The sequence below is a fragment of the Anser cygnoides genome, chromosome 9, assembly GCF_040182565.1.
Source record: "Anser cygnoides isolate HZ-2024a breed goose chromosome 9, Taihu_goose_T2T_genome, whole genome shotgun sequence".
Taxonomy (NCBI): Eukaryota; Metazoa; Chordata; class Aves; order Anseriformes; family Anatidae; genus Anser; species Anser cygnoides.
The window spans coordinates 22955672-23244029 of record NC_089881.1 but is presented as its reverse complement, the minus strand read 5'-3'; the positions used below and the strand labels follow the sequence as shown (position 1 = coordinate 23244029).

At 38.6% G+C, this 288358-nt stretch overlaps 4 protein-coding genes and 3 long non-coding RNA genes across 36 annotated transcripts; 2 read left to right on the top strand and 5 right to left on the bottom strand.

The window, feature by feature from the left end:
• Nucleotides 1-21983: 21983 nt before the first annotated feature.
• On the bottom strand, nt 21984-91697 carry LOC106032215 (uncharacterized). Of its 4 annotated transcripts, none has more exons than XR_010833567.1 (12): nt 90389-91697; nt 89209-89300; nt 84136-85668; nt 69804-69906; nt 67853-67970; nt 65040-65160; nt 60902-61098; nt 59122-59205; nt 47327-47438; nt 30150-30247; nt 28298-28557; nt 21984-22674 (listed from the first exon to the last, which is right to left on the bottom strand). It is a non-coding gene; the product is annotated as an uncharacterized lncRNA (long non-coding RNA). The 4 variants fall into 4 exon arrangements; XR_010833570.1 differs by having other exon boundaries at nt 47327-47435; XR_010833569.1 differs by having other exon boundaries at nt 91350-91697.
• A 23757-nt stretch (nt 91698-115454) lies between these two features.
• ZBBX (zinc finger B-box domain containing) lies at nt 115455-139642 on the bottom strand. Of its 21 annotated transcripts, none has more exons than XM_067002387.1 (21): nt 139065-139563; nt 138048-138176; nt 137518-137609; nt 136317-136399; nt 135680-135793; nt 133858-133951; nt 131538-131586; nt 131289-131398; nt 126793-126960; nt 126168-126342; nt 124851-124971; nt 124227-124357; nt 123902-124005; nt 123485-123591; nt 122337-122506; nt 121525-121772; nt 120598-120757; nt 119912-120067; nt 117963-118199; nt 116246-116384; nt 115455-115667 (listed from the first exon to the last, which is right to left on the bottom strand). In XM_067002387.1, the coding sequence occupies exons 4-21, from the start codon at nt 136382-136384 to the stop codon at nt 115592-115594; spliced, it is 2427 nt and encodes an 808-aa protein (XP_066858488.1). In that variant the 5' UTR covers nt 136385-136399; nt 137518-137609; nt 138048-138176; nt 139065-139563; the 3' UTR covers nt 115455-115591. The 21 variants fall into 21 exon arrangements, with proteins under 21 accessions (XP_066858488.1, XP_066858491.1, XP_066858480.1 ...); XM_067002390.1 differs by having other exon boundaries at nt 137518-137606; XM_067002379.1 differs by having other exon boundaries at nt 136317-136404; nt 139065-139562.
• Nucleotides 139643-167352: 27710 nt separating this feature from the next.
• Nucleotides 167353-196634, bottom strand: LOC106031963 (uncharacterized). 3 transcript variants are annotated; one of them, XR_010833613.1, is made up of 8 exons: nt 196158-196634; nt 187491-187636; nt 184390-184777; nt 181110-182989; nt 179758-179841; nt 178550-178603; nt 171160-171247; nt 167353-168108 (listed from the first exon to the last, which is right to left on the bottom strand). It is a non-coding gene; the product is annotated as an uncharacterized lncRNA (long non-coding RNA). The 3 variants fall into 3 exon arrangements; XR_007161640.2 differs by lacking the exons at nt 187491-187636; nt 196158-196634 and having other exon boundaries at nt 184390-184623; nt 184706-185106; XR_010833612.1 differs by lacking the exons at nt 187491-187636; nt 196158-196634 and having other exon boundaries at nt 184390-185106.
• Nucleotides 196635-200460: 3826 nt separating this feature from the next.
• On the bottom strand, nt 200461-211583 carry PDCD10 (programmed cell death 10). 2 transcript variants are annotated; one of them, XM_048059455.2, is made up of 8 exons: nt 211424-211583; nt 205408-205620; nt 204551-204604; nt 203451-203568; nt 202763-202889; nt 202330-202408; nt 201948-202030; nt 200461-201181 (listed from the first exon to the last, which is right to left on the bottom strand). In XM_048059455.2, the coding sequence occupies exons 2-8, from the start codon at nt 205501-205503 to the stop codon at nt 201100-201102; spliced, it is 639 nt and encodes a 212-aa protein (XP_047915412.1). In that variant the 5' UTR covers nt 205504-205620; nt 211424-211583; the 3' UTR covers nt 200461-201099. The 2 variants fall into 2 exon arrangements, with proteins under 2 accessions (XP_047915412.1, XP_013030110.1); XM_013174656.3 differs by lacking the exon at nt 211424-211583 and adding an exon at nt 210609-210890.
• Nucleotides 211584-211677: 94 nt separating this feature from the next.
• Nucleotides 211678-258103, top strand: LOC106031968 (neuroserpin). The gene is made up of 9 exons (XM_048059376.2): nt 211678-211825; nt 235501-235768; nt 237561-237791; nt 240336-240530; nt 241628-241832; nt 247629-247726; nt 253176-253262; nt 254499-254588; nt 255374-258103. Exons 2-9 carry the CDS (start codon nt 235519-235521, stop codon nt 255448-255450), a joined length of 1233 nt encoding a protein of 410 aa, XP_047915333.1. The 5' UTR covers nt 211678-211825; nt 235501-235518; the 3' UTR covers nt 255451-258103.
• Nucleotides 258104-258335: 232 nt separating this feature from the next.
• On the top strand, nt 258336-286534 carry LOC125179626 (centriolin-like). 4 transcript variants are annotated; one of them, XR_010833611.1, is made up of 9 exons: nt 258336-262134; nt 267348-267409; nt 275912-276062; nt 276699-276792; nt 277817-277935; nt 278935-279077; nt 279754-279951; nt 282046-282313; nt 282944-286534. XR_010833611.1 is itself a non-coding variant. In XM_067002520.1 (9 exons), the coding sequence occupies exons 3-9, from the start codon at nt 274746-274748 to the stop codon at nt 282155-282157; spliced, it is 825 nt and encodes a 274-aa protein (XP_066858621.1). In that variant the 5' UTR covers nt 258336-262134; nt 270152-271210; nt 274663-274745; the 3' UTR covers nt 282158-286534. The 4 variants fall into 4 exon arrangements, 3 of the variants coding, with proteins under 3 accessions (XP_066858621.1, XP_066858620.1, XP_066858619.1); XM_067002520.1 differs by lacking the exon at nt 267348-267409 and adding exons at nt 270152-271210; nt 274663-274753 and having other exon boundaries at nt 282046-286534; XM_067002519.1 differs by lacking the exon at nt 267348-267409 and adding an exon at nt 270152-271210 and having other exon boundaries at nt 282046-286534.
• On the bottom strand, nt 267603-271034 carry LOC106031972 (uncharacterized). Its single transcript, XR_001204564.3, has 3 exons — nt 270901-271034; nt 270526-270585; nt 267603-269147 (listed from the first exon to the last, which is right to left on the bottom strand). It is a non-coding gene; the product is annotated as an uncharacterized lncRNA (long non-coding RNA).
• Nucleotides 286535-288358: the final 1824 nt, after the last annotated feature.

The following is a 288358-nucleotide window of genomic DNA, read 5'->3' as shown; positions in this document are numbered from 1 at the left end:
AGTGGTCTGATGAGTTTAACCTAAATTTCCCTGTGATAGCAAGGATTTAGAGTTAATGACCCAGATGGCTTATTCCTTTCTCATTATTTATGCCCTTATGATAATTAGAAACTACAACCCATCTGTGGGATGTCTTTCAGGTAAGTATACAGATGTGCAGACATGTTAAATAAGAGTATGCAGCTCCATATAAACTATGATTGGGATCATGTTAATCTTTTTTTCTAAGACTACACATGAATGAAAAGATAGGTATTTTTATGCTAGCATTTTTATGACACTGTGGTATGTCACTCTGTGAATAAAGACTGTGAATAAATATCCCATCCAAGGAATTTTAATTTTCCTCCCATTTAAAGTTCATAAGCACACTGATGCTAACAGATTCGTATTCCCCACCCAGCCAGCTTCATCAAATGACAAACCCTGGCATTCAATTGCATTAAATAATTAGTCAGTCTACTTCTAATCTGATGGTTAATACATCATGTCAAAGGCTTTCTCATGAAGAAGATTGAAGTGAAATTTCATCTATAGTATTAACGTAATGCATTACAATAATGAGTCCCAATTCCATCCCTGAAGCTTCAAGGAAGCTTGGATACAGAAATGGATCTGAACCCAAGCTTTCTTCCTCAAGCCTCTCACTGCAATAAGCCAAACCACAATCTATGTATTCATCATCCTCTGAACTTGGGAGAAATTGAACTTTTACATAAATAGGCAATTATATTACTTAAGTGATCTCAGGGTGAGGATGCAGTGCTTCAGAGATTTAACCACTGATGGAAGGAGTGAAGATTTCCAAGAACGAAATCCTAGGAGTGACTCAGTTACCTGCACACAAATTACCAGTGCTGTAAGCATGATGGAGAGCTTCCTTCTTAGCTTCTATCTCCACTCTACAGGAACAGCAGACTCGTGTGGGTCTTTGTCGTATCTGCCAGCCCCATACAGATTTGTCAGAAAAATTAGGGCATCAAGCCGGCACCTGACACTTATGTTCAGGTAACTGAACCATTCCTCCATTTCTTCCTTTCTTTATAGATACAGCTTCTCCTTAGCTGGAAGCCCTTGTGGCAACAGGTCTCTTCAAAGGCTTGAGGATGCCAGTAGCTGGCTTTCCACAACTGAAAAGGCATCACACGAAGAGCTCAGCTGGTGAACACAGCCTCCTTCTGGGAGATATCATCCCAAAAAGCAAGACAAAGTGATCATGGTGTTATTAACAATGCTAGAAACACAACCTGCAGAGAAAAAAAAAAAAAAAAGAAAAAAAAAGGGGAAAAAAAAAAAGCTCATCCCAGGGCTTTCAAGTCTTCCAGAAAAAGTTTTGGTGGCCAAGACTATCTGCTATGCTTTTGTGTAACTGTTATATTACATTTGATTGCCCTTTGCTTTACATATAATTTGGTTTGTATTAAATTGTTTTTCAAAAACACAATTTTTGTATGCTGGCCATCCTGCCTTTTCTCAAGCAGTTTTCTACGATCTCCCAAAACGCTTCTGGCAAGTTAACATATGCATCAGTCCTACAGGGGCAGCAAACCAGCTAGTGTTGATTTGAAAACTGCTTTCCCTTTACAACACAGTCCAGTATTTCCATCATGCACGTAAACAAAAAAACAGCATGATGTATACCAGTGAGGTGTACAGCACCATCGAAAGAGTACTAGCCATCGACCTCTACTGCTAGCGAGTAAGTATCTTTTAGGGGTAGCTAAAGTGCAGGGAGATTTTGCTAACTATATCCATGTGCAGTATAGCTACAATCAATCATTTCGGATGATAACTATCAAATTGAATGTAACTGACAGTCATTAACACCATTAATGGATGAGTCTCTAAGGAAAGATAATTTTGTGCTGTCCTTCAGCTTTCTGGGAGACAATTCATGCAAGAGACTGCTGCACATCTGACATCCTCTTCCTGCCAACTCTAATTGCTTATATTTCTTGAGCTACACCTTTGTATTTGGGGCTATCACCAGACTTCTTGCTATGCTCCTGCCATATAACTGGGTCTTTGATGACCAACCTTCTACCAAATTTCTGTATTTGAAAATGCAAATTTTTTTCCCATTTAAAGTTAACCAGGCATTTATAGTAACATCGTGCAACCACTTGCAGTCTCAGATCCAGTGACACATAAGTCCATATTAAAAATAATGAAACTGACAGCATAGAATCAAGAATTACAGAAGTCCCTTTCCTAATCAATAAGTCTCCAATAAGTCTCAGTCTCCTTTGGTATTAACTCTGAATTCCCCGTGATAATTCAGCTTTGTCTCCCTCATACTGGGGACAGTTAACACTGATAAGTAACCTACATGCTGGAAAATGAGTGGGTTTCTTTCACATATGACTTGGGGTAAGTACAAATGACCGTGGCTCAGTCACTCATTTTCTGTCCTACAAACCTTCAAAAAAAATAAATTAACAACAACAACAAAAAAAAGCAATTAACAATTTTATCTGCACTATTACTAGTAGACAACATTCAATCAAAAAAGACAGACTAGCAAAACATGTTTATATTATCGTGATCGATAACTTCAAATGTGTTATTCTGTAAATGTACAATCCAAAATAGCATTATAACACAGGGTATTTTACTTCCAAACAGTATTCTAAAGTACTTTAAAGATTAGAATAATATAATCACTAAATTAAATAGCTTATAATGGAAAAGATGAAATATACTATTAAGAGGCTCAGACAAGTGAGAAAAGCTGCTTTCCAATGAGATTTTAAAAGATACAGGAAGTCAATGAGGCAGAGACACTCAGAAAGGCTGTTCCAGATGGCAGCGTCTTCAGAGGAGTAGGGTTTTATAGCAAAGGCACAGTTGTGGGATAGCACAGCAAAGAAATGGTTCAGACTAGTCAAAAAAAAGCAGAGAAGATGGGAGCAAATAAAGCTATAGAAGATGATAAAATAGTATGCAGTGCACATAGATGTCTCAGGACTCTTCAGTTTCCAACCTGTGTTCAGTGGAGGGACCGTGAGGGCTAGAATTTTAGCGCTCTGTCTGTTTTACCTCCCACTCTTTGCTTGAATTGCCTTGCAAACTACTTTACCTTCACTATGTTTACACACAATGCCAAACACAACAGGGCGTGCACATCAGCTGTATTGCCCAGAATTATAAATCAGATACAAATAACAATAGCAATAATGGCTTTAACAAGTTCTACTGGAAGAGATGACAGGTACAAAAGCATTTTCAAACTGTATCTTAAAATGAATATAAGAAGAAAAAATAACATTGGAAAAATAAAGGCAATAATACCATAATTTTACTGAGGTACACAAGCAGCATTATTTGGAAAATTACACAGCCAAGAGAAACAGGACCAGGAGAGAGTAGTGAAGAAAGGAGAATGAGAAAGGTCTGCCCCCACACACCCCGTCTAAGCCCCCAAAAAAAGATGGGCAGAAGCGATCTGTTAGTGGAACCAAAGATACTCTCTAGAGAAATGGACTTGCTGCGTTATTCAACAGTCACACACCTCGAAGATGAAGATCAGAAGGGTGTCAAACTGATCTGCACCTGTCACACAAACACGTAATGAATATTTGTAGATTTGCACACACAGGAAAAATGGCAAAAGAGTAACATTTCTTTCATCATAAAGCAGAGATGACAAAATTTCCCCTTGTCAAAATGTATGGTTATACATAATCCTCCAGGCCTCATCCAGGGAGTTTTGCCTGAAATGTGACAACATGACTACTCCCACTAAAAAGTAGGCTTGGATGTTTCCTCTGCGATGTGTCTAACTTATGAAAATAACCACTAATGGGTATCCATATAAACAAAATATCAGTCGTGTAAACATTTTAACCATGTTTTAAAGTTGTTCTTGAGATTCAGAGGTGATTATTTAACAAGCTCCTCTGCAATCACAAAACCAATTAGCACAAACATATCTTTCATTGAAGGTTGTCGTATAATTGCTAAGGTGAAATGTCACCTCAGACACTTTACTAATGATTATAATATATGTAACAATTTGGCACTATACAGATGTAAGGTAGCCATTGTCATCCAGTAGGATTCATTCTCTAAATTTATCTATATAAACAAGACACTGCAAATAGTATTTTTCAATGTTTCTTTTGAGAATATCACTGTTTAAGAGAAACTGAGCATAAGGGTACAACAAGGGAGCCAGGCAATTCTTATGTTTAAGAGAACCCTAGATGGCCTAAAAAGAGAGATTAATGACACAGTTCAGTTACAGCAGCACAAGTCTAAACCTGCTTAAATATTTCATCTAAAAGTTGCATTATAAGGAAATAAAACCTAATGAAATGTTCACACCACCTCTTGCAACACTGGCCTGTTGCGTTACGTGCAGTTCTACAGTCTCTTTACCAGCATCTTACTAATGTGTTTTTTTTTTTTTCATAACAAAAGAAAACAAACACAAAACAAAACAAAAAATAAAAAACATATTTTATATCGCGGTAGAACACAGGTTTTCTCAACAGAAGAACAGCGCATGGTTTATAGTCCTGCTCTAATTATGTTAGGAAACTGAATGATCCCTACCTTTAATTTCCAAGAATTATTATTTTGCTTTGCATAAGTGAAGGGAAAAAGAGGTGAACCACTGTGAAATATACTGCTAGATGACTTAGAGTTTAAGAAGAAGATTCCTTTGTATTTAACTGTAATGAACTCACTGTAAATCATAAGCTTTAAAGTTTTAAAGTTGTAATTGGATCAGTAGGGCTCTGACAGGTTTCTGGTTTTATAGCAGTTGTGGATCTAAAAGAACGGATTTCTTAAAGAGGCTCACAAGAAACAAGCAACAGAAAAGATCCAGTCTGGGATATATTTTCAAAGGAATTTCAAATAGACTATCAATCTCTTAATGCTCTTTTTGTATTATGAGTAAACAGTTTAAACCTCAGAATGCAACATAGCCTACTTTGCCAGCTTATTCTCACTGTACCTAAAACCCCATTATTTGACAGATGACTAAGGACTTAACTGATTGTCTGTAGCATTTGATATATGATCTTGACAAGCATAGTCTATTAAATTAGGAGAATGTCAGCTGAAGTGAGTGACGGAGATTTTCTGAGACACTATAAGAGGAGTGAATAAAAAATAAATAGTAAAGTTTTCATGTATGTGACTTATCCACCCAGGTGACTATTATCAAGACTGTTATCTTTCAAAGAGAGTTATTGTATGTCATAAAGAAGTTAGGGACATGTTGCAACCTCAGTTAGTAATTAAGATTCCATAGAGAGTGGCATGCTGAATTTCATAGCAAATGCTTATAATCCTGTCCCTAAAATCCATTTATCTAAGTTTGAGTGACTTTCATTGGGACTTAGATACCCAAGTCACTCAGATGCTTTTGAAAAACAGACTCAGAAGAGCTACAGATAAAATTCTAGGCATCTTCAGTAGAGAAAGTGATGCCTTTCTGTTACAGAAATACAAAATGCTATAAAATGCCTCACTGAATAACAGCATGGGCACATACCTGTGCTGAGATTTTCTAAATAAAGGGTCAAATCTTAAAAAGTTACCTTGCTGCAGCTTTTTGAAGCATCCTTTTTTAAGGACTGGAGACCCTTTGTATTCTTTAATATCAATAATACTTGTAACAAGAAGTTAAATTTTTCTCTCCTGTATATACCTGTATATGCCAGGTAAATCATATCTCATCTATCAGCATTCAAAGCATGCAAAGTGCACAAAGAGAGGACGGCCACTTACCAGGCTGAAAAGAACAAGTGTTATTGGAGAGGATTTTACGAAGTAGCAATCACTAAAGTAGCAAGAGAGGAAGTGCAGCATAGTTGTTTAAAATGCCTGCAGGAGAATAACCTGGACAAAAAGTCCCTCTACCAGAACTTACATTAGGTAGATCAAGGACCAAGTTACATTTCCAATTTGTAGAGAAACTAACTTTACTATGGGGCAAATATATTAAGTAGTTGATAATGCAATATAGCTTTTAACTTACCTTCATTTTGTCATCTCTAGGGCTTCTCTTTTTTAGTTCATTATTAAATATTTTAATACACATGTATTTGTGTCAAAATCTTAATATGCATCTATAGAACTAGGTAGTAAGGTAATACAGTCTGGTTCATGATGGCTACTGCACAAATATTATATTTGTGTATTTAGTTATTAGACTTCACAAAATATTGAACTGCACTTGTTCTAATGCAGTTATATTATTGAAAAACTATCCAAATATAGAAAATATCAACCTCTACTGATATTAACACAATCAATTCAAAAATGGGCACAGACATTATTGTTAAGATTTTTTTTCTAAGTTTATTATCTTCCTTTCACTATATCTAGCGGTTCTTTTTTGGTCTTAAACAGCAACAACTGTTACCATCGGTAAATATTAATTATATGACAATTGCTTATACTTGTGAAAGAAAACAATGGAATTGCATGAAACTGATAAACCCTGAAGTTACTACTCTTGGGACAAAAATTTGAATCAAGGGGAACATTTCACAATACACTGTGCAGTGAACAATTTTATTTAAGAACCACCATTTCTTTGTGCAATAGCTAGAATCACTGGCTTTTGTGGGATTCTTTAAATTAATTTCTTCATTTATCCTGATGATCTTCTAGATTTACTGAAGTAATCTATAAAAGCGTTATTTTAATAAAATTGTTGTGACTTGTTACCATTCCTCTGCCTAGAATTCCTTACTGTTACAATTAAATAAAGTACTATGGATTTACAAGTTTAACTGATCACTATTTGTAGCAATGCCAGAATGCTGACATTCACTGATCACATGCATTTCTTAATCCAAATTTTCTCAAGTTTGTGATTGTTATGGAATATTTTAACACACTTATTCTAGAAAAATCATGATAAAAGATTTATATATATATATTTACCAACTTAATTTGCTGATAGGCATAGGATGTAGGACTGAATTTAAGTAATTTGATTAACTTGTTTTTAAAAACTTATTTATTTCCCTGTAGCAGAAGCTGTAGATCTTCCAGATTGACATAAATTTCTATCCTTTGTTCATAATCATTTTTGCCTCATTTTACATATGCTGGAGCTGTGTCCAATGGAACCCAGCTGCAATTCCAACTGAACTGCAGTCCAGCAAAGAATCTGGTGCTTCAGAGCCAGTGTAGCTGCTGAAGCTCATAGAAATCTTGCACCTAATATTAAAAGCTGACTTGGTGAAAATAATATATCTGTTCTCACACATTTACCAGAAAGGCTGAGGAGATGTTAACCTACTCCATTAGAACAGTACCTTCTCACAGTCTAGATACTGCATGGTTCCTTTCCCCCTTTCTCTTACTATTGAAATTACTGCTGCTCTACAGATCTCACCCCTTTGAAAAGAGGAAGACAGGGATGTTTTCTAAAATTCTTAGGCACGCTTCTTTCTTCCTGGACCTTGACACATCACACAACTTGCACCAAGAGCTGATCCCTTCTGAACACTGTAAATTGCCATCCCTAACAGGGCATAGTAATCACCCATGCAGAAGATTTCGTACCAAATTCAGTATCATCTGTATGCTCTCCACATACAGGGAAATTGCATCCCTTTATTGTTTGCTATGTCTAGTTACTTATTTTAAACCTTGGTGGTCCATAAGTATAACTAGACACAGATACTGTTAACTGAATCCTTCTGAGAAACTTTTGTTCTAAATCTAGTTCACTTTTACCTGTGAGTTTTGGAGGGAGAAAGATTCCTTCCTTGATTATAAACCTGAAAATGCAAAGTGAAATGCTAAAAAAGATTCATTGTTTTTCTCCTTTCCCATTTTCAGGCCCATTGATTACCTACAGATACTTTTGATTTTCAGGAAATTGGTAGTTCATTACTTGGCCACTTCCAGCACAAGGTCATTTCTTGTTAGGCATTTTATCAAAACCAAAGTATTTGAATGTAAAAGTTAATTCATTTTGTGTTGAGTCGATTTTAATGCAATGTTTATATTGATCATTTAGAATCAGAGGCTATAACTGCTAAATTAAATACGTTTCTTTATTCAGACTAACCATGTAACACTATAAAAGAAAGGAAGACACTACATGAAATCCTAAGCAGTTGTTTCTCAATTTAAAAATAGAGATATAATGCCATCTACTTGTTAGTTTCCAATATTGCTGGCCAAGGAAAAAAGAGCTAACCTCCTTGGATTACTGCAGCCTTTAACTATTATGCTTTGGCTAATCATTTGTGTTCAGAATTACAGGAAAAAAATAATTAAAAAAAAAAAAAACAGCCATTAAGCCAACATGCATGTAATATGTTCAATGCATCAATTGTACAACACAACGGAGCTCTCTTTCTTTCCAGTATACTCACTTCCAAGTGCCAAACTCTGGAAATCATTTCAGACTCTGAGGTAAGAGGCACCCTCTGATGTCTCTTTGTTACCTAGAATTCAGATCTTGGCCAGGAATTCACATTACGGAAGATACAAAAGCAATCAGAAAATGTTCAGTGACAGTGTTTGTACTGCACCGCTCTCAAAGTCTCTGCAGATGACTTTATGAGAACACTTTTGTTCCTGAAGTTTCAACATGGATGTTATCAGCTAAGCAGAACAGCAAAGAGCTGTTATTCAAGTCAAGGGCAGACAAAACACATATTTATTCCTGTTGTGGCATTGCTTTCATCACAGAATCAAAAATCACAGTGTCTACCAGAAAAATCTTCAGAGAGCACCTGTTAACCCATTAGCACAAAAGGTGACCTACACTTACGTAAAATACTTGCGAACTTTGTTTACTAAAGCCTATAGTCTACCAGCTTTCTTTGTACCTTATCGTGCTTTTCATCTGTAATTTATCTTGGACTAACAGAAAAACTCACCAACAGACTACGATGTGTTTCAATGGAGAATTCTGTTTCCTGGAACTAAAAGACTTCCATACCTAATATATTTGGACAAAAAAATGTCTTTCCCCAAGCAGAGTAGCCCTCTGTGTGACTAAAAGTCTTAGAAATAAGATCTATCATTACTGTGCATTCAGTTAAGTTGTCTTATCATTAGATTTTCAATGCTGCTCTATTTCTTTTACAAATATTTACTTGGAAGCTCCATAAACCTTTCTGAAAACTTTACCATATCTGAGGGGCTAAACTAGCAAGTCTCCAGTGAGAATTTCCCTGCTTTACAGGGAAAATAGACAGATGGACTCTAAATATAAGAATCATAAAATTTTTTACTATCAGTTCTGGTGTATTTGTTTTCTGTCTTTTGATCTTACAGGGGATCAAGGTTGCCAGAGTCATTTTGAAGCCAAAGCAGCTATTAGCATACTTCAGTATAAAACAGAAGCATAATTCACTATAAAACTGTTTTCCTTGTCTATTCATGTAGCTCCACAGACTGATGCTTTGAGAAAATAATCAATTTTGACACAGAATATGGTCTAATAAAAGGTTATTAATAATAGTTTTGTTCCTTAAACACTGCATAAATGCATTCTGAGATTAAAAAATGATTTTTCTGAGATATGTTTTTGTAGGTATTTTTTCCTCTCTCATTTGTATCTTTAGATTGGATACAAGTTCAAAAGAGGTGAAGTACAAAAGGTAAGGAAAACCAAAGTACAAAATATTCATTCTGGCCTACATACAGAATCCATTCAATCTTTAGGTTTTCATGAAATAGATCAGAATCATGATGAAGGGGATAATACAAACACTGGTGTTTTTGATATGATAGAGAAACTAGAAAACCATTCTAACTCCAGATTTGAAAATATGGAACATTAGGGATGCAGGGTTTTGCTGCACTATGTGCTCCCTCTCCTGCCCACTCTTATTATCTTACAACTTAAGGTTAATTTTTCAGTTTATTTAACTGAGCAAAATTTTGTAATATGTATGACAGCTTCCATCAATTCTGTATGTTCTAGATGGCTCTGGCAACCTTTTTGAGAGCTCCTCATCATTCTCAGTGGTGTTACTCAAAATAATATCTGCATGCCACATTCCCAGTGATTCGATTTACACTGACTGGAAAAGTTCAAATGCACACATATACACACACGCAGGAAAAAAGACAGTTTTCACTTTCATAAGTGACAAAAAGGATGTACAATTATGCTGTGGATGTTTTGCCAGAATAGTGCTAACTTCACAGATCTATTTATTGTAGACAACTTAGAAAGCATTTAATTATGCTTTCCTCAACCTCAAAAGTACATGACCTTTGTATGAAAAGTAAGTGGACACTGCTACGGTAGCAGCCTTCAAGAAGGGAGATGTTATGGAGAAGTAGAAATAAAAACATTTCCAAGCAGCTGAGCTAGTCTTAGTGGCTTACATACCACACTGAGAGTCTTTTTATGCCTTTGGGTAGTTCTTCCACTTCCTCCTCATCACAACCATTTTCAGGAACCAAATCTCTTCCTGAAACATCATGACACCAAACAGCACAAAGCAGATTCAGGAGTGATGATGGAAGCCTTCAAATAAATATATGAAGGTGCGAAAGGATGAGAATTAACACTGCGTGACTTAGTGCTGCATAATTCCCTACTGAGCAAAGTTAATAAAGTGGCAAAACCGATTAAACTACATCTCTTGGATTCTGTCTTTTGTCTAGCACACCTGGGACAAATAATGGGAATAATTCTGAATCCAGCAGACATTCAAACCTCAAGACAAAACCATTCCAGACTTTTCCACCACGAAGTAAAACCAAAATCCTGCCAGAAAGAAACCTCATGGGCACTTCTACTCTTATTGGGTCACAATATCAATGAGTTTTATTAATTTTTATGTAGACAGCGTATGTGAGTGCATTTAAGCAAGTAATTCCCTGTGCATTCTCTGCATGTAAAATGTAAGCATCTTTAATTTCTGCAGTTCCACCTAAGTAGGTTAGGTCAGGTCAGAACAAGCAATTAATATAAATGAACAAGAAGTTCATAAAAGCAATTTAATTTGAATTAACAATTTATCTACTCCCAGACTTGGCTACAGTGAAGAAGCTGTTACTTCTTTCTATTAATATTTTTATTTATGTAACATCCATATTAGAGAATATGGATGCATGCAAGCATACTTCTATAGAGACAATATCAGAATGAATGCCCAAAGAATTTATAATTCAAATAAACATTAAAAATATCTGTTTACCCATTCACAAACATCTAGCTTTTTCTATCTGCTCTGCTACCAAAACATAACTCCAAATCCAGGAATGAAGATCTTAGAACATCTTTACAACTGCTTTAGAAACTGGTCTCTTAATATCTTTGCATTTGGCACATTATTTTATCCGCAGTATTTGAAGAAGAGACCTGCTGGATTATTACACCAAATGACAGGAATAAATGAACAGAGACAGATAGGGTGACTGAGACAAAATTTTAAACAGGAAAATTTCATAGAAATTTGCTGAATAGAAATGCAAAACATTTTTTTTTCTTTGCAACTTCAGTGAAGTAGCTAAGGGTTACCTGTTTTGTTTCTTTTTTGGGTTACTGCAACGGAGACTGAGGTAATTAGTGAAATAAGGCAGGAAAGTCTGAAACACAAACCAATCCTCCATACCAATTTATAACAGCAGGTACTGCTAATACTATGTCTGAAAAAAAAAAGGGGGGGGGGGGGGAGTTCCAACACTCAGCACTTATTATTGCACTTCAAAATTTTCAAGCACTTTGCAAACAATTAATTAGTCTCACAATTGTTTCGGGCTGGTAATTATCCTGATTTTACAGAAATAATAAATAAATCTATAACACGGCAAGGTTAAGTGACTCACTGTGAGGCTACGAAGGTGCTGTGGTTCAGTCCTGGTTCATTGTTTCATGCTCAAGCACAAACTTCCCTGCTATTGCCTTCACAAGGTTCCTCTTTGCAGTCATCTTTGGGTTTTGCTTTTGTTTATTAGCGTGTTTTTCCTTTTCCCCATTGAGCTTTTTCTTTCTGGCTATCATATAAAGAATGATTTTAAAACACATAAAAGACTGGGTCCAGCGCTAAAAGTGACAGTGTGACTTCAGCCGGTTACTGAGATGTGTGAAATTGGATCAGTTTGCAGATAGTGGGCACAAAGCATGTTAGCTTTGGCTGAAGTCACATCACTAAAGAGTATTAATCATTAGCAACTAAAGCCAGATCCTGGAACAAGTGCTACGTATTTACATTTCAGATAAGGAACTTTCCATAACTACAGCTACCTTATTTTGACAGTTTTTAATTTTTGGTACTTAATTTGCCACGAATCGGGAGATTTTTCTTTTGGAAACCACAACTCAATTCCCTTATCCAATGTTCCTGTTTACTCAGGGAGGGATCTGGGAACGTCAAGCTCTGAAGATCTGGGGCTGAACTCAAAACACATTTAGAGTCTCCGTCAGAATTTTTTCTATCTTGTAAGAGCACTCTAGCACCATGCCAGTGGATATGGACACCCATGGAAATCCATTATGTTAGATTACAACTGGTCTGGATGGAGTCTGATGAAACTAAGGTAAAATCTATAACTTTGGGGGATGAAAAATAGCTATTTTCTGATAAAATTCTATTTCACTGAAAATTTTATGACCGGACTCTTTAGGCAAACCATTAGAAATGGGTATTATCACTGGAGTTAATTCAATGTTCCTGTATACTGCAGTATAAACTTGCAGATTTTTTTTTTTTTAGATAAATATCCGCAAACCCCACATTTCTTTCCAAAAGATTTCAAGTCTCTTTATAGCTTAGACAAGAAGGGTGGGGGGGTGAAACTCTTTGGAGTTTAAATTGCAGTTTTCCCCTTCCAGCCCAGAAAGCCAAGTTTGACATGAGTCTTCTACACAGCAACAGTCGGGCATACCTCTGTAGAAGACACAGAACCCCTTGGTACAGCTTTCTGTACTATATCCCATACTATCCCTACAAATCTTTTTAAGTGAGACAAGCTATACCTTATCATAAGGTCCTTTTGACAATTCCTGCCAATTTGGACCTTCCATCTTCCATGGAGTTCTCCATATTCTGCAGAGACAAGCAAGTTACTACTTCACCCCCTTATTCAGGAACGGAGAGACTCCAGGCCCTGCTACTCTGCTTCTAGATGCCACTCTCTTCCCTTTATTTTTGTGCCAAAATGCAAGATAGAATTCACTGTGGTATTGCAGGGGAAAAAAAATATATGGTAACAAGAGTGTTAGGAAATTGTTTCAATAAATTTGTCATGTTTCAGTAGCACTTGTCTTCCTGAGGGCTTGTAGAATTGCTCATTCCATTGCGACTTAAATGTCATGTTAACCATCATAACATCCTTGTTATCATGCTCACGATGCTTTCTTTTCTTCATATCAGTGGTTGTTGGGCAAGTAAGGTTTATATATGACCATTCTATTACAGTTATTTTAACTCTTCGCTCACACAGAGTATTAACTTGCCTGATCACAATGTAATTTTCTTTCCCATTCTTCTTTCTAGTTTACAACATCCTTTTCTACACGGTCCTATCTACGCATGCAACATTCTCAATGGCAAATTCCCATTCCCATGCATGCTGTCTCTGCTTTGAAACCCTGTATGGGGTATCCTGAAATCATCCTGTTGAAACTAAAGTCAGGAAAAGAAAAGAAAAAAAAAAACTATAATATTTTTGCTGTCATTCTCACAGAGCCAGCATCCAAACTTGAAGTTTGCCAACAAATATCCCACTTAAAACTAGATGTCCCTTCACATGTCTCTGCATCTCTTTGAAAACACGTTAGCAGAAGACATACACCCATTACATAAATATGATGATATGCTACCAAGCCAGGCACTCAGGCAATATGCAGACTTTACCAGAAGGTCAATATGGATCTGGGTAAAGAATTGTGCATTTGTCTTCAAATGCAGAGAATTAATGGGAACATGATTTTGAAAAGAACTTTTACAGAATTCACTGACTAGGTGAGCCAGCTGGGGAATGTCTGACCTGAAATTATGTGAGAGAGATTAAGATTTTGAGGCAGTACCAAAGATAGAAAAGTGTTCTCTGCAACAATTTAATAAAGCTAACATTATTGCTGCTATTTAATATCCTAACATCTTTTTGAGTAATATAAATTATTCAATGTTTGAGTGCCCTGTAATTTGATTCAAATGATGAATGGAAAAAATACTTTAATTGTAAAATATATTTTGTATGCATCACGCAGGAACATCGACCAGCTTACTGAAACAAGCTCTCAGGAGAACTATATGGCTCAGATGATTGCTAATGGGATGTGGCGTCCTTCATCATTACAATCATGAGTTGAATCCAGAACATGTTGGAAGCAACTAGAAAAGGTTTTTCAAGATGGCTACAAAGTCAAAAGAATATTATTAGTCCTCTTCATCATATCAGGAACATTTTTTCTATGCAACTTCATATCCTGGCATATACGAAGGGAACAAAGAAAATGTTTAGTATTTCTTGACAATTTTTTAACAGTTGACCACACTATTTGACTGTGAAACTTCTTTCAGATATTTTTATAATTTTACTACTACAGTATCACCAGGAACTTTATTCTAAATTGGTGCACATAATAGCAGAGACAAAGTCATTGTGGAGATTAGTTGTCACTTGTTTTCCACTTCAAAGCTACATCTATCACAAAGAGTTAAAAAATAAATAAAAATAAATAAAATAAAAAAATAAGGAGTTTGTGCATCAGAAACCTTCTAGTAGTGACTGACTTATTTACATATGTTGGATAGAAGGAAAAGACTACTAAGTTCCATGAAACAGCAATAACTGAATGGGAATCATCTGAATACAGTAAGAATAAAGTAAAACTTATCTTCTTAATATGTGCAAGCTGCTCAAAGAGAGTTAAGATTAAATGTATTGCCTAGACTTGCATAAGTCAGGAAGGCTGTGGGGTGGATGTTAGGTTGCAGAGGATGAGTGAGTTGTATGAAACTTTCTAATTCTTTGAACCTGATTCCCTTGCTCTGCCTTGCATCTGCAGCCTGCAAAGCATTACACGTTTGGCTTTCTCCATTTATTTAACTTGGCTGTAGCAGTTTCTGAGTGATTAATATCACCTTTGTAGAGATACAAAAAAAGTAAGTTGCAACAGACTGAGTATCGAGAACCCAGAAATGTAATTCACTACTTGTATGCTTTTTACTGGCAAATCTCAAACTCTACAGCAAACAAAGAACAAAACAGGACCACGCAGCATCATTATTCAACAAAAATGATGCATTTATACATTACTCACATTTTATAGTTGTGGATGCTGAAATACAGAGAAGTTGCTATGCAAGGTCACACTGGCAGAGCTTGGAAGAAAAACCAGACATCTCATTCCCTAGACTAGTGTGCTCACTGTTTTATAAATTATTGGGCTTTTTTTTCCCTCTCTCTTTAGAAAAATAAAATAAAATTTAAAAAAAAAAAAAAAGATTGTAATAGTAAGGTTACATAAAAGTCATTGTGTGACACACAGATAAGTATGGACTTAAGATAAGCTGCATTTCCTGAGTCTCATTTGCAACAATAGCGTTTGTTGACTTCAATAAACCATACGTGGAAATAATATCACTGTTAACCATAACACATAAAAATCCTAAAGGTAATATCCTGGTCGCTCTGAACAGAGTGATAAATTTTTCATTGAGACTAAAATTTCCCTCACAATATTGGTTTTGAACTTTTGTATCTTATAAATTATCTCATCTGAAAACAAACTGATGCCATCTTTCTATTCACTCCAGCGAAGTCTGGATCCACTTCTGAATGAAGGAGAGTAGAAAAGGCATAATATTGCAACTTTTCAGCTATGTCTTTATGACGACTCATTTGTTAATGTTTCCTCTATTTTTCAGCATGCTTCAAGCAATGCAGTAAAAACATCATACGTTTAATATGCCAACAGGTAACTACTCTGACTTACTCAGCAATCCCTGAGTGAAGAGGGTCAATTCATCAGTATTTGGTGACACTGGCAAATGTTTAGAGGCCCACTCAGTAATGTAATTTGTGGGACTGACAAGCTAAGGGCAATGTCTGTGGAAACAACTAATTAGGGTCAAATTCCAATCAAAGGTTAAGAGCAGCAAGAGCTGCTGTTAGAGTGAAGAACTGCAAAGCATCTAGAGGAACACAGCAAATGAGTTTGAGATTTTCTCAAACTGCTTACTGAATCAATTATTCTCAAAATAAAATTTGTAAGAATCAGAGCAATCCCAAACTTTGCTACTCCACCATCATTTAATAAAACTATGCCTACAAATATTTTTTTTTAATCTACAAAAGTTAGAATTTCTAAACCTTTGACTACCATTTTTGTTCTTTGAACTCCCTCTGCATTTATATTTTTGTCTGGTGAAAATATGTCCAGAAACAAATGCAGCGTCTCACATGTGGTCATAAGAGACATTTTTAAAAGCTAAATACCTACCTGATCTGTTACACCCTGTAGATGTTCATAGAGCTCAGAATGGTATTAGTACTTTCTGCAGCCAAATGACACTGCCAACCTTGTGCCTCTTCCAAAATAAATCTGATTTCTAATCTTGGTGCCTTTAGTCACCTTTGGCAATACCTTATCCTGCAAATTGATCAACACAAAGCCAGGTGCTTACTTGCAAAGCAAGGTCTGTAACAACATAAGTGTCAGAGAATCTGAAACTTTCTTATGCTATGTCTATATCATTTCTTTGTCCTTGCAACAACTGAAAGTGTTCAGGGAGTGGAAGAACACAGCCCCATAAACTGAGAAGGGAATGTCAGCTTTTAGTCCAAATATCCTGGATTTGTTTCTTTGCTTGCATGTACTGGGAATACTGAATTATATTTCAGTTTTATTGGCAGCTGTTTTATTTTGTATTTACAATGACCTAGATTGCCAGTTTGCAATCTGTCTGCAAAGCAGTTGAAACATAGCTGCACTGTCCCAGAAGAAGACTTGGGGAATCGTCTGGCAGGCACAAATAGTACAGCACCATAAGCACATGCCTCTTCTAATCCTCCCAGTTCCTATGGAACTAGAGAACAAAATATTATAAGAATGTGCCTAAACTTAGAATTTAAAATATTAAAAAAAAATAAAAAAAGTAGTAGTCATCCAGGAAATAACATTCAAGTCATCCAGGCAATAACGCTCCTGCAGGTATATAACATGGAACTTTGATTTCTTTTGAGAAATATAATACATCCAGCACAAACATGAATTAGGAATTTAACAGGAATTTATTTTCTTTCTTCCCAAGATTTTGCCAGCACAGGAATAGCTGCAAAAACTGATACATGCTTATATTTTAAAGGTGCAGAAAGGGACCTCCAGTATAAAAAAGTCAGGGGAATAATAGCAAGTATTGAACTTTCTGACTTTTCTTCTTCTTCAGTTTTTTGATGCTGATGTGTTTCAATTCTGAAAAAATATTCAGGTGATTCAATGTTTGCTTCAGAGGAGCTTTTGAAAAAGTAGAGAATCCACTACCCTAATCTTTCTCTTCCCAATGCTCACTTGCAGAAGGAACTAAAGAAGCTTTTCCTGTGAGTAACGTGCTACACTGCACAACATCATCACCACCATATCTGGCTCTGAACCAAGAATTCATACTATCGCCTTACGTAAGCATTACATTCATTAACAGATTGATAAAGACAATGTCAAACCCAAGAACAACCCTGACAGTAAAATTGCAGCAGCATCCTATTATTAACACCACAATCAGTCAAATGCTGAAAGATTTTTAGGGGAATTTTGGGATCAGTATAATGTCAGCAATATAGTAATGATGGCAATTCATGGTCACTTCAACCACAAGTTTAGGTTTTTAGCTTTGAGGTAAAGTATTTGCTCTTGTTCTTACGCCGTTGTCCCTTATATTGTCAACCATTCTAGCCTCCAATTTTTCTCAAGTAGAGAAAAAGTTTCCCTTTTCCTGTCATCCAAGTCCCTCTGTACGAATGAAATTTGCATAAAAGAGAATGCACAACAGACACCACTCTAATCCTGTTTTAACCAAATTTTTAGAGCACTGCAAATAGCCTTGCTAAAACAGCATTGTCTTATTTGACATGGTTGTTCAGAGATGAAAGTTTCGCACATGAATTTCTTTGAGTGGTTTAGTAATAACTGCAGTTTACTGTCACTTGTACAAAGAATGCTGGTCAAATTCTGTCCTCGTGTGCTCAGCTCTTAGTCATTTCAGGGGTGGTGTGCATGAGCCCTATATTCATTCCCCTACAAACAGGCATCAGTTAACTGCTTAATGTTAATTAACATGGCATGCAGGCACCTCATGTCATTCCTCAGCATAAGAAAGAATGTGTGCAAATATATTGCTTCCAGTTCTTAAGTATGGAAAAAAAGACAGCAAAGCCAGAGAAATGAAGAGAAAAGGATCAGAAAGGTGGCATGACTTCTGGAGCAAGTGAAGAAAGACCACAGAAGATTAAGATACACAGAAGTTAAGATTTGTGCTCAAATTAATTTATCAAGCTGTTTACAGGTAGGTGAGCTTTACCCAAAGACTGAGAATTTTGAAGGAAGAATTGTGTTTCATTTTTAATATAGTGACTGCACTTTGCCTTTACTATATGTATTATAGTATGAATAAAAACGAAAGAGAGATCTGATCTGTGGGAAAAGGTAAAAATATAAAAATAAAAATGCAAATATTTAAGAGATGTATTTCTATTGTATGAATGATATTTTGTCCTCTGGCAGGAAGGAAAAACTGTGTGATGGACTACTGAGATGTGCAGTCTGTATGAGGTAGAAGGAGTGACACACGTTGTCCACCTTCTCCACATGTAATTCCATCTGCAAAAGTGTTTGGGATGAAGTTCTCATAATCTCTGTTCACTGAACTAACGAAATACTCAATTTTCCCCTGTACACATGCCTTGTTTATTTAATTGATTATCTTATCTAAAAGGTAAATGTGTACTACTCTTGGAAGTGGCTCATAGTGACAAAATCCAGCACTTTTTATGGATTTTCCACTGAAGTCAGTGAGTTCAGTACATTTACACATTTATTTTGTATTTCAGGGTTTTTTTTTTGTTTTGTTTTTTGTACATATGACATACTTCAGTAGTTTTTCACCAGACTAACTTGTTCTTGATTCCTAAATCACTCCTTGAAATTAAACTAGCAAAATAGCAAGGTAAAATATCATTGACAGATAATAGAATGTCCCAAAAGGAAATTAATACAAATTACACAAACAAGGATGTGAAATAGAAAAATATATTTAGGGCTCTCTTTTTCTTGCCATAAATTGCCTTTTGTCGTGTCTTTTATCATATTGCATAGATCAATCAACACAGGAAAGATTAAAGACCTGCTGTTATTCCCTGCTTCGCACTCTTGAAAACCTGGAATTCATCCAGTAAATGATTAAAAGTTGCATCTTCCACTGGAACTGCATCTAATATTCATGGTGTACATGTAATGTCACGTGTACGTACTGTGCATGGAAAATCTCTACAGCAAAGACTCAGGTACCAGCATGTGTCGTGGCCAGAGTGTTTGTCTGGGACTGACTGTAGGAGAAGTTTGCCTGTTTACAGTTGCATGATGTGACACAAGAATATCTGAAGGGAATTTTGTCTTCAGGAGTATATGTTGCTTGTCCTTGAAAATATAACAACCTAAGTGAACAGAATGGCTACTCAGAAATAAGATGACTCAGGAGGAAATATTATTATCATTTCTATCCTGAGGCAGTAAAATTTACTCAATAACTTCCATGTTTTCTAACCTCTAAACTACCTTAGAAGTGCCAGAAACAATCTTTTCAGCAACAAGAAGAAAATGGGAATTTGAGTAAACTTCATTCCTAAATAAAATCTGCAGAAAAAAAAAAAAGGAAAACAAAAAAAAGGGGGTTAAAAAGGACAAAGATAATCAATCTCATAAGGATGCAATCTTTAATTAGTAAGGAACAATTCAGTCAAGGAAATCTCAAGTCTGTTCATATTTCATGTATTCAGTTTTGACCACAGAAGCAAATCTTTGAAAGGGTCCCCTGTTGTTTCTCTGACATTTTTGCCAGGGGAGGTCCAACAGTCCAAAGCAAGGTGGATAGACTAGAAGCGCTTCCAGCAATCAGAGTATAGAATTAGTGGGAGTTAAAAAGAAAACCACTGCCAGAGTCACTGGCAGCATCCTCAAAGTCAGGTGTCAGGTTTAGAAATGGACACTTAAAAACAAGAATGCCTTTGAAGAGAGAGGAAACAGAAAGAAAAGTAAGTGCAGAACTGAAGGCTAAGAAGAGAGAAAAAGGACCACATAAGAATACAGAGATTTACGAGTACTAGGAAAAAAAAGTTTTTTTACCTAGGAGAAGGATGGGACTCACAACACAAGCCATGATTAAACACTGCAATAACAAATAACATTAACCATAATCATCCCATGAGCAATTTCCAGACTAATAAATTGGCGACATTGACACCTGAACTGGATTATAATTTATGACTCCTTCAGTTGAGCATCTGAACAACCCCCCCTCCTCCAAGCACATCTGGCTTTCTCAGAGTGTGTATTCTAGTGACAGATGTCATTTCTACAGCAGCCAGGGATGCAAAAACAAACATAAAGCACTATATTACCAAACATATACAGCACAAAGGAACTGGAAGATGAGAAGTTTTGATATAAATCCAGAAAGCCCAAAGCAGAGAAATTCAGTCCCACAGAGGAAGAGGTAGCTCAGAAAGCTGTTATTCTATGTAGCCTCAAGTAGACATCAGAGCACAGAAGTTTGCAATCATTGCCTTGCAGCTCATGCCTTGGTCAATGTGGGGGGCTAAACACAACTGGGTGACTTGATCTTTCATTCCCAGAGCTGAGGTTTGCTATTAGAATTCTGATAGATAAGAAAAGAAACAGCGTCAGGTAGAAGACAAAACACGTTCTTATTTTTGCAAACTTCAGTCCAACGTCATAATCAAGATTTTTCTACTTTGATAGACCAAACTTATCAAGTTTCAACCTGAAAATATTAAGATGACTGCTTCAGCATACATATAAGAGGAACTACATCCAATTAAATGCAGCTTATTTTTATGCAGTTATAACTTGTCATGAGTCTGGTTAATTCAGGACAGGACTGTTTCTCCTAACTTCTAGGAGCAATATGAGAACTGCTATCACCGGTACTGCATTGTGAGAAAAATCCTCTTAACCCACCTGTATGTAAAACAAACAAACCAACAAAAAAAAAAAAAAAAAAAAACACTTATTTTGTGCCTAAGAAGTAGAGCACTTTTCAGGACACCAACATTTTATCCCTGCTTCAACTTTCCAGAGTCTGAGAGTAACCCAGACTTTAAAACATAGCTTCTGTCTGCGTTGATCTGTGTGTATTAAAGTACCGGTTTGGATATGGTATTATGCTACCATTGTACGGGTCATATAAGAACTATAAAAGAACCTATAAAGCACTCCCTTATAAGACAAATTCTGAGGCCTCACATCAGCAATTTGCTTTTCAAAGTGCCAGTGTGGTCAAACAACCCAGCATATGATCATCTTTCACCTTGATTGTGCTTTGGGGAAATGAGACAAGACTTTCCAATGTCAGGTCTGTGGTAATAATTCCTACAAAGACGTAGGGTTCCTTTTATTATCAATATGAAGTGTTATATAGCAGCTATACATTTCCAAAGCACAGTGAAATTGAGGCAAATCTTGAAAAAAAAAAAAAAGTTTTGTCGCATCAAATGTGTTTAAAAAAAAAAACTCTTCTAAACTTTTCTAAAGAAAATCCTTAACTCTAGAAGTTGACTTGAGGAAGGAAAAAGAAAAAGTGGTTATGTCAAAAAGAAACATAAAGACCAAAAGATTCAGTGGGAAGGAAATATAATTTGATGGAAATTGCAGGACATTCTTGCTGCCATTGAAAAAGGAATCAGGGTGTGGGGTACTGCTTAATGCTGTGTCATGTGGAACGTAAGTCAATAAAACTTTAGTTATTCACTAAAATGCCACTGTGAAGTCTCCTTGCATGACTTTGCCACTGCTATTCTGTATGTAAGGTTTGAATTACTCTACCGGGAGCATTTTCTGTTTACTTTCCTTATCTGAACAATTTATTACAATTGTTGCAACACCATGTTATGACATCAATATTAATAGCGACACATCAATAATAAGATGACTTTTTATGTTTCACAGCCATACATGGAAACTTTCAGAAGCTGCATTGCATATTATTATTGTTAAGTATTCAGTGATACAGAATCCTTCATAAATATGGAGAGAAAGTATAGCAAAACAGAGAGCAATAATTCAATAACATCAGAACATACACGGAAGTCAAAAACACTGTCTAAGCTTAAAAATATAAAGTCAAATTATTTTCTGTGTCATGCATAAAAAAGTTGACTGAATAAATTACAGAGGTGATCCTGAATCAGCACAAGACCTCCATGGGGTGTCTCACCTGTGATGTACCTTTTAGATGCAGACCCGAATGCCTCTACAAGAAACTCATTTAAGGCTGCAAGTAGCAGATGAAGACAAACGTCAATTAAGAGCAAAGTTGTACATCTTTTTCCCTTGCTTCTCTGTCTTTTGAAGTCAGTGCAGAACTACTTACACCTCAGGAAAAGTGTGCACTGCGAGCCAGGAATCCACTGGAGATGCCAGAGTGATAACTTGGCCACGCAGGTCCACGCACAGCTGTAGACAGCAAGTTCCAGGGAGCAGCAAAACTGTAATGTAATAAAAACATTTTTACCAGTTACAAAAATAGCTGTAAATTTGAGTCTCGGAAACACCCCCACCTTGCTGAGCATGCACACATTTCCACATGCCCACTTCTGAGAGCAGGTTAACAGAAAGCAACCACTGAAGAAGGTGACTGAAAGGGCCTGGGCTTCCTAAAAGCTACGAAGTGAGGGCCTCCCGCTTGCTTGTTCCTGTCATCCTCAGTAAGCTTCTATCAACGGTGCTATGAGAAGATTAAACGCGTTATTTGTAGGTCTCTGCCAGCACAGGGATTAGGGCTGAGTTAGGATAGTTTTCTATATAGATAGCTGAGGCTGGATAGTTTTCTGATGTGTTAGCGAATGAAGCTGCAGCCTAGCTAAAGCATTTTTCCTGCTGCCTCGTCTTTGCCGTAATTGTTACAAAAAGGTACTTGCAACTCAGTAGTTTACTTAAAAACTGACAAGTCCAGCCTAAATTGAACATAGTCACTGGTGTTGTTTAACAAATTGCATTTTCTTTGTTTTTGAAGTCTAAAAAGGCTTGTGTTTGTTGTCTAGCACCATCTCACTTTCTCTGCACTACGCGAATGCTGTGTAGACGAGTCATTTTTTTTGACAAAATTTAGGCATCTATTGGAAAGGAGACAAAACGCACCCAACAGATTTTTGAATTGGTCCCATTATAAAATTACCATGTACTGACTAACATCTTATTGTGGGGGTGCTCAACATTTTTCACTCAATTAACAAGAATTCCTACAGTATGTGCCCTGGGGACTTTTACTATTCCAGATGTGATTTAACAGGAGTCCTGTGGGAAGGTAAGAATAACTTACATAGAAAATTACTTCTTGCATCTTTTACGTGTTTTTAATGCAGCTTAACATACCAAAACAGGGAAAACAAAATGGCACTAACACAGATGTCCACCTCTTTGTGCACCACTAAGCCTATGGATCCCTAAACTACAGCATCGCAGGCAGTGTTAGCAGTCAGAATATTGCACGTGTCTCTGAGAATTTTAAGCTGCTTAATAAGTAACATTGACACGACCTAGATAAGGAAGCAGTGTAAAACGAAAAAGACAAGTTGCTGCCAAAACTAACTCAAAAGTTCCTGGCTAGAAGGTGTTAGGAGCTATCAAGTGACATTGACTTCAGTGAAACATGACCGAAAACCAGCCAACGAACTGCCAGTCTCAATCACTATTGTCTCTGTTTCGCTTGCACTTAATGTCAGAACGATATGAGACGCTCGCAGAGACGGCCCGTGAGAGGCGCTAATTCAGTGGCGAAGTTCACCAGGAGAAGACCCGAGCGAACACTTGTCAAAAATGTCAAAAGGACGTTGAGGGAATTAAGCATTCACGTCTGGATTTTTAACAAAATCTGGCCCTCAGAGAAACAGAACAACATTTAATGAGTCACCGCATATAGCTGTTCCCCAGTTTTTTGGATGTGACTTTCAAGTGTGAAAACACTTGAAAAACAATGAGAGAACAAGTTTTGGACCATACCAAGCACTAAAATAACATTAAATTTACTGAATTTATATACGTTATATTTATATAGCTAGGAAACTATCTTAGAGTTTGGGAATTTGTCCCCAATACTATGAAAATAAATATATATTCAGAGATTCACATCTGCCATGCAGCTTGAGTAGTCATTTTTGATTATAAAGCAGAAATAAAAACCAAACAAGCAAAAAACCACACGCACAATCAAAAGACAACATTTTGCATGCACTTGGCACAGCTACAGATGTGCAGAACTCCGAGTTTTCAGTGTATGCAGTGGAACAAATCACACAGATGTCAATGACTTGGTGACATTTCATTTTACATCAAGGCTCCGCCTCGAAGGTGGAACCCAAGCTTTACTCACCACCTCACCATCTAATTTTAGGCATTGCTCTGTCCACAGAGTCTTTGCAGAAAAACCTGAGGTCAAGCCACCAGAACTCCAGGTATGCCAGCTGACCCAAAAGCATTGCTGCACTGGTTCGGTGTCAGCACGGCAGCGCCTTTAGTTTGCATGGCTGCAACAACAGAGTGTGAGGGAGGGTGGAAGAAGCTGAGCAATGAATGAAAGATAAAGCATGGACAGGAGCCAGTTGTACATTCCAAACTCAGAGACAGAGTTGGAGGCACAGATGTGATTTGTGTACAATATTTATTTAGTAACACATGCATTGTGTAGTACAAGATTGCTATGCAATGTTGGTATGGCTTATACCTGAATCAATCTTTAAAGCAGAAGCATCGCACGTGTCAGACCATGAAAAACAGCTAACTCTTAAAAACAGGTAAAACAGATTATGACAGCAAACTAGAAAGGCTAACATTTTTGCATGTCAAAATTCATAAATGTCATATTTCGGCTTCGCATAGAAAAAAATGCAAGGTCACTTTCAGCAGATCCAGTGAACGCTATCATACTGTACATTGAGTTTTAGCATAATATAAAGCCATCTGGTATGGAAACTCAAGCTCAGCAGATGCATTTGGAAAACAGAGCATTCATTTTTATTGTGTACTAAAATTAGATTTAAAGTGTGCTCAAAAGCATAACTAAAGCATATTGTCCCTTCTAGCATTTATGTTGCAGGCATCAATGAGGCCTGTATTTGTTGATTCTGTGTTCAGACCTTTGGTCCTCTTCCTATCCCTGGTTAACACAGAATACCACAATCCTACTTAAACCAGCTGCACATTTGATTTTGCATACAAACCACAGTAATTAAAGAGTGAAAATAAATCTACCTGTATCTCATTCTGCTTCTCTAAGGTCTGCAAAGACAATTTCCTATTACTGTTTACTTTCCTACCATTTCTGCTATACAATGCCTGGGTCCCAGAGAGCTCTGGGCGCTCTGAAACCTCCGTTGGGGTTGTGGAGCTTTGCTCCACTCCTGCTTCTGGGTCCTCCTTTTCTCTCCACACTTACCTCACTCATGACTTAGGCGGCAAAAAAACAGGGAATCTCCATATTCTTGTTTCTCTCTCCATATTCTTGTTTTCTCTCCCAGATCTTTCATCACAACTGGAATATTGCCAGCACAGATCCCACCTTGGCTCTACCAGTTATTTAGTCATGCTTGACTGGTTACGCTGCCAGCGCCCCCGTCTCCTTTTTTATGCCCTCCTTAAATTCTAGCTCTCACATTCAGGGCTTCTGTAATGCAGTAGTTAAGATACTACCTGCAGCTTATAATTCACACTTGCTATAAAACATTATGCGATGCTCTCAATGAAGGGCTCTATATGAAAAATAAATAAATACATGAGTTGGGTTCCAAGTCAGCAGTATTCCTCCTTGGAAACATATCTTTGTATTGAATGTCTGGGAAATGTATAACACCAGCCTTGTTTAACTTCCTTTCCTGTTATATACCTCGGATGTTGCAGATTCATGCAGCGGCTTTCAACACTTTCTTTTGTTTCCTCATAAACCTGTTTGATTCTGAGACCAAGAGAGAAACATTAAATACTTTGGGTTTTTCTTTTGTTTGCAAAGAATGGAAATATAATTGCGCCTGGCAGAGGTAAGGAACTGCTGAAAGTCAAATCAATTCTGTACCTATGGGCCCAGAGTAAAAGGAGGGAGCAGTCTGAAAGGCTAATTATCTCAAAGACTTCTGAGATGTGCAATAAGCTTATAGAAATGCACTGCCTGTCAGCTTGTGTTGCTTAATTACAGCTTATGGATGTAATCTGTGGTGCGGTCTGACTGGTTGAATGTGACTAAGTGTTTCGTGACCACCCTCAGAAAGAACAATTCATCCATGTATGTTTTTGATATTATTCTGTAACTCCATCTTTCAGAAAAATGTCTTATTTTCAGAGTTACAAACCATTCAGCATATAATTGAGAATCAGGAACCCACCTTCTCTGCTCATTTGGATATGCAATGGGTTGCACAGGTGGTACAGCATACACATGACCATTGTACATGTTGTGAATTCACTGGGTATCACTCACATAACAGGTGCTTTGATGTTTATGTCAATAAATAAATGAGGAGACATAATACAGAATCAGACTGCAATTTTTTCAGTCCACTCGTCAAAAAAATATTTGAAGGATTAATTACATTTAACTATCTACTAGCTTTTTCTCTGGGCTATACGATCACAAATTATATTTGTCAAAATAACGGTGTAAATTTTTTAATACACATGAATTATGTTTATCCATTTTCAAGATTCTGAAAAGGCCGCAGAATGTGAGGGCCTACCATTTTATCTACAGACTTCCACCATCTCTACAATGCCATCTGAATAGACTGCTATAGGAATTTCGAGAACAAAATATTAGTAACATAATTTTGTCATCCAATAGAAAAATTAGTTAGAAGCTGAGGATGGCAAATTAGCCTGGAAGAGAGTACAAGTAGGTTAATGAACTATTCAAATAAACCCTCAGAAGTCACAGCAATTCTTTGTAACAGGAAAGGCTGCATGTCTTCTATTAGAAGCAAAGAACAGCTCAAGAGCTCTTAAGGTTTGACATTTACAGAAGGTCAGGCTACATGCTCTCTTCTGGCCTTACACACTGCAGAAAAAGTTCTCTCTCACCAGCTCTCCTTAGACTAAGATACTCTTAAAATCTCTGGAGCTGCGCATAGATGTACAGAATGAATAAATTTCCATCTTTGAGACTGAAGGTTGCCGGCGGAAACCACACAACATTATAGCAGCTTTCACTGTAACTTCACCAAGAAGCACTTCTTATTGTCCTTCTAAAAAGAAATATATAGTATAATGAATAAGTAACAGTGCCATATCACTATATAAAACAGTAGTATTTTAACCATTTATTCATGGCTACTCTAGTGACAGCTTTTAACAAGGTCCCGATCTAAAATTAATTCATGGCACCTTCAGTTCTCTTCAAATCAAGTTTACAGAACATATGAGCATCTATCGGCAGTAATATGTTATTCTACAGTTTTTATGTCAACGTTATCAGTTGCATTACACAATGCTAATAGGATCATGATTTAACGTTAGTCAACAAAGAGAAACCAATTGTCATGGTTTAGTTAATTAGGGTCTCGTTTTCAGAGTTAGAAGAACTATTTAGATTATACAAACTAGTTTCAATACTAAGAGTACAAAAGAGTATGCTATGATTATTTTGGTATTTTTTTTTCTTACAAAATATATGTAAGAGGGATAGTAGGAGTATATGAACACAGACAGCAGAGATTAGGTCTGAGGAATAGCATACATTGACATCCTAGCTTTTCATTTCCTACAAACCTATTGCATTCTCACCAGAGGGTTGGGGGTCAGGTGGAAGTGTGGGGAAAAATAACTATAACAACCTTCAGTTGTACTCATGTACTGTTCTGTCTCATTTCTCCAATAAAAATGAGTTTTCTTAGAACCAAAGGCATAGTTTTCCATCCATAAAAATCACATCCTCAAACCACTCCCATATCTCCCAGCCATGAAATGACCTCCTAAAGCCAACTGTCTGTGGTTGTTGAAAGTTGCTGTGCACATTCTGTAAAATGGAGTACATAGGTGAAATATAGAATCATATTGCACTCTTGGGATTTCCATTTTTAAAACATTATCTCAAGAAACCCTGAGAGCAAACATTAAATGCACACTTACCTCTTGAAAAATATGTTTCCTCACTGAATCCTCACAGCATCAAAAATAGCCATCTTCCATACGTCAAACTAATCCAATTTTGTTTTGGAAAAAATTGCTGCTCTCCTGCAAGTTCTTTGTGATAAAGTTGATATTCACACATAACTTCTCTCAGGGGCCACTGCAAGAAGTTATTTGGAACATGGGTCCAGTCATCTGGTAGTTGTAAGGCAAACACATATTTTTTGTGTGAGAAGAAAGGGAATGAGAATCCAAGAGACCTGCAGAGGAAGGTAAAGAAATCTAGGAGTATTATAACATAAATATTTAAGGTCCATTCACAGTTATTCTTGTACCATTTCTCATACCGTTTTTTGTGAATAATAATAATAAAAAAGTATTATAAATGGTCACAGAATAGTTGAAGAAAGGTATTGAAAGGTACTTGGTCTGGAATTATTCCCAACTTCACCATCTTCATCCTTCAGCATATATATGTGCTAGTAAGACTTGTAAAAACCTTACTTGATGCTTGTGATGTGCAGTACTAAAACAAACAAATAAATAAATAAATAAAATTAACTGACCAAATTTATTCATGCATTAAAAAAAAAAAAAAAAAAGACAAAGAAATCTATGTCAAGGCCCCTGGGGAATTCTGGATCTTGTAAGCAGCTCCCTGTCACAGCAAAATGTGTTTGTATCTCCATTGCTAGTGTACCTTCTCCTTTTTGATTAAACAGCAAAAGCTACCTTTAAGTTCCTGCTAGTGTGACCCAGGCTGCCCTTTATATGTGGGTCCAAGCCACATATAATTTAAAATATTGATCCAGTGAACTCCAAGTGTTTAGATTCTTCTTCAACATCCACAAATAACTCCTTGATTTTAACGAGGTTTCTCTCCACCTCCAATATACCCAATTAGTGAGCACTTCTCTAAGCTTTATAATTTTGAGAAGCTTTAGGCAGGGAAATCTAAAGCAAAGAGGCAGAGAGCGCTGGTATTGCTACAGAAAAGAGCAAGAGCTAATATATTCAGTAGAGCTGCATTATATAGATTACTCTGGCATAGGATTATGACTTCTGCAGCTGCCTCCTGCAAGTAATTGAGTGGTTATACATATGAAGCATAACTCAATGTAATTGCTTTGGTTAGGTTGCAGGGGTGAGTGCCACTGTAAGTGAAAGTTCTCATTTGCAAATAGTAAGATCTGAAGTTACAGTTCATTACTCTAATAGTAATAATGAAATTACACAGTGTTTAAAATTCCATGGTTATATTAACCTGCAAAAGTGCAAACTTATCTCAAAGATTAACCTAGGGTCATGGGTAGCACAAGGCAGTCCACAGCTATCCATAACTGCTACACAGATGGACATGTGTGCAATCTACTTGCAAGGCTCAGAGTAAATAACTGGAAACTACAGACTAGAATAACAGAAATTACATCTAAGATATAATTGTGCTCTAAGTCACTGTTTTGAGTTCAGGGCTATAACAAGCTTAGTCTGAAACCTGTGACCTTCTGCCCCCAAAAGTTCCTTTAGGACTAAGTAAACGCACTGGTAGTGTCACACAGACCAGCTCCGCAGTGTCTCCAACACAACGCAAGAGGCCAACAAAGAGTTTTCGGGCATTTCGGAAGTAGAAATGGTCAGTAGTTAGCAAGATTCTCTACATAGTTATGATTTCAGAACTGATTTCCACAGAGAGATAAGTTCACCACCTAAATAAGACTGTGCACCAACATGGTACAACTGACATGTTACAGGTGACTGGTTGTAATGCAAAAATCAAGCGTTTGTGGCATCAAACAAGCGTTTGCAGAGTTACCCAATTTGACCCGCACAAATATGGCAAAATTTTCCATACGTCTGTCCCAGTCATGTGTCTGCCGCTGGATGCTGCAATCCTTGCAGTAACATGACCTAAACTTTTGAAAGCTCCCCTGTGTTCTCGCCATTCTCTACCTGAAAAAATAAATAAATAAATAAATAAATAAATAAATAAATAAAGAGGTCACAGAAACTTATTTTCCACATTAATGCTACCAGCTTAAACACAGATGTAAGAAAAGAGGAAAAGAACAAAAGGTAACAAGTGTAAATCTTTTCCACTCTCTGATGAAATCAGCTCTTTGCTCAGGCATATGAGTCCTTGCTTCTCCTGAGCTCTAGGTCAAAGTATGAGTTCAAATGCAATATCAAGCAATGTTTCCCATTCTCTCTCTCTTAAATAAGAGATCAGTAGAAATGGTGTGCAGTTGAGCAGGCAACACCATCTAGCTGAGGAAACGTGGATCTGAGACGTACAGCTTTATACCCATTAAAAGTATAGCAGTTAAGCAGAAAATACAGAAAAGGGCAGGCTTGAAGCCAAGGCTTTAAAAGTGATAAAAGCAAAGTACAGCGTGTCTCGCTCCATCCCTTGGATACTTTTAAGTCATACATTAGTTGAATTCACATATCAAGTATCTGGACTATTAAGGAGAGAACTGTGTGGAAAAAGTTTTCAGTTAACTACCAATCAATCAAAATCCAGTCATAAATGAAACATACTTGGACACACCAGAAAAAAAAATCCTGATCTCAAGACAATGTTCATCAATGTCAGACAAATTTAGGATGAATTTGGATAAATCACTGGACAGCTTCAAGAAATTCCATTGTATATTTCATAGCTCAGACACCTTGCATCTGTTATAGCCCCTGTTATAAGGGTCAGTTATGTTAAGTTGTTCTACTTCTCCAACAGATAAATCAGTCTTGATGTCAAATCCCCCCATTCCTCCTCTTTCCGTGATAATTAGGCCATGCGATGAAGTTAGCTTTATTTGCAAATCCTTCCCCCTTTCTCAAGATAATAAAACAAGAGTTTCAACATCAATTTTATCACTCTCCACTGAACTTGGCATCCCTGGAATGCTGCAATTCATGTAATGGAAGTGCACTCCAGTGAACTTTCTATAATGATAACATAGTTAGAAAATTTAGGCTTCAATTAAAATGTGAATCAGCCAGAGTTAAAATACCATTTGTGGTGAAATTGTTCCATTAAATGTTGGAGTCCAGGCCACTAAACAGAAGAGATCTAGTTATTATGTTCAGTTCTGTATATGTTATTCTGATCAGCCTTAAACACCATTTGAAACAAAATAGGCAACATATCTGGTACATTGTGAAGCCAATATCGTAGCTGACTATTATATTCTCATTACTTTTTTTTTTCTCTTTAACTGAGTACTGAGAGGAATCCTAGAGATTTACGTGAATAACGTTTTTTGTGCTGACAGCAATTTTACATCACATTTTCGTATTCCCATGATTCTCTTCATTTGTTTTTAAACTTGCAAGTACTAGCACATAGCTATTAAAAAAGGGAATGAACCATCCTCCCCCCCCCCAAAAAAAACAAGCTTTAATTTCTCAAATTGTTCTCTGATTAGTCTTTTTATGTGAATTTTACTGAAAGAAAAGGAAAAAAAAATCTGTGAGGATGCAGCTTCATATGTTCTCACATTAAGAAAACATTAAATGATAGAAAGTTAGATAAAGACAATTTGAATTCAAAGTGTTAAGACAATCAAGGACTGAAACTCTTAGGTTGCATGAAAAACTGCAATGCCATCAGCTTTGTTCGGTGTCCCACTTGCTGAAATTATGAATATTCAGAATAGGTGAACAAATAATTCATGGGCTCTTTGGGCAATGCATGGAGTCTCCCTGTCCCAGGAGAGTGCTGGATGCATTTTGCCTGAAGCCTCATAGTGCAGACAGGAGCATACAAATCGTTACGTCTTCCTGAGACTATGCACAGGGGAACAAAATAACCTCAGACAACTCCAGCTGCTCAGACAAAAAAAAAAGTTTTCAAATGAGATGCATTTCTTTACACTGATAATAGAAGTTTTATGTGTCTAAGAGGCAAGACACTCTGACAGCAGTTATCTTGAGAATTTTCATTCAACGTAGTCAGCCTCGAGATCTTTTTTGGTGGGAAAACTGCTTACAGTGCTATAGCACATGAGGTCCGACAAGTGTCCATTGCCTCCCCAGGTTTCACCACAGTTTTTGTCAGGATCACTGGTTTTTCACAGTCTATTTCCTTTTCAGTTCCCTAAAGTGACGTGAACTCAGGTCACAAACACTTGTGTGAGTTGAAGAAAAGCATCTTTACATAATCGTTAGAAAGGCTGTCCTTAGGTGTCTCCTTTAAATATCTACCCTACATTACTGCATTTCCCATTACATACAGGAAAAAAAATATGACCTGCTTTTGGACTGCTATTCAAGTGTAGTTCTCGTTCAGAAACTCCCAAAAATTTTCTCAAGGAGGAACAGCCACTAAGAACAGGGAAAGAGCAGAAAGCAAGTCACAATGGGAACTAATCCCAACTCCTCCACTTACCATCTTTATGCCCTTATATACTCTCAATATAATAAATGTGGTTTATTGCTCATATTGTGTAATGGGTAATATTCTGCGCAGAGACTCTTAAAGCAAAGGGAATGATACACTTGGTCAGTAAACTTCCACCTTTCCTTGCTTTATGGTAACTTATTTGTCGGCCCATGTTCTTAACAATGCCTTTTTTTATTCCGTTGCTGTTCTTTAAAATATGTTATTTGGTTAATAGATAATGAGATTTAGAGTGATGTGTGAGATGTATAAAAATATTGGTTGCTGCTTCAAATTATTTCAGACTGACTGATGTGATTCCATAACACCACATCTAATCCAAAGACTACAACTGGCATTAAGCCAGTTGTGTAAACAAATTCACAGCCTAAGATGTGCACAATAGTTCCCTTAAAGAGGAAAAAGATTTTGGAAAAGCAAATGCTTCATTCAAATATTTCTGTGATTACCCTAACACACCATATGTTATGGTTCCCACTGTACCCTCTAGCTTCATTAAACCTGTTTATAAAAAAAAAAAAAAAAAATCATTCTCAACATCATTATTTTCCCAGATAGATTATCTCATTTTTAATTAAAAACATCATTTTTGTGAAATCAATAAAATAACCCCCCAAATCCCTTATTTTTAATAGCTATTAAGCCACTACACAGCAGATACAATCAATCTATTGTAGAAAAATTAACCAAAAAAAAAAAAAAGAAATCAGTATTCTACCTATAACTTCTTAGTTTGCCAAGTATGTTCCTTAAACTGCCTGCAAGTCATGAGGCATTGTTATTTGCTTACTGTCTTCTTTTGGGGCTACCTTAAGCCTTTAATTAAAATCAAATTAAATTAAAACTAGTTCAGGACCAATTATCCTCCAAGACATTCTAATTTTCCACCCTTTACTTTTTCCTTCCCTTAAGGCCAGACACAACAGCCATCTCCGCAGCTGGGGAGGGTTGGAGAGAGCTCTTACAGAGCTCATCAGCACCATTCTGGGCACAGGCCAGAGGTATCATCAACTGCAAGCAAGATCCTCTCCCCCTCCCGGCGCCTGGTGTGCTGCCTCTCTTGGGCTTCCTTCTCTTGCCAGCTGAAAGGAACAGAGAGCAAACAGCAAACTTAACGCCCCATACTCATATGGTACCCACTAGAGCCTGGCCACTGCTTTAACCCCAAAAGAATCATCTCTGAAAGGAATACGTGGCACGGTACTGTAGAGAATGTATATTGGGTTCCCGTAACAGTGCACAGTGACAGGGTACTGCACTGCAGCTGCTTTTTGTTTTTGTTTTTTACCAGATTCATTGCCCTGAACTCCACAGAAACACGTGAGCTTCATGAACAATAAAGGATGAAAAATAAAAAAATAAAAAAGGCCATTGCAAAACTGTTGGCAACTCATCTCTCACAGCACCAAACCACTGCTGGTAAGGTCCCCATCTTGGGCGAACGGAGCACCAGCGGACAGTCTAAGACCAAAAGTCACAAGACAGCAAGTGCTAGCATCTGCAGAGAACAACTCCGAGATTTTAAAATGCAGCATTTACCCCAGAAGTCATTACCACTCTGACGGCTGCACAATGCCTCCTGTGAAACCAGTGTATTGCCCGAGCACACCTAAGGATGAGGTGTCCGCAGTTCTGCAGCTGGCCAGGTCCAGGCGAGAGTATGGAGCGCCGTGTACCCATCATCACTGCCAGCCTGCATCCTGGGGGAAAGCTCTTAACTCACCGCTGCTGTTATGTTGCTCTCGTTGGAGTTAAAATCACTTCAATTAAAAAAATATGACTTCATTGGGACTCCTTATGTCAGCAAGTCACTGCCTACAGGGGCCAGGGTTACAAACGCAGGGATTTTGCTTCTTGTTGTAATTACATACTGCTGGGCAAAACTTTTTGCCAAATTAGCATTAAACGACTTTGAGAAATGTAAAGGTATCACACTGCATACACTTAAAACTAAAATATGCTTTTATGTAAACTCCTGGGTATAAGTATATAATCTGTAACCCTCAGAGAAGCACTAGGAGAGCAAAGTGACTCACAAATACTGATCCTAAGCACAGTACTGCCTTCAAAGTTGTGAGGTTTTTTGTCCTTTTAATTAGCATGCTGCACTTAAATGACAAGATAGCAGACAAAAACCAGAATCATAAAGGCACTTGATTTTAGCTGCTCATCCTACTTCTTAGCCACACAACCTCCCAAGCACATGGGTTCCATACTTCCTAGTCAACATAAAATGAGACAATTGGGAACTTCACTTCAGTTCCATAGGATATTTTAAGGTGCGTATCACAATCTTCATCTCTCTGCACTTACTACTAATAATTTATAAATAAAGTCAATTATTTATATATATATATTTATTTATTTTTAAAAAAACTTCCTGACACCTGTTTTAATAAACTTCCATTTAACTACGAATCAAACCACTGTTAGCTCCATTTGCTCACTAAAAATCTTTAATGAAACAAGGAACTAACAAGAAATTTGAAAAAAAATAAACTTTATACTAATGTGAAAAGCAATTAACTCTTATCTCTGTGTCTTTGTTTTCAGCACTAGCAAAGCAAAGTGTTTCCCAAAACAACTGTGCATCTCAGTACCCTTTGCCTGCAAAGCTTAATTCTTCCCCACACTTGTCGCAGGATAAATTTTTCAAAAGAGGTTACCTTAATTTTAAAATTGGCTTTTTAATGGTACTCATGTTTCAAAAAGCTAGATTTTAAATATACCAAATTTCTGGTGTCACTTGGAAAAATTCATGAAAGGATGAAGACAACAGGTTTAAAAAAAAAAAAGTTACTACAAATCCCTTGCCTTACTCATCGAGGTCCCTAACTTGCACAAAGACCCCATAACACCCTAATCAACTAGCATTTTTTTCCTCGGCTAGAACAAAATATTAGGAGAAAGAATGGGGAAGAAAATATCATCATTTATCTGGCTGCTCAGTAGTTAGATTATTCAGAGGCACAAGAGAACCTAGATTCAATTCCTTTCTTACCCAAAGGAGATTCAAGTCTATATCTCTTACATCTTGGCAGGTCTTAACCTCTCAGTCCTAAGCAACCATCAAATGAAGCTTATTCTGCTCTAAGAGTAGCTGTCAAAGCTAAGCAATTTTACAAGAAATAATTAAATGTTCAATAGGTTAAAATAAGAAAGCAAACACAAGTGGAATTCTCTAGCATAACTTTTATGATACCTTTATAAGACTGGTGACACCAATACTAAAGTCACTGTACAAAATACTAAACGCTTACTTGAAAACAGACTTCTCTCTCAACCCTTAAAACTTTATATGCAATATCCGAGTCTGAATTCACCACTGCTTTTCTCCAGCTTCCATCAGCATAATGTCACCAATTTCAACTGACCCAAGCTCGTAGCTATTTTTTCCAGAAAGATTCTCTTGACAGCTCCATCAGTATGATAGTAGGTATTTTCAACTTTTGCACAGCATATTTTTCTACTTTCTGAATGGTAGCATAGTAGTTCTGCTAGCTGTTTGAGAAACATGAACTGTACGATGAAGGACACTCACCAAGTTTGACCAATAACACACTCCATAATAGAGATTTTTGCCTTAAATCATTTGAACATGTCTGTTATTGACTTGCCATAGCTCTCTGCTTAAATTTCCCTGTACTCCTGGTTTATTGGCCTGTAATGAGTGGCTGACATAAAAAAGTGTCAGCAGTAAAAGCATCAATACCTCATTCGAACACACATTCTCCACTACTTTATTTCTGGCAGTTATTCTACCCAGAGATAAAAACACTCATTTCCTTTGCTACAAGTAAATATGACAAATCCTAGTTCTTAAGTGTAGTTTTTCCTGTCTTCTTTTTTTTTTTTTTCCCCATATCCACATGATTATGCAAATCAATGTTATTTACACTGCAACACCAAACTCATGCATTATATGTACGGGCATATTCTGCCAATTTCTATAGATTGTCAAGCAGATTTTTTTCCAGGACTCCGGAGTAAAATTCTGCTTTGGTTTAATGTCAAGTAGGTATCTTGATAGGTATCTTTCAAACCAGAATTTCAAATCACTTCAAGAAATTTACTTTGTTCATTGAAACCCATTCCCTCCCAGTCACCTGCTGCAGAAATTCGTATCTTGGTCAGCCCAGCAGCTAGGCATCACATCATTTTTCTTGTCTACTGTCAGCTCAGTTGAGGCAAGCTCTGCTTCAGTTTCACATACTGCAGCAGTTGTGAGCAGTAAGATCACTTAAATGTTACCTACTTATTCTCTAGAATAAAATCTTTATGTATTTTTAAGATAAAGCGTACCTCACATACCACAGAAGTCCTTACACATAACCAAGCATCACTAAGTGCACAAACCTGGCACAGATAAAGTCAGATGTGAGCTGTTTGCCTTGGTGCTTGGGCGGTCACAGGTGACTCTAGCTTTAACATCTGCATAGTCTCCTGTATCTGAAACAAACGGCGACTGTCCTGCAGGAGGAGGTCAGAAGATAACCAGTCACCTCTTTCCACCATTGCCCCTTTACTCTTCTCTCTGCTTCTGCACTTACAAATCTAGATAGCAGCAAAGAAAATGGAAACAGATGACATAACAGGAACTATCACCAAATCTAAGGAGAGATCTCAGGATTTTGCAGAGATAAGATGACGATTCCTAATGTAGAATGCCTTCTTCCTACAAATCCTAATTTCTTTAACAAGAAAACTATCTTCCTCTTAAAATCATCTTCCCTCAGCCGCTGATACTCTTTACTTACTTGTATATTTAGGGCTTAATACCACATAAATCATGCATAAAAATAGACTATAATGCTATCTCCTGTCCTTTCTTCCTTTCCAGAACCTAATCATCTAAACTGTTTCTGACAAAACTAAAAGCAACCTCTCAGGAGCAGGTGCAGGAAAGGGTTTTTTTCTAAACATGCTTTCATCTCAGTTTGGACAACAACATATCCTAATATACTTGGACTCCTACAGTGTACAAGTAGCTTATGCTTTTTATCTATTAAAGGCAAACAGAGCCACAGTGTAATCTTGAAGGATTTTCAATGCCTTCTCATTGTTATTTGTACCAAGGAGAATTATATTTTCTTATGGAGATCAGGCCTCACAAAAATTCCTCCAGATCATTGGTACACAGCAGTATCCACAAAAACTAGGCCGCGAACAAGCTTGCATAAATCCAAACCTAATTAGGCCGATAAATGCACAGTAACACAACTGCGCTGCAGTGTCAGCTCTCCTGGTTTTACAGCTACATTCTCCCTCTGCTATTCATAGAACTGTATGAACATCTGGCTGGCCGGCACCCCAAAAAGCCACACACATAATGTACAATCTAACCCTGCAACAACATCTCTTCGCAATGTTTCCAAATGCCCATAAGCATGAATCACAGGCCAAGGTATGAGCTGCCATGAGATTATCCCCCTACCTCTCACCAAAAAACAAACATACCCACCTTTGCTACTACGTGCCTCTAGCAAACACAGAAACGGTGAGGATGAACCAATACTGGAGGAAACAGCAGCAGCTTGGAGTAGCACCATGTGAACTGTTCCATCCCATGAGGTTCTCCCATCACTTAGCAGGGCTGAAACATCCACACTCTGTGTCTAAGGGTAATATTCACTCTCCTTCTTCCTGACATTCAAGAGTTCTTAAAAAGAATGATGGAAACGCAAGATTCAGTAAAGGTGCTCCTCACCAGCTTGAACTCATGGCCTAAATGAATTCCAGGATGTTCAAAATCAGTAGGGAAATTGAAAACATTCAAGTTATTCCTTACATAGGTGTAAATGCAGAGACTATCCTTTCAGGGGAGCTTTTTCTGTATTAAGGATTTGACAATACACTGATGATATTGTGAGAAAATTTCTAACAATATTTAAACTAGTACTCACTAAAATAAAGAAGTCAACATTGAAATTCTATTCCACTTAATAAGCAAATGCATATTTTCATAGATAAGTAAATTATTTTGAATTTGCAGACATAAAGGCATTTAAACAGTCATACTTTTACTTTTGACCGGTAATTAGTTCTAGGTAATATCTCTATGATCATGCACTATAATTAAATAGTAATAAAAGATAATTATCCCAGTCCAAATGCCAGAAGGTTACATTTCTCTTTTCCCAGTCTATCTAAAATATGTTTTGTTTCTAAATGTAAGACTCTCAATATGCATTTATCTCATTTTTCTTTTTTTCTTCCCCCTCTGGGGTGTGTTGAACTAATATTTTAGAACTGCAGTAATATTATCTCTTTCTTTGGAATATGAATGTACACATTTTTCTATCCCATATTGTTGCAGATTTACATTTATCACATCTAAAAGTTATTATTATTATATGAATTTTGGATTTCTCCACACTGCAGACCATTGAGCGAGAAAGAGACGCTGACCTGCATTGTCAGGTCAGTGAGGATTAATCAATATGAAAGTTTTAGATTTATAAAGTACATGTGGAATCATAAAGAACAGGATTCACAAGTGAACATGTATGTGTGAATTCAGTAAAACTGTAATTAGGATTTCTCACAAGACTTCTTATGAGGTTCAACTAACACAAAATTTAGAATAACAGTTTATTAGAAGTAGTTACAGAAATAGAAAATATTATTAATTCTTACTGCAACTAGTTATGTTACTACAGATTGCGTGTATTCAAAGCCAAAAAAAGGATACAAGAAAAATATGCGAGTGTATAATATATATGACTGTGATTCGGTGAGCACAATGTTGAGAAAGGATGAGGCATCAAGAGATTTATGTCATGTATTAATTGGTTCATTAAATAAAGTACCTTCAACTTTTATAAGGACTTTCTGAAGAATACAGTAACTGTATCAACATCTCATTTACAACTCCTCACAAGCTGCCAGGTTTATTTTTTGGTGTTTTACAAATTGAACCCTTGAGTTAGGAAAGGTTAGACTGATTGTTCAATGTCTTAGCTGAGAGTACAACTATATTAGCACTATACAGCCCAATCACATACAAGGTAAAGCATCTTAGGAAAATTCAGTTAAGTAGCATAACTATACTCCATGTGCCTGATAACAAAGTAATTGTTGCTGTTGAAGACATACCCTGAAAGCTTTCCAGCAATAACAGACAACATGCCATCACTGCCAAAATGACTTTTCTCTTAGGTGGTCAGTTGTCCAGCACAGATTCCCCTTTCTTGACAAAAGACAACTGCCCATGCTGTGATTTTCTTTCTGCTCATTTTCTTTTACAGGTGGCTCTATTCCCAATGCTCTAATGTGATTCAGCTTCATAGCCAGTCTGGTTATATTTCTTTTACAGATTGCAATTATATTTCTAAACTATTCTTTGTGTTGCTATGAGAATCAGACAAAAGGAAAAAATTTTTAAGTTTCAATGAAGAAAATTTCCATAATATGTGGTGGCTGTCACAATCTTGCTGATAGAAATAATTACTCCTCCCAATGTAGCTACACTAAACCACCAAGAAATGTGGATAAAGAATTTTACCCATCTGTGCAAAGCTCTTTCATAAATGTGTATGAAAAGGGAGCTAAATGCGGAGATTCGTATACTCTGGGATGTGTAGCAGGACACAGATGCTAAGGTGATAGGCCCCTATTACCTCACTTCTGAGATGAAGAAAGTATTACTTCTCTCTTTTTAACAGCAGTGAGGAAAGGCTACATATGATACACTGATTTTGATAAGGTTATGTTTGGCCTTCGTGTGATCCACTGGATTATGCACACTAATCCTCATTTTTGACTGATAAACTGGAAGCATCCATAAGCAAAAACACAAGCTGCTGTAGCGTGAGCTAATGGTATTTTTCTGGGGCAAGAGAAAACCACTTCATCTGCAAACATCAGACACTGCTTATATATAAAGCACATTGCTTTTGTGGCTGCACTGGTGAATAAAAGAAAAACTGGAAGAGCTTCTGTGACGGTGTGGTTCTGTTCTTACCCAAACGCTAGCCATAATTTATCACTAGGTACAATTTATCACTAAGTACACTTCTCCAATCAGCATCATTTTAGGATATGGCTACCGCAACACAAAGACTGCAGCTTGGGTGGGAGTGCTTTAGCACTGCTTAATTTGCTGTCTCAGGTACCTGAAGCACATTTTAACAGCAGAGCTCCAAACCTGCTTGAAAGCAAGGCAAATAGGCACTGGGCAGCAGCTCTTATAGAACTTTTCAAGCAAAGGTATACCTGGGTAATGAGTTAAAAGTTTCCTGGGGTGGCAGTCGCTGTAATGTGGACATGCCTATGGGCATGTAAAGGAGTGCTACTGGGTATTCGTACAGATTGCAGCAGGAAAGAATTGCAAAACATATTATCAGAGAGAGAGACTTATTGTAGATCTGTTCTGTTGTTCTCTAAGACCTAATCAAAGACCAGCTGTTAAGCTATCCTTTGAAAACTGTGTTGCCAAGGTAGAGATTTTATTCAATACTTGTAGAAAATGCTGACAACTCTAAAAAAAGTGATAGGGAGACTGTGAAGGAAAATTCTGTACCAACTTATCTGTATAAAGTTACCTTCCCTGCTCAGTGCAAAAACCCTAACTTATTAATACAACCCAACATCAGTTGGAGCACCAACCATTCCCAGAAGCCACAGATTTCTCACACCGTGCCCTGACCACTTCTGGTGACCATTTCAGCTTCCACAGCTACAACGGCAAAGAGACAGTCCTCCAAATACCTTTCAGCTGAAAAGAAAGTTGAAGAGCAAACTAGATTGCCTAAGGGTGGAATTGCACCTGGAGCCCAAAGCAACTTGAACCCAACAGCACTGTAAATTCTTCATCCAGGAAAAGCAATGCTAAAACAGTCCCCTGCAGCAAACTCAATAGCAGGCTAAGCTATTAGCTTCAGGGCTGCTATCTCCAGAGAGCCTGTCTATCTGAGGGGGGACTTGATGATTCAGACCATGCTCACTTTAGATTTTTAATCACTAAATACAAGCTTAGTGCATACGGCCATCAAAACAGCTGGACATAATAAAATCCTTCTGCACTGAGCATCTAATGAGTAAACAAAATCAAACACGGCAGACTGGAATGTCCAGAGTCATGAGCCCTGTAAACCGTGTCAATACACCCCACTCTTTTCCTTCAAGACACCTATGGAGATGCAGATCAAAAAGAACACAGGTTAGTAATGACTCTCTGAAGAGCTACCAAGAGCTAGCCAGGCCTTTCTTAGCATAGGAGAAGACCCAAAGCATTTATGGAAGAAAAAGAATTGTCAGCAAACAATTTTATACTGGCAATGAATCCTCATCAACTCCTTAGCAGTTGTTAGGCAGAGGTTTTCACAGACTGTGTTGATTTTTCTGCATGAACTAAAAGCATCCCAAAACCTCCACTGCAACTTGAACCATTATGTCATCCTCCTTGAAGGTGAACAGTCCAGTTAGGACAAGGAAATACAACAGTTATTTTTAAAGTATTTCAAATAATAAGTGTGATTTGAAATTAATCTTCAGTGTGATGTTCTTTTCCCTTTTATTCCAATAGATATCTTGGGCATCTTAGTATGACTTGCATTATTAAATATCAAAATATTTTAAATTATTTTTTAGAACATATAAAAATATTTTTTCATTGTCTTCTGAATTCATCCCTTGTATTTTGAATTCAAAACTCTAAATGAAAACTATCAAATTCATGAAATAACAGTTAAAATAATAATAAAAATAATGATTATTTGAAATATGCCTCAACTAGAATTCTACTGATTAGCTTTTTTTTCTTTTAAATAAAATTAATTATCAGAATTGTCCATCTGCTGAATTACTTCAAAAATAAAAAAAAACTCCGGTTGAAATAGCTTTGAAAAGCCAAACCCTCCCTGGAGTTAGTCCATCTAACAACAAACCAGAAAGGTGGTAATAATTCATCTGATGCTCCACAGTACTGGCTGTGAGTTTGGATAAACCGTGCCTGGATTACAATATACCTATGACAGACTCAAATTCAATAAGAGGGTGGAATTCACAAGGGATTCCTTAATTTACCTTGAATATTAATAATTTAAAATTTAAAAAAAAAATAGCAAGATAATCTCACCTTCTGGCAGGTTAACCATAAAGAGTGGAACTTCTCTCAGATTAAAAATTATCTCCAACTTTGTTCTCAAAAGTGGGAATTGTCCACAATTTGGGCAGATTACAGATTCCTAGCTCTTACATTTGAGAAGAATTCCAAAGCAGTCATGAGCTGGCAATAAATGAGAACGTACAAAGGAAAACACCTACTCAGCTCTGTAGCTGACAAAAGAAGAAAATTTAGCTGGCCTGCACCCTGTCTTTTCACAGTGACGAGGTTCATTATGTGCATGCTCCTCTGAATGACTTTAATTCCATCACTGTCAATACAAGTTCTCCAAGGCAGTCAGGAGATAATGATGACTTTATTGGACCTGTTGGCCACTTTATTACATCCAGCTGTGTTCTTCCTTTCTAGAGCAATTAAGGGATTTTATGGTGTTATTTCTGAGCATGATATAGCAAGAAGCCACACAGATCTAAATCTCTAAATTGCTCAGGTTGCATTTCAATCCTGTAACTTAGAGGATGCTGCCACCAAGAGTTTTGAAGACATAAGTGGCATGCTGACAGCCGTTGTCAGTGAGGACAATGAAAACTGGCAGCTTTAGCCAAGTATGAAGCATGACAAATTGCAGGAAAGCAAAAGGAAGGCAGTACTTCACTCAATTCAGAAGTGAGATGACATTTGCTAGGAAACTTATGGGAATTCTTCAGACAGTCTACAAGATGTGCTAAATGTTACTTGCATTATAACAAATCATAAGGTATCTAATGCAAAATCATTTGCCTTTAATGAAGACTTCTCTAGAAAAAAAAAAAAAAGAGAGAGACAAATGGAAGACTGAAATTACAAATACTTTGTGCTTTACCTATATTTGAAACATGAAGAACCTAACAAAGCGCATTTAATAAAAACAAACACCAAATCACTGCAGCTTATCAGAGCTACAGCATTTTGAGTTTATGTCACGCTAAGCACGTTTCCCTCCTCTCTTTATAGTTACACTAGTAGTATATATTTTCCAAAAACATGTTATTCTGTATGACAGAATCTATTCTCAGTATTTTTATTTATTGTTTTTTATCACTAGAGTGGAATAGACACTTTTTTCTCCCAAAAAAGAGGCCCAAGTTCACAGCATCCATGCTTACGAAATAGAACAGTTGGTTAAACTGCAGCCTACATTTGCTTAATATCAACAGGATTTATACATTTATTTTTGACACATTTTAATAAACAGGTTTTGTCTGTTGATAATGTTTTTCAGCTGTCATAATATTTGTTTTCAGTTGCTTTAGAATCTGAGTGTGATTCTGATTTTTCACTGCACTGCAAAAAAAAAAATTAATACTAACTTTTTAAGTACTACCTGTCATCCCAAAAGAACTTTGAAAACTGATATTAAAGAAGTATTAATTCATTTTCTTCTAAAATACATGCAAAATAAAATCCAAACAAAATAAAATTCATTTCCTTCTAAAATAATCTCTGGGATGAAAAGCAACTCCTTTTAAAGTTGAAAGAATTAAAGCAACAGAGTATTTCAATACTGTAACAGAAACCAGCATCAATCTGAATTTCAAAAATACATTTTAAAGCAAAAAAAAAGCTTAATCTAGAGCCCATGATTCTGCTATTATGCATGGAAGAAGCCATAACACAATAAAGGGACTTCAAGTCCCTTGATGCGCTCTGTCTCACTATGGGTTCATCTGCCTGACCTTTGACAAGCAGCCAGAAGAAAAATCTTGAATACGGCCTACATCTTGTTGGTCTTCTCAGCACATGGCATCCCCTAGGACACCTTGTTCATGTTTTCAGGGTTGCATCATTTGAGATGTAAGGAGACTCACTCGATCTAGCTCTAGGCACCTAACTTAGCTCGCTTTGCTGTCTCCGTGGGTTTCCTTACAAAGAATGGAGAGCAGCTGGTATTTTGAAATGTTACTCTGAATAATGGCCTATTGTAGGTGATGTGGGCTGCTTCTGGAGACACCTAATTTCACCTCATTTCCACAGGGGAAATCCCAGAGGCATTAGCCAGTGACTTTGGAGGCCCAGTGCAGATGATGTAAAGATGAAGCTTGATTGCCTGCTCTCCCAGCATCTATGTAGTATATGTTTCATTCTGTCTTTATCTTCTGTCTGTTCTTGTATTAAAGCCTTGAAGGTAAAGAATCACTGACATAGCATCAGTAACAACGCTATGCTGTTTTTCATGATTTGCAAAAGGACATTTCTCAGAAATATCCTTTTTCGTTCTTAATAGTTTGACTACTATATCAATCTCAGCTTCTAGAGAGAGAATCCAGAGGAACAGCACATACAGCCCACAAACTCTTCTTTCTCAGGTTAGAGCTGTTTGGTTAAACCCGAGCAGAGATTCAGTCTCCTATGTTATGAACCCTCGGTGGCAAGAAGTGACAATTCCAGCACATTAAGAAGTGACACATTTAATTAGGTACCAGGCTTTTCTGAGCTAAGCAAGTGACCTCTAACACCTTAGTTAAGAGCATGACATTTTATTGCAACCTGAAGCAAGGTGAAAATTAAAATTAAAATTAAAATAATTATAAAAAATCTTCATTCTTAATTTAGATACCTATTCTTTCTTATTAGTTAAATTTTCATACAATTAATTCTGGGTGGTCACACAAAGGGGAAAAAATCTTCTCCTTCCTATTTAATAATTTAAAAAAAAATAAAATAAAATGACTGGGGAGCAGCTTATCATACTGCTAGTTTAAATGAACATCTGATTCACAAACACGTGCAGCGCACATGAGAAGTTGGGCAACGCACTTTAGAGTTAATATATGGATTTCAAAATAAAATTTTAAGTGTTTGAGAATACATTTTAGCCCAATGCTCTACAAATATTTGTCATTTTAGAAAATATAAACTATCACAATGTGCTAAATGTAGCTCATTATTATCTACAACTGGAACAGCCTTGAAGTCCATTGAGTAGGTTTTGATCTAAGTGCAAAATTCAACATGTCTCAGTATGTAATAAGATAGACAATAAGCTCTGACCCAAATCCAGCCAGGCAAAACATTGCTGAACTGAGGCTGGGGCACAGAGTTCTGCTAAGAGACGTACAGACACCATTAATATTTCTGTTCATTTATTTAGTTTTCAATCTCACTTAAAACATTAAAAGCTTAACATAGCCTGTATCAGATGGCTTCATATCTGATTGCTGCAAACACTGTGGAGGAAGGCAGGCACCATCTTAAGCTGTACAGATCTAGGAGCTTGATACCCTAACTAATATAACTTGTAGAAGCACTGGAGAAAGACTTATAAAAGCAACCCACACAACAGGCTTTGTTTTCATCAAAATAATAATAATAATAATGATAATAAATAAAAAAAGAGAGAGAAGTGAAAAAAGAGCAAATGTTTAAGAAATCTGAAGAAAATATGTAATTCATAAACACCTAAATTCAATGGCTAAATTATTTGGAAAGACTAGTTCAGCTTGCTATTTTTCACATAAAAATACCGCTGTTTCCCCAAGAGACTTAAGCAGTTGCAAGCTTTGTTTTACATGAGGAAAACAAAACAAAAGCAACCAAACAAAGACCAGGTTATTCAATATTTTTGATAAAAGGGAACTAAGAAGAAAATCTGAAATCCCTCATGTTATCTTCCATGTCAAAAGAGAATACTTTTATCTTCATAAAAAGATTCCAACAACAAAAAGAAAATATTCTATGTCCTAATTTCTTAGGCTTTTCAAAGATCAGAGAATAAAATAAACTTTCCGTAAGAAGTAGAAAAACAGTCCTATGTGTCTGCATTTGTCTGCTGTTCAGGAGTGACCTGTTGTCTCTTTGCACTGCTAGAATATACTCAAGGTTTCAATTTACTGTTTTTTCTTATTCAGAACAGCATTAGCTGTGAAGTCCAGCTTTGTATGCTACTGAGCTTACTGAAAACTGGGTAAAAACTGTGTTAGGTGCTCCCATTCTGGAATCGGAATTAGCAAGTCCCAGCTTTGAAGGCAGATGGTACAAATCTTTTAGACTCCTTCGCTGAGATAAATCCTTCATTGGTAAAGAGGACCAAAGTCACTTCTGTGTCTCATTAACACCTCCTACTCTCAAGGATAAGATTTGCCATCTCTAATCAATTATTATTTTCCAGGGATTTATCCTCCCATTTTTTTTCCTCTTATAACAGTCTTATGCTGTTGATTTCATAGCAAAAGCTACGGAAACTGGAGTAACTACTCTGACAAACACTGGAGTAAAAATAATAATAATAATAAATAATAATAATAAATAATAATAATAAATAAAAATAAAAATAAAAATAAAAATAAATAAAAATAAAAATAAAAATAATAAAAATAAAAATAATAAAAATAAAAATATGGCTGTGAAAGAACAATTACACCTTCCTATGGCGCACAAGCACAATGGTGTGATTTCAGCGTTTGGGTTCTCAATTCAAATGCATACCAACATGTTCTTGAAATAAACAGCATATCATGAAATAAAAGTAATTTTATAACTCTCTTTTCCCTTCCTCCCCGTCTTTTTCTCTACTAATTTGGCATACCGTGAAAATCCTGATAACATCAGGCACTCTCCTCTCCCTTTGATCATGACAAGACAAAGAAGCTCTCCTCCCAGATCAGAAAAATGAGGAAATGAGGAATGTGGAGAAGCTGCTGAAACAAACAAACAAAAAAAATTAATTAAAAAGTAACACTTCTTGCCTTGTAGAATCATTATTCTCTCTTCACGACACAGTTCCTGACGCTCCACTGACCTTTGCAGGGTCTTACTGAACACACCATGCATATGTATGGTAGTTCAAAAATAGCATTACACTGAAGGTAACTGAATGGAATTAGGGTGCTTTTTGACTTCAGTAACTGCAGGAGACATAAAGGGAGCCCTCAAACTCTGTATACTTCCCGCACGGTGGCCTTTGGTTTGCTTCGTGTCTTAGAAATTCTAGAGGGAAGCCAGCCAAAGTAAAAATGACAGTTGTTCAGCTTTTACATTATAGTTCAGTTGGATTTAAGGCTTGCCCTTTATTTTTGTGGCAGGAAAATAAAAGGGATAACATGCAGGAGAATTCTCTATACTGTCATGAGTGTACTTGTGAGCTTGTTTTTATAGTGCCGGGCTCAAAGGATGCGATGTTCCTCCCCAGGAACAGAGCATACTAAATTCTGTAATGGCAGAAACTGCTGTTCTAAATTGTTTTAAGGTCACTGAATGGAAACATACTGGCTGCAAATTTTGTTCTAAGTTTCATCTTGGCAATAGCATGCCTTTGTGGCAGAGTGTAGGAACGAGGGGAACACCACCAGCAACAAAGTACATCTGGTGATTTTTAAAGTCAGCTCCAGGTCTATTTTACTTAGCAATAACGAGTAAAACTGTTAAAGTACGAGCACCCCAATATCACATTGTTTTCCAGTGATGTCAGAGCCCTGGAAGTGTTTAAGGCCAGGCTTTGAGCAACCTGACCTAGTGGGAGGTGTCCCTGCCCCTGGCAGGGGGTTGGAAGGAGGCGATCTTTAAGGTCCCTTCCAACCCAAACCATTCTACTTATACAAGGAATCATTCTAATGCCACAACATAAGGTAAATATTCTCTCAGTCTCATCGTGTAATCTGTTTAGACACCCCCTCTCATTCTCTTATCCCTTTATCTACTTCCTTTTTTTAGGCAGAGTTTCAGGTAATACAAGAATTTAGCGACAATCCTCCTGCTGTCCTAAGGTTCTTGAGGAACATATTTAAGCCCTCACAGATACATGATACCAACTGCTCAATAACCCAGATCTCAGCACTTTCAACATCCTTGAGAATTCGATGTGCCTATATCTTCAGAAAGACAAAAACATTTCTGATCGTACATTAGTTGTTAACAATAAATTACTAACTTCCTTTCATCACTCAGAAGTGCAACAGCAGTTCACAATGAAGATAAGAGACACCTTACCAACCCACAAGCATAAAGAAATGCTACAAATATTAAGATAAAAATTGAGCGTTCCAAATCTACTATGAATCAGAGAAATAAAAAGAACAATCACACTGAAATAATTTTAAGATTCCGTTTCAAGTACTTTGAAGGAAGTTATCTCAAACATCAATTTAACAGGCAGGGGATTCATTCATTTTAATTTGTTCCTAAATTCTCAATACAAGAACTTGAAAGACTAGATTTTTTCAATTTTAAAATCCAATCTGTCAACTGTATGAAATAATTTTTCAAGATGGCTGACTGGAAAAAAAAAAGAAAAAAAGAATAAATTGGCTGTCATTAGTAATTTCATTTTGATAGATCAGCACATAACAAATTTCATGGGAAATACCTGTTAAATCTCCCTCCCCCAGAAACAGATTTTTATAATGGAAGAGAAGTGGGTAAGAGAAGTAATTGATGTATTATCTGTGATTATGTTCCATTATTTTCATTCTTATTTAAAATGCCTTTCCTTGCTGCTGCTCAGAGTGACTCCAAACACATATAAACCATATATGCCTTCCCCAAGGTACATATGTGTATCAAAACAGAATCCCTCAGTAACATAATACCCCATAGGAAAACCTCAATAAACATCCGCAGGATCCAAGAATATGGTAGTTCTGAAAATAAAATGTTTAACAGAAAGTTTTCAGCTGTTTTGCATATTCTGAAATATATGTTAAACGTATTTATTAATTCTGTAGTTGGCAAGTCAAAGCAGCTATTCCCACCAAAGATGCTACAAAGCAAAATACTCTGTATATTTACTTGCATTTCTGAAAGTCAGCAATCCTCATACAGAATACTGTTGATTGACTTTTAATTGTACCCCATTAAAAATGCCACCACTGAATTAAAATTCCATGAAAATAAAAGGTTATTTAATAGACATGTCAGCACATCTCTAACTACAGCGGTTTGGTGGTGATGCAAAAATCAATAGTACTACAAAGAAAGGTTCCACTATAGCTAAACACACAAATTTAAAATACAATAACAACCAGCCAAAGACTATAAGGGCGTAGCTCAATTTAAAATACATACTTTTTTGTTTCCTTTAAAAACATAACAAAAAACTTATAAGGTATTTTGCTTTTAACATTTGAAAATCTTTCTGTATCACTTTAACAAGTAGGAAAAAAAAAAAGCTTTAATATCTTCTATATTCATAAAAATCAAATATGCACTTTCTGTTGATACTCAGAGGAAGGGAAAAACAACAAAACAAGAGCCAAAAGTAAATTCCAAAGGAAAGAACAGTGTGTACATGTGCCTGTTGTTGGAACACCTACACTACAAACTAGCTCACAGTAACAGTTGCAAATGGACATTCGTAAATTGAGTTAACGTGAACAGCATGCACTGCTCCAGAGCGTTACAGATTTGAATTTATTAGGATACCTTTGTACTCTCTGTTAGCACAAATAAAAAAAAAAAAAATCCCAGTGAGAATACAGAAGCCACTTACAAAGCAGTGATCTTTAAGAAAACTTTTAAAATCTTACTTTGTATCATAACTTTATGACACTCCCTGAATTTTCTCTGCACCTTGCTGAGATTTCACCAAGGTGAACTTCCTTGAGACTTTCCTCCATCCAGGAGGCAGAGCATTCTTTTGCTCCAAAAATCCAGTCCTCTAACTTTTTTTCACATTCTAGCCCAGGAAGCAGTAGAAACACAACCATCCCTAGAAATCTGACTTACAGATTTGTAGTCCCCTCAACAAGTTTAACTTTCTTAACTTACTTAACTTGATAATCTAATATTATAATTCTCAAAGTTTCTTCCTACTTATGAATTTTGATTTCGTATGTGTAAAACTGACACAACAGAAGTTAAGGAATCAGAAGTTACTGGAGAGAAAAAAAAAGCTTTAAAAATAATTTCACTAGGGGTTTTAAATCTTAAGCTTGCAGTGATCTTTAAAATCTGTATCTCTACCAAACCCCAATAAGAAATTAAAAAAACATTGGCACGATATCATTGAAGTTGGCTCAACTATTCAAATTATTTAAGGAATGGAGCCCACTTTTATATTTAGAAAATACCTCAGTCAATTATGCGCCTTCAGCTTTTTGCTACTCAAATGGGAGTTATTCATCCAATTCTGTCATCCCTACATGTCCAGCCTACATAATCAGTGCACACAGAAACCACGTGATACTGTGATACTGGGTTTGTTAACATATTGGGCTACTTGACATTGCAGGGCGTCTTCAGTAATTATATATAGATAGAAGAAGCAGCATTAAATGACTATTATTTAAACGTGCAATGTTCAATATAGGCACCATGTTCCTATTTTACTACTGTGGCTTGTTGTCCAAGCCATGGTACTATCTTGTTGTTCCAGGAAAGATTGTCAGTTTAATAGATTTCTCACAGTTATATATATATACATGCATATATATTTACATACATATACATATAGTATAGATTCATATATACACACTTCGTCTTTGATCTTCCCAGGAAGCAAGAGGACTGCAAATGGAAAAATTATAAGGGAGAATAAAATAAGAAGAATAACAATAATAAGAAGAATAACAAAAATATATTTGCAGGTGTGCACATACGCAGACCTGTGCTTATACTGTGCCTCAATACATTTAAACACAGAGAAACTACTTAAAGCACTTAGGTGTTTTTATTTGATTTGATTTTTCAAACCTATCTTTTTTTCTGAAGCCTGGAATTGTGCTGACCAAAGTTCCTGAATGGCCAGGAAACTGAAATTCAGCTTTATTCCCTATCCAACAGATTTTATATTCAATTTTCTTTTCTTATTTCAATACCACATAATTGCTTGTGCATGCATGTGAACAGTTGCTATTTAAATGCTTGTGGAGAGCTCAATTTCTGGCTCATTTAATTGCCTGAGGCCGTTGGCTGAGAAGATCTAAGGAGTCGTGTATGAGTACATAATTTATTTTATCTGCCCAGAATGAACCCTCTGGTCTCCTTTGCGATAGTGGTGTTGTTTGTCATTGCTCCATAATTCACAAGCGTCATTAATTGTATACATGCACAGTACCCTCTGCGAAGGGTGCATTCACATACCCTTGTCTCTCATTTTATTAGCTGCATAATGCCAGGCCTCCTGGCATTAGGGATTAGGAAACATGTCTTACTGATGGATTGCTGGGTCCCACCTGTACATGCTCATCCATAGTTCATAATTCTGCCAAACGCAACTTCTGTTGTGCTGTAATTCACAAACCATTTACTGCAGTCCTTAATGACATTTTCTTTATTCCCGTACTAATGTTTGTACAGTTTGTACAATTCCTCCTGCATGGCAATAATGCTGTACATAGACTGGCGGTATGCATTGATTCCAGGGATCATACTTAGAACACCTTTCCCACTGAGACTAACAAGTTTTATGGTGAGGATTCAAAGGCATTTGGACAGATTTAATTTCATGCTTTTCTCAGGGAAAGTTAAGCTTATGTCTGCGCAACCTGCTTCATTCTCATTCACACCACTTCAGTTCTTGCAGTTATTGCCACAAGAATAACATTGCCAGGTTGGAGCTCCCAGTGTATTCAGCGAAATACACCACTCTCCTCTGAATACATTCATTATTTCATGTTGTGGCCTACAGTTCTCCCACAGAAAAGGAAGCTGTAATCAAGAAGCACAGGCAGAATAAAGAGCCAGAAATGAAATAATGAATACCAGAAAAGGTCAGAGAAGCCCTGCACAAAGAATAAAGAAAAGATTCAGATTCCTTCCCTCTCACCCATATTCCCCCTGTCAGGCCACCCCAAACTAGTTAACGAAATTCACGGCTCTGGTTAGAAAACCTGGGGTCATCAAGGGTCTTCCCAACAGGTTTCTGCTTTTCCTACAATGAGCCTGACACTGGTGTTCCTGAAGTACTTTAAAAAGGGAGACAAGAACACCCACAAGACCAGAGGTGTCCATCATTAGCCCACCTCTTGTCCCATTAAAGTTGGGATCAAAACCTGTACCCTTCAAGGGTAAAGTGCCTAGAGAAGTGAAAAAGAGGGGAAAGGGGAAAAAGAGGAAAAAGGGGAAATTTCAGAACAGTTTCTATTCAGATTTGAATAAGTGGTTTCCACAAATCTGCATTCCCTTCAGGCTGGGCATGGTGAGATTTAGTTTGTGTGTTTATGTTACTTAACTAAGCAAGTTATTTTAGGTAAGTAGGAGCTAAACATATGTCTACGCTGCATTACCCCATAAGGCATTTAGCCTTGCTTTCAAATAAGTAATGCAAAAAATGTTTCTGCGGGTAGTTTTGTTCTCAGTTAGTTGCTCAGCTAGTTAGAGATTTCCTCGAATATTATGTTTTAGTTTCAGACATATGAAAGACAGGAATATAGCTGATAATTTTAAAAGCATATTTGTCTGATACAACACTAAGCACTTGGTAGTGCTTATCAATGGTTTTACCGTAGGCTTTTCAGAAGGTCTTGAAAATGCCACTTAGAGTTATGTTCTTAAGTGTCTTAAACAGCTAATGCAAGTTTTTTCATTATTTTGCTTTGCTACAGGACTCTTCATAGATTCCAAGATGATAAAGTAGCTCAGTAACAAGAAGAGATAAATGAAGGGTTGTCTTGTTGCCATTTGCTAAAAACAAATGATAACTAGAGATTTTCTATTTTGATGATGTGAGTTCATCATAAAAAAATTCATTATCTTCACAACATGTACTAAATTTAACTGCATTCCCAAAAGATTAAAAGGAGGCATCAGCAAAAGAGCATCTGCTTTTTATCTTCATCATTGAGTTTGTAATCTAAGACACATGTTCACATATGAAGCCACAGGAATGGGGACAAACTCAATTTTCCCTTAGTGAGGTGAATGGTTCCTGTTCCAGGCTATGACTAATTAATTAATGCTACGCTCCACAGCATGCTGCTTGTACCCACACAGTCAATGCACGTCAAGGGACTGGAAGTCTAACAGTTGGAGGGCATGGGGGAAGACAACAAAACACCTCATCCCTTTTGGCCTCTCCATACAGCAGACCACACACAACACGACCTCTAGGGATTCCCCTATCCCTGTGCCTCTCAAACACAGAGACTAAGCCTCTTTCTTATTCCTTTTGCTCCAATGACCAGATGAAGGTTATTTCAGTCACTTGGAAATATTTACTATTTTGATTGATTGCTATTTAGGGATTATGATTTATTATTAACCTGGTCTGTGGCCAAGTTAAGCATTTATATGTATGAAGGTTGTTTTGCTCATTTTATTTTACCCTCTGCTCCTCCAGTTTAGGCAAATGCAGGGAAAAATGTCATTCACTAATGGCAAAATTCAGGTTCCAGTCAGCTGCAGCCTAAGCGCACTGACTCTGTACTAACTTGCCCTATGAGGTCCAGTAGTCCTGAAAAGCATTTAGACTAGCCAGCTATCTGAACAACAAACCAACAAAAAACCTGAATAGTTTTTGCCAAAGAAACTTGAACAAAAAGATTTTGTTTTGAATGAAGGCAGTGCTCTCCTTTGAGGCCTGTTTTATGACTTTAACAACAACAACAAAAAAAAAAAGAATTCACAACGCTCCCATTTTCTATTTCTTCCTACAAAACATTTTAGATTCCCAAAAATGAGCAAATGAAATAAAAATTAATTAAACATTGGACTAAAGTGAGATTGTTGTGCATTATAAAACCCTTCCTTTGAGACAGAGGCTTCAGTCCAAAAACATTTAAGGAAAAAACCTAATTCGACAGTGTTTTCTATTAAGCTACTTATAAAATCTTTTTTGGGGAGGAAGGAAATTATAACGTTAAATGAAACTCATGGGTATAGTTTATTCATTTTATGGGAAATACAAAAAGAGCAGTAGCTCAGTCATATGCAACAGACTTTGCACTGTTCAAAATTATTCAGATGTTCTCTGAATGGAATGAGTTCAATTATTTTGGGGCAAAATGCAAAGACCTTGTACATTAGGGTTATTCACATTTATCTCTTGTTGATACTCTCAGGGACATCATCCATTACAGATTACAGGGCAAAAGCAATGACTGTGATCAGCTAGCCTGACCTCCAGCACAGCCACAGGATTTCCTTGAATTAATTCACCATACAATGCCCATTTAGCGATCTCCCTGACAAAATACACATTCGAGTACAGCTCCTAGCGCATAAATGTGAAAAAGGCCCCATGCACAAGTGATGCCACCCACACATTCCTGTACGTACATACACTGTGCTCAGTAAGCCTTACGGCTCAGCTGCCATCCCAGCTCTGCTCATCAGATCGCAGAAAAGAGAAAGCTCTCTAGGTCTGGAACCACTTCTGTGACCCCATCTGCAGTCCCAACTCAGTCTGTAGCTGTACACACATAATATAAACCTGAACACTGTCCAATCTTCACCTGTTCATTTATACAACTCCTAGAAGAAAGCACAGCAGAAAGACTGTCTCAGATGTTCTTAACACACGGGGCTGGAAACATTACAATGCTCTTATTTCTACCAAGAACATTAAATTCATTATTTAATGACCTCTGGAACTTAATTTTCCTGAATGTATTTTCCTGAACTTTCAGAAACAATAATTAATTGTTTACGAAATTGTAATAATTGAAAGTCATGTTAGGCAAAAATACTGGTGCAAGTCCTCTTTGTTTGTAATAAAGATTCACATCAAAGCTCTGACAGGGTTTGGATATGTATTCCCATAAAATTTTGTGGCTAATGCCAACTTTTTTTCTCCACCAGAGTTGTAATAGAGTACCAAAGTTCTGAAAATGCCATTTGACTCAAGATTTCAAATGTCACAACAAACAACAGCAAGATTTTTTACTGAAAAGAAGCCTAATGGATACAATCCTAGCAGTGTACTAAAAGCTTATTCAATTGCCACATATCAAACCTAAATGTCAAGACTTGCCAACAAGACAGTCCAGTTAGAATAACTCTGTAAACTCAAACACTCCATCTACTCAACTGTTATAAGACTGATTCTCTATTTCATCTATACATTTAGAAGTCAGAACTGAGCTAAATAAGGCTGTAGGATATGAGATCCTGCAACCCAATGGCATTCAGATGTCTAAAACACTAGCAGCCAGATAAACCACAAGATAGAAATCAGGATGTGGCTAGATACAGGACAAATGCAATGTAATCCTGAACTGATATGCATTAATGTCACTGTAATGAAAGCAAAATGGCTCACATAATAAAACAGGAAAACTAGTAACTGAGTGTTGTAATATAGGTGACGTTAAGAAGGCAGGCTTCTACAGTTTGGTCCTAACAAGTGCATAGTATCTCTTCATCTCCCACTGAAAGAAATTAGATTCCTGATCATCCTCCAAAGGTTCACTCAGTGGGTACAATATGGAGAGCAATAAATGGTAATGGTACTCCATATCCTGTACTGATCCGACTGTGAATCAAAATGTTCAGTCTTCCTTCCACTTCAATGGCAAAACTCTTGCTGAATTTTGTAAGAGCAAAACTAAGCACAGAATGAATCCAAAGCTTGTAGCCCATTTAGCCTTATCATCTGCTCTACACCTGCTACGGCACGAGCAGCAGCCAGTGGCTGTCTGGTAATAATTACTTTGCCAAAGCTTCTTTGATAAATTGCAAAGATAACAGTCCCCTTTCTCAGATCCATACCAGTCAATGTTTTAGAAGGAAAAACTGGTCTCTGCATTGCTGCCTAATTACCTTGAGAGTTTGCCAACTCATTTCCCTGCACCATATATGATCCTGTTGGTTTTTCAGGCTCCACCAAAATACTCATGACACTAAAATGAAATTCAAAGCCAAATGCCAAAAAAGTATATATTTTAACTGTGTTTTTTCCACAAAGAAAAGTGGGATCACTTAACCTGCAACAGAAAAAATGTAACCCAATTTATATCTATACTGTTCAACAAAACACAATGGCAAGTGCTCAGGCCAGCAATGACTGCCAGGTCTAAAAAAAGCAGGAAACAGCTCCACAAGTAAAGTACTCAACTGATGTACTTTACCCCAAATAAACACTGCTTTCACAACTGTTTTAGTATGTTTGCAAAGCAGTAAGTTAGCTCAGAAATGGACAACTTTTTCTCATATTGCATTGAAGAACTAGAATCTGGATATGGACAAGCCAATCCTCTTCTCATCTCTTTCCCTCCTCTTCCCAATTCTATCTCATCCCACTGTTCTGTCTACCCTAACTAGTTTCTACTTTGAATCTCCTTGTTCAGCTCATTCCCTATTCCCTTTTATCCAATGCCAATTCTCAGTTCGTGCCTTCTTCTACGCCAGTCTTCATTCCTTCATCTGTATTTAAGTGTGACAGCTCCCTACCCTGATGCCAGGGACCAACAGAAGGAACAAAAACAGCAATTTCAATGCAAGAAATGGCTTTGCTGCTCTTCCTCAGAGCCTGACAAGCAAATTGCCTTCCTTCAGCTAGGTGTCACAAGTACAGCAAAGCTCTGTTGAGCCTCTTCGATATCTCACTGGGACGTTCTCACCTTAGATGGATTTTTCAGGGACTTGAGCTGATTGAAATTTAATAATCACAAATATAAGTACTGTCAAATTTCTACCCCTGTGCCAAGGTTCAAAGACCTTTACCAAAATTTTGAACTGCAAACAATAAAATCATTAGATTTAAGTTTTCTTTTTAGTATAACAATTAATTCTGTTTTTACTCCCATTCTGGAAATGACAAACAGTTCGTGTTCATATTTTCCAAAACTTCATCCTGAAGAAGAGAACCTCTCCTTTATGATAAACTCAAATGAGAAAATGTAGGCAACATAGTTCCAACTCCTGTTGCTAAATTAGCAAGTCAGCATAGAGGGGGCTTGCAAAAAAAAGCAGCAAGAACAAATCTAGGCCAGGAGAGGTGCATTCAGGTCTTTTCTGTCTCTACAAGGGTGAAATATTGCACCCTCCATCACTGTGATTTCTTGTCTTCGTGTTATTACACAGGTATTTCAATCTCTCCCACACAAATATACATGGTACATGTATAAAAAGTCCCTCCTTTTCTTACTAGTTTTGGCTGCCACAGGTTCTCAGTGAAGAAGGAATCTGCATCCTCCACCCATCCCAAGATGAGATCTACTCCAAAGCCGTCTTATTAATTTCCTTAAGTTTCCAGTTATGACTCATCAGCTAGGCCTTACAAGCAATTTCAGAAAACACATAACAAGATATCTTTTTTACTCCCTGAAGTACATTCACTATTTTAATCTAGAGTTGTAATTGATTCCACTTTTAAAGTAAGTGATAAAACGTTCAGAGTTGCCACAGTACCACAAGATAAGCGGCCCTGCCAATATAGAAGGGAGATAGCACAACCAGTGGATGAGAAAATGATTACAAGTACATTAGAATGATCCTTTGCCACATTGATCTGTAATTTTATTTTATGTTATCTATTAATCTCTGAACTGTGTGCTTTGAATCATATCCAAGAGAATATTACCCCCGGCGATTCTTGTTCAAACTTCCTCTCAAGTCACAGGCAACATAGCAGCTTGTAATACATTTTGTTACTGTAAATACGATGGACAAAATTTGATACTGAACAAGATAGCAGTGTAAGTGGGTGTGTTACCAGGGCTAATATTATTTCCTGTTGTGTAAGATAAGGAAGCTCAGTTTCTATCCTTTTGCAGCAAGCAAGCGTCATGTTTGGTGACAACAAACAAAAATCCCTTTAAAGATACAGACTCTACTTCCAGGGCTTAACATTGTAGTGAAGGTCAAAAGTGACAGAGACTCAGTCAGGCTCTGTCCACTGCCATCTGAATTCAAACTGAGATACTTCCACCAGACACTCAAACCCTGTGAGTTTTTATAACAATTGACAAAAGCAATTGCAGTGGGACAGGAAAGAGAAATAAGAGAAATGAACAGAACGTTCTCTAATCCTACCTAATCCATAATTGTGTCAGCTTCTGAAATGGGATGTTTCCACTTGCTTCAGCACCTGCTAGACTAGAAACTTGCCCTTTGCAGCACAGTCATAGAGCATAACTTTGCTAACCTTTATGTTCATGTATTCCATGGATCATTTGAAAAGCACTCAAAAATTAGCAATCATTTCAGCAGCTCAGAGAGGAATCAACTCTTCTTAATTATTTGTTTTCAGTGATGCAAAAATTAATTCCTTCGATGAGAAAAATAACATGTCACAGGCACATGTGATCTAATTGCAATGTTTCCTACTGAATGACACCAATATCCAAAATCACTATATGCATACAATGCACCAATTTCATGGAGGAAACAGTAGGTGCATTCTGGTCACGCATGCTCCAACTGTAGGATTTTAAGAAGCTTAGATTGTATAGTTGAATGAAAGGTATTCGTGTTTATACTTACATGCTTTTATGATCATTAACTCACCATAATATTTGAGACTTCTACCAACAGACCTTGTTTTGCTCTCCTTTCTCTGAGATGGATACATCCAGTTTTCTCTATTTGGAGCTGAATCACAAAAAGACGAAATGACAAGTTTAATTTGTGTCTTTCAAAATTTCTTCCTTTTCTACAATATCAGCTTCTGACTAATGAATCACAGTCTAGCAGATTATTTCTCATGAATACCAGAAGCAGAGGATTCTGTCAGCTAAATAGTAAATACTATAGGGTTGGTTTTTTTTCTGTTTTTTCCAATATGACATCAGCATTTAGAAATTTGCATCCAGCTATGCCCTCTTACAGAGGCCAGCCCTAATGCTGGTTTAAGTTTCATCCACATGGAGGAGCCCAATAACTTCACAGGACCTCAGGCCATCTGCTTTTGCAGGTCTTAGTACAAGATACTGACACAAATTAAACAGAGGTGCTGAAGACCTTAGAGATGACTATACTCCTACAAATTTAGAAAAAATAGGCACTTGTGCAATAGGTAGTACGTGTTCAAATAGAGAGAGACCACAACCTACACTCTTATTAGATCTTATTAGATATTAAGGAAGTTTTATTGGAGAGAATGCAGTAACAAATGTTGCAATCATGAAAAAGTATCTGTTGGAGTTATATCCCTTCAGACATTAAAGTCAATCAACTACAAGCCACAGATTTGTAGGAAATGAAGTTTAATTAAGACCGGTGCTCCTGAATTTCCTTATTCCTGAACATTCCCAGCTGCTATGGAAAATTAATTAAGGCTCAAATCTTTTGGTTCTTTCTTTAGCACTTGTTGCATGGCAACATTCATTTTTATGTATGAGCTTCTTTTTCCAAATGACTTTATAATAGTCTTATCCAAAGATGAGCTGTGAAAGTCTAAAGACAGATATTTGCACATTTTGGTTTACTCTTGTTGGGTTCTTCACTCACAGGACATGAATTATTCACTGATAAGAGACTAGAAGCTCTGGTTGGTTCTAGGCATCAGAAAAATCAATCAGTCATGGCAGAGGATTTAATTGGCTTCCTCTCAACAATTTCCACAATTGTTTTTAAAGAATATCCTCTGAGGCAAGCTTTGCTGATTGAAAAATAACTGACCTTAGAAGACTGTTGTGTTCTTTGGACACTTACAATAAGGTACTGCAAAGCAAATTAAAACTGCCGCTAAGAAGCATGAATGCACTGAGGCATCGAGCAGTCTAGTCCCCTTGGTTGCTCTAATAGCTACTGGATCTCTTGATCTAGGTACAGCAATCTCTGGCTTTGGCTCCTGCCACTCCTCGCACCTTCCACCAGCGGAGAGAGGGAGAGCTCCTTTTTACTGTCACCTTGGATGAAGCAAAACAGCTTCCTTCTAGTGTCACTCCTTAAATTGCTACTTAAATTTAGAGAAAACAAATAATCTTAAGTTCCAAACAAGAGGCAGTTTCCAGGAAAATTTGCGTATGTGAACTATCCCATAGGGGCTACTTTTTCTTCCACAGAATTGTAAACCAAATTCAGCATGTGATGAAACAGATTAAATTCACACAACAGCACAGTAAGATTTAAAAATAATAATAAAATAAAAACTGTATAATTTGAATTGTAAATCTTTGTAATTAATTCTAATTAAAATCATTGCCGATTTCAGTTAATGAATAAATAAAAAAAATCTGAGGAAGTGACTTATCTCCAGCATATGTTTGCTTTTCTTATTGAATATCCAGAATCTGCCAGCGACTTAGTTCATATTATGTTACAAACAGTTCATGAATTCTCCTACCTGTTCAACATGTGATTTCAGGTCATTTTCCTTCTTCATGTGGTCAGTGGGACTCCAGGAATTTAATTCATTTGAGACAGAACTGGGCTGAATGTGTGTACATGAATATACTAACAAGATGCAGGTGACTTGTGTCAAAACTTAGCTCTGCTTTGTGTCCATCAGATAACATTTTGTTTGCTTCAAAATCTGAAGACCTGTGGTGATGATAATGATAATTAATATTTTTTTCATCTGACTAGAAATCAACTCAGACCAAACTCCAAAGATGCCCTTAGTGTAGTAGCTCTTAGAATCTCTTCCCTGACAGCATCTACTCTGAAGGTTTAAAAATTTGACTACAATAAAAAGAGAAATTATCTGCGCCATATTTTATGTCTAATAAACTACACAGGTTCATATTCCATGAATGCTAAGATTTCTGACTTTGGATTGGAGAAAGTTAACCAAAAAGTAATGGAAAAATTCAGACAAAAACCTGTATCAAGATAAATGTGAGCTAAAGTATACATTTTTGATAGTAAAGGTAACTAATAGTGAAGGATGCTGTAGACTGACTGTCTCACTTAGAAATCTTTACATTATGATTAGATATCTTTGTAAGGTTCTCGTTCACCTGTAAGATACAGAATTGATGTAGGAATCACTCAATAAATTTTGATGAGCTTCATTTAGTATGCAATGAACTATCATACCAGCAGATCTGTTAGAATTTATACATCTCCACGCTTATCCTGCTATGGACCAGGAGCTACCTCAGAAAAAGAAGAAAAAAAGAAAAAAAAAGTTTGTGCTTTAGCTCTGATTACTAGCAGCATGAAACCAAAATCCAGGTCTCATTATGCTCAGATTTGTGCAATGATTTTTATGCAGGGTAATAGTTAGCAGACCTCAGTCTACTGATCTGGGAAGAAATATTAAATTTAAAAGACAACCACAGATTAATAGTGTTCAGCTCTGCTGTTCATTTTGCATAGCTCCACATCAACAGAAGTTTGGTACTTGATAACATGGAAAGAATTATTAAAAATATAGGCTAAGAGGATATCACAAAGCTCAGATAAAAGTAAACTTTCCTAGCAGAACATGTAAAAGCTTGGAATTTTAATTCTGGCTCTGCAACAAAAATGCTAAGGAATAACATCAAGGCAGCAGAACAGTTTCATTAATGTTTTGTTCTCCTGACACAGATTCATTTCAAACTCTACTGTTTCACGACAACACCTGATATGGCTGGGGAAATGTTTTAATACCACACATTATCAAAAAGATCACAGTAACATTAAAAAATGTGTTTAGATTCTACACAAGTAATTAGTAAAATGAGAATTGAGTAACTAAAGTTAGTGATTATAATTAGGAATGGAAAAAAGATATTGTAACAATTATGAAATCAAAGCAATACATTATATTAAAAACACGCTGTAGTCAAACTCCATTACCCAATTTCATAAAGTAAAAAAAAAAAAAAAAAAAGGTACTGATATGGTTCAATGTCTTACAATTTAATAGTTAAAACATTAGCTTGTTTTTTTTTTTTTTTAACCAGCCTCCTAACTAGACTCAGACCAGTGCACTTTCCCTGATTTATTCTCTGTTTACAAGACATTAATTAGAGGCTAAGGACCTTTTCCATGTACTTTGAAGATTTTAATAACTCTGACCATACTACCCTTAAATTTTAAAGCTGTACCAAATCTTCCCTTACCTATATGCCCAAAATTCATTTCAGACTTCAGGAGAACATTGCATTCTTGATGTCTGGGAACTCATGAACATCAATACCAGAAATACAATTTTATACATAAAACCCATAGTATTTCAAGGCAAAATAGATTTCAAAAAGCAATGAAGAAATTCAGAATGATATACAGTGACAGAGCAATGAAGCAAATCACTAGATCTCCATGTCTCATTTTTTGATACTAGCTTTGCCACCTCATTCTTTATAAAATATATATCATTCAATTTATGTTTTTTAATACAAAATACTAAGATTTCAGTTTAGTTTGGGAATGGGAAAAATGTTCATTCTCTCCCTCAGCACAGTAAACACCCACAAGTTATGTCTGCACTTAAAAGTGGCGTGGACAACAGGAGAATGAAAGAGGTGCTGAGGACCCAGCACCCATGCTATTGCATAGGAATATATACATAGGAATATATCCATATATAATATATATGGATATATTTCATATATCCATGCAGTTGCACCCATGATTTCCTCACTGATAAGAACCTACCAGAATCTGGAGGACTTTAGACCAATCTCTCATGAAAGCCAAAAGGAAAAACACCCCAAAAAATATAACAAATAAACTGCTAAATTAATAAATTTATTCTATTCTCCTCTTATGAGCAGGTCTTTTTTTTTTTAATGTTAATATTTTTGCCTTGATTAAAACAACAGGGATTTTCACTTTGCATGATCACTATCTCCCTGTAAAATAATGTTTCCTTAATGTTTGAGTGATCACAAATTGCTTGCATTAACAAAATTGCTGTATCCAGAAGACAGAGGAACAGCTAGTCTCTCTCTTCTAGGGAAATTCTTATTCAAAAAGAAAAATTATACTTGAAACTGCCACCGTAGCATTGCAATCTGTTAGTGTGTGTTAGTAGCAACTAGCCCATTCCCAAAAGGAGATGGGCTTAAAATGGAAAATTCAGACCTCAATGTCTAATTTTGCAAAAGGTAGGCTTGCAGATCCAGTGTGTGCTTAAACTCCCTGACATTAAAAGATCATTTGAAGATTTGAATCCAATTTCAGTTCCATAAAAAAATTTGAGGATGTTCAGACAAAAGTTGCTCTAATTTAAGATGATTCACTACAATGCTTTCCCATTAGTTTTTCACAATATTTCAGGGTGTTACGAAAACTGAAAATAGCCCTGCAGAGAAGGTGTGCACAATTATATTATGTGACCTCTTTTCGTCTTGCTGAAGTTTTAAATGTTCAGGAATCTGCTCTCTGCTGGTCTCTGGCAGAGAATTTGTCACAGTACCAAGGAAATCCAACTATTTTCTTTCAAACAATTTTTACTTTTGCCATTCCTGTTAGTCTAGAATAATAAAGGAATTTAATTTTGTATTTATGTGCACAGAATACATGGAAACAAAAAATACCAGTGTATCCATATTCAAACATTCAAATCAAGTGTGAACAAAATCTCCTGCTGGGAATACTTTTTTTTTTTTTTTAATTTCTTTGTTTTTGAACCAATTCACCCCTTCTGCAGCATCTCCATAGTTTTCAAAGTGACATGTAAACAAGTCCAGAAGTACTGAACTGGCATTGCACTCAAACCCAGAGAATGTAGTACTCATCTATCATTTATAGCAACATAGCGAGAGCAGCTGTGAATGCCATGCTAACAGTTTGCTTAGGATGATGCAGTGCAATTGGAGAGGCATACCTAGGATACGTTACCCTCATAATAATGCAAGGAGACAGAGAACTATCTGGTGTGCAAGTAATTTATGGTGGCACACAGTTTAAAGCACTGGTTACCAAGAAGGTAGGTGATTTGTATTATCCTGTGGATAACAACTGTTACAGAATAGCCTAGTATTTGTAAAATTCATAGAAGAGCATGGCATATGCCCAGGCAACTATTTTGTGTTAGCCAGTACACAGAAAGCCAGGAAGGCATTAATTTGGAGATGATTAGAACCTGCTGTTTCCATTGTGAATAATTTATCTATTGAATGTAGCAGTCAGTTACTGATCATTTACAAATGGAAAATACTGATTGTTATTTGTTGTTGTTATTTTTTAATTTGTGTATCATCACTGTCCTTGTTTTTCAGATTTCTAACTCGAGTACCATAGAAACCACTGTGTTGATCAGGGTAGGGCACATCTCAGATTTCTTCATCACGTGGCTCTGACAAGGCAAGTCATAGCTTTGTGCCTCGTTACAGTGCCATTGTGGGATCATGCTGAAAACAAGTCAACTGCAACAGCACACAGCCACTGAAATATTTTCACAGGAATCTATAAATTAAAGTGGATGGGAAAGTAGTGTGGATGAGAAAGATATACTGATAAATAGCCAATAAATTTATAAGTAAATATCGATACATTAATAAATATTGATTAATGAAATTGCATTAACACAATTTAATAACACTTACCCAATACTAATGCACTCTTCATATTATACGCAACTTGATTTTTCATAAAATCCTTTTCAAGTAGAAGCCTTCCAGTCTCTTCTGTGCAATATGAGCTGTTTCACACACCTCAATGACTGCTCTGCAACCAAACAAAATAAGTTAGAACTTTTGTCTACTATTTCTGTCCACTTCATTCTGATAAGTCACTGTAAGAGTTTTTATAGAAAAAGTAATTTCTGAAAAAGTGTAATGAATGTAATATCCATGGGGTGAACCTACAGACCATGTTCAAAGAAGCATAAAATTATCTGCTTATGAAGGTCGATTAGTTTTGACATTAATTTTGGTAGCATAAGTTAAACTATTTTTTTCTACATTAGTAACAATAAAGCAAGGTCCAGAAAAACAACATGAATATTTTCAAATTACCAAAACATTTTCATAATTCTTTTAGTTTACAAGTAAACTAAAACATTTTTTTTTTTTAACTTCAAAGAATTTGTATGCACTTACACATTCCTGTTGCTGAGAATGTGCTTGATTATATTACGGGAGTAAAACTAATAGCTATCTAGAAGAAATGCCTAAGAAATTGATGGAAATTATAAGTTAATTTGAAGCAAGCATTGAAAACCATAATGAAACTGCATTTCTAATTAATTATACTTCTTTATCACAACAGCAGATATGCTGCATATCTAAACACAACAAAATACAACAAAAAAAAAATCTGAGGTAAAAAGAATTAAAGACTTGCATGGAAGTTAAACAATTTATCTTTCTGCATGAGAATTTCATTTTCTACTTTAAAAAATATGACTTGCCAAACAATTCCAGCAATAACTGGAAACAGACCAATTTCCAGAAATGAATGTTTTATATTTTCATTAACGTTAATTAAAAAATCAATTGGCCTTGAAAATACTGAAGAAACTACCCGCACCCCCCACCTCCTCACTATATTCTATAGATATTTTTAAGCAAACCAAATTTTCTGTTCTGAGAGAAGGCTGCAGAAAGTAGCATTAGTAAATATGGTGAGAAGGTGATCAAGAATTCCCATTATTCCTTGAAATGCCACAACTGAAGAGTTCTTACGCTTGTGTTAATAATAACTTCTCTTTTCACATATGTTGTCACCTCTGAAGTCATCTAACCTAAAAAGTTAATTGTAGCAAAAATGAAAGTCTAGAGCAGTTGTGTCTCCTAGCCACATCAGGAACAACAACAACAAAAATTATTTAGTCTCCTACACTTTACCCGGCCATTCATTTTGGAATACAAGGACTCAGTTTGTAGTTGCCAATATGTGAATCTTTATTGCCATATAAGATATCCCACAGTACCACAGAGGTAGGCCTGCTGCTGAAGTATCAGAAAAAAATGTACCTCAGCCCCACGTCATTCTCTCATTCAAACTGCACGTGGCTTATGAGATAGCAATTGAAATAAACCCCTAGGAACCTCTAAGGTAGAGAACGATGAGACTTACAAGAAAAATAAAAATGCATGTCTCATATAGGTATATTATCCTAACCCTCTGTTTTTACTCAAATAGCAAACTAAATCTAGTAAATTTTGAACAGCCTGAGAAGTACATCTACTTGGAAAAGTTTATTTTTACATATCTATGGCTTCTTTCAGCTTTGGGGAAATTCAAACATCTGGTTATTCTGGCCAAGGTATTCACCATCCTGCTGTTAAGCAAGTGCTCAAGACAATGGCCTACGGTGTTTCGCTATACATCCTCCTGCTAGCTGAAAAAAAAGAGCCAAACTACAGGTTAGCCTTCTCTCCTCCTTTGTGCAAGCACTGATTTCAATGCATTCCTGTGCTATTATTAGGTTGCCCTGCTTCATACTGAAAGTCCTCCCACGGTTCCCAGCAGGATGCCAGTTGCTGGCAAGCGCCAAGAGCCTGAAGGCTGTGCATCTGTTCAGAGACTGACAGGTAGCACAGCAAGTTAAAAAGCCTATAAATTTGCAGCAGGAGGCTTAACAGAGACAAATAAAACCCCTGCTTCACTTTGTTTTTCAAGCACCAGGTCACGTTACGCCACTGTTTTCTTGCAGGGAGCTGTTTCCCATCCGGGCGCATCCCCACCGGCTCCCGGGGGATGCTGAGCAGCTCAGATCAGTGTGCCCCCTGGCAGGTGCTGCGCCAGCTCACATCGGCCCTCTTTGGAACACGACTGCTGTAGAAGATGGTGGGTGTCAAGTTTTGTCTCCCAGGCACTGATTTTTCTAAAAATGTCTTAGTATTGCCTTGACTGTTTGCAAGCCGAACCTGCAGTATGGGGCTCACGCCAGTATTTTTCCACCGAATGAGTGGGCTTGGTCCACGGGCCAGTGATTCCAGTGGTATGAACAGCCCTAACTCAGCTGCTGAAGTCACTGACACCACACCGGCTAGCAGTAGGTATGGACCTGGTGCAATTTTTCACTCAAGCCCATACACAACAAAAGCAAAGTAATTGCAAGAGGACCAGTAAATTGTTTCAGCGCAAAGTTTCAGTATCTTCAGGAGAAGGAATATTTTACTTCTGTCTTCTATGTTATGAGGTGACATTAAATTCACATTAAGAAGAATAGCGCAGATGATGGAAAGGTTAGAAAAATTAAATAGAATTATGGTTACTGACATCATTCAAAAACACCAGCTTGCCATTATGCCTAGATCTACAGACTTAGTGCTCACTAGGTGGGAAACAGAAGGTCCCCAGTTTCTTTCCACATAACACAGAAGGCCAGACATAATCCTCAGCACAGCACCAAGGCCTGAATTCTCTTCTTTTTTCCTCCTATTCTTCTTACCCATTAAACTGTCCTTACCTCAACCCACAAGTTCTTGCATTTTTCTTTTCAGTTTCCTTCCCCATCCCACGAAAGATAAGGGGGTGAGCAAATGGCTGTGTGGTTCTTAGACGCCTCCCATATTAAATCACAATAACTATGAAGAACAAAGAATTTTGGTTAAATGAGGAAGCTGAACACAGTTATGCCACTGATTTAAATAGTCTTCCATATAATCAATATATTACATTTTGGCTCCACATAAACAGATGCTAGTATTATAAAGATGTCAGCATACATTTTAGCTAACACTTTTTAAGCTCAAGACACATAAGATTTTTGTTGAAGGAAACAAAAAAATACTCAGTTTCCATGGATTATAGAGTTCTCTTAATTCAAGTCTCCTACCTGTGGAAACCATACATCAACTTATCAAAAATCAACTTAAAAAGGAATAAAAGCAAAAAATAGTTTACAAGGAAAAAACCGAACAAGGAAAAAAATATATCCTCAATATGTCAAAATTTTAACTGAACCAACCTGTGTCTCATTAACGTTCATTTTGCATGGTACATTAGGGAAAACACTGTTTTGAAGAATTATCTAATTCTGTTCTACCTTGCCCCTTGCTGCTAGGCTTTTGGGGGTAGGAGAGCAAAGGCTGTGAGTCTTTAACACTAAATACAGATAACATGCCCAGAATAATGATCTCCAGCAAATTTATTTTTATTATAATTTTAATGATTTTTTTTGGCTAAAAACTTCATGGATATTTCCTATTCAAAACTATCTCAAAAAATTCTCATTTTAAACTGACCAAAAATAGAAAAAGTTAAACTCAGCACTTAGACTTCAAAAATCAACATCCCACTGAGACGAATGATGATAATTCATATTTATTTTAGAGCTATTATTTCTACCATGTGGAGATGGAAATCTTGTATGTATTGAGATGTTTCTAGATTCCTTATGGGCACTGTTTTCTGTTCCGTCTACTCTACTCTTAACAACATCTGGACAAAAAGTACCTGAAGACCACCTGTTGCCCTCTCTGTTTAAAGCAGTATTTCATTCTCATTTCAAAGAAGACCAAGTAAGATAGAGCTGAGAACATAAGTGGTAGCTCATTGCCCTGTGATTAATGGGACAAAAAAAAAAAATTGCTCTCACAAAAGCAAAGACTAGGAATTAGGGTATTTGAAGTACACCTCCCAACTCTAACTCGTACAGCTGTCAAAAACACATTGGGTGTTACTGCTAACTTATTCGGTCATTTGTCTCTCATGAATTCAGCCTTTGTTGAAAGAATATTTTCAGACACTGTGTTATATACACTGCCTATCATACTCACTTTATGTGATAAACTCAATACAGAGCAGTGACAAATATTAAGCTATTATATTATATTCCTAACTCATTTTTTCAGACTGACGGACACCAATTGTTTGGATATCTTTAGAGTCTGGGATCTGAGCAAACTGAAGGAAGCAAGGAGAGGGAGAAAATGGAAACATCTAAGCAACACCTTTTCTCTGCCCTTCCCTAAAGACATGGGGAAATGCTATTAATAACAAAAAGATCCAGCTTCAGGGTGTTACATAACTGACATAGATCTACAGCTTGGCTTGGCTGGGACTATTCTACTGCAGAATCAACTCTATGTAACGAGAACAGACAGGAAAATTTTCATGCAAAGCAGCAGAAATCCAGACACTGTTGCTAAAAAAAAAAAAAAAAACCTACAATAAAAAATCTTGAACAGTTCTAAGGTGCATTGTATGAAATTGCTATGAAAAGTTGAATACTATTATAACGTTCCAAGATGGGAAAAGTGAATGTATACGTTTAAAGGAGTGGATGTTGCCATTGCGAAGGTTGCCAGTTTGCACATATGACAAAAATGGGCTATGATGTACCCACACCTGTTTTAACTCACAGAATGTCCCTTTCCTAATCACACATTTTGAATCAACAAATGCAGGATAATTACCTGGTCTGTGAAGAAATGGAGCAGCAGGCAAGGATCAAAATCATTATATGGGCAATTCCCAAACACTTTGTCCACGTTCTTACACCACAAATCAATTCATAGGCTGCAGAGGCAGATGGATAGTTATAATCACCTAATTGACCACTTGCACAACAGAGGGTGAAGAACTTCAAATGAGAATTTGTGCAGGCTCATAGCTGCTCTTCAACAGATAATTCATATTTAGAAAGTTAGCCAGTATGGACAAATCTCAACTAGTAAACACTTGAGAAAGTTCCAGGGGAAAGGAAAAAAAGAAGAAAAAAAAAAAAAGTACAAGAAAAGGCAATATTTCATTCTGCTTATGTTTTTGTAAATGTTTTCTCAACTCTACATTCTAAACCTAGCACTGAGTGCGCCAGTATGAAATAAGTGCCTTCAGGTCAGTATGGTGCTAATGCTTAGGGCAGAAGGGGACAATGAACTACTTCGGCCTTCAGGGTAGGGTTTGGTCAGAGCCACCAGATGAGGCTGGGAGAGTCCCTCAGGATGGATTCAAGTCTGAAGCTAACTGAGGTAGGACTGCAACATTTACAGCTCCATATAAATTACCACACCACCTCCACTTCCCTGCCCCGAACCTAAAGAAAACCAAACAAACCCTAAAGCTCCCTAAATAAATTTCTCTTACTTATGCTCAGGAGAGATTGATTCTCAAACTGCTGCATAACTTAAAATGGACTTGAATTTTTTTTTCCAATTTCATTGAGCAGGCTTTGAACCTTTATTAAAATGGTTTGAGCTCCCCCCAGTGCTCCCCACCCCCTCACCTCCAAAAGTACAAATTAATGTTTTTTTAATTAATAGGAAAATGTTACTGCCTTTTTTTTTTTTTTTTTAATGTCATGCTGCAGTATGGTTATGAGGACTCAGAGTCTTGAATGATTTCAGGTCATCCCTTTTCCATTTAACTATTATGCATTAACTTACATTTATTTGTTCCGTATTATTTCCATAAGAAAAATACTTCATCATCGTCAACAACATGCAGTACTCATGCTGCAGATTTCAGCCAGATGTTAGTATACAGGAACTGGTGATTGCCAACATGACAGACAGTGCTTTCTGAAGCATCTTCAGAAAGTTAAATATAAGCAGTTATTTGCAGTTTACACCTGCAAAACTAAGCAATGCACTCATGCCACCTATTGGCAAATTACATATGACTCACAGCTGAGTACAGTTTTCTGATGAGCGCAGGCTAAATATTTTAACTATGAAGTAGTGTGTTCATAATTGATAATAAATATACATATATACAAAGAAATAAAAGAAATAAAAAAGCTAATGATCCGCTTTTACTTACAGAATTTGAATTCCATGGGCAATGTCCCTAACCTTTGAATAAATGTTTCATTGGCTATCAGAAAGACTTATGTAGAAATAAGATCATAAAAAGTGTTACCAGTGTTGTTCACCAACACTTTGCAGAAAACATAGCATCAAAATTCTTTTCATCCATTGTGGAAAGATATGAGACAGGCAGCGATAAGTTATGCAGCTACAAATATCACCGGAAGAGCAGCATGATGGCTTTTTTTTATTCTGAAAATATTCCACATTGTTAAGCAGCACATCTTGGAATAACTTGTTTAACTTCATTTGCCCCTATGCACCAGAACAAACACATGAAAAAAATAATAATAAAAAATAAAAATAAAAATAAGAGAGGGGGAGGAAGGTGGATGGAAAAAAAAATAAATTAAGACAAACAAATAAAACCCCACACTCATAAATTTGGAGTTCCAAAACAGCTTCCAATAAAGCTAGGAAAGTCCACAGTGACTCTTCCAGGATTTAGAAAACATTCTCCTGAGTCAAAAATCTCTTTTTCAGTTTCCTCTTAGCAAAAAAATTGATATGTCAGCTATGGGTAGAAGCACAGCTTAAATGATACTCAGGTCGTTTTGCTTATTTCCAAATATTTACATTTTCAAAACAGTTCAAGAGAATATGGATTCACAGACACATTTTTATAAACTTGTCGAATATAGCTGGGTTCTCCAATCAATAGAGTGTCTCTCTGAACAGTTTCAAAATGCAGTGTCTAGTCAGCTTTGGGAGTACTGCCATTAAAATGGCAATAGAGAACGCTACAGGAAATATTTACTGTCATCAGCAGAGCAACAGATATGCTTTCATTACCTAATGTTAGAAACTGAGAACATTTGTTTCCTCTAAGGGAAAGGACCTGTTTCCAGTCCAAAAGGTTGTTATAAGAATGCAACGTATTTATGCGCATGTCTTTTATGAAAATACCATGTATTTTCAAAAAATACCATGTGACTGGGAGTATGTCACATCTATGTATTTTTTCTCATTTTCACTGAAAATTGAAGTGAAGCTGGCTTAAAACCTAATGCTGTGTGTAGCTGGCTTCACTCTCAGTTCTTTTCATCTTCAATAGAAGCATTTCCTTCTGCATAGGATGGTCACCCATTTAATTACATGGTAGAGAGAGAAAAAAAAAAAAAGAAAAAAAAGGAAAGGAAAACTCAGCTGTGGAGATAAATCTCAATAGAAATGTAATGAATACTCCTGCCAAGAATCATTTACAAAACTTGCTATTCAATGCTAACCATCAGAAGTGGGACATCCACAAATCCATCTGTGAATCTGGAGATAAGGAGCTGTTATTCAGTACCCAAAGCAGTTTGCTGCTGGCCAGCAGCAAATCCACCACTTCAAATTAGCAGTAGCAAGATATACGATAGCATTTTGAACTGCAACAATTACAGTCCCCTAAGCTAGTGAACTCACTGCCTCTGGGCCCTTAGATCTGCCCTCCTTTGTGAGCTTAATATCATTCATTAGGTGCAGAGTGGAGAAAGGCAGAAACTGGGGCACAGACCCAGCCATCCTGATGCTATTATTCAATTAACACCAAGAGTGCAAGCCCAACAGAGTTACAAAAATACTCGGTGAGATAAGTATCTCCAGGCTCTGCTTCATAGCTGGTTTTTCACTTTTGTAAGTGGTAAGTTAAGACAAGACAGACCAAAAAAAAAAAAAAAAAAAGAGAGAATCCAGACTGATAACCATGTATTAAAATATTTATCGGATGAGACCACAGAAGAGAATTCTAATTACGAACTTTGGAGAAAAGGACAGAAGCACTAGCCTTTTTCTATTTTTTCCTCTCTCAGCTAACAGATGCTTGTCTACATGTCTACAACTACACCCGATTGCAGAATACTCCAGGTATTCCGTGCTCTTTTCTAGGACTTCCAGATCCCTAGGGCTTAGGGAAAGAAGGAAAGAGAACAGCGATTCTCATTCCAGCTGAAGATATTTGAAGACTCTTTTGTTTCTGTTAAAGCTGCTGTCAGCTGCCTGGTGAGAGTGGACCTGACGTACCTTACTTCTAGCCAAATTTCAAGCCAACCAAAAAGCAACCCTTGTGACTTCCTTAGGGATTGCACTGAGATAATGCATGTCTTTGGACAGTGCCACCTCACCTTGTGTGGCAATGCAAAATATTGCCATTCACTTTTCATTATTCTATCATTACTATTACTCTATTCATATATTTTTCCTACCCAGTCGAAAAACAATTAGAAAAACAAATAAATTAAGATCAATGTAGAGTTGCTTCAGCCAGTCCTTTGAAAATTTTGAAAAACTGTACTGATGAAGAAAGCATGCTAAGCCTAAAATTCTGTGTTTATGTTTTGGCATTAATATAAGATCTCGGCGCTGTACAGCTCTCACCTACAAAAGAGAGGGGTTTTTTTGTTTTGTTTTGTTTTTTATGAGACTGCAAATATTCAGGTAACGGATTCAACATTTACTGCCCTGGATTCGGTACCATCTGCCCACTCCAGCAAGTACTCCGGTTGTTCTTCAGAGAGTACCTCCCAACGCTTTTCTTGCTCTCTAGTCTCCAAAAATCAGTCTCTGCTGACTCTACCCTTCATTTTGTATGCAAATTTCTTTTGTATGTTGGAACGGGACATGTGGCAAATTTAAAACTCTTGTTTTCTGCTGCTCTGAACTGACGGAGCACTACTTTATTTGCCCAACATCATTCTTGACTACCAGTTGACTAGCATTGGCTGCTATAAAAGTTCTGTTCTTTTCTAATCATTCTCTGTTTCAGTCTCTAAACTTTCCGGCATTTTCTACATAGCACAGCTTGGAACAAGAGAGAGTCAAGAGCAATGGTCTGGCCAGTTCACAAGAAGGCTGAAGACAAACACAAGGACTGGCACTAGGAAGAGGAGCAGAACCACGCCTGTTCTTTGGACACTGAGACACGCAGATAGACAAAAATACACACTGAAATGCTGTTACGGCAAGGGTTCCAGGGAGAAAATCCTTTCAGAATTATTTGCATTCCATGAGGGAAATGAGAGCTGAGGTGGCTGCTGCAGACTGAGAAGTGCTTCTCTGAACTGGGCCCCTGCCGCATCCCAGCTGCACAAAGGCATCCAAAACCAACATCGAAAGCAAATTTTGTGCACCCTTCCAACGGCTTGGTTTAGAAACCTCATTTTACAAATCTCCGTGTGAATTCTCCCTGCTCTCATTCTCTCTTAAGAGGGAGAAAGCAGGAGAACGGCTGTGACCAAAGATCCATCTAATCGGTCATCCTGTCTGCAACTGGAAGCCAGGAGGAGGTGGATAGTGGAAATTAAGGCATAACACAGACATACGGGGCAAACATCTTGAGGGGAAGTATCAGCTCTCTGCAGATCGTGGTCCATTCTGAGCCAGACAGAGTATCCTCATACGTAAACAAACCTCAGCAGTGAGCTGCCCAGCCAGACCCAGGCAGACGTTTTTACTCTTCCATCCACTCACTGACTTGACCTGCCGCTATTTATGCGATGAGAAAGCAAACGGAAGCATAAACATTAAAAGAACTATAAAAAGAAAATCACTCATCCACCGCGCACATACAAATGCACAGCTTGATAGAGATTGAGTCGTTCCTCTCTTTTTGACCCTCCACACAAAATCACAGCCTTCAGACTTCTGTCAGGGGGCACCACTACTGTATTTCAGCTGCAGCTGAAGACAGGGAAGCAGCAACCCCTACCACATTTCAAGAAAACAGGCCCTTCCATTGACCCAAACATTCTGTATGTATTATGATCTGCTGTATGTAACGCTGCCACACATCTCAGAAACTAAACTGTTTGGTACAGTAATGTTCAGAATCAGCAAACAAATGTCTCCTCTCCCCACCCACGCATCCCTCAAATGCTCTCCGGCTCTGTAATCCATAATATAGTTGAGTTCAGTCTCGTCTCATCCCACATCTAGAATAAATCCTTCTGAAATGTAAGTAGAAATCATGAGGGATCACACATGGCTCTGGAACTTAGAGAAAAGCTTACGTGCTGAGTGATGTGATAGGGATCGACATCATCAAAGCTGCAGACAAAATTAGATTCTGCTGCCTGATACACAGGACTGATGGTTACCTTGGCAAGATATTCTCTGAAATTTATGATCATGTACTGCAGGGCTAAACTGAGGAGAAAATGCTTGCTGCCAGTGCAGCGGTTTGTGTGTAATTTAATGAACAGCAGCTCTCTAAAGGCAAATACAGGGTGCATCAACCTTCCCAGCAACAGTGAGTTTCACCTTTCCTAGGTAGGATATGAGCAATATTTTAAAACTAATCCAAGCAGGCTCTCAGGAGAACAAGTAGTATTCAAATGTAATCAAGGCAATATGAAATTGTCTCTGTGGTAACTATTGGCACCTACTCATAATGTATTGCTCAAATGTGCTAACAGATGCACTGATTTTTGTCTTTTAGGCAGATTAAGATGCCTGCTCTAAAAATACGAGAGCGCCTTTAGATTAATGTGATAGTTCTTTAAAATTAATTTTTACTGTGTTGGGTGAAAAAGTTGTGTGTGATGACGCAAAACCATTCAGATCGCCGGCCTCCAGAGTGGCATTTAAGAGGTAATATTGCTGAGCAAATATATGCCCACTCATGCAGTGCCATCCAGCATACTCCATAAATTAAAATTAATTAAACTGAAGCATCATCTTTGATGGGAACAGAATTTGCATCTGCAAATTTAATAATGAGTAACTGTGTAATATTTTTATCAAACACCACTAATTCTATTAATCTTTAATTGACCTGTGGCACCTTAATTTCAAATTCCTCATACTTCTTAAAGGGAAAACTGAAAATGTACAAAACTGCTTTAAAAACTAATAGTAAGGGAAACTGTATATTTTTGATCAGATGTGACTCAATGCTGCAGAGCTAATCAGGGGATTTCCTATCTGTTTTCTAGGAATCCAATTTCTCTAAATTTAGTCCAGTAAAAGTGAGACCAAATGTTACTAATATTTATCAGTGTTAGTATTTTCCTGGCAAAACGACACTGACTTCAAGATACTTAAAGTATGACGATACAATAGAGCAGATAAATGTAGCAGCCTTTAGCTAGATAATTTTATATGTGGATAGAAAGATGAAATAAAATTTTGCACCATTAAATGACCCGAAAAGTGACAGGAAAGATTAAAATAAAGAAAGCAACAATTTGTTTTCTTGCCAAGAGCATGGCTTTCAGAAAGAATCAGAGGTTAATGCCCAGAGGAGGGGAAGAAGGGAATGCCTGGAGGAAAGTAATGGGAGGGTGAGTCTGTGGTAGGAAATTCAGCAGCAATACCACTTGCATCAGCTGAAGAGGTCGGCATCCTCTTCCCTTTCCAAATGTGACTCACCATCCTGCGCTGTGCTGGTGAATGTATGCGTGCAGCTGCATAGTCAGCCACACCAGGAGCCTCTCTGACTATAAAATAATTAGGAGAAGAGGATATTTTATAAAGGATGGGAATAGATCATTTGGATACAATCAGGAAAAAAAGGAAAAGAAAGCGGAACGGGGGAAAGATTAAAGTCTTGTATTCATCACTATGTGAATGTCAATACAGAATTGACTAAAATGTGGAACCTCAAATTATTATAGAAATGAAATTCAGAGTTTTGCAGTAATTTCTGAGGAGTTTTACTAATTTCTTCCTATTTACAAGGGCAAAAAAGACAGAAAATGGGTGAACTAAGTAAAAAATATGCATGCCCTGGCTCACAGGGCAAAAATTGCCACACAGCAGATGACCATGGAGTTACTCTTGCACTTCAGAGTTACACACAGAGCATAGACTATAGCTTGGGGGGACAGATTACTTTTTATTGCCATCTGTTTAAGTGAAGGCAGGTGTTTTTCTTCCCTTCCACCTTTTATTAGACTATTGAATTTTATGTGACTACTTTACTGCAATTAAAAGGTACATTTCTCACCCCAGTATAACCTCCATCTCATTACATCCACTCCTCCAACAGCCTTTAGTTTAAACATCAACTCATTCACCTATCAGGAAGAACAAACAGAGGACTTAGCTCCTTTCTGGTTGTGTTCACAGAATATACTTGCACTGAACTGCTCTGGTTGCAGCAATTTTCTTGATGGTTGCTGCATGGAGTCTACTCTGTTCATCATTTCTTTTCAGATGACACTTCCTGTCTCCAGTGCTATTTTCAGTTTCTTTTAAACTGCAAGCCTTGATATTTATGAATAATACCTCTAATAATGCCTCTGGGTAACCAAAAGATTTCCATTAATTATCTCAGTAAGAACTGAAGAAAGGAGAGCAAATATATTATCTGAACGGAACCACGCTATCAAAAAGGCCTCCCCACAACTGCAATTTCAAAAAGGTCTTACAAAAAGCCTAGCAAAATTAATTTTAGACAGAGTTTAAAAAGAGAGAGAGGATAGATGGAAAAGCAGAGAATAGCTTCTGTTACTAAGGTATTTATGCGACCTTATTCTTCTTTTTTGTTGAGAGCATTTAGACAGCCATTGCTTTTCAATTTTTGTAATTCTCCATTATTTCAGCGTGTAAAATTTTAAAGAAAGAACAGGGTCTTGTTTCCATAAGCTATTTCACAGAGCACTCTTGGCAGTCACACATTGTGAAATAACTTGTAACAACAATTGTATTAACTGAAACTATAGAAAAAAAAAATCAAAACCAACAACCGAATCAGATCTTTTGAGTCACCTAGTTCACAGGTGCTGCCAACACAACAGACAATAAATAAAGCAATGCCAGAAGCTGAATATCTCTCTCACTGAGGTTACCAATAATAAAGGTCTGATAAAGGTCTGTGCTCAACTTTAAAAGGGCTGAGTTGCTCTAAATACATGCATAATGGATTAACAGAAATACTGTTCCAATATGTCATAGTCTTTGACAGAATTAAAGAAAATATTGTTTTGTGCATAAATATTTATCTTCCGCACAATACTTTCCATCCAGCATCTCTAAAAACTCTAGAAAAGTTAAGAAGCAATAATATTTTTCAGCTAATTTAATGAGCATTATTTTAATAACTGGGGGTATATATTAATTGAATTTCTGACTGAAAAAAAGGATTCTCGAACACTCTTTAATAGAGTGTTTTCAATTGTCATGTGTTGGATATTTCATATTCTTTTGAAAGAAGAAGAGAATGCATTTAGTTTGAGAGCATACAAAAATAATAATATCCCTTTTATCTTTCCAGCATTTCATTTTTTCTCCCCACTAATATGATTTAGAAACAAAGCAGATTTAAAAGAAAGCCAGTACACGTCTTAAAGATTACTTTGATAATGCTAATATGCCCTTTAAAACTGGGTCCAGCTGGGAAATTGAAAGGGTGACAAGTGGAACCAACTTGTATTAGGTTGGCATGATACCAGTCACTGGCATGGCCTAAATGACAGTTACAGCATCTGGAAAGTGTTTGATAAGGAAATCCTGTTACAGTGCAGTGCTAGATTTATTTATTTATTTATTTATTTATTTGGTTTTCCTTCTTAAATTACAACTTAGAGGAGTTTTGTTTTGCCATTTCTTCATTTCTGACAAAAATAGTGTTGTTGCTATTTTTTTCTAATGATTTTTTTTTTTTTTTTTTGATTAAGCGTGTCTAAAAATAGCTTTCAGCATTTCTTTTTGGTAAAAAGGAATTTTTACGTAGACTAATCTGATCAGAGGCATCCTGGGCATCCTTCCACTCAGAAGTTTAAAATTTATGATAGCAGTTTACAAGGTACTTTCCTATGGAGGTAAAGAGAGAGTGTAAGCTCTTTAGATGCCCTATGACCTTGATCTCTTCAGTTTCACTGGAGGCAGTCCCAGGGGAAGGATCCTACCATAGCGGCACTGTCTGCAGGTGTTTTATACAGAAAGCAACCAGGACAGAGTTACTGCATGGAAATCTCATTCTCGGGTGCAGACACGCTCTTGAAATACAAGATGGCGAAGTGATCAGCCAAAGGCTAGATGGCTTAAGAAAAGGACCAAGTTCAGAGTAACTTGTCAAAGCACTATATTCAGCTTATTCACTTCTATGATTTTCCCAAATACAATTTTTTCTTTGCCTTAATTAATTAATTAAGCTGCCCTATAAGTTTACAGGCCTCATGAACCCGGTATGGCTGTCACAACTTTGTCAAAATAGGTGGGGCATTTAAAATAGTCCTCCTGTCACTGACATTTATATTCCTGATGAATAAACACAGTCCCTGTCACTCATGAATTTCACAAGTATTTCCTGATTCTGAATTATATCATGCTGCCAATAAAATGCTCAGGACAGATTACCTGAAAACAAATTCACAGCATTTATCCTTTTTCACCATTCTACATGCTGGCTAATGAAAATAAACATCCAAGGCTGAAACACTCCAAATAGAAAAGAAATAGGTAAGCCATTGCAACGCGTATCAAAGAGCAGATATTGGGGCTTACTTCATCATTGAGGGTGACTGAATTAACAAGAAGCAAAAAAAAAAAAAAAAATACATGAAAAAATGAGCTAATACTATGGCTGACTTTTCTTGACAAACAAGGTCTGTGGGCTGCATGTGGGTTCAGAAGGAATTTTTGGAACTGTTAGCCAATTTCAGTCAGATCTGTCAGATTAAAAGTATAGGAACATAATTTGCTTCTCGTTAAAAAAAAAGTTATTGTGTAGTTACATGAAGAATCCAATCCACATGGCAGAGTCCCAACTGGAGAAGGCAGTGGAATTAAGACACTATGGCTTCTCATATTTCAATGTCAGTCAGTTATTAGATGCAAATCTGCAGGAAGCCAAGCTTCATTAATTAACGTCTAAACAATTCTCTGTTACAATGAAAACTTCTGATACCGAAATCAAGACATAGTACATGACAGTTATCATTGTGGTAGAATTTTCAAATAAACTAAAGGCAGCTGACACCTGACATTGAAACCTCTCCCCTCAGTTTGGTATCTGCTCAGTTTGCTAAAGAGACAGAAGTATCTCAGAGTCAGGAGGATCTTCAGCCTCAGCCATCACAGCTCCTTAGTATCCAGGCTTCAAGAAGATCCTTACCTTCTCTCTATATAATGAGATTTTCCCAAACTGTTCTGGAAAAACAGTGCCCCTGCTCCTTAACAGCCTCCTTCAAGCATTCCTCCTAATGGCTAGGTATTCAGGTGAACTGTTTGTGCTTCTGTGGGTTTTGAGAAGCTTTAAAAGTACTAAGCAAATGTTAAAGCAAAATTCCAAAGCAATTTTGAAAAAAAAAAAAAAGAAAGAAAGAAAAGAAAAGAAATTGGAACTCCTGTTCTGCAAAATACCTCCCAGTTTGAATATTGCAAAATATTTTAATCTTCCTTTCTACTCTTTTTTTTTTTTCCTATGTAATTTGAATTCATGTTTCAGTGAGCTGGGGGTAAAAATAGGGCTATGTTGTTAGCTAGATGCCATTCATCACAGGACACTACCATTTCTAAAAAAGCAATTGAAAACCTGTCAAAGTCAATCGGAAAAATGTGAGAAACCTCAAACAGGCTGTATGGTTTTATGCGTATTTTGATTCACTGATATTTGTCTGAACACCTGCTACAGTAAGATGCATCTTACATTTAAACTGGGAGATATTTCACCCACCTTATAATCCATTTGTGCCTATAAATTCTGCCAGGTGCAAATTAAGGTAAAACGTTATCCAGAATCGAAAAGATGCTTCATGGCTGGCTCTAACTACTTTTCTAGTATAGTTTTATGCAAATGTGTGTCCTAAAACCTTGATTTAGTTAAACATTTGTACAGCCAACATTACTCCTGGCACCCCACAATCATTAATTAATATTCACTTCACATTCCTATGAAGTAGAGAAGATGTTTTCCTTAACTATAGAAATTAAATGACTGACTTACAGAAATTCGGTAATTCTGTGAAAATGCCAAGAACAGAACCCACATGTCCTAACTCCACATAACCGTTCTTCTAGGCATAGCACACTGCAGATGCAAATTTTAAATGCAGAAATTCATTACTCTTATTTCTTGATCAATATAATTGATTTATTTTATTTCAGAATTAAATCTAAACTTTTGTCTCAACACAAGCTGACTTTCTCATTGTTAAAATTAATATTTTATTTAAAGTGTTCTTTTAAAAAAAAATCTGAATTCCTATTCTGAAGATTATGATATACCTTATATTGATTTAATGTATGGCATATCTATGTTGTTTATCATCAGTGAAGTTAAGAACCACCATCCGTAACAGCTTCCCAGATATTTCCCATCCCTGTTCTTACCATTGCCTGCTGTCATGAAATGACCTCACTATTAGAAGCTCTGATATGTGCAATCTGTGGATCTATGAGTAGTGTTAAATAGTAGCTAATGATTTTTGCATTCCCAAAAGAAATTATGTAATTATCCAGAAAATTCTGAATAATTATCCTCTAAAAATCAGGCCTTAAAACAAGGCATCTCTTGTCTGGGCTGCAGTTAAAACTTCTCAGTACATGAAATCAAACACTATTTTTCCAAGCTTAGCCTGTATTTATGTCCACATTAGGTTTAATGTATTCTTTCAGCAGCTTAAGCTTTTAATAAACTCGGTGATAAAACACAAGACAACTTCACATAAAGACATTTTTTTAAAACTTTTCTTGACCATTCCATGTGCTCATTTTTTGAGAATAACTCATTATTCTGCACACTATTTGCCAGTTCCCAGCCCAAGAACCCACACCATAAAGTCATCCGTCTTCAAGTCATCCAGGTTCAATAAATGGGACAACATATTTCCTACCAGGGAAATCAGTATATGTTCACTATTTTCTATTTCATTCTATTTCTCATCTCAAAGAAGAGGAGATTTTAGTTAAGCATCTTATAAAACTATGCATAATTAATTTTTCATTAAAGTAGCTAACTCTGAGGTAGCTACTTTTCATTAACAAGGCTGAGGTACCTCAGCTACCTCCACAGATTTTAAAAGGAATGTTTAACAGTAATTTCTTTCTTCCTAAAGCAAGATAGCATATTCTCTATTTTTCCACTTTTTTGGTTACCATATTCTTTTTTTTTTTTTTTTTAAGTCCTAAAATTTGCAATATAAAAATGCATATGACAGAAAATGAACAATGTTGTCAAAGGTTTACTTACTGCAGATTCAGAGACATCAAGACACAGGCTAGACACAGTGTCATTCTACCACCCAATATCCTACATTTGTAATTATTCCTAATTCTCAATTATGCCGTTTCATGCACAACCAATAATTTTTAAAGGAGAAATGATTTTGCTATTTTTTGTTTTTAAACTTTTGCTTTTAATCTTCAAAAAATGTAATTATTTTTTAAATGCTCATCCTTTTTATTCCTCAACAAATCTCTCTATATATTCTTCTCTAACTTCCACATGAGACTCTAGAAGACCCCAGTTCCTAATTATCTTTCATAAAATTACAGTAACTATCTCACAGTTATAACACAATTATTGCAGAACTAAGTTGATCTTAAGCTGTTCAGAGACTTTTTTTTAAAAAAAAAAAAAAGTTCCCTTGAAAACATAAGTTATTTATTTTTTTATATATAAAATTAGCAATTCTTAACTTCCTTACCTTTAGGAAGTAGACTGGTACATCTGTCATGCTTGATTTTGTCAAAAAAAAAAAAGTACAAAACTGAAAAAAAATAAAGGAAATTTCAAGCATCAAGAAGAAGGAAAAAAGAAAAGCAGTATCAAAAACTAGAGGAAAAATAAGATGCAATGCAACAGGGAACAGAAACTAAAACAACAAGTTAAAAATGTAAGGGTGATCAGACAGAGAATATCGCAAAAAATAAGTTTTTACCATTCTGAAATCTTTGATCCTCAAATTAGAATAAAAGCAGTAACAACTATTCCAGGAATAAGAATAACATTTAGATAGACTAACTATTCAATGAATTATTTTATATATATAAAAATAATAATCAAAATCACCTCAATACGTTCTTCCTGAAGACGAACATCACTTAGCTGCAGAAGTTACATGTGCTATAGTTTTCAATCAGAATAAAGACAAGCAAGTTGATTGTGATCATTTCCTCCCCATTCATTTATGAAAATATTTTTAAAAAGATAAAGCAAACATGCAATGCTGCTAATGAATATGAAGCTTCTTCCCCCATAAGCCCGATTAAAGGAAGTCATTCTGAAGTTAATGTCAATGGAAATATCATGGAAACATGACTGCTTGTGATATTTCCAATGGAAATACCAAACAAAGAACTATCCAAATATTACTTCTCCTGTAAATATCATAAGGATATTTGCTGCTCAGATCAAAGGTAGGAGGATAAAATGGAAAAGAGGAAGAACAGCACAGAAAAAGGAAAGCAAAGTAGGAGAATCTGAAGAGCATATTGCCGCAGAGAGCTCTTTGAGGATACAAATCTATAGAAGCAGAAAAAGTTCTCAGGAACTCAAACCAAACTTTAAAGGATGGATAACATTTAGAACTACACAGGAAATGAGTGAAAAGGAAGCAAGCAGAGAAGACTGAAAGATTAGAGTAACAGCTGGAAAATCATGTTTCCCAAAGAGAAAACACATTACTGGTTCTGAGATGGAGAAAAAGGAGCAGAAGCTCTGGGTTAAAGTAAAAGACGGGAGTAAATAAGCAGTTTTGAAAATGTGTGTGTCACCTCTAAATTTATTCAGGTAAGAGTACTATTAGAATATAATCTGAATAAACAGAAATGTGTATTGCTGTTGTGCATTAATAAATGGCAATGTTAGAATGTTCTTTAAAAAGATTTCAACACAATTTCCTACTGCTTAAAATAATGCCTTGGAGAACATGGTTCTTTCATGCTTTTAATAAGTAACTTTCTTTAGCAGATGACTTGAGAACTAATCTTTAGCTTATAGACCCTTAGCACTGGAATTTTAATCAAGTTCTAGCGCTAGCCAGAACTAACACGATCTTTAATAAACTGTGCCTACCTCAGTATAGTTCATCTCCATAATGGTAAGTAGCAAAGTCACTGAACAGTAACAAAATACCGTGGATCTTGGTTATCCAGATTATTCCTACGTCATTTCATATTCAGCTTTCCAAAGAGCACGATGAGTCTAAAATAGCAGATGATAGCAAAAGTGGGCAAATCAACTGCCTTGATACTTCCTTCAATATCTAGTAGCACATATTAAATGTTTAGCTTTCAGTTTAATGCCCAGTTTGTCTCTAGGAATTTAAGATAACTATTTGGCAATCTTAGAGTGATTTAAATAATTCCCTATTTTTTTTCTATTATATTCGTTCACTTACAAACAGTAATAACTGTATGAAGCTGATTTGGATGCTGAGCTTATGACCACATCCTGAAGAGTGGCTCTTGTAATACAATTGACCCTTCAAAATTATATTACCTGTAAACTTTAATCCATTTCTAGAGCCATTTTCAGAAGCCAGTATTAATGGAGGATTAAATTTATACAGATATTCATTGCAAAACCTTAGTGAAGATATCCCACAGTCCTGTATGAGTTTCAAAGTACCAGACATGGCTGGAGGTAGGTATGCAAGCTTGTAAGAAACTGGACCGCCACACTGCATAACAAAAAATTGTTTGATTCTAAATAAGGATTTCCAATTCTCCTCACAACTGAAGTCTTAAAACATAAAAATAAAAAAGCAGTTCTTATCATTTATTAACAATCATGTTATTAAGAGAACTACTGAGACATTAAACGAGCGTTATTTGTTGATTCACCTCATGATATGTACTCCCTTTCCTCCCCTCCTAAACTTTAGAGTACAAGGGACCAAGACTTTAGAAGGTATCTTCTTCCCAAAAAATACTAGATAATGAGAGTAACAGTCAGACACACCATAAAATCTTTATTTCTCATTCATATGTGAAATAGAAATTCAGTTGGAAAAGACAGAAAAATCCTCCTATCTGTCTGTTCTTCAGTATTTCATAGATTTACTAGGAAGTGGCAAATGATAAGCAATTAAAAACTGTTAAAAATAGCTTTTGTAATGAAAGAGTAACAGAGCTAGGACTAGGTGAGGTTAGAAATCATTATTTACAGACTTTCAAGAAATTGGTTATATACTGTTTCTCTTTTGTCTTTTTAGACTGTCATTGCCATGAGAATTAACAACTCCAATTTCAATCAATCAATTCTCAATTTTGAGAAGTAATATGCATTTATACATGTACACACATCCCTTATACACATATATGTATAATCCTTACATATGCCACTAACTCTGACTACAATATATATTCATGTGCATTTTTCAGCACACATATTAATAATTTTCTTGACAGCTTTTTCTTGTCTGTGTAAATGTATTGCAACACTTATCTCGATATGTCCTCTGAGTAGTCATCCCAGAACCCAAAACATATTAATGAGAGACTGCACAGCCCAAATGCTTGTTGATTTTCTCAGTCCATCCTACGGATGTTAAAATTAGCAATAGACATCTTTGGATGCATATTTAAAATTTGCAGTTTTCAGCCCCTGTGAAGATACAAAACAAAACAAAAAGAGAAGAACAGTAGTCATTATTCTTTGACATAAATTCTTTGCAGATTATTTCTGTATTTTTTCCACTACAACTATGATAAATATATAAAAAATCTAAACTAAAAATCAAATAATCATGAGAAGAAACCCCATATACAAGTGAATGTTATTTGTACTCGACTGCTGTGAAAAGTCAAAATCAAATATTTCACCAATTTTGTGGCAGGGATTAATAGTACATAACTGTAAACAAATTGTATGGGAAGACTTCAGCCATTTCGTAATCATCCTGATCAGCAAAATATCAAGGAGAAACCATTCCAAATACCATTAATAAAGCCTTTGATGCTACAGTGAACATTCAATTAGTGAACAATGGTTTATAATGATGAAAATAAGTGGAAGAACAATCATAGAGAAGTAACTGACCAAGAGATGACGCAAACCAGCCTATAACCAGCAGAATTGAGAAGAGCCAAGTCTTCAGACTGCTGGTTGCAAGTCCCATCACAGAATTGTGCCTCCCAGCTGCTCACACTGGTATAAAGCTAAGAAAGTGTTGCACTTGTCTTCCTTGTCTCTTGTTAAATGCACAGTTAACGGCGCACAAAACTGATATTTAATCTTTTTCCAACCTCACACACACACAAAATAGCAGATAAAACCTTCCTAGCCTTAAAATGCATTCAAGTGCATAGTATCTTCAAACGGATTTCATTTATCATGCTGAATGAAAACAAATGTACTTGAATGACAGTCTTCACTGTTGTTTTTTCTATACAGTTGTCTGCACCAACTTGAGAAAATAAACCAGCTCAAAACAACTCATAGATACACAGTCATCTTAAGGATTCATATGGCATAAGTGTTTTATTGATCCTTGTTATGAGATGCCATTTAAGACAGAACTCATTCCATTTTCAAGCACATACTTTGCTAGTTCAATAAATGTTTCTATACTTTAATGATCAGATTGCATACATTAAAGAAGTCATTGCTTTACCATATACCTCGGGGACTGAGATTCATAATGCATTGACTGAACTGCCAAATTTTCTAATAAGATGCCTGTTCTCCTGATTGAATCGTGAAGTCTAATAATATAATTCACTTGGTTTGGCATATTTTATCGATGTCTTGCTATAGCTCAAACCACAATAATGCAGTGCCCAATTAGCATTTTGTAGTGCATGTTCAGCTGCTATTTTCTCAATAAGGAGAGGTTTAATGACATCTTCTATGAGAGCCTAGGCAACCACTGGAAATTTTTCAGTTCAGCATAGGCAGATCGGTACATAAATCCTTTCAGAGGATGGCTTTGGCAGCCAGGTCAGAGTTCGCACCTTGCATAAGGTATCAGACTTTGTTCCTCATTACCGCTTGTAGAGATCAGTAAAAACTAAATTTCTTGTTTCAGCTAAGTCTCACTATGAGTTTTGTGTGTGTGTGTGTGTTTTTAATGTCATACCCCAAATTTGTTCTGCCGATACCTCAAGCAGTTCTCTCTTTGGCTATTTTAAGTCCCAGCGACGTCTTCGTTTTCCACCTGCCCAAACAGACTGCAGCATGTGCACAGAGACACACGCTCACCGGTACTGCCCTGAGATCTCTCAACTCTTAAAGCTCAGCTGCATAACAGGATCACATTGTCATATTAACGGGACAAAAACTACCCTGTAACTCACAGTTCAGCTCTCTGTACTCTAGAAATTGACATGAGCACATGAAATCCATTCCATTTTCCCACTTTCATCAATAGTGTCAAATAAATTGAAGACATAACTAGTTAATGGAATAGGTAATTCAGCTGACAGCAAATCTAATAAATCTAAGCCAGGTACCAGCTATTTTGCACAGATACAGCTTGACCAGAATAGCAACAAAGACAAAAACTGACAAGGAGTCTTAAAAAAAAAAATATATATATATATATATGCGCACCAGGACAAGAAGGATATGAACATAGCTGTTGAAATCTGTAAAGCAACATAGTTATGAATTATGTAATTACTCATCATTGTAAATGATAAACAGATTCAAAATAAGCTAAATTATTACATGTTAAGACTTGCACTGTAAATGGGAATGGTCTGGTTAACAATAAGTTTAAATAATTACGATTTCTATTCAATATTGGATACAGTACGTCTCACATGGACATAATATGTCTCAGAAAAAAACTTCTACATTAAAATAATTAGGCTATAAGAGGCACTTACGGCTGCACCATGCAAAAGTTACTACAAGTTATGACAACCCATACCATACTTTGAACCACAGTGCATCTGCATTCATTCCTGATAAAGCATGGAAATGAAGCAAATGATTACATGCATTCTAGAGAAGACACAGTCTATCACAATGGAGATGCAAGTCTGCAATAATAATGGAATGATAAAAAACTCTATCCTTGACTCAACCAACCACTGGTATAAATAGTACCAAAATTAGTGTCTTAAATCAGCCCATCCTTGCAAATACTTGTCATAGCTGCATTACATTTCCTTCTTGGGCAACTTAATCCTTTCGCAGCAAGACAGTTAAGGACATTCATTTGTGTTTTTAAAAAGAAAAGGTTCTTTAAAATGTCCAACATCTCAGTAAGATACGAAAAAATTCATTACCAAGTAAAAACATTTGACTGGTGCCAAGACCATCCTGTATTACTTGCTGATCTACTATGTTGCCAAATAACTTCTTTTGTCACAATAGGGTAGGGCTTAAACATGCCACGAACATCTCCCTTATACAAGGAATTCAAGTTCAGGTCTCTGTAATCTCTGAGAGAAGTACAGCTTCCAGTTTCATTGCGTCCTCGCAACACTAGTTTCATGGCCTTCTGCATTCTGAGGCAGGAACACTACTTTGATTTTTACAGCACATTGTAGAGAAATGAAATAAAGAAGTAGAAAGAACAAATTGTTCTGGATAATCTGTACTGCTACATTTCCCTATTGTCTTCAGCAAGCCAAAAATTCTATTTTTTTTTTTTTTTTTTTTGGAGCAAGAACCACAATCCTGGTTGCATTTGTACACAGTGTTCCCAGGATTGTTTCATGTAAAGAGCATCGATCAGTCTTGTAAATTCTGAGTTTGCCTTTCCTCTCTCAGAAACAAATGAATATACATACAAAAGCAGTAAGTGCATCACTTGAAGTCTCAGTTAAAAGAGCACGGATTACAGTGCAAAGAAAACCAACCTTGCTTTCACAGCATTCAGAAGCTTGAGCTTATATTACACTTATTTATTTTTTTACATACGAGTGTGAAATGTTAGCTGTGATTCACATGTCTAACAATCAATATACCTACCACAATATATATACATACACAACCCACAACAAGTCTGAGTGCACTCTCTAATCAAATGAAATGTAGAAATCAAGAACTCTCTCTAGCAAGTATATATAACTGACTATGCTTTCTCTATCTTAAAACAAGTCTTCAGGAGCTTTTAAACAAGCTAGTGCTTACTCATGCATACAGTAGCTATATTTTTAAGACAACAGAGAGCTATGTTAAATGAACACTTACAGGTTTTCAGAATCAGTGCCTACAATGGAGAGCATCTGAAGACAATGTATTTTCTGTCTGGTAGCTCAAAATACATTGAAGGTGCTGCAAAACTAATAAATAAAAATTGAAAGGCTATACACACCTGATCAATAAAAGACAGTTTAGCTCAGTAATCCTCCTTAAATCAGCATAGGCCCCTGAAGATATATAGCACCAAACTACATTTTCCTTGAGGATCTGTAAACATTTTAGAGCTATTTACATTTTAAAATTAAAGGCAAACAATGTCAATGTAACAGAAGGCAGACAGCCAATCTGTCAGTAAACTGTGATTTCTTTTAAAAAAAGTTTAAAATAATTTGGATTTCCAGCTGTAGCATATACAAAGTTCACAAGATCCCAAACCTACTTAACACATGGTTTTCCTTCAGACATCTTAAGCACAAAAGCAACTTGACTTTCCTTTCTATTTAGCGATTTAGCAATATTAAAGTCACCAGACCATTCTTAGCAAACATTTTGCTCACAGTAAGAACCTCAGGTCAAACTGAGCCTTTTGGAGAACTCTCCGAAATACCACCTTCATCGAGTTTGCTTTCTAATCAAGCCAGTGGATCCTTGCAGATCTACTTGCTTGCTCACAAAGTGTTTTAACCCCCCTCAAACAAAGAATTCAGAAACTGCTAGATTCAAGGGTTCCCTTTTCTAGAACCTGCCATCAAATAAAGGAAATTTTATATTATTTTGTTTTTTATATTTCAATTACAGTGCTCATTCTTCTAATACAGCTAGGAGGTAACATCTACACGGGGCTTACATTCATGCATTCCCAAAGATTAGGAGCTTGCATCTCAAGAACCTTAATTCAATTTCATCTTGAAAATGGTGTTACTTGTTTTTGTATTACAAAAAACGATCTCTTATTCCAATATTTTGGTGCAGCTGATGACCAAATAATATTTCATAAGGGTACAAATTTAATGCAGCTCCTCTCATACAGCATCAAGATAGTAGAGCTGACAAGATGCATACTATATAATTAACAAGCTGTACCGTCAGATACCTGTTGCCTGAACAATAAACAAAAACCTCAGACATCTCATAACATCAACAATTCTTATACCAGCACAAGTCAGGTCCCAGCTTGTATACCAAGGAATATTACGTAAATTAATTTATAGATAAAAAAGAAAAATACCTATTCTGATGCAGATCACACTCAGCACATAAGCAGTAGGAGTGACTGAAGCCTAAATGCCACTTCTCTTTTTTTCATAGCATGAAAAAAAAAACAATAGGAAAAAGCTGTTTTGGTGTCCTTACTGGTGCTAACATGCAACCAAGAGAAGTATAATATAAATTGAAAAAAGAATAGTATTTGCTTTAGTTCCTCCTTAATATCAATATGATACCGAGCAGCTGCCCTCATGATGATCACTGAGGTTGCTGCACTAACACCTGCTGGAAGCATAAGACAATAGCAGCTACTCTAGTTGTCTTTATCACTGCTCTTAAGAGAAAATGCTTCAGTGATGCCAGCTGCAGATGGACCTCTTCTGTCCCCCCATGAATTTTGTGATGGAAACAAGGAAGTTCAATTGGTGGGGGTACTCCGGCCAGGGAGGGCACCACCGTCACAGTGCTCCCAAAGCAATTCTTCAGTGCTGGGCACTGTGTAGAGCTCCACAAGTACTGAATAAGAGACTGGAACCTAAATTAAAGGCTAAAGATGCCCCTTCCTTCTACCCCTCCTGCTGAGTCTTTTCAGAATTTCAGCTAAAATAGAAGAATAATTTGAGCCTAAATTAAGCAGAAGAAAAATACAGGCCCCAAAAACGCACTTTTGAACTCATTCATTTCAAGGAACAAAAGAAAAATGTAGTAAATATTTCAGCAAATATTGCTGAATACACAAAGATATTATTGTTTTAAATGGCAACTTGGTAAAAGAATTCACTAGTAGTAAGGAAGCAGTCCAGTATTTCTCTGCTGATGAAAGCTGTGCCAAAGCACAGATGGTGCTATAAACTTTCCAGATATAGAGCGTAGGTTATTTTTACCATTTTGCACCTGCATATTTCCCTCCTAAAAATCCTGCAGAAGAGCAACAACATACAGTCCATTCCTCACGCAAAAAACCCACTCCAAGTATTACTCACCCTCTCTGTCCCCCTTCTCTATTATGTTTGTGAATAGAGAGATGGACTGAGCTGTGAGAAAAACAAGCACGCAAAATGTACTGGGCGAACCACAAAATCAAATTCTCTTCTCTTCCCACCTCCATCTCTGAAGTTAAGGGCACAGGAACCCAGCAGACAGCTCGGGACGGGGCAGGCAGGACAGCAGCCTGGCTGTGTGCCAGGGTAAAAAGTCAGAGGAAACTTCTGGGAAGGTGGGAGCTGGAAAATTTCTGCAGTATCTCTGGTTACGTTTACACCACCCAATGCAACGTCGTGTACAAACAGCACCAGTCTGAGCTGAAGGAACAAATTCAGGTGTGGAAGGCAGCTTACCTGGAGGAGAGAAGCACTCTGACAGAGTTAATGTTCTTGATTTCATTTCTAATTCCTTGTGTACACATAAACTTGCTCTAGCTAATTTAAGCAAGCGTATACCAGTGCAAAATCCTGTGAGGTCTGCAATTTTAATCTAATTTAATGGATTATTATATCTTAAGCTAACAGTGTTCCTAGCTGATTTACACTAACCTGAAATAAATGTGGTTTATGCTGAAATAAGAGTGGCAACACAGTCTATTGGACTGGTTTAATCACACTGATTTTAAATTACACCTTAATTTAAAGAGGTACAGTAATGCATATGAACAAGCCCTAATGTTATGGCAAGTAATGCTTTGAATACAGAAAGAATGAATATAAAAAGCTATAGACATTGCTAGATTGTACATCTCAGCTTCTCAAAGCACAGCTCTGAAGAACTCAGCATCAAATCTGACCTGGCAGTTAGTTGAGAAGAATAAATTTAGCATAAGAAACAATGTAATTAATGTTAATTTCTATGTGGACTTCCTGTAAACTATGCAAATTGAAAAACTCAGGACTTCTAAAAATCTCAATAAAAAAGGGGAAGACCGCATTCATGATACTGCATATATTTGCTTCAGTGTGGCAGGGGGGATGCTGTCAAGTTCATTCCTGTGGGACTGATCCTAATGCTCAAAAAGTTTGAGCTGAGATACCATCAATTTCCTACTGGAAAGCAATCAAGGAACAGAAGCAAGAGAGACTGGGGCCATGTGCACAGACTGTAGTTGAAGTTATGAAATTCTGTCTTTTATTAATTGTTTCTTCTTCAGAAAAAAAAAAAAAGTCTAAAAAAGTAGGTTTGTTAGTTACACATATAAAGGAAGTATTAACACCTACTTCAGCTCAGTTTACTTAACTTATGCTGTGTTTCAAACAAGAGTCATTATTAGCTATTTCTGGAATTTTTATATCTCCCAAGATTTAGTTCATTATGCTGACAGAGAGTGCAAATAAAATATAATAAGGAGAAAATGGCGGTATAAAACATTGTGTTGTACTAGCTTTAAGACTAGCCTTATCTTTCTTCTGCAAAGCATACTCCATTTTCTTCTTAGAATGGGATCATATATAATTTTAAGAGTTTAGAAATAAAGATTCCCATTTTAGTATCTGTTTAATGTCAGCTGCTCACTATTTCACGGTAGGCATTGTGACAGTCTAATACTGCAAGACAAGATACTCCCACAGCCTTCCTAATTTAGTCAGAGGTGGTGATCACGGACCTTAGAAGTTGACCTCAGATTCCGTAAGCTCTTTTATTTCTTTATACCCTTTGACTATAAGCAAATACAACTTTTTAAACAAATGGAAAAAAACTTACTCCTTCTCTCCATGGATATAGAGCAAATGCTCAGTCTTGTTCTCTCATCTCCTTCCTGCTTCTGCAGAACTGTGCAGATGCAGAGTAAAGCATGTTCATTTTTCACGGCTAAGGGCAAATCCTTTAAAACTATGAGTAATAACTAATTAAAACAGATGAAGACTTACCCCTACATACAGTCTATGTCTCTTCCAGGAAAGAAAAAAAAAATTATATTCATGACTCCTGGGAGAATTGAACTGCATTGAATTAGAGTTTTATTAAGTTGGTCAATTAATTAATGATACAAGTCTCAGAGAGGAGCAAATACCACAGCAAACTACAGCCTTCCTCTTTCTTTACTAAAGTCTCCCCACTGCTCCACTGCACTAATCCAGGTTTATGGCTGCTTTGCATTACCAGAGCAGCACAAATTAGCCAGAACATATAAATGAATATGGCCTAATACATTTAGCAGAATGTTCTTGGGGTTTCTTAACCTGCTTTGGTGCCTGAAGAAGGAACTGTGAAACTCAGCGGTGTATTCACGGAACACAACAGTTTGGATTAAAACTAGGTAACACAGCAGGCAGAGGTTATTAACCTAAATTCTTTAGCACTACCAACCCAGGTGTTATCACAGTCAGTTTTGTTCATTCTTTATCAGTTTTCTTCTAATTGTGTAGTTCTAGCTTGGCATACTGCTACAAATAGTCACTGCTGACTTCAAGCATCATAGAAATGAAATTCATCACTGAAATTCAGACCACCTGTATACCTGTATATAATGACCAACATTCTGTAACTAAGATGCCAAAAATAGGTAGGACTATATATTCTCCAGTGTAAGAATGGCCTTTAAGCAATGAAATTAACTGGTTCTTTTACAATACGGTTCTCAACTAGCACCTCAGTGTATGTTCTACACATTTAGAAGCTCCTCATTCCAAACATCTACGTAGCTACATCCTATGAAACTCTGTCCCAGTTCAGAGAGAAATGAAACAAAGAGTAAAAACAACAACAAATGTTTTTGCTCCACTGCAAACATGTTAGGCCATATAAAAGGAATGGTATTATACAGATCTACTTCAGGCCTCTCTTTGATCAAAGGGAGAGGCACAAGACCTGCACAAGCTTCCAAAGACCCTTTTACAAACTGTAGTTGAGGTCACAAGAAGGAAACCTCTGTGTGTACTCAATAAGGCAGATATATTAATGACGTTCAATGAAGGCAGGCCCTCAAGGCTAATTTATCTGGGGAGCCTAAAAATTACTGCAAGAAGAGCAGAAGGAAGACTAGCAGGAAGTAGCCTCTTCGTGAGGCGGAAGTGCCAGGCCAGCACGCCTGAGAAGGGAGAGGAAAAGCCCAACAGTCCCAGGTCACTCGTAGGGGCAGGGGAGAAGTAGACCCCAAGCAGAAGACAAAAGTGAAGTTAAAGCTCAGACCGCCTGTCTCAGCCTTACCTCATTTCACAGGCTGTATCTCTAAGGAGATAAAAGCCCAGAATTTCACCCAGAAAATGCTGTCTGACAGTACAGTGGTGTGCATAAGCCCACCTTTGTTGTCTCAGACTGGGCACACATTTGATTCACCATCTTCAAAAGTAACACATTATTTGTATTTGCTAAATTGCTGAGGCCAATAAAGTTCAGTCTGAGACTATTTGTTTTGACTGCTCAGTTTCAACTATTTATCTAGGTTGGGTGCTCATTTGTTACTTATGCTATTGGTCAAATGACAAACATTTTTAGGAGGAAAATAATTAGGGCAGAAGGTAAATCATCTTGCTAGTCTGTTCTCTGAGTAAAACTTGAAGCCTATTCCTGTTGAAGAGCTGACATTCTTTGCATTTTAATCTTGAAACAGATCCAGCAAGGTAAAGCAGTATCAGAAGTTCAACGGCTTGAGCTGTAGCCAAGAAAAAGGAAAGTTAGCCAAGGTCTTATATAAATACATACACAGTCTGTGAATAAAAGCAACATCCATCCATTCATCTCACGGAAGGCAAGAGGAAGACAAAAAATCCCGCTAGCTCTGTGACTTACCCTACACATAGCAGAACTTAAAGCTGTGTGAAAGGAGTAATAAATTTCTGTCTTCTCAAAGAGCTCTGACCTGAGACATTTGATTCTTCTATATACACACACAACCCCATGTAGAGTATAAAGGATTATCCAATGCTGTCTGTCAAGACACCAAAAATATGAAAAATCAGAGCAGAAGTAAAATAGCTAAGTGGTAAAACCAGCCACTGTCTATAGAAATTGTTTACAATGGAGAGTCAGTGTAGGACTCCAGGGAGGTCTGGGATGTCTAATTCTGAGTCTTCCCAAAACTCCTGCGTTTGACAAGATGTATTTATACACAGTTCTCAAGAGGATGATTTATGCCACTTTTATCAGCCTATCATCAGGAAATGCAAAAGCTGAGTCAGTTCACAGCTGCAGACGGCCAGAAAGATTAACCTCTCTCGTTGCTATTGGTAGCAACTGAAGATGAAGGGAAGCCATGTAAAGTTGGACATGACGGTATTTGCTGGAGAGCTGTAAGACAAATATTAGTAACGAAGAAATGAGAAAGTTGCAAGTGGCATCACTGTGGAGCCAAAGAATGGCTTAAGTCATAGGCTCTAGCAGTATTAGACCACCAAAGTATATAACCCCAAAAGGAGATCTTTGGAAGGATGTGTTACCACTACCAGTGCCTCTCTGAACTGGCTTTTCTTCCTTGACAAGATGTTCCACTTCTGTTAAAAGAACATGAAATCTCTAAAAATTTGACTTCTGCACTCTTTGCAACCCAGGATTTCTTCTGTGCCCTCTAGCAAGGAAACAGCGGAGGTTACTAATATCTTTCTTGTAAGAAATTAACATGGTCTGAATTCTGAACTTTTTCAGCTGACTCCTTCCCTGTTTTGATTTTGTTCAAGGAAATTTGTTCAGCGTCATAGAGCCTTGCTGAGGCCCATGAGGTTCCAGAGTAGGAACTCTGAATTTGATTTGAACTGTAATTTCTTGTGAACAATTATATACTTGGTAACAATTATATGTATTTCTTTCAGTAGGAGTGAAAAATAGAATAAGGTTTAGAAAAACAACAAAAAGAAAATCTAGCTGACTATTCTTATATAAAAGATCTATGAAAGACTTTAAAGAGCAGCATAGAAGACTTAAAATTTCTAGTTTGAAAATGCACAAATGCTCATAAAAATATTAACAGATTGGTCAGTCTGATGTCTAAAGCCTTCCATTGGTCACAGCAAGTTTGGAGTAAGAATTAAAAATATTTTAAAAACACATATTTCAGAAATAAGTTCTTCAAGCAAGTACAAGAGATGCATGGCACCTTTAAAAATATAGTCCGCTGTCTTCAACGAAAAAAAAAATCTCACATTTGATTGGAAGTAAGTGTGGGAATGCCAAACGATGTGCAAACAAGAAAAGATGAACATCAGCAACATTGTTAAACATACAAATAGAGTGTGTTAACGGATAAACAAATAGATAAGCTTGGTGGGTTTTTGGTGTTTTTCCTTGTTTTCAGCTTACTTTGGAATAAGCGTGGAGATGTATTTAGTTTTCAATTAATTGTCCTCTGCTCTTAAAGGAAATGAAAAAATCTTTGATCTTAAAAGAGCCTTTCTATTCCAAGTTAAAGACATGTGCGATAAGAAAAAGTACATAAAATCACACTGTATCCTGTTAGTAACGCATGAAAGGTGTGAAATCAACAGCCACGGTTTTGTTGTATGGCACGTGACAGCAAAGATTAGATAGCTGGTTTGCCTAAGCATACAGCTAAAAATGAATCGTGGTCACAATATTCACCAAAGGCAGCCACAGTCCAGTTTTTGGACAACAGTTTTAATCTCTCATCTCCTACAAAGCTGAGCAAACTGCCAGTCAAGGCGGGAAGTAAGGGCCCTGATAACACATTATGCATTGTTACACATTAAACTGCTGTTGCAGTTTTATTTATTTTGAAGGCACCATCTAAACAGACAGCAGTAATGTACATTATCTTTGAAAGTAATAGGATCAAACTGGCCATGGACTGCTGGAGGTGCAATGCATAGTTCCAGGTCAATTGTGTGTGTGCCAAGTGTGACCTGCGCACTGTTAAGCAGGACTTTTCCTATCATCTAAATCAACACAGTTGTGATCATTCTTTTTAACATCAGTATTCAGCAGCTTGCTGGTCAAAAATTCTCAATGCAAAAACCTATTGCCGTTTCAGGTTATTATCCCTTCCTTGCATGTACTTTTCTCTGAACTAGAAGAACAAACAACTACACAGGGTGTCCTGATTAACTCAATTCAAGCCGAAACTGAGGCACAGGGTTAAGAGTTTAGCTCTCTAAGCAGTTGTACTTCAGTGGAAAACAAAGCCACAAAGCTAGAAAAATTGTATGTCAAATGAGTAGATTTAGTTAAGGCAGACATTTAAAAATTATTTTATGTTTTAAAGTTTTTCTTTTGCTAAGAGACGTGTAAATGAAACAGTTTCAGCTCTAGGACTGGCAGTTATAGCTGCTCTGTATTATGCACTCAATGCAGCATTTTGGAGACACACTGCATTTGCACAAATTAGCCATGAGTCTCATACTTTCCTGAACAACAAGAACTGCTGTGGATCTGAGAGAAAATCTGCATAAGCACGGCAGACAGCTCTAACATTTCTGGACCCAAACAGGTCGCTTACAGCACAGCAGCTATGACTGATCAGGTTGCTACATGTCCAACAGCCAGACAAACACAGCATAACCTCAGAGTATCCATCCGAGAAACAGGAATAATTTCTCAGGGCGTTTTTGACCAACATTCAGAAGAAGATTAAAAAAAAAAAAACTTATTGGAGTAAAGCAAAATCAGGAACACCAATTGCACAAATAATCCTGTACAAGTGATGGATAGAAGGTGAATGCAAATCAAAGCTACAATGACAAGATGATTTCTTTTCAAAAGAAAAAGTATCTTCTCTTGGTTTATTTCCCCTTGCTTTTATTATAATGGCAATAGAGATATAAAAGTTACCTGCAGTACTTTTACAATAGGAAATAACAGTCAAAAGGAGCCAAAAGAATTAATAGCTTTATGTTACTGCGGGATGGTAGCCCTTATAAATCTTGTTTTCCCTTTTTAGGGAAAAAAAAAAAAGTATGCTAAGGGGAAGTTAAAATTGCTGGTTCATATCACTATCAAAAACACATGCAAGGAATATCTCAAGATTTTTGATATTTTTTTTTTTAAAAGGCACTAATGTCAAGCCTATCAAACGTCTGTAGGACACAAAATAAAATGCTATTTTGGAAAAAGATCTCCAGCTACCTTAATTGCACACCTCCAAGTTCTTCAGGCCTTGATCCCTTGTAACACACATTAGCTTGCTTTCTTTGATTGCAAAACCTAAAGAGTACATCAGATAATGCAGTTGTTGTTACTGTTCCTTATTAAATAACTTTCTACTCTGCTCCTAGAGCTTTGCATAACCTGTACGCGGTAACTTGTGTGCAGACTATCCAGGAGTTCACCTAGCTGACACTAGATGGTGGTGTGATGCACTACATTTTCTGATTGCAGACTGAATCATTCTTTTGGGGAAGGGAAAGTCGTAATGTGTCTTCATTCCAATGAAACTCTGATGAAATAGTTGGGATGGCTTATTTCAGGAAGAAAAAAAAAAAATCCGTAACAGCATTCAAAGAAAACAATGAATGGAAATTTGACTATATTTCCTCTGTCCTAAATTGAAAATGGTAACCTAAGGTAGTTAGAACTGTTAGACACTTGGTCTTCCATCTCCCCATCCTTTAAAAATTTTCCACACCAAAAGAATCATCAATGACATTTAAAAATTTTGAAGGAGAAAAAAAAAAATGGTTTAAAAACAGTTTTCTTTCAAGTATTTATTTTTATGACAAAGACCTGAAAATTATGTAGAAAAAGTAACACTTTCTATAAAAAAAAAAAAAAAAAAGCCTTATGAAAATCCCCTATTTTTATAAAAGTTAAGTAGAAAAATTTGGTGAGAGGCTTTAAGTTCCAAGATTTGCAGTATTCTTGAACCCTAGGGCTTTCTGAGACAGGAACCGTCTGTGCAAAGCTTCAACATCTCCAGCTCCCCACCTCTTCTTCCAGCTGTATGGCAGCATGACTCATGCCAAAGATACACCTGAGAATCCCTCTGCTGCCATCAGCACTAAACTCTAGGGGAGAAGCGAAAGAGTGCAAAGGCAAGGCACGCCACTTCAGTGGAAGGCAAGTCTTGAAAGAAAGCCTTGAGCCTTGAAAGGGAGCTGGTAGAACTACCCCAACACTCCTGGGTAGGCGCTTCATATCATCTGCATAAAGATCTCCCAAAAAGGAGCATCAGAGAGCAAAACCCGTACTCTTCCCAGCTCATATATTGAAAACTGTTTGAAGTAGAAGAAAAAAGTCTGTCATTTCTTTGTGATTACTCACTCACCTGTCACTGGGAACTGGAAGGAGTGAGGTCACTTTTTCAAGCATCAGCTTCAGTCACTCGCTGATCTGTTCACAAAAATTTAAATATCATTGTAGAAAACAGTAAAAACTTTAAACTGGAATATCTCACTGAATAATATTCTTTCTCTTTCTAAAGACGGGGGAGAAATTTTCTTTTGATTAGTTTTTAAAAAGTTCATTTGCCTGTGTTCTACTTTCATCTTGAACAAGAAAAATCTTAGGTTTCCATGACTGTCAGACCATTTTAATGAGTTGAAGAAAGTGTTTTCTTATAAATTATTCATTTCTTTCCTCTCCTATTTTTTAGTTCCTTCTCTTCTTGCTATACTGTATTAATATTCTATATCCTGTATAACAAAGTCCTTACTTCAAGATTACCACATCTGACTTTTCCACCAAATAAGTATAACAAATTAAGCGCTGCATAGAATCCTGACTGTAATTTCAATGTATTGTGTACAATTTCATCCTTTTTCATCAATCCTCCTTTTTCAATTTCTTTCTTTTTATCTGGTGTGAGGACAGACTAAAAACAATGAGGGAGAGTGGAATCCGAGATTGATGTAGCCCTGAGGTGTGAAGGTTCGAGAAATGCCTAGCAGCTTCAACTTATCTGCAGCACTAGCCAACATTACGAGCTTCAAGTAAAATATCTAATATCACGTGCTTCAAGTAAAATATCTAATACTGTCAAAAAAAAAAAAAAAAAAAGGATCTAGCCAGTACAGGAAGAAAGAAACACTGAACGTATCTAATGATCTATTTATATCCTGCAGCATGAGAACTAATAGTCTGGTAATTTTATCCTAGCTGGTGGAACAGCAGACTGTATTCTTATATTCATGATAAATGAATTTACCCCACCAGTGATTTAGAGTCTTATTGGGACAAACAGAGATGAAGTAGTCTCTGCCAACAATAAATGACTCTATTGCTTTTGGCTAAGTAGAACAGACTCTCAGAAACATGTTTCCTTCACGTTCTATTTATTATAAAGACATTCACAGATAGTGAAGATTTAACACAAAATAAGCAGCCAAAAAAATCAGTAAATATTAATGCTATTTATTAGTCCTTCAAAAGCATTCGTATCTATCAAATATATATTTTAAAGGCTATACATTATATGAAAGTGATCGCAAAATTCCCAGAAGGAGATGCTGAGCTGAATTGCTCAGAAATATATCTAGGTTCCATGAAATTACCAGGAGGTGCCTAAAGCTAATAATTAGTACTTAGACTTCAACATCTCTTCTCTCCCATTATGAAGATTACAGTGTCCTGTTCTTTCTGGGGATTTACACTCTGTTATATTCTAGGGCTCGTCTCTTAAGAGAAACAACCCTAGCATGAAGGAACAATGAGTCAAAGCTACACATTGAGAATCGTCTTGGAATATCACTAGTAAGCTATATAGCAACTGGAGATGCAAAAATGCCAGAATCAAAGGGAAAAAAGACAGGGAAAAAATCATGGAGAGGTTCCAGAAGTGAAAGGGGGTGGGGGAGGATCAGTAAAAGTGTAAAATCTTATGAATCAATTCATTAAGATGGTGCTTGAGGCTCAAGGGTGGGACATGGGAAGGAAAAAAGCAGCTGAAGCTCGAAAGTGTGTACACACTATACATTAGACACACATGTAGAAATGGAGTGATAAAACTTGTAAAAAGTTTAAAAAAAATTGATAGCAAACTGAATGTTAAACCAACATTTCACATGAGAAACAGTTTCATTTAGTGCCAGGCTACCACAGCCACAGCAGCCACAGCGTGCCAGTATCTGGGGCAAGTCCCCACGTAAGATGGTAAACAGTAAGTTTCCTTAAAATAAAGGGTTCAGATTTATCATGGTAGTACTACCTGGCTCAGCTTAAAGTAGTTAAAATTTACCTCATTCTGTCAGCTTACCACACAGGAACACACAAAACTGCAGACAAGTTGTCTGTAGTTTTACAAGCCTGCCCGCATCAACATATCTGTGCATCTTAGCCAAACGATTACAGCAGGATTACACTAATTCCATTTCTTTCAATAACAGTAGATCATAGTAGCTACAAAAAGGCTGGGAGACAACTTTGAAAGCAGAGACCTCCAACCGCGAGAGCAATCTTCTGAAAATATCCCATTTAAAACCAGTGTAAACCAGCAGACTCAATGTCAATCCATTTAGAAGACTCATATGGATACAAAAGCTCTGCTTTTATGCCCCCAAATGAGGTAGTAAATCTATTTCTATTATATAGATTAAGTTTCCTTTGACTTGTTTACTGAACGCTTTTTCTTTCTGCTTCAAGAAGTAGACAAAGGCCTTTCCGTAGATTTTACACAGCACATACAACCCCTGGATGTTAGCATGTAATTTCCTGGTTTGCTAATAAGTGCCCAAATGCAAGCTTGAGACGATCTCCTCCAGTCAGACAATCAGCGCTGTTCTACTTTCTTCTGAGCTTCACAGAGCCTCTCTATTTAATTAACTTCAAGTGCTGTATTCTCCAAGGAAGCCGAGGGAGAGCTTATGAGGAGGTGTGGTATAAATTACATAGTAATTTGAACAGAGTGGGAATCCAAGACAGTTTGTGTGCAATAAATCCTTTTTTTCCTCAAACACACCTATTTCTTGAGAGGCTAAAGGCCAAAACTAGGCTTTCAGCTCTTAAATAAGACCATATGGTAGTGTGACAGCTCAGTATTGCTAGCAATTTAATCCATTAGGTATACGCACAAAGGCAAGCTCCCAAAGGCTTGGTACAGATTTTTAGAGCTCAAGTCAAAACTACATCCCCCCCAAAATAAAAAAATAAAAATAAATAAAATTAAAAAAAAAAAAAAGCCATTCTTACTGGTTTCCACCTCTTTCTGAAAGCTATTAAAGTTGCTTCTAGAAGGACCCAACCCTTAGGAGCCAGACACATAAATCCCAAGTTTGTAATTAAGCAGGGGGACTCTGGGCACCCTTGAGACCTTGATCTATTAAGCACATTCAAAGCACTACAGACTAGATGAACTTTATTGGTTTTAAATGATTGTCAGAGTTTCACTTCTATTTTATTAGATAATAGCTTAAAAATTAGAACAGCCCTCCAGGGAAGTGAAAACGAGTCAATAAAGAATCCTCTCTGGAGGAAGATAAGGCCGCACCATTCACTGCTGAATACAATGCCCGAGTGAGCATCCTGTAGACTAGGCTATGTAAAAGAATGAGGAGGAAGGCAAATGCTTCTGCAAAATCATGCCAAATTAGCGTGCCACAAGGAAAGAGTGTAAAATTCACAACGTTGCTGCAAGCCTTTTGATTATGACGCTCTGCCAGAAGGTGGAACCGTGACCCTAGGTCTGCTGTCATTACTGCACATGTTTTGTGCTGCACAAACATTAGATTAAAAAGGAAATCACTCATAGTGCAGAATTCTTTCTGAAAACTGGGACCACAACTATGGCTTCCAGCACTCCCTCCACAGCTGTGCCTTAACCACCAGACTACCAGCAGCTGATTCTTTTGGAAATACAAATTCATACCTAAGCTAAAGTATGGCTTAAAGCTGGGTTTCCAGCGTCCCATGGAATGCTCTAATTGCCAGGTTGTAAGAGGCAGCCTCAAAGCACCTCCTTCAACCATACTTGAAAACATTAAACCCTGGTTTAACAGTTCTTCAAGAATTGATGCAAGTGCATAATCTAAGAAGCAGAGAACACACAAAGAGGAGCCAAGCAAATTTCATATCTTGAATATCTGTGTAAAGCAACACCATCAAATCCACGTATACTAATAATTTATTCCCCTCTCAGCAATCAGTTAAGTAGAAATATGGAAAGTTTTGAAACATAACACGGCTACATTTTTTGTGCAAGGGCAAAAACTTCATTAATTGTATCAGCTCCAATTATATTAATAAGAACTGTTTTAACTGTCAGTATTAACACGAAGGCAAAATGTAAATTATTTGGGAAGCCTTTCTTAATTGACACATAATTTTAAGGAGAAAAAATATCTCTTGCATCAGGATCATTATTGGAAAGGATAAGTAAATAAATCTATAAAATAATTTATTCTGTTAGTTGCTGGGAAACCTCATTGTTGATATGACAACCATGGCACAGTAAACCGGATTACAGCTTGCTTCTGATCTGCCTGTGTTCTTCTACATTTTCATTAAGGGAAGTGTTTTCTATCTGCTATGCTCTAGTGACACCTACAGAGAAAAAATAGTTAAAATGGGGGACTCAGGAAAGAATCAGGTTAGAAATAATTGTTAAGAGATGCCTAAGCACAGCTGTATATCTGTGCAGTATGTATTGTTTTAAACGCAGTGAGAAGCTTTTGAATGCTGCATGCTAGTCTCTTAGGACCCAATTTATAAATATTTTCAGTGTAGTCATATTAGAAAAATCAAGCTAATAGCAAGTTTCCAAGCAAAGTTGGTTATTTTAATTGCTGAATATATTTTGCTAACACTTATTCGGAAGCATTAATTTTACAGTTTTCAAGGATCAGCCCTTTTTTTTTTTTTTTTCCTGCAGCACTGCTGAATTTACGAAAAGAAGCATCTCTGGAATCTTCTATTGACTACTCTGCATCGTTGCATAGCTATTATACAATGTGTTTTCTCTTGAAAATGCACTGAAGATTTTGCTTTTGCAGAGGGCAGAAATACTTCTTTATTCTAGGCCGCTTTCTTTAGCAGGTAAAAATGAAATGCTCTAATTTACTGCATCTTTTGAGGTTAATGTTTTCTTCATTGTTACAAGCCACTTTCAGAACTCTTGCTAATTAATTTAATATCATATTGTTAGACAATCGAAGCCTGACACTTTAAACACTATTTTCATTTTCAGCAAAAATCCTGAGGCATGTGGAGCCTATTTTCTTTTCCCCAGGCTTCATGCTCCAGCCAACACAACCTCCTCTTCTTACAGTTCCCTTCCCAGTGGGCCTTGACACTTTTAGTTATTTATGGCTAACGAAGAGTTAAATAGTAGCATGGCATCAAAGGCTTCACAGACGAGGACTCCTCCTTCAAAGATTTTGGTAGAAGATCTTGAATCAATTAAAAAAAAAAAACTTCATTTCATTTCCCAGTATAAAATTGTAATTAATATCTCTTAAAATTAGCATCTGTTTCATGGGGAGAAAATTCAGTACTGAGGATATTACTGAGCCTTCTGGGATAAAAATGCAACAATCTCAATCTTCCTACTTTGTAAGAATTACAACACACACACTTCTGAAAGTGGATGAAATTCTAAGAACTAGAGACACAATGTGTTAAACAACGCAATTTCAGCAAATCCATCAGACAAATGGACTCTTCAGATATAGAAAATATTTTAGTGCTCTACAAGCTCAGCATAACAGAATGCTTGCATGTGCTCAGAGTTTTTCATGATTACAGAGTTTTCAACATTACAGTGAATGACCCCACTCTGGAGGTATAACAAATCTAGGAATCTCCTGTTTCACTGTTGTTTTTTTTTTCCAGCATCCTCATTTAATAGAGATAGGATACTTTGCTTTTTAGCTGACAACAGGTCCACAACCAAAGGGACTGCCTAAAGTTTCTTCTCACCCATCTTCAACAGCTGTAATCAGAAGCAAAGCCCTAGATATGTGGACTTGAACCTAAATGTAACACAACGAAGCTGATCTTACAGTTGTCTTAATTCAGTCTTATTCATTTAAACTAACTCCTCCTATTCCCTTAGGAGAAAGTGTTTTTAATGGACTTTACTGAATGAACTTGACCTCGAGTTGTACCTGTCTAAGGCATGTATTTGTTAAATCCTACAGATGACATTTATTTACACAGAACAGCTACTCCCGATAATCTGAGCAGACCATAAGGACTCCAAGCAGTGCTTGATACCCATCTTAGGACTGCAAACATTCGACACTGACAGCAGAAGGCCTCTGTAGAGTTCCCTGTGGGTCTCCAAATAAATATATATTGTCACGAAAAAGTTAGCAACCATAAAACATTGCTTCATTACTCCCTATATGTTCATTCAATCTCACGGATTGAATAAAGTTGGAAAAGTTGCAGTAAGCAAGCAAGATGCATGATAACATTTTTGACAGACAGACGTAGCCTGCGAAGGACAGACAGGCATTTTGTTTGCTGTGTGCAGCAAGAGTTAAACCGACTCCATTATCTCCTTCCTTGGAAAGCTCCTCACATTCTACCTATGTTAAATTGCTCCCTGACTTAAGTAATCATCTCTTTCAAGCCCTTAAGCAATAAAAACTGACTGCAGCAAGGCTGAATGAAAACTAAATAACATCGCTATCAGTGGAGGTAGCACAGCAAGAGCAGAGGTATTTCTGATATCAGTAAGAGTGGAAAATGTTCACAGTTCAGAAAGGAAGAAGTCCTTTAACATATTACAGACACACTGCAGCTAAAATATTAAAAAACTGAGTGTTGCCTTAGGCATCCCAAAGCTTGTTGTGCGATATAATTCATTTAATAATTCTCTCAGACAAGGAAAGGAAAAAGAAAATAAATAAAAAACAGCAAGTCGGGTAAACTGATGGTTTTGTGGAACCCTCACAGCACAGTTCGCCCAGCGCCACAGCACTTACCCGGACTCCCTGTTCTGGTTATCTCTGCGTTTCCTATGGCAGCCAAGGCAGCTTTTGGAGTACTTGACGTGACGTGGCAAGCATTTGCCGTGGCACAAGGAATGAAACAGCTTTTCCTTCTACAACTGTCTCATAGCACTGCCTGGCATTTCCCCCATATTTGAAAAGCCCAGGTGACCCATCTGGCCGTACGTCTCAGTGCAGTTGTATCTGGTATCACAACGAGCTGTATTACTGTACTTAAAGCACTCAAGTGCCTGTATAAAGGCACTGGTGTGGATGGGTTTAAGGACTTTAAAGCACTGGTGTCATGAGGCGTCCATCACACACCGGGCAGTATTGTCTCTGTCAGAGGATGTTTCAGTTACTTTCCCCAGCTGAAGAGCTGTGACTGATTTGGGATCAAATAGCAGGGCTGCCCTGAGGCCCCTACTTTGTGGTTCAGCTCTCATAAAAATGTTGCTGCTTCAGCTTCCATTATATTTTCTGACTGCTTTAATTTGGTTCCATGCATCTCATACTGGTGACGGGTTGGTTATTAGTTTTTCTCCTCTCCTAATCCTTCCCTGTAGCCAGAAGAAATAGTTGGTTTGATCGTACAGTATTTTAAAGCAATATCATGCAGCAACGATAAAAACAAAAGGGGCCACGTCTTTTCCAAGGTATCTCACCAACCTCTTTTGCAGCACCTTGTGAATTGATCGTATATGGATCCATTTCTGGCAATTCAGCACTTTATGCAACAGGAAACGAGAACTCACATCATACCATTCTCAGTACTCCGTTGTTGTAAAATGAGGTTTGAGCTTTTTTGGGTTTGCTTCTTTTTGCTCTTAATTTTGTAGGCTTTGGAGTGTAGACACAAAGAGTGGGCTTGATCACACAACAGCCAAAATGCTGCTACCTCAGATCATGGGCAACATTTCATCTTCCCTCAAAGCAAATTTTTTTGGTAACGGGGCTTTCGGGTTTCACTTTCTGTGCTGGATTTTATGTCAGAGCAGCATTTCAGACAGTTCCTGTTCTTTGTATCATTCAAGATAGGAACGGGCTTATTCTGCTCACATTCATTCCTTTGCTCCATTTTCTTTCAAAAATCAGAGTCTCAAGTCCCATCTCAATGTTCAAACTACATTATAAAAATATGCAGCATTGATCAAAATAAAAGACACATACAAATCCTCCCTCTATATTTAACCAAGCACTCCTTAACAATAATTTCATTCCAGGAAAGTCCAAGGGTAGCTTCTAACCTCTGCTTTAGATGCTACCCATATATAAGCACAACATCAACCACATCATAGACAGGATAGCAGTGCACAGGGCAAGAGTGTAGATTATATATTTCTGCTATAATAATGCCTTCCAAATTTAATCCTATCAACAGTTCTTTTTGCTCAGATGCCTCACTACCACTTCAGCTATCACATCTGAATATGTGGATTGAAACACTCTCAAGAACTGGTAGACCAAGAGAGCTACCTTGAGTGAAAATCTCACTCTAAATGTCCTCTGTAATCCACCACTTCTATAAAACATGGAAGAAGTTACATAATGACCGCATGAAAAGACAAGTTGTGAGGTATGATCATGTTAGACACATAGAACATAATGCACTTACTTTAATATTATATATTAGATATAAAAATAAATTTATCCTTGCAAAATGTTGAACACTTAATAGTGGGAAAATCAGCTAGTTTCCACTTAAGGAATTCGAAAGTTCTTTCTCAACATGTTACAGAAAACCATCCTTCTCTAGCCAATTGTCTTAATTTTATATAAATTTTAGCTTTAGTGCCTGCACCTTCTAGCCTTTAAAAGCCATTATTTAAAGCATCTTTTTTGAATGTTACATGCAAGCATCCAACTTCACTGGAGGAAAATTTCCCCCAAATTCACGACTGTCTGTGACAACAGCTTCATTCTTCCTTAAACTTTGCCATTTTATATTCTCATCACTTATTTGGTACATTGCAGTACAATTTTCCATAAGCACCTTTGATCAAAAGCATCCAAATGCTTTCTTCTAGCTCTGCCAAATGCCAGATTTCTTATCTATGCAACAAATCAGGAATTTTGTAATTAGCATTATGCAGTCAGTCTTCATAGTACCTCAAATCATTTTCTCTGCCATGTGGATAGATCCACTAAAACTCCTCTAAACCATTTAACTATGTTACTAAACAATGTGTCTAGCATACCTTTAGTACTAAACATAGCTGCATTCATAAATAAATGAGTTAGTTATGTGCTCTTAGGAGGACCAAGGGGGATCTCAAGAAGAGTGCTTAGCAGCTTAGCTAAGTACCGTCTTTTAAGTTTTAATTGCAGCTTTTCACTAGATACAGGGAATTGAAAGAAGAGTTCTAACGGAGAGAGAAAATCCATTGAAATTAAAAATGCTAACAGCAAACTAAAAACGCTATAAAAATAAAAAGCACCTCCAGACCAATAAGTGAATAAATAAAAACAAAGTTAATTTGGAAATGAGATGAAGGATCTAATTTGTCTCTTAGAGCAGCAAGGTTCTGGAAGCACCTCCTAAACGTGGTGTCAACAGCAAAAACCAACCAACCAAGAACAGCTTTAAGAAAGATTGTGTGACCTGCTGCCAGCAAAGCAAGCAGACTTGCTGATACAGGACTGCTTCTTCCAGGGCCTCTAATTTTAATCTTCCTTCTATCATTACATCAGTAATGCCGCTGTATCCTGAACAATGTAGCATAACTAGCATCTACATAAAGAGTTACATATGTGGTAGCCTGATTGCCATTCAGCCAACATTTTCAAGGAACTATAGACAATGATTATTTCCCAACTAGCAAATTTAAAGCTCATCCAGGACTTTGACTAAGGCTCCTTCCCACCCACAGACAGTACTTCATTTATCAATACCCAATTTCCTCTGTCACCCAATCATTTCTGTAAACTTCCACAGGCAGATTTAATTAGAACATTCTGAGTCATTTTATAGCAACAGCAAATTGACACCTATTTGCCTCCTTTTCCAGACCACACTTGTTGCATAGTCCAAGCCTTATAAAGTTCCTCCACATGAAAACATACAATCCTCTCCTGCAGTTCATATTATGTTTTTAAATTAAGTTACAAATGCATAAAGGCCAACTCTTCAGTCCAACGATTACTCAATTTCCTAAAAGGTTTTTTGTAATCGTAAGAGGCTTTTTAGAAAAAATAAATAAAAAAAAATCTAAGCACACTGTGTAAATTGTGTAACCCACATCAACATGTGTTAACTTCCCCAAGGAACTATGATCTTCCAGGTTCTGTTTGTGCTGATGGCTCTCCACCATGTGTCTGTCCATTTCTCCAGGCACCATGCTTTTTTCTTATGCTGTACTAAGTCAGACTTACTTGTCTTTGAATTCAGCCTCCCGCTGAAACACTGAACAGGCCGGCATAAGAGTTACTCCCTGCTATTCTTTGCAATGAGGCAGATTTAAGTGATATACCACAGCAGCGGTCTGGTAATTTCACATTTTAATTCCCTTGGAAGTCCTGAGTGAAGACCATCTGGTCCCGGTGATTTGTTACTGCTCAATTTATCGATTGGTTTCAAAACATGAGGATTGCTAAAGAGAATAGAGCTGTGTCACAAAAGGTCAATTCAGCTCAACAAACCCTACCGAAAACTCACAATTTGCAATATAATTTACCGAGAAGAACTCAACTACAGCTGTGGTATCTGTTTTACTAGGGGATGCAGCTTTTAAACCGTGTTTCCAGCTGGATTAAGTGAGGGAAGTATATGAGGGAATCTGACCGAAGCCATAATACTAAAGCTGCTGCATATTCCAGAATCGCTGGGAAATGATTTGCCTTTATTAGCCGTTTACACCGCTTTTATACACACACGCTGAAAACATATGAATGTAGGCTTGAGCATTCGTAAACACAGTGCTGCTCTTTCAATATGCCATATTGCCATTTCAGATCTAGTTCCACCTTGCCAACATATGAAATAATTCCTTATCTACACAGCCATATATGCCTACCGCATGCGTTTATACAATTAAACCTAGTCTGTCTTTCCTTCTATCTTTCCTTTGCTGACTCCCCTCATCTTCTTAAAAAACTAACCTGGACCTCATACTGATTTTAATAGCGTTTTGTTTACGTGATGCTACATTTCTAATAACCCGAGGTAAGTACAACAGTCTCATTTGAGTAAAATGCGCACATCATTTAAGTTAGAATTTGTACTGGAAGAGTCGTGTCGTGTGCATCTTGGGAGAGCTTTTAGTTCTTGATTGTCACACGCACAAAAGAATAGCAATCAATTGTTTTTAAGTTTCCTGAACAAAGATCTATCCGAAGTGCTTAGATGGTACGAGCAACATCCCTGCTGAGGGCTGCCGAGCAAAGAGGAACAGCTCCGAACAAAACAAAGGCTTCAGCCTGAAAGCCTGCTGAGGAACAGAGGGCAAGGCACTGGCTAACAGTGGGGAATCGAGAAAAAACACAACCTCCCTTGACTGCAGCAGGGCTGGGGCAGGGGGAGGGAGGCCTCCATGGGAAGGAAAAGAATAGATTAAGGACAAGATGCAAAGTTTGAGGAACCAGTAGATGCCTCCTATAACAGGAGGCAAAGGAAATGGAGAAGGAATCGAGAAGGGTTACACAAGGATATTTCCTTGTTTTACCTTGCTGTATGTTGCACCTGGATTAGGACTGCTGGAATGAAAGGCAGCAGGGGCGGCTGGAGAACATCAGAAGAAAGCACAGAAGAACATAGGAGGAAACTGGGCTAGATCTTTAATAGTGTTCAACACTGTTCTGCATAGAAGATACAGGTTTCTTAACATTTTGGAAAAAGTCAGGTGTTTTTTTCAGAAACCGAGACAAAAGTTCAGCTGTTCATTGTCAAAGATGATTACTGAAAAAGTCATTTTTAATAAAAAAATTGCTTTCCCTAAACAAAACCAGCTACAACATTCCTCAGTTATCTTTTATATAAAATGAACCTAAGAATAGAACAGCCGCCACATTTGGCTGACAATTTGGTTGACATTTTGACATGTCACTCAAATTCAGAGCATTTTCCTTTTATCTGAAGCAAATAGATTTTGCTTTAAATAGCCCACTTCATGCAGTGATACTTGCAGGCACAAATCCTTGGTTGTCATTCATGCAAAAACGTTTAACTGATTTGTAAGTTATGAGGGACTTTCAAAAAGCACAGAGATTCTCACATTGTAAGACAACAGAATTTGAATCAAAATGAAGCGTGAACTGTAGAATAGATATTACCAAAAGGAGATGTTATGCTCTTCTAAATATTGTGGGTATTTTGAGTGATTTTAATTAATGAAAGATAGCAATAACACACATCAGGATACTGAGCACTTTTCAGTCTGCTTCTTTTCAAGCACCTGTCGAATTCCTGGCCACAGGCACTGGCAGGTAGCCCTCCCCATCCCACAGAGGATTCACTGATGTGCAGTTTGGTCCCACAGTTACAGAAAACAAATACTGCTAGCAAAATACATACTGACGTTATTTCTTTCAGACAATTTTCGAAAAGCTTCAGAGGTTTTCCATTGTAGCTCTTCTTCCAAATGGGCTCTTCCTAGACAGGACATGTTGCTTTCATCATCTTCGCTTACTAGATGAACTGTTACTAATCATTACTGCCCTTACCTAGCTGTTTTCTTGTTTTCCAGAATGCAGATCAGAAAGCAGTAACAGTCTTAATACCAAACAGGAAAAACATGGTATTACTCTGACAGTGATTTTCCTATGCCTTGACAGACTGCTAAATACTGTTAATACTTTGGAGAGGCCCATAACTTTTGCTGTGTGTTTTAAATTGATTAGCTTCCTAGGCAGCTTTGGCTTCTGAGACAAGTCTTATTTTGACAACATGCTGAGAGCACAGCTGTCTGGGCAAGAGTGAGCTGCAACTAATAAAACTCCCAAATTATTTTTCTGGCATTTCACTAAATAATAACAATAATAAAAGCTTTTGTTGAGCTCTAAACATCCTATTGGGTTTAAAAAATTATCAGAAATCTCAACATTCTTTGGTTGCCTTGTTAAATGTATATACCATACAAAACAGTAATGATAAACACCCGTCATCAAATCTAAGTCCTGTAAGCAAAAGGCAAACCCCACAGTTGAGACACAGTTTGTATAGTCAGTAGGCAGACTGACTAGGGTGAAAGCAGATGAAGTCCAGGACGCAGTAGCTAATGCAGGCAGTGGAGTCCATTACAGTGACGGAGAAAGATATTGCATAATGTAGTATGTCTTATAAAATGGGTTCCAAAGTCATTTAAACGTTAAAAGCAAAAATGTGACTAAGAACATTATGTGCTTTCCACTGGCAAGACTCCCCGAGACTTTATTAAGAACAGATAGGCTGTCCCTGGATGTTCTTAAGATTCCATCATTCAAAATTAAGCCATTTCCATAATCTCTGCTGAAAGGAAGGCCAGGATACTGCCTTCTTTTTAAAGAAAGTAGAAAGTATGCAGTCCATAACCTTGTTCCCCATTTCCACCTTCTCCAAAAATATACAACAAAACCAATTTACATCTTTTTAATGAACACAAGCTTTCAAAGTCACCTTTAAAAATGCAGAAATTAGAAAATAAGGAAAAAAGGGGGGGGGGGGGGAGGCCATGAGAGGAAAGCTATAGTTGTAGCTACAGTTAGAGCCATTACTACTCTAAAAAAGGTTGTCCTAATTGTTTCCTAACACATTTCTGGCCTGTTTCCGAGGCCCAGTTACTGATGCTGTTTACAACGAACATAATTTCTGCTTTCACAACACTTAAGAGCACACAGAGTGACTGAAAGCCAATTCTGACTTTCTTCGGTGTAGAAAAGCAGCATTCCACCATCCTGTTTCCAACACCTACTTCAAGGGCTCAGATACAGATTTGTCTCTGTGGAGACTGCCAGACTACTAAAGTAGATGTGTCCACGTGAATGTTAGAATAATTTAATATATAAAGAATTTGATGTCCACTTCAAAGTAGATTACAAAAAACAAATTGATTGCCATTGCAATTCTTAAGATCTACGTTGTATAAAATCAGGTCATTTTAAATGTTAATAAAAGTCAACGTACACAAAAAAGACCTGTAGACCCACCCTAGAAGCTCAAAAATATAAGCTGGTATTTCACTTTTTTCCTTCTTTTCTCTTTCTTTATTGGCCAGAAGAGATCATTTTTCTATGCAAATCCATTGACACTTGGGTTCAGCTCCAGCCACCTTTACAACTGGCACAGGAGGAAGAAGCAAAAACAACACTAAACCATAACAAATTGCACAATGCATTTGTATCAAGGAAGTAATGCAGATTAAATCACATCTATTAACTGTTGAAAGCATTGAGCTTTCAGCACCGGATTTGTTCTATATGCAACAGAAAACAAGCAATCAATGTCACAGAACTGCATCAGGTCTGATGCTCTTTTTGGTCTTCTAGCTAGGACAGCAGTCCTACTACTGCATCTTGAAGAAAAAATCCTTATGACAAAGACATCTTGAGGTGTGTTAAAACTAGGAATACAAAACTGAGATGTGTTTAAATTATCACTAAACAGGGAGACTACTATTACTTTGAAATAAGCTCATTGTCTGTTCAAAGTTTGTTAGCAGTACTGTCAGAAACATTTTTTTCTTTCAGGAAAAAGGAATGGCATGGGAGAGCTGTTAAAACCAGATGTTGACAATAGACTGTGACTTTTTGTTTTTCTCTTACGATCTCAAACACAAAGGTTTAATATGGTTGTTGAGGGGTCTAGGCACACAATACAGTAGCACTTGCTCCAGTGGTTTACAAGTTAAAATGGGTTGGGAACAGCATGGAAGCAGCCAGTCTATCTGTTCCCTTTCTGCAAGGGAAATGAGTGTAATAAGAATATTTGGAAAAGTAACTCAGAAAGAAAGAAAAGGTTACAATCATGAGAGAGAAGCATTGACCTTAATCTACAAAGCAGGAAACCTGCTTTCTGATTTTATTCTTAGAATTCTTGGCAAACTACTGTAATAAAATATCAATATATGGTAAACTTTGTCGAGAAAACTAAAGTGAAAAAATAAGCCCTCACCTTAAAGAGGAGAATGAGGCAGGAGGTCAAATCAATGGCCTGTTCAGCCCAACAGTTCTAATTTTTGTGAACTAGGGATACTGAAGTACTTCTTCCTGTAGAAAAAAATTGTTTACGCTGTATGGTACTAGTGCATAATTGACGAGGGGGACAGAAAACAAGTGCACAGTACATTAGAGCTCTATGGCATTAAGGAGAATGCAAACAAGTGTTTAATTATCAGAACCCAAATAATATATTGGAATGTTTCCACTGTTACATTAATGCAGGTCATTTGCCACCTGAACATAAAATCACAAGGCTTTCAGGATGAGCGCTCAATGACGTCTTTAAACAGTTGAGGCTATAAACAAAATTAACTTCTTTGAACTACCTACTTTTGTTAATTAACCAATGTAGTGATGAAAATCACGACCTTTAATAAAAGGCCTCTAACATGAAATTTTGTGTCACTGGTGCTGTGGTGAGTAGTGACTGAAGTAGACACATAATCCTTTCATTAAATATGAAACAGATAATAATATAGTCCAAACTATGTACAGTGTTGGTCTTCGAATTGCATCTTATGCAAACTCCACATATAAACCAGTTATGAGATAAGTGAAATGTAGATGGAAGATGTAAAGCCAGGATGTAAAGTTTCTATTTCTATAGGAAAGCTTCTGTGAACATTAACCATTAATTTTAACCACGTCAAGTGATTTATCCAAAAACAGGTGAGAGCAATTGTCAGACCAGACCTTTTAGTTAATCCTGCTTTAAAAATTTCCCAACACAATCAGACAGAAATCTTACATTCTGCCAAATCCACACACAGGCATAAAACAACCAAACCTTTTTTACATTACAGTATCACATCAGAATGCAGCATGTAACAGTCAAGTACCTTTTACTGAAGTTATACCGATTTCATTAACCTTAAATTATCTGAGAAGGTGGAAAGAACTACCACCACCCCTAAACACACAGATCAGACAGCCAAAAATCTGCTCTAACATTATTTTTTAAATACTGTTCTTTTTAGTTTTCCACTGGAATAGTACTTTGTTTTGGCATAGAAAACTTCTGGAGTTCAGTTCATTTGATGCCTACCTAAAAACCCTAAACCTAAAACCCTAAACCCTAACCCTAAAAACCCTAAAAACCTTTTGATACAACAAAGATGCAGCAAGTTTAACACTAGAATAATAAATAGTACAAGACTTCAGTTTTCTATTACTCTGTTACTTTGTCATACCAGGAAAAAGAGTCAAAACCAAGTGATTTTTAACATTTTTTTATTCACAGGTTTACAAAATAATCTTTAATAAATAATATCAGCAGCATTCAAGATACCTCTCTGTCTGCTTCTTGATTTTGTATGATATGCAAAGATAAAAATTACATTCCATTCTTTGCATGTTCACTGTAATGCAAGAACCTGTCGTTTATCCTCCAGAATTTCTTCCTTATCGTCCATTTGGCCTTCATCACAGCCCCTTAAAAGAAATACACAATAGTGATTATCAGCAGCTCAAATTCTTCAAGCTACTCTAGCTAAAGCCATACAGACGTATGTTCATACACACAGAAATAAAAGGCAGAAAAATAGTTTTTACTGTATTCATAAAAGTATGCAAGTATACATAACTGCAAGCTACTATATTCATTATTTCCCCCTCAGCTTTTATCACATATATTTTCACCTCTTAAACAAGAAGGGAAAAGAACACTGTCACTATTATGCCTAGGTACAGAAATCCCACATCCTAGGATGGGCAAATTAGGAAAGAGAGCTTCTTTTCAGAAAAAAAAAAATCAGTGACTTTATTTTTCAGAATTTTCAGAAATCCCCAAATTTATAATTTAGGGTCTCAACAACAAAATATATCACTTTACTCTTAATTTGAGAGTACTGACTTAAAACACCAGGATACAAAATAGGTCATGTTAACATTTGTAAACAGGATACAAAGTAAAATCAGAAAGTTAAGACTTTATTTCAGTACTGGCAATATATTTGGCATATTAAGCATCTTACAGTACCATAAAAACATATTTGGGGAGTTTAACTTACCCAGACATATCATCCCTGTTGTGGTCTTTTAGTTCCAAGTTTCTATGGAAATCTGTAACATTTCCATATATCTTCTTCAAGCATCTGCTGGAAGAGGTTACATCTTCAGAAGTTAAGCTGTAAAGTTTTTCTTGTGAACCTGAAATATTTTCAATTATTTCAGTAACAAATATAAAAAAAAAAATGCAGTATCTATACTATCAAGTTTAAAGAATTTCACAGTATCAATAAAAATTTGACATTAGAAGTGTCAGAAAAACTTGTAGCTGGTGAAGGATGTCACTACAAGCCCTCAAATAAGTTAGGACATTTTATTATAAGATTCCTGCATTATCAGAAGTAATAGAGAGGGTTTGCTTCTAAGATATTTATGCCAGTGCAATACGAAACCTTGTATGTAGGGCCCCTATGCAATCTCAAAATACAGTAACGAAGGTAGCTAACTAATGGTAGTATGCATCTAAAACAGAGTAACAAGATATATCGCACATGCACCAACCCAAGATTATCAACTAGGGTCACAGACAATGCTTCATATATAACCCACTTGCAATTACACTACTATTTTTCCAGCTAGCTGTAAGTTTCTACTATAAGCTTCTAAATAAGTGAAAGGTATTCCAAGAAAGTGGAATGAAAAGGCAGAGAAAGACTGGAACAATAACTGAAAAGTTATTAACTTCCTTCCTATGTTCCTCTGGATGTATTCAGCATGCATCTTCATTCTTCAAGTATTAACATGAGAAACTCTTCCAAAAAACATAGGTCTGGTGAATATTTAGCAAACAAAGAAGGACAGCTGTCCTGAAATGTGGTATTTGGAAGACTGAGTAAAGAGCTGTGTGAAAAAAAAATATACAGCAAAACGTAAGGTAAAAACATTTTGAAAGACAGAACACTCTGGAAAGCAGATGAGTTCTGGTTACTGAAGATGCTTCAAAGCCAGGAGCTGCCAATATAAAAGCACTACAGCAACTAAGGAGGGATGGCCCATGTTACAGCCTAAGAGATGTAGTTCAAGGCTGCTTATGGCACAAAGTGTCTTAGACACTTGAATCATCTCCTCATTGAGATGGAACAGAAAAATCTCAACCATTTTTTTCCTCTATTCAAATAACAACAGAACTCACTCTTTTGACTGATTCTGTTTAACTGTAACCACTGACCTTGCCCCTTCTGTAGGAAGGAGAAAACATTTTAAAAGACAGAGGAAAGGGGGCTGAGTCAAATCCAAAATGAGACATAGGATCAGGTCTATAATGCACTATTAGTGGCAGTTCTCATCAGGATTGATTTATAAAATTTTCAGCCCACCTTTTCCCCTTCCAGCTTCCCTCGCATCGAAACAGCTTCTACCACCACCTACAGTGTCCATTGCTAAATACCAAAGGAAAGGATACTTATTTAAAAGAAATCCATGCTCTGAAAGAGTACCTATCATATTCTGTAGATTTCTCCAACAAAATTGAAGAAAGGTAGAAAAAAAATTAAGAAAGCTGCATGAAACAGTTTGATTTATTTCTGTTTGATCATACTTCAACCTACCTTTAATTTAGTAGAAGCTATCTTAAATCACAGAGTCTTGCATAGTCAAATGCTTTAGTACACGTTTGCCCCAATATCAGTTAGGTCTAATAATAAAGAAATAAATAGCTACTTGCTTTCATTATGTAACTTACAAGCATAAAAGGGGGAAAAAGGCAATATTGCCACTTACTTGCATAACTTTGTAATTCTTTTTCCAGAGTAAGTAGGGCTTCTTGGTCAGCAATATATTTCCAATGATCCTCATCTTGCTTAGTTACATCAATGCACTCGTGCTTTGGTATCTCAGTGTCAACTCTAAACATACGCATAGGTGAACTCTTTGGTCTCGGCTGAATGTTTTTTGGACAATTTCTAGTCAGTTTATAGCGTAGCATATCTGCCGACTGAGGTCTTTTGGAATCATTCCCTGAAATCACACAAAGTCACAACTTCTAACAAATTGCTATGTAAATGTCATTTTACCCAAAATACAAATGCATAGATGAAGATATAAAAATCACCTAAAAGCAAAACAATCACCACAGAGCAAGCTTCTAATTTTATTTATATATGTAAATAAGCAGATCAGAAGTCCACACAGGACAGAACATCAAGCAAAAAAAAATGCTGAAATCTTGCAAAAGAAAGTTTTACTCCAATCGCTTTTTAAATTCTTAAATTATTTTAATAGGTATTTTAAAAAACACAAAAAATAAAAAAAAATGAGGCATAATTTTCCTCTCATATTTAAAACAATGTTTCATAATAACATTCTTAAAAGCTCAAAGATTTAGACATGCAGATTGTCACTGAAAAAGAGAACTTCTGTTATGATAGCTGTTACAGGTGTGCCTTGTGTGCAACTGGTGGTTATGTTGTCAATGTATTAGAAACCACGTTTGACATTGCATTTAATTTTGTAATATTATCAATGCTTACATAAAACAGTAGTTTTAATGAGTGAAAATATGACTTATATCATCAGAAGAAAGGCAAGAACAGTTTTGAACAGCCAGTACAGACAAATCTCAAACTGTATTTCTTTCTAGCTGGAACAAATCAGACTGATATTTCCATGACTGTTCATATTCTGCTCATTTAAAGCAATGCAAGACTGTGAAGAACATTTATAAAAGAAAGATGTTATACAAGTATTGGTTAATGTCTTCCTATTAGCAGCTGAATCCATCACGGTGATTTAAATATCTGCCAAAACTCCAGAATGCTTGCAATATTAATGGTTTGTTGTTTGTTTTTCTGTTTTTATTCAGCATATGGAACAAAAAGTCACCTGTCAGTTCCACATCTCTAAACACAAAAACAGGGGGATACACCCTCTCTTTTTTTTTCCCCTCTAAGTTGTGTGTTACTGTCAATCCCCTAATGGAGTTTTGTGAGGAATGTTTTCTGAATATTTGGTATAGAGACAAAATATTGATGAATTTTTGACAGTTAAGTCTTTGGTACAAAGGTTTCTTTTACAAACTTGAATTCCTACAGAACAGCTAAATATAAGTTTTCAAATGATTTCATCATAAATTTTGTAAAACTTCGCATACTTGGCAGCACATTCAGTAGGGGGAGACCACAACAGACATCGTGGTATGTAATGGAGAGGAATACGCAAGCTCTATCAAACACAAGTTATAGGCATGACTTCTGTTAAATAATACAACTGAAGAAACCAAATCTTCAAATAATTGTTTTCATCTGTGGGAAGCAGCAGTTTGCTTACAAGGCCTGACCACAGCCATATCTGCTTAATGGCAGTACATTGTGGGGAGTCACATACTGCGCACTGACAGTCGCATGCTGTTTTACAGATTTACATTATTTCAGAGAAAACAACATTAAGCTGAAGATTCCGTGCTGTCAGATTCTTCCTCATCAGTTGTTGCCATTCAAAAGACAAATTAAAAATGGGCAGATTCCAAAAATATTTGTTATACAAAAATATTAAAATCCTAACAGAGAAGGAGCCAGTGCTACAACTCCCATCTTACAGGCACTGGCACCCAAACTGAATAGATCACTAAACTGTATTCTTTGCTTAAAAGAAACAAGGTTACAAACATCCTTAAAAATAAGTATCAGGTAAAATAACCTATTAAAGTAGGGCCTCATATTTATTAACCTTACCTGAATATGATCTGCACACTACCATCAGGGGAGAAATTCTATTTTGAGTCTCAAGACCACTTGAAGATCTATTCAATTGACTTTCTATGACACCTCGAACTACAGAGTCATCAGCGTATTCACTTAAGCTCCTGTCAGCAACCCACATCTTATGTCCTGAAATTAAGAAGTATTAGAGAAAAATCTTTGTTGATTTTGTGTTTACACATATTTACTGTTACGATATTTGCTGCATTTAATTTCTGTGATTTAAAGTCATGCATCAAGTTTTCTGCACACAATATAAACAAGCGTATAACAATAATAATTTTTAAATTCAAGTGATATACTAAATCACATTAATACTCATGTCCGCCAATCATGTCACATGTTGTTTCATATACCATTAAAAGCAATAGCATGACAATGCCATTTGGTGATTTATATCATGCACAAGAAAGAGCAGAAATTTCCAGAAATACCGGTACCAAATTTTCAGGTGATACAGAGAAGGATACAAATGTATGGCTCTAAATTAATGTGATTTACCTCAAAGTAGCGAATTCATTTCATCTTTTATGGTGGCATAATTGTTACTCCAAAGTGACTTCTAAAAGTAAGCTGGATCCAAGTTACATAAAGTGAGGGGCGTCTTACAGTGGTAGTGGTAAATAAGTACTGTGTTTGAGGATTTCATATGTCAGTACCTGGAAATGGGGTACTCCTGTTCATAGGGCTAGAGTCTGCACGCAGTGAAGAACTTGCTTCCAGCATTACTTGTTTAGGGTTTACACCTACAACAAAGAAACCTTCAAGTCCCCGATACTGTGTAGAAGCAGATTTCTGTCTTTTGGCTCCATCCTGTAACTTGAATAAAACACGAACAGATTAGAAACACGAAAATGCTTCATAAGTTGCCCTGGCAAATTTATATTAATAAAATGCTCATTTTATAAAACTTGGAATGATTCTGATAGCCTAGTGTAACGGATATTCAAAAGGCTGGTGGCTTTACATGATATAATGCTTTCAAATCCTATAAGCTTCCATTGCTAACTTTGCAAGAGCCTGAGTCTGTTCTTCTGCTGATTGACTGTGGACATAAGAAGTCGCTCTTCTTTGATTGTTAACGAATATCTTTGCATACCTCAGCTAAAGCAATACTTCCTAACGGTGACTCCAAATCTAATGTTCCAACCTTCTCCACAGTTTTTCTCTTTCCATTTTTTTTTTTTAAACTGAAAGATCATTCTGAATATTTTAGATTAGGTAAGTGTATTGACCTTGATACTAACATGGGAAGGGCTATCTTATCTTCTCAGAGAAGCCCTTAAAAAAAAAAAAAGGTATCAACAATAGATCGACAACACAAAGCGGAAGGTATGAAAGCCTCCATCCCCTCAGATGAAATATGGGAGGCAATAACAATCCTCTGATGAAAACTATACTGTTGGTTGCTTTGAGGGATTTTCTGGAGGAAAATGGGAAATAGAGGTAGAGTATTTTGTGGTAACTATACATCTATCACTGTCTCTCAACTGATTCAGCAACAGGGTAATGTTCCTCATGATAACCTGGGAAAGTAGATTACACTACAGTTTATATATCTTTAATTGCTAAGTATAACATTTTACCGCTGAGGACGTTGTAATTACAGGCATAACCAAACTCTGGCCGTTGCAGCCACCATCCAGTTCTTGTGAATCATTATCATTTTTCTGCAATTGTATCTCAAAGAGATAATTGTTGCTCATTAGTTCACTAGGGTCAGAGGTCTTCTCAGGTAGTTTACAGGAGCTGAGTGATCTTCCCGCAGTCTTTAGTTCAATAATGTCCTTTTGTTCTGCATTTCTTTCAAGAACACTGCAGACAGCCATTTTTTCTACCAGAGTAGAAACAAAATTATGCTTTATTTTTTAAATGGAAATTGCTATGAATTACAATCTGCAAGTCTACTACATTTTATGAAATTAAAACACGAAACCTCCATTCGAGTTTTACATTTTAATTTTCATATGGCTTTCATTATGGCACAAAATAAAAAGAAAAGTTAACATTCATCAGCTTCCTGACTGATATCCTGATGCTAACATACACAGACCAGACTTACCAGGTAGTAGGACCTGTTCCATACCTAATGCACATGTTCCTGTACATCACTGCTCATGAAAAGAGATCTTGATAATACTCTTAACATATTTCAAACTTCTCTACGATAATACATTTTACAGTTAGAATTATAGTCTAGGTAGAGTCAACACAAAAACTGCAATAATAGCAATTTTGTAATATTTCTTTAAAAATTGTAATAATGGTTTGAAACACATTTTATTAGTTAATAATTCTACATACTCTTTTGCTTTGTTTATACAAGATATAGCCATTTTACTTTTTATCCTGTGACCAAGTAGTAACTTACATAGTAAAAATAGCTTTCAAAATTTACCTTGCAAAATTTCTTTGGAAGAAACAGGATTTCTGTCAAGAGGAAGATGTAAAAGATATGGAGTGTCAGCTGTGGCAGTTAAAAGACACGATGACTTTCTCATCGTGCCCACAGTTTCTTCTGGCAAAAGGTCTAGCAGTGTGTTGTTCTGACCTGCAACTGCTGGACAACTTTGAAACAGACAAAGCAGGAAAGATCAGCAGAGTAAATTATAAGAAAATATAGCACATCTTATCATGAATATATTTTGGCATGTCAGAAGAATCACACGTATCATTTAAAATGACAGTCAATATTAGGGCTCTAAGTTTCATCAGGAGTTACAAAATTAGGTATATGGGTATCTTAAAAGCACATAACACTAACATGTTACATATTTGCCTGCATGTAGTCCCTGCTCCTACTTAGTTAAGAGCATACAGAAGAGTAATTCTACCTTTAATTCCAAACATACGAAGGAATACATCTTAGATGGTTTAACATTTGGAGTGATCAAGCAAATAAAATAAAGACATTTCAAAGTGATATATCTCCAGTTATAGACAGTTAATAGTATAGTCATCACATCATTAGATCACTCAAATGACAAGAAAACTAAAAGAGAGTAGATTTAAATCAGATAATAGGAAGCAATTCTTTACTATGAGGGAGGTGAGGCACTGGAATAGGTTGCCCAGAGAAGTTGTAGATGTCCCATCCCTGGAAGTGTTCAAGGCCAGGCTGGATGGGACTTTGGGCAGTCTGATCTACAGGAAGGTGTCCCTGCCCATGGCAGGAGAGTGGAACTGGACTGGATTTAAAGTCCCTTCCAATCCAAATCAGTCTGTGATTCTACGATACGGAGGGGGAGGTGAGGAGAAAAACTTTCAAGGACAACAAAAAGCATTCAGACAGTATCTTGGAAGAAATGTAAAGGAAGGGAAAGTACTAACTGACAGGGTCATGACACTGGCAAAGACTGTGTCTTGTGACGAGGATGAGCAGATATTTTAACCATGCTTTAAAACAATTTACAGTCAAGGATTCTCCCCATTCATATGGGGTATGATTGTCTGCAAAGAACCAAACCTGTTATTTAGCAATGTAACTAAATCAGAAGTTAGGATTACTTCCTTTTCTCTTCCAAAAAATCTCCATATTTCTCATACCTTTCAAACTCTTCAAGTGGTTCAGTTTTTCTTTGGTTATTCATTTCTATAGCCCCAGCTTCCGTCACCAAAAAGTTACGTGATTCTTCCAAGTCTGTGCAATAAGACTAAGTTAAAAAAAAAAAAGTATATTCAGCAATTGATTATAATTACAATTGATTAGAATTACAAAAAGGAATACGAACTCAAGTGATTAAAACTGTATAGATTTTTTTTGTATAATTTCTATACATTAAGAGTCCATGGACACAACAGGAGAAAATTATTGTAAAAGGGACCAAGTATATATATATATTTATATTTTTTTAATTAGAAATTATTTAACTGTTGTTAATTTAAGTTTTTAATAGATCAGTACTTAAACAAACCATTTAAGATTACTCTGAAGATTCATAAAGTTCTTTATTACATACTTACATCATCAAGAAATTCAATTTTCAGAGTGGGCTCTGCACTTTCAGGAACAGTTTTGGGTACCTGCTCTCTAAATACAGACATCCAGTATCTCTTCACCTCTTCAACTATGAAATATAATTAATTTGATGCATTTTATTTTTTCTCACTTATGATACACTTATAAAAAGGCAACCCTTTTATTTTGCTACTTTGTTATTGTTACTTTTTTTTTTTAAGGTAGAAAGGGCTTAAGTATGTAACTGTCCAGAAATCATACTCAAAAAAAAAAAAATCCCTCCCCCCAAATATTTAATAGTTAGTTTAAATAAAAAAAATATATATATACCTGTTAAATCATTGACATCATCTTCATCTCCTTTTTCGCCTCCTCCAGTCACAGCCTGATGTGACACAGTCTGTGTTTGCATAGGCCTTAAATCTTTAATGCAACTACCAGATATTTCATCAACAGGAGTTCTAAAAAAAAAAAAAAGAAACCAGTCTTAAAAAAAAGTATTTTTTATTATTTTCCTTTTTTAAAGAAAATCCACACTATTTACCGCATCAGTATTTACCACTGCTAAAAAGCAGCAACTCCTAATTTCAGTGCAATGACCTCATACCTCAGGGACTAACAAAGTAACTCTGCCGTATTTACAGGAGTATCATGAAGATCATACTTCTTTTTCTCAAACTCCTGTAGCAAAAACAGGCTTCCAACTATCATTATTGCTCTTCAAATTCTACAACAAACTGATAGCAGAGAGAATCTCTCCAAATACTCCCTCTGCTGTAATTCTGAAATACAAAGTCATCAACTCTGGCTATAATGGTTACTTTTTAAGATCAAGTACTATGACCCCTTAATTAACTCTTGGTAATATAGCTAATATTAAAGTGTTTCAATGCAATTTTGTTAATGCTATAAAGCGTTTCTGACCTTCACTAGCACCAGCAATTTCTACAATACCTTCTGTACTTCTTAAGCAAGAGTTTCTCCATGTAGCTCAGGCCACCCTCCTTGAATTGAATTTGGACGTGTTCTTTCACAACAGGCAGATTGGTCTGTACCTCACAAATTCCCACAGACTCTAGTAGAATTATTAAAAAAAAAAACAGCAGTTCAGATTTATAAACTTGCTATTTAGATACATCATTTTTGAACAAATGTCACATTAGTAGCTTATACCTAGCTGAGTCTTTGCATAATTCTAAAATTTAAAGTGTCAGGATAATTCTAGTAGACAAAAAGAAACAGGGAGTTTTGAGTCACATAAATAATTTGAATACTTGTTTGGATTTCCTGGATTCAGCTGGAAAGAATTCACAAACTGTCAGAATCTGTGGAAAATACGGTCTTTGCTTAGATTTAGATAGGACTGCATATCTAAAGGTTACCCAGCTTCTCCTTTTATGACTAAAAGGTCAGTAAATAAATTTCAAGACACACATAAATATTCTACAGATAAGCAGCAACATATGCAAGCACTCCTTGCACCTAATGATATATAACACATTTCTCATTGCACCTGTAAATCCTTTGACATATACGATTGCCTTTAATTCACAGAAATCTACTTCCTAGATGCATGAGATCTTAAAGATCATATTTACACAATACATTTAGCAGTGGCAGTAGCCAGTAAAACCTCACTCCTTGCAACTTCGCATATAAAGGAAGACTACTACAAACCGGAGAAAGCCAAAACAGGGCAGCTGGGAACAACGGTACTGTGTATTTTTGTACAAAAAGTCACAAAGAATGAAGACAAATTGCACAAATCCAATCAGACAAGTTATTTTGTATTTTTCCATGCATACTTGATGTGATTGGATCTCTTCACTCGAACAAAGAAATATTAGGAGCCTGTGGAATGTAAACAGAAAATATACTTTGATACAACATGCAAAGTCCCAAGCCATGCACATTCTTTGTCTTAGTTAAAAGCTTGGACTTTATGGTTTGGCATTACCATTCACATTAAACTCTTAAATGAGAAAAAAATGCTATGGAAAAGTATAGACGCAGATTGAACAATCTGGCCAAGGTAACAGTTAATTACAAAAATTCTGATAAAACACCAACCTGTACATTATTAAAAAAAAACAAAAAACAAAAAGAAACTTCAGAGGTTGATGATAATTTATAACAAAACGCAGAGGAAAAAAAAACTTAAACATCTACTATTCTAACAGAACACCTATCTTCATTAACTAAACTAGCTGCTAACTCACCAAAATGGCCGCGCATGTTTTTAATGTGCAATTAAAATAGAAAAATTCATACCGGATAGGACCTCGCCAGCACGCTGTTCTTTTCTGTGATCACAACTACCATTTCTCCATTGAATCAAAGCTTCCTGAAAAGACTTTGCAGATTCCTCCTCATTAAATGTACCATTTAGTAATAGCCCTTTGTCCTGATCGTCAAGGCCTGTCCAGGCTGATTCCGAGAAGAGTTCCTAAATCAGTTTCACAACATAATTAATACAGCACTTCTGATGACAATCCTCTCCCCAGTTACATAACAGCAACAACATTTTTATTATCAGCTATGGAAATGTTTTCTGGCCTCAGTTTAGCTGCCCTGGTAATCAGAGCTACTCAGTTTTCAAGTGATCTTGCTCATGTCTGAATTGTAACGTTCTATCAAGAGCAAAATAAGAAAAAAAAAGTTGGTATAAGCACACAAAAATATATATTTAAATATTTTTAGTAGGCAAAAAGCAATAGTCACAGATAGCCCACATCCTATGTATAGGACAGATATTACGCCCAGAGGTTAACAGACTGAGCAAGTCTGATAGCCTGATCCCTCATTTGGTACAATGTGAGAAACCTAAGACCACTCTGTTTAAGATGTCACAAACATTAACAATATTTTTATTTTTTGTTTCTGAACTGTGTACTACCTCAGCACTGCTTACTGACACTGGCAAAGATGAAAATTTGTTTGAAGTGACCTGATGTTTGCAGTTTACTTTCTTCTCCTCATGATTAATTTTAGATTCATTCAGATTTACTTCATTGGTGAAGTGATGGACAACTTCCAATTTTCCAAAATGCATATTGGCTTCTGTCTGTTAATAGAACATTATGAAACCTTTAATTTAATATTAATATAATCCAACTTTCCACCAAACAGCAAAACAGAAGGCAGCAAGAGAACTGCATATTGAAAACAGAATGATGGCGACGCAAACACATACTTATTTTAATAATCCCAGTGCAAACGTGTGAACAAAAGTCAATAATCTGAATACTCCACTGGGTATGACACAGGACAAACCAGCTGGAATATCAGTTCGCACTTAAAAGTCCAGGAAAGTCCTAGCTATGAAAAACTAGATAACTGACTAAAAATAGCTACAGATCAAGAGTAATAGTTTTACTCCACTAGAACTTCATTGATGTGCAACCTATGGTAGAACAAAAAAAATACTGTTAAAATGTAATACGAATGTAATTTGATTACTGACTCTTGAATGATTATCAAGCAGGAACAAATAATATTTTATGTCGATCCTTTCTGTATGCCCCCTACACAGAGAAAGACCAAAATGGAAGATAATTTGTCTATGAAGTCCTTGAGCAAGCCACATATTCTTTCCACCAAAACACATGAGCAGAAGAGGTACAGGCAGAAAGTTTAATCTGAAAGAGTCAAAGATGTCAAGCAGTCATTGCAAAACTAGAATTTACTCACATCTTCTCATTTTCACCTACTCTACACTATAATCGACCCAGCAACTTTGCAATTGCTGGTTACGCATTAAATGGTACTTGTGACATACCAGTGAGCATGCCAGGACACTAACTGCTGCAAATAGCTGTTTCTTTTTTCCTTTTGCAGTCTTCTTCTGTTTCTTATACTGCACTGCTGGATGAATAAGGTTCAATGTTTACTGTATGAACACGCATGTTTTGTCATATTCCTTAATTCTGATAGTCCATAATCATCCATAATTGATGGCAAGTGTTTTTTCACCAACATGTTGCTAAAACACATAACGATGACAAACATATACTAAAGGAGAAACAGCTAAATTTGTCTCTGTAATTGCCATTCTCCTTGGCTCATCCTGTTTTCTAATGCACATGCATCCAAAAGCACATAGCTAAAGATTGTGTCGATTTCTCTTTCACCGCATGAAGAAAATAATCTTAGCACTACAGTAGAATTCAGTAAAAGCCACATTTGAAGGAAATAGTTTTATTGATGTAGCTTTATGCAACTACTCTTCTTGAGAAAGAACAGTTGCATTATGTATGGGTTTTTTTGGTATTCTAGCACACGGTATATAGTAGTTGATCAATGTTTGTAAGACTTAACTTCCTGCATTATTTGTTTAAACAACATGACATTTTTATTCACATATTGCTCAACTGCTTCAAAAAAAAAAAAAAGCTAGAATTTGCAATTTGCAAGAATTGCAAAGCTGATTTTCAAGAATCCTTACAAAGCTTATTTGTTTTGACCTCATGTAAAACTGCCCAGCAGCTGAACTGAGATGCTGATTTTCTCCCAGTATGATGCCAAACCAACACAGGTATCAAATACATCGACTCCCAAAGCAGCAGTAGGAAGGGGACAAGAAAGAGTGAGAGGCAGCAGCAATGGGACCCATCAAGAAATTTAGAAAACACTACTCTAGATTCTCACTAGACTGACTGCCTTTAAATTTTCTGCTGTGCAATTTCTCTAAAAACATCCAATACTCCTCAATCATACAGCTAAAATTCTAGATTAATAATTGCAGAATCTCACTTGGACTGCAATAATCTTTCTCCCTATGAAAAATTGAATTATAGCTACTGTTTTCTATTCCAAAAAAAAAAAAAATGCATCTCTGCACTTCCTGCATTGTTTCGTTAGCTCCCTTTATTAATAGAAACAGTTACTAATTAGTTTCAGAGTAGGATTGGAAAGAAGAGGGAAGTAGACAAGTAAAAGGGGAGAAAAAAAAAACAAGACAATTAAGGTGAAATTCTCCTCACACAGATGAAGTGCTCACAACACTCTATGACTCTCATTTTAAATCCCTGTATTCTTCCATTGAACTGCTGCATGACCTTTAATCCCCACAAATAAACTTCCAACATCTCAATTCAGTTTACCACCAAAAATGAGATAAATAGCATTTCCTTTAAAAAAAATCATCTAAAAAAGAATGCATTACAAATATCAAGATATATCAGTATGTATTTATCAGACCAATAACTTTGATAATTTACGGCATTACTGAAAGGACTATCTCTTTAGGAAAGTGGAAGAAAATAATCAAATTTTAGAGGAATAATAGAACGCCATATCGAGTGACATTATTGAAAAGCAAAATCTGCCTTCGTGAAAACCTCATATGGTACAACAGAAAGAGTTAAATTGACTTGCACTCAGTCAAGACTCTACCAACATTTTTGTTAGCTTTTATTCTCACAGTAAACTTGATTCTTTCTAATCACAATTTTTAACTGCAACAGTTACTAGTGAATAAAACACCACCTCGCTATCCACCCACTTTGTCTTCAAAGCCAGTGGTAGCACAGGAGACTTTCTGGGATCAGGAGCTGAGCACTCTGAAGCATAGCTCCAGGTGAATTTAGGGAGGAGAGAAAAGCAAGCATTAGTTTAACTCATCCCAGAAGCAGGGGATTTCTAGCCCAGCGACTACTTCAAATATTCGTGAGGTGAAAGAGCCACTGCCTGAGAAACACCGTCAGGCAGACAGGCCCGGTGTCTGGGCGAGCCGGGCCGGTGCCTGCCCGGCGGCGGCAGCACCGTGGAGCCGCAGCGGCCCCTGGCGGCCCGGCCCGGCCCCGCGGCCCCTGAGGGAGCCCGAGGGCAGCCGGAGCCGGAGCCGGAGCCGGGCGGCTCCCCACACACCTGGCCGCAGTTCGTGGCTGAGGGAGGGAACGGGGAAAGGGAATCAGTCAAAGAACCCAAGGGAGCAAAACGCAGGTGGCTTTGGTGCGCGGTGATCTTCACGGGGATTTAAAATCCACACGTGTTTTTTCCTGAGGGAAGCGAAAAAAAGGTCTTTTTCTTTTTAAAACCAGCAGCTCCAACTGTTTTAATTTGCCATAAGTGATTCAAATATATCATAGCATGTACTACACGGGAAAAAAAAAAGAAAAAAAGATGTACTACATTCTTTAAAAGAAAGTCTCATTTCCTCATTCAACAATAGATCTACTCTATTTCCACAAACTACTTCAGAAATTGAATAATTGAATAGTAAAGAGCTACCTTATATTTTGTAGGCTAGGCACTTGCTAAGAGGCAAACTCTATTAAATAAAAATCATCTCATACTTGATAATACTAATTTCCACTGTAACATAGCCAGAAAATACCAACTCAGAAAGCAGCCAGAATTAACCACTTGCCCTGATGCTTACCAAAGTACTTAAAATTACAGAGTGTGCACAGAGTATTCAATTTGCCCTATTTGCCTGCAACCATACAGCTTATTTTAAACACATGTTGGTGGTCTTAGTCTTCTTCAGCTACATTCACATGCTGGGCCAATTAATAAAAATACAACTTAAAGAAACGCCCTGTTAAAAAACAGATAACAGTTATTTATCTGTTTCTTTGCCATTCATGAGATCAGGATGTAAAACCTTCCTTTACCTCACGTGCACTAAGTAGTTATCACTAAGAGTAATCGTAGAATTAACATGGATATAATCATATAGAACATACCAAAATATTTTGACAAACAAGTGGAAAAAAATATTATAATTTCAATTCCAGCAAGGTAAGATTATATTAAATAAAGTATGATCAAAATAGTCTCAAACATTTCACTATATTTTTCTTTTTAAGTTGCTGTGCGTCTAATAGTTGAATTTGGCACCTCAAATGGTCCAATGGACCATTTTAAAGAGAAGTAGAGAATCCTTCTAATGACTTACTTGTCCCAGCAGCTGAACAAAAGGCAAAAATAAAGTATAAAAATCTTGCATTGGCCTTAGCTTTTCTGCTGAAAAGTTCAGACCAGTTCCCTGACATTATAATTTCAAAGTGGCAATACTGTCATTAAAATAATTCCTTTTAATAAAAGGGCAGGAGGCAGCTAATACAACTTCCATTAACTACCACATTACAAGCACATTGTACAAAAAAGCTAGCACACACAACACTAACATAACATTTAGACTTGCCCTTGTGTTTTAGGTGTACACATATGTATTTTCATATACAGGTCCTTTCATCAAGGAGCCTGGAAGTGAATCCCCCATCAGCTGACTTGTCTCTGTAGACCACATACAGTTTACAGCTTAGAAAAATCCAATATAATTCATTTTTCTATATATTCTGTGTACATCTGGATACCCCTACACAGCTATTATGTATACTTTGTAGCAACAGAATATAGTGTGTAATTTTTATACCATTTACTTACCAGCAGCGCGCTCTTAGTTTCACATTGTCCACATGCTAGCTCCTTCACTTCAGATTTTTCATGAGCTACAGAATTTGACATTTCATGCTTAAATGGTTCTTTCACTGGCTCTGGAGAAGGGGAAAAAAAAAAAAAACAGATTCCAATCTCTGATTTCCACCTTATTATTTAATTGCAGCAACCTCCCAGAATCAAACACTATCAGAATTTTGAATTTTGTGAGTTTTAATTTAACAAAGATGCCTTTACCTTTCATCTGTTCTTTCAGTATTTGCAACTTCACTTTTCCCGAAGAAACCTATATGAAAAAATATTTACATACATTTATACAAACATTAAGGTATTAGAGTATGAATATTAAAAAGAAGCTTAAGGTGCTAATGAAAATGAATACACATATAACTTATAAAACTAAAAATGTATTGTTTCTAGGAAAATAGCTAGGCATGTATTATTTACTAGGTACATAGCAAGTGTATTCCACATGTACAGACCTGCAGAACTTTCATAACCACAGTGACCTAACCTCAAAATTCAACCAGTGAAGTCATCTGCACAGACTGAAAATCTGTCCAGCCATCTGCACATACACCTACCTATAGATCTTGGGGGCCAGAAGGGAGCAATTAGATTGTTTTCATTCTGCTTCCCCTCATCACCCTTCCAGGATCTTGCACCCCAGTAACTGATCATTTTCAACATTTTCTTTCCTTGTTTTTTTCCTCCAGAGAGTCCACATTGTGCCCTCACCCCTCTACCCCCACCCCCTCGTGAATCTGCAGGCACTTTAATTTTGAAAATTTTGCCTCTTCTCCTTTGCCAACACAGCTGAAATCTGAAGTCTTTGAAGTAGTAACAGCTCTAAGCTACTTGTCTCAGAGAAGTGGAAGGAGAAAGAGATGGGTTAAAGAAACCCCTTTCATTCCGATCCTCTCTCTTCTACTCAGAGGCAAGTAGGCAATTTTATTGAAATTGAGTGCGTTGGCTGAAAAAGACCTTCACACCAAACTGCTGCTGCTTCAAAAGACTTCAAATAGCAACTGTGATGGCTTAGTCTGAAGTTGTCATTGTCTGCTTTTCTTTTTAGACTTACACAAGCTTCATTTCAGCCAGTTTTGAATGGTCTCTCTTAATTAACAGCTCCCATTTCACCACAACATACATAGCATAGCTTCCAGAAAAAAAATCATAAAGCTCTCTTTTTATGTCCCATTCAGACCTATTTGTGCCTCTTCAGACACATCAATGTCTGCTAAAGGAAATAGGAAGTATCTCTATATTGAAGTAGTTTGGATTGGAAATCTCCTACAGATTTTTCACACTAATTCAGGGAATGAGTAAAAACCATCAGTTCTGTTATCATAATTGGCATTTTAACAGCATTCATGAACATTGTTTGATCATGGATATACCTAATGCTTGCTTCCAGGATGTATAAAGCTTCAAAGACAAAAGCCTAAGCTATTAAAGTGATGATTTTATTTCACCACAGAAGGAAATATTGAGACTAGGTTATTGCAGTTTGAAGTGATAACACTGTCTGAAAGGCTGCTTATAAATTTGACCAACTTTAACCACTTTCAGCTCAAGTTTCTTAAGACACATCTACTTTATGCTTAATATGTTTGGAGAGTTTCTGCAAAATTGCCCTAGTCATTTTAAAAAAGAAATAAGGAAATACCCTATTTTGTACATATAAAAAAGCAAACGGCTTTCAATGGCTGCCTAGAAAAGTTCTGCATCCCTCTCTTCAGGGCCGAGCGAGGATCTCATAGCATAAGACTCCATAGACAAATTTAATCCACATTTCAAAACATCCAGTCTTGGTTGGCCCTTGTTAAAAAGAATGCATCAAAGATCTGGTTAGCCAGCACTTGACCCATTAGCATCAGTCCTCAAGGGACAAATGTAGGAATCCTCCCATGTACTATGGACCATATGACAAGTTGTGTTCTCCTTCTGTACTTACTGAGAAGGAAGAAATGCAGAAGCATCTTAAGATCTTAGGACATACAGAAGTGAAAAAAAAAAAAAAAAAAACAGAGAATGAACCGCATTCCACTACGCCATTCATATGATGGTACTACTTTACACAGCGGCTGAGGAAAAGAAAAAAATGTACCTGTAGTATTTTTAAATGTGGGGTGCCTTTCTCAGAGTTAATATCTGTGAAGATCATAAATTTGTGCTCAAAACTTTACATGGAGTCTTTTATTACAGATTCATAACAGACACTAGACAAGGCCTAATTAATTTGAAAGACAGGCTCCCAATGACTTCCACCAGTACCAAATTAAACTCTTACAACAGTAAATAATCATTACTTCTACCAATTCAGTATCTATTACAATTAAAAAACAACAGATCACCAAACAGAACTTGATGTTCCTCCAGCTCAAAGGGAAACATAAGATTGGCATGGAAAAATAAACAGCTACAAATTCTACTCAGAATTGCTCAATCTTTTGTTTTTACAGTATTTAAAATTACCATATTTTGTAGCATGAATTTTCTAAATCTTCTTTCGTTTAAAATAGCTTTATCTGCAAATATACTGATAGCTTATTACCTTATTATTTTTTTCTTTGCTTTGTGACAAAACTCGGGCTTGGATGGTCATTGGTCCTGCCTGTCCAGTTTTCCAGTGATAAGCGCTTGATTTCCTATGAACCAAGGCAAGAAAGTGTTTACTCATCATGTCTTCTGGAAACAAGAGAAGCATATACATTTTCTTTTGGGATTTTAAATAAGAACAGAGCATCACGAAAACCACTGGTTTATACAGTCACCAATTACCCATAACACAAGCCCCTCCCTTCCACTGAATTTTAACTGATGAATAAACATGTAACAGAAGTGCATTTTAGATAAGTCTTCATTATCCCAATCTACCCTAGGGCATTCTTCCAGCACAGCTACAACGCAACATCTTTTAACAAGCCATGCATACACACCTAAAATACAGATTTCAGGGAATGTCAGTTTAGATATTAACTACTATGACTAACACGGAAGACAGTGGGGAAGAATTTAGACTAAGGGAGATCAGATGGTATTTTTCAGCTTTAGCACACTTGCATAAAGGATGTTAGAACAGGTTCACTCACACAGAGATTTATTAGCAGACTCCATAGTTGATGGCAGCCACCAACTCTAATAGTGAAGGTAGTGAAGGTTACTTTGGGAATATATTACATATAAATATACATATATTTATATGTATTTTAAAAGGGAGATGAAAAAGGACTGATTATTTTCAGCCTGCTTTTTCCTACTACTATATACTTTTCATCATTCCCATTTACAATGCTATTTGCGCTGTAGTACGCTAGTTGAGCGCAGGTTCTGCACATTCATGGGTTTTTAAGCTTCTATGCAGATACACTACTGCATACTATTTTGCAGGTATTTAAATGACTATTATCTACCTTGTTTTGCACTGTGTTTGGTTTCCTGTAAAATAATAATAATAATACAGCATACAAAAAAAGAAGGCAAACTTATTGGAGGAAAAAGGAACAATCTTCCCAGCTGTGGTGCAAATGCCAATGAGTCCTATCATTTGAACTCACCGTAACAACACCATCAGGGTTTGCAGGTACAAGGCCAGGAGAACAATATGGGGAAAAACAACGCCACGCACTATCTGGAAAACATTGCCTCAACAGCTCGGTTAAAAGCTAACAGAGCTGCCAAAAGCAAGTCCTTAGCGTTACCAAGACTAAGGCACTAAGGTATCCAAGGCACTGTGCAACCGTAGGTGTGTCTCCAGGGTCAAAATACATCAGGAAGAAATACAAAGCAGCAGAAGCAGCTGTTGCAGAGATTCGCTAACATTTAGAGTGCGCCAGTAACACGGCCAACACTTAGAACTTCCACCCTAGCACTTGCACCATTACATTATGCTTACTTTCTGAGCCATGTTTTCCATCACACAGAAAACAGCTTTCCAAGAAGCTACACGGATGCATGCAAAACAGGATTAAAGCAATACTAAGAACAGGATCCTCTCCAGAAATGTCAAAAGACAGGAATAGTGCAAGAGCAACTACTTCTTGTCTCCTCCTTTAAAACTAAGTTGACAAATCCAATGGGACATGGAAAAAAGAAGAAAAGAGAATAAATGAGGAAAAGGGATCTCTGCCTCTGAAGGAATATCCCTGTTGGGAATTCGTTAATTTAATTCTAAAAAATCAAAGCTTCACATGGGAGTTTAAAAATAAGAAAGCCATAGGATAGCAAGTTTATTACTGAGAAGAAAGATTGGAGAGAGGAGACTGAATACCATTGTGAATTCTACACTTTGCAAAAGATCCTGTCTGGGCCATGGGGGAGATGCAAAGGAAGCATCTCATTGGATTCCATTTTTTTTAAACAGAAACTTCACCTACTTTCTCTCTTCTTTTTCTCTGCTCATGTTGGATTGCAGTTGCCGTAATTTCTTCTCCATCTCTTTATTCTCCATTTCTAACTGCACCTTCTCCAACCGCAATTCTCGAACAGTTCTAGAAGAGTTAAAATGATCAAATATGCAACAGAAATTATGTGAAAGACACTAAGATAGCTGAAAGAGTTTAAAGCAGCAAGACAAAGCAAAATTTGTCATTAAAGGCAGGCCATCCTTCTGACCAAAAACAGTTGTGGAAAATGAACTGCAGGTCCGGTGCAAACCCCCTGCACCCAAGAATACCTCATCACAGATGGGGTTTGCTCCTCATCTAGCTAGGACCTCTACAGTTCAATGGCACAGTCATCCTATTTGACAGGCAAGCTGAGCTTCTGCCAAGTTGCATGCCTTCACAACACAGCCATAAAAAAAGAAAGAAAGGCTCAAGTGTAAAAGCACAGGGAAAATGCCAGAAGTGAAACATGTAAGTGAAGTTTGTAAAGACTGCATGATCAAATTTATGTTTTAATGATAATTCTTTGTGCTCTTACACAAATAAGTTCTTCTACTTAATGCTTCATTAAAACGTATTGAAAATGCTGAAACACTCTCTCTACCATATTCAGATAAAATGCACTTACTTTGCTTTTAATCTCACTGAGGTTCCACTTTTTGAACCTGGGAGTATTACAAAACCATTGCTGTTCATGATTCCCAGTACAATCTATTCTGAGAGAGAGAAAGAGAAAATTTGAATGATCTACAGTTAGCAACCTGTTGAAATGGGAATTTGATTGAAATTAAAATGGTAGAAATTTGTTACAAAGCCAAGAAGTATTAATACACAGAAAGAGAGAAACAAAGAGTAGAAGTGGTTTATATGAAATGTCAATAAAAACCTAAACCAACTCTAGATTAAATCTAACTTAAAGAAAAACTTTTTATTACATTTATGGTACCAGGGAAAATATTTACTTGTCTGTTTCTTTTGGGCAATTCCCTAAAGTTCAAAGAAAGCAGCTTAGTATTAAACAAATTTCAGGTTTCTTGAACCAGACTCATAGAAAGCACAGAGAAGGAGAAAATAGTAACAATGGCTACAAAACTATCTCATCTGATTTGGAATGACAAATGTCTTCAGTCCTATACAAATTGATTCAAAATGGCATAATAACTTGCAGAGCAGACAGAGTTATTACCTACTCTCAAAATTTCAAGACAGTGATGTTTTAAAGATATTTTTTCCCCCAAGGTTGTAAAATACTCTTCCAACGAGCAAATCTATACAGCAAAGAGTCCAAAACAAAACTTAATATCCATACCCTCCCTGCACTAGAATGTTTGCAGTATAACTAGTAGAGGCTAGGTAGGCTGCTGGAAGAAACACGCCAACACTCAATTTCAAGCACAGTGCCAAAGTCCAGAGACTTTCAGCAGACAGGCCATTTGGAAACTGTTCTTCAACGGTTGGCTAACAGATTCCAGCTGAAAGCAAGACTTAAATGAAGAGTGGAGAAGCTTAGTATTTGAAATACATCAAATGTATAACTGAGCTCAAGAGCAAAAGTTCAGCAGTATGTTCACACCTAAACCTGAAAATGGCCATTAGCGGCCACGCACACGATACCCCCATTCATGAAGCAAAATGCACATCAATATAACATAGGTTGAAAACATCTGGTGGAACCTAAACACTGATATTTCAGCCCTGACAGAAATGTCAGATATGCACACAAAATATGTTTCTTACTGTGCTGGAAAAAGCAAGCGCTTCCTTCTTCCCCGTCATTTCAAAACAATTATTCTTTTATCATACTATGAGATAAAATGAGATTCTGTTACCTTAGAACAGAAGGTTCTTCCAGTGTGCTAGCGAGACTAGTGCATCTAGACAGGCAGGATAACGCTCTGGTTTTGATGTAGCCTGAAGACTACTGAAAAATAAAAATGGAGGTAAATTACTGGGGCCAGCTTAACAAGCTCAACGAGGGAAAGTAGTTAACTCATGTCACGAGCATTATTTCCATAAACTTTAACATGTTGCACTGTAAGAACATTTAAAGACGTAACTTTAAAGTTTTAATAGTGTCAGACAGAAAACAATCCACAAAGTTTCAAGAACCTAGTAATACTGGGTGGATATAAAAGCATGAAGTTATTGATAACAGGTGTTACGGACAGACAGCAGGTGATCATAAACCTGAATTGTTCCAAGAAAATACATGAACTCATTTAACCATTATTAAATATTAGTCAATTGTAATAGCAAACGCAACCCTAATGTTCATGAGAACAGCTGTTAAACATTGAATGTTATGGTCTCAGTGTAAGAGTCTGAAAGTTAAACATGCACCATTTGGGGAAACACGCACCCCCTTAAGCTTGTAGGACATCCTTAAGTACCCATGCAATGGGCTGTGAGGACTGCCAGCGAACTCCACAGAAAGCAAGTACTTTTGTGGAAAACCCAAACCGTAACTCCTCATAAACCAATCCAGTACCTGCAAACGAAGTTGTAATTCAAAAACAGATGAGAGTTCCCTTTTTCTGAGAGGTTGTTGTCTGCCTATGGATCCCTTCCCTTTCTAACACATTTTTTAGCGAGGCAGAGAGTAAAGCAACTCATCAATGCAGATAAATCAAGCAGTAAATATCCACATCCTTTCTGCCTGCTCTCCTACACACTCCAGTACTCAAATTTCATCGTTCTAGCAGATTCCTCAGTGCTGCTAATTGATATGCACTGCAACTGAAGAAAGCAAAAACTGGTGCTTCTGCTAAATGAAGTTTAAGTCCGCAAAGCTAAATGAACACAAACACCATCTACCCTGTATCTCAGCTTAGCTCAAATTTCTTCCTAATCAAGTGATAGCTTTATAACTTAAAACAGCTAAAGATTACTGTAGTTTATTTCAAAGTACGTGAGTTTTACTAGAGCTGACGAAATTCCTACAGCTTTCTCCTATCAATAAACCCATAAAATCCATTAGGAGTTTACACATATACAGTATATGTAATAACTTGCATCTAATTATCATGAACATGGATTTCATGCTAGACTGAGCCCTGGCCACTTACCAATAATTCAAACTTCACTATTCTTCATTTATTTTGAAGAATTCTTAATGTAACCAAGATTTTGTCTAGCATCACTTGTCAGCCACCCCTTTGAAGTTAATGTTATCACACATTGGAAAGATGTCACAGGGACTGAGAAGCGAACACCTGAGAAACGAATACCTCCTCTGGTATATCTTCACCGTTTAAACAAAGAACTAAGATTTCAACTTTATTCTAATTCCAAATACAGACCATGCTAACAGAACAGTCTCTCCATGCAGTCTTCTCAAAAAAAAAAAAAAAGCACGAGGACATTTCATGATAACCACCTTCTCATCGGTGTCACAGAGCCCCAGGAAGGGCCCTGTGGGGTCCTTGCTGAGCGGGGACAGCACGGGTGAACGAGGGGATCGAGGGCAGCACTTGCCTTGACCAGACCGGAGGCTCTGCCAGGCGAGGCTGTTACCAAACCTCCTACCAAAACAGCGGCCTTCTTTCTTTGCTCGTTTATTTCGCTACCGGTGGCTCTGGGGTTTGTTTGTCGTCCCACCCCCCGAAGCCCGAAGGAAAGCAGGAGCAAACAGCCACGGCCAGGGCACCGGGCCCTGCCTCGACACGGGCTGGGCTCCCCGGCCCCCAGCTCCCGCCCCACCGACCCCCGGCGGCCCGCCCGGCCCGGCCCGGCCCGGCCTGGTCCCGGCCCCGTCGCCGTTGCCCCGGCAGCGGGACGCGCGGAGGAGGAGAGTCCATTCGGCGCTGGGGCTGAAGGGGACTGCGGGGAGAGCCTACTGCCTGCAGGGGGGGGCAGGCAGGGCCGCGCTGAGGGGAAGGTGCCCGCCCCTTATCAGGGGCTGGGGAAGGGATGTGGGGCTCTGGTCGTCTGCCATTACCGACGGGGACCCGTTGGGTTTTAAATAAAGTCACACGCAGGGCCAGCGCTGTGAGCTCCCCTATTTGTCAGCCACCCATCCGCAGCCTGCGCCATCCAGCCCTGCTGATATTTCTGTGGGGGGGCTCCAGAGCTGGAAGCCCCAGCCGCTGAAGAGCAGCGCCCAGCCCTTGTGACACAGATCATAGAATCATAGAATGATTAAGGTTGGAAAAGACCTCCAAGATCAGCTGGTCCAACCATCACCCTATTACCAATGTCACCCACTAAACCATGTCCCCAAGCACCACATCCAACCTTTCACTGAATACCCCCAGGGACGGTGACTCCACCATCTCCCTGGGCAACCTGTTCCAATGCCTGACTGCTCTTTCTGAGAAGAAATGTCTCCTCATTTCCAACCTAGATGTCTGGGCCTCTCAGTTTCCCATACATGTGGACTTAAATTTGGCCCTCAGAGTCCTCTCATATCAAGTAAACCCAGTGCCGGTGTTGGCACCCACAGCAGACACCAGGCCCAGGAGCCAAAAGCAAGGCCCAGCAAGAACACTGCACCACAATAATACTTTTACAGCACTTCTATCCTCTGACTTTTCAAGTTTTCAGGACGTACTTTCTTCACATTTTTTCCCTACAAGAAGTGCAGAGGTTTCTATTCAGTAGAAACAACAATATGTGGCAGGTGTTTTTTACACCACTGAATGAGGTGATATTTGTATTAACTACCTTCCTCCAAGCAGAAGTGATAACTTTAGGTACCCTAAAAAGCTTGGCAGCACTGGAATTATCTCAAATTGTATCTGACACAGACTTTCCCTGGGGCAGGGATACATGGCTGTGCTGCAAAAGGAGGCCGCATCCTCTCCACAACATCCATGCTGATTCTGCCACAAGTGTTCCCATCTCATTCCAACCGTGATACCCTAGGCCGCCACAAAATATGCCTCATTTATGTTTGAATGTGGGCTCTTCCATATTTTCATTCAAAATTATTGTTTATTTAGAACTGTCTCTCTAGAAGAATCGATATACACTTCCTGCTGATTTGCTCCGTACTTTAAGCAGCTAAATCTAAATCAACCTAGAGCTTCTAAGAACTTTTCATACAAGTTGTCCCATTAGTAGGACCCAGACAGCTATAGGGCTTGCTTGAGACATTTAATTTTTGGGAAAAGTTCTGTCTATGCGCACACATCCCGTAGATCTGTGCAGCCCTGACATCACGTCTTGGATATTCCAGACCAGGAATTTATGTATCTGCCAGTAAGCAATAACCCCCGAACCATCCCCTCCAAGGATACCTAGAATATATGACAGGATAATCATGTTTTAATCAATCATGTCTTCCAGTTTATTTGCTTTGAGTCTAGCCCTTCCAATATTGGTGGCTAGACCATTATTTATAATGGATGCTCCTTTAGGGGAAAAAAACAGTCTTTACAGAAAAGCTGGCATTTCAGGAAAAAAAAAAAAACACTCTGTTTATGATCCAAGCCAAGCTTTAATAAGTGCAAACTACTATCTGTTTGAAATTTATGTACTCTGAGCTGTACTTCATCTGGAGAATTTGCATTTGTCCCATATGTAGTCAAGCTAGGAGGCACAAAATAAGTTACACAGTTTTTCTTGACTGTATAATCTGTCTGGCAGTAATTTTCCTTCATCATCTTGGTTACAGTACAGTTTTCAAGATTTTACTGTGACAGGCAATTTGTGTTGAGAGCCTGTGGAAACACATATGGATTTTTTGTTCTTGAGAAGGAATCATAGTTTGCATAATATGTGTAAATTTAAAAATATGTCCTAATACTCTCTTCTTTGAAACAAATTTGGAGGTGTTTTCTGTTTCACTGTGGATGTTTTGATGAAAAAGTACAAATAAATTGATACTCATTTTAATAAAATAATTTCAAACTATGCAAACTGTAACCAGTTTAGGCTCTGTTATGACTGCACAGAGCAGGTGTTTCCAGTGCAATATATATCATTAGCAATAGCTGATGTGTATTCTGGACCGTATTTGGAGCACATTTGTAGCATTTAAACGTGTTATTTCCTGTAGGAAAATCCTAAGTAGCCACCTAAATACAGTTCTTCACATCTTCTGTAATGATGTCTTTCAGTAGCCTGTACATGAGACACTTAATGTTACTCTAGATAAATTATGTCTGAATCACTGTTACAATGCTCAAGACTACTTTTGATTTCAAAGTTTCCACTCAGAAAAATGCAAAACTTTCAGTTTATATGTAAGATAACTTTCTGCAGAAAAATTGGCATTTGATTTCCAAAATTTAAATGATTCATACTGACTTTGTGGGCTTTGGATCAAGTACTTTAGCTGGAAGAGTATCAAGAGCCTGTTTTGTATGAGACTTGGACCATTAAATTTACATAGTTCGGAGATGAAGTAATGCAGAATTTGATGCTGGCATTCTACACATCGACATATTTATAATTAGATTATTTGCATTTCAGCCATTTTATGTGTCTTCCCCGGTGTTCAGTTCTATACTTTTTTTTATATACTTAGATCTGATTTTCATAATCAAACATCATTTCATATTTTTGCATTCAACTTTCACAAATGCAGATCACATAGAATAAAGGAGTGGATGCATAGTTTCTCTCAAAGTCACTTTTTTTGGAAGTAAACATAAAGTTTATAAGGACAAAAAAAACAACTGAAATTCAACCAAAATCCATCTGGTGGAGTTGTGCTATAAGTTATAAACCTTCTGCGTTTCTTAAGGCTTTGCCTGTTGCCATTACCTACCTTTGCACCTGTACCGATCTTCTCAACAAGCAAAACCAGATTTGATAACTTTGTAGGTTTTGTCTATTCTATCCATATTAAAATATTTTGCGACAGTATATTTGAAACTCTTTATTTAAAGACACAGTTAGAAAGAACACCTGAGCACAGAGGCAAAATAACCTTACCAAGATTGCCATTCAGGCTTTGGTACCAACCCACATTCCTATTTTGATTTGCAATCCCTTAAATTTATTTCAGTTTCAAACAAAATCAAATAATGTTTATTCCCGTTGTGGAATAATTGGAAGCAGCTTTCACTGGATCATGACTGAGGAACTCTGAAACTGAAGTCATTTTTTAATGGATTTCCCCTGTAGCTTTAGGCAAGGTACATAGGGCTTAGCACTCTCATTACAGAGGTAGAAAGAGCTGAAAGACACACGGTAAAGTAAGGAAGTCTGTTCGGTTCAGTACTGGGCATCTTACATTGTTGAAAACCAGTTATTTGGGCCTTCCGAGTCAGCTCTCTGCGTCACATTGTCTGACCACATTTCCATACCATGAATAAGGCTCAACCCCTGAGACAGATGAATATTAAATGGTTTGTGGCCCTCAGGCTTGATTTGCCCGACTTTACTTCCACCCGGCCTCCTGCCGATCTCGGAGGAGATGAGTCACTGCGTGCAGCTGCACGCCAGTACGGAGAGGTGGGCTGCAGGGGGGAGCTGCCGGAGGAGGAGAGGAGGCTCCGCTCCAGGAAAGGTCCCCTCCTCATCCCGCCTGTGTAGCACCATGTGCCTACAGCAGAGACTGATAAAAAGATAGGAGACGCTGCCTTCTGTGAAGGCGAGGTCCCAGACCCAAGATTTCAGGCCTGCTGTGCTGGGGAGCAATAAGTTAGGTTAATACTGAAAATGAAGAAAATACCTTTTTTTTTTTCTTTTTTTTTTTTTCTGAAGATCCCTTTCCACAAGCATTCTTGTAGTTCAAATCCCAGTTTCATGAACCAAAAGCTAGTTTTAAAATCTCATATACCAATATTTGCAGGAAATGAACTTTAAATTTGCTCTGGAACAGCTTGGTCTCATGACCAGGCAAGAAACAGAAATAATATTGTTTTATTTACCTGACCATGCACTACTAATACACTTCCAATAAAAGCAGAGTATTTTCAGTCTTCAAGAGGAGACGGGGTTGGTTACGAGTTGTGAATTACTTGCTCCACTTTGTCATACAGCAAGAACCATATTTTCCCCTTCCTCCACCACTCCCCCATTTTGGGCTGCAGATACATGCACGGAATGAAAGATGCCAACCAACCAGCTGTGAAGCACGTTATACTTTTCATCACATCAGATCCCATTTAAGGAGTATTAAAGCTATTTAAATGCCGGCTGACCCCAGAACAGCATTATCGCCTTTGCTTGATGGGCAAGGGCTGGTTAAGTCTGCTGGGAAGTCCAACCCAAGTAGGGTGCACATGCAAGGAAGATGGTGGGGGAAACATGCCAGTTATCCAGGGAGCTTACTTGACCACTGCAGTCTGTGTGCTGAAACTCACACTCCTTGTCATAAAATACTCATTCCAGTATTTCAGCTTGTCATTCAGTAAAAACCCTGAGATCAAAGACTCTATTACGTGTTTGGTTTACTGTCAAAACTGTCCTTCAGACTTCCCAGAACTCTAGGGCTACATTGTCATGTACAATAATTTTTTACCATTCTTCATAAATTGAGATTACCTTGCTTAGGCAGAGCTCCTTGTTCAGTTAAAAACCTTGGGCTCAGCTAAGCGCATTCAGAACTGAACTCAAAGCAGCACAGAGGGATGCACATCAAAGCATCTGAGTTTACGTGACGAAAGGAGATATCATTCACCTTGAGGAGTGGTGAGAAGACTAGATAATTAATTTATGCTTATAAATGCCTCAGAGAAGAAAACACTAGTGCTATTATTGGCCTTGCTTCACCCGAAATTCAATCAAAAGTATAAAAAAACGGAGCAAGGCTTTGGGTTTGATGTGAGACCAGGTGAGCTTCAGGTTTCATTACCAAGATTCAGGCAGCTCTGTAATCTGCAGCCTACACATTTGAAAGTAAAGCAGTCTGATACCTAAAAAGAAAAGCACTTTGCAATAATAAATGGAAGGGATTATCTTCAGTGCTTCCTGTGAATACAGCTGCTGGATAGTGTTTTATTTGTTCACTTTGTAAGGATAAAAAAAAAATGAACTTGTCTTAAGCCATCCAGGTTTAAGACAGGCTTTATCTCCCTGGTTGGAGGGAAAGATTAGCACTTATTAGAGTCTAATCTTAATCATATCCATTTATAAATAGGGCTTCAAATTGTCTAAAATATTTAAACATGATGAAATGGAAAGACTTAAGACAGCTAAGGTCTTAAGAGGAAAAAAAATCCACAAACCTGAAGATTTATCTACAAAGATTAAAGTAGTTTTCATTGCAAGGCCCTAAGAAAATAAAAAATATACGTATAGTAATAAAATAAAAGATCAGAAGAGTGACAACAGCAGCCAAAACACTTTCTTTACAAGGCAAATTAAGTTATGGCTTAAGAAATTATTAAGGCTTAACCGTTTAGTTGCTGTTTCATAGCCAAAGAGAACACAACTGTTTTCCGTTATCTACTCATTTGTTTGACTGGGGGTTTAGACGATCTTCTTTTTCATATAAGAATATCAGAGTAATCAGGCATATTCAAGTATGACAAATAAAAACAGCATTTTTTTTCTCTCAAGCCATAGGAGAGTGGAAACATAGCTTCTCGTTTGTATGTTGATATTATAGTGGGAGAATCAAGAGTTACTTGCTGAACACATGGTGAGGCAAGTTGGCAATCATCACCTTGAAGGACTTCCATATTTCAGCCCCCTGAAGTTTCCACCTCTGCCTAGAATCGCAGCCCTCCCCTTTCACTTGAAATCTTTAGACATAGAGGAAAATTCTCTCTTAGGCCCGAACTTCCGAGGAGGGTGGATGGGAAAGGCCTTTTCCTAAAGGCGTTTCAGTGGAGAGTGGGCGGGCAGGACAGGACGGCAAGATTAAACCCAGTGATACCAGTGGTTGAATGGGGTTTGCTGTCACACTCCTACCAACAAATGGCTTTTCCGGGTGTGTGCATCATGAGATACAGCCAGGCTGCCTGGAGACTACTACCATGTAAGAACCGTATTCAAACAATATGAACAGCTTTTTTATTTTTTTTTCTTTTTCTGGCTAGACACAGCATTGGCAGTTGGGTTTCTTAGGAAAGGACAGAGTAAATTTGGTTATCTCCTTCTCCTCAGTTACTGATCTACATGTTTTTTAAGTAGTCATTAATACAGGTCCACCTCGTGAGTTCAGAGCTGCCGTCACAGCCCACTCACACCAAATTTCCACAGCCTGAAACCAATGCAACTTTCAGCAGAGGGCTCCAGAGGGTGTCGGTAGGAGAGCTTTCTTTTCTTTGTTACAAGATAAGATAAGATGATAAGATCTTAACTGTTTTACTTAACTGGCAGTGTTTACCTAAACTGAACTGCGCAATTTGGATGTTTGAAGTGGTTAATAACATTAAGTGGTTAATAACATTTATAACATTAATAACATTTATAACATTAATAACATTAATAACATGAAATGGTTAATAACATTCTCCTCCAAATTTCACAACTGGAGCAACTTAATTTCTCTCAGTTCTGGAATGAGCAAAACCAGAAATCAGGAGATACCTTGTCTAAGATTAATTTTGTTTACAAGAACTTCCTAGAAGGATTCAAACTACAAAATCATCAACTGAACTTTATATATTGAGTTTCACCTGACACAGTTACTGAATGCACCTCAGTTTTGTAATTTATTTCTGTAATAGTTTTGTAGAGCTTCCTCAAAGTCTTGCCAAGGTATTTCTATGTCATCATCAATATTTTATTCAAAAATTGGATATGAGAAACATTAAGTGAGCTGTATATACATGAATAATGACTGGTTTTAACAGCAATACCAAGTTATTTCCCTTAGCCCTAGTAGAAATAGCTCCATTTTTTCATACATATAAAAAAGTGAAGGAATAAGACACAGAGGAATGCAGATCACAGTAAAGTTTTACAGCCAGAACGCCAACATATCATCTTTTAAAGAACTTACACTGTCATTGGTTACAATTTTAAGAAAATATATCTTATTTAGCAGGTCTGTAGAGAAAGTGAGAAATGCTTCTCTAGAAAAGAAGGTTTTTAATATAATTTTTAAGATAATGCAGTCTTGCAAAAGTTTACAGTCTTGCAATTTTTTATAGACCTTTGTCCTTTACAAGGCTGTAGTCTTGCAAACTTTTGCTAGGCTTTTACTATTCACTTATTTCAGCTCTGATGTGTTCAGTACACTGTGTGCAAAATGTCGATAAGGATGCTTGGGTCTGCCTGTATTATAGCCCTTTCACTGCACAGTCCCTGCAGTGGCATATTGAAATGGGCAAAATCAAAACCCCAGATCCTGTTTTTTTTGGGCGTGCAGGGACATGAGCTCTTAGGAACAAATGTATCTTAGGTCATATTGCTATCATTTCTCGCTTGCTGAATAACTTTTAACAAGCTGTAGAGAAAGCGTTGTGATCCGCAGACAAATATGACCAGTCATTGACATTGCTACTAGTGGTAGGTGGGACAGGAAAGGTGATGGAGCAAAAATTCTGCATTGAGATACCAATTTTTGCATTGCCAAAGGCTTTGCTATATTAAAGAAAGAACTGGCCTGATTCCTGTCTTTAAGTTCTTAAAGTTTCTTAAAGAAAAAAGTTTCTTAAAGAAAGAACTGGCATGATTCCTGTCTTTAAGTTGCTGGGAAACTTTCCATTACCAAAAAAATAAAAAAATAAAAATAAATCCTTGCTACTTTCCTAGTTCTGTAATTAATTCTTGACTTGTTTGCAGCCCAGTCTTCAGCAATCAGAAAGCCTAGAGAAATTACTCTTATTAGTTCTCTACAGGTTTGCAAGATATAAACTTTGGAACATTTTCTCCCTTCTATCAATTTAATAACAGATACGCTTAGCTCCCTTTAGGCTCCCACAGTGGTATCTATCTCCCTGGATAAGCTATCTAAATGCAGTGCACAATACATGGGAGAGGTGAGCATCTCAGGCAGCCGATCTAAAGCAACAATTATGTGAATTCTTTCATTCTATACAAGAATTTCTTCTCATTTTAAGAACTGAAGTGTAAATATATCCACCTTTAAAAATTCTTTGTTTTACATCCCTCCAAAAAAGGGGGAAAAATGTCCTTTGATAATTTCAGTCAAGGAGATCTCAAATGAACATCTTCCCCTTCCTAAGAGCTCTTCCTTTCCATAATTAGCAATTTAGATAAAAACATTTTGCATTCTCCTATTGGTGTGTGGGTTTTCCCCAGTCTCCTTAAGGCTCTGTTTCTGTGCTTTGTTCTGAACTGTCAGTGGTGGCCTCTTTTTAAGTGACCAGCTTTATGTTTGTCTAACTGTGCCTGCTTTAATAATGAATAAGAGATTCAGCCAAGGAAATTTTTGGATCCCAGTTATGTTAACCTGATAATGAACATCAAGCCAATCGGACTGGGACACCCCCGAGCAGAGGCTGAACTGAGAACTTTAGTATCCAAGTTAACTATTAATTTTTTGAGTGTTTTTTTCATTATTATTTTGAACTTAGGCATTTCAGTTCTGCCTAAATACCGCTATAGATGCCAAAAGCATTTACTGGATAGATATCTTAAATTCATTGCTCTTCACAGAAAACTATTTACAGAATGCCGTAATTGAACATCATCATTCTAATCACCAGTACCCTACAAATGAACCCTCTCTCTGACTAAAATCCTAGCAGAGCCCACAAAAAAGTACTTACTCATGACTAAATAAGGTCAGTATAGAGGGTGGCTGCTAGCCACATCTGTGTTAAAATTACAGCCTTGGTCATGGCCCCACCAGAAATTTTATCCCAAGCAAATAGCATACGTTAGATATTTGCCTATAAACACAGATCTCTTTATAGTGTAAATTTTGTGGTCTAATTATTGGATCATTACTGAGAAAAGACCAGACAGAAGATCTATCAGGAAATTGCTGACAATACCACAAATAAAGAAGAAAAAGATTCACGTGGTGTCTAAAAAAATCGAAAAATAAACATGCAAGCACAAAATGGCTGTGGTATTAAGAACAAAAGAAAGAAAGAAAAAGAAGAGGTTTCACTGTGAAAGAGCTTCACTGGGGTTCTTTTTTGTCCCAAAAAGCAAAAGCGATAGAATTTAATCATCTCTGCTGGCACGCCAGAGTTACAGACTAAAACATTAGTGCTGCAAGCATATACAAGTGAAGATCTCATTGTTAGAAAATTCACAGAAAAGTCATTACAGCAGAGGAATAAGATCAGACATTTTCTTCCAATTCCAGCAAGCTGACAAAAGAAAGAATTAGATATCAAGTCACAGTGTGCATGAATTAATCAATACAGAGTTCAAATACATCTTCTTGATAGTTGTATTAAGATGAACAAGCAGACAGTTATTGTACGGACAAAGAATAAGCTGCAAGAGAAATATCTTTTTTATATTATTCTGAACTTCAAAATTTCTTATCATTTTAGCATTAAATGAATAAAAGCAGTACTTAACTATTAATGATCAGATTGTAATTACAGGAAATTATATCCTTTTACCTTTATGTGATTACCCCATTTCCCACTTTGTGATCTGGTAGGCTTTTTCAGTGTTCCCCACAAAAACCACTCGAAGGAGAAGAAAACTTACTTAAAAGTAAACATTACTGTGAACTTTGTTTTTTCATCAGTTATTAAATTTCCTTGGCATTACAAAATACCATAGTGAAATGTAATGTCACAGAACATTAAAAATTCCATTTTACTTACCAATTAAACTGCCCTGCCCTGCCCTTGATATTTATTTGAACAAGAAAATCTAAACATATAACATGTATTATAGCCAAACTACTGTTGCACATCTCTCAAGTTGATGTAAAGTTGACTGCTTTTGTGCTACCTATTAGGGCTTGTTCAGTTTTTGTTTGGTACAGAACTGCTGTTAAGGTCCAATTACTGGCATTACGTTCCTCACGTAGCTCCTTGCTTTCGTTGCTCCCTGAAGTTTACATATTTACCGTGTTCTGACTCCAGTTTTCTGACACTGGTCAGCATCCCAACAGGCTCCGCTCACAGATACAAGGGGAGATGGACCAACTGTACCATCTGCCTGTTATTTTCCACCCAGAAGCGTGGTGTCTGATCATCATCCTGAGCCGCGCTTGCATCTGTCAGAGTGCTTCACTCTTCCTTGTGAAGAACACGGAAATTTAGCATTTTGGAGAAGGAAGGTATGGCAGGAAGGAAATGACCAGCATTGCCCCAATCCTTCAGAACAACCACGCAATGTTAGAGACATTCATCTATCTGAATCTATCTGTGATGAGACACATTAGCCCTACATAGTTCCCTAAATGCCTGTCATTACCAGAGACTCTCCATAATTCATTTCTGAAGACACGCCGACAAAAATACCGATTGTGTAATCATTAAAAATAACAGTAATTTCTCTGCTTTTTATGGCAGCCATTTGCATCTCCTGTGAATGATCTGTCATTGATTCAAACCCATAATTTAAGAAGTATCTTAGTTGTGACATTTTAAATCCAACGCAGATCATAAAACAGTATAAATTTTCATTAAAGCCATATTGTTAAAAATTGTAGTGTGTAAGGGTGTGGGGAATTTCCTGTTTCCCCCTCCACAGTCATTTGCTGATTGCCATCATATGGTGCAGTGCAGAAGTGCCAGAATTGCTGCCTTCTAGTAGTGAAATAAAGAAATGAAACACGATTACCGCTCCCCAGCTGAGCACTGCCAAACCCTCGCATTAGGATACTACAGTGCTAAAGTTCTTCAACTGTCTCGGGATGAAGAACAAGAAAAGCTGAGATAAGGGATTAGGATTTTCCTTCTGACAAATATTCCAGTATAAGTGCTTGTTTGTTTTAACGCTTAATTGTATTTAGAGAAGGTGAAAAATCTCAGCAGAAGGACGATTCCAAGGAAGAAAATCTCTCTCGGTCTTTATCTGGATGCTGTGTAACATGTTTTTTCTTTAAGACCTAGCACAAATAATCATTGATAGTAACTGCCTTGAAATAGCAAATGATTTTAACTTCTTCCACTCAAGACATGGCATTTCATTTTAAAACTTATCCACAGGGCATATTGTAACTATATTCTGCTTTAAGTACAGTTATTACTTTCTCTGTAGGCATTTGGCAAATGGAAGGCTTAAAAAGGCCCATTTAAGTGATGAAGGATATGCTCAAGAACAGTGGTTTACAACTGAAAATGTGCTGGTTAAGAATTAAAATTTGATACTGGCAAACTCCATCATTAAAATAAAGTCATGTTATCTCCAGTTCCCTATTAACATCGTCGCTACGTGTAGTAAATCACTTCTCCTGCATTAAAACAAGTTCATGAGCAGCCTAAGGACCAGAAAACTAGAGCAGAAATTAATTTAAATGCAAAATTAACATTCCCAAGGTGTAATACAAAAGCAGCGCCAGCCAACAGGTCTCAGCAGCCCAGGGTTCACTGGTGCTGTGCAGTGCGGGAGAGTTCCTTGTTCCCAGGCTGCAATATTCAGAAGCAAGCAGGGTTTTCTGTATGCACAGAACAGGGGTCCTTGCCTGTCTGGGATGGATGGCAACGAGCCCAGGAGGAACTGGATCTTCTGCTTGCCAAAACCAATGGGAAAGTTCCCATTGAATTCAGACAAGCAAGATGAGAGCTTGACACCGCAAACATCCTCATCATTTCTGCACGTTAGACCTTCAATTTTTACACACAGGAAAACCAACAAAAGGTAATGGAAAGAAGTACAATACCAAAAATATATTCCTTAACTGGAAGACTTACTTCCAACTCTTCCTCCCGAATTTTGGTAAGCCAGTCTCAAATCAACTGAACTGAAAAATACATTTTTCTACTACATCTGCAGCTATAGCTGCTGCGGAAGCGTTAGGGCTAAGCTGAACTCTTCTTCTTTTGTGGCAGCTCCAAACACCAATAGCTCTCATGACAGTCAGAAAAATAGCTAGAATAAAGGCAAAATGGTACGTCTGGTATTCGGCAATAGTTAATATTTGATATATGTGAAGAACCCCACTTATATTAAAATAGCAGTTTTCATTCTCTGGGGAAAATGCCTCCTTGATACCTCAGCTATGAAGAATTCTTCCTTAATGAAGCTGCTCACGGGCAGCTTCTGCTCCGACACTGCTTCACTCGCCTGTAAGCGCACTTCACCAGGACAAGCCTAACCTGCCCACATTCCCCACTCAGAATGATTTTCTCATATTTATTTGTCCAGAGGAAGAAAATTTGCAGTCATCTCCTATGGAACGATCGCAACAACATCAGCCACCGTCTGCTAATGAGAATGAACATCAAAAAGCAGATAGTACACGGAGCCTGTCTGCAGGAGTCTGTCACTCCTGCCAGAAGAGAATTTCTCTGTACTTGTGTAAGTGAGCTGAAGTGTTGATACGTGTGAAAACTCATTTGTGCTCGTGGCAAGAATTTGCGACGCTTGCCAGCACGCATCCTTTCAGAGAAGTAGATGATTATCTTTGCATCAGTACCACGCCGTCTTCCAGAGTTTAAAAACCTTTGACTATAAAGAAAATTTCCCTCCTGAGAGTCAAATCTGGGGGTTGCAGTAATGTTCCGGTGCATTCTTAGAAGTCATTTACAGCACGGGGACTCTTTGCATGGTGAGAAGTAACCGTCCCCAGTATCACAACCCCTTAAGCTTTAGGAAATATCATTGTATATAACAGTATTAAGAAACGTTTCGGGTGGCTGAGAATGAAAAGATCATCACTGGTGTTTTCAGAGCAGCTCAGGAGCTCCCCTGTCCTTTACAGATTAGCCACTCAGCTGGACAGGAGATGGTGGAAAAAGAGGTGCTGACTTCCAGCCCCACTGAGCAAAGTCTTGAATCTGTCACAGATCACAAATTCATTGTAAAACAAACGTTTAGGACATAGGAGAAACTGGCAAAAAATGATTCTGCAAAAGCTGTAGAGAATTTACCATCTGTTTTGTTTTCTATCCAGGTACTTCTGGGCTCTGAGCAAGCTTTTGTGTCTTGGAAATTCACCAGGTTTATAGCCGTCTGAAAAAAAGGCCTCGTTGCTATGGCAATGCAATCCTTTCACAATGAATCCTTCTTGAAGGTAGAGGACATTGGCAAGATGAAATGTTAATTTTTTTTTTTAATTTTTTGTTTGTAGTGTGACAGAGAGCAGCGGCTGGAGGGGGACAATTCCTCACCCCCAAAACATAACTGGTCTGTGTCGTCTTCACTGGAACAACATAAAGCAGTTGTGTCAGGGCATTGTTAGCCATACACAAAACCCACTCCGTAATCCCCTGAAACTCACAGTACGGCACCACTGAGGCTGCTCTCAGAACGAGCAGCAACGGTCTGAACACTGCCTTTATGCCAGGAGGTCTGTTTTAATGAAACAAAGTTGAGAGCGATCAATAATGATCTCTCCTTCGAAACAGCCCGTTAGTACAATCTTTGTAAAGGTGATAGGCAAGGAAATTTGGTGTCTGGGGAAACTGGCAACATCCTTGTCTGGTTCACACAAAAGAGGATGCCCTGTCGTTTTCTGGCAGCCCCAGCAGGTGGAAGTTACCTGCAGGTACAGGGAAAGCAACGAAGGCTCGAGAGTGTGAAAAGAATGAGAAAGCAAACGCTTTTTTGTTTGTTTCGCATGTGCTGTCTGCCTGCACACCACCATGCCTCCAGCTGCAGGCACCCCGGCTCTGACCCTCACAATGAGCAGCATGACAGAAAGACAGAGGCGGTCAGATTAGCTTTGTCTCCTGGCCCCCACCCAGAGCCCTCCCATAAATACAATCTGATGGCTTCTGAAACCGCTATCGACCCTGCCTGTGTAGAGCGGAAAATGAAATGAAGCCACCCCTTCAGCATTAAGACCTAATCTATCCTTCTGCAACTCAGACATGTGAAGTGATTTATGGCCAAATTCATTCCTCCCCTAAAACGCACTTCACATCACAAGCAGGCGCAGGGACTACTCGGAAAATTAACACACAGCTCGGCATAGGCATGGCAAAGGCTGTCTGGTAACCCGCTGAGTTTCTTCAAAGAGCAATGCTGAATAATAATATGAATAAAACTCATTTCAAAAGCAAAACGTGAAAAATGCAACTTAAAGGAAACATGCCAATTAGATTCCTTGGTTCTGTAATAAATTGATGCCAGAAGCTGAAAATATCAAGTGCTTGACTGTCTTTGATTGGTTTTCAGTGCATAAAGGTGATTTTTTAAGTCACTTATGTGCTTTGGCTGTCATTGTTGAGAATACTTGTATTTTGAAATCCTTACCTTATTGATTACATATTTGATTCTAATTTCTATTTTTGACGCCTGAATCAGCTGCACTTCCAAAGCACCTCTACTGATGTCACTAGCATTACGGCTAAACTGCCTTAAGCTGAACTACCGAGTTACTGGCATATTATGGTATTTTTTCCTCTCTTAAATTCCATTCTCATCTTATTCTAGTCCTCTGATGCTGTCATTTTACAAGCACACAGGATAAGAAATTCATTTAGTGCGCTGGCCACCTACTGTCAGTGCTCTGCTTGTGCCATGTTGCATCCACAGGCAGCCTGGAAAGGGACCTTCCTGCCAGGGGCTGACTGCGGGGCACTTGGCAGCAGTCGGAGAGGTGGTGTTTAATGCGACTTGTCTGCTTAAATATTTCTGACGGGAACCAGTTATAATAGCTGGTAATCATCTGCCTGAATGAGGAGACTAGCATCATGGACCCGATGTCTATGAACACATGACAAAAGCCTTGGCAAGTTATTATTTTTGTGAGTCTAGAAAAGGCTACGGTAGGAAACAGTTGCAATAACATGCCTCCGACTTTTTATTCCAAGTGCAAATCAGTGACTGTACTTGTTAAGACTGTATTAGAACGATAAAAAAATGATTAAAATAGTCTTATTGTGCTTTCTAAATTTTGAGATTCAAATAGTCCTGCTTTTAAAAACGTGAATTCACCTTTTCTATACAGGTTGAGAACAGCAGATCAAGAGATCCTCACCATCATTGCTTCCCAATGTCCTTGGCATCTCAAAGCTCGCTTGAAGTGCTCATCCCTCTCGCCCCGTTGCCCCGTGTGAAGAAGCAGAGTGGCAGGACAGGTGAAGAGCCTGACGGAGACCCACCGCCAGCTGCACAGCGCTCGGCATCGCCGGGCCTGGGCTGGTCTCTGAGCCAGGGACGTCACGAGAGCAATGCAAGCAGAGCTTTGCGATTAAGCACTTGTCATTATAGCACAGTTTATTGCAGCTTTTTCCCCTCTGAATGATTGAAACAGATTAAATTATTGAAAGCAGAAAAAATGACTTTAAAGCACTACACTTGTCTGAGAAAATTAGATTAAATAGTACTGACTTTTCTGAAGTCTTATTGCTCAGTCTTTTTGGCTCACGTGTAAGCCTGGTGAAAAGGAACCTGTCTACATCTTTTGGGAGTGTTATCTCTGACCTGGAACAGGACCTTGTGTATATGAGCATCTAAAGTAACCTTCTGAATGAAAGTCAGATTTAATCACACAAAAATCCATATAAGTGAAAGTTAAAATTCATATTTATGGCTTTCTTACAAGTATAATTTGCCTTAGGGTAACATACTTCTTCACCCCACTCACTGACACACTGAAAATAGTCTCTCAACTAGAAGAGAGCTTCTTCCCCGTGGAGAACCGAGTTCAGTGAATGACTTGTTCCGCCGATTTGAGAAGGAAATGCTATGTACACAGATGGTGTATCATTTACATACACAAGAATACCAAGCATATGAATTATTTTAATTATTGTGGAATACTCTGTTGCTAGTGCAGAGTGGCTCTCTTGGCAAATAGGGCCCCAGATTTTCAATTGTGTAGTGCTGCTTCCTTCCAGAAATTTTAAATCAGGATGACTAAAGGTGATTGGTATAAATCTTACCTCAAGTGATACTTTAAGGATAAGAACTTTTTCACTTGGAAGCCCAAGTTAAACTTTCCTTTAGAAATGCTAGTTTCAGATACTGGCTTAGAAGCACACTTCAAAGGGATCACCAACACACCCTTTTCCTCCATTCAAAGAATTGCCTCAGCATATTTACTTTCTTTTATGGGATTCTTATTTTTCACTGGACAAGCACTGTACAAAGAAACAGTATCTCTCTCCTGTGTTAACCTAGAGTATAAACTTCAATCACGTTAGGGAGCTGAAGGCAGGAATTTTAAAAGCATCTCACTTCCACTCTTTTGAGTCCTGTACCAAGCCCATAATGCTGTTTATCACCTGCTCGGCCCTCAAGGCATCATCTGAAAAGGAATAAAACCAATGGGACTCTTCCCATTTACTTTAATGGGCTTTGGATCAATGCCCAAACATGTTGAGTTTCAGAGATAAATATATATTTAATTCAGTCAAGTTTTCCAAAACAGCTTCTGCTGAGATCAATAGCAAACTTACTGGTCTTCAGGGAAGGCAGAGATTAAGGCTACGCTAACCACTCTGTTGTACTGCTGAAAGCTTAAGCAAAAGTAACTTGGATTTAGGCAGTGATAATACTGAAGACAATTTAAAATATTTAGCTTTCTTGTGTTAATAGCTGTCACTAACTACTGTTGCTAAGACTTAAGCTGTCTCATGTGAGTAACCATCACTAATACATTAACTGTTCCCAAAGCCATTTAAAAGATTAACACGTACAACTACCTGGAAAACATTATCACACCTGCCTACTGTTAAGGGCTGTGTTAAGTTTTAAAATAAGTTTGCCTTGAAAAACAAAGACTAAAAGAAGAACACAGCAACAGTTATCATGAAACCCTATTTGATCGGCGCACCGAGGCCCACGGCAGGTGGGCACTGGCTTTGTAACGAGAGGCTGCCTTCCTGAAAGCAGCAATATTAGCTGGGTGCTGTGCCTTCGCTGGGAACTTAACAGAGGGAACAACGTTTGGGTTCAGTGGGATGGCAAAATGGAGCCCGGGGTAAACTCTAGGAGCTCCCGGTCGCTGGAGGGCAGGACGGCGTGTAACGGTGCACACCAACACGAAACCACGGCTCTCTCTCCCATCCTTGCCCCCTCCACCTCTTCCCATAGCAAAAAAAAGAACCAGAAGCAACTGCTGTAATCCTCCTTAGTCAGCACAGCAGCTGTAATTCAACTCGGGGCTTTTTACTGCAAATGAAGGAATTTTTCTGCAAATGTAGAAAAATTCCTTAATCTATCACTAGCTGAACAGGCGCACATGAACAAAACAGCATTAACCTAAGAGCAATAATCTAAAATGGAGAAATATTGTGACACTAAAAGCACTGGAAATATATGATAGAGCATTTCAAAAGCTTTTAATCTGTATGAGGTAGAGGTAAGGTTGTTGTGTCTTATGCAAGTCGTCCCAAATGCGTTTCGGCTCAGTAACGTTATCCAGTCTGTGTGTGCTGTGTCTGTACGTTATTTGTGTGTCATCTGTGGACATTTTACTGTGGGAGTATTGCCATGGGGTTGAAAAGCCCCATGGTTGGTGATAACATCGGACTCCTGACGATGAAGCCATGAGGATCGTAAACAAGTTAGAAGGAACACAGAAGGGTGATTCAGGAGACACCTTGCTGTCTCAAGCTGCTTGCTTTCTAACCCTTAAGACATGGAAGTTGCTGGGTGTTTGCTGTTGCCTGACAAAGTTGTTAACCAACGAATAGTTAGCGGAAAAGTACTGCTGTAGAGCTAATGGTATAAGAAGGGAGCCTGTCCTCAATAAAGGAGTTGAAGCTATTGTCATCAATAAAGAAGAATTCCTAAATTCCTAAAAGAAATCCTGGTATCCGTGTGGTCCTTACACCACATTTTACAAACATTCTTTGTCACTCCACCTTTGTTAAATTCAAGCTCGCTCAAGATTTAAAGGAAGAGAGTACCATAAGAAAGTTTTTAGAACTTTCTGAGAACGACCAAGCAGGCCTTTCTGTAGGTAAAGGTGCTGCTAGTTGAAAGCCCACCATATTGTGATCTCCTAGGACTAAAAGTAGATGTTGTGGGAAGGCAGGAACCTTCTTTGTTCAAGAGTTTAAACATTTTATTTCAAGCCCAGAGGACACACATAATCAAGCCTAAGCCACAGGTACAGCAGAACTGTCACCCATTTGCACCTCAGACCTGCAAAACTCCGATCAGGGGGCAGATGAGCAACAATTGCTTGCCATTTCTGGGAGGCAAGAAAGGGCATCGCTACAGCAGATCAATTTTTAAAAATTGGCCTCTGCTTGAAACTCCTCAGGTTTGAAATTAAGTTTAACTGATATGAAAAGGAAAATGTTTTGTGTGAGCATCAGGCAGTCAAAAGGGAAAGCACCCTTTGCTCCTGCCGTGCGTGCAGATACATCTTTCTGTCGCCCTTCATAACAATCCTCCGCGCCTCTTCACACCCTTTAACCATGCGGCAGTCAGCCAAAACCTATCTGCTCCTACCCTGCATTTAAGATCCTGTTGATCTTTGCCATACCATTTACAAATCCACCTAAGCACTTCTGTATGTGTGCAAACTGCTTGTTTTATTTCACTCTGGCATTTGATTACGTTAATTATCTACCTTAGAATTAGAGTTTCTCATAGCAGGGATAATTTTTCACGGCTTAGAAAGCATCAAGCATCTAGTATCTGTGTAATTGAGGTCCTGAAGCCTTTAAAGCAACATTACAGGAGAATGCTAGGAAATTATAAGAAAAATCACAGGCATGAGATCTGATACTGTTCTGGGGGGGAAAAAAAAAAAAACAAAAAACTTTGAAATTCTTATATTCAAGCCTTTGGTTTAATTACTTGACTTTCCTCAGCATGGTTTACTTCATGAAGCTGTCCACTGATTTTTATACCCATGCCACTAGGTGCTAAAATGGCTCTGAGTTAACGAGCATATATTTGATATTAACTAGTATCACGTTACCATATGACTGCGTTCTTGTAGGAGGAGATTTTATTTACTTTGAAGTTTACACAATACTGGGAAAAAAATGATGTTGTAAACCACTATACACTTGAGATATTTTCTTTAAACCTATCTAAATCTGTATAGTCCTTCTGAATTCAGTGCAACCTGTGTCTTAAATCTTTGCAGGATTTGGTCTGGAAAAATGCACATGCAAACTATTCATCAACAGGATATTTTGCAGATTAACTTAAACTTCAGGTTAAGCCAAAATATTAACAATATTTCAGTAAGATATGCAAATTGGTTTGAATAAGGTCCATTTTCTAGTGGAAAAAAATTTCCAGTAGAAATGATAAGGACAAACACACAAGCATATGCTGCAGGATTTCCTGACCAGAAGCTGCAGCTGACGTTGAAAACCAGCTACTTGTTTTCTTCCTATAATCCGACCTTGCTCTGCAGTGAACAGCAAATCTCCTGGCGGAGAAAGAATTAGGGTTTGAGTTTAGAGAAAAAGCACCTCTTAAAACAGTTCCCTCAATTTAGCCAAGCATTTGAATAGTCAAGTACTTTCCCCACATTTATCCAGAACAGGTATTAAGATAGAAAATGTAGGAAATTTGGTTGTCTACAGAGATTTCTTGGCCTTCAGATTCAAAAAGGAGACTGGAGAAAAAACAGTGTCAGAATATTGATGCCTTCATATCCAGAAGAAATACAAAATATTTTTCCATTTTTTAATGCAAGGGGAAAAGAGCCATGCTTGATGTTTTGACGCCACCTAATCCAATCAAGCATCCAGTTCAGCTGCTAATTGTCATATGCATATGCCTTCACACATACAAAGGAATGTCTGCTTAGAAGTAGGAGACAAAGTTTGGGTCAGTACTTATTTAATCTCAATTAATGACTTTCAAACCTTGAGGACAGCACCTGCTTAGCAAGAAAATCCTTGTAAACACAAGATTCTTCTGGGGCCTCACACTTTCATTTCTCTTTTTAAGGTTAGAACAGAAACCTCTTACAGAACCCTTGCAGTTGGACAGGGGTACATAAATACCAAAACTGTACTGGACCCAAACAATTTGGTCTAAATCAAATCTGGATTCTGTTGCACTCAGTTTTAAAGCACTCCAAGGACATCCAAATACCTTCATCTGGACTTCAGACAGAAAAAATGATCCAAAACAGACAAAAAAAGCATAAAAATAACTTCATTGATCTCAATTACTTCGATAAAGCACACAGAAGCCAGAGAGATGGGGTCCCAGTTCAGACCTAAGAGATGCCTAAGGCTGAGGTCCCTAGTAATGGCTGGAAATGTTGCCCCTAAGAAAAAAGGGACTGCACTGTAAAAAGTAATAACAGCATGTAGCAAAGGCAATTTCGCTCTGTATGTGGCATTCTTTATACACACCTCCCTTTGTAAGAGAAGGTTTATTTTTCTTCCAGCTTTGCTTGCTTATTTCTTTTTATCTTGCCATCAACTGCACATTCACTCACAGAGTTGCCTTGCCTTTTGTTCATGATCATGAATTTCTTTTGGGAACAGGCTCTTCTCATCAGATGCAACTTTCAAGGCAACAAAACAAGTCTGAACTCCACATCAAAATCGGTTGTGCATTTGTTGAGATGCACTGTGAAAACCAGGCTGTGGGAAGAGGAAGAAATAAAAGAAGCAGACCTGAAGCACTATAATTCAGAGAACAACGACGAATTTTCTGCTTCCAGTTCTGCTGGCAAGTTTAGCTTTTTGGTAGTTTTCTCCCATTGGGGAAACAAGGCTTGGGCAGTCCTGAGGACTGCGCTGTGTCTGGCTCTCCTCTGCACTTGAGTTCAGGCCAAGCCTAATAAATCTGACGAAAGAGCTAAGATCTTGGGGAGAACTTAATTCCTACAGAACGGGAAAATAGCCAGGGTGGAAGAGGGAAAGGCTTTCCCCTGGAGAAGCAGAGCAAGGTAACTTTGTGCCTGTCAGGGAGCAGGGGAGGAGGACGCTGCTCTAGGGATGCCCCGGGCCCTGCAGAGCCCTCAGGCCGAGCCAGCACCTCGCAGGGCACTGGACTCAGGCCCAGACAATCACAAGGGAGAAATCCCCGGAAGAAGTGGCTTCACGGGTGCTCTTCTACTTGCTTATTATGATTTATTTCTTCCCCACTTCAATCTGTGTATTAAAATTCAGCCAGAGATCCTGAAGCGATCAAAGGGAGAGGCCTCCCAGCCTCCCTGCACACGTTGCTCATACCAACACCCTCCCAACCTGGAGACAACTTCACTTTTTACTTCCTCACAGAGGCAGCGAATCCCCCATGTTTTACATTTATTATAGCTTCATTCCTGCCACTAAGGACTCATAAAATATCGAATAATCCTCTGTTGAAACAAGAGCATTAAAACTGTTCATTGAACGTCTGCATGACTGAGCAGGTTTACCCTGCAACAATTTATTTACATGCATACAGCAGGCTGATCTTCAGGGATTCCTACAGTCCTGGATTAAGGACAAGGCTCTTTCTTATGCACACATATCCCTCCCACTAAAGTCAGCCTAGCTTATGAATAAGAATTAAATGATAGTCATGAGCTGTTACTATGACAGCTGATGGTATCTCGTTTGAGTAGTGCAGTCTGGAAGTCTGAGGAATTAACTTGTTAGGAATTACATACGTGTCTCCTGTTAAGAAAATGATGAGCATTAGCCCATCAGAACATAGATGAGCTGCAGAGATCAAACTTGTTGCAGCCATTTAACCTGAAAGTTTACTTACACCTAACAAGCTATGAGGCCAGTGTGCAAAGGCTGAGTTTTATTCCCAAATGACTGTTAGCTGCGTGGAGACCATTAAAAAAAAAAAAAAAAAAGGAAAAAAGGAAAAAAAAAAATCAAAGGTACACAATACTCCCTGAGCCCTGCTCATTACTGTGTAGGCAGGAAAGTATATCCTTCATGCAGAGTAGGAAACCAAGGAGCAAAAAATTCAAGGCAAGTTTTTGTCAAACTGGAATCTCACCTTACAGCTATAATTGCAGGTGCTTAGCTCTTGGGGAAGCGACAGGAGTTTATCTATTGATTTCAGTAAGCTTAGGATGAAACTCTCAGTGATTTAAAGGATTAGAATTTTAAAGGTGTAAACTGCATCTCTGGCTCAAGTTAATTAAAATGTACGTTAAACTCAAAAAAAAAAAAAAAAGCAACATCAACAACCAAAAAACAGCTACTTAATACATTACCAGGGTTTAATACTGAATTTGTGTATTTCACGCACAAGAAAGCAATTTAAACATGCAATTAAATGTGAACACTTTTGACCATGAATTGTCATTAAAGTGAGCTGCAAAACTATTCAAACTATGCTGTGACACACTGGAGCAACATGACAGAGGTCTGTACCAAAAGTCTGTATGCTAGCTGTTTCCTCTCTACAGTAGTCACTGAGAAGCCAAATCCGCTTAGAAATAAAATGCAGATTTACTAGCCCCTGTGCTTATTTAGTTTGGTAATGCTGGTGATATTCACACATAGCAATTAACACCTCTTTCGTGTTTTGCTATTAATATCGCACTGCCCACACTATTTTTATGGCATTATCTCTCACTTACCTCTCATTTTGAGCAACTCACAGTAATGTGGAATTGTAAGACCTATTCTTTTTTTGCTGGAAGAGAAGGAGTTTTGGATAGTTAGAGCTAAAATAATGGGAAAGTTAGGAAACATTACAGGCACAGTGTTTTACACCTTGCCTTTCACAGGAGAGGCAAGGAGAGGTGGGGAGGGAGAGGTGCTCTCAGCAAGGAGAGTGCTAATTAAATCCTTGCTGAGAAATAAAATCCCTTGCTCATATGAAAGTGGGCACTTGGTTGTTTAAAAAAAAAAAAAAAAAAGCTTGTATGACAATTGAGTTTCAAAGTATTTAAAGATTGTACCTTTGACCTTGCTGACTCAGCTGCAAAATGTCTAACAATCAGGTTCTTTCACCTCATTTCTTTTCATGAACTTAGCAATTGACCTTTGCTATCTATCTCTCCAAAAGCAGATAGTATCTCACAGAAGAGCACCAAATGCTGACCTTCAAATAGCTGATATTTGTATCTATAAGCCATTATCCATTGGCTATTATAAGGTGCATGGTTCAAAGTGTTGTATATTCTTCATAACATAGTCAGATTGTTAGCAATTATGTTTTAGTAGGAGGTTTCGTAAAGAATAGGGAGAGACTGCAAAACAACTTGCAAAGCCATCAGAACGTCTCATCAAGGATGCAAAGACACTAATGAATGCACAAATCAGCTACTTTAATGAATCAAATTAAGCATTCTACAAACCTTGCCGAGAGCCGCTTAGACTTGAACAGTAGCAATGTTTCTCTGAACCAAGATAACACCTAGATAGCAAATATCTATTTTGAGATGGATATCATTGACATTTCTTTGGGACTTTGCTTGTTAAATCAGAATGCACATAGCAGAATGTCGTAATGTGTTTGTCTGAAGGTGCTAGGTAAAGACCGAGCACAGAAGTAATTGTCTTACCCCCTCCCTTTTAGTGCTATATTTACTTTTGAATCATTTCCAACTTTGTTCCATTCCATTAAAATTTTCTCTTTAACAAGCCAATTAAGCCATCATCAGTTGCTTACACATTCAGCACTGGTCAGTGAAAAGAGGAATTGTCCCAAGATGCTGGGTTTCAGCTGTAACTACACTACAGCGAGAATTATTTCTCAAGATTGCTGAAACAGCCTCTTGCCCAGCTATCATTCTCCTATCTTCAGTTTTTTGACAGTTGAATGAAGGTTATTTTCCCCAAATGGACTGAGGGAAGTCTATCATCTTATTAGACATCATACTTCAGCAGAAATCATCCGGTACTATATACAAATACCATTTGTCTCTCATACTCTTAGATGCATTCTTTAAAAATCTGCTTGTGAATTACAATTCTTCTATTCTTCTGTCCTAAATTCTGAAGTCAGGATTTCAGACTAATTTTTTCAATTAACTTGTAAAGCCTAATCCAGCGCCTGATGAAAGAAATTCTGATTTTCCAATCAAATTCAGTGGGGTATGGAACATGCCCATATGAAGTAAGAAGTTGTTGAGATAGGATTATACGTCTTATTACTTACTTGAAGCCTCAGATCAGCAGCTAAGCAATAAATCTTGGAGTCCTCTATTACCTTCATCTCATTTTAGCACAGATGGTAAAAGCTAGTGACCTTTATTTTTTGCCTTTCTGTGCTGAGAGCTGGAGTAATGAGAATATAATGAAGGTCTACTTATTTTCCAATAGGCTGGGAAGACTCGGGTTTTCAGAGCACCTCTCCTCTATCTTTTCCCTAAAGTGTTTCTCAGGGAGAAGAACAAAGTCAGACTTGTTTGCTCCATCAGTCTCCTCGAGGGCTCCAATGTTCAAGGCCCTAAACACACCTTAAAACTCCAGGTTTACTAAAAAACTAAATACAATTGTGCTTCTATGATGAGTTAACTTTTCTCGTCTAATCTTCATAATATTATTCTACCAGGCAGACAATATAGTTAAAGGCAAAAAGCGTTCAGAACCTCTTAACAGATGTGTAGGATAAAACCATGATAATTTTTTAGTCCCTGAGAAATAGTCAATTCTTCAGCATCTTTTAGGGGGAAAAAATGCCCTTGTTTCCTAAAAACAGATTGCACTTCAGTTAAAAAGCCAAAACTCTACCTGGCATAGAGAGGGTCCCTCCTAAATGAGATGAACCCAGATACTCTGAAACAGGTACATGTAGGAAATTGGGCCGGCCTCTTGAAGATAACTAATAGTGGTAATTACTATGGTGTGTTATGAAAACAACTGCATAAAGAAACTTCAGGTGTTGTGCTTCTTTTGTTGAGGAAGGAAAATAAATATTTAGGTGCCATTTGAAACAACAATCCTAAGAGTCGGTTGGGAATCAGTTTGGGCCCACGCTGAAAGCAAAAAAAAAAAAAAAGGAAAAAAAAATGCCTGAGGCACAGCTGAAATAAATCTATACAAGCCACAAGTCACATCACTCAAGGAATCCCCGACCAGGGCAAGCCAAACACAAGCATCTCCCTCAAGGTCAGGCTCACAGGAGGAATCTATAAGTATTGATCTGAGGAGCAGCTACCTACCATTTGCCTGCCAACATCTACATTTTGATGTTGTGTGTGCTGTTGTCTTCCATCTTCCCCTTAGCTACAGAAAGGTGAGATTAATCAGTATATAAAAAGATTTTTTTTTGGGCGGGGGGGGGGCATTTTTTATGTATATGTACATATGGCATGAAACAGAGCTCTAGGGCAGATTGCAGAATAAGTTTTACTGCCTGCCAGCCAAGCAGTAAGCTCTAAACCCAGCCACAAGGATGCTGCTTTTAGGCAGATACCTTCTATAACATAACCGAAGAAAGAGCTTTGAAACTACCCTTCAGTAGGAAAGCTCTTATTCTTTTGGCTTTACCTTTGGTTTTTATTTTTATTTGGTCTGAGAAGAAAAACTTAAAGTAAGCCCAGAATATTCTGTGTTTAGATATGCAGGTAGCTAGGGGAAATTATGTCAAAATAGTTGTTTACCACATCAGAACTTCATGTTCTTTTGAGGTGGAAAGTTTTTTTTACTCCCAATTTTTCCCACAAAATGAACCACTCTCTGGCTAAATACAAAATCCAAAGGGTTGCTTGTGCTCTGTCATTACCCTGAGGTGGCTACCCCTTGCAGAAATAGCTGCTGCTGTACGATGGAGTGATACAGCGCACAAATATATCTGCAAGTCTGCAGCTTCCCTTTCAATCAGCAGAAGCAACAGAAGTAGCTGTAGCGATTTATGGTCAGATGAAAAGCCCTTTAAGTGCACTAGAAAGGATCTTTGCAATTTGGGAGGGCTTCAGATCAGGCCAGCAGCCCTTTGCGAATCATTTGTGAAATGACCCCCTCATGTGCAGATATAAGCTAAATGTTTAGCAAGTGAACCAGAAATTCGACTTATATAAGGCTCCCAATCATCTTTTTTTAATGAAATGTTAATTATGTAGAAGTTAGTAAACCAGTTTAGAGGTTTATACATTACCATAAATGTCTCCAGAAAAAGTCCATACTCCAAGAAACGCCTCACTGAAGGACTGGAAACTAGGACACGCTGATGTGATCCCAAAGCAGTTTTTACTAAAAGCACTATTTCTGAGGAATCTGGCTCTAGCGAAAGAAAGAATCCCTCACAAGGCCACTTTCTAGTAAAATATTTACCAGAACACCCGAAAGCCAGCTTCTTCTTCATGTGCTTGTAAAAACGTTGCAGAAGTGGAACAACTAGCTCGATTTATCTTTAGACGCTTCTAAGACTCACACCAAAGCCCTCTGCCTTTCCCTCCCTAAAGAGGCCTTCCAAGGCACCTGCTTTGCTGTGAAGTGGAAGAAGGGGCTGGCACCGCGCCGTGTCAGAGGCAGCACTTGGGAATCGGCAAAAAATAGCAATTCCTCAGAAAAATGCAGACCCTGCGACCTGACGAGCACAAAGGTTTTGCTGGATGGTTCTCTCCGTGACTGAGACACGCGTGTGCTCTGCTCACAAAATGGTATCTATTTAGCAATTCGCTATTTTTCTATAAAAATATTAGAAGTGACACGTGTTGGGCTCAGTTCGGGTCTGATTTGTAACTGCTTTATGAAGCGAAATACGGGGGAATGCTCTGAAATTAAAGTCTAGATTTTAATAGTGTGTATTGAAAATAGTATATTAATAGTGTTTTTCACTCTAATACTGGTGTTCTTTATCTGCTGCTCCATCTTTAACAAATACTTTAACCCTTATAGAAATGACTCCAAAAACAACAAAAAACAACTTCAATTTTAATTTTATTTTGGTTAAATTTTATTTTGGTTAGATTATTCAAAGCAACAAGTATCGCTAAGATTAAATGTATGAATGTTATCCAAGAATTATTTTAATACTGTGTTTCAAGATTTTATGTTCAGAAAGTTTCATACAAGAAACTATTTTAGTACAATTACATTCTACTCTGTTTGTATTCTGTACAGCCCATGCTATAGAAAGTAGGAATGAGACACTTAAGAGCATACCAAAGTGATAAAGATTAATACATCATGTTGTCAGCAGGTCAAGGCATTATCTTTCATAATAGCTTTTAACAAACCACACATTATTTTTGAGAAGGAGTCCATAAACATACTAATAAAGCAATATATTATATTAGCAATACTCTCTATTAGCAAGTTGTATCGTTCCCGTTCCATTTGAAGGAGACATTTTCTAGCACGTAGACAAGAAGCTCTCGGCACCTGACGTGGAGGCGATGCTGGGAACCTCCATTTGCTCTTTGCACTTGGCCTGAATCGTGTTGCTTACTGGAGGATGGGGAAAGTCAAGCATGAAAAAGTTTGAGAAAGCACACAAATTTACTTAAAAATTAAACGTTATTAGGTTAACAAACAAATAGCTCAAATTGTCTCCAGTTTGAACTCTTTAGCATAAAATATGGAAGGCTTCCAATATGCTCCAAAAAATTGAACCTGAAGAGTCCCATATTTTTTGGCTTTTTATCCAGCTTTGACACAATGGGTTAAAGCGTACCACTGCAAAACCCCACATTTTGTAAGATACAAGAAAAAACACTCTTCATCCTCCACACCAAAATCAGGAGATTTGTTGTCAAGAAAGTGTTTTTTCTCTGTATCTTCATCCTCTTCTACCTTTTTACTTGTACATTTTTTGGTAACATCCTTCTTTTAGAAGACAATAATATTTTCAATTTGCTGATTTTCTTCTGAAAGCATTGCGCACAGAGTTGCTTGAAGCTTGAATAATTTCTTATAGTCTTCAGATAAAATAGGCAGACTCTCCTCTATATAAAGATAAATATATCAGTTGTCACCATTTTCCTGAAAGAAAAAAAGACAAAGAAAGCAAGCACATCTCTCCCCTGAGGCACCCACGGAGCTATAGTATTTATTTCTACCTTGGCAGTTCTTAAAAAGTGTTGTTTTAAAAGTGAGAATAACTACCATGCCACAGCTGCTGCTTTTTTGCTTTATGTATTTCATATTTTTACGCAGGCACTGTCTAAGGAGGGGAAAGTCGTTCCTAAAATATTCCACCCTTCCACAGAAAGTGCTAGTGCAGCGGAACAGAGAGACCCCGAACATTTCCCCGGTAACGCAGAAAGGGCTGTGAAGAAGTAAGGAAGTCACTTGTTAAGGAGATGGGAAGCAACCAGGCCATATCTTTGCTGTTAAAAATTATGTTGATGCGTGCAAGTGCTCCCCACGTTGCTAGAAGCAGCGCTGCGGGTGCAGAGAGGTCCCTCTGCACGCAGGGCTCTGGGGAAAGGCAGAACCGGGGTGCCTGGGACACCCCGGGCAGGGGACGTGACTGGCACCGTCTCACTGGGACCCAGACATCAGTCCTGGCCCAAAAAGAAAATTTCCGGGCATCCAAATACAGACACTAGGAGTCTGAAAGCTTGCAAAGGGTCATTGCTTACTGCTTGTAATCCTGGCCCCGGAGGACTGATAAGGAAAAGTCTCCTTCTGCTAATCCCTTTTTATGGTCAGCAGGGAGGGGGAAATAGTTTTTCTTTAGCTGCCTGGATGAACTCAGGAGTCAATAAAGGGCTCCTGTAGACTTCGCGCAGTGGCTTGGACCTGCAGTTTGAAGCATTAGAAAAGAATTAAAACCACAAGAAAAAACCAAATTGCTATTCACTTTTCCTATCAAATTAGAGAACAAAAAGAAAGAGTTGACTGATTTCTTGAAGTCTACCTGTATATTCTGTACTTTCACCTGCCCTACCAGCTCTCCTCTTAGGAAGTACTGATTCACTTTATCGGTGGTGTGGTGAGGATCCAGCTGTAGCACCAGCATCCCACCCTGCTGTCAGCTGCCTCCCCAGGGTACTGCAAAGCCAGGGCTGCCATGGGAAACAAAATTTGCTCCTCCTAAAACACAAGTGGGGCCAAATGGGCAGGCTGGGCAACTCCGCACTGAAGCGGTAGTCTCTGCTGTGCACGAACTCCTTGTTCCAGCCACTTTTTAAATATTGAATGGGATAAATCTGCAAATAAATTCCATCCACATGAGTATATATTGCAAGTTAGTTGCTAGAAGCATTCATTTCCCAGAGCAATGCAAAATACAGAAGAGTTACAGGACAAAAAATGTTCTTTCAGAAATTTAACCTTTATTTTCTATTCGTGGGTACTGTGATCCAAACTAAATCTGTGTAAACAGTTTTCTTTATAAGAGTGAAAATAACAGTGAAAACAAATATACTTTATAGATGCGGGGAAAAAAAATCAATAGTCCTTTGAAGAGATTTCTTCAATCATAATAAATAAATCCAGAGCTTTTCAGTTCCTTTTGTCGACATACAATGCAGATTCAAAGAGTGCCCAGTCAAAGCAACAGGGAATGTGTTTTACATTCTCAAGACAGAAAACAGCTGAAGATACAAACACAAAAACAAAATGTGCCATCATCTATATCGAATGCAACCTCCCTGACTTTAGAGCATTTTCATGGGCTATAAATCAGTACTTATTACGATTCTGTTTGTTGCCAGACTTTGTTTAGAGTGTTTATATTCCCCGTCAGTATCAGTTATGGTCAAATCATTTCACGTAAAAAGAGAAATGGGTCTATAACAAGAGTTAATGCTTTGTTGTTTAAAAAAAAAAATTCCAACACGCAATTAAAAATCTCAAGGTCTCTAAGTGAACCTTTCTTTGTAGGAGGAGAAAATTAAAGATCACTGCATGCTTAATAAATTAGAACCATTAATAATCCCCTTTTCCCGAAAATTCATTTCATTCATTATAGACAAATTGAGCCAAGCCAGTGTACAGAAAATACTTTAAAACACCTGTCAACGAAATATTCCTTCTACTGTCTAGAAAGAAAAGGCTCATAATATCTTGTTGAAATCGGTGTCAGTCATTAAAATCACCTGCAGGCACGGTGTGCCTTCCAGCAGACGGTCTTAAGCAGAGCCACAATGCTGGTTTAGCGATCGGGCACCTACAAGAGACATTCCCAGGTATTTGCAGGGAGCTTCTGGTTTGTAAATAGGCTTTCCAAAAACTCACAGCTAATTTTTCCATTCTTGCACTTACCTGCTTTACGAATCTGAATCTCCTTTTAGGAGAACTTTCACGTTTGTACAATTTTATAATAATGAGCTAAATTCTGCCATCTTTCATCACAATAAGGAGAATCATATCCCGGAGTTTAATCACTGAATTTCAGCAGAACCATTCACTGACTAACGATCAAACTCAACAAACAAGGTGGCAGATGGTGGCCATACGAGATTATTAGTGCCTTCTTTAATGAGCACAAAACACAGCCTCTGCCTCATTTGCACATCCCAGCCACTACATCAATGAGTTGTCTACACACCAGCAGCTGTCTGAAAGGAAAAAGCGGTACCTAATTACGGGGCCAGATCCTCAGCTAACACAAATTGCCCCCGCTCCTTTTAGATGGGCAGAGGTGGCGAATTTCTGCCACCTGAGGGCTGGACGGTGACTTGTGGAGGGTGGCTGTGGGACCACAGGACCAGCGGTGGCCGCGTTCTCTGAGCAGCCCAAGCACGAGCCCAGCCAGCACTGGTGTTTCACCCCAACAACCCCACGCTGATTTACCCGGGATAACAGCACCAGGCTGAAGGCTAGAGCCCTAAAAGCTGAATAATATCATTCCTTTGGCATGTCGGGGACATTCACAGCGCTATAAGTCTTCCTCATCTAAAATATTTAGCTCTGTAGAAGCAGTCCAACAGAGATGTATCATAGCCGGCGTACGCACACAGCAGATCACTAATTTATTCCTTACAGCCCTCCTGGGTGCTGTGTGCGTGGAGACAACCGCATTCCTGGAAATGGACATAAATATCCGTATTTATTTTCCCATCATACTCACTGGGGAGTCAGGGGAGAGGGAGCCAAAATAAGAACCTTACAGAGAAAATGGCTTGACAAATACTCTCAATACACTTCATTCAGTGGAGTACTCCACGTTATTTCTCCTCTACTGTGCTACAGTTGAGTATGGGCCGTAATTATGGATTTCCAGCTGGCATGAGGATTATTATATATTAGGTGTTAGTCTGGAAAGACTGTCAAACCAATGAAATTTTCAGGTTTTGAGCGGTCTCCAGGGTAGGGCTCTGCAAGGCTCAGCTTCATGAGCAGTTAGTGTTATTTATAGTCTAGGACTAAACAAGGCAGAAATTAAGGGAATGCTCCTCGCTGGAGGTGATGATATGAAAATGCTGATGTAGGTCTGTGACAGTAGACAGAAGCAATAGCCTTGAGAATATATCGAGAGTGAGGAGGTGAATAAAGTGAGCAGCACCTCAAGGCTGCTTTTTGTCATTCTGACAGGACAGCGTTGTAAATAATCCCCCCAAGTCTGCACTCAATTATCAGTAATTTAGTAGCACCCAGGATACTATATGCACAGGAGAATATAGCTTGTCACCTCCAGTTCTCAACAAAATCACTTCGATAAGTTGCTTTTTCTGCTGGTTTGGATCGCAGAGGCTTTGGAGGATTGAAGCAAAGTTGAAGGCAGGCGTTTTCCATATTGCTGTTCCGACCAACTTCTCCACCATAGCTCCCTGGTCTAACCAACACTGATTTTCAATATATCTGCCAATTGCATGCCAAACTTATAGCACGAAAAAGATTTCTTACCAAAATTCGTATATGGATGTGCCGTATGAAAGTTCACCTTTAAAAGATGAAGGGAATTTGCATTCTTATACAGGTGCAACACTGGTCACTGCAAAAGAAACAGAGAAAAGGGCTCTTTATAAAGATCAGAGTACTGGAATATCGATAAAGGTTTTCTAAAGTGAGAAAGGGGACCTAAAGGGAACGATGCTGTTCTGTGTATCCCTCCCAGCTCCTACTCCCTGCTGCTTTTCCCCTATCCTTGGACGGGAGGAGGTTTTGTTTCAGGTTCTTATCTCACAAGACAACAAGTGTGTGTGATCGAAGGAGAACGCGGAGTTGTGGCATGAACGTGAAGCCCTGCATTGTGAGGTTTCCATCTGGGAGCACCTCAGAAACGCTGGGTGCCTGATGGCTTTGAACTGGTTTCCTGCCTGGACTGATTCCTTCAGTCTTTGTGGCAGGTGGATGGAAGAAGCAAGGAGGGGGGAAGCATTTCTCACCAACCCTCTGAGGCCAGAAACACAGCACGTTCCCAGGGGCTTTCAGTCCTGCAACCTCAAAATCAGTGAGAGCTGAGGCTCCTGTCTTCTCTCAGTGCCTGGGTAACTGCTGATTCTACCAGCAAAGATTGAACTTGCGATCTTCAATATCATAAAACATCCAAATTAAAAGCTTGAATGCTCTACCTGCTCTCTCTGCTACAACAAGCTGCTAAGGAACACATGCCAACTAAGCCAATAAATTATTTAAGCAGCTAAAACGTACAGATTCCAAACGAAACCAATAAGGAATAAAGATTACATATAGCACTATGAAATCCTTCATTTATTTTATTTTTGGGTACACGCTGTACTTTTGTGCATAATGTGCTACACAGCAAACGTTATCCTGAAGCCTGTGTGATGCCCTTTCAGTCACCGCACCGTAAATCACACACGTACGTGCACGCTTTGGGAAAAAACAATGCCTACATAAGAAGACAAAAATATTCGTCCACAGTGCCCAAACTCGATATAATAGCTACAGGACGACGTGGTGGTGCCTGGTAAGTCGTGTGGCCCGGCCACCAGCCAGCGCCGCGGTCCTGCCGTGCAGGGCTGCAGGCAGCCCCTGTGCTGCTGATGGCAGGCTCAGGAGGATCTGCGGGCAGTAACCGTCCTGCTACCTGTATCAGCAGCACCTGGCAGTCAGATGCAGCACGGATGCGATACCGAGCCCCCTCCTTTCCCTCCCTCAGCTCAGACAGAAAATCGCTTCGCGTTTGTTGTTCAGGTGGAAGACTGTAATTAGCCTCATAAAAGATGCGCAAATAAGCCAGTCAGAAGCAAATTAATCTAGTCACACCTTACTGCTTCAGAGAAGTGCTTTATCAGTGGTGACTCTAACAGGATGATTATTTCTAATAGGCTGATCTGAATTTTGAACTGAAATGCCATAAAACGCTGCCTGATGATGAATCAAAGGAGTCAGTAGCCGCCCCAGAGGCTGCTTCTCCACTGACATCGAGCATTGCATGTCGTGCAGCTGTAGTGACCCAACACGATGCATGTTCTTCTCAGCAGACGTATCGGTATTAATCGTGAATACGTCATAACACGTTACCTACAAAGCCCAGTGACATCCCAACCTCAAGTGACATTCAGATCCACCCCACGGGTGTGCAGACCCGACCACCCGAAGAAGCGGTGGCAACGCTTTTCCAATGAACAGTGCTTAAGCAGATGTCCGTACTTACACAGGATTTTATGAAAGACAAGGAAATTTCAGCTAAACACTTCATTGATTACATTCTTCACATTTCTATATCCCTATTGATTAGAAGGCGACAAGCTGAACCAGATGATAGCAAAAAGTATTCCTCCCCCAAGGGGTCAAAATAGCAAGATCATAGAAAAATGGACGTGGCAAAGGTACTATCAGAGAAACCAGACAACTGTCTTGGTACCTATGGTGTGTGTACCTATGGGGAGGTACTATTGAGAGTAAAAGGCATTTTTCCCCATTTCCAGTACATTGGATTGAATGTGTTTGTGGCCAAAACTGAGGATTTTGCTTGCTCATTTTATATCCTAAAAGGCACAGAAATACAATATTTGTACTGAAAGCTTCAAAAAACATCAACAACAACAACAAAAACACAAAAGCAATGTAACCCTTTTTATTCCTCATCTCCCAGTGCTCTGTAAGTCATCTCTTTTAAGTACATCTGTATTTTTTTAGTTTCTAAGTTTACAAATGAAATGCTAGCAAATTATGTTTTACTTTTTCATAATATGTTATAAAAAAATAAAAAAGTGCTTTCACATGTATTTATTGTTTCCATTCTTTGATGATCCTGAACAACGGTAAAGTGCACTTTCTCCTCTACTACAAAGCAGAGAAAACAAAGCCTCAGAAAGTCAATATTGGGGCAATCCTAAACTGTAAACACAAATCTTACAGTAGCCTGAATGTGGACTGACCCCTGGCTTGAAACAGGATTCGAGATTCATCGGTGCAGAACTGGTGCCGTAGTTTGTAAGAGATATGGGAAGTCATTTCCTCAACTGGGCTACAACTTTGCAAGCAATATTCTCTCCCCAGTGATGTGCAGCCAGACCTAAATCTTCTTCCTGAACCAAGTTGCCAACCAACCAGTGAGTTACTAAGCTTTGAGAAAATTAGACTTTGATAGATTTTATCTTTAAAAAATGAAGCAAACAATACATTTCAAGAACATATCTTTTCCTACTTTTTCTGATGACATATATGTGCCTGTCACAACCTGCAACCAATATCAGCCTCTTTAGTAGCAGGACTTGAGAGGCAACAACTCCTCTGTCCTTTCCAGCACTGTTTATGCCAACAGTGAAATCAAACTTCTAATTAAGAAAAAAATGATAATAACTTCCTAGTATAGGCAAAGCAGAAAAATGCTCTAGTAATTTCAGAATCAATAAGGCAATGAAGGAATGCATCTGATGTCTCATTTGTTGTAAATTAAAGATGATGCATGGAAAACAAAAGGATTAAATGGAAAAAAAATGATATGAGCAAAAAAAAAATAGGTTGTGGAAATTACTATGTCACATCCTACAGCTACCTCACTCTGTGGACTTTTATCCATCAAGACACAGAAGAAAGCAGTACTGACAGCATGGGCAGTTTAACCAGACAAAATTTAAATTACATGTTGCAGGTCATTAAGACAGTAACAGCACTGCATATCAGAGGCAGGAGATGAGCCAATGATATGGTAGTTAGACAATTTTATCCAAAAAATTTATCCAAATACCCATGGTTGTATTTGTACAATTTAGTGCTTTGAAGGAAACTCCTCTGTTTTTTTCAGGTAATCCTATACATATTCAGCAATTCTGACACCTTCAGAATATGGCAGACATTGCTTTTATGTGGAAGCAGCTATTCCACGTGCAGTTAAATTAATGTACTGGGATATAAGAGATTCAGCATGCGTTGCATACCTTGTTCTGGCTGGGCACACTGTTCACCTGGGATTGCAGCATACTGCCGGCTCGGTGCGCAATATAAAACATCAACTGATGGTATGCTATTAAGTTAGGAGCCTGCCACAAAAGCAGGAGCACCGATGGACACACATGACCCTTTTGGAGGACCAATGCCTCCCCGTTCTCTCTATCATAGCTCAAAGGACTTCAGAAATACATACCGATCTCCACTGAGCCCAAGAAAATTCAGGCCATCGATACGCGCCCTCCTAGATCAATGCTCAGCTATGCTCCAGCATGTGCACCTTGTATGCAATGATTTCTTATTTATCTGTAACTCAGTTCTTCCTACACTAGCCCAACATCATTCTAAACACCAATAAAGCAGGGTTTGTATGTTGCCACACATATATGTGTGTGCTTTTCTTAGCCAGATATTTGTTAATTTACTCTCTGGCTTCTAGTAATTAGAATAGCTTTTCAAAAGATGCGGTTTGGGGAAATATTGGTAGTACATCTTATTTTAAAAGCAATATAATTCATGTAGCAACAATTTATATTGACAATAATTTCAAATAAGATGTGTTTGCCATTAAAGCTGGAATGTATTTCATCTCTTGCTATTCCAGCTATGCATATTAAATGGCAGAAATCTATTTCAAAGGTGTTGCACACATTTATTTTATGTAAGCGAGATTCAGGGAGGCTTCATCTTCCACTTTTATTTACAAGACAGAAAAACTGAAACAAGGAATTCCCTTGCTATAATATTCCTGCTGGAAACATTTGACCTCAGCTTCAAGACACTAATTTCAAACTCTGTTCTTGAAAGGTGAACTTTGCTTAGGTTATTCTTTGAAGAACACCACCATTGCACCTGCTTTTTTCTTATCATTACCTATTTAAAATAGGGCCATGGTTTTGTATTGCTATTTTTAAAAAAGTCAATAAAGAAGACAATGGAGACCTAATCTTCCTGTTACATTCCTGCAAGTATAGCTCAATCTCTTCCCATAAAGAGGTAATACATCGCGATGTAATTGTATCGTATCTGGAGTTGTGTATAGCGTTTCGGTCACTAAATCCCACTAAAGTGTCAGAATATTTGTAGTTAGACAAGTCCTCGTGTAACATTAAGAGAAGCTTCCTTTCCAGGAAATGCATATTATTATTATTATTAAGGTGAAGTTACTTTGAAGTAACGTTCCTCTGAGAGCATTTCTTCTTAGGCAAAGCCAAGAGTTTATTGCACATCAACCTCAGCATTGTGGATAATAGGGAAAGGCAAAAGGGCATAAGCTTGGCCTTAGGTTACAACACTGAGTCAAGGCAGAACATAGTAATAAAAAGAGTTTGTCATTATATACAGGTGGTTTTTTTTGTTTGGTTGTTTGTTTTATTTTGCCTATGACATACCAGAAATATATGAACAAGTATGTTTGACTTAGGCTGCCATATTTCCTATAGCTACAGGACGTGCACCCCTCTTTCACTGAGTTTGTGGCAGACTTTCAAGTCCATCTAATTTGGGTTAATCCCCAGAATAAGCCAGATAGACAGTGTTTGGAGACAAATCTAGTGACTATCTAAACCCTAGTAGAAAGGTTAAGCAACAGCACGGTCTAGCAAGCAAGCACTGTGTTGGGAACCATCAGAATGATTCCTTGGCCAGCAGCTGCTGAATTTCTGCACTGATTTTATTCAGCTAGCACACTTTCCACTACTGCCCTCTGTTCTGTAGCACTGTGGACTCCCTGCATACGGATTTTCTGCTACCATCTCCTGATATACGATGTTTTTCTATTACAAAACTAGTAAACGAAATGGGATGTGTCAGAGCTGGCCCCCTCTGAAGAGGTGACTTTGGTCAGTAAGTTAGAGTTGGGTGTGCCTTCGGGTTAAAAATTAGCAGTGCTACATCCTGGCCAGTTCTTTGCAAAATGTATTTTCGCCTGCAGCATGTACACTCGGGTCCAAGACTAAAGTCTCCCTAGCTCATGAGGTGGCTTGCAACATGGCCAAACATTTGAGAACATTACAGACCTGTTGAATTTTTAATACCTTTTGACACAGCAGTTGAACAGACACTGGCAGTGTAGAAATTAGCACGTTATCTTTACCGGCCTAGCTCCCTTTTCAAAATATTTATCTTGTAGTTGTAGCCCCATTAACCAGTTGGTGACACATCGCTCTAAGTGATGACTACTCCAATGAGACATCCTGCTTCGGTTTTTAAGAGCCTCGTACTACAGAGGGCAATGGCATATTATAGGGACTGCTGGAGAGCTGCACTAAAGGGAAGCCAGAAGCATCGAGGTCAAATCCCTGCATGGTTTCTGATACAGCCTTTTTTTTTTTTTTTTTGCTGACTGCAAATACTTGAGTAAGAAAAATGGGATTTCTACTGTGTGTTGCACATTCCTTGGAGCAAGGATTATGTGCCATGGTTTCTGTGTTTATCTAGGGTCTTAGAAGAACAATGACACCAAACTAAACTTTCCAACAGCACTAAGAATTCATCATCTTTCTTTGCAAGGCAGTGGAAAAATCTGCTATTGTTCTGACATTCTGTATCAGGATGAGTAAAACTGCAAGAGAAGCCAATTCCTTGACAGGTTAAAGGAGAAGGATGGGCTTTACTACACCCTTACGCTTCCATTTGTGCTCCCAATTAAAAGCCTCATCTCACTTGCATCAGGGCCATAGTGCGAGAAAACTCAGCATTGCCATGACAACCGGTAAACTGTTGGATTTTCTGCCCACTGCCAGTCACCGGGAAGACAGGAGCGGATGCTGTGCTTGAGCTAATTACGTAGGGGAAAACAGAAACTGTGATGAAGAATTAAGTCTCGCTATATATGCCTTCATTACAATAATCTCGTACATATTTGCTCCGAACTTGCAGAATTACTAACATCTGAAATGCAAATTGCAGAGCAGTTGGCATTGATTTATTTTATTTCTTTTTCCTTTTCGATTCATTAAAAGATGCCTGATCCCACACTATTATGGCTCACAGAAAGACAGCTGACTGGCTCCTTTGGAGTCATCAGCAGGCATGAAACAGGGCATCCCCACAAACAGCAGCCACACAGCACCCACAGTTTGGGAGACACGTCTAGTACAAGGTGTGTGGTGGTTAGACAGACCTTTTTTCTTTCTCCTGGCTAACCGACACCTTGAGCAATGAATTACCAGCATCTGGACCATGAAATTCAAGGGGACTGAGAAGACAGCAGCCCAGATTTAGAATTCATCAGTCAGATCAGATTTACAAGTTAGGAGAAAGTTTACATAAAATACACTGTGATTGTTTCTTTTCTGTGTTTTGGCCAGTGGACATTAACCTGCTCAGAGAGGACAAACCCCTGCTACCATGTGCTGTAAATGGACATCACGGTATCAGGAAATTGAAAAGGCAGTTGTTCTCTCTGTCTGCTATAAGAGAAGGAAAGGGGGAAAAGAGATGAGAAAACAAAAACAAGACAGCATCACTTGTGTAATGCTGAAAAAAAATCAGGAATTAAAATCAGGAATTAAATGATCATACTACTGGTAAGCAGCAGAGGGTAACAGAGGCGAACAGGGGCCGTCATTCACTCATCAAGAACAAAGCATTTCTCTTTTTCTTTCACGGCAGCATAACAGAAAGAATATATCTTGATTTTAGCTAGACATTCTCCTAATTAGTTGTCAAGAAGAAACTATTACAGGACAGAGGCAAAGCAGGGGGATAATTGTTGGGATTTATTTTCGAAGTGGGAGGGCGTTATGGCATTGCAGGTCTGAAGGTGGGCAGAGGTCTGGCTCCCTTCACTCATTTCATCTACTACCTGGATGATGGAAAGGATTGGTGATGTGGATGTGGGGGTACTCCCGACCTGGCATTAGGGAATGAATTAGAAATCATGACCATTTTCATACAGAACGCATTGGTTATGACAGATATGCTCACATACCTGCAAGACTTGTGAAGAACTGGGGAGGCTTCCAGGGCAACGCTACGTCCAGTGCTGGAGAGAGGTCCAAAAAGGACATGGATCGAGGAAATAAATAAGGCAAAGTATAGGATTACTTTAGCATCAAGGAGACCAAAGAAATATATGATAATCATCTTCAGTTACTAAAGGCTGTTGCACTGAAAGAAGGGAATAATCTGTTGTCCATGACTATGGGAGGATAAGGCAGGCAGTAGGGACCTTAAATTGCAGGAAGGAAAATGTAGTTAGACTTCAGAAAAAGCTTTTTAACATTAAGGAGAAAGTAAGTCTGGAATAAATCACTTGAGGAATGAACAGAACTTCCATTACCAGAAGTTTTTAATGTTAGAACCACTTCTAATGGCCCCGGGCTGCCTCTTGGGACCCCTCTGCTCTTCTGTGGCCTGGGACCGACACGCTCAGGGTTGTGATTAACTCACCGCAGTGACTTAAACAAGGACTGAGAGGCAGAAAGTCATATCTTATGATTAAAACGAAGAATAAATACCAAGAAACATAAGCTCTGTTGCTGACTACATTGAGATTGTCAGATAAATTGCATAGCAGACCCAGAAAACATGGTTGTGCCCTAATAAAAAAGCCAGAAAGGAGAGGAAATTAGTTTAGGACCATGCAGTTACAGGTAAAGCTCCTGACAGTACCTAGAAGCTCGGCACTGAAGTGTCTTCATTGCTCTTGGGAGACTAGATTACAAAAGCAGAAAAATTCAAGATTTACTTGGCCTCACAAGCATCGCACACCAAGGTCAGCCGCCTGGCTCCTGCTGTGAAGGAGCCTCTGCAAGCTCACCCCTGCTCACTGTGGGAGCAGTCTGGGATATGATCACCACTCAGGATGGTGAAGGTGGTTTTGAATTTAACATTAAATTCCATGGCTCATTTCCTAGCTTTTGCAAAGAGCATTTTTCTGGGTGAGAGGTTATAGGAGGATTTTTTCCTCCTTTTTAACATATTTCTAATAGGTGTTTTTATTAACACATTTACTGCTAATTGCAAACAATTTTCAGTGCCTAGCTCCATGGTTAAATCTTCTCTTTATACCGGGCAGATGTAATATTCTAATGACACCGCTCTGTTTTTGCGATGCGTGCCAGTGGAAACGGAGCAGGTCACCCAGGTGTGGAGACTGGTGGGGCTGTCCCCATGCAACTGTGGTCCTGCACCTACCAGTGGGTGATCCTGAACAGGGCACTCCCAGCAGGTGTACTCCTGGGTCCTCCCAGGCACTGCTCAGTTCAAGAAAATCGGCATCTATAATTGTATGAAGACAACAGAGGGAAGATACAACACAGCACAGAGGGTATCCAAGGCCCCTACACCAGTGTCAGTGAAGACAGGTGTAAAACTCAGCAAATGCAAGTTTCACAGGTTCTATTTAGCAATAGCAAACAACAGCCGCAGGGCAAGATATTAGGTTTGAGTCTAAATACTAGCTACCCTCATCAGCTGAGGAAAATCAATCTAGATTACTTGCATTTACAGGTGTGAGACATTAGCTCTATGGAAGAGCCTGATTCATCTAAACAGGCTACCAGACTTGTGTTTTATGCTTTTCTGAGATGATTCTGTTCTCCCTCACGCAGGTAATATTTTATTACAAGCTTTCTTGAAGAAATGTTTAATTTCAGAAAAACGGACAACAAATGCAACATTTCCTGTCAAATCCATGATTCTCATTGCAGCCAGAAGCTGAGGTATTTAAGCATCAATTCCCAGATCATCATGCAGCAGCGTCTTAGCTTGTTCCTCTGAATGTCTCTAGTAGTTATGTCAAACGTATGCAGAAATAAAAGAGGGATGGGTAAATGTTATGCAGCAAGGGAAAAGTTTTCTAACAAAAAACAGTAACAACCATTTTTCATCACTTTAGATAGGGATTTTTTCAACTTTTAAATTGAAAAGGTTGGTATCACCTTCTCAACAAGAGGTTGTATCATAAATCACTGTCTATACTTTGGGTATTTATCTTTTCAGTGTTACCCCAGAATAAATTAATTATCCAAATTCAGACGTACGTCAAACTTTTGAATACCACTACCAAAAAAGGCTTATAGATGGTTTTGTCCCTGCAAAAAAAGCATCCACTGATGATTCTCTCTTACAGGAATTAGTCATCCATTCTTTGTGATTCTGATTTTGTGGCTCACAGAGCCTTCAACTTCCAACAGCTAAACTGAAAACATATGTACATTGAGAACAATGTTACTCTAAGGAAATTTTACTAATAATAAAATTAATTTTATACTTAGCATTCCCAATCCTAATTTCTTTTGAAGTCTTTTATAGAAAACATATAGGAATTTGTCCATTGCCCAGAGGAGTTTTGCTGCTGCTACAATGAATACATACCAGTGTTTTATGGCAGCACGGCAGTAAAGGAAGAACCCTTGGTTAATTATAAACAGAAGAGGACTTGTACAGGAAAAATCCAACATAGTTGAAAACCGGGCAGGATACCAATGCTAAAGACACTTTTTGGGTAACTTCCCCAGCTATTGCATAGGGCTCGGCTTACCTACCATGGCTAAAGCTGTTCCCTTCAGCGGCACATTTACCGCAGCATCACGACCAAGCTCTGTACATCCTCTTTATCAGATCAGACACTGACTTCGTCCATATGGTATAAGATGTTGCAGAATGTTGTTATTGGTTCTTTTGGCTCTAACCTTGCAAAATTGTTTTTTGTTGTGGCATGATGCATCTATACTGAGCTGGAGACAAACAATTTTCTGCTTACATGCTGGCAAGTGACATTTTGATGCAGCTTCCGAAGACAGGAAAAAACTCTCAAGCGAGCTCGCCTTCCGAGCCTGATCCAAACACAAACAGCAATTGATGATGATAGATTTCAAGTGCACCAAAGTTGTTGCGGAAAGACAATTCAGACTACGATTTCCCAGCACAAGCTCCAATGATTCCAAGAGCTGTTTTAGCACTGAGCGATGGACAATGAGAAATTGCAAAGGGATAATTGCTAACCACACAGGCTTCTAGGAAGAGACTACATTAGTGTCCCCATTAATGAAGCAGCCAAGTAACTTCTCATAAACAGTTTAAAATAATCTCCAAGTGAGATTTTTAAGAAACACTTGTTCCTTTAACCTGCAAATACCCTGTCCAGAGGGAAAGGATTCTGAGTATCTGAGTACTTTCAGACAGGTGGACACAGACAGACAGCCGCAACAGCAAACTAGATCACTGCATGCTTTTCTTTTCCTTCTTTTTCTTTTTTTTTTTTAAAAAAAATATATTTTTCCCCCCGTTTTTAAAATCAGATTGTAGCACTGCTGCCATGCTATAAACATTCATTTGCATCAAACAAAGTGATGACAAAAGTCACGATACCCCATATCAGTACACAATATGCTCCAAAGTTTGCATCTCAAACAGGAGATAAAGAATGCTGTTTTGGCTGAGCTCAAGAAAATGTTATTGGAGGCGTTCCCCTGTATAGCAACCATGGCTCTTCATTGAGATGCAGGTAGTGCTTCGATACCAAAGACTGCAGTGCATCATTAAAGTACTGTGAAGACAAACAACACTCATGCTGCATACCAAGTGGTATTACATTTAACTGAATCATTTTATTATGAATACATCCAGGTCTGCCACTGGGAGCCACTTATGTAAAACGTGCTGGCAGAAATGGATCTGCACTAATTATATTTCATGCATATTTCAGAATTAACCTCAGGGATATAGAAAGGTGGCAATAAAGACGAATTTTATAACCAAGTTCATTTGCAATTGGCAGTCACATGAAGAGCAGCTTTCCTCAGAGATAACCCTAGAACATCTCACATCAGGGGGTTTGTTTCTGTTATCGGTGTTTCACTGAAGCACAGGACACGTGAAGATTTTGTATCTCTTTGTAACACTGAACCCTTATCACAAACTAAGCCGTGTTCAGATGGGAAAGGCTGAAGGACTTCAGCTAGTGCACCAGTTCAACTCAAATTCAGGAGAAGCAAACTACCCATATTCCCCTCCAGGGAGTGTCAAAAAGCACCACAATTAGGCTTCGTCAGTATGAGATAACTTCCTTTCTGAAGTAAAGGGTTGTTTCTTTCCATCCCTCTGAACTTCTGGAAATCTCTTCTAAGGACACACTTTCAAGCTTTTTAATCAAAGAAATGCAGAAAGGTTGGTTCGCTTTCTTCCTTTACCTACTTCACAGCTAAGTCACCCAGCACACAATTAACAACTTTCTTGCTGCCTCTGACCCTTCTACTAGCTTCCTGCTCCTTTTCAGTAACATCAGTCAATTATCAAATGAGATAAAGGGGTACCTCCGAGCTTCATTAAAAGAGAGAGAAGAATGGGATTTCAGATCTCTGGGAACAAGCCAGCAATCTTCTGGATGCACAGCTGATGCTGAATGCCCCCAGATCCTCAACACCTGTGAACATAATAGAGAAATCACCAATTATCTCCAGTTTTTGCTTGAGAATGGGATGCAGAAATGAATGTCTTGCTCGGCAGAAGGTCTGCCTTGCTTATTATTTTCCTCATTTACCACTAAATACATTTTGGTTTGCTTTGTAAAGAGTTGTCAACGACCATTTTCTATTATTATTTGTTTTATATCAATAGCCAGGGCCTTGTTGTACTATTTATTATTCACTGTATGAATACAAACTATATTCCGGCGATATCGCGTTCCTACTCTGGCACATTATATTTTGTGGCTTTCACATGCTTTTACAGAAGATTTTACATTTGCCATATGGAGCAGCAGAAAGGTCTCTGCTAGGATAAATGCAGCAGAGCAGAGGGGACACTTACAACAGAACTCCTGTTGCCCAGCTGCCTGCAATTGCAAGCGAATCAACTCCACGAGCCCAGTTAGCCCTTGCAGTTGTCTGTTCTTGAGACACAGTCTTTGACTAGACAGGCTTATATACTGCATGTTCAAAGGGTGGACAAAAAGCAAATAGGTGATTTATCCAAGGTCACACAGTAGGTAAAGGGCACGTTTGTAATCAGACCTGCTCCTGATCTCAGTACAAGGCAATGTCTCAGCTAATGAATCACGCTTATTTTCTTTTCCACAGTTCGTGCCTTTCTCACTTGATGCATCTGCATTGAAACATTTGTTTTATAATCAGGCAAGTGAGAGGAAGCAAAATCGTTATTTCTACAAATCTCCTGCTCTGGCATGCAGAAAACAATTAGAGGCAGAGTTAACAGAGAAAACTTTAAACAACTTGAAACTGCATTTTCAGGCTATGTTTTGCAGGGGTCTCCAAAGATCTGGAAATATTAAACATGAGCTCTGCAGCCAATAATGCAGGTTAAGAAGCGATACAATAAAAAAATCTTCTGAGGAATCACACAGGGCCTGCTGCAAAAGACCGACAGCTTAGATGGAAATATCATGGTCTACTGTGCACATAAATGAATAGGTAATTCCTAAACCACTATTTACTTGGTGTGTTGTGAAGGGTTTTTATTAAGCACATGGCTGTAACTGTTACGGATTACAGGCCTACTCTCTGTGGCACTCTTGGAAACCTGCAGCTCCAGTGTATCGAGAGCCCAGCACACTGGACTCGTCCTGCACAAGGACGAAGGAGGCAGAGAATAGAAGTAGAGCTGCCGAGATGCCCACGCCATCAGAAATTCAACTCCAGAAGTCATCAAGATCAGACAGAGAAGTCATCAAACAGCTTCCCCTGTGTCACTGTAAATTCTTGGTGCCTTCACTCTGGGGCCTGACAAGTTTTTAGCTGCTGGCAATTCAGGAAGGCAGGTCACAGCACAGGCCTGTGGCTGCAGGGGCCTAGAGGATACACATACCTGGGAGCCAGGACAGGGGCACACACAGCACGACCGCCTACAGCCCCACAGCAGCAAACACTCGAGGAGCCTTTTTCATCCCGAACAGCCTCTGCAGGCACTGAGCTCTCCTCTGCAGCTGAAATCCTCAGCGATGTTTTGGCACCCATCTCCTGCTTAGGCTTCACTTGCAGTAAGTAACAGAGAAGCCTTGATGCAGTCTTGATGGTCTGGGTCTGTGTTTATGCATCCAGCCTTTTGCAGAAGCAGTAAATTCAAGTGTTAGCACACAGCTGTTACCAAGTGAAGACAAGCACATGCTGTCCTCATGTCTCACCTGTAACAAAGCATCACTGACGCCAGTAATTTCTCCCAGGCTGTCAACACCTACGCCTTCTCAGAAGCTGAACTTTGTTGGGAAAAAAAGGAAGGAAAACTGTAATGCACAGAGGAAGACTTTAGATGTGGTTTCCTTCTGACAGAAGCTCAAATAACATCCTTCAGAGTGAAGAAGATTGAGACACAGACCTAGATTCATCAAACAGGCGTGTGTTAGTGCTAAGAACATCACGTACTTGCTACAGTTCAGACAAGTAAAATCTATTAGCCCTACTCTGCTGAAAAGCAAAAAGTCTTTAATATTAGTACTACTTTAAAATGTTACACACTATTGGAAGTGTGTTTTCTTGCCTTTGCATTGGAAAAGGCCTGGATATAAAAACTATCTGAAGCATTAAGTTTGAAAATATATTGAAATACCTCCTGGGGAGATGGTTTTAAGAACCCTCAACCTTTTCTGTTGCATGATGCAGTAGGTGTCTTCATGTTTTAGCCACCTTTGTGTCTCAGTAATCCTAAGGGCCTGCAATTTGCAGCTCTACAAGTCAGCCACTGAGGCAGTTGTTCCCTCTGTGCTGCCACGCAGGTGTTCTCTGATTGTTCTCATGAGGCTTCACCTGAAAATCTCCGTAGTGTGACTGCAAGAAGCAGCCACAGCTGCTAGATAATCACCTCTCTTCCAGCCCTCCTTTTCTCCGTGTTTTGTAGATTTCAGCTTATATTAAAGCAAACACTACACAAAAGAGTTAGGAGTAATTTAAATACTCAATAAACATCATCCGACAAGGTATGTGCACAGAAGCTGAGCAACCAAATCAAAGCGCAACATTTGCACCCAGTCAGCGTGCTCCAGTCGATGCTAATAGTGTCCTAAATGGGAACATCTCCTGCATTGCCTGAGTAGTCTGAGAGCACCAGTAGGCTTTGTCATGACATAATGGTCCCAAAGATTAACGCCAGCAGTAGCTGTTCAACATCAAAAAGCAAAAGAGATTAAACCAAAATAGATTAAACCAAGAAGGACTCAGGAACAGAGGGGAGGAATTACCTTACTTAATGAACTCTCCCATTTCTCAATATATATATATATATTTACATATTAAGCTGTCATCCATTTTTTTCTTAAAATATTTTATTTTATATTATATTTATTACAGTGGTAATAGCGCATAATGTTTTTTCTTTTAATTCCACCTTCAATTACCTGAAACTTCACCAAAGATTTTCCAAACTATCTTTTCTTTTTGCAAGCTGATTTGTCTTTTGAAATCACAGACACTGTTGTGACCGATGTGGTAATTCACTCTGATGGGTAATATGCATACAGGTAAAAGAAATATGGGCACAATACACAGTCCTACCCATTATAATAAATCATGGTAAATTAGTAGAGAGAATTAATTTCGAATATTTTTACCATAAAAATTAAGATGAGTTGAGAATGGAAATTAAAAGTGTAAGCTCCTTGGGCAATATTGAAACACATAGTTGTAAAAGGGAGTATTTCTCCCCACATTGGCGCATTAATAACAGTGGCTACACTTGAAATAAAGGCATTTAATGAAGAACAAATATGTTAAAAAAAAAATATTCAAGAATCAATCCACAAAGAAGTAGGCACATAATTAAGAAAGACCTGTTAAACTTCAGCTACAGGCTGATTCCAAGACCATTAAAAATGTTCCCCACATTGCAAAGAAATGTATTTGTCTTGAATAAATCCCAGAGAGCTGGATCCTGCAAGCTCCCAAGCTCTCATGCTTTAAGTCAAGACTGCTCACATGTTTTAGTGCGTTTCTGGAGACCCTCCAGGGTTCTTAACATATATTTGATATGACTGTAGAGAACAAGGACATGGACTTGAGCACATGTTGGAAAACATACATTTACTCCTGTGAGGCATTCAGTGGCATCAACTCTTACAGACTGATGGTTGTAGGATATCCATTGCTCTAGAATGGACCAAGAAAGGAACCAACCGTGGTGAAACACATCGCACTGCTGGGCAGGAAGCATACTGGTACAGTTATGATCCATACAGAAAGAATGGACGGTGGCAACTGACTTGACATTGACTTTGACATCAAAACCACTACCATTTCTTTCCAGACAGGGTTCTGCAGTGATTTCTCTTAAATTATCTCAATTTTTTTCACGCTGCTAGGCTAGTTATTCTTCACTCAGCAAAGCAAAACCAGTATCTAATGTTTACAATATACACTAATTATTCTCCCACAAATACATGGCTACTCTACAGTATAATTATGATGGGATCAAAATGCATAACTAGCTGAGAAATCACCATCTTATTTTTTTGAGTTAATATCCAAATGAATTTTTAATTTTTGCTCTGCAGTCCGTACAGAAAGACAAATGAGAAAGTTTAAAAGCCTCAGACTGTTGCTTGAGGACTCGAATTTGCAAGGTTGTAAGTGGCATTTATGAGAAGTTGTGTTTCACGAGCTTGGTAATTTGCAGTTTGTTACAAAGACATAAACTCGTTTCTGACTAAATTGTATTCTAAGTCATGCTCCTCAGAGGATGTCTGACTAAAAGGTGATGTTGAAGTAATTTCCATAACATCAAAGTACGCAACAAATTAAAAACTTCATAGAGAAGAAAACTGGGGAAAAGGAGCAGGCTGAGACAGAATTAATTTCTTTATGGCAGTGCTCAAACATCAATCATGGAGGGAAAACTCAAATATTGCTATGAAAACCACAACGTCAAATCCACTTTTAAAAGCAGAGCATTTGATTTTCAGCTGTTCAGCAATGTCTTACTTCATTCTTCGAAATCGTTTTTCAGAAGTGTCCGGATACTCGGCAAAACCTTCTCTAGGAGCAGACTCCTTGCAGGTATACACCAGCAGAGCTCCAGTGACTTGCGGGTTTCACTGCCTGGGGATCTGGCCCCCAAGGTCACTGTACTATAAAAAAGCAGAAAAAAGGAATAAAATTCTCCCTCATTCAGTGGGTTAGGATGTGCACGCAACCTCTACACCTCTACATCTGTAAAATAAGACATAGATAAGGCTGTACATCAGTTATATATCCAAGTAAACAGGGGTCTGGATCAAGATCTATCAAGTTTACAGGCCCTTTCCTACTAAATCTCGGGGCACTTTTCCAACTAAAATCAATGACAACCGAGATAAACCAGCTTTGACAATGTTTTTCCTCAACATTACTAGTGCTCGGTTGGTATGGTTCCAGCAGCTGTCCTCTACCAGTAGTACCAGTAGGGCAAAGCATTAGGATATCCACGCCATGGATCACACATTATCTTGGGATTGGTTTTTTTAGGGGGTTTGATTGAATTTGCATGTACTCTGGCAATCGTAACTGCTCGCCTCAATAATGTGACATTGTGGGTGGAAAGATCAGTTGATGATTCAATAAAAATATTTTGCAGCTTTCTTCAGAAGAAGCTGATCATTTCAACAGGGAAATTGGAACTCGTACCTGCCAAAGATCTAACTTGAGGGGAAAAAAAGCAAAAAAGTTCTGTCAACCTTGACATTTCAAATCAGCACAAGGTAGTTGCATCGAGTGTAGCATGGAGATCCTACCTGATTAACAATTCCTATCTGGCAGCTCTTTACATTTTAGTATGACTGCTACGGCTGTTTTCCTTAATGATACAGAAGGGCTTTTGCTTAGGAGGAGAGACTGAAAGACCTAAACGTATATAGCCCGGGTATGTGACAAATAAGGGGGGTGACAAAGTATGAGAGTCATTGAAGGCAGCCAACGTAAATAGAAAAAACTGTTTAGTGTGGTACGATGATTATAAATGTGAGTAATGGCTTGCAGCTAGGATGAGGGTAATTTATCCTGAATGTTAGAAAAAAGCCCTAACAGTGAGGCTGAATTCATGTTCTGTGCTGTCAAGGAAATGGACTAAATGACATGAGAGATCTTTTCTCCTGTAATTTCCATCATCTTACGATTCAGGGAGATATTTCCTGCCTACCTTTGCATTTCATTCAGGTCATGCATAGGTACAGTAATAGAACAAACCTCCCAGGCCAGTGGGTCCAAACCTCTGAAGCTGCAAGCAACGTATTATTAAATCTTTTCAGAAATTTAATAATCTGACTAATGTAGTTTGGATAGTTTCTTGCTGCTTGATAGTTTATATTTTCTTTTTAGAGTTCCCACTGGACAGCTGAACTGAAACTAGCTCCCCTAATGATAATTGCCTACCTAAATCATTCAAGACCAATTAATAAATGTTCATATGCTAGTACTGTCCTTTCACCCAACTGTTGTTGTTTTTTTTTATTACTCTTTTATTAGCTTAAGATGTATATGAACGCAATCATAGCTTCCCTCAGCCTACAAAGACTTATCAGATAACCTCAGGCTTATAAAGAACAAAACAAAAAATGCCCACAAATTGTGCCAGATTATGACAGCAATGAGGAGTCTGACTTTTAATGTAATCAGAGAGATTTTTTGTTTTATTTTAAGCTGAAAAATTAAAAGCTACTATAGAATTTATGTCGAAATGTTTTTTTATAACTTGAGACAGACTTAATTCTTCTGGAAACTTTCCTGACATTCGAGGAGGAGTTTAATTCCACAGTAAAAAGATGAAACAGACCCAACAACTTGCTAAAATCTACAACTGTGAGGGCACGAGTGAAATTCTTGCATGCTACTCAGCTCAAAAAAAAAAAAAAAAAAAAGTAATTCCAACACTTTTTGGTTCCCTGGGGAATGCAGTGGTATTGCCTTCTTTGTGGGCCAGGCACTCTGCTGAAACTATGAAAGGTGCAAATTAATTCCAATTCTAATGAGTTTTTTTGAGCTTTGGACACCTGAGACCACAAGCTTATTTCAGATGATCTATTGAATAGCTGTCAGATGGCAGTGATTGGTGGTTGCTGGGCTCAGCCTGATCTGGTGAACTTGGCTGGAAGCTGCTGTATCTTATCAGTAATCTCCTAGGCAATTATCCAAAGCACACATTTTACCTCAATTTCTTCAATTGTCCTTTATCAACAAAAAGTATGTACTTACTCCAGGCTGGGGGGCCTGGGGGAGAGCAGTGGAGAATGAAGTTAGGAATACAACCCCATGCCTTTACGACAGATCCCTGTCTAGACTAGCAAGTTCTCTTTCCTATTTATATCAAATAAAAATATGAGATAAGGAAGTGAAATTCAGCTTCATAATATTTATGTAGAAAAATCACAACTAAAACTCAGGTCAATTCTATTAATATTTTGTTATTGCTATTTCTAGAAGTCCGTATTTTACATTGATAGTCTAGACTGCAAATGATGTATTTGAGGAATAGCATTTCACTCATAAGAATAAGGACCTCTGCTTCATGAAAAGTAAAGAGCCTGATTTTCTAAGGTGCTCAGCAATCTACACTAAACGCTTTGCAGGACAGTAAGAGCAGAGACAGAATAACTGATGTTGTGGCTTGGTGACTTGAACCCGCAATCGAACGGAAACAAAATCATTTTTCTCATTAAGATGTATAAAAAAATCCTCCAAACTGAATCATGGGTTTTCTCCTGTTAGAAATGTTTTAATACAGATTTAAACAAAAACGAAAACAAAACTTAAAAATTAAATTTCTAAATGTCACTTTCTAAAAGGGGTAAAACTTTATTTTGCAAGCATAGAGATAAGTAATGTTGATTTTTATTTTATTTCTCTTTCAGGTCCCTTTCCAACTCAAACCATTCTATGGCTCTATGATTTTTAATAGCAATGTTCCTCCTTCCTCAACCCCCCCCCCCCCTTTTATTTTGCTGAAATACAAAATTTGATTCACATTTACAGGTAGTTTCAAACAGTCCAAAGTGGCACTTTTTATTCCAAAAAAAAAATTGTACTCTGAAGCTCACTGAACTGTACAAGAGAACGGAGCTTCAGTACATCTGTTCCGTAGATCACCACACACTCTAGGTCACAGCAGCCTTCCTAGAAATTTATAAGACCTTTACAGAAGATTAAACGGAACTGACATCATCTTATATCCCCAAAGTACATCACATACACATACAAAGTAAGTTTACGGTGTCCAGGTGCTTAAACATTTATGCCAATAGGAGCACCGGCGCTACCTGGCTGACTGCAGGCAAATTAGTTAGAAAGTGAGAAAAGTCCAAATATCCCCCGTCACGCACACAGACACCGAAACTAAATAAAAAGAAATGACAGCATTTGAGGAGGAGAAAAGTGAATTCCCAGCCCCAGGCAGTGACCAGCAAAAGCCTGTGATGAGCGCAGTGCAAATACCGCGTGGAAAGCACTCACCCAACAACCTTTAACCCTCTTGCCTTACGTGTAGATAAGCCTCAGATATTTATAGGCTTCATCTAATTTCCTGTCCCCAGAAGCTCTCGTGCTCAGTTACACAATGTCTTCCAAGACCTCGCTAAATTCCACCTTAATTCTTTTTCCTCATAAGATGTTTGGAGGAACACAAACTCTTCCTCAAGTAAGGAGGAAACCCCACTTTTAGTAGCTAATAAAACTGCTGTCACCACGTAGCCGTAATTTGATCATACAATCATACCAGTTTTTAGCTTAGACATGTTTTTTATGTCTATTTCAAATATTTAAGTAGGAATTTATAATCTCTCTTCCGACCTTGCTAACATTTTGAACAAGCCCAACCCTTAATCTCTCTTCACAAAAAGATTAATCAACTCCCTTGATCTTCCTAAATACACTTTTCTGGTTCCACTTCCACTGAAGGCAATCTCTTTGAGCAGAGGTCGCCAGAACCACACATGTACCTTTCCATCTTGCATCTAACCACTGTCCCTTACAATTATAACATACTTCTTGAGAAAAAATATCGGAGATGCTTCACCCACTCTGTTTCAAGACAATAATCATGGGCCCCTTTCTCAGGTCTTCCTCACACTGGCGACCACAGCCACTCCTCAAGCAAGATATCCCCCTAAGGTGTTTTGCACTCAAGCAAGTTGACCTAGATCTATTAGGATATGAACAAAATCTGCTTCTCTTTCAGCACGGGACCCTCAAAATGTCACCTTCTAGTCTACAGATGGTCAGGCTGCTTAGAAATGACACACTGCAGTATAGAGAAAAAGAGCGTTTGGTAGTTACCACGTGCATGCTACATGAAGAATGTATTAGGGCAATGATTTCCCAAGATGTTCGCCAGTTTCTTTTTCTTTTTTTTTTTTTTTTTTATTTTCAATAGACACAGTATACAAGTCTTTTTAAGCAAAAACATAGATAAGCAACTTGGCATATTCTAAGCACATATTTAGCCACAACGACTGTACGTGCCAAAATGTCCTCAGAATTGGGGCTATCAGTGTAACCTACAAGGACTCTTAATATAAAAACATTTCCTTCTGTCCCTTTTGACTCTGCCAGCTTCCTCTCACTTTCCACTTTTTTCATCCCGTACTTTCGTTAACTTGACTCAATTTCAAAATGTAATTTTTTTAAAATGAATACATACAGCAAGATCCGTGCCAGCTCCGGTGAATAGGCTCCGAAGCAGATGATCAGAAACATTGTTCTAACACAGCCAATTTGCCCTACTCTCTGCTATTTTCACCTTGTAATCAGCATGTAATGCTAAGCAAGGATTAAGAGGAGGTAGAGTGTATGACCAGACTACAACTTGAAGTCAAAGGTGAGCCTGTTCTCAACTACCGCCACCTTACATCAAGGGATTTTTATTATTTTTTTTTTAAATTTTATGTTATGCTGCAAACGATATTACTTTTGCATGATTTTCTGTGACTTTCTGTCCTAGCAGCCTTTTGTTCCTGAAACCAAGCTGTAGGACTTTTTCCCCTTAGAGAGGCAGGTTGGTCTGTAAAGAAGTGACATAATTCAATAGAACAAAAAGCTGGGGCAAAAGAAACCTGGCTTCTGCGTACATTGTACCAGTGATCTTTGGCAAAACTCCTTTCTTCCCGATTCTGTGAGTCACACTGTTTTAAACACCAAGCTCTTTCACCCTTAATTCGTCTTGCGTCTCTGCACAAAATGAAGCATAACAGGACCCCATTCCGAGCTGACAACTTTTGGTATTTCAATACCGTAAATTATGCTATATTTCTAGAATAAGGTTGAAATAGAGACCACCTAGGAGTAATTTTTCATAAAGATTAAGAGCTCCTACTATATTCCTAAAATAGAAAAGATACAAAAGAAATAGGGAAATAAGAGGTGACATTTTAGTTCAAGACATTTTTCAAACAATCTTTGGGAAAAAAGGTGAAGCTCGGAAATTCTCTCTGCCACATAAATGAAACCTATTTAAGCATACGGGGAAGGTGGGTAAGACCATCTCTCCCGTTCTCATTCCTCTCTCGCTGCCCAAAGGGTGCTGGCACCCTACAAAGCAGCCCCCCGGTGCTGTCTCGGAGGCTGGTATGTACCAGTGCTGCCTCTTGAAGCCAGGAGGGTGCACGGGCAGCAGTGAGGTGGCTGCAAGATGCCCAAAAAATGGCGCATAGCAGCCCAGAGAACCATGGATCAGTTCCTCCTGGCACCTCTGCAGGTCCTGGTGAACACTCAGCTGGAGAAGGAGCAATCTAAGCTGCTGAAGTATCTTCAGCATTCCCAGGAGGAAACCAGGCAGCAGACTTTAATGAGAGAGGAAAGATTTTTCACCTTTCACACAACCATATTCTGTAAGCTCTGACCATTCTCCCCCAGTAGTTGCTTCTCTGATATTCTCTGGCACGCAGAAAATTATCCGAGCCCTTTAGCTGAAGGACACTAACTTCTCTACTTTACCTCAATTCTAAGATATTTAAAAGATACCATCTAGGTTTTGAATTCTCCCATACTCTATGTGATTTGCCCTTGTTCAAATTAAAATGTTTCTCATTCCAAAGACTATATGGCACTCTAAAATTGTGACAGACTCATTGGCTTGCAAAGCTTTCCTTTATGCTTGGGAAATTTTATTATTATTACAGTAATGTAGCAGAGATCAGGGCCCAATTGTGCGTACTCCTTAAATAATGACCAGGGAACTGAGGCACAGAGAAATGAAGCACCCTGGGCGAGGTCACACAAAGGGTAGGATCGCTGGAAGCGCGACCACCATTTGAAAGAAGCCCGTCCTCGTTCCCTGACGGTCTTTCCTGAGATGTCAAAACTGCAGCAAAAGTAGAGACAAAACAACCGGTCCACCGCCTCTAAGAAAAGACCTGATGTCAACCCTACAGCAGAAACAGGCGAAGGAATGAGGCGGGTGCATGCAAGAGCCCAGAACGGGAAGGAAATTTATCTTGAGTGGCCGCAGATTTGTTCCCTCTCCTCCCCAAGGCATCCAACACACTGGTTACTTTTCGGAGGCCAAGAAAACAAACGCAACGACCAAGCTTTTCATTCAGTTCTACTACATGTTCTCTGTATAATTTTCTGTAGAAGTGACAAAAAGTTTTGCATGCAAGGTGCACAAGTGGCTGAGGGAAGAGGTTTCAAATTCAGACTTTATGAAATCGGAAACCCCACAAAGCTGCCAGCTCTGGCAGTTTAATTGCAGGCACTTGATTCAGAGTGACAGACTAGAGATGAGCAGAAATGACTGGTTTGCAGCTGGGCCATTCCCCTAGCGAAATCCATTTATTTTAGGAATTTTTGATGATGAACTTCTCCAGTTGTTCCTAAAGTTAGGCTCGAAGGACAGTGACGAATAGCCTGGAGAAGAACAGAAATTGGAGCTTGCAGACTGAGCACACAAAAGGAAGCCCAAAGACTGCTGTTATGAAAATAAATGGCAGTACGTGTAGGTGTACCTTGAACAAATGAACCCCATCCATTTCAACCAGCCTCAAAGGCCACAGAAGAGGCTGGAAACAAGTAAAAAGTGTGTGCTGAAAGGTATGACACTGAGCATACCTGAGGGCAAGGCCTCACGCAGAACGGCCACAGAACCCTCCCCATCACACCTGCCCTCAGCTGTATACCCAGAGCCCACAGGTGTTTGCTCTAAACCCAACAGCTGCGAGGCTGATTTGCGGCCTGCAGAAGTAAAGAACGATTTTTGTGCTGCAATCGGTAAATACATGCTCTCTGGAGAGTCTGAAAGGTTTGCACCCTACTCTTAAGATTCCAGAATTGAGATTATATATATACGTGCACATATATACGTATGTGTATAAAGCAGAGGAAGAAGCAGTGGCTGCTCGCCGAGCATTTCGGGAGTTGGGTGAACAAAAGCAACCTCAGCATGAGGGGGCCGCTGGTTTCCTCCCCCAGCGCAGACAGCAGAAGAGGGAGCGTGTCCCGCAGCCCCGGCGTCCTTGCAGATGCAGCGCTGGCACAAGGTTACCCATCACACTTGACACCTCAGTAAATGAGAATTGGCCAAATAGCAGTTTTGATCTCTAATTATTCCAGCACGCCAGCCTCGCAGTTTAATTTGTGTCTAGCAAAGACATGATTACAACAGGGTTTTTTGCACCTCAGCTGTAATTGCCATATGCATTACTCCGCTAACGCAACTTGTTTCCATATATTGGCAGAGAATTACAGCAGCATTATTGCACGTTCATGAGAAACAGCTCCAGCTAGTAAGAGGTCAACAGGCTGAACTTCACTTACTTTGGCATCATCAGCAGTTGTTATTGCTTTTATTTCACAATATACAAGCAATATTTTGCTTTCCTTCTGCTAGAAGGAAAAAAAAAACACTTAGCTTTTATGCCTCAATAATGCCGACGTTTTCTCTTTGGAAAGAGCAGCTCAGTTCTCGTTTGAGATGTTTCTGTGATAGAAAATATCTTCTTGCACAAGGCTTCACTGTTTAGTGTTTAAATTTTTCATATTTAAAGTTTTGCAATGTGAAAAATGCAAGTAAAACTCAGACCCAATTTAATTTTCCTTTGCCCCTTAGATATTGATAGTTCATGTCAAATAGGATTTTCTTCCCCTACTTGCAGCAACCAAAGCTCTTTGTGAAACTCCAGAAGAACTTTTCCTTTGGGACTTTTCTTAAACTTGATTTTGACAAAGCTTTCTGTAAACAAACGCCTGCTCAGTAGCTCAGAGTGGAAACTTCAGCTTGTACTCTCTACTGCACTTTTACACCTTTTTTTCTTTGCCTCCTGATAGCACTTGGGTGACTTGAGTGACTCTGCATCTCCAGAGAAAACAGAACCGTTACGCTAGAACCACAGAACAAGTTTGGAAATTTCCTCAAGCATCTGCCTTTCCATTTGTGGCCCATCATTACGTTTGCAGAATAATAATAAATATCTTTATTGCATGACATCCTTGACAGGAATTTCTGATGTTCCATTACGAACCACTTCAGAAAATTCTGTTTGTCACTCTCATTAAGCAGATGCAGAAAAGCACACAAAATTATTAATACCACATGGCTATGCAAACAGCAATGAAAAATGGTTACCACACTTTCTCGATAAGCAATGCAAAATCCTTCCAATTAACATTTTAATTAGAAAATTCACTTACCATGAAACGGTCCTGCATTTTCTTAAAGGTTATACTCAGTCTGCTTTCAAATTCATCCACAGCATTTTTCACTGTGGCTCTGTCTGAGATTAGATACCCAGCAGCTGAAAGGGAGTTTAAGTGAATTATACTTGTAGCTCATACTTGATTCTCTTTATTTTAAAACTTCAGGCACTCAGGCTTCTATTTCACCCATCACTTGTCCTTGAAGACTAATACAGCTTCAGGAAAAAAGCAATTATCCACTCTGAAAAGCCTGGTAGTTACAATTATGAAATAATAAAATGTCAAAGACAAATGTCTAATTTAGATATAGTGTTTTAAACTTCTTAGTTTAGTGAAATACTACAAAATATTCTCTCCAGTCATTACATCCATCTGGTACAATGATGTCTTTGACTGGTACAGAAAGCAAATTCACAAACATTTGGTACAGCGCATCTGAGCACACATTAGAAATCAGCAACTGAAAACCTATTTTGCTCACCTTGTTACCAATAACGCGTTGCTTAGTGCTCTAATTCCAGTTCATTCTTGAAGACACTCAGTAAGCAGGAACACTCGTGTCTCTAGGGTAGAAAAGTTTAATGTTTGCAGCAGCAGTCGTTGTGCATCCCTTGCTCTTGGTGCTCACAGGCGTCACAATCCCCGACAATCCCTAAATAAGCGGTTTCCTCCACGGAAACCTTCAGTTACTGGTTGAAAAAGGAAGCACCCATGAATCTTTAATCGTGAGAAAAATTCTAGAAGAACACCAGTAGCAAAGTCTAAACAAAGACAGATTTTAAACTGGTACTTTCCGACCAAAGTGATCTTTACACAATGCACATTTGCACGAACGGCAGACTCCTAACATTGCAGATTCTCACTGCTCGTGCTTGCAGGTCAAGTCTTACTGATCTTAACACAACTTGATCTGTGATAAAAGCACTGCAAGGTGGCAGAGGGGAAGAGATTAAACCCTTTGTCCTATAATCATATACTCTGATAGTGTCCAGGTATCATTATCACGGTCTGAGCTTTTTACGATGAGGGCAATGTAGGCACAAACAATCCTTGCACCTCAAATGTCAGCAAGCTGCATTCCTCATCCTTGCAGTGGGTGTAAAGAAGAATCATGTGCTGGCAGGTTTTGAAAAAAATAGTAGAGACAAACAATGTGTGCAAAATTAGAGAAGAAAATCACACGTGAGCATCTAGGAGTCGGCCCCAGCGTAAATGAAGAGCTTTTCTCCCAGCACTGCCTGAGTCCTTGATGTGTCTGTGCGCCGCCTGCAGCCCCAGCAGCACACGTGCTCTGCCTCCTGAGCTGTTTGTAGCAGCCGTATCTGGGTGAAGGCGAAGGAGAAAAAGGCACAAAATGAGAAGTTATGCAGAAGAGGCTTATGCCACCCAACTGTGTTGTACCTAGTGAGAACTCTTTTGCATTGTCTCAGAAATCAGGCACCATGCCTACAGGATCACAAACAAGTGGCAGGGCAGGAGAGACAGACGCTAAGAAGGGACATCTCAAAATAAGCCAAGCCCTCCTTCTCCACCTCATGAGGACAAGTTGTTTAATATCAGCCTGGAAGGGGCAAACTTAGCAGTGCCTATGCCTCCACTCTTTTTAGAGAAGGCCAAAAACTTGGGATGGTGTATTTTTAAAGTGAGGCCCAAGACGGGATTCAATCAGACCCTCATAACACATTAAACGGCTAAGTGAAGAAGGGGGAAAAGAACAATTGGTTGTGAACAAGGTTAGTGAATTCTTCATCATAAATTAAATTTATGATAGATATTAAGCTTCCATATTTGAAGGCTTCTTCCCCCCCCCCCCCAATACCATTTTTAAATGATACCTAACAAGAGAAATGAGGACAAGGAAGGTGGTTTAAAATAGAACTCGATAGATTTATGACCAACATTATACGGTAGGTAATTCTTAACTTCGGTAAGAAGCCAAGCTTGATGACCCAGGACCATCTTTTGAGTGCTATTTTTTAGCACTAAGGTTGCAACTCAGGAGTGGTTCTGTTCCTGAAGTGCACTTCCTACTAGTCTCCTTTGAACGGAAACTGCCCAGAACAGACCAAGGGAAAACCAAAACCGTGGAGTGAAAAATGACAAAGTTAGCAAAGCCACTGAACCACTACATGAATTGGAAGAGCTCCCACAGCTCACAAGCAGAAACTGCCTGCAGTACCCGTTTCAGAAGGCGCTGGTTAGCGGCGCTGCAGGAAGATGGAGCCAGGCAGTGCCTGGCACAGCGATATTCTCAGGGGGAACAGCCAGCGCCTTCTCCACGGGTAAGTGATCATCAATGCCATGCCAAATGTGATGGTTACTATCTCACACCTTAACTGACATTTATTTTAGCTCCCTCTTATTCCTTTCAGAATGAAGTTAGCTAAGCCTGAGATTTGTGGCAAGCTTGTCTAGACAGCCTTTCCCTTCCCCACCCATTTCCCAAAGCAGCACATAGCCTTGGCGAAAAATAAACAGACCAGAGATAACACTTGCAGAATAAACAAGGTATGTTTTCCCTTGACATACAGTCAAAGATCTGAAAAGAACACTAGGAGGAAACACTTCAGTGGTAACCTAGTTAAGACTGCATGAAAAGATGATGGTTAATCAACGCTGATACTACCTGAGCAACTTACTGCCTGCATGAACTGGTGTTCTGACATCAGGCCTCAACCACTTCTTCCATGAGATTTCACACCCACTACCTCATGTCAGTTCAAGACAAAGTTTTGATTGAAGCTGGGCACCTGACATATCTCACACTTTTAAAGAAAAAAAATTCAGCATTAAAGCAGGAAGCTGCTAACCAGAAACAAGTCAATGTTTTCCTTCATTTCTTTTTAGATAAACGACTATCAAAAGAAGTGATTAAGACAATGTTTCTTTGCATTATTAACAAATACACAAAGTTTTATTCTGTACGTTAACATTATCATATCAAGTATAACCCGCATTCACAGCAGAAGTTTTCTGATACCAATTTGCAACACCAGCTACTGTATTATAAATGCATTAAGAGAAACTTATCTTTAGCTATTTGGGTAACTTGAAGATAAAGTGCAAAACCATAATAAAATTCAGATAAATATATGCCCCAGCTTGTACTCAGTGGAAGATAAAGCAAAGTTATAAGACTACTAGATATGTATTCATTGCATACAGTAGAAGAGTGCGACCTGGTATCAATTTTCAAGTTTTCCTATCACCAGGCATGGATTACAATAATTTTCCACCACTGAAAAGGTAAAAAAAAAAAAAAGTCACGGTAAGTTTACGAACAAGACACGTTGGCCAGACTACCTGGAGCTTAGCCCTATACTAGGTAGCTTTATGCAATAAAGGATGAAGGTATAGGAAGAACTGATGGACAGAAACGGTTCATTTCCTAACAGCCTCTTTGATTTTACCATCAAGGAATCAAATTGGCGGACATAGCTTCCCCAGTACCAAACACTTTTCAAGTGAAATGAAGTTCCAAAAACTCTGCATGACTTTCCATTCTTTCACCTAGCTATCCATCTAGTGCTACTTCAGAGGGCAGCAGGTACGTATGGCTTTTCTTTTCTAGAGCATTTAAGCAGATAAATGAATTCGAAGACCCAGCTGGTGTACTCCAGATAAGGCACTCGCCCCAGATGCGCAGTACAGCACCAGGCCAGTGTGTAAGAGAAGTCTGGCCATATTTATTCATCATTTACACCCAAAGAGTAGTCCTATAGCATTGTGCTCCTTCAGTTTGAAGTGATCTTCCTGCAACAGTTTCTGCAGCTTTATAAGCTGCTCCATTCTTTCCTAAATTTACTAGTTATGCCCATGTAAGTATTTATAGAAGGAAATCCTAAAAATCTTCCAGATTCCTAGTTTTCCTAAAAATCTTCCAGATTCCTAGTATTTCAAAGTAATATTGAGGTGCGCCTCAAAGGGGCATGCACGATATTCAGTAGAACTTGCAAAAAGCTACCATGAACTCACAGTGACAAAGGTTCAATTTGTCCATCAGCAGTTCTCAACCATCTATAGAACATTTGTCAAGCTAGGTCTCATGATTTAAATCCCTGGAAGAAGTTGCTTTATGGCATGCATAGTAGAGATATCACTAGTGCTTCTTGGAAGACTTCTATTTTCTCTCCTCCTCCCTCCCAAAAGGGTACCAGTATAAAAAAAAAGTTGTTCATATTTTAAGTTCACCCTTTACTGCACAAAACCCTGGAATAGCAGAGGAGTAAAAACCTGTTAGCCTACCACCAAAAGATTAAGTTGGATTTAGTTTCTACGAAAAACCAAAACACACACCTCACTTCTTGGGTTCTTTATTACTTTGTCAAAGACATTTTAATATGATTATTCTGGTATTCTGGTCTAGTATTGGATCACAACCAAAATCTCAGTTTTAAGGAAAAACCCTCATTTTATACTGATTTGAACTGCCAGTGACTTTAAGCACCCAGTTTTAATTTTTCCATTTAATGTATGCTCTGCAGTTCTAAAAGGATGAGTTATGCTTTTTTGTTCACATACAAAAAGACAGTCTAACAGATGTAAACTATTTATTGAATATTTGCCACCAATATTGTTAAATACATAATCTTGCAGTTTTCCGCTTTCAAGTTAAAATGTCAGAAACAGAACACCAAATATTTACAATTCTTATAAGGAATGTTACATAATGACACATTAAGGCGTAAATTCTTTTGGCTTATAATTCTGAAAAGAATGATAATAGCAAAAAGTGATGCAAAAAATCTTCGTTGTGAGATTATGATTAAGCTACAATGTTTTACAAAAATATGGTGTAAGATGGCAATAATCCCATTCAAAATCCTGCATTAGGCCCCTAAAGAGGGGCTGATAATTTATACAGTCAACTTTAAAATTTACATATAAAGGTACCCTATTCACCATTGAAAAGTACAACTCTCAACATATACAGTTTTCAGGCCACAGTTTTGAAGGTCTGGAGTATCAAGTTGGTTTGATGAATTAGTCGGTTGGCACTTATGAACACATTTATTGCCCTGGTAGAAAAACAAAGATATTAGTTTAAACACTTTTCAAAACTTTGTTCAATAAATACAGCATTAAATCAGGGTAACTAAATATATTGGCATCTAGGCAAATTGGAAACGTATTGATGTCTTACCATATTGTGATGTACCTGAAGTTTACAGCTGGCAAACAGACTTACTTGCATAGCTAATTCTAGAAAGACTATGTTTATTGGCAGGAACTTAAAAGACTTTGGCTCTCTATTTAGCTTTGTGGTTTTAACTACAAAAAAGAGTAGAGCAAATGATCATCAAATGCCTGTTCTTTTCACTCCATCCCCTGATAATTTCAGAATTTGCAACTCTTTCCTCAAATACCTATTATTTCAATAATCTTTGTTATGAAAGAAGTGTGGGGCCACTGAGGTTTTTGATCTCAGAAGTGACACCTGTAAGCAAGGCGATTTTGTTTAGTGCTGTTCCTTTCTGGTGGGAGCGGGGTAAAAGAACATGTAGTTCAGACAGATGTAAATTACAAGGAACACAAGTCTTACCTGGTATTTCTTGCAATATTGATAATACCCAAGGCACTGTAAAGCCTATGCCCACAACACACACCACAGCATTCACTTCACACAGGGCTGAACAGAACTGGTCTCTTTCAGTATGTTTGGGGTAAGTGAACAACACATATCAGCCCTTATAACAAAAATCTTGTCTTATTTTCCCTAATCATACTAGTTTGGCAAACAAGACCTTTTCATTATGTATAAATTTAGTACAAAAGTATACTTACTTTCCATCTTTAAAATAGGTTTTCAGAGTATCACTGAAACTTTTGGAGTATTTTACAAACTCTTTCTTTTGGTGCTCAAGTGCCTAAGAAAACAAAAACACCAAAAAGGTTATAAGATCACAGAGTGTTGGATACAATGAGGGTCTTGACATTAAAGACAGAAGAAAACAAGCAAACAGTATGTAGATACAGGAATTTTAGGTTTAGAGTGGTGGTAGTTTTGGTTTTTTTTTCTGGTATTTACTTATTTTTAAGAAAGACATGCAGAGAAGTCACCCTCTTCTAAAGCATTATGTCACTGACCAGTTACGCTATTAATCCTTTGATCAAATGGCTTCCTCTTGTACTATTAAAAACAGCATATAAAAAAGTTTTCACATACCCTCCGGTTCTGGTATTGGTATTTCTTGAAGACATTATTTACTGTGTCAAGAAGTTCCTTTATTGCACTCGCGATGTCCCTATTTGACAATGAAAAGAGTTGCAATATCAATAAGCTATACTATTTAAATGTTGGAATTTAAACCCCTTCTAACAGCCCTACATCCTATCTGATATTCCTTCTGTACAAAGACCAAAGACGTGGACAAGTAACATGCCAATTCAAATTAAAAATCAACAAGTTAAGTTCTGTCTCTTAATACGGGGCTTTCATTAACAAAATTCAACTCTATTCACTCATTTATAACCACAGGTCAAGCTCTTTTCCAACAGCAACAGTGTTGCTAGCATCTCCCACAGCATTTAAGCATCCAGATACAAATGCAAAGTTTGATCCCCTCGAACTGCAGAAAAATATATAATACAGTACTTACTTGATTGTCTGAAGAAACCTCACTCTGTCATTGATCTCATCGGGAATCTTACTAAGAATCTGTTTAAGTGCTCGCGCCTTTTCATTCAGATCTTGGAATTCTGGTTCTGGTCTTTCAATCATATATTCTAACAAAAAGGACATATTGAGGAAAAAATAACGGCATTTTTCAGTAAGTTCCTAGTGGCAGCTAAAAAACACTGCTTCACAAAATGCAGCAGTATTGCCAGGAAGGATTTGAAGGCTGACTGCACAAAAGACAGCCATGACCACAAACCCACAGTGAACATTCTGCATTAATAAAAACACCGCGCAACAATAGCCTTTCTTATTGGAAGTTGGAGATGTTATTTAAAAGAAATCCTGACGACATTACACTAATTAAATGCAATATTAAAAGGACTTTAAGCCTACTATACACTGCCCTTCTCTGACAGTGCAACACTTGCTTTTAATTTGAAGAAATCTGCAGAAGGTGAGCTACCTTCTAAAAATTAATTTTCTCTTATTAGTCACATATGTACCTCCAAAAGATGTATTCAGAAAAACAACTATTCCTATTCTTCAGCATGGTAGAAGAAATCTATTAACAGAAAACTTCCTCTGAAAATGGGCACAGAGAAATGTATACTCCTGTTTGGCACTGTAATTAAGAAAACGCTTATTCAAGGTAAGAGACCTGATATTACCTTCTACATCATCAGCAGCCATACGCAGGAGAGACTCTGTAAAGTTCACATCCACACTTTTTTTCTCCAGAATTTTCATAATAATGTCCTGTGTGAGACCTGGATTTTCTTTTTCAGCCTGCATCGCGAGAGGATTTATTCTTAAAAATGCCATCAATCATAATATTGCAAGGACAAAAGCAGACTTCCAAGTAATTTGCTTCAGATACCGCAGCAATTTGCCAGAAATTTTTAAAAAGTCTAATGGTTTTAAACTAGCATATTACATTGAAAACTACTCTTCCATTTTTCTTTTCATAAGTAGTTTTGTATAAGCAACTTTTCCAATAAACCCTTCCACTCCCTTCAATTTGAGTAAGAGATATTTTGTAACGAAATTCTTTGTATTGTTGTATTCCTGTAAACACTTTGCTTTGAAACAAAGATATTGCACATACCAGAATTTAATTCACTTATTCACAGGTGCAACTCCCCCATCTTCCACATGGTATTTTTTAAGTGTGCCTCTTACAAATCACATATGTTCAAACATCTTTGAATTGCCTTTTCACAGAAAACTCCTTTTAACTGATGACACACCTAAATTAAGCTAAGCTAGATTCTAACACTGGACATATTCACACTACCTGTGCTGCTATCGAAAAAATTATTCTGCGTTGAATGAGCGTGGGTGTTTTTAGTGAGCACTACCATTTCCTCCAATATCTCAGTTTCTGGTATTTGCATTCAGCACAGCCCCTTACCACCAGCTGTAAGTAACATTTAACTTGGAAGAGTTCTGAGAGCTGTAGCTATCTAGGTACACTTACACTTAAAGTGGAGAAACAGCAAAGCATTGCTTAGTTGTTACCTTTTGTACATACACAAAGTAAGATTCTGTTTAAAATTGCTCAATATGCTTAAATTATTCAGATTCCTACTCATGTGTGCACTCATTTCAAACTTAGTCCATGTGATTGTTCACACATTTTTATTTAAGACTACTGATTAAGAAAGATCTAATCTTCAAACATGACGACACAAGGAAGCAAAGTTATTTTGAACTTCACCGTATCATTTACCTTTTAAATGACCATTTTTCAATACAAGTAACTTCTCACCTTAATAAAGGCCGCTCTCAGCGTCTGAGCTGCTGACAGATTTACTCTTTCTAGCTGCAATAAAAGTTTAGACCAATTAGCAGTTCGAACATTATCAGAACAAAACAAGTAAAGTACTCATGCCTTGCCTTACACAGCATGATGAAAAAGGTGCTTGGCAGAAGAACTGAGACTGGTCTCATTTGAGATAGAAAGTGTGAAGTTTGATCCAAACAAAGGACTTCCTCCCTAAATAACCAGACATGTCACTGGACATACTTTGCTTTTATTCAGCCTTCATCAGAAGTCTGACAGAAGATTTTGAGAACATCTTGACAGCCTCTGATACTTACAGAAAGACAAGTATCCTATTAAATTATAGCCATTAGCAGTTAAAATACAAATGCATCAAGCTGCTCACAGGTACATGTTAAACTGTACCTTATTTCCTGTCACAGATTGCACTAGTTCCTAATGCCGTGCTAGATCTGTGACCATTAGAGCTGAAACAGCTTCGCAAAAAGCCTCGCAAAAAGTTACGTGCACATTTACAGTGATGAAAGGAAAATAAGAACACTGAAATGACCACCTGAAAACGAACTGCAGTGTCAAGGAAAAAAATCGAATGTTACCTAGCATTTTTGCTAAAACCCTCTGTAAAAGCTAAGAAAAGAGACCAGGGCCAAGACAACTAGCAACCACTGACGAGCTTGGAATTGTGTTCATGGAAAGCAGGGTGAAAGAGTAAGAAAGGCATAGAAAGAAGGCTGTGTTAAACACCTGAAGTTCTCCCCATCAAGCTAAGCTGGCTGTTACTGCCATCAGGTTTCCTGATATAAAAGGATTACTATGTTCTACAGCAAAAGCAGAGAGCTTACCTCATTAAAGACGGGGTACATAACAGCATAGAGTGGCATGGAAACCATAGAAGTGGTCTCTGCTTCATTCTTCATCTCTTCCATTGTCATCCTCATTCAAAGAACCACTTCTCAAGAAAAATGCTATAGAAGCAAAGAACTCCTCATTCACTGAAACGTTTCTTCTTTTTCCTCGTTGTGCAAGAATATTTGAAGAACTTGAAATATATCGTCCTTATGTCGTGAGGAAAAAAGAAAAAGAACAATTATGAGTTAGAATGACTAACAATTTCTAAAAAATGAAAAGCACAGAACGTTATTTCCTGCCCAGAAAGCAGGAATTATTTTATGACATCAGCTTAAGTAAATATAGAATTACTACTTCATGCAATTTTAAAGCCCTAATTCTAATTTATTAAGTGATCAAATATTTTATAGTAACATACTACCAGAAAATCTTTACTGCGAGTTCTTACATAATTAATTTTCCTGAAAGTAATTTGATTTGATACACCATAAAGAAAATGGTGAATACTACGCCTTTGTTTTTATATAAGCAAGAGTCTTCAGTCATCTTTCCACTCAGGGTGTGTCCAGGACTATGTTAACTCAATGGAAAATTATTGTTCCAGTAACTGAACCCAGGTTTTGGAAGTTCTCCACCCAGTCTAGCTCATCATACACCCAACACAGAGTGATCATTGCTCAGACCCAGGAATTAAGTGGAAAAAAGGAAGGTAGCCCTGCACTTCATAAGCAATCTCTCCAACAGTCTACGTTTTCTGTTCAACAAGTCAAGATTTTGAGAATATTTTATATAACATAATGGAGCTTAAAGACCTAACATCCAAAATAGAAATAAAGATGCACAAAAAATATTTTTTTTTTTTTTTTTTTTTTTTTTTTTTAAGATTTGCTCGGTATTTAACATGCTAGAGGAGATTTTCCATCCCCAAGAACCTTTAGACATCTGGCATCTGTATGTTCAAGTACTGGATTTTATTGATACTTTAGTGAAAAATGAATAAAGCAAAATCTTTCAGAAAGAGCAGGAGCTACAACAGTAATCGATATCACTTCCCAATAGCGCGAACAGGTCAAAACATACTAAGACGCTTCTTGGAGCTATGTTCCCACTTTTGTTCCGCACTGGCTAAAAATCTGCTGCATTGAACCATTTAAATAGAAAAACAGATGAACTTTTTGCCCAGGGCAAGTATATAGTAGTACAGCTGTAATTATAGCTAAGTGAAATTTGTTATTGACTACAGTAAGCACAGGGAGGAACTTGGCTGGCTGCAAATATCACGCCCGCCTCACCCGAGCGTGGGACTGGGCAGTATGAACATACCCCAAAGTGATAAACCAAGGGAGGAACCGGTCACGTTACAGAAATAGCCGACAGTTAAGAAAATATTATTAGAAGTTAAACATAAATATAGTGACAAGCGACAGCTATTTATACAGACCTTCTGACATGGATTACAGATTGCAAAAATCTCATCTGTATTTCTCTTAGCGTTTGAAACGAGACGTACATGAGCGGAGCCCCTTAGCCACAAAAAGGGCTTACCCTGACTTCAAATAAAAAGGGGTCTGTGTAGAAACGTTAGCATGAATAGAGCCGCAGAAGGTCAGGGCTCATATTTTCATCACCTACCCGTAGCTGTTTTATTCAAGACCTTGGAAGAATACAAGCGAATATTTGCTATTTCTTAAAAAGTTGATTACGTTTAAAGAACTCGATCCAGAGTCACCCAAATTCATGCAAAGTCTACTCACGGGGGGGACTCGTCTGAACAAGCTTGCCTCCCGAGCACGAGCCCAAGCTGTCCCGTCTATTTATTACACTCACTGCCTGCCTGCACCAAGGACTGTGGCACATGAGGGGCAGGTTGGAGGGCAAGCTGCTTGTTTTGCAGTTTCCTCCCGTGTTTCTGGAAGTTCAGTAAAAATGAACAGTCCAGGAAGATCCTACACAAAAGAGTACCACCGAAGACAGCGTTCATAGACTAACTGGCTGCAAGTTTTTTTAACTAAAGCACTGCACTGTCAACATAAAAGTTGTTAAAAACAGGTAAGTGAAGGTTGCTTTAGTCTACCCAAAAGATTTTTGATCATCTGGAGAAGGGCAAAGAAGGACAAAATAACCATTAGATATAATTACCTCGGTTTTATGGGTTATCAGTATCCACAAAGAAAATAAAATACCAACTGAAATGATAGATTTTTATGATGATGAAAACCTCACCGCGGACTATTGTGAAGAACTCATTTTCTCCTGAAGAGCCATAAGCTACTGTTACTCATCCATGGTACGGTTAAACACCCCATATAAAAACAATCAGGCACCAGCTCCTACCTCCTTACCAGGCACCGACACTCTTCAAACCAAGTAAATAAATCTTGGATGTGTACTAACACAAAGGGTATGAGCGCTGTGACTGAAGGCAAGGGGTGGCTTTAAATATATGTACACACCAAAAGACTCGAAATCCTTCTGTCGCCAACGTATGAAAATATACGTGGTATCTCAATCACAGCGGCTGCTCCTTACCCCGGGATCTTTCCTCTGACTCACGTACGAACCCCACACTCCGCCCAGCACATCCGTTTGCTGTTACTGCCCCGCTATCTCTTTGCGGCCAGGACTGCCTTCACACCTTTTTGGGGTAACTTGGATGCGCTGCAGTCTTGGTCAGCCTTAAATGGCAGTGGTGAAGGCTTCCCCCAAAACACATTTGCGGTACAGAGACTGTATGGGTTCTAGCACACCCATGACAAACCAACACCTTCTAAGAGGTCCTGATTATGACCAAATCCTCATGAAAACAGAAGTCAACTCTATCATTTAGGTGAATTATTAGATATTCCAATAGCCTTCAAGATGGCCTGGCTAAAGCCACAGCTTAATGCACATTATCATGCAGCAACTGGGAGCTTTCAGCATTTCTTTTGGTGTCTGATCAAAAGTAGCCATCTGCTTGGCTGCCAGGCTTTATGGCAACACCGTCTCCTAAAAGTGTAACTTCAGCTCACCAGAATCTCAGGTGGTTTTCCTTGAGAGGAATTTACACTGCTTCCACCTCCCAACTGTTTTTTTTTTTTTTCCCTTAGACACTCAAAAAAGCTGGAATACGATCTCATAAAAAGATGGTCCATTAGAACAGCACGATATAGTCACGTGGCTCAGAAAATCCTGGCAAATTGCTATTAGGTGCAAAAAAAGGTGCTATTCAGCTGGCAAGTTTCGTAACAGCTCTGATGGGGGAGACAAGGAGAAGATCGAAGGACACACTGCATGGGAATAGACAGACTGCCAAATATAATTTGCATGTTAGCCTGATTTTTCTTTTTAAACAGCGATCCCACAGATTCAAATGTAGCCTGTTCCCCAGCATATGGGATCAGAGGTCATGCTTCCCACCGCATCAGATGAAATCAACCATCAGAGAGAATACACAGGACAGATACAGTGAATTTAAAGGTGATTTCAACTTGAAAACAATGCTAAGATGCCACCTAGTACAGTCCTGTCTGCTTAGTGTTAAAACCATCAAGCTCTGTTCCCAGAGAAGTACTAGCATGGAGTGTACTTTCACTGTCAGTACAAATCCGACGTTATAACCTTCACCATTTCGGCACTAAAATACTGCCCCAGCTATTCAGCAGTCACAGAGGGGACTGGCACATTTTGACAAGGAACAAGTTTTTGAAGAATTCTGTTATAGACCTATTTCTCCATTCCCATCCAACGATGTTTAAAATCATCCAACTGAACTATGTCAGGGGAAAAAAGCTACATTAAGATAAGCTTCCTGTAAACCAAAAAGGGTAAAAAGAAACACCGAATTTCCCCAAACGTACAGGTACTGTGCTAAGTGCCCCAGGTGCAAGCTCGCTTCTCTAACCTGTCACTTACTGACAGACTTTCAGTCAAGCACTAAAGATCATGTAGCAGAAGAACCGAGCTACCTAATAAGAAAACAACCAGTGAGCACAGCAATCTTTCCCAAACCCACCTCTGCTCACTGGCCAGCGTGAAGACAAGGCAAGGGATCTATGAAAGAAAGGCATTTGTGTAGTATTAGCTTCTGAAAGAGCATTTAAAGAGAAGGCAGCAGTCTCACGACCGCGACCTTTAAAGACTTTCAAAACAATGGAAACTCTGGCAGGACGTCACTGGTCACTTATGTCATCGGGAGATCCACCTGCACCACCAGTGTTGTCTCTGCTCCATCTGATGTAGATAGAGCCTGGAGAATGTAGAAAATTTTAAGCACCTTTAGATGTTTTTTCTTTAAGAAAAGCACTAAAGAGGAAGAAGGCCCGAGGCAGCAATCTACCAGAACCATTAATTCAATGGCTGCCTTATGGGTAGAGCCAAGTTACAGCTCTGCTCCCGCTACAGAAAGGTTATCCTTACTGCCAAAAAGTTCTGCTCCACTTCTTGTGGGGAGGATTCAAGAAGATCGGGTTAAAGGAAAAGCCTCCAAGACCCCCCTGAGTTACCAGAACAACTTATTTAAGGTCAGGAAGAAAGGGTGGGGAAGGACAAGAGCGCTTAACATGATGTCTATCTTGATTTTAAGGGCAAAGGTCTTCTTGGCCCTTACGTGTAAAACCAATGGGCGCAGCGGAAGGGAGCTTAGATATTTGACTAATTGCAGATGCAAATTTTACAGAAGAGAAAAAATTACAGTGTGCTATTTTAACTATACACCTACCCCTTGCATAGCTGGGTGCCTTTAAGTTTCCCTTATTAACCAGTGAAGATGGCAAGAAAATTAGAAAAAGGCACTCTGCTGTACCGGTTCCCTATTCTTCTAATACTTGGCAGTTTGAAGAGGTGACCAAAGGAATGTTATCAGAAGATAAGATTGGAGTTTTAAAAGCATCTTTAAACGTCTCTTGCTGGAAGAGACATGCACTCTTCCAACATCTCCACGCACGTGTAACACACTAACGGTTGGGTTCACTCAGACAAAGCATGACTGCTTATGCATTTTATTATTGTGAGGGCAATTTGTGTGACTAATTCAAGTCACACGAACCGCAATAAACACAAGATGCCTATTTTTAGGCTCGCATCAACTCCAAAATAATTCAAGCCTACTCCGAGATCAGGCTGACAATTAATTCGCATTGTGAACTTCAGGATGGAAGTTGTTTAGTCTGCCCTAAAACACGGTTTTGTGTGCCTACAAGAGAAACTACCTCACCTGGAGCAGGCCCCAATTTCAGTAGTTGCCCACTGAGAGCTGTAACACTGAGCAAGCGAAAGGGGACAGAGCTCTGCGTGCGTATACCCACAACAGCGTTTTCTTGTTTCTTTTTCAAGTTGTTTTCCTCTTCCTTAGGAATCCGAAAGCAAAGCTAACACGCCGGCTGCGTTACTCCACCAGGCGCTAGGAGATAAGGCACAAACCTCCACACACACAAACACTCCCCAACGAGCACACAAAGACCAGGGAGCAGCTAAACCCCCACACAGGGACCACAGGACCCCAGCTATAACCAGAGATCCCCGTGTCCCTGCCTAGCCGAGCCGCAGGACGGGACCCCCCCAAACCCCCACTAACGGGCGGTCCCCACAGAGCGCCGCCGCCCGTCCCCGAGGGGCCGCCCGCTGCTTTCACCCCCGGGGAGGGCCCGGGACGGCCCTGCCAGCGCCCTCCGCCGCCCGGCAGCGCTGCTGGAGGCAGGAGGACGGGCTGGGAGCCGGCGGCCGGGCCTGGGCTGCCCGAGGGGCCGCGCAGGGCCCCTCAGGGCCCCCCCAAACCGGTGCGGGCCCCCCCCGGCCTCTCCCCGCCCGGCCAGGCCCGAGCCGCGCCCGCCGCCTTCCCTCAGCCCTCCGCCGGCCCCCGATTCTGGAAGCAGCGTTACGCTCCTAGCGCGGCGCAGCCCCACGGGCAGAGCCAGGCCCTACGCAAACGCACCGGTGACCCTCGCCCGCCCTCCTTCTCTCCCTCCCTCCCCGCGCTCGGCCCTCAGCGGGAGCAGGCCGCAGGAGGCAGCCCCGGCCCCGCCACCGTACCTCGGGCGCCCCCCGCCCCGCCGGGCCCACGGAGCTCCCCGGGGGGGCTTCGCCGCCGCCGCCGGAAGCGCCCGCAAGGAGGAAGCGCCCGCCGCGGTGAGCGCCCAGCAGGCGTTGTCCGGAACTGCCGGGCGGCCGCGGGGCCCCTTGGGACTTGTAGTCCGCCGGCCGCAACCGCCCGCCCCACAATGCAGCGCGGGGCGGAGGGAGGGAGCGAGGAGGAGGGAGGAGGAGGAGGCGAATCGGCGCGAGGGGCGGGGCGGGGCGCTGGGCATAACCCGGCGCGGGAGGCGGCGGCAGCGGCAGTGCCCGCGGCGGGGCGCGGGCGGCGGGCGAGGGGTGGCGCTGCCGGGCGGGCTCGCACCGGCACCCAGCGGGCGGGCAGGCAGGGGCGGCGGGCCGGTGAGTGCCCCACGTAGCGGGGCTGGGCTCTGGGGGGGGGCTCCCGTGGAGCGCAGCGGGGCTGGGGGCGGCGGGGGGAGCCGCCGGGGAGCGGCCGCTGCGGGGTTAGCGTGGGGTGGGGGCGCTGAGGGGAGCCCCCGCCGCTGCCTTCACGGGTGCCCCCTGAGGGGGCTCTGCACGGGCCGGGGGGCGCTGAGGGGCTCGGGAGGTGTCAGCGTTAACAACCAGCTCCGGTCTGGGCGTGCGGCGCCGTTTTGGGTTTGTATCCGCGGTTTTGATGCGTTGGTGCCTAACTTTTTAAAAATTCTGCGTGGCGTTCGCTGCCGCGAGCGGGGCTCGCGGGTCCCGCCGCTAACCCGCGGGTGGGTGAGCCGCTGTGCCCGCCGAGCGGGGCTCTGACTTCTCGTCCCCCTGGGATGCGAAGTGGGGAGGCTTCGGCGTCTGCCCGAGGGGCACCGTGCTCACCCCGTGCCTGTTCCTGGTCCCTGTCGTCCTCCCTGCGGGTGAGGAGCAGCGCTGGGGAGCCAGCACCAGGTTTGCGGTGCTTCGGTGTGTGTGCGGAGTTGGCTCCTGGCCGCGCCAACTCGCCTTGTTTTGGTCAGGTGTGCGTGTCACCTCCTGTGTCAGATGCTCTGCGTGTCGTGGTGGTAAGGGGCTACTCATAACTTGTAGGGTTTGTACGCGCTGTTCGTCGTTAATCGCCTGCTGTCCCTGGTTCCTGATTTCTTGTCTCCCTGTGCCTGATGCGGTCAGTACTTCAGCCCAGTAGGAGATGATGCTGCCCTGCTGAGGTGAGAGATGTTTGCCAAAATGTCATAGCACAGACTGAGGCATGTGCCTGTCCGTGGCGTTCTTACTTCTCAGTGAAACTAGGATGCTTTAAAGCTATAAAGCTGCAGTCCTGCTGCTGCTGTTAACATTCAAAATAGATTATCCTATCTAAGGATGCTTTATGATGTTTTTTCTTTTTAAGCACTGATGTTTTAGAGCAGTTTCATTCTTTGCTATTTTTACATCTTTTGTATTTTTCAGAACAGTTGTAGCTCTAAGTGTGCTGAGGAGTGACGCTCAGTGAGGTGAGGGAAAAGGGAGGGATGACTGTTGGCTTTTTACTTCAAGCTGTGGATGCTCTACAGGACTGCACAGGGCAACCCTGAGGTAGTACAGGGTGAAGGTTTGTGGCGAGGCTAAGTTTGCTGTTCATAGCTTGCATGAGCTGCAGAGTTTGTACTGATTCTGCAAGACTGTCTGTCCTAGGTGTTAATGTTCTCAGGCTGATTTGGGTTTTGAAATTTGCTTTGACTCTGTTACGCTGTCAACCGCTTCCAGTGAATGGTTTGGTCATGTGTATGGGAAGGTATTCCTGACGTTGTCACTCATCTTCGTACCTCTTTTTGAAACCGCGCAGTACCCTGTGTGTCTGAACCCTCTAGCTACAGCAGCGTGCCTCAATCAAGCTGCTTCCAAAACTGCCCCAGGATTAACGTACCTGTTACGTGACTTGGTTCCTACTGCAGCGTGGGGCTGTGGTGAGCTTCTGGTGCTTGATTTTAAGATACGTTTCTTGTAACCTCTTTTCTTCTCATAGAAGGTATGCACGCAGTCTGACGGGGTTCTGGGAGTGTGTCTGACCACTACACCGCTGTAATTGCTCAGATGACACTTGCAGCTACAGAATAAATGTCATATGCTTATCTGAAGCTTAATAAGGTTAGGATTCTTCACATCAAGTTCTAGCTACTTCTAGGTCTTTAGAATATTTTTCAACTAACGTACCTAACTTTTTTTTTCTCAAACTCAAATTTATTTTGTTGCTCTTCATCTATGAAGACACGTTTGACGTGGTTGAATACCTCTTAAAATAATTTCTGGCAAACCATGTTCTGAGCAGGCAAGACTTATTCTGCCTTTGTAAAACAGGCTGAATATGAATTGATACAAGATGCATTTGTTCTATGCTCTGTATTTAGGTTGCCCTTTTCTCCATCATTCTGCTAGTCAAATGATTTTGCAAATCAAAATGTAAGCATAAGTTTAAAAATTAATGCCTAGTTCTCTCTATTTTACATATAATTGTGTATCGTTGATACTGTGGGTATTAATGGTTACATGTCACTGTAATGGACAGATGGTAGGGAAAGACATCTACATAGTCAACTGCGATTAGCGATAACTATTTTTGCTCATATACACTTAAGAACAATGTAGTTAATTTAAATTTGGAAACATCTTTAAAATTCTTGGGTTTAATTTGCATCTTGAATACTGTTAGTCTTATAAACTGGATGTCAGAAGGTTAGTGGAATTTTAGTAATCACACTGCACTAAATATAAACTTAGATAACATAATCTATGCAGTCTGCTAATAAGCAAAGCTATGCTACATTGCCTTAGTAAGCTTCCATTTCTCCTATTAGTCTCGTACATGTTCAGTTGCTTGTTATTTCTTCAAGCAAGCTCAGGTCATGAGCTGTCTAGTGACTTGTCCCTAAAAAACAGCCCTCCCTGGTAGGGTGGTCACTGCCTGGTTTCCCTGGCAGGGCAGCAGTGGTGTTCTTTACTGCCTCTTCGTGTCTTGAGTAATTCTGAACGGCATCTCGTTTGGTGGCCTGAAATGTTTGATAAGGAGTTGTTTTTATGGGGTGTGATTAAAATATCAACTCTAAGGTCACATTCTGCTTTGTTTAATATACTTCAAAGCTAATGATTATGAAAACTGCAGAGTGTGGCTAATGTGATAAAAGCTGCACGAGTTATCCCCATCCCTTTTGGTCTTTTAGAATCATTGCAAAGCAGCTTGTAGCTATGAGATGGAAAAAGAGAAAATTTTGTGTTGATACAAGCTAATGAGTTAAACATGTGCCTCGCTTTTAAGTTAATAAGATTTGACCTTCTGTGTTGTAGAGGATTTTTGGTTTAGCTTAGTGTTTAAATATTATGATAATTCTTTAGGAATATTTTCTCAAATCTTGAGACTATTCTTCCTGGAAGAATTAATAGTAAGTAACATTCCTGCTCGGAGGAGGAAGTTGAGCAATGTGGTTGTGCTCAGATGTAACCAAATCACTAGGCTATTAATCAGAGGGCATCTTTCTGCTTATCTGGTTGTGCTTCAACCCTGCAGCTCTTCAGGATTACCATTACATCTACACTAATAATTGCTTAATAATGTAAAGCGTACCTAATACGCTGTGTATGTCTGAGAAATTTAAACTCATGATGACTTGATGGGTCTAATGGACAGCTGGCTTCTGGGAAGATCCCTCCTGTCAAAACTGAAACCGCGCTGTGTGTGTAGTGGGATTTCTGAACTAGGCAAGCAGAAGTGCTGGTTAGCTCAGAACGATCCCTCTAAGCCTTGGAAGGACTTCAGTTCCTGTGCTTGTCTGTTTTCATGCATTGTCTTCTCTGTAGTAGGCTTGTTTTTTTTCATGTGTGAGAAGGGAGAACTATCAATTGCTTTTTAACTTCTAACAATGTACTTAAGACACTCTCTTACTTCAGGAATTCTCACTGAATTCTGTGAATTGTGCTCAGACACTGCAGCAAGCACTTTAATTGCTTTTGCAGTAAAATATGCCCAGGCTCTTGCTCACTAGTTGCATTTTGCATCCAGTACTTCTAAAGCACAGATGCCAGTCCAGCCCTTGGCTCTCCTGCAGAAGTTTGGAGAAAGCTAAAGAACTTGTTTATAGACTTTTAAATGCTATTTTTAACTGACCTTGGCACGCCAGGGTGGTGTTAGGAGCCTGGGTACTCTACTGAAGACAGCCTGTCTCAATTCCTCATGATCACTGAGCCACTGGAGACTGCGTCCTGCCTTGACAATAGAGCAAAATGCCATTTTTCAGTAACTGCAATTTCTGTCTGAGGTAGCATTTACTGCCCCAGTTTTTCCTGTGTACATATCAGTTATATAAGTTATAGCTAGAAAGAAAATAGGTTTAAAGATTTAAGACATCTCTTTAATTGGCACACTAAAATTGCCCTTTTGGAATGCTTTTCTTTGTACATTTAAATTAAAGCAGTTCTTGGAGCATTTAATGATTGGGTACTTCACATAGCAATTTAAGTTCACTGAAGCAACTCATGTTTTCTTTCTCAGATATCTATTTCAAAAAAGAAGTATTTGCTCTAAACTACTTAAAGATATTAAAACCTATGACAACACAAACAGCTACTGTAATGCCAGGTCTTCAACTTGAGATCCTCTTGATATAAAGGAAAGATGCCTGGGTCTCTACCCATGTAGCTGTGAGTACATGTAAGCCTGCAGGTGAATGGTATCCTTATCATCTGCAAAGAGAAATATGAGGAGTGGGAGGAAGATGAGAAGAAAGCCAAGTTATTTTTACTGTAAATATATCAGTTTATTGACTTGTTAATTTCAGATTTATTCAGAAAGCAGGAGGAGGAAATAGTAATGTCTGCCAAAACCAAAGTCATTAGTGGGAGTCAAAAGATGTCTAATGATTCTTACAAGTATTAAAAAGGAATAAACTAGTATCTTATTAGACTGGATATGGACTTTTAAAACACTGTAGTAATTCTGTTTCGTCTCTAAAAGCATGTGCACTTACATATGGTGACTATAAGCCTCTGTCGAAGTAGAGTATTCATAATAACTTTGCTATAATAAAAACAGTTGCTTCCTGTAAAGTTTAAAAAAAAAAAAAGCTGACTTTGTTATTCTAAAATAAAGATTCAGATAATATTTGTCAAAGCTGACATTTGAGTCGAAGATCACAGAATAGCCTTTTAGTTTAATGCTTAATATGCCTCTCATTCCAGGGTTTGATGTGAAAAATGAGATCTTGTTTCAGCAAGTTGTCCTGTGGCTCCCTGGCAGTGATTAGCCATTGCAGAATTCATTCTGTTCCCCCATTTCTCCCTATTCCCTAGAAGTTATTACTGGAGGTATCCCAGTTGAGTGGAGAATAAGAGGACAGTTGTGCATGAGAATCTCTGAAGGCACTTCCAAGAGAACAACCGAACCATCTTGCAATTACGATATAAACAGGAGATGCAGAGCTTTGTTCAGCACTGCTTTGGTCTTTCATTGCTGTGATCTTGCTTGCATCCTGCAGTAATGTTGGCTGGTTTCCTTTTAGAGTAAATAGGAGGAATTTGTTTGCTACCAGTCCAAACAGGAAATAATAGTCTTTGAAATATAACCCCAATGAACTTTGCCTGGAAGAAGTGTTTTAAAATGTATTTTAGTCAGAAACAAGAGAAACAAGAGTGGCTGATGAATAACTTCTCTACATACTTCCCCTGCCCCTCAACTGACAGGTGTGTAAAGAGCATCCCTAAATACCTATTGGAAATTCAGTGAGGCATGAGGTAACGCTCCTAACAGAAGAATGATGTCTGAAGGAATAAGCAGCCCGAAACAACACTTGCGGTGCTTTGCAGCTGTGGCTGTGCTCATTCTTCCTCCTGGGGACGGGCTCATGTGCCATTCATGTCTGAATGCAGCTGCTCATTTCTGTCACCGGTGTGGCCACTGCATGCTGTAACCGTGCTGTGCTCAGTCTCCTGTAGGAGAGCCTTTGATAAGTCCTCTGCAACGTCTCCGAGGCACAGAAAATGTCGTGGTAGCACAAATAACATGTGGATTCGGAAACGTTTGGAGTCTCCACTTGCACAGAAGCTACTCAGCATCATCTGTAGCTGGCAATTTCCATCTGCTCACCCTGTAGTGCATGTGTTGAAATACTAAAGAAAGCAGAATACTAGTTTCATGAGGAGATACTGAGAAAAACAAGTATCAGAAAAACAAGCAAGCAGAAATGTATTATGGAGGATGCAGAGCAGCAGGGCAGACGCAGAGGTTATTCAGGAGATTGAGTCAAATGAATTGACTGTAAGTAGATTTGTTTTGAGGGGATAATATGCATGAATGAAAATGCCATTGGTAACTTCATGTGTGAGGGAGGAAAATACACATACAGTATCATGATATCACTTACAGGTTTGATGTGGACTAATACCACATCTTCATATATGAAGTGACAGCAAAATACCAATTAGCTTTGAGAGGACAAACTCACAACGAAAATAAATTCTTGATGTGATAAGAGCATATTCCCCAACAAGAACTCTTATTATATCTTCCTATTTAGAAGGAAAAGCAATCAACATAAGTTCAAATCTGCAGATAAGAATGTTAGAAGAAGCTAAGTCTATCTAATATGGTATCATCTTTACCTGCAGTGAAAGCCCTGAAGAGGAAGATGTATGCCTTGTATGCGTTCCCGCTGTTTGTCATGTCAACGTTTGTAGAAATGAATTGAGTTGATATTTTCCATCCCTTCTTAAATGAGTTTCGTATTAATTGAAATAACCCTGTAACTATCCTATCCACGAGTTATTTAATTACTTATTACAATAGATAGCCTAGTTCTAAAGAAGAAAAAACTCCCTTGTCTGCTACTAAGGTCTGAAAACAAGTAATTTAATCTATACTTAACCTGTATTTCTCCAGCATAAAATGAAAGTAGGCTTTTCTTAAAGTAAAATCCAATAATGATTGTCAGGCACCTGGGTATTAGCTTTAGAAAGGTATAGGTCAATATGGATGAGATTAATACTTTTAACAACCTTAATGTGTTTTATATAAGCTATGTAAGCAACTAGGTGGCCATGATACTCATCAGGCATGGTTGTCTTTGCCATCCTAGATCATCTTGCAATAGATTTTGAGATATTAGATCATTCATCTTACTTTAAGAAGAAACGGTACCATTTGTCATAGACTTTCCGTTTTTAATTTGCAAGTCTTTCAGTACAGTGGTTGAATAACACTGTCTGAAAGCGAACAGTTGTAAGACCTAGGTATTGTTTGAATTAGAGGTGTTTTGCACTGTCCTGATCTGTTACGTAAGCCTACTCATGATATTTGTTAATGTTATGTGTGTTCACGGAGGTCATTAGAATACAGCATTCATTTAGAAAAATGTTAAAGGTGATGATGCATCATTCACTTGTAGAAAAACTCAGCGTTGAGTGGAATTTTGTTCAATGGTGCGAAAATACTTGATACCCTTCTGAAACAAATTGTTCCATCCTTGAAGTCTTGCAAGGCTGTGTGTACAGCAGACAACATTAACGTGAACTTCCCATCTTTCATGCTTAAATGGAGTAAATCTGAAGTCTGTTTGTTCAACTAAACAGCACTTTGGAACTACTTTACAGAGCTTAGTTGAAGCAATGTGCTCTATCCAGTTCACTTCAGTTGTGAGTTATGGGGGGTACTGAAGTTTTTTTGTTCAGCCGCCACTAGTTCTATTTCCTTACATTTTACCTGGTTGACTACATTAATGAAAAATGTTTCTGACTGTCTTCTAGCTTATACAAAACATAGTTAATTAAGACATGTTATACTTTCTCCCCAGAGTCAAAGTATAATGTTCAGCTGGCCGACTTGCATGAATAATCCATCACTGTGAATCATTAATTTAGAAGACAAGCTATGGTAATTGACGTCTTTATGCAAGCTATGGAAATGCTTAGGGAAATCGCTTATTTTTCTTGTTGGTATATTTTTTTATTTGGTTTAGAGTATTTCCTGGCCTGAGTAGTACTGGGCTGTAGCCTCTAAAGCAGAATCTAACCTTGGGCTAATCTTGTGTATGTACATTGGATGAACCACTGTTTTTGTTGGAGGTTTCTAATAAAAGGGCCCAACGAGTCCTTATGTGAAAAAAAAAATACTTCTCAGAAAGCATGTTAGATCTGGTCATGCAAACGGGAGTCACAAGAACTAACACGTACTGTGCAAGCTGGTATTTAGACCTTTCCTATATCCTGGCGTGTTGGAAGTGATGACCCGATGAGGTGACAACATGCTTCTGTATGGATGTAAGCATGTCAGAGGCTGACATGTAGATTTGGTTGGAAGACTTGAACCTGAGGATAATTAGCACACAATTCAAAGTTCTTGTAAAAGTTAAATTATGCTATAACCATGTTTTGTGTGTCAAGAAAAGCTACAAATTGTTAGCTTTGTAGGGATCCCTTCACTTCCCTAAGGGAAATGTTAGGGTTTTACTAGTCTACAGCTGTATGTACCAATTCATGATCATTTTCTGCATTCAAAACAAGGAAGATGTGGCTAGGTCAGTATCTCAGTGGGAGCTAGCAGCTTGATAGTATTTAAGTAGTGGTTCAGAAGCACAATATCAATAACCCATAACAAAGGTATTGGGCTATCTTGGTGAATACACCAAGCCACAGAAGTTCTTGTATTACAGATCAATGATGTTTCAGTGTTTTTCTTTTATTGGCTGGTCTCTTACATAAAATGTCCATTTTAGATCTACGTGACTCCTGTATTGGCAAATTTTATTTTTCATTACATAAACAGAATTCTGTGAGCTCATGAGAGGTTTGTATGCACGTGTACTTCTCGAATAGACCCTGTATTTTTCAGGGAGGTAGGCACAATAACATTTGTTTCTTTTTTAGAGCATGTTTCAGTACTGCTTAATAACATCTATCTAATCCTTAAATGTGATGTTAGGTTAGGTTTGACTGAATCTATAATTACATACTTGCCCATACTATTGTTGGCTTTTCCACCTGTTTTCCTTTTAATCTTAATTCTAGGATTCTAACTTCAATTCCTTTTCTTATTCCCTCCTGCGTATCATTCAACTCCAAAATCATATATTCTTTCCTTCACTGTTTTTTTAACTTAATGCTCATTTTCCAGAATGCCATATTTTTATTGTAACTTCTCTACTAAGGTTGAGAGTTTCAAAATCCAGAAATGACTTGGTAGCTAAAGCTTTCTTCTTTTCAGTGGTTCTTAGGCTTGCTAGAAAATTCCATGTTGAATCTTTTTCTAAGCTCAGTTATGCAAGTCTGAACAATAACAATCCTGGTTGTTCTTCAGTTAGCTCCTTACAAATACAAAGGATGGTTGGGGAAGTAGGAGGGGGAAAAAAGGACCCAATGTGTGGGACAGGCTTGGGTGAAATGATTTTTACGGCACCCTTTTGAGAGGTTGTTACCGTTCTCCCAATAGTCTGACTTTCCATTAAAAAAAAAAAAGGCAGTTCTTGTAATTAAGTGACTGGTAGTTCTGCTTTCATTTCCTTCAGAACAGTTTCCTTACTTCTGTTGTAAGAAAATGTTTGACAATAAAAACATGGTAAGTAGAAAATTTTTTTCATATACATCCTTGTATCCTTGCTGTCTGGGTTTTGGGGTCCAGATGAATGGCTTAAGGGTTTGAAGTGGGAAATTTTATTAATAGATTCTTGCTATAATGCTTTGCAAGTCACCCTCCAGCTAATAGAAGTCCAATGTATTTAGATCTTCTAAAAATTGCCCTGGATATTATAGGGGAAAGAATTACTGTTTTAGCTGCTTGTCTAATATGTGCAAATAGTTAATTGTTAGTAATTGTATTTTAAATGTAGCTAACCAGTAAGTTTACTATGTTAGTTATATTATTTTATGGAATAAATAAAAATGTGAGTATCTTATTGGTTAATTCAGGTATTCCAGAGTTCAGCTGTAACTGCAGACTGTTCCCACTCATGCGTGGCAGATTTGTCTGGACACTAGTTCTGCATAGATAAGTTGATACGATCTTGAAATATGCAAAGTACTTTTTCTGTCTGGGGAAACCTACCTTCTAGTTGGCACAGTTATGCCTGTGGGCTCAGTTCATCACTGATAACATCTCTTGGATATTGACTGTTGAATTGAATCCATATTTATTAAATCTGTTAAAGAACGTAGCAGATATTTTAGCTGAAATTAATTGCTGTTGCTCACTTAAAGTCCAGTGAAACTCTGGTAGCTAGTCAGAATCTGTCCTTCTTGATGTTGCTGGAAACAGGTGTATCAAAGGCTGACTTCCTCAGAATTGCTTATCTTATGATTAGAAATAGTCCTTTTTCCTGGAATGTTTCTCTCATTTAGGCAGTAAGAGGCTTGCTTTCTCCTGTGCTTGGCTGCTCCTGTTCTCAGCTGCACTCTGGTGTGCTGCTCTCTGATCTCCAGCCCCGAGTGTTGACGTTGTATATAGGAACAAAAAGAGGCCACGTTCACAATAAGCTGGCATTTGAGCTAAATTCAAGCATTTTGCCACTTTGGTTCAATTTCATAACGTGAGAAGTAGCATATTGTTAATTGTTCAGTTATTTAAAAATGGTAACTGCAGCTTCTGTAAAGCGAGATGAACTCTGTCAATGTTTCTTCTGGACATACAGTGAGTGACTTGGTGCTGGGACGATAAATGCACAGTTGGGCTCTGTCATTAACTTCTTCCCCTATGGATTGAGAAACCCAACGCAAATTGAGTAGCTCAATATTTTGTAATAGTTCAAAGAAATATTTTTTTCATGCCTTTTAAATAGCAGTGAAGATGAATAGTGAACAAAACTTGGTTCCTAATGGGTTTTATAAGGCAGCCATAAAACTTGCAGTGTGGACATAGTCCCTGTTTTCATGTGAGACTCCAACCAGAGGTTGGAACCTTTCATGCCTGCCTTGCCAAAGAATTGCATAAGCATTGAACCAAGAGTTCGCAGTAGACCCTTCTTGGTGTTCACTTTCCGTAGAATCATTTAGGCTATACAAGGCCCTGAAGTCAATGCATATGAGGAGGTGTATGTCAACATGGGGATGGTGAAAATGTATGCTGTATATGAAGAACTTCAAAACTCACTCATCCAGTTCATCTGTCTTTCCAGTCAACCATTCCTTGACTCCTGATATGCTTGCCTCACCTTCTTAAATGACTCTATGGGATGTTGGGTAGACCTAGAGCCTTCCCCAGCCAGTCTGTTCCAGAGCTTCGTTGTCTTTGTTGTGAACTATTTAGTCTAACCTGGCATTTGGTTACTGCAGTTTCAGGTTGTTCTTATCCCATTTACTGTGTGCATGGAATCGGAGCAGTGAGAGTCCTTTTTTCCACCTTCTTTCTTTTTTGATTTAAAAAAAAAAAAAGCTGGAATAAAACAACCCCGAACTGGCAAACTTTGAGCTTTTAAATCCACATTACTTTGATACTTGGCTACCTCAACTGGCATCATTGTTAGTCCAATTACAAAAATAAGTACCTGCCTTAAAGAATTCAGAGCTGGGCTGGAGTCACAGCCAAGCTCGGGAGTAAATTACTTAGGCATAAAAAATTCTCCTGGTTTTTGAAAAGTACTACTTCAGAATACAAGGTAATATTTCACAGTAACCATCCAGACCTCTGATTCATTAGCAACACCAGAAGACAAATACACCGAGACATCCACAGTGTGATCAGGACAGTGCAGGAAAAGAAGTTAACAGTATGCACTCCTGGGCGAAGCAAGCTGAGCAATTGTTATAGAGCGGTTGGTGAGCTGACAAATAGCAGGTTAATGTGGGTCCTGTCCTGTTCCCTTCCTGAAACAGTTCAGCAAAAAGACAATGATGAGACTTCAGCAAAACTGTACAACCTGAGGACTTTGAGGTAGTTAATGGTCTAACTTGGTTCTATGATTCAGGCCACAACGTTACAAAACGTTACAATTTAGGCTGGAAAAAACACACAAGAAGAAGTAAAAGCTTTATATAAGCAGGTTAAATGAAAAGAACCTTAAAGATGTTTAATAAGGCCACACTAAAGATTTTTTTTCTAATGCAGCCTCAGATTGGGAGTTCAGACAGTTGTTTGAGGTTAGGGATCAACTGTGACCATTCAGACTTGCAATTACAGCTCTGATAAACCTGTTTTCAAGTCTTGCTATACTTAGTTTTCTTAATCCATTATTTTACTAGGCCTTTCTTTGCCCCTCCTAGTACATGGCAACAATTCCTGAAACCCAGTGAATCACGGGAGACAAATGTTAGGCTATTAATTTCTGGATAGAGACATAAGTCTTACCTAGCCAAGTGCGTGTTTGTCTGACATCATTAACGTTGTATTTGGTAGCTACAGTAAACATGCAAATACTGCAACTCTGTGTGCAATGAAGATTGGCTTGTTTAAAGTCTAGCTTTTTTAATTTAGTGTTGGAGGAAAACGTGGGGTAAGTTTTTATTCCATTATTAATGCGGTAGGTCACTACAGACCGGGAGCTGGAAAAGGTGTCCTGTTCAAGGTTTGCTGTTTGCACTTGGCTTCTCTATATTTTTATGAAAACAAGCACCAAGCTGATGTCTCAGCTGATTACCATTTGCTTTTTAAGCCATGCAGAAGTGCCTGCCATTGAATGTCAAACAGGATTGGACTCCTGATGCTGTTAAATTGCTTCCACCTGTACACAGGCAGTTTACTGCTTAAAGCAAGTCTTTGAGCATGGTTCTTCACTTGGAGCGTTTATAGTCCATGTTTCCTTACTGAACAAAGGAGAAATAAGCTTGAAATTAACATCGGGTGGATAACTTCATATTGTAAGTAATGCTTCTGCTTTTAATTCCACTGCCATGCCTGATTTTCTCCTTCTAATAGGAAGGGTAGCCATCGTTTAAAACATGTAGTGCATCAAGGTGATGGACTTCATATGATGATGAGATGGAGGTGGGTGCAGTGTAGAACCTACAAGGTGTACAGTTGATCTGTTTCTTCAAGGGTTAACAGCTTCTTTGTATGATTAGAGGCGAGCTTTTGCCCATTTACACTTTGGGGTGTATTTGGAACCACCAGAATAACTGTTCTGCAGTGAGTAACTAAAAAGTCTGTGCGCTTTGGGCAGTGCTTTGCAACAGCTGCACTAACTGCAGGAGGTCTGTATGAGGCAATGTGTTCTAGCTGATTGTTGGCTAATGAGTTTGCTGCTGAGATGTATTGATTGAAAATTAAAATCTCTTGTGTTAATGGAATTAGGTGGCATGCAGTGGGGTCAAAATCCCTTGCTCTGAGGTACAGCTGTCCACCTCACCTGTTTAATGTCTTCATTTAGACTTGACCAAATAACCTGCGGAGGGCTTGAAAATTGAAATCATATATACAGTCACAAGAATTCAGGTTAGCCTGTTTATTTTTCAAAGCCAAGCTAATTAAGATGATTAACCTAATTTTTCATAAGGGTGTGTGTCTTACCCACCAATGTAAAATACCAGACGCGCATGAATCATAGTCTATAATACAAAATAAGGGGCTAGTATTATATTCTATCAAAGGGCAGAATTAATATTAACTTGCCATAGGAAATCTTAAAGGAAACACCTAAGACTTACTGGAAAACAAGTAGTCATATTTTTGGTGAGGGGGACTGAGGTTCAACCCTGACTCTTCACTGAATATAGGTGTTGGCAATGTGTCGGTTGCTTTTTGTAAAGGATTGGAGCTCTCCAGTTATAAACTTTTACAATCTTAAATACATAAATTTGGGTGAAACCTGCCCCACGTATGTTCATACTGCCCCAGGGAGACTGTATAGGTGCAAGCCAGTGAACAACACAAGTGTTTCATGTTTGCTTTTGGTCATATGAGTTGCTTCAGCATTTACTTTCAGATCTAACATGATACAAGTTTCTGTGTGGGAGAGTAAGGGAGATTAAAACAAATTCAGCTCCCTGCGTGTGGTCTTTAAGTGGCTTATCATGGAGAGGATACTTGGAGCAGCATCAGTTCTCATAAACACAAACCAATGAGGCTTGCACAGTGATCTTCAAGGCCAAATTCCACCTTCCAGACACAGCTTGAATACTGAACTCTAAACTGAGCTGTTTTGTCCATGGTGAGCCAAAAGGGATTTATTGACAGCTATAGGTCTCAAAGGCCAGGATAAACAAAACTGTTAGAACAAAAACGTGAGTATTTTCTTTGTATCTTTCTAAGTAAAATGAGACTTTTTTCCTATAACTGAAGAATTTGTATTTCTTTGGTGCACATCATCTGTTGGGGACAAGATACCTACACAGGTATTTTTCCTCTATGGAAATCTTCCACAGAAAGTAGGGATTTTTTCCTCTATGGCTTTCATTCTGCTTCCCATTTTGCCGTTTATCCCTTGAAAGTGCTGTTGTTCCAAATACCCTCTGAACAATTCCAGTAACACGTTGATGAATTTGATTCTTGACTTCATACCTTGCCTGTTCACCCAGTTTGAATAGTATGAGGTTACTATTCCATTTTTCTAAGGTGGTAACTTCATGGATGCAGAGAAGTGAGAGGGAGGAAGGAACTGAATGATGTGGAAGAAAACATGAGGATTTTAGTCATGGTTCTGTCCGCTATCTCATGAAAGTTGTTCTTCCCTCTTGTCCGGGTACTGTAAGTTGAACAGTTGTCTGTATTGGTTTCTGTAACCATGGTCCAGAGAACTCCAAAGCTCCAGATACTTTCCTTCTTTACATGTTTGCAGATAAATACCGTGTTGTATTTATCCCTCAAATAGAAGGGGACAAACTTGGAGGTTTGAAGTTGAAGAAATCATGGAGGTAAGACAGGAGAGTGAAAATATTTGAAAAGAGATGAAAACTACTAGCACATGGCAATGATGCTGAAGCTTAAGAGATAAGAAATGGAATTGGCCTTAGGGTAGGAGGAAAGTTTGATTTTTCTGCAGGTCTTCCATATTTCTCTTCTCTTTGGGAAGTTCAGTGATCAGCATCCTTCACATCAGAAAGCCTTGTTGGGAGTTTCCTGTTGTGTGAAGTCTGGGGTGGAACATCCTCCTGCTGCCTGAATTTTGCATCTAGATGATTCTGGTTTTAGAAGTCTTTAGTTTGTAACAGATGTTCTGATGTTAAAGAAATACTTGAAGTGGGGAATCTTGCACGGTATTAGTGTTAAATGTTTATGTTAAATGTTGCTCATTGATTCAGTTCTGCTGGTTCAGAAGCAAACACTTTCATACTCTTTTTCTTGTCTTTGTCTTAGTTTTTTTGTGAGACCAGTTTTACAACTGTTCTCATTTTGGTTTTGTATTAATGGTGGCTCTGTGGTCAGGCCTAGCACGCTTGCCAAAACAGCTCTTCCAGCTGGTTTCCAAGCAGTCCTTCGGAGGTCACGTGCAGCCTCTGCCAGCAGGGCTCTACCAGCAGGCTGCTGCTGGCCTGGCCTCGGTGGCGCGCTCCTGAGCTGTGGTGGGCTGGCATTTAATGTCCTGCTGCTGCTGGCCGTCAGGGCCAGGGCTGTCCCGAGGGCCTGTCTGGTGTGTGCAGCTGCTTCCAGGAGGAACTGCAGCTGGCTGGAAGCTCAGCCATGGCTGTGGCTGCTGTCGTCTTGTGCCTAGGAATGGACCGTGAGGTGAAGTGTTGAAGAAGCGATACCTGTGCATTGTAAATCATCTTTACAATGATGATTTGCCACTTAATTAATTTGGGTGTAACATCTACTTTAAGGCTAGGGTTAGCTGTTATATTTTTCTAAAGCAATCTGTATGTCTTATTTGTGTGCCATGAGAAATTAATTCTGATCTGAGTGGTGTAACAAGTGAATAATAACTATCTTTGCAATAGTGACATTACCTAAATTTAAATGGAGCTCAATGCTGATTGCAAGTCTGAAGCCAATATTGTTTTGTAGATTAGAAAGCTGTTTTGTATGTCTCACTTGCATTCAGTTCATGAAGTGATAGACTACTTTTCTGAAATCCTGATATGTTTTAATTAACTTTCTTCATTTTCTTGATTTTGTTGTATCCATAACCTGATCTTTTTTCGTCTGAATTCCAGTTGAAGGAAGCCGAACCAAGCAGAAGTTAATGCTTCAATACATTGAACTTATGAAATGGTCTCACAATGAGTATATGCCTTGTCTATTTAGCTATTTTGAGGTGATTTAAAGGCAATAGCTCTTTATTAAAATGCATTTAAGAATTTCATGAACTTTTCCTCGGTTGGTAAGCTTCTGAAATGGATTCAGAAAGTCTCCTCCAAAGAGAAACAATTTTAAGGTACTTTTGGTGTGATACTTACCGTTCCAATGACTTTATGGATATCGAAGGGCCCCTGTTCTGCTTATCCCTAATTAGCTGTGCCCTTCTGTCCTCCAACTCTTGAAGATCTGATATTGGCTTTGAGAGCTTGGTAATGCCAGATGCAGTGCGCAGTGTAATGCGGTATCTCAACTCCCATTATGCATACATACAGAGTTGCAAGAAGGTGCATGGCACTTGGAACGTTGTATTTTCAAACTTGCAGCCTGTAAATGCATTCACAAAATGTATTATTAATATTTTTTGGTTCTGCTGAAACTGTAATATCATAATGCATTACAGCAGTGTCTGTGACATAAGTGACAGCTTTCATCACTTATAAAACTACGCTCCAGTACATGCAGTAACATTGCCTTTAGACTTGAACTGCAGTGATTGCATCTGGCAGTTGCATATGGTAAAACTTAGCTACTGCCCTTTTAATTAAATTATAGTTGGGAGCTTGCTTCTGGGAGCTTGCTGATCAACTGAATTTCACAGTAAAATAACAGAAATGTGACTTATTGTAAGTAAGGGAATTTGCAGTACATGCAAGAGCAGGCAAGAAGCTGTTTTGGTATCTAAAATAACTCAGTGTGCCATCTCTACTGCCGATAGAAAATGACTACTGCAGAATCAGACCATACCCTTCCTCTTCCTTCCTTTCCTAAACCACCCAGTGGAAATCTGAGGGAGGAAAAAATAACGTTACTGTTTCATTTGGGATCTTTCCTAGATGGTTGTGTTATGAGTGGAGTATTACATTGATCTTTTAAAAAAAAAAAAAAAAAAGTCCAGAAGTAGAGCTTGTCAAAATCAGTTCTTGAGTTTAAGACCCAGCTTCCCCTCCCAGGTCAGGCACTGATCCTTGTTCCATAGCAAAATGAGTCCTAAGAGGAGGCTCCAGCTGCTTGCTTCTCAGGATCCAAGGTAAAGCAGCTTGGCACTTACACAGACCTTTCTGTTTGTCTTACTCTGTTCATGTGAGAAATCCATCCATATCACTTCCGAATGCTGGAAAATGCCCAAAATCTTAAAACGTACTGCATCAAGACCAGCATGCGTGGGAGTGGCCTCATTCAGTGGTGTACAGGACTGACAGCCCTCCCTGAAGAATAAATAGAATATCTATTAAAAATCTATGCCTGATTAAGCTGTTTCTGTGGGACTTGACAGGTAGACCCTTCTGGGCTGTTGAAAGCAGATCGATGTAGTATTTGTCTCCAGCTTTGGAAGCTTTCCCCACTCTGGTTTTGACTTTCTCAGCAGGGCTGCTTGCAGGCACCCCCCCATTCTGAACCTTTGGGATCCCCCACTTCTGTACTAATACATCAGCTCTTCTTCTTGAGACTTTTTTTGTATTTTTTCTTATTTATAGTTTATTCCTGGTGGGACACATTGGAGCTGTCACAGAAAAACGCTCTGCCAAAGAACTTGAATGTTTTCCTCCTAGACAAGAAAAACAAATATAGAGGTTGTATATAGGTCCTTAAAATTGCAGGCCTTGTAGCAGTAGTTCCTTGAAGAAAAAAAAAAAAGACCACCCTAATTGTCTAGACTTGGATTTAGATGTTTGCTTTAGGCTATTCAAATTTAAGTATTTTGGACATAGCTTCTCAGCATCTTCTGCTATTTTTTAATTGGAGCTGAGGGATTATGCCTGAGGAAGCTCAATTAAGACAACTTTGGCTCGCATAATTGCCTCAGCAGGTTAGTGAGTCAGTGCCAAGCTCCATGAAAGTTTAAAAACATTTGGGATTTAATGGTAGAAATTGTCAATATGAAAGTTTTCAGTATGTTTTCTTTTCAGGTTTCCTAGAAGCTGCTGATATTATGGGGCCTTAAAACCAAGTCCTGGGGGGCTTGCCTAGCTGCGGGTTGGAGAGCAAGATTCCAGTATGGCCCAAACATTTCCTAGTTTTAGCTCCTGTATGCTAGTGGTTTAAATACCACAGTATTTGATATATTGTTATTGTGCTGCTTTCTAATGAAATTGACCTCCAGGTTTCCTGTTCCAGAAGGCAGCGATTCCATAATTGACAGATGGTGATAAAATCCCATAACTTTATTACTAATGTCTGTGCAGATTGAAATATGAGTGTAATTGCACATCTCTGAAACAAACGGAATCAAACGAGCTTAATGATTCTACATCTGTCTGTAGAATCTCCATTTGACAAGGTCATATGCTCACATGAGCTAAGGATAAATGTTTTTTTGAGGTAAACATGTTTTGCGAGACAGGAATTTAAAAATGTGCGCCCTGATATGAGGTTGGCTTGCTGGCTAAAGGTAATCCCTGTCATGGCAAGTACTCTGTAAGTATTATCATGTACTGCTTGCACTGTACATGATAGCTGTATCTTAATGTCTTCTGGACACCTAGTTATTCCCTGTTTCCTTGGGTATATCGTCCTGCCTGGCTCTAAGCAATAATACCTCATGAATTTCATGTCTCGTGTTCTGAAAATCAATACTATTTTTCCTCTGGTCTTCAAGAAGGCTCCCTCTCAGTTCCATGTACAAGTATGCCCAAGTGGATTGTGTACACAGATTGGAAAGCAGTTGGTAGGATGTAGACTTTGTATTTAGATGCTTGATTACAGTGACATGCCCAACCTCCCGAGCGCCTCTGTGCTGCTGTGTGCCTCCTGCTTATCCTTCAGGGTAGCTGCGGCAGCCACTGCATGGCCCTCCCAAATGTGAGCAGCTCTGGGCATCTCCTCTGGTCCACTGGTGTCCTCCGGTCTCTTTGGAGGGAGAGTTGTGGCGAGTTCTTAAATGATAATTGTAGTTACACTGCCCTCTCTCCATGGTACTGTTTGTTATGATTGCTAACAAGAGATCAGCAGGAATAAAGAAGGTTTCTCTGATTGTCCTGTTCACTAACTGGCAAAGCAGTAGGCTGAATTTCACTCAACGTGTCTCCTTCCCATAATTTGTCACAGCCATGATACAGTTCTGTTGGCCTTGGGGGGCAGAAGGTGGCACCCAGCTCCAACCTGGATGCAACTCTGGTGTTTTCTGTCCTCCAACCAGCAGGGCTTGCTCCCTAAGTAAACGCATCCTTGCTTTACAAAACTGTTCTGCCAGACTTGTCTGTTCCTACAGATGCCCTTCTTTACAGGAAAGAATGCAGCCAGTCCTGTCACCATACTTGCTTTTCTTTTACACACTGCTCAGAAGGAATCAGCAGTTTTTCCCATTTCTGCTTCCCACACTTTTGGTGTTTAGCTTACATGTAGCCAAGAGTAATCTTTAAGGCAACTAATCTTAGTTTGGTCTGTGCTGAGGAACTAAGGCAATATATCACAGTTCTATTTTGTAAAGTCTCTAGGCTTCTAAAGCTGTAAAGGAGTTTCTTTATAAAACCCACAGTCTGAAGGTGTAAAAGACAAGCAAATGATAACCTTCTTTTTTTTCCAACCTGTCTGGCATGCACAAGGTACTAGAATTCGACCCTTAATTGAATTTTTGGCACCTTCCTACTGTGAGTTCAATTCTTCTCGCTGTCTCAAAATTCACGGTGCTTCATTTCTGTGAACTCAGTTTGAGTTTGTCGGTATGATGTCTCAAAATATCCTGGCTTCCAGAGGATGCTTGCCCCTTTTGCATTTTTCTGAAAGCATATGTAATGATCTGAATAGTTCACAGCTTGTGGGTGTGAGGGGGCGATGTTGTTCTACTTCCTCTTAGTCATTCCAGCCTTATGCTTGGAGGAAGGCAAGAGCTATAGTTAATCAGCCCTGTATTCTAGCCTATGCATATTTTTCTTCAAATGTTATAAAATTGGTTTCCCTTCTGCCCATGTACAGGAGTACATCTGTGCTGGCTAAAGGACAAAGAACAGAAGCGCTGCCCTTCCACTGAGCTGGCTGTGATCTGTTGTGGGAATGTGGCAAACTGAATTCCAGGAGCGATGAAACCTTTACACAAGCTTTTGGGGAACGAAACTAGGTTTCAATGCAAACACCTACTGAATGGCATATAGCTGGAAGCTCTTTCTGATTATTTTAGGTAGTGTGAGAATTAATAAACAAGAAAAATCAGAAAGAGGAGTGTCTTTCATTAAGATGGGTCCAAGGAACTCTTAAAACCTCCACAGAGCAGTGTCCGAAACCTAAAGAAGCCCCTGGGTGAAACAGGCATGTCTCTGTACTCAGAGCAAACACCAGGAGGTACAAGTCATCAAATAACATCTCTACAACTGTGCAATAATGTTTTATATGGAGCTGCGGGCATCTCTCAGTTTTCTGAGGCAATACTGCATTGTTTAATGTTTCGTTAGATTTGTTACTGCCTTTTTACTGAGAACTGTTACAACCAAGAACAAAACTAATGTTCTGACAAACCTCTATAGGAGCAGATGATTTGATACACAGTTGTTTCAAGAAGAGGCTACTGCAAGAAGAGTTTGGGCTGGTTCTTTGATCACCTGGCAGTAGGAGAGAGTGGTATTCATGTATCAGTTGATTTAAGTTCTGCTTTATTTTAGCATCTGTCAGTGGACCCTAGATGAGAAATCTGCATCTTTGGTCTTAATGTTTGTGTGCTTAAGGGATGAAAGCAACTTTAACAACTTTAATCATATAGGTAGCTAATAAATGCAAAATGTATGCAGTAACTTTTTAACCAGATGGCTTTGAATTTTTTAAACTGTGCAATGTAGACTTCATCTCCTCTTTAGCTGATGCAGTATTTAACTGATTTCATTGTTACGGACAGACTACGACAGACTGCACTGCTGATAAACAGCCTGAAAAGGCTGCCTGAGAATTCTGATACTCAAGAACTGTTTAACATCCCAGCCATACGTTGCACAATGTTCAGCTTCGTTTCCTTTGCTTAAAGTATGCTTGTGAGCAGGGTACAGGCAATCTTAAAATGCTCTGTAATTCCATACTGCTGTGGGAACAAGAGTGCCCTCCTCTTACTGAAGAAAGATGCTAAGAACATGCTGCACTGTAAGTGCCCAGCTGTTTGTTGGATCAAGACCTGCATAAAGAGGCATGCGAAAGCATAAAACCAAGTGTAATATAGCCTAAAGTAAGGTGGAAGCAGAGAAGCAGTAACTTATGACTAGAATAATAATTAAGAGAGGTTCCCAGTTGTCAGTAAAACAGTGTACATGTGTACCAGCAGGACAGCGTTGAGCTGAAGATTTACCCCAAATGTCTTGGATTAGACTGAGAACAAAACTTACAGATAATCATTTTTTGCTTTGGCTGGCACAAGGGTTGTTCTACAGCCTTTCCCCACTGACATCTCCCACAGATCTTTAGTTTGCTTTAAAACACCTTCCCTTATTTTGTACGTGTGCACTGAGAAAGCCCTTTGCCTCGTAAATAGCCTGAGAGCGCTGCCACCAAAGGACCTGAGCGTATCCTGTGCCTGCCTGCTGCAGTCATCTAAGCCTGCCTAGCAATAGCATATGTGGCAGGGATCAGTGGTGGAGTGCTGAGTAGCTGCCTCTGCAACTGAAAGGCTGGGGAAACCTTTTTTAAAACTGAAAATTATCTTAGGTCTCTCGTAACCTTGTCAGGTGTCTGAGCTTGGACAGTTCAATGCTATGGTCTTCATATATAGGGTGGGAGGGGGAACCCGTAGCTGTCTGTGTAATTACAACGCCACTGAGCAGCACAACACAAGTTTGCTTAAATTATGATGTGAGATTCCCCAATTTTACAGACCAATTTGAAAGTCACAGTGATGCTCTGTGTTCATCATCAGCATAAAAGATAAGCTGCTGCCTCACTGTTTTTGGAGTGTTTTTGGCACACAAGTTCATGTGCATGTTACCTGGTAGGGCTTTTAGGATGAGAAAATACACCCCCCCCCCCCCCCCCCCCCCCCCAAAAAAAACACAAATCAAGTTGTCTACTGTAACAAATCTTAATATCCTTGTCAGTAACTAATAAATAGATAGTTAAAAACCACTGCTATTAAAGTGTTATTAAAAAACTGTTAGGGAAGTTTATTCATACTGTTTTGGACCACAGTTTTTCAAAGTGTTTGAGGTAAATGGTGGTTGTGCCTCAGTCTGAAGCCCTTTCCCTTGGGAGGCAGTGAAATGTGAGTTTTATACGTGTGCTGAAATAAAGTTGTCAAGAAATAAGCACAATATGGTGCTGCAGCTGTGGGCCTGTGACTTGTTCGGTGCCATTCTTGAGGAGATTAGGAGCCTTTGGTGGAGGTTCTTGATGTCTTGCGAAGAATCAGAAAGATTCATCCGGTAGCCCAGAGATGAAGTGAAGCCAGCACAGGGGCAGGCTCATTAGGAATTGAGAAATGGAGCGTGTTTCATAGAAATACGTACGCAGTCATCAGAAGGGAGGCGGGGAGAGGGAGGAACAGGCCTCTGGCTCGTGTCTCGCTGGGATCCTGCCCTTTTCCCCTGCAGCACGTCTGCTGCACTAGTTCATCTGTTTCATTTTCTCACTGAAAAAAAAATAAACAAAAGGCTGAGCCATGGTGAGGGACAGGAAGAATCTTAAACAGTGGCCGCATGGGTTGCTGCCAAGGTGCGTACGTGTACCCTGTTGCTTCTTGTATTTTCTCAGCTATAAAATGTGAAGAATAACGCTTAAATTATGTATCGTTCAGTGTTATGCAAGTTAATTATCTAATGCTACACAGTCCTCTGAAGACGAGATGAGCTATATAAATGTTGTAGAAAGCTTACCAAGCGTCTCCGTGTGAGGTGCACAGAAACTCTGGTAACTGCGGAGCCGGGAGAGCTGGGAAGAACGAGGCAGAGGCCTTTGGGCTGGCCGCGTGTGGACTTCACTCAGCAGAACAGCAACATTCACCTGAATTTGTCCCATATTTACAGGGTAACATGTAAATGCTTCTTCTGGACCAGAGCTGTCTGCTCCATTGTGGTAGAGATGCCCTAAGTGTCCAAGCTTTGTAACTGAAACGCAGGTGGTGTCGGCTGCTGTGGCTGCCCCGGGCAGCGGTGGGTTCAGTGCCACGGCAGTGGGAAGCTGAAAGGAAAATGGAAGGCCGGAGGTAGATGTGCAGTGCCCCGTGAGGTAGAGTTCTGGCGGTGTCACCGGCTGTGTGACGAGCCAAACCGGGCTGGGGTGAGTGCTGTTGTTTCCTGAAGCTTTTTCAGAAGGCCTGGGTGGAGGTAGATCAGTCAAAGGCTTTAGTAGCAACCTTTTCTCCAGCTCACTTTCCTGTTACACACAGTAACTTCAGCTCTCCTCTGCAGGTCTCTGAGCAGGGCTTCTCTCTTAGCTGGCTTGACTAGCCAACTCTCCTTTATTTACTAACAGGCTTTTTGGCTGCTTGCCATGGGTTTTGCAACCAAGCAGCGTCAGGGTACGCTCCCTTTGTCACCAGTGTCAGCGAGCTCTCCTGCAGTGCCTGAAGCAGTTCTACCAGTTCCAGGCTTAGAGCAGCTTAGATGAATAAGTTGCATCTTACTGGAAGGTCAAATGAAAGAAATGTGTTTGTAAGTCTCATTGCTGGACAAAGTGCAGAAATATACACCGATGCCAAATCAGGATTGCTTAACAATATCCTGCTTTAAAGGGAAAAGTAGGAGAGGCGTTGCTGTGCTTTGATGTCTTTTTCTGTAGAAGTTGCATGAGGCCACATAATGAAATAGGCTATTTGGAGAATAAATGATTACTTCCGTTCAAAGGGTATATCTATCAGCATCTCCTCCAAATAACTGACGTCTACATTTAACTCCATAACTAGATTTTTTCCACACAGCTTTAAAACTGAGAATACTGTTGTATTTTCTGACTGTTATGTACTATTATTTATAAGATTAACTTATTTCCTCTATATTTTATCTTGCAGATCTTAACATCTTACAACATGTATTTCCTTGGACTGTTGTCTTTGCTTGTTTTGCAAAGTAAAGCCTTCAAGACAAATTTTCCTGATGAAACTATTGCTGAGCTTTCTGTGAATGTTTACAATCAGCTGCGAGCTGCAAGAGAAGATGAGAATATTCTTTTCTCTCCTCTGAGCATTGCAATAGCCATGGGAATGGTAGAGCTTGGAGCCCATGGAACCACTTTGAAAGAAATTCGTCATTCATTGGGTTTTGACAGCTTAAAAAATGGTAAGACCTTTCAATCATGTTTTACAAGGGGCTTTTTGTCTTAAAGAAACAGATAGCAATGCTTGAAAATGCTTGAACAACCATGAAAATGACCCAATGATGTTCATAGATTCTTAATAAGTAGACTTATTGACATCTTGTTTGGCCTGAGTCTGCTGAGGCATGCTTGAGTGGATTCCAAGTCAAGAGATGCCAATTTACAATCTTGACTTGGGCACCTGAATTTTAGGTGACTGCAGTTAGCTATTATCTTTGTTCCTTTCTGCAAAATAAGGATGCTTTTGCCTCTACAGTTGTGAAAAGACTTTTGGAAGTATCTTTTTTAGGGCTTACAATGAAACCTGAAAAGGAAGGCAGTCGTTTTAGGCAATATAGTTTAGAAGAAAGTATGAAAATGTTGGTAGTTTGACTGAAGGCATTACGTCTTACTTTGACAAAACTGGCTTGGTTCTTATAGGTAGAACACGTAGATTTTACCATATATTCTAGGTCTTTAATGTTCTGTTTGCACTGCATAATACATCATATAGGCTTGCAGGCTAATTTAGGAAATAGAAGCATTTTGGTTGTTTCAGCATGATACTCCACATGTTCCCTGCAGCCTTCCTGATACACAAGATGCACTTTTTGCAGAGAACAATGCTACCGTGCCATCCTGTTTGTAGTATGGGATAAGCAGTCATGCATCTGGATGTAGTGCTGTGAAGTGCAAGCATATTCAATGCAAACCACTCTGTTATGACTGCAAATGGAGAAGATGAGCAAAGGAGGAAAAAGTTGTTCTGAAGAAGTGGTTTCTATGAATTTTGATGTTGGAATGACTGGTTTAAAACCTGAATGAAATGTCTCATTCCTCAAACTTGTTGGAATTTTAAATTCTCAGCAAACGGATATTGGGGAAGGAATTCTGAATACAGTTCAGAAAGGAATTATTTGGCAAATTTTCTTGCACCATACCTCTCTGCAGATTATGTCTTTCTGTGGAAGTTATGGTGAATATTTAGTTCTGCAGTTTCTCTAAATGTTGATTAAACTGTCCCCTAGCTGTAACTGAGGGAGTTATGCAACAGATCTGAGCCAGACCATTCACCATTCTTGCATCAGTGCTATTCAGGGAAAGTACTCCAACAATTTGAGATTGGAACATATAATTGAATTCAAATTTTAAGCTAGAATTTTCAGCTTCAAGTAGGCAACGCAACACTAAAAGCCTTATGTTTTGAAGCAGACCACGTTTTTGAGTCCTGTTGGCTTTTGGCCGCAGGAGCAGTTAAATGGCTTATGTTTTTTTTTAATCCATGTAGTACCCTGGGAAATTCTAAACCTGATCTTTGTTGAAGGAACCTTGTGGGGGTCCCTTAGCATCAGAACTTAATTTTCCCTACCAAGCTCCTGAACAGTTTTTAGGAAATAATGAAAATTCTGTTGGCTTTGTGGTGGTAAAGCACAGCAGTATGACTCATAAGAATAATTTTAAGTTACTCCTGGTGTTGAAAGGATTGCTTTCGGTAGCTTTGTCTGTAATGGAGTTCAAATAGATTGTTAATATTGCTAATTATAGGAAGTAGAAAGAATAAGCTCTAAACGTGTTCTGCCTTGCAGATTGTTTTTTCAGAACTGAAGGTGTGTTCAGGTTTCAGTCAATGAGGCTACATGTGCTGATCGCTACTGGATTTAGAAACAATTCTTTAAAAAAAGAATCTTTTCATAAAATGACTTTGAATTTCCAGCAGAAAAACATGGAATAACTTTTTCTAAAATATTCTCACTGAACTTGTTTTTCTTTCCTCAGGTGATGAGTTTACCTTTTTGAAGGACCTTTCTGATATGGCAACTAGTGAAGAAAGTCATTATGTTCTGAATATTGCTAACTCTCTTTATGTGCAGAATGGATTTCACGTCAGTGACAAATTTTTGCAGTTGGTGAAAAAATACTTTAAAGCTGAAGTAGAGAATATAGATTTCAGCCAGAGTGCAGCTGTAGCTACCCACATCAATAAGTGGGTGGAGAATCACACAAATAGTAAGTCCACGTGATTTTTATATACTTCCTGCAGTGAGCATTTGTTGTGTTTCCAGAGTTACACAACATTGTTGAATTGTTACTTTAGTCTTAAACAAAACAGATAAAAGTCAAGATATCTCCTCCCATTAAAAAAAAATACTAGTATCAGCTCTTTGTGCGTTTATATTTTTCCCTGTGCAGGGATCATCTGTAATATTTACTGAAGGAGAATGTTTTAATGGTAGTCATTTTAATACTGATTTTGGTATTAAGGTATAAAAAGTAGATAGGTACTATTGCTAAATGCAGAAAACACCTCTACAGAGGGGTTATTGACCTATGCTTTGGATGTGTGGGAGGATCACAAATGCTGAGAAACTCATAGGTACAAGGTACAGAGAAATTGAATACTAATGACTGCTAAAGATAATTTTAATAAGCACAAAATCAGACCCTGTAATTTAATCTTTCCCATGTGAGGGAACTAGATAGCATGTTGAAAGGGTATTTGATTGTAGGAATATTGTCATCAGAGTTTTACAACAAAAACGTGTAGCAGGGGAAAGAAGTAAGTATAAAATGACTGATGTAAATGTACCTGTTAGATCTGCTTGGTGTGATGGTTGTTCACATGTGGCATCCCAGTGATGTGACACTTTCTGAATGCATGTGCAGCCAAGGTATGGGGGTGAATATAGTGCCTTCTTCTAGGGATCAAAGCATAATCTCTTTGCAGTTCATCTGGTGCCCTCTGAGGGATGGATGATATTTTGAGCGATTCAACAGAAATTCAGTTCTAACATCAGTTGTACCATTGTGAAACTGAAGGTATTGGAGCCTCCTTTAAGGAACATAACACCATCATATTGTACAAGCATTTAAGAATCCATAATGCTGTATGGAAATTTACAGTACCAAAGTGGGAAAACACCTCGTATAATGCTTCTAGACCATTTTTAAAATGATCTAGTTTTTCCAAGGGAAAATGGAGCCTATTATATTTATAATAAATTCTGCCCTTTATCTTAAGCTGCAGAAATAGAGGGAATATAAGTAATGCAGCAGCTTGCCCAGTGTTTTCAGAGAAGCATGGTGTCTGAGGGAAAAGTAAGACTCTTATAAGAGCACCCAGGTCTCATGCTTAATAGCTGCCACATCTGCTGACCAAGCTCATAACCATCATCCTGCAAGGAACTGTCGAGCTAACAAAGGCAGCTATAGGTTTCGCAGCATTAGGTTGCGATAGTAACAGTCCCTCAGCCTAATCTCTGAGCACTACATTTTATTCTCTCCTGTCTGCCAGCTCTGACAGAAGGCTCATTTTCTCATTAGGTAAGGAGTATAAGACAGTCAGGTTTCCAGCTCCAGCATGTTTAGCATGATGGGAGGCTCAGAGCAGAAAACATAAACGAAGGTTTCTCTGGCCTGAAAAATTAACATATGTTTGTGTACTAACAAGATGGGGCTGAAAAACACAAGAGGAAATGATGTACCAAATAAAACAGGCAAAACGTGAAGTATATTCCTTATTTTTTTCTTTTTTCCAACCATAAAGTATGAAAGTATGGGTCATATCTCATTTTTAAGAATGTTCTAGGTAAAATGCAGTATGAACAGTGAACCAAAACAAATACTGCCCTGTGGTACACAAATTTTACTCCAGTTGATAGGTGTCATATGCTCCAGAAAGCAGAATTAATTTGTTTTAAACCATGGATTAAGAAGTAATAATCAGTCTGAGGAATGTGTTTATTTTAACACCTTACACTGCAATGTCAGTTAAAAATAGGAACGAGTAAGAAAGCCATCTGAAGTAGGCTGTAGTTCTTCAAGAAGAGTGACAAAGGTGGTTGGTCAGTGCACCAAATTTAACAAACTCGAAATTGTTTTGCTGAAAAGCAAGCTATTTAAGGTGAGTTAAGGCAGGTGAGACTATTCTCGTGTAAATTGCTTATTTAGGAGTAGGAGCAAAGCAGCTGCTGTTCTGAGCTGATACACTCCCTTGCACAGAGCAGATGCTGGATGTCTTGTGCTTTTTCAAGAGCTAGGGTCAGTGGGACAAATGCTGAGCACTTTTTTGTATGATTAGTCCTTACTAATCAGTGGGACGTTACTTGATTAGAAACTGAGCACTTCAGAATTGGCCCGGGTGAAGTTCCAATAGGTATGCTTATGCACTTGAAGCACCCATTTTAAGTGCTTCTTTGGATTGGAACCCAAGTTTGTAGATGAGCAGACCTTAAGAGCATAATGCTGAACTGTATTATAGCACCTGTGTAAATATTTTTGATCCCTTTTCTGCTTGATTTCATTGTGGGGTTATATTTAAGTAGTGATAAAGAAACAGTTGAATAACATGTACCAAATGAAAGATTTATGCACCTACACTGTGATTTTAGGTTTACAAAACACTGACAATTTAATTTGAGATTTAATGGAACATCTGAATTGGAAATTACATGTTAGCAAAGCTCTTTATTTTCTTGCTTTTTTTCAAGCTGTCTTAAGTTTTGATTTAATGCTCAATTTGACATGCAGAGTGACAGTTGTTTTTCTTCTTAGATATGATCAAAGATTTTGTGTCATCAAGAGATTTTGGTGCTCTAACTCATTTGGCTCTCATCAATGCAATCTACTTTAAAGGCAATTGGAAATCACAATTCAGACCTGAAAATACAAGAACTTTTTCTTTTACTAAAGATGATGAAAGCGAAGTGCAGATTCCAATGATGTACCAGCAGGGAGAATTTTACTATGGTGAGTTGGAGATTTAGCAATTTAAATCCAATAAGTCTTCCCCTAATAGCTTTGTTGCAGTAATACCTATTTGTATTGTTGACTGTTCATCCACCTAGAATTTTAAATGTGGTGTTTGCCCAGTGAAGGGATGCTTATTTGATGCTTTCTTAATGTGTGTGCTTTTGTATTATACTGGATAGCAACATATATAATGACATCTTTTATTACTTTTTAGATATGTTTGGTGCCACGTGGGGAATTTCAGAATGTTTATCCATTATCTCTAAACTCTTTACAACTGTGGAGCTATTCCTGCTTCTTGCTAAAATATTCTTGTGCTGTGTTAAATACTAAAATGAATAGACTGGACATTAGGAAAAAATTCTTGACTGTGAGGGTGGTCAAACACTGGAACAGGCTTCCTAGAGCAGAGGTTGCTGCCCAAAGCCTGTCAGTGTGTTGATGAGTCATTTGTATAATGTCCTTATTAAAATGCTTCAACTTCGGGTTAGCCCTAAAGTGATGGTCAGGTAGTTAGACTTGAAGATCTTTGTAGGTATCTTCCAGCTGAACTATTCTAAATAAATATAAAGTCTAATAAACATAAAGTTTAAGAAGAATGCTTGTTCATTAATGCTCTAACATCCTTAGGTGAAATATGAGTTCTCTGAATAGCAGAGCTAATGATTGTTTTTAGCTTAAGCTTGAGCTCCAGATGGGTTCTACAGTGTCTAGCATGGGCAGTATTTCACTCATTAATAAATTCTCTTCTGAATAAAAAAAAAAAAACAAAACTCTACCTGTTTCCATGGAACTCTTGGCAGCTTTAACAACCGTTAGAGTTCTCTGTTCAAACGATGGAAGATAAATAAGTTCAGAGGTATGATTACCTACAAACTGTGATTGCCTAAGCTTACCTTCTTTATGAAAGCGGAAATCAGGCTCAAATCCTATGATGGAGAAACCATTATAAATTTTATATAGAATTTGTGGGTCATCTTTAGCTCCAGTACTTGGTAAACATTGCCTAGTATTAACCTTTTATTTTTCCATTCTCTCTGGTGAAGACAGAAGGAAATACTACTGATAGCATTTTTTGGTGTATTCTCTTGTAGGAGAATTCAGTGATGGCTCCAATGAAGCAGGTGGTATCTATCAAGTTCTGGAAATACCATACGAAGGAGATGAAATTAGTATGATGATCGTTCTTTCCAGACAAGAAGTTCCGCTGGTCACACTGGAACCCCTCATCAAAGCCTCGTTGATTAACGAATGGGCTAACTCAGTGAAAAAGCAAAAAGTGGAAGTATATTTACCAAGGTGAGAATATGCTCCCATGTCAATAAAGGGGAAAGACTGCATTCATTTCGGTTGGAGCAGCAGAGGAGGTAAAACCTGAACATCTTGATCAAGTCTGTAGTTATGTAGCACCCGAATGAAGGTTGCTGTGACAAGAAAGCCTTGAGGGCATTCAGGGTAGAGTGGTGGTAGTTTGAGCAACAAGTGAACGCTGCATTTGTGTCCCTTCCAGGTGTAAGCTCCTGAAAGGATTACTTCATCAGAAATATATTCGCTCTGAATGATGGCTCCCTTTTTATTGCAGAGCTCATTATGTTAACCATTCCATTTAGGCGGGAGCCATAGAAATATTGCTAGCCTCTATTAACAAAAGCTAAAATGTTTCATTTGGGTACTAATTAGATTACTGTTTGCTGCTAATTTTCAAAGTTCTACTGGTGTGTCTATGTAGACACAAACGGCTGAATGTTGAGAGGTAATTCCAGTCAGTCTTTTTTTGCCTCTTTTTTATTTATAAGGGTTGATTTCTTTTTCTTTAGAGCAGTAAAATATGTTTATTTGTAGACATAAGTTATGTGTTCAGTGGTGTATTTACTCACATATACCACTTAGTTCTCTTTCCTAGAATTGCTTCATCTGCCTCTAATTGTTTTTCCATGCTTACCTTATACTTGTTTACTACTAACTGTGTAGTTGGTTCATAATACTCTTCAAGTGATTCATAATGATTTAATTGAAGTGTTGATATAACAGTGTGGCACAAGCTTGGTGTGGATCACCCCTACATACTCAGCTTTCTGTGGTGCTACGCAAAACAGTACACGGCAGAAGAAAAATACAGTGAATTCTTTTAATCACTAAAATAGTTATTGTTTTCCTGTGATTTGGAGATTTGGGTTGGTCATATTTGACGAGTAAAGAGCAGGGCAAGAATCCGTGCTTTTTATCAACTTCCTTTCCATAGTAAAAACCATTCTCAAGGAGCTCTCTGCAGCTGAGCACCATAAACCAAGGGCAGCCAGGATAAATTAGGTTGAGATGGACTGGTGCTGTTGGCATGCCCTGAATCCAGCTCAAGATAGAATTCTGCTTCCCTTTAAAGCCATTATGATTGGAATCACAGTGAGGGAACAGCAGCATTTTGGGGCTCTGTATCTTTGTCCTGCAGTAAGTGCTCCTTTTTTAGTAATGTTTCATTTGAAGAAGGCACAGCAGCAGAGTTGCACCACAGATTTTGTACAGGCTGAGCCTAATGCACAGTCTTGGCATTTTGTGGTTGTTTTTCACCTGGAGTTTCATTTCCCAGGAGCTGTGAGCAGAGACTCCAGGATTCTCTGCAGCCAGGATCTCAGACATGAGTTGGAGGTTGAGGTTTTGTGTGGTCATATAACTTCCTTATTTATTCTGTGCCCAACAATTCTTTCCTCAGGCTAGTTTTCATGCCTGCCACTCATTTAAGAACCTCAAAGAACTTGGTAAATGTTTTCAAACTGAGGCTATACAGAGGTAAAACAGGTACAACCAGGTGCTGATTACCTTCAGTATTTTCTGATTACGAGATAGCTCTCGTGAGCTTGAAACGCCATGCGGTAATACTGCAATTTCCTTATAAAAATTAAAGATTGATTGCGTGTTCCCAAGGTGTTGGATTTCCATTAGGGGTTTGGAGGGTATCTGCAGGATTTTTATCAATGCTCTAAATAAAAACTTCATAAATATTTTATGCTCTGACTCAGGAAGGCGTGTTATGAAATGTGGCCTGCAGGCTCTGTCCACTGAGAAACTGAAAGCAGCAGTGGAATAAAATTAAATTTTTATATCCTGGAAGATGCTATCCAATTATAAAGTGAACATTTTTTAAACTTATACACTTGTAATAGGGCCTGAACAACTAGCCAAAGCAGAAGTTAATCACAACTTCCCAGTTTCTGTCTGCATTATCTGTGTGCAAATGAAATTGCATATTACGCCTCTTAATAGCAAACGAGAGATTTGTACAGAATTGTTAAATTATACTTTCTCATTTTCATTTTCAAATCATTGTTTCCAGCCTGACCCAGACTAAAGTGATCAACAATTTAATCCGTTTTTTGCATAGAAGTGAAACAGACCATGAATCTAATTTACAAAACTAACAATTTATCTGAAGAACACAGGAGGAACTGCTACCTGGTGACAGTACCCCAGTCTGCAGATCGCCTCTTAAAGACTGTCCCAGCACGCTTGGCTTTCTACAATGACCTTCCTGCTTTTGTGTTCATTGAAAGCATCTTAAAAATGCCTGAGATGGTGTTGAAATAAGTTTCTTTGTGTGATTTTTTTTCTCTTTCTATCAAAAAACCCAGGCATTATCCCCTTTTAACATGCTGTCTTGAGTCCCCTTCTTATGAGGCCATTCTTATTGTTCTTGGGATGCAATCACAGGAGGTGTAGAACTGCACTGCTGAAATAAATACACACTTAGCCAACGTCTGCAGCCCATGTTTAGCCCTGGACAGCAGGACTTTGCCTGAGAAAGAGCCATAACCTGCCTTGCTCTGCTTGGTTAGAACAGCAGCGTGGCAGGATTATTGTTGTTTGATTTCAGTCTATTAAATTATGCAAGCTCGTTCTAGCACCTCAGGACAGCCTTGCTGAAATTCCAGCTGAAAAGTTGGAATTGATGTCAGCTAGCAGCTTGGTATTAAAAGCCGCTTACTAGGCTGAAATAGTGATTCAGATCCTGAGGGCCACTTTTCCAAGCAAGAAATGGTTGATTTCTTGAAATGGAGCTATTCCTCTGCTTCTTGTTCTGCAGACTGCAATGTATTAGAACAAAACTGAGAACCTGGAATTTCTTGCTTTTTCTCACTCAGAATTTATAGTAATTTTTGAAATTCTAGCCTGTGGGATGAATTGCGTTAGGCTGTAGTTCACTTCTGCTGTGTAACTAGAAAGTGTGCTCAGTCCCACATGATCCTGAACACCTAAGGACTTCAGTAAAATCAGCATTTCAGAAGGGTTGCACAGCCTCGTACAAGATGAAGCTGTCCTTTTTCTGTCTTGAAAGTCTATAAACTAGAAGAAAGCCTGAAACGGTTAGTGCTTTATATAAAACCTAGAGCTTCAGGTACACAACAAAGGAGACTGTCAATGACATAAATATGTAATTTGAATCTAATGCTGATGTAAGTTTTAAATTTGAAAAACATGAAAATATTATCTTTCTTTGCTCAACTCTCCAGAGAGCTCCTTTAGTTTCTCAATCTAATACTACTTCCAAAGCATCCTTCTGTCCTTCATTTCGTGTGGGAGCGACCCAAAGACAGTGGAAATGAAGGAAAACATTTTTGATCAGCTTTTTGGACTGCATTTTACGTATAGGAAAGACTTCACAAAGGAACATTGGGGTGGGGAGCTGAATTCCCATCTTCACTTCTCGTTGTCTCGACTAATAGCTAATGGGCAGTCACTATCCCTTGCTGCTATTTCTGCTGAGTGCTTCCTAAGGCTGCCTGTGGGAGCTTGTAGCCATGTACGTGTGTGTTGGTGAACCTTCCGGAACTGCTTAGCTATGAAAGCTCTCCTTTTGACTCAATAGACCAGTCTTTCTATTTCGTTTCTAGCCCTATGGTGAAAACGTTTCTCGTTTTCCCTTCGGTGTCTGTGCTTTCTTACTTCTGTTCAGTCTTTAATGTTCCCAGTTGCAACTTGACTTCTGATACTAAAGTACTGAAATCCACTTTTCATGCTATTTTCAGCATCAGAAACACCTAAAAGATTGTAGGGAAAAGGCCATCTGTTTAGTTACAGGGAACAGATACTGCAGATAACTGTGGGCTGGGGCTAGTACCGTGTAGTTCAGCATTACCAAAGTCTGGCCATACAGCAAATACCTGGCTTTGGAAACGAGACCGGCTGTCTCTTCTGTGGGTTAGGTTGTAGATATTCTAAACAAAAACTGACATCACTGGCTATAAGAAATACATGGAAATCTAAATATTATTAGAGCTTATCTGTAACGTGCTTTAGTATGTGTGAGGAAATAGGGGAGATACTATTTTTGAGTGGTGGCTCATTTAGATTGCTTTTCTGACCACGTGAGACTTCCTAATTGTCACAATCCTGGGCAATCATTTGTTAAGAAAAGCCTTCTATTTTTATTTACCTTTAAAAATGCTGCTGTGCTGATGCATTCCATGCCAGAACACCTGAGAAGCTTCCTCTAGGACGTAAGTCTTTTGGTCTCTGATTCTTTTGAGAACTGCCAAAACAATAAAACCACAAGTATCAGTTCTCCTGTTTTATTCCAGGCACAGACTGGAATTCATCTGGACAGGTTACATGACCACATGCGATGCCATCAGTGATTTGTTAGTCCTGAGCTCCATCCAGATCTTATTTTAACTTGCATAAAGTTCTTCTCTGGGTAATGATTAACATTTATTCTATCGCGGATCATTATGAATGCACTTGGTGTAAGGGAGGAAGATCCACTTGACTCTTACCGAGTCATCTTTTGATGTCCAGGTTATTCTTTTTCAAGCTGCCGAGGCTTGTACATGCAGAGGTATCACTCATCCCAGCTTTTCATCTGCTGTTCGCTGCTCAGATTTCTGGGTTATACTTTCTCCTGGAAAGAACATGTTCCTACATGTAATTGAGGAAGCTTAGTCCTGGAAAAAAAAATATTATAAGAAATTGCACAGAAGGATATTTTATTTTCTTTGGATCTAGCACAGACAAGACCCTTCACTAAAGACTGCAGTGTAATTGCAAAGTTGTTTGTGACTAAAAGGTTTGCTGGAGAAACTAACAATACTGTATGTACTATATATTTTGCTGTACACTTGCTATAACCAGTCATTGTCAACATAATTTAAATCTGTAATGCTGTTAGTCTACAAAGAACTCACAACTCTGCTCAATTTGTCTCTTGTGTCTCTTCTGGCACCTTCTGGGCAGGGCTGCCATTGTATTTTGGCATCTTTCATTGTTTCCGTAGCTGCCCAGTCTGTTTCTGCCATATACAAAACTTGAGTTTGTTCATTTTATGAATACCAGGCATAAGTTTTCAGAATGTTTGAAAAGTCTTTGCAAATGGAACAAGCTCTTGGTCAAAATCGTGCCCTCAGGATAAATCTCAATTTGTGCTGCCTGCCAGAATAGTAATGTAACCTAGAGCACGGGTTTGCAAGCTAACCCCGAAGTCCCCAAAGTCTTGGCAGGTGATCGTCACAAGTGCATTTGCACTAGCAATTATTTTTGTTTTGTATTCATATTCAAAAGCCAATTAGAACTTTGCTACAGCAGTAGTTAGAAGCAAAGTCAGCAAAGCTTTTGTGTTCATAGTGTTCTATTAGTGTTCATAGTTGTTGGTCTTTGCTTAATCTGTCTAAATAAAAACGGAGCATCCTTTCATATTCTTTCTTTGCCAACAGCTGCCTATGAAGTTTTTACAGTCCCTTGTCTTATTTATTCCATTCTAGTATGTCTACAATTAAATTCAGCTCTTACAGTAAACCTGTTGTGTAAGACACGAGCATTTTGCATTTAGCTGCTGCATAATTTTGTTCTGAGGTTTTATGGTCAGGGACTGTATGTACCATCAGCATGTTTTTAACTGCTTCTGCATTAGAAAATATTTCAGCTGTGAATGTAAACTAACTTATTTGTAAGCATTTTTATACAAAGTGTCACTGCTATGCAACTAGTGCTGAATCTCCTGCTTTACATTATTTACCATAGTACTTTAATTGTCATTAGCTAGAAATTTTAATCTTTAATTTAGGTACTGCTTCCATTCTGATTTTTGCAATTTTCTGTTACGTTCTCCAGGTTCACAGTTGAACAGGAAATTGATCTGAAAGATGTCTTGAGAGGTCTTGGAATTACAGAACTGTTCAGCCGTAGTGCTGACCTCACTGCGATGTCGGGTAAGAGGTTCTTGTTTTGTCTTCCAAGATATAAGAGGAAGTACTAAAATCATCCGCCTGAAGATAACCGATAAACTCTACAGAATGTTGTTTTGATTCTTAAATAAAAACAACAAAAAAACTGTTAGCAAGTTCTTGATCCCTTGGGATTTGGGGATGATGTATGAGTACTTCCACTGTAGGAGCAGCTGGGGCAGGGGAGCAATCCATCAGGGTGGGAAGGGGTATTTTGACCTGGGAAAGTTCATTCGGGGTGTTTTACAATTGGGTCTTACCGGAAATTTAGAGAGTTCAATACTATGCAAGAAGCAGATCCACGTTAAAGCAATATTTGTCTTCAGTGCCTTGATGGCAGATGGGGTTCATGCACCCCAGGGGTTGTCATCTTTCATCTCCAGAGGCTATTTGTTCATGGCAGTAAGAGCTTTTAGTTCTTGTACAATTAGTCATCTCCCCAGATACCTTCTGTATAGGAGCAGCACAGGAAAGAAAGTTCTGAGATAAACAAATGTATGCTGCTTGTCTATTTCAGTATGTTGTCAAGACTATTTTCAGAAGTTGAAATATCCAATGCATGTAAAAAGAAAAAACAAAAAAAACAGGTGGACAGGAGATATTTATGCATTTAATACCTTCTAAAAGGAATGGAAGTGTTTTAAAAAAAAAAAAGGTAATTGAGTGATCTTCATCTAAAGTTTCTTCCTTTGTTTGTAAGAAAAGTAGCCACACAAGCAGTACATTTAGCGTGGTCTGTCCAGACCTGAAGCGTGGCAGACCAGCTCCTTCTCTAGCTAGAAACATGTTACCAGTGTAGGATGATCATAATGGTTCCTGTAATTGATGCTTTCAGACACCTTCCCGTATGTGTTTCTGCTCTATGGGTTACTTTCTAATCAGCCAGATATTTGCTTAGCTGATGGGAAATAACTGCTCCTAATGGGCTGATCCTGGAAGCAAACACACTGGTGTGGCTTGTTCGAGGTGGTGGTAATGAAGGGGAACCTTCCTATAAAACTGACAGAAAAATGCTTAACACTTTCATCTCCTTTTCACTTTTAAGTTTGAAGTGCCATTTATAGGCTGTCATGTAGCCTATCCTGCTGTTTTGCTGATTTCACTTTTCCTGCGAAATGGTGGGAAAAGCTAGAGATAGCTCATGCGACAGCAATTTGCATAAATGAATAATGCTTCCTTAAAATCAGTTTTCTGAAGAGAAATACTTCTGATTTCTCTGTTGCCCCAAAGAAAAGTAAGCCTTACAATAACTTCTGGTCTGTGTATGGAAAAAAAATTTATTAGAAGAAAAGTACCAAGGAGAATAGAAAATGCACAGGGCAGGTTTAACTGCAAAGGCAATTCTTGGCTCTTATTTCATTTAAAATATGCCTAAATATCAGGGAATAATTCTGTAGCTGAGGTAAGCAGAAAGATTGGAACTTGCTCATGCTTTAATCCATGTGACTAATGGCTTGTTTAAAGTTTTATATTTTTTACGGTTGTGCCGTATAAAATCAAAATACCATGTTTTGCATAAGTGAATTAACTCCTCTACCATTTAAAGAGTAACTTGTTTATTAAATGTAGAGCAGCGTATAGAGAGAATTCATGAGTTTTACTATAACATTCTTACCTGTCACTTAAGAGAGCATGTGCCACCAGGTAACAAAAAGGTCTTTGATAAATTAAGAATAAGAATGTTTTCAAAATAATCCTTAATGAAAACCCTACTGTTCATGCTATAGAGATGAAATTTCAAGTAATTAAAATATAGACGATGTTCTCCATTTCTAATTTCCCCAGTGTAAAATGGGGAGGGGGAAAAAGGAAAGTAAGTCATAAAGGGAAATGTTAAAAGCTTACTTTTGCAAATACCTGAGTAATGTGTCAGTTAATAAGGAGGTTGAAGCCAGAAATTTACAAGCAGTTTGGTGTCAGCCCTCTGGAAAACTTGCCACTTCATGAAACCTTAAATGAAAATATATGAACAAAATGTTTGTCTCAACACTTTTTTAATTTGGGAAGAAAATGAGACTTTTTGAGAAATAGTTGCATTTAAAAATACTCTCCTCCCCCTCTCTTGTTGCTGTTGCCTTTGGATTGTTGTCAAGGAAAGCCTTCTGCAGTTTCAACAGCCCTAATCCTGTAATCAGATCCAGGCACAGATTGTTGACTTCAGTGAAACTCTATGTGGGTTTAGCGGATATAAATCAAATTGCAGGATTAGACTGATTTTTCAATATTTATTTTACTTTTTACACTCAATCTGAAAAATGGAAATAGCTGAGTCAGTTTTACCTTCTAGGATGTCTGGATCGTAAGCAACCAAATAAAGTATTAATCTAGATGCATGCTGTAGATGTAGCTCTTGCAGAAATTATTTGTCAATATACACAGGTGAGTAGGAGGACGTTCCTATTCAAATATCTAGTTTCATGTATTCTGACTCACTTTCAGTAAAAAAAATCTTCAACAGATTTGATTTCAATCTCTGATTTTATCAGGTGTTCAAAATAATCAAACCTGGAATTTTGGAATAAACAAATCTGGAAACAGCTTCTTGTATTTGGGGCTTTATAACTTACACAGCGTGTGATCTTGCAGCTTGAGTATCTTGGCACCTCTTAGGGCTTACCCTTGAGCTTGTTTTGGTCTTCTGTAGCAAAGTTCCCCTTCTCTTTCAAATGATTAAAATACTGTACTGTTGTATAATGCCTTAAATGGCAAATGCTTTTAACCTCAAGGTGACGTGCACTTTGGGGACCAGTGAAGTGATCTTAATGACTTACTCTCCCAATATAATGTAGCTGGAAGGGCAACATCCCAGTAAATGATTCTTCAAAGTCTTCGCTGAGGAAGGTGTCATTTTTCTGGGGCAACCTAAGCCAAAAAAGCCAATAAATATGCATGCTTAAAAATGAGACTTGCAGAGCAACCAGTTGGCAACTCTGAGTAGGAGTTTGCAAGCATATGGAGTGTAGTGACAAATGAAATGAGATGCTAACAGAGTCATGTACATTAGAAGTAAGCCTCCTACACATTAATGGGTATCTAGGCTAGGGCCCTGCAGAAAGCTCACCCTGGTACCAAATCCCCACGGGGCTTTTCTGAGATGATAGAGGTCAAATCACATCTATGGAGATCTGAATTCAAAGAAGGTACTAGAGAAAAATGACATGATAGTAGATACTCAGGTAAGCCCCACCTCTTCCACAGTTGAAATCGTAAGGGAAAGATATAATGTTGTATATGATGAAGTACTGCAGTCAGTGACTTGACAATCACAGAGTACAGCAAGGAGGGATGTCTGAATACCAGGTGACAACATTATCCTCCCATATGGAAACAGACTCGCTTCAGGGAGAGATAAATGAGAGGGATGAGGTGGTGGCAATATAAAGCAAATAGTCTAGAGAAGGTAAACTGGATGTGGAATTGCTATTTTCACCATCCAAGGACAAAGATATCCATTGGAGTGAAAGACAAGAAATTGAAACCAAATAAAGTGCCTCTCTTATGGAAAACTTAACCACGGAGATCTTTGGATATAGTTTGAGGTCATGAAATTGATAGAATTAAAAACAAAACCATGATTGAAATGGGTGATTAGGATAAGTGTCAAAGTCTTTGTCTAATAAGCATAAATATTTATTTGGGTTTAGGATAAGCTCTGAAACAGCATTTTTCTCCAGAGGTTGCAGAGTTTGTTTTGTACTGGTATTTGTTGTATATAGCTTAAGTGCTCAATAGAGCATCGAAATGGTCTCGAGCAAGGGTAGCAGAATGCAGCCGTCTGGAATGAAGAAATGGGCAGAACTGACCAACGCACTTACCAGGATTCCTGTTAACTGACGTGTACAAAGTCAGTGCACACAATGCAAGGCGTGCAATAGGAATTAGATTTACAGGTGTCTGTCACCCTCTTTTGCCTGGCGTATCTGTCCATTATCACTTCCGTAATGTTCTTGCACATCCAGGGCTTGTGCTAAAACGGTTTTGGGAAACTTTGGTCTTAATGCATTTGTAAGAATGGAAGCTTTAGAGGATGGCTGTTAAGCACCTGATCCGAGCGTTCAGCTATTTTTACAGGTAGCACTCAGGGCTTGGAAGTGTTGGTGTTGGAATATAAGCACAGCTTTCAGGTGGTGTTTCTGTTAACAGAAATGGGTTAGGTAGAGTTAGAGACAAATGCTGGGGAGGGGATTGTGCTTAGTTTTCAAGATAATTGGATGCTGCATGTCCCATGTTTTAGAGCAGCAATGGAAATCTTATCCTAGCTCTCAACATTACTGGAGGCTTGGATCTGATGCCTAGAATTTCTAATATTTAGCAATCTAGTGTGTTTTACTAGATACAGTCTCAAAGGGAATCATCTGGGGCTTTTGATGGTGAGTTTTGAGTTAAGCAGCTGAACTATGAGGTCTGGTTCACTCTTATGTATGTAGCAGTAGTGAGACCTGTCCAGGAGAGATTTTAAACTATTGTCTCTTGCGGTTTTGGTTTGTGTTAGTATTACGGCTGCTGGCTGCAGCTGTGCAAGCCAAAAAAAATGAATAACAATTAGAAGAAGGTAGTCCCAGTCTTTCCCCTCTTACTCAGCCTTCAGCTCGAGTTCTGGCATTGAAGGATCAGAAATGCAAAATGGCATCGCTGTCTCACTGGGGTGGTTAGATTAGATTTTCATGGCTGTGTAACTCCCTGTTGAGAAAGCTTTTATTCCTTTCCTAACTGCCAGTTGTGCTCTGTCATTACTGTGCGTTTTATGCAGGTACAATAAATGTATATCTAATCCTCATTATGTCGTACTGATGAAACTTAGTCAAACTGATTAAATGGTGTAATGTATTGCTTCCTGCAAGGTGCTGACTATTTCAATAGGTCTGATCACTTAGACACGAAAGAAAAGTAATGAAACACCCACTGACTTAAGCAGGAGTAGGCTTGGACCTGAATTAAAATACTGGGAAAGAAGGATGGAAAACAAGACTTAAAAAAAAAATCAGTTTTGTGGTGATTTTTATTGCAGTAAATAAATTTAAAAGAAACTGAAGATTTATAATGGCAAGAAAGAAAATACCTGTTTTTTTCCCCCAGACAAAGTCTTTCTCTATACTTATTTGCATTATAGTGTCATAAGCCCTTTCCCCAGTAATTACATTCAAAATCTTGAGTGCAAGGATTGTCTTTTACTCTGGTATGTTGGTGCTCTAGGTAGTGCCATGCTATTCTAATACGTAAAGGGTAGAAGAGCACTACAGTCTTGAGCAAGGTAAAGGGTGCTGTTAAAGGCATCGGCAGAAGATATTGTAATGCACGTCCCATGTACAACGTTCTTATCCTTCCCTGCTTGGTATAAAGGGTGGATAATAGTGCTAGGGTTTGGGGCTGTGTTTTTTCCTAAATGCTTCGTTTTTATTGAGCTGCTTGAAATATATTTCTTTTTCCTCTCCAGATAACAAAGAACTTTACCTGGCAAAGGCGTTTCACAAGGCTTTCCTAGAAGTTAATGAGGAAGGATCAGAAGCTGCTGCTGCCTCAGGTACCTGAGTGAAAAACAGAACAAATTCAAATGCTGAGTTATTCTGTGTTAATTAATATTTTAAAACTGACTTGCTGGAAAGCCAGGAAAGCTAAATAGCTTGTAGCATGGATACAGAGCACAGCAACTATATTCCTCATCAAAACAGAAATTTGGAAATAAGCGTTAGCGTTTTCTGAACATGGTGTGTTTCACAAAGTTTGGAGCATCCTGTGGAAAACCTTCAATATTTTGCTTATGAGTGTTGGGGGGGGGGGGGGGGGGGGGGTCAGACTGCAGTTTGTATCTTCATGGAACTTGAGCATTGATAAACATTCATAAATTTTGATCTGCTAATTGAGAATGGTTGAAAGCATTTGATCTAGAGTAGTTAGGAGCTGAGAGTTGTTGCAGTTGCATTTGAAGCTCATTTACAGAGAAGTGAGATGGGGGAAAAAAAGCTCTCCAGTATTACTGTTAGAAGGCCAGGTTGTTAGTTTACCTGAAAATAAGTTCCATTTTGTATCATTATCTGGTTTCTAATTGCCGCAACTTGTACCTTTCTTTGAGGAAGGAAAAAATGACTGACTTGCTGATGAATATTAGAAACTGTTCTGGATTGTAACATTAATATGGACAGGGATTACTGTTATGCATGAGTCTTCATTGTCAGTGCAGTGAAACTGTAAAAATAAATGAAACACTGGGAGATAATGCCCTGGAGAAATCCATGCATCACCAAATAAAAATAATGAAGAGCAAAATTCTGCCTGACTCCCACTTAATTTTACCCTCAACCTTTGCATTGTTTAAAGATTCAAGTGAAGCTAAAAGCTGCAAGATCAGCCCGTTTAGTTTTATTCTCTATAGCTGTTAAGGGTTACCTTTTCCTATCAAAGGCAGGCTAGAAGCTGTTTAAAAGAGGTCAGTAGTGCTGTCTAACATAATGCATTTTCTTTCTACAAGTAAGCAGGTTTCATAATTTCTCTTAAGGTTCTGCATCTCTAAATTATAAGCTGTTCCCTCAGCCTGGGAAATTGTACCACTCCATTCTTAACATTTCTTAAAGCACAAATAGGCATGCAGTTATTCTGGAGGTCATTTTCGTTTTGGTTAGATTGTGCAATTTCTTGGTGACATTCAGTGCCGGCGGTGTGGTACTTCAGTGTCTGCTCATCAGCCTTATGAGTGTCTTTCATGAAGAGCAGGAGAAAATGTGCAGTGATACTTCAGTTGACTATGTCCTTTCTCCTTTAGGAATGATTGCAATTAGCAGAATGGCAGTGCTGTATCCCCAAGTCATAGTTGATCATCCTTTCTTCTTTTTGGTCAGGAACAGAAGAACAGGTGAGATTTTTCACTCTTCTACATCCTTCACCAGTGTATCACCAGAGGTACAAAAGAAAATGACGTATTTTGATCAACAAATTGTCCTTGTATTACAAATTTTCCTCAATTTGTATTGGAATTCCTAACATTGAAAGACCGAGAGTCCTTCTATGTCCACTTCATGTTTCTCCAAATACAAAACTGAAATTTGATATAATCATGAAAAATACTCGATTCAGTGATTAAAAGCCCCAGGGAATAAAAATTCACCATTTTTATCAGAATGCAATGTTACTGCCCTGAATAACCATAATCACTGTATTCCATAAGAGCTTCGCTGTGGGAAGAGCTGTGTTCCTAGTACTGAGTGTTTTACATAATGGACATATATTACAGCTATGAATAATTCTGTTGTGCTCTTGAAATGGTCTGTGGCAGGCAAGAGATGAGAACAGCGTTCACTAGCAAAATGGGCAATGATTAAGTTAATTCCTTAGTTTCATATTTGTAAGTTGTCTTAATGATGTGGTTGTGGCTTGGTGTCAAAATGTTACTGTGCAGCCACGGACTGTCAGATGGATCTGTGTGCCAGTGCCTTACCTGCTCTGCAAGCAAGCCAGGGAACTCTGTAATGGTTACTCTTATTCACAAGAATATCCGAAGTGTTTGTGATTGACTCCTGTTTTTAAAAATTGTGGACCAGACAGTCTAGAACTCAGTATCAGTAATTCACCGTTGTATAACGTCAGCATTTCCTTTTAGTTCTAACATCTTTCCTTCCCCTCTCTTTTTCCCTTTTCCAGGTACTGTGTTATTCATGGGGAGGGTAATGCACCCTGAAGCAATGAATACGAGTGGCCATGACTTTGAAGAGCTTTAACTACTGCCAGCTACCAAAACGAGGAAAAAAGCACATGAAGTTTGAAGTTAATGTATTTAAGGTTTGCCGTGTTTTCCCCCAAGATACTGTTTTAAATGCTTTCAGATCTGTGTGCAAGTCAGTTTCCAGAGGAAAGTTCACAGTATTAAAATAATGGTTCCGTTTGTCATTGTGATTGCTGTGTCCTTAAAATAAAACTGTGTACATGTCAACAACTCTTTCTTGTTCTAGTGAATTGTAAAGCAACAAACTTGCAAATCCATAAATCCTAAATTTTTCACAGTCCAAAGACTGACTGGATCAATGAGATAGGAGCAGAATGTGTGCAGCTCTGAATAATCAAATGGCAAACCTTGATGATAACTTACAGTTGAAGAACTACATCTGGAAAAATGTAATCTCTTCTTGTAATAGTAAACAGACTGCGGTATGCTGTCTCATCAAAGTTAATGGGAAAAAATTAAGCCTAATGGATTCTATCTAAGATAACTGTGGTTGACTTTGTGTGTGAACTCCCACATGTGATTCTACAATGTTGCTTTTATGAATGCTCCTGCATGCGATTCTGCGATTCACCTTCCATAAATGTTGATGCCAATAAAATTTGATCGCATGAATATTTGAACCTAGTCAGTAGAGAATAGCTATGTATGTGACTGAAGTAAAAATAGGTGAATAGTCATGTCATTTGTGTGAACACATTTTTTTCCACAAAAGTAGTTGTTCTACTTTAACCTGAGCTTTACAGTATCTCACTTCAGTGATCTAGAATGATCTTTCTTAAAGTTAAATACTTATTTTCTTAATTTTAAGTGTATAAAGATGTCTAAAGATGTTCAGTTCATGAATGTCTAAAGGAACAGCGTAATCCTTTTTGTTCCCTAACTTTTTATTGAGGACAAACTGTCAGAGGAGAATGACACGTACCACAAGTAAATGTTAGCCTGGAATTAGCTGCTGTTTCCATTTGCAAGAAGTACCAGCGATCACTAGGCAGGCATGTAATTATTTCTTCCCTTATTGCACAAAATACGAGATGAACAGAAGTTATTAAAAAGGTGAAAGAATAAGAGAAAAAGGAGGAGCTCTCGAAACAGATCATAAATACAGACTTGTAGATAAGTGGGGTTTTCAGACAATAGAAGTTTTATTTTGAATTCTATGGGAACAAATGCACAGTGGCTGAATTTAACTTACGGGCCTCTCAGGCATGCATTCAGTTCAGAACAGCATAGGTACTGCTCACAAAGTTACTCATGCAAGGAGAACTTCCCAAGGTTGGCACATGGGTCACATTTTTATCCTGCTGGTGCAAATCCTGCAGGTTAGGCTGCAAAGTGATGCGTGCGCTCCATGGAGGCTGGGTGGGCTGCCTTGGAGGGTGTTTGAGCACATACCACGTCCTGCCTCCTTGGACTGTTTCATTCTATTGCAAAGAGGAAAAATGAAGCAAAAAATGAAGCTCCTGCTTCTTCTGCAGTGTTCTGCTGTTTGGTGTAGCCCTTAGTGTCTTATAGTCTAGACTTGATAAGAAATTTTTTGTATTGAAATTTAGACAAATTATAATCTTAGTTCTATATAGTTAAAAATGTTATACCTAGAAGCATTCCTTCTCCCTCCTAAGAAAGAGAAGGCTAATTTTACCAAGGTGTAGAACTAGCCTCAATGCGCTTAAATCCAGTTCCTTTGACGCTGTTACAGAAGGGCTGGATCTTCATGTTTACATGATTTCATGGAAACCACCTAATGTCTGTAAAAGTAACCCCACATGCTAAAGATCTCCTGTGTTTTTAACCTCAGCGGGAGCCTGAGTTTTATGCTGTTACATTTTTTCAGGCTAAAATTTGAGGTGCTCACTGAAGTGGAAAGACATGAGAAAGATAACTCAATGAAGTTTATTCCCAGTGCAGTGAAAGATCTTTCTGACCAATTCTGTGGTTTTTTTGCATTAGTTCCTTGCAGTGTAGATGCTCCTTACCAAGGGAAGGACTTTGAAGATAGACATGAATGAAAGCTATGGAGTTATAGAAGGACAACTGCCAGACAGAAGTATTTATAGAGGATATCAGGCAAGTGCACAGACTTCCCTAGCAGTTAGACCAACCATAGGTACTGAGAGGAATGATGCACCTCATGTGCTAAGTCTGATTCTGAGAATTGTCTCAGTGGGTATTTTGGAAAGCAAGCAGAAAACAGAGGTGCAAGCACTAGCTGTTTCACTTGATACTCACCTAGTCCTTACAGATGCAAAATAGCCATTTTATGTTTCTTGAAAATTGAGAATTATCTGGTTTTCAGTAATAAGAGTGGGTTTATCACTAAATTATGCACAATTGTTAGTTGTACACCACAACGAGAGCAGGTCACAAACAATACAGTTTTTCAGTAGTAATATCTTAAGTATTGTTACCAGTTTACTGAGGTATATGAATACTATTACATTGTGGTTTTAATCTAGATTTTGTATATTCTTTTCAAAGATGCTATTGCTTCTGAGATGAAACTAGCAAAATACTTTGTCTTTCTGTTTTTATGGTAAGGGGAATTCCACAATAGTATTTCATATGTTGAGTTTAGGTGTGTGGTCTTCTTAAAAAAATAAATTTGTATTTTGTGTTGGGGGCTATATCAGAAAATAAATTACTGAAACTTCTATAGTTGTGCTGTGTAAGTGACCCATGATGTGAGTGTCTACTGAGATCCTTCTGCAAAACGTGGAGTTTAAGCACAAGGTGTGGTTCCCTAATGTCATTGTCATCTGTCCTCCTTGCATACATTTACTGGAGTCCAGCTGGAAATGTTTTTCAGAGCTTCAGTTCAAGAGACTATTTTTCCTGCTAGTCCTTTTAGTAGTGGGGCTGTGACCTGAGACTGACTGACTTAACTGATAAGATCCCACATTTAAATGACCTTGAGCAGCAAACAGTATTTCTGGATTAGTTCTTCATTCAAACAAAACTTGTCATGTTCTATATATTAAAATGTTAATATATTGCTGTTCCAAGCACTAATTTTCACTGTCTCACTACACTCTTGATTGAAGTAATTGTTGAATGTTTAAAAAAAAAACAACCACCAAACACAACCACCGCTCCCCAGGTGCACAGAAGAGACTGAATGGTTATTGAAAATGGCAAAGCAAGTTGTTGCTTAATACAGTCACATCTGTACTTAACTGGGGGCTAGACTGACTTTTTTTGAAAGCCACTCGGTTTCTGGCTGTGGTTTTCTATTAGATGCTAAGCGCTTTTCATTTGCTGTAGTCTCAAAGTCTGTAGTTAAATTACAGTAAGGATCATGGCTTGCATTTTGCACTTGATTCACCCCACTGCAGTCTTACAGCAAATGCAGAAGTATAAAACTGGACTTACAAGGTACTGAGAGAAGTACGTGATATTACTCGAATGAGATCTTTGTGCTGTACAGGCAACAGCAAAAGATTTGGTCAAAGCTTTTGTGGCTAATTTTTCAATGATGGACAGGAGAAACCACAAGATGTCACTCTATCCTAAGAAGCCAAGAAGTACTTTCTCATAGGGCAGTAATCCTAGGGGAATGTTGGAAAGCTGAATACATCCTGAATGAGGTTCAAGTATACGTAGGTCTTGGTAAAATCAATGGGTTGTGTTTGAGAGTGTAATTAGCCACTGCCTGAGATTAATGATTGGAAGAAAAAACAACTTAGAAGCTTTTGTCTGATTCTTGATAAAGGATTGCTAGATAAAATCCATTCTTCATAGGGGTGTTTTTGTCCTGTTCATAGTCTGGATGATAAACGTTTTTCAACCCATTTTGATGAACCACAAGAGAGCTGTACTGTGCTTACTTCCGAGCCTTAAGTGCTACAATAGGAGACATTTCCTTAACTATGGAATTTTCTTAACTAGAGGAATGGCAGGGTTGAAGTCATTGATGCACTGATCCTACTATTCTGTTGTTTTCATTTGCTTACCTCTGTTATTTCCCCTTTCCTTTGCTGCCTTGTGAACAGTCACTAGAATTTCCATGTGAGCAGATTCCCAGTGTATTCTCCCCTTGTACAATGAAATTGCACCAGTGTAAGGAGGTATCCTCTCTTCCTGGGGAGGAAGCAATATTTTCCCTACAAGGATTTTCTAAAAAAGAATGCTAAGCATACTCCAAAAGCTATGTTTACAAGCTAATTCTCAAGTTGTTTCCGTCCATTTTAATGAACGATCTTTGCATTTGTCCCCACTGTGGGAAATGGAAATAGATTTTATTAAAAGCACAGTGCCAAGGAGAAGGAAAACCATACCTTAGTAATTCAGCTAGTACCAGCAAGAAGTGAATTCACTTCCCCCATGAACTCTGCATCTACTGATGTGGTTGATGAGGAATTGTAGAGTATTTTAGCTTGTGAAACTGTCTGCATTCCCCGAGCATTTTGGATCAAGCTGCAGTAGTTACAAGGGTCCAGACAAAATGAAAACTGTTTGCTTACTGGGGACCTTTAGTAGTTGGTTCAATAGTTAGTCTTCGGCTTCCAGCTGGCATTGGTTAAGGGATATAAAACAAAGTTACACATGGAAAACCATTTGCAATACCCAAACACAGCAGTACTATGTAACTTGTGAACAACACTGTGTATGTTACCCCCAGCTACTGGGGCTTCTCAAGTGACATTCTCTATATAGGACTGCTCTTAAAACCACACTGATGTCAACATTTTTTTCATTTCACAGCAGTAATTAGAAGTTGTGGACCAATTGTTTGAGGCATTAGTCAAACAAAACAAAATAGAGACATGAGTCCTATAACAAAATGCATTTTAAATTGCAGTTCATAGACAACAGGTCATTACAATAGTCAAGGCTGTAAGGCTAGTGAGGGATAGCAAACTTACTCACAGCCACTCTGGCAGGTAGGTAAATGGAGAAAGGCAGTAAAGATAAATGTGTTATCCAAGCAATAGGTGACACACTCACTATTTTAGAAATTGTTTAGACTTTTTCAAAGCACTTTACAAATGCAGCCTCAAAATTCTGTTAATGACTGTGTCTGGAAGTCGGGCAGCTAATCATTCAAACATAGAAGCATAACAAAGCTCAAGATGTTGGCAGCTGTTGCTAAAAAGTATGGTATGCAAAAGTTTTCACAATACTGTCCACTCTCCACTGTGATAAAATAGTCTGAAAGATTTTTTCTTAAGGATGTGTTTGCAGTGTTGTGTTCTGGAAGCTAATCTGGCAGATAGTAGTAAAGTTCTAGGTCTACGAGGACCTGGCTGAGGAAAAAGCTTGAAATAATTCCTGCAGCTGGGGAATTTAGCCTGAGTTGCCTGAGTTTTTATCTTTGCAGCCACACTGAATCTTAGCATAAACGACTTTTCAGATCTGACCAGTGCTTTGCTGGTGAGAAGTTGTTTTACCATCTAGCTCTCATAAACACGCATCTTCTGCTCCTTATGGAAGAAGCATCTTTTGGACAAACTGAAGGAAAAATGGTTTTGTATTTGTGTAGAAGTGCTTTTAAGTAAAGAAGAAAAAATATACAAATAAAATCTGGTTTGTATCTAAATCACATTTTACATGCTTTCGTTAGGGGATTGGAATTGGCCATGGAAAAATCCTGTTTTTTCTTTCAAAAGTATTTGTTTAGATGGGCTTCAACCATTCATTCAACTACTCTAATGCTACCAAATGCACTTAAATCCAATCGTAGTTCAACATTTTTATTTTATTTGCATGTATTTGTTCAGATTAATGTTTTAAAACCAAGTTACTTGCAACAACAGAATGCTTACGAGTGGTAACTGTATGATATCATTGCCTGAACAGAATGAAAGAAGTATGCCAAAACATGCTAAGAAATACAAGATATCATAGTCCATCTTTCCCTGAGACATGTAAGGATCATGGGCTAGACAATGCCAGGTGTTACCAGTCACCAACAATCCTATACAAGAAGTCTCTTTGAGGCTTTTTTTGTATGCTTTGTAAATAGCATATTTCTAAAAGTAACATTGAGAAAGCTGCTCTAGTATGACAAAAATTAATAGAATTTCTCAGGTTCATTACAAGAGAAATATTGGTCTGAAAAATTCATTAGGTCTTCTGGGAAATGTTCTCTTTGGGTCAAGCTGCAGCTTGGAATTAGCAGAGTGCGGGGATGGTTCATCCTGCAGGAGCAGGACTGCCTAAAACTCTTCTGCCAGCTCTGAACCAAGGATACATCCTAATCAGCTGAGCTGCTGTTAAAAACCTCAGTGAAATTTACAGGTTAAAGAGGCCATTTCTAATGTTGTTCCCACCAGCTTTGCATATGTCCCTCCATTTTTCCTCTACAGAATTTTCACCTTGGTCTAATGAAAACAAGAATTGTAAACAGTGTTAGAGTTTATAAGCTCAGTTCAGAGTTTTTGAACAGGAATTACTTGTCAGTCGTTGCAATATTTTAGTGCTATAGTGCTACAGTTATGCAAGCAGAACAGGCCAATCTTGATTATTTAATTAATTTATTTTCCAGTTTCCCTCCATCTGTAATGTATATATATCTATGGAACAAAGTGTTCTGCAGAAGTGATGCGTTGATTAGTGACCTTCTGAATTGTGATACATGTTGGACAGAGAGCTTGGAACCATGAGTAAAATAGCCTTGTATCGAGCACTTTCAAAAGCTGAGGACGTTACCAGCTTTCCCCTTCACTGTGATCATTACAACAAGGTAGGTAAAACAATCCCAAGGGGCAATGTACAGTTACCTCTGAGCAGAAATTAAGGAACGTCTAGTTCCGTGATGTTAATTATTTAAATCAAGTAAGCAATCATGTAGTGTCCAAAACAAAGAAAAAAACGTCATAAAAAGCTAATTTAAACAAAGCCATCTGGAGATCCAAATCCCTCTGTAGTCCATAAAAAAAAAAAATTGCCAAGTTTCAGTTTGGGACCGTGTGCAGTTTTCTGTCAGGCTATGCCCTGATGTATGAGTACAGAGAACCAGGTGGGAAGTGACATAGCTCTGCTTTTGGATGATTAGTAAGAACATGACTTTTGCCCAATTATTACAAATATGACTTCAGGCCACATACCTGAAAATGCAAAATGGACTCTAATCAGTGTTTCTACAAAAAAAAAACAATCAAGACTATAAGCATGAAAGTTTTAGAATCTATAAAAGTATAATTTGGTGCAAATACTGTTGTTATTATTATGCTATTATAATAAGTAATCAAAACCTAACCTAAGTATATTTACATGAAACCATAAGATAATACAGCACAAAATAGTGAAACTATCCTGTGCTTCTTGGGTTAGAGGTTGGAGGACTTCTTTTTGGTGCAGGGTGCATGTAACAGAATAAAAATAGGTTGTTTGCCTCTCCTCCTTTCTCGTTAACTGTTCAGGGAGCCTAACTTAGCTAGATGCCTTTCCTTGGGTCCCTGAAATTAAATGAGATAAATTCAGGCCTCTTGGGACTCTTGGCAGTGCGTTCTTGTTGCTACAGCCATTGCACAGAGAATTCACAAGCGAACTATAAGTAGAAAAATGAAGGCAAAGGATGCTGGCGAAATAAAGGGCTATCAGTGCTTATGTTGGGCAGTGGCAAAGCTCGCCAGCCACCCAGCCACTCTCAGTGCAGAGAGCCCTAAAGAGGAGTCGTGACCCTCATTTGAGGAGCTGGCAGAAATCACTCCTTCATATGCTGTCTGTGTATTATTTTGCATGTATTTTCTGGATACAGCAACTTGTTGGTAGATTTATTGGCAGTGCACTGAGAAGTAGCTTTAGGACAAGTTAATTTGGGCTCTCTTGGCCTTGACAACACCTGCTTAAAATATGATTCCTTCTATGAATGACAAGAATACAGAGATTATATTATGATAGTTCCCTGACAAGTGACTTCAAAAAACAACATAGAAGGCTATTTTTCAGAAGGGCCATTAACCATCTGGCAGCCCATTTTCCACCCTCCTTCATTGTAAGCATAATAATATGAACAGCATTCAAGAACAAGACAGATCAAAGTCTGCTGTTTCCACGGAAGACGCATCCTGGCAACTCTATAAACAAAGGTTTTCAAGTGGGAAACATGTTTTACCTTTACTTTTCCTTCAGTGCTGTAAGGCCAGCTTATTCTTTAGATTTTCTGTACGAAACATATTTTTTTTAAATGAAAGATGGAGTTTATTTTGCGTGTGTGTTCATGTACAACACGTGCAACGTGGGGCTGGCCCTCCTTTTGGCTCTCCCTTGGGTCCAGTGCCTGTGATCGCCAGAGAGAGGACCCGACTGAATGTGACACGGTCTAGTGGTTTGCATGCCTGCCTTTCCTTCCGATGGAGGGCGAGGAGCAGGGGGTGGTGGTGTGCACCGTACAGCTTTGCTCCAATACGGGGCAAATGCGGCTGGATGCTCCAGGGAACACGCGGGACCCAGCCCCGTTCCCTGACCCACCTGCTTTGTAGCCCAGGTGATTCGTCCCACAGAAAGCACTGCCAGCACAGAGAATACAACCCCCATGCTGAGTGACCAACAGGTTAGGTTGGTGTAATGCCCTGGGGGCTAGAAAGGAAGAACCTTCCTGGTTTGGCACTTGGGTTAAGATCCCTGCCCTTTTAAACTCCCGTGATGTCTTTCTAAGGCTGAAAATGGGAACAAAGCGATGCTGTAAATTGCAGGTCCTAAAACAAGAGGGAGACTGATGCGCAGGTACCCACTGTGTCCTGAGCTACCGTCCGCAATCACTGAATCACCGTGCTGGCCCAAAGTGTCAGTGGATTTATGTGGTAGGGAAATTCAGTGCAGGATCAAAGCATTTGAAAACAAGTCAACAAATATGAAGCATTTGAGAGCAGCAGCTGATGTTCCCCCAGAGATCTAACGTGATTTCTGTAATCATAAAGAAATATTTAATTTTGTTTGCTTAAACCAAGCAGTGTTTTGCTGTGAGCATTAATCATCTGGTGTCACACAATGGCACGCTGACTGTCACACATTGAATCACATCTCCTGCAGCACTGTTACGAATATTCTGGATGTACTCCACAGCTGTAGAAAGAAGTGCTTCATGCCTTGCTAGCTATAGAGCAAACACACTCTTGCTGCTTCATTTTGTATTCAGAAGCTCTACAAAACAGGAAAGGCAGCATGCAAAATGAGGAGGAATGCTATTGAAGCTCAGCTGCTGATCTTTCACAATTTCACTGCAAAAACTCAGGGGTCTGAATGGATAAAAAATTACAAGTAGCAGTAGAAACGATAAGCTACCGTAATCAACAGAATTACACCTAGTCACATTTTTTAATAAGATTTTTTTTGCCTGAAAATGTAACAACTCCACATAACGTTTCCTGCTGAAGGCAGGGCCCCTTCCCCCGGTGCAAGTCAAGGAGAAAAGAAATTTCGTGTTTTCCGAGTGCTGGAATACAGCACGGAACTGGCAGAGCAAGGCGAAGTGGAGATTCGGTGTCCTGTAACACCAGCACTTGGGCAGAAAGGCAGCGTTAGGTGGAGTAAGCGGAAAGTACCCTATTCAACTGGAGGTGCTTTAAGGTCTTCTTGTCATTTGAACGAACACACGAGTCAAGAATGCCTTCTCTACAAAGTCAGTAGAGCTGTTTTGGATTTGATAATTATGTCTGTGTTTTGTGAATGCGAAATGCTTGTTACTCAGAGTCCCCCATTTGGTGAGGCCAGCACTCCCACCTGCATAGCAGCAGGTACAAATACCCAGCTGAGGGACAAAGCGATGGAAAATCAGTCCAAGGAACTCTTAACTTCCCCCTGTACTGCCGAAGCAGTGGAGTGCAGCGGTGTCTCCCCAGTGCCAGAGAACGGTGATGTAGCCCTCAGGACGTGCATATTCTCCTTTCTTCCCAAGTTTCTTGTGCCTTTGTGAAGTCTTTATGACCATGTGATACGGCAAATGCATTCTCTGACTTCAACCAGAAACACATTTTCATTACGTTTCATCTCTTTTGGCAGGGCGTGCCAGTTTCTAGCTACAATGTGTCTTTGTCCTTCCTATAAAATAAGCACTGAAGGGAAATAATGCTCTTTCTGCTTGCTTGTAACACCAGGCTGCCATTTTTTTCAAACTGAAAGCAATTGGGAGCAAATTACTCGGATTTCCTGAGAAAAGTTGCATGAACAATACATCTTCAATAAAAATAGATGGCACTTCACTCTTCGCCATGATTGTAGGAGGCCCTGCTTTCTGTTTTCAGCTAGAAAACATCTTTATTATGCTTGCAGACAGTGAATAATAACAAGACTTTCATTTGAACTACTTTTTTTTTTTCTTGGCAATAAGACTTGTGGAAAGAACAGGGATAAAAAAAATCAGAGATGTCAGGAAACAAGTTCTGCCTGTAAATACACATTCATAGGTCTCAGTTCCATCATTGGTTGCAGTGGAGGCAGCTGTCTGTGAATTTTAAACAACCAAATTATGTTCGTCATTCAGCTGCATTGCTTCGCGTGCTTTCCTGTTTTTTCAGTCCTTTCTTCGCATATGTAGAGCTCGGTGGTTTTTATGGTCTTGTCCCAGCAACAGGGTAACATTAATCAGAACTGTAGCTCAGGAGAACATCCTGTATCACCGAAACTAGAGCAAGAAGGGATTGCTCTTTGAAAGAGAGTAGGTATTCGTTAAAGCACTTTTTGTGCTAAAATTCAGTGATCTTCTATGAAATTGTTATCTGTATAAGAGTACTTATACTCTGTTCCCCTGCCTGTCCCTGCACATTTATTAAATATGTGTATGCAGATGTGCGTAAATGTGCACACTTAAATGTATATGCACTTCTACGGTTACACTTACCTATAAGTACACATATAAAATGGGTTGGCTGTGCAGGTGGCATCCTGTGTATTGTGTGTACATGCACCCACCTACACGTATCCAGTATATGAATGAAACAGATGTACATGTAAGGCAAAAATGTACTGGGGAGAAAGGAAGGGAAAGGTGCAAAGTATTTCAGACAAAAGGAAAGGCTGCGCAATATAAAGAATTTGAGAACTGCTGGCATTGATAATGCCAGACCGAATGAGTCAAATGTATTATGAGTAGTTTTCCTGTTCCATATTTAAAAAGATTATGCCTATTTATCCTAAATACCTAACATATGACAACTTTGTAAAGCCAGCTTATTAAAGGCGTGCTGTGGTGACTCCTAAGTATTCCCATATTTGCAAGATGTGAGTTTCAGGAAGGCAGGATTTTGATATATGACGTGAAACAATTTTTTCCCTATAATTCAGGTAATCAGTTCTCCCCCTTCCCCCCCAAAAAAGAAACATAACTCTTTAGCAATTGTCAGCAGTTACATAAATAAATACAACAGTTTATGGAAATTCAGTAGCATCTGCAATGATGGAAGTTAGACAGGAGAATAACCAGAGATGCTGCTTCAAATGGCAGAGTACAAAAGGAAGCTTAGAAGACTGCAACAGGAAATTATTTATCAAAATTAATTTAGAATGATTTTCGTATGATTAAAATTACCTCATGAAACTTATGTTCAATAAATTAGGAAGCGCTTAATGAGCATTGTATTCCACTGGGGATTATTAACAATTAAAATATGAAAAGGTGAAACATGAGATTCATAACAGAGACGTGGATGGAGACAGTGAGACTGTCCTGCTCTTATCAGAGTTTTCATCTCTTGGTGGCTTCATCAACTGTCTGACTTTATTCATTTTGGCAGCTTTGGATAAGATGTTTCAATTTTTGAGAATAGACAGAAATAGCATTTGGACAAGTCAGGACTGACAGAAAGCTCATTAAAATGGATGGCAGTTTGCCTATCAATTTCAATGAGCTCTAAACCATGACCTCCCTAGAAGAATGCTTGGTTCATTCTCGTGAAAAATCTGTCAGATATCTGGCAGATACCATCTACTTATTTATTTATTTATTTTCTTCTGTAGGCACATGGAAGTTTGACTCTGCTCCAATTGAAGGCAGTGGCCTTACTCTTAAGGACTAAAAGGTTAAGCGTAAGTTTAAGTGCATCTGTGGATGAGGGATGCAATAACTGTGCAATATGAAAAGCTGTGTTTTAAGGTGAAAGGGGAAATATACCTTATCTAAGTGAGACTTCTAATGGGAGAAATCATTATTGCACTTCAATGAACAGGAGTGCTGCATGCCACTGACTTTGGATATAATTTTGTTTTCCCTTTCACATACCCACAGATAAGTTGCCAGCTACAAGAGAAGGCAAGTTATGCCCATTCTATTTTTTAGGAAATGTATATTTTCTGTAAAGAAAAGAAACTTTTGAGAAAAAAAAATCTCAAATCATTACTTATACGTGTTCTTTCTGTAGTGTCAGAAAAAGTCTACTTCATCCAGAATTTTTGACTGACGTTTTATTAGTAAAGGCAAATTTGATAGTGTCTCCTAAACCAAATAAAAATGCCATTCTTCATTCCATAAATATCTCTTTCTGTGACTTGAGCCAAAGACCATAAAATCAATGGAAAGACTCAATCCTCAGTGCCAGATATTGTCGTTAGGCCTTGCAAGCCCTTTGTTTTTCCAGAAGGGAGGACCAAGTTTCAGTAGTGTTGCTTGGTTACAGCCCCAGCAACCCCCCTGAAACTCTTGGCTTTATAACACCTTGGAAAACCAGACATACGTAGTTTTCTCTTCAGTTATTTATGCAGTTAGTTGTTGATTCCTTTTTGTCTGGTAACCCTGATGAACTGCTGCGCTACCTCTGCTCTTCTCCTGTCCAAGGCTTTATTCTGCTGTACTTGGCTTTTCCCTGTAAACTCTCTCCAAGTCCTACCACTGGGAGTGAAACATTTTACTGGAATCCTGAATGGGCAGGACAAAAAGAAATTTGTTGCCTAGGAAACCCGACAAAATAACTGGATAGTTTATGCAAGAATGCCTGCTTATGTGCTGGAGCACAGATGAGCATATATGCGTTTAATATTCAGTTCCTTTCCTAGTGCTTCCTCTGAGTATCCATTCAGATTATGCCAATTAAATATTCGAAGAAATTCTCCCTAACTAAGTCATCCAGCATGATTACTATAGATTCCTGGTTTTATCAAAAATTAACTTTCTACTATAGATAAATGTCATCAGATTTTTAGATCTGATTGTACTGGTGTCATCAACCTAACGGTCTGAAAACACCAACAGGTATCAAGCTAACACTAAGTAAGAAACTTCCATAAAGAACATGAAATAAAATCAACAAACTGATTTTTACAAACTGCTGTATTCCCACATCACAAAAACATAATGAAGAACTGTCAGTTAACTATTCTTTAAAGATTATTAACACAATGTCAGATCTGAAAATCTCAGCAGTTTAAGTGCATAGGCTTTAAAGGCAGATTGCTCGTCTGGTCTGATTTTAATGAAGCCAGTCTCTGTGAATCATGTATGAATGCTGACCCTATTCACATTAACAGATTTTTTGCTGTTGACTGCCACAGCGCCAGGATTTCATGGTCTGAGTATTTCAGTTATTATGAAAGGGGGAAGGATAATATTATTGCCTTTCTCCTACTCTTTGTCTGTCTGCTCTGTTCAATTAAACTCTCTGGAGCAAACTCTCTTTAGTGCCTTTCTGTGGTGCCCAGAACAACAGGGCATCTTGTGGCCTACAGCAGCCGTGATAATTTGAGTTGTTGCTGTCATTAGTCAGGTCTCAGGATGAGGCGGATTCCGCACAGTTCATACATATTTCAGGAGAGCACCAGCTGGATCTGTAGGACATGCAGGGAAGCATCTGATCAGTCGCATGTGGGTGGGAGGGACACGTGGCTGAGAAGGCTGCTCACTGTGTATTTGCCCCACTCAGCCACTTCGAAAACAAAATTATTATCAGAATTGGACAAAGAGGGAGAAGCTATTGCTTTCTTGCAGGGTTGTGGTTATGCTGCTGAATTTCTAGGCAGAAGCACATTTTTATGGGCAGGTTGTACGGATGTGAAAAAGAGTGTTTACAATGGAAATGCTGCCACCACCTTAAATATGTCATTTCACTGAAGTAGCACATAGGAAATTTTTCATATGCTTTATGAGGAAAGTATTTGCCATAGAAGATCTGAAGCCCATTAGGCTGTGATGTGGACTAATATGATGTGGACTTTCATTTAATACAGAGAAGAAAAATATTAAGTAAGAAGCCCCCAGATTACCATCTTGTTTAATTTAAAAATGAAATATTAATTTTTATTCTGAGCAGGTAGAGAAAAGATGTGCTTATGTGACCTGATGAGACTCTTCATACCCCATTCTCTGCCCACCCTGTAGTTAACACTGTACAACCTGAAGTTTTAGTGAAACCTGAGTGGAATAGCTATTTTATTAAATTTCAGATAATGAACTGATGAGTCAACATTTGGGGCCACAAATACCTTTGTATATTGTATATCTTGTATTTTACTGGCAAAATAAAATTTGCCAGTAAAATTTCTAACAGAATGTTTTGGAGACTTCAAGCACTCTTCGTGAAAGTATGAGCCTTTATATGTAAAAATCTATTTTAATGACCAGCCTTTATAATGACCAAGAAGAAGAGAAAAGGGAATTCTGAAGGAAAGGGAGGACAGGGAATAGTTTTTCTGTGAAGAAAATGAAAGGTCGGAAGGCAGAACCGTAGAAGTTCATGACTATGTTATTTCCAGTTGAGTATCCCTGGGCAGAGGAGTTTACTATGTAATTTTTTTCACATTGATCCTAATCCATTTATCCCCTCTTCTTTCAGTATGAAGGCAAGGCTCAAGTGAGGAAGGAGCTATGCCTGCAATGTGGGAGCTGCACTTGCAGATCAATAGGGCATGATTGACTGCTCTATTATAACCTTATACAGCACAACATCAAAACTTGGTTCCCGTAACTACTGTTGGAGTTTAAAAGCCACCTGTAAACTTCAGCAGAGACTAGTCAATGTCCATAACAATACTGAGCTGCTGCAATTCCATCAGTGGCATGCTGCCAGCAGCTCCACTCTGTCTGAGTGAACCAAATGAGCATACCACCGAACCCATTTTAAAGTGGATAGCTTCACTACACATTCACAAGACCTATAGCTTTAAACTTGAAAGAAAAATATAATATAAAAATAGACACAAAACTGACCTGTCAGTTTCCACCAAGTTCCTTGTTTTCATTCTCAGATGCAAACTCGAAGAAGGTAGCCTGGAAGGTTGGGTATAAAATGGCTGAGTATGCTTAAGTGGTGCAAAGACATTCAGCAGAGCAGAGAGATGCTCATAAAGGTCCTCAATGAACATTACTTAAAATATCAGACTCTACAAGCATCTATTTTGTTTTCATCCCAAGTTCTTGGATTACTTAACAAGCTGTTTAACAGACGTTAGTGAAGGAGGGGATGTTTTAAGCAAAGGCAAGCTGAACTTCAAATGAGCAAAACGGTGAAAGAAGTCAGAAACGTGCAGTCAGGGAGACTGATCGGGGTGACCACGTGTCTGGCAGCAGGTATCACCCACCTACCTGCAGCCACCTCAGGGAAGGACGGACAGCTCACCGGTACCAGCTACACCAGCAGAGGGATTTGCTTGATGCAATTAAGGGATCGGTGACAATTGCTCCTAACGCCGCTGCGTTGCGAGGTGACAGGGTTGTCCTGGAGACTCTGAATCCATACAGCCCTGGCCAGGATCCTGGCGGGTCACTTCTCTTCCGAGGATGTCGAACCTCCTCTCTGTGCAGGGGAAAAGATGGGAAGATAAGCGTGAGCTGTAGACAAATGGCCTTCTGCACGATGAGAGGATTTCATGCAGCAGCAAGACATGTCTGAAAGGTAGGAGGGTGAAAGAAGAGAAGTACCTGCAGTCATTGCACAGCTGGCTTGACATGCTTTGACAACAAAGATAGTGTTACAGGATCGAGTGTCTTTTTAAAATGTGCCAACCTGTATTGCTGATGGAGATTGTTGCACAGTGAAAACAGGAAAAAATGGTTTTGTTTTGTTTTTTCTTGGTGTCATTGGCTTGGTGTCATTACTGGAAGACAGAAGGTGTCTCAACAAAGGTGTATGATTTATTATAAAGATGTGCAACAGGCACGTTGAGGTGTGGAATTTGTATTTTGGCAAGTTAGATCCATGAAGAGCTGCACGGAATACTAGTTAATATACTAGGAATGTATAATTATGTCAATAAGAACTAATTATGTTAATTATGTCTTTTGGGGGGGTAACTTCATGATGCGTAAAGCAAGATAATTGATGATTGAGTTAGCAGCGAGGATGCATTGGATTCGTAACTTACAGGTGTGTTTGTTACTAAATTATGCTCAGATGAACTGCTTCAGAATGCGAGATAACGTCTCATAAAACCCCTATAAAAATAATTGAAGGGCAATAGAGCATGAAAACACTACGTCCAAGTCCTCTACTCTTCTAAGTTCAGAGGGTTCTCATAATAAACCTTCGCATACAAGCAACACCTGCTACATAGCAGTAAATTGTGTGCATTTTGAACAAAGCACAGCCTGAATTCCGAGTTTCCTGCCTTTTAAATACCTTTACAAATTGCATTTTTGTAAGTTAACCCTGCAGTTCATTTCTGTTGATCAGCTTTGGCTGAGACAACATAAATAACTGGGTGTTTGCATCATGCAGGCAAACAGCTAGCTATTTGTGCGAGTAGTTTGGACAGATCCACAACCAGCTCTGTCAGAGCCTATGCGAACCCAGTGGCTCTTATCTGGATATAAGAACTCTTCACTCTGGGAGGGTTTATCACCTTTTTTTTTTCTTTTTTTTTTGTTTTCTTAAAGATGATCTTAAAATTCAGCAGATTTTAATCCCTTAGAGTGATCCATGTTTTCCACTTGTATAGTTGTAGGACTAAAAGGTCTCGAAGCACTCTGCTGTTAAGTAGCAATCTGAGCAGGCTTGCACTGAAGCCTGACGCCCTCCATCACACGTGCTCTCTGCTTTGAGTGGAGGTGAAGCCGTAGCAGTCACCAGAGCAATTCCCACTCTGCATGTCCCCAAGAGACAGAATAAGCAGCCCTACTTCTTTTGTATCAAGGGCATTTCAGATTTAAATGGAAAGTAGGCATGGTTCAGTGAAAGCTAGGCCTGCTTGGAGCCGCTGAGTCCTGGGAAGCAGCTGGGGATAGCGCTCCTGGAGGCTAGGCCAGACCCCGCAACTGCTCAACACACCAGGACAAAAGCCTTCCAAATCCCAATTGCAAGTGTTTGCTTATAGCCCACCTTGTCTCGACTGCTCATCTGCCGAGCTTGCCATTTACTGTTTTTCACGAGGCAAAGCTGAACATGCGCTCCAGCGTCTAAAATGTTTCCGTATCAAGGCTGCCAGTTGTGTCAGGAGAAAAGTCTTTTGACCGACAGCCTTTTCTTAAAGGCCAAATGCCTAAAATAATACACAGGAGGGATATTTTTCACACAGAATATCTATTTCACTGGTATAGCTTCAGAAGTAGCACACCCATAGCTCATCAAAGCGTTTCATGGGCTTTTAATGTATTCTACCCTTAAAGTCAGCTGGACTCAAATGTACTCCCATTGCTGTGAGAAAATTCACAATGTTTTATTGCCTATGAAAATTTTGCTAAGATTTCAGTGTGAGGAGAGGCAGACCCATTTCACTGGCAGGACTGACACCGACGTCTCGATATTTCTGTGACTTTTATTAGTTAAGTCTATAGGAGTGCACGATGTTTCAAGATACAGCGTGAAGTCTCATAAGTCATGTTTTGAAAAAAACAATAGCTGTTCTCTACTCATTCTGCCCAGTTCACAAAGTATTTGAGCCACTTCATTCTCCACTCTGACTTCCACCAATGAACAAGTATAAAGAACACAGCGATAGTCATGACTTATCGTCATGATAGTCCTCCTTTATCGTAGTCCTCGTGTAGGCAGAGCAGACTCCAGCTGGAAATATGTGGACGTACCCACTTGTCTCCACTAACTGTAGACGGAGTCAAGACAATTTGCAGGCTGGCAACTCCAGCTAGGTGAGAATAATCATATTTCATCCAGATCAAGGTTTTAGATGTTTAATGTTTACTTGATTATTCTCTAATTTTGTGCGCAGATTGGATAACAGTGGCCAAGCCATACTGATGATACCAGCAGCCTCAGAAATTAGGAGTTGGTCACATACAAGGTTTTTCCCCCTTACTATTTTATGTTTCATTTCCAATCCCGTTTTATAGGATTCTTAAAATATAGCTAAGTATCTCTACTTAAAAGACATCACAGATGCTGACCCCCCCCACCCCAAACCCCAAGAAGAGAGAGGAATGGAGGAAGGTTATTGCCACAGAGGGTTTCCATTACTGAAATTAATTCCTCTCTCATAAGAATTTAGATCTGTGATTTATGATAGCCACCAATTTCTCACTGCAGGCAAAGTGAGAGGAAATGAGTCAGCCTGGACAGACATCATGAATCTAATTTTTTTCCCTAATGCTTGACATAATCTAGTGTGGTGCTCCCAGAGGTGTCATTGGAGATTCATATCCAGCCGAAGGGCCTCACAATCAAGGCAGAAAATTTTGTTACTTTCATGTATTGTGTGATCTGTAATTGTTTGGAATTGCATCCTGCCTCATTCATTGCAATTTCTTTTATGTCAATTTTACAGCAAAATGATCGGGAAAACAAAGCAAGAGAGAGAAAAGCGGTGTTGCACTCACTCCTTCTGCAAAATCCTGTGACACATTGTTAGGGTCCAGCTGGTGCTTATTAAACTCAGGCAGTTTTGAGATGAAAAATGCTTCCTTCTGTCACTCTTTCCAATAGAAATCTCACTACCCACCTGACTTGAGAAGTGTTATCTATCACATATTGATTCTGGAATTTTATGTTTTATTTTCTATCACTGGTACAGAATTTAGCGAGTGGGTTTCTGCCAAAATATCAGAATAGAAATCATCCAGCTAAAATGTTTTAGCCCACATTTCAAGGGACTGGCAGTGTATGTTCATGTCTCAGCAGAGGAGGCAGTTTCTAGGTGAGATGAAGGTTTTGAAAAGTCTCACAATTAAAAACAGTTATTTGAATATGTCTTAACAATTTTTTCCATAACTTAGAAGAATAACAGATCTTTTCCTTGAATATAAAAGCATTTTTATATCTTTCTCTAATATGACCTCATTTAATGCGTAAGGAAGCAAAGTAAATACCAGGACAATTCTAAGCAAGAGTTCCCAGCACTTTTTTTCTCTTTTCTTTTCTTTTTTCACATTGACCAAAGGTAAATCTTCTTTTCACAGTTGCTGCGTGCGTGAATGCCTGCTGACTTGTAGCAGCACACACATCTGAAAATGGTCTCTTTGCCTCAAGACAACCTCTAAAAATGCCTAAGTAAATAACTGTTATTTTCAGAAATGCTGAGCATTCTCAGCTTTTAAGTCACCTATGGTTTATTGTGGCAGCTTTGATTGCATTAAAAAAAAATAAAAATCGTAAAACAAGAAGGGAGGTGTAATTCCATATGTCAGTACTTTTCTCTACAGCCAGTATGCGCTTCCAGGCTAGAAGTAATATTTGGTTTTGATAATGTTTGAAGAGGCATAACAATCTTAGAAGGTCAACAGAGTAAGTCTCTTCATGATTATTTTCCAATAAGTCTGTAATCTTAAGTTTTAGCCGATGTGCTATCTAGCTTGTCTTTAACACTAAATACGAAACTTTCATTACCATCCTCACCAGACCATTTTAAAGCAGCATTTTTATTCTCCATTTCTGCTCCTGACTATAATTGTTTTAATGATGCTTTCTGACAGCTGATACTTTTTGGCAAGCTGAGCTGGTACAGTAAAAGTCAAATTATAGTGCTGTATGCACACACTTACTAAGTTAAAATTATTTTTCTGAAGTATTCCATGGTAAATTTCTAAATTGCATCTGCCAGTCTGCAAATTATTCGATATCTGTGAAGCACAATTGGAGAAATTACACCATTTGGGGTATATAAAATGTACTTTTGAAAGTGTTCTTGGGCAATGAGCTGGCAAAGCTCACAAGCACATGACTTCAAGACTCTATTAAACAAAGTTCAGCTCCTCTTTGGAACTTCGATTAAAATAACTATGCAGCTGAGTTATCTTTTCATACAAGCTGGATATATGACAGCAGGGCTATTTATTAAATGTCTTATTATTATAATATTATTATTATATCTTATTATAAATTAAAGGAGAGAAGGGGACATACCATGTTATTGAACAGGTTCAGTTCTTCATTATCTCCAAGGCTGAGTTTTTCTGACAAACTGCCAGTAAGTGCCTCTGCCTAATGTTTGGACGTACCCCTGAAAGCCTCCTGTATGTACGTAAATGCTACTTAGGTGAGAGGTCCCGTTAAGGGACCGGAGGGGACTGCTGTAACTATGGTTTGACAGGATCATGAGGCTCTCATCTGGTGGTATGCCCTACCCCTTGCTACTCTGTATTTTCTAGTATTATAAAATATTTTGTGTTTCTTTGAACAGAATCGATTACTGGTTTTACATCTCTCTAGTTCCTCAGGTCTGACTACAAGCAATCAGAAATTCTGTAAGTCCTATTCAACCTGCTGCTCCGTCCTGAGTGATACAGATATTATTCCACCAGTTTTATCACCAAGCAGAGGATTCATCAGACAGAACTGGGACTCAGGACTGCCTTCCCCAGTAAGTGTTTGGTGTACCGGTCCGATGACAAGTTTATAGATGAGAGACATTGACAAAGGGTAACTAAGGCTGAAATCTCTTCCTCAGCTTTGAAGCTTATTATGTTAATGCAAGGAGGCCTTTTATCTTCCAAAGCTAGATCAGATTACAAATAAGATTATATGCTATGGTGTCAGCTGTGGCTGAATCCCTACAGCATCTACCAGCTTCTGGATGTGTGCATTGCTCAGCCGTAACTTGAGGGGAAAATGCCCTGGAAATTACAGAACATGTTTCAGTGGAAAGGCAAAATGGGCAGAAACCTCATGTTCTTGACTGCAGTGGCACGTTTTTTTATGTTTAGATTTAATGTCTCATTTGCATGCAGGTTATTTTGTATGTAAGATGATCCATAAATGTGTTTACATGCATATGCATGTACAAATGCATGCTGTTGTATTCTCACTCCCATACATCATTTTGCACTTCACCAAATGTTATTAAGGTAGAAGACAGTGTAAACATGCATGAATATTGTTGATACTGTAATAAGGCAAGAAATATAAGAAAATATAATGCCAAAACCTAAAAAACCGTTAACTGACTCTTTTAGTTCTTTGTTTTTATTGTGTGTGTGCGTGTGTGCTTTTTTTTAAGCTTCCTTCTGATTCCTTCAAGTATCTCAGCTGGCATGACATAGAGGAACATGATGTTCAAGGAAATCAGCTTCACTGTCCCCGAGTGAGAAAAGGTAAAGAACAAAAAGACATATTTATGTTTATGCCTCATCTCTATTTATTCTAAAAGCGTGCTGTTAAATGTTAGAGATGAAACCATGGAGTTCAGCACTGTTTTGAAAAGGGATGGGATTTCGCTCCATATTGTACAACCTTACTTTTTTAAAATTGCTATGAAAATACTCTTTGTAACTCTGAAAACAGGAAACAAAAGGCAGAAGTCTTAATTTAAAAAAATTTAGTATTCTGTTGTTTACTACCTCTCTCAAAAGTTCATTAACATTTAAATACTGTTCAAAATGCTACAGGCATATACCAAACAAGAAACCAAGAGTGAAGTCCAGTCCTGCAAACAGTGACACATACATTACTCTAAGGCTAAAGTCTAAAGGTGTACTCAAGAAAGAGGAATGAAAGATGGATTTTAAAATCTGGTGTTTGCATGTTAGTGACTGCCACACTGTCCTTTCTTTCAGTAGAAATTTAAAGATGTTCATAGCTGTTAGCATTTCAGTAGACCCACTGACTTTAAGTCTTCAGCATGTTTTGTTCTTAATACAAAGAAGTTTTAAATGAGGATATTAGGCCAAGTTGCAGCTGTTATCAGTGACTGGTGAGTTAGAAACATATCTCTTGCTCAGGACAGTTGAAGGATAAGTACATCTCTGTTACATAATCTTAGTTAAACCCTATGAAAGAATATATAGAAACAGTATTTTAGAACTCAGATGCTTGTGCGCAACCGTTTAGAAAAAAACCTTTTTTTCTGAGCTGTAGAAGAAATGTCACTTACTAACCATGTACCAAATCATCATGACCTTAAATTGCTTGCTGAATAATGGGCCCAGAAATGGTAGAACATCTTCACAATAATTTACTTCATTGAAGCCTGGAAACCTACGCACCTTTAATACTATATATATTCCCTCATTTCAGATATCATCCCAGCCATATATATAATCTTTCAGCAAGTAGCTAAATGCCAGTTCTATATCACATCCATTACTGTAAATCTTTTTTTTTTTTTTTTCTGAGCAGGGCCTTCAGAAGAAGAGCTGTTTTTCAGAGGAGAAGAACATACTTTGAAAAAAAGAAAACTAGTAACTGACACAGAGAAGTGGCAAAAGAAACTTCAAGAGAACTGGGAAAACTGTGCTGTAAAACTTTCTCATTAGTTCTTTGTTCTGTGATTGTAAATAAGCCAAATAAATAATGCACTGGCTGCTCCTTGCAGTTAGTAGTTTTAAAGCTCAGGTTGGCACCACGACACTTTAAACCAGAAGGTTTAAACAACAAGCTGGAAGGAACACTGGAATACGTTGTAATTTGAGTTCTGACCCAGCGAGAAGAGTTAGCTCCTATCTTGTAATAAAGCTTCATTTGTGCTTGGGCGTATAAAAATAGTGAAATTCTTTGCCTTCTTAGCACCTTCCTCAAAAAAATGATAATCAAATGTTAGAGAATGGAGTAGTTTCATTTCAGTTCTCCCTCTCTGTCCTCATACCAGCTTAGGCAATTCTTTTGGCTGGAGGTACCACATTATTGCAGGTTCTCATCAGGAATAAGTGATGACCTCCCTGAGATCAAGGAGGAAGCCCTGTAGGAACTTACTTTAAGCCATGATCACTTAGTCCTGCTTTGTCCACCCAGCATACACACGGGCATCCCTAATCAAAGAGGAAGGAGGAGACTGGAAGAAAGGTTCACGTGCTTAAGAGATGTTTTCTGGAGTAAAAGAGCACAAGGGAGAAAATAAAAAAAATAATGAAGCAAAGAAAATGGGAGATTATGGAAAAGACTGTTGGAGAGTGGGTGGAGGAAGGAGACCGGTGGATCAGATGACGATAGAGAGAGCTGAAGTTCGAGAAACACTCCCATCTGCAGCCCCACGCAGATGACTGCTATCTGATTGGCAAAACTCCAGCTTTTTCTATCATTACCGCTTCAGGTGACCCTTACTTTCATTGCATTATGCAGTGCACCGCTATGATTCAAAGGCAAATTTGGCACCACCTTTTGTTTTTAATTGGTGGAAGAGTAGCATAATAAAATCGATTCACCTTTTAACTAATTCTGACGTTGAAAAGATTTAGTAATGTAGTTAATAGAAAGCAAGAAAAAAATTTAAGTAATTTCTATTATTTTTCTCTCCCCAGGAGCTGAACCTCTCATTTCAGGACCTGGGTGATCTTTACCAGGTGGAAAACTTCAGAAGAATTCTTCAAAGATTAATTCGTGTGGAAAAACTGTGGTTGGTGGACAATTCTTTGACAGACCTAAGTGCCATACGGTTGCCAAGGTAGACAAAATGTTCTGCGTATATATATATATATATTTGATATCATAGAAATAAAAACTGTTATTTACGTAAGTAATGGCTGGAGCAGACTCTTGCAAACTGCCAAAATATGATATTTTGGGAGTTGTTATATTGAGAATCCCATCAGTATATTTCTATTCTGAGTTCATGTAATACCCGAGTTGAAAATATTCAGTAAGGAGGTAAGATGATGTCCCCTTTATTCCTGGTAGATAATTCATGAGTCTTCTCAAGTTCAGTGATATTTTTCCTAAAAGGGAACTTGTTAAACGCTAAAAGAATGTGTACGAAGAGATGGTGGAACATGACCTGAGCAGGGAGGCCGGGTGCAACCATTACAACTATATTTTTACAATGGATCTATTGCTATTCTGATGTCTTGTGGCCAGGTATATCAAAAGTTCTCATACAGGGAACAGGAGTAATGATGTATCTATTGTACAATATAGAGAAAGCTGAGAGTATAAAGTATAAAGATATTATCTTGCAGACCTTGGTTAGCAAAAATAACACATATGTAAAAAAGTGTGAAAACAGGTCCCTAGGAATCAAATTGTTGTACCTCTCATTGGAAACTCCAAGATGCCATGCTTGGATTACAGGTGTGTACTATTATGAATGTGGTCAGTGATGTCATATGCTTTGTACTTTACAGATGCAGAGAACTAAATGTCAATAAAAACTACTTTACATCCTTCAAACAGCTGCCAAAAATACCTCAGATTCAGCACTTATCACTGGCTGAAAATAACATTATGACACTAAGTGGAATATCAGACTTGAGACACACTCCACTCGAATCCCTTGTACTCAAGAGGAATCCCTGTGAGTTTCAAGAAAGCTACAGGCAACAGTAAGTCTTACCATCCCGTGGGCAAAAAAGTGGGTTAACACAAGAAATATTTGTGAGAGAGCACAAAAAGAGTAGGATCTCAACCAGGATCCCAAATTTGGTGTCCAATGACAGGAGAAGAGTTTGGACCAGATGACCTCCAGAGGTCCCTTCCATCCCGAGCCATTCTGTGACTCTGTGAAATACAAGCTCTCCCAAGTAATCTCTTTATTTGCCCATATTCCCAACCATCACAGGTGCTTCAGGAAGGTGGGCTGGCAAGCCATTATCTGAGAATAGCCACAAAGTATTCAGAAACTTCCTGGGAGGCTTTCTAATCATGTGAATGGCAGTTCATGAACTGAACTAAGTCCATGGATCACGTTTAGAGACAGCGAGTAGGGCAGATAAATTAGATTCTCTTTTATTAATAGAAACTACCTATTACTCAAACTCTCTTCTGTCTCATTGCATCACTCATGTATTCCGAAAGGAGTCTAAATTGCATTAGATGTCAGAGGTGGAATGAGAAGGATGTGTTGAAAGATGGGAGCTAAAGCAAGAGACATTTCAGTTACCTTCATTTGATTTTTTCTGTATTCGGTGCTTTCTCTCTGTGACAGCACTGTGGGAGCTGCACTGCCTTGAATCCTCCACCTGGTGTATGTGCAGGTTGCAGGCAATGCCACATAGCATAAACTTAACTGAGCTGCCTCAGATACTAGAAATGAAAACTCAAATCCATGACAGAGTAGAGAATTCAGGGCAAGATAATTTATTCTAAGTCTCATGCACATTTTGACACTCACATCCCTATTCCATTTTACCCAATTAATGTTGACTCCAAAACCCTATTGCCAGGAAAAAAATTGGACACAGGTCAAGATGGGGAATGAAGCGTGTTCCTTCTGAACTCCTGAAATCGACACGGTTGGGTGTTTTTCCCAACAACAAACACAGAATCTAGTCAGTCATCTACAGCAGGTTATTTCTGAGATAAACCTTACTGCATGTGTCTGAGAAGTCTCTTCTTCCCGGGAGAGAAAAAAAGAGAAGGAACTTGTTAAATGAAAATCTTTCTGAGCTTCCAGTTGGCTTTTACTTCAGTCTAGTAGGCAGCCTTTTACCGGTGTGATGGTAATGCTTGTGCGTTTTAAAGATGGATAGGCAGATATCAAAGTGAAAGTTACACAGTAAATTTAATATAATGGGTTTCACATCTTATTTACATATCAAAAGGTCCAGGAGAAGAAAAGCTGAAAAGCGCTTTTTAACAACTATTAATTATCTTTATGCCCTTAATCCTACCAACTTTTAAAGCAATTAAATATATCTCCCTGGTATTGCTTTCGCTGCCAGTGTTGGAAGACAGAGTGAATCATTTTCAAGCCTAGATAAAGCCCTGACATGCCGAGGCTGAGCCCTGAAGTCCGTGCTCACCTCAGAAGGCGCAGGAGCAAATGCCACAGCATGTGGGTTAGGACCCTGTGTAATGCTTGTAGGGAGCAACAATTCCATCAGACGCCTCCTCTGAAGCAAACAGCAGTCGTAATGACCAAGGTTAGAGATACTGATACGCTGTTTGAAAGGAGCAGTATGACAGGAGGTAGAGCCATTCATTTCAGTTTGGCAGCATGCCTACCAAAGAGGGAGGACTTATTTTCTTTGTGAGAAATGGAGGTGCTTTGCAGAGAGCCCTGCTTCTCTCTCACAGAAGGATAAAAGTTGAGCTGAGCTCCTTGCAGTCTGAGTCTTTGATTTTCAGCAGCCTAGGAATTTCAGTCTAGGCTAACCCTGTGCCCCCTCTTTTGCATCAGACAACTGGTTTGGTTGTACTCTGTTCAAAATGTAGACACCTGGAGTGCTTTCATGAGTTTGAGGATATAAAAATTTGGCAACAGAATGAAAACTGAGAAAATTTAATTAATTCTTTACCGAATCAATTCTGCAACAAATACCAAATCAAGATTTCCAACAACACAAACATATTTTGGTTATCTTTGTATCCCCCCCCCCCCCCCCCCTTTTTTTTTTTTTGGTCAGTGTCTGTTTGGTTCTCAACATCTCCAAAGAATACTTCTCTCAATTTCTATTTTTCTTTTGTCTCTTTTTAAGTGTATTCTTCAGTTTGCCAAATCTGAAAATACTGGATGGTATCCCAAAACTACCAGAGGACTTTTCACCCCCAGATACCAGTTTTTTCCCCAAAATGTGTACTGTGCTCTAGCACTGTGTTCTTGTATCATCACAACTGTGCTCGAATCACCTTATTTAAAGAATCAATAAATCCTGCACGTGGAAGTTAATATTTTTTTCTGATCAAAGAGGCATTGAATCAGAAATAAAATTCTTCTGAATGTGCTCATGATACCACAGACACCAAGTAAGTATGGATAAATGACATAAATAAGACATAACGTGTATGCTGAGTGTCATGAATTTAGTGTATTAAAAATATTGGGTGACTTGCTGGTCTAAGAACTCTGTGTAAAAAAAAAAAAATTATTGACTCCCATTGTGTTCACCAAAAGCATGTCCAACTCCAGACCAATGCAGGAAATGTTACAGGGATTAACATCCAGGCTGCAAAGGGAAAAAAAATGAATAGAAGACCAGGCTGTGCACTTTCCTTCTTTATGTCCCACTGATGTCCTTAGTGCTTTTGAGTGGGCTTTGTATTTGGGAAAGCCAGAGCCACCCCAATCATTTTGGCACTTAGAAAATCAAAAATAATGCAAAAAGTATTTGTTTAGGAGCACCATTGCGTTTGGTATGTCTAGAAAACAGTGACAAAGTAAATCACAAAAGAGGAAAGAAGTCTTTCAGCTGGTGGCTGGTGTTGTTTAGGAATGTCTTGCTGCTTAGTAAAGGTTCCTCAAACCAAAGCTACAATGAGGGAGAAGAGCTGTGGAAGCAAGAAAGGGATTTATCAGGGCTCCCTGGGATATCTGAGTGCAATTGTCTTTGAGAGGTGTCCGTCCTTGTCTTTGATTCACTTTCTGTTCAATTTTAGCTTTTCTTCCAGGCAGCTCATGCTGGTACACAAATTGCTATGCCACTAATGGTTCGGGAAGACAATGATAGAGTCCTGGAAAATGAAGACAATTAACAGAATTGCCTAATTCCAGAGACAGACAATAAATTCTCTGCTGTGTATTGGCTACAGGCGCGGTTTGGTTCAGTTACGGAGAGAGGAATAATGAGTGCCCAGCCCTGTGAGCTCTGCAGTGCGATGGCTCAGCCACAGAAAGGCTGCAGCAGCTCGGGCTGTGTTGGATCAGAGCAAGGGAAATGACCAGCTCGAGAAGTTAAGGCCCTCCCTTACGAGTATCCTTACCTCTCCCACAGCTTAGCAGTCAAAACAGTTGGTCAAGATACTGATCAAAATATTGCATGAGCTAGATCCCATGATTTTGAATGCGTAACAGCACCTAGCTCAAAATCTTTTGTAAAGCTGTGAAAGGAAAAGCGTCAGGCTGGGGGCTCGTACACAGGGTATATCAAGATGATACAGTCCAACAAGCTCTTACAGCTTCAGGGAAGAGATGTGGTTTACAGAGGGACAAGAACTTCGAGATAGGCAAAGCAAAACAGCGTGTGCTGGGCAGCATGGCAAACTGGTCCAGAGAGCAGGTGTCTTTCACGCAGGGAGGAAAAGAGCAGAAAACCTGAAAACCTTCTGAGGAATGAGGCCCGTACTCTACCTCGAGTCTAGAGATTTATCCAGAACTAGTATAATACAGTAATCAACATAAAACCCCAACTGTTGCATTTGGGAATGGAAAGCATGAAAACAAAGGATGGAATATACTTCTTGACTGAGGATGTATGTGAGAAAACACCGTCTCCTCCGAAGTAAGGCCAGGAGCGAAGGCTGAGAGGGGATGGGGTGGGAAGGAAAACCCCTGCTGGCCCGGGTGGAGACAGACAGGAGCAAGCAGCTCAACACTGCCTGCTGTGAGGCTGCTGCATCGAGAGATGGAAAAGGGGAACAAGCTTTTCCAAAGAAACTGGTTGATTGTCTCCTGGGAACCCTCGGAGGCTTTCCTCTCTTGACCCGAAACCTGGGTCAGTCGCAAGACAGAGGAACGGACGCTGGTTTATTCTTTCCTGATGGGGAGCTGGTTCCACCCTCGGTTTTCCTTTCAGTATTTTAATGCTCTGGCTTGGAATCCCAGATGAATGTAGGTACCATCTGGGGAGCCACGCTGATCTTATTTAAAGTGCATCCAGGAGCAAAAATGTACCGGTAATGTTTGAGTCACTTTGCTGCAATGAGATTTAAATGAGACGTTCACTGTCAGCACTGTCACAAGGGAAACCGGGAAGAAAGAGCAATCAGGTTCCAGCTGTTTGGCTGGACAACAGCCACGAGACAGAGGAAGAACCCTGGACACATTTCAACATCACCAGGCAGCTGGAAACCCCAGCAGCAGGAACCTTTAGAAACAAGCCAAACCAGGGATAAATTAACACACATTTTAGGCTCTAAATTTGATTATATTGCTGTCTTTCCTTTCCTGCTAAACTTACACTCAGCTTGACTGTGACATTTGTTAGGGGGGAATTCCAAGCTTGCCCCATTTCAGTGTTCCAGGCCTGGCACCACTGAGAGCAGATCCCTTGCACTTGGTCAGGGCTCAGAAAAGATGAAGGAATCACTGCAGCTGCTATGAGGTTAAGAGACTGTTTTGTTCTCATCTCAAAAGATGGGCTTTCGGCCCAAGACTGTGTTGCAGTCATGAGAAACACCTGTCCAAGCCCAAGAAAAGATGGGCCCGAAGCAAATTACTCTTGAGCTTTATTCCTTTGTTTTCTGCAGTTATGTTATGGAATGGTCTAATCGAAACCCAATCTAAGGTTTCAAGAAAACCTGGAAGGAGTGGAATGAAAGTAGAGCCTTTATTTGGCTGGAGGTTTTGAGATTTTATTTACAGTGATTGCGTTCTGAAATCTAGAATAATAACAACCACCTGTGAGCTTGGTATCAAAGCATCCCAAAATGAACTGTGTATTTCTGATTACTTACAAAGATACCTTCAGACCTGATATTTCATGAAACTTTACCAGAACATTCCCAAAATCTTGCCTAACATCATGACAGGTCTGGGTTTGACAGAGATCAGAAGTGAGTTCCCAAGTCTCGTTATAACTGTCTATCTGTCATTATGTCTCAGTCTTTCAGTATGAAATAAGGAGTGAGCAATACCAAATCAAAGACAGATTCCTGAAAGAAAATGAGAAAAAACAACACTTGTCATTTAGTCTATTTACTGTCATCCCGGGAATTCCAGAGCAGGATTTAAAACATCTGAAAGTATTAAGTACATGGGTCTTGGAAGCAGTCAAAGCCCTAACAGAAAAGAAATCATCAGCTACTAATGAGCATTTCAAAGAAGACCCTTGGCTCATGTACACATTAACCCTGTACAACACGAAGCACAAGCACACTGTGTTCTTATCAGCCCAAATGATTTAAATCACCCAGGAAATGAAGACCGTGGGCCATTATCCTTCTCCGGGACTGTGCGTTGCAGCCACCAGTACCAGACACGAGCACAGTGAACAGGAGAGCAGTGGCTCACTGGTTTTCTTTACAAACATTTTCTTTTAGCTCCCTTACACTGAGCTTCAGAGGCTGAGAGCGCAACAGAGGCAAACTAGAAATGAACAATGGAGCCTGCAGATTCAGCATCAGACAGTGGTGCCTTCGGTACTTGCTTATTTCCTCACTTAACACAAGTGACTACCCAAGTCCTTCCCATGTTTAATTTAACAGCAAAACTTCCACTGTCTTCGAAGCTGCAGAAGCACAGCTTTCTTCTGCATGGACGAGAGGAAGGCAGGAAGCAACCAGCTCGCAAATCAGGCACCGGGTACCCAGAAAGGGCACCGCGAGGCTGTTAACCTTTGAGAAGCAGAGCACTCTCCCCTTTCCCATGAGGACATTTCTGAAGATCAGACTATGTTCTTTTGTTTTACCATTTCCTTCCTAACTAATTAAAATCAGATACTTTCTAGTCTATAAAGGCGGTTTTCAATCACTGCCATTTAAGTTTTGCTGTTCAATAAAGAACCTTCAGCATTTTTGATTATTTCCTGGCTATCAGCACTGAAACTAAAAATGAATGCAGTGAATATACCGACTGGTGAATATACTGAATATACTGATGTTTTGATCTATCTGGATACATGTATGAGACACAGAGGCACATTGGCAGGAAGCATGGGTGGAAATAAGCTATTAAGATGTCTCAGAGCGTTCATTTTTCATTTGTAATCTATCATCCAAGATACATTTGCTTTGGAATTGCCAGGTACCGTGCCGCATTATGTAATTGAAAGCACTGAAGATAAGGAATGAAGGCCATTGAAAACATATGCTTTGGATAAAAGCAGCTATAAAAATAAATGTAATGACCATACCAGGGATGAGACAAGCATGGATAGTAACAAATTGGGAATGACCAGAAAGTTCTTGAATAGTCAAACTACAGGAAACTGTGCAGTCAGCCTTTTTTTTTTTCTTTTTCACACTGATCGTTTTATTTTTATTGTGTGTTAACATAATAAATTTCCCACTTCTACTCTATGTACTGTCTGTTTTCTTTCTATTAGATTGCTGGAATTACTCCTTTCAACCTGAGCACTGAGCCGGTTTAAGGATGTTCCTATTAAAAGGAACTGATGGTGAAGTCAGATGTTTCTCTGACGCAACTTCAATTTCCTGCATAAAATGTACAAAGTTCCATTTTTCTGAACACAAGGGAAGTCAAACAGGAGACTGCATCTATACTGGCGGCTCCAAGCCCTTTCAGAGTCAGTACTTTGCTCTCACCTTTTCCTCAGCATTGCGTCTTTGAGTTTTACGTTTTGGGGTCTTATCCTGCATCTTCTTCTGTGTTAGTTCAGCGCCACTCTTGTAGCTCCAGAGACCTTCCTTGTGTTGGGCCCATGCTTCTTTTGAGCATGAAACTCCGGGTCCGGTCATTCAGGCTGCTGCAAGCCTTTCGTTGCCTGCCAGGCCCAGCTGTTCTCCCAGTTTCTCCCACTTCCACCTTCAGGCCCACCACTGCATGTGGTATGCTTGGTATCATGAAGGCAAAGCAAAACTGTTGGTGGAGCAAAAAGTTCTGTGGATTTAAATAAATCAGTAAAATAATTTAAATTAAACAGACATCCATTCTGAATGAGCTGTCCCTATTTAATCTTTCAAAGGCAGAGTTCTTCGTGAGGACAGATGTCTAATTCAGGGCACAAGATTATAGAAGAATGAGTTCAACTCGGAGGACATTTAAAATCAACAGTGTCTACAAGACAAAGGATAAGGAGCTTAGACCTGCTGCAGTTCTTCACTCAGCTTAATGTTTTACCACCGATTCTAACTTGGACGTATTGGCATTCTGTTTTCCTCTGCTCCTTTGCTTTGTTTATTGTCTTTGTCTAAACATTGCAATGCATACAAGCCTAAAACCACAGCTGAAGTTCAGAAGTATAGCTCTATGCCCAGAGAGAAATTGGAATATAGTATTAATTTAACTACAAAGGGAAGTGTTCAAAGTACTTCTTATGTCCTGTGCCGCAAAGATTAGATAAAAGTGTCCTAAGGTTTTTCCTGTGACAGTATCACACTTGGGCACTCTGAACCAAAAAGAGACTCACAATAGCAGAGTGCCTAGTTATTATATTTGTCAGCTTGAATGTACCAGAATAATTCCAGGACAAATTTGTCTCCAGTTATAATTCCATTTATTCTAGTCAGGTCTATTTACTGCCCAGATGTCTGCCAGTTACTGAAAAGGCTATAATTAAGTCCACCCTAAACCTGCCTTTAAATTCTGGATTGTCACATCCCAGTGCCTGGATGGGTGAAGGAGCTGCGGTGCTGGAAGCAGGATAATGTTAGTACAACGCTAGCATAACGTGCGCGAGCCTGGGCAGGGCCACGCGGCAGAGGTTTGTGCCATGACGAGGAGCCAGACCAGGCCGCGGGGATTCACCGGAGGGTCGGACGGCCAGGGACCACCTAGGGCTGGGACAGAGCCTGGCCAAGGGCTAGAAGGGTGCTGTTGGAGAGACATTTCAGCTCTACATCACTGCGTAATGCCTCGGTGGCCCAGAAGATGGATTGCCGTGCCTTCCTTGTGACTGTGACGCAGTGCTCAGTTACCTTCAGGTGTGCAACCGCAAACATGGCTGAAAAGGTAATGTCTTCTGTGGTACTTAGCAGTAGTGAAAGTCCTGGTAAGTAATTAAAGCCCCCGATATCCCAAATATCTCCGCTTAGAGCAAAATATAATGGGACGTAGTAACGCCGTGTGTGTGTTTAACATCAAGCAACTTCGAAGTAAGGGCAGCTAGAAAGGGCTGCTTGTAATGTGAGAGAAGCGTCAGGGCTCTGGGAGCATGCCGTGGCTTGGTTGGTAAA

Coding starts and splice junctions, on each gene's coding strand:
- ZBBX (XM_067002385.1), bottom strand. CDS start 136,384: ATGAACAGCAATGGTTTTGTAATACTCCCAGGTTCAAAAAGTGGAACC. Junction 131,399..131,537: donor ACTGAAAGAACAGATGAAAG/GTAAAGGCATCT, acceptor CCCCTTCTCCAG/AGCCAGTGAAAGAACCATTT. Junction 121,773..122,336: donor TTCCAAAGAAATTTTGCAAG/GTAAATTTTGAA, acceptor CTACTCTGGTAG/AAAAAATGGCTGTCTGCAGT.
- PDCD10 (XM_048059455.2), bottom strand. CDS start 205,503: ATGAGGATGACAATGGAAGAGATGAAGAATGAAGCAGAGACCACTTCT. Junction 204,605..205,407: donor TGTACCCCGTCTTTAATGAG/GTAAGCTCTCTG, acceptor CTTTTATTGCAG/CTAGAAAGAGTAAATCTGTC. Junction 202,031..202,329: donor ACCAATACCAGAACCGGAGG/GTATGTGAAAAC, acceptor TTGTTTTCTTAG/GCACTTGAGCACCAAAAGAA.
- LOC106031968 (XM_048059376.2), top strand. CDS start 235,519: ATGTATTTCCTTGGACTGTTGTCTTTGCTTGTTTTGCAAAGTAAAGCC. Junction 241,833..247,628: donor GTGGAAGTATATTTACCAAG/GTGAGAATATGC, acceptor TACGTTCTCCAG/GTTCACAGTTGAACAGGAAA. Junction 254,589..255,373: donor GGTCAGGAACAGAAGAACAG/GTGAGATTTTTC, acceptor TCCCTTTTCCAG/GTACTGTGTTATTCATGGGG.
- LOC125179626 (XM_067002518.1), top strand. CDS start 262,027: ATGTTGGACAGAGAGCTTGGAACCATGAGTAAAATAGCCTTGTATCGA. Junction 276,793..277,816: donor CTGTCCCCGAGTGAGAAAAG/GTAAAGAACAAA, acceptor TTTTCTGAGCAG/GGCCTTCAGAAGAAGAGCTG. Junction 279,078..279,753: donor AGTGCCATACGGTTGCCAAG/GTAGACAAAATG, acceptor TGTACTTTACAG/ATGCAGAGAACTAAATGTCA.